Raw genomic sequence first — 239218 nt, forward strand, 5'->3', positions numbered from 1 at the left:
TTGGGGCTCGACGTGCCTGGTGCCTGAGAACCACTTCCTGTGTCCCCTCGACCTTTACCTACCGCGCCTCATCTCCTCTGTCTGACAAGGTTGGTTTCCTCCCGCGCTGCGCAGCGGGGTCCCGGCTCTGGCCACCGTTCCTGATCCTGATCCAATTCAAACCCCACCGTCCCTTCCCGGCCGGCATGGGGGGCCCCCCGGCTCTCAGGTTCGGAGGGTTTCACCCGGGAGCCGGCCTCACGGCTCCCCCGTCCTCCGGCCCGGCCGCGTTTCCTGCACACTGTGGGATGCGGCCCTGTCCGCGGTGCGGTGCGGTGCGGTGCGGGGGCACGGCAAGGGGAGGAGGGCGCGGGCCCAACGCTGCCCGGCCCTGCGCCTCCCACGGAACTCCGCGCTCTCCTCCACGTGGACTCCAGGTCATTTCTGGAGGCGCGGGGCTCCGTGGGGCTCTTCGGCCCGGCGCCTGTCCCCCGAGGACGCCCAGCCGCCCCTGGCTTGGCGCCCGGAGCCAGGGCCGCCACAGAGCCCGGCCCGGCGCCCTGGCGAGGTTGCGCGTGCGCCCCGGGCAGAAAGCTAAGGACGACGGGAAATTCGCGAAGACCTGGAGACCGGCTCCCCTGCGCCCAGCACGGCTTGCGGCAGCCTCCCAGCCCCCTGGCCTTCGTGCGTCGGAGACGTCTGTACCCCTTCCCTGCCAGCACCCCACTTCTCTGTCCAGACGGCCCGATGCCCGCTGTCCGTCCCTGACCTCGCTAGACATGGGGACCTACTCTGCCTCGGGCGGGCCGCCGCCCTGCGGCGTCAGGCCGCGCGCCGCTCTTCCCTCTGCGGCCACAGCCCGGCCACGCGGAGAGGAGCGGCTCTAGGCACAGCTCCCTCCCCTCACAACCAAGCAAAAATGGCAAACACGAAACGCTCGTCTTTTTAAAAAGTACTCTATTATTATCAAATAGAACCACAGTATCCAAAAGGTGATTATAAAGTTCTGTCGCCCCCTAAGCGGCCCTGCTCGCCTGCCCGTGGCCGGTAGCCAAATCACTCCCCCCGCGCCGATTGGTTTCATCCACTTTATTGTCGAGGAAATTAACAGCCAGGCCCCCCTCACCCCCTCCCGGGCCCTTGGGGACCCAGGCGCCGCCAGGCCGCGTCCTGGGGAGCAGGGGAGGGGAGGCGGCCGGGGCCGGGGCCGGGGCCGGGGCCGGGGCCGGGGCCGGGGCGCGGCGGCGGGCCGGCGGCGCTCACTCGCCCGTGTGGGTCCGCAGGTGGTACTTGAGCGACTGCTTGTAGCGGAAGCACTTGGCGCAGTGCGTGCACGGGTAGGGCCGCTCGCCGGTGTGCGCGCGCTGGTGCTCCAGCAGGTGGTGCTTCTGCGTGAAGCGCTTGCCGCACTCGGCGCAGTGGTAGGGCCGCTCGCCGGTGTGGATGCGCCGGTGCTCCAGCAGGTGGTGCTTGCGGATGAAGCTCTTGCCGCACTCCGGGCAGGCGTGCGGCCGCTCCCGCGAGTGCACGCGGCAGTGGTTGGTGAGCTTGGACTTCTCGCTGAAGCTCTTCTCGCACTCGGGGCACTTGAAGGGCCGCTCGCCCGTGTGTGTCCGCTGGTGGCGCAGCAGGTGCGACGGGCGGCTGAAGCTCTTGCCGCACAGGCTGCAGATGAAGGAGACCTCGTGCTTGCCCGCGTGCACGCGCTGGTGGATCACCAGGCTGATGTGCAGCCGGAAGCTCTTCTTGCACTCGGGGCACGTGTAGGGCCGCTCGCCCGTGTGCGTGATCTGGTGCTTGGTCAGGCTGGACTTGTGGCTAAAGCTGCTGTCGCACTCGGGGCACTTGTAGGGCTTGGGGCCGCCGCCGCTGCCCGAGCTGGGCGATTTGGGGCGCGGCTTGAGCGCGTGCTTGGGGGTGAAGGCGGGCCCGCGCTCGGGCGAGGCGTAGCCGCCGCGCGCGCGGTGGATGCGCTGGTGCAGCGTGAGCTGCTGCTTGTGGCGGAAGCTGACCTCGCACTCGGAGCACTCGTACGGCCCCTCCTTGATGTGGTTGCGCTGGTGGATGATGAGGTTGATCTTCAGCCGGAAGCTCTTGCCGCACTCCATGCAGGTGAAGGGCCGCTCGCCGCGCCGGTTCCGCTGCTGCTGGCTCGAGGACCCGCGGCTCTCGCCCAGGTGGTGCCGCTCGCCGTGCGCGTGCGCGTGCGCGTGCCCATGCCCGTGCACAGGCGGCGCCAGCCTCTTCACCGCCGGGTTGCCCAGCTGCAGGGGCGGGGGGCTGTCCTCGCCGTCGGGGGACATCTCCTCGGGCAGCGGGGTCTGATACATACCGGCCTCGAACCTCCCAGACAGCTGCCCGAGGGACTGCAAGTGCTGCGGCAGCTCGTCCTCGTCCTCCTCGTCCTCCTCCTCCTCCTGCTCCTCCGTCTTTATCACGATCCCCTCTGCCCCGGGGTGGAGAGAGACAAGGAGGTTAGCGCGGTCCAGAGCCCCACCTGGCCCTCGCCATGGAGGCCGCACCTACAGCAGATCGCTGACCAATGCCTTCTGGGAACACCTTGGGGCTAGACGTGGAACCCTGGCTGGCCGTGGGGCTGGGCCAGGCCTTAACTGGGCCAATTAGATTCCTCTCGTGGACAGCTGCCGAAAAGAACAAAGAGCCCCAGGACCCCCAGGGGGTGGGAGCCAGCCTGAACTGGATATAGTCGCGAACCCATCAAGCGTGTGAACCAGTGAGAACCCACTTCCATAAGAGCACTTGAGGACTGGGCCTGGTCTCATCGGTTCTCCATGGCTCCCTTCTAGAGATTTCTACACCTGACTATGCCAGGCTGTTTGTCCTTCCTGAACACCTCGGATCCGTCCTCAGTGCCTTTTCCCACGCCAACATTTCCATGTCTCCCCTGGTGACCGTTCAGGCTCCTCACCAGGCCCAGGTTGCACATGCAAGATCCCAGACTTCCTGCTCCCCTCTCAGAGATGCCTGGCTCCTTGAACCTGGGGTTATGCGGGTTCTCTCCATCTTTCTTCACACTCTGGGGCACACCGCCCTGCACACCCACTGCTGGCTCTTTAGGGCCTGACAAAGCCAAGTTGTACCGTGGCCCAGGAGAGTGGAGTTCAGCAGACACAGCGGCCTTATCCTGCCTTGCACTTCTTTGGTGCTCCCGAGACTTTTACCTGGGGAGCTCTATCACCTGTTCTCTTTTCATGAGACAGTAACTAATAAAATGAAACTGAGCCAGAATTATCCTTATTCCAGATACCAAGTGATGTTTCAAAAAAAAGGCTGGGAAGGTGGCTCAGTGGTAGAGTGCTTGCCTTGCATGCATGAGGCCCTGGGTTCCATCCCTCAGCACCACTTAAGCAGAAAAAGCTCGAAGTGGTGTTGTGGCTCAAGTGGTAGAGCACTAGCCCTGAGCTGAAGAGCTGAGGGACAGCGCCCAGGCCCAGAGTTCAGGCCCCACGACTGACAAAAAAGATGAGTTTAAGCACTGTCTCATCTACCCCCTCACTGACACGAAACTGAGGCAGGAACTGTCTCTAAGCTGGCAAAGGCCAGACTTTAGAGACACCTTGGCCGTAGCATGCTCCACTGCTTCTCTAAAGCCTAGGAACTGCAGCATTAAAAATGGGACCTAGGAGCCAGGCACTGGTGGCTCATGCCTGTAATCCTAACTACTCAGAAGGCAGAGATCTAAGGCTCTTGATTTGAAGCCAGTGGGGTCAGGAAAATCTCTGAGAGTCTTATCTCCAATTAACCACCCAAAAACCAGTAGTGGAGCTGTGGTTTAAAGTGGTAGAGCATAGCCTTGAGTAAAAAAGTTCAGGAACAGCAGACAGACCCTGAGTAGTTCAAGCCCCACGACTAACAACCTTTCCTCCCCCTCTCCCCCCCCAAAAAAGGGTCAAGGGGCTGGGCACCATTGGCTCACAACTGTAACCTTAGTTACTCAGGAGGCTGAGGATTGGAGTTTGAAGCCAGCCTGGGCAGGAATGACTGTGAGACTCTTATTTCCACTAACACTGGAAGAGGAGCTATGGCTTAAGTGGTAGAGCACTAACCTTGAGCAAAAGAAGCTCAGGGACAGCCCCCACGCTCTGAGTTCAAGCCCCAGGACTGGCACAAAAAAGGGAGCTAGGTGTGTGAGGCAAGGCCTCCTCAGCAGCGTGGGTTCTTTTTTTTTTTTATTATTATTTTTTATTTTTTATTTTTGGGTCTGGTCTTGGGGCCTGAACTCTGGGCCTAGGCGCTGTCCCTCAGCTCTTCAGCTCAAGGCTAGTGCTCTACCACTTGAGCCACAGCACCACTTCCGGCTTTTTTTTCTTTTTGCTTATGTGGTGCTGAGGAATCGAACCCAGGGCCTCAGGCATGCAAGGCAAGCGCTCTACCACTGAGCCACCTTCCCAGCCCCAGCAGCGTGGGTTCTGAGTCACACTTCCTCAGCAGCGTGGGTTCGCAGACCCCTTGGGGCATGGTACCCAGAAGTTCAGAAAGGAGCCGAGAGGATGCCACCAGGGAACTGGTCCCTGGTGATCTATCCTGCAAACAAAGCTGTGCGTGAAAGGCATGAGCCTTGGGAAGGCTACACGCTCCTCACGCATCACATTGCTTTTTTCTTAATGAAATAATAAAAGCAAAACATATGGCTCTAACACTCAAGACTCAGAATTCCACAAACTGTTTGTTTAGAAGTTTTCTAAGGTTCTACTAGAATTAATAGAAATGCTCAGATGGCAATCTGGAATTTATATTGTAACGCCCCAATTTAGCATACACACAGAATGGCTTATGCCTTCTCATTATTCTTTTATGAAAGACAATGTAGTATGTGAAAAAGATTTCTGAAGTACCATGCGGTTATTTAAAACTCAAGAATTATACCAAATTATACAAAGATGTCTATGGTATTTTATTAAGTACAAAAAGTCAAATTAGCCAGGCGCCAGTGGCTCATGCCTATCATCCTAGCTACTCGAGAGGCTGAGATTTGAGGATCATGGTTCAAAGCCAGTCCTGGAAGGAAAGTCCATGAGATTCTTATCTCCAGTGAACCACCAGAAAACTGAAAGTGGCGCTGTGGTTCAAATGGTAGAGTGCTAACCTTGAGCTAAAGAGCTAAGGGACAGTGCCCAGGCCCAGAGGTCAAGACCCATGACAAAAAAAAAAAAAAAGTCAAATTATAAGCTGGGTATGGTGGTACAAACCTGTAATCCTAGCATTTGGTTGGCTAAGGTGGATGACCCTGTTCAAGGCTAGCCTAAGCAACTGTGTTTCTCAAAACATATACATACAAAAACAACAAACACACAAAAACAACCAATACACAAGACACACAAAAACAACAAACACAAAACACACAAAACAACAAACACACAAAAATAACAAACACATAAAACAACAACACACAAAACCTCAAAAAACAAATCCTCCACAATTTGCCTTATCTATAGATAAAATAAAGAAAAGAACACAGTAGTTTGAAAAACACAGATTACCAATATGGACACATTTCTAAGTGTGGATAGATACAGTATCTGATGGCTAATGACTCACATAGGACCATCAATTTAAGTTCCCCCATTCCTATCTTGTATATTTACTTTTTTTCCCTTCAGAATATAGAATAATCTGAGTGCCTGTGGCTAAAACCTGCAGCCAGCCCATGCAAAGAGTCTTCAAGATTCTATCTCCAATTAGCCAGAAAAATGCTGGACAAGAGTTGTGCTTCCGGTGGTAGCGATCTAGCCATGAACAAGCCAGCCAACTGTGAGCACAAGACCCCAAGTTCAAGCCTTCACACTGCCACACTGCCCGCCCCCCCACTCATTTCACTTGTGGGTATAACTGTAAAACTGGAATGGAACTTTTAAGTTCAACAGTGCATTTAAAAAGCCCACCATAGCTGGGCGCTGGTGGCTCACGCCTGTAATCCTAGCTACTCAGGAGGCTGAGATCTGAGGATAATGGTTCAAAGACAGCCCGGGCAGGAAAAGTCTATGAGACTCTTATCTCCAATAAACCACTAGAAAACCAGAAGTGCCGCTGTGGCTCAAGAGGTAGAGCGCTCGCCTTGAGCTGAAGAGCACAGGGACAGCACCCAAGCCCAGAGTTCAAGCCCCACATCGACCAAAAAAAAAAAAGCCCACCATGACTAAAGAGAGACTTCTCAGAAAATATAAAAATGGCAAAGAAACACATGAGGAAAGATTCATCATCCTTGGCCGTAAAGGAAATGCAAATAAAAACAACCCTGAGATACCACCTTACCCCAGTCAGAATGGCCCACATCCTAAATAAAGTCAGCCAACGACAAATGCTGGCAGAGATGTGGAGAAGAGGAACCCTGTTGCACTGCTGATGGGAATGTAAACTAATACAACCACTCTGGAAAGCAGTCTGGAGGGTCCTGAGAAAGCTAAATATAGACCTTCCCTATGACACAGCCATACCACTTATAGGTATCTACCCTGAATAACAGGAACCAGGATACAAGGACACGTGCACCTCTATGTTCATTGCTGTACTGTTCACAATAGCCAAGGTATGGAAACAACCCAGATGCCCCACTACAGATGAATGGATCCAAAAATGGTGGTACCTATATACAATGGAATATTATGCCGCCATTAGAAAGGACAAAATAAGGTCATTCTCGGGGAAATCGATGGAACTAGAACAAATCATGTTGAGGAGGTAAACCAAGATCAGAGAGACAAATGGCACATGGTCTCCCTGATATGTGGATATTAAAGTCAAAATGCAAGGAGATATGATAAGTAAACAGGACTCAAGAAACAAAGGACCTCCACTCAATTTGTTTTATCACTTCTAAATGACTCCATGTTCTTGAACACATATTGGTATATATATGTGCACATCTGAAGGAAGCTAGGAGGAGGGCACAGAATCAGGAGGAAATGGGAATGTATACAAAAGAGGGACCTATCAGCTGCACTGGACATTGATAAAAGTGAACTAAGCAACTCAAGGAATGGAAGGGAGGGAATATAAGAGAAAGAAGGAACAGCTTATACTAAGCCAAAGGAAAGAAATATACATATCACCCGATTTGGAAAACATAGCTGTAGTGTCAAAGTTTGTACAGTCTATAATGACAGTGTACCTCCTGAAGGTTAAAATGTGTTTGTGACTTTAAGTATCACTATCCTACAATACTATGAAATTTGTGAAATTTATGTAATCACTTAATATCAATTAAAAAAGTAACTCTCGTGGGTGGAGACAGGAGAATGAGGGAACAGAAGACATGTACTCATTACCTGATTCTTTCTTTTTTTGTCGGTTGTGGGGCTTGAACTCTGGGCTTAGGTGCTGTCCCTGAGCTCTTCAGTTCAAGGCTGGTGCTCTACCACTTGAGCCACAGCACCACTTCCGGTTTTCTGGTGTTCTTTTAAGAAATGAGAATCTCAGGGACTTTCCTGCCCAGGCTGGCTTTGAACTGCAATCCTCAGATCTCTGCCTCCTGAGCAGCTAGGATTACGGGTGTGAGCCACTGGCACCCTGCTCGGATTCTTGTAATTATAATCCCTCTGTACATTACCTTTAAAATAACAGTAAAATAATTTTTTTTAAAAAGCCCACCATGAGTGGGTAGGGACTAGAAGGGGGAACTGAGGGAAAGTGAAAGAAGGAGTGACATTATCCCAAAAAGAAATGTATTCATTACCTGACTTAGGAAATGGTAACCCCTCTGTATAACACCTTAATAATAACAACAAAATTCTATATTTTTTTAAAAAGCCCATTATGCATGCCAGGTGCTTGTAGCTCACACCTGTAATCTTAACTACTCCAGAAGGCTGAGATCTGAGAATTGTGGTTCAAAGTCAGCCCTGACAGGAAAGTCTGTAAGACTGTTATCTCCAATTAACTACCAAAAAAACCGGAAGTGGCACTGTGGCTTAAGTGGCAGAGCCTAGTACTAGCCTTGAGCAAAAAAAGCTCAGGGATAGCAGCAAAGCCCTGAAGTACAAGTCTTAGGAAGTCTCAGGAATTACACACACACACACACACACACACACACACACACACACACACACACGCATGCACACACGCACGCACGCGCGCACTCGCACGAAGTCATGCTGCACCAGAAAAGCTGTCAGGAAGGATGTCCTGGGATGAAGCAAAGAGCCACTGCACACTGTCTGAGCACTTGTAAGGACTACCAGGGAAGACAATCACACCAAGCAAGTAATTAACAACAAGGATGACTACAGTCCACCAGTAAAAGACAGTACAGAATCTTTTTAAAACAGTGCTCTTGTTACACACAAGTAATCCTATGAGTCAGGAGAGATCTGAGGATCTCAGTTTGAAACCAGCCTGGCCAGGAAAGTACATGAGATTTTTCTTTTTTCTTTTGGTTGGCTGTGGGTCTTGAACTCTGGGCCTGGGCGCTGTCCCTCAGCTCTTCAGCTCAAGGCGAGAGCTCTACCACTTGAGCAACAGTGCCACTTCTGGTTTTCTGGTGGTGATTTGGAGAAAAGAGTCTCACAGACTTTCCTGCCCAGGCTGGCTTTGAACCATGGTCCTCAGATCTCAGCCTCCTGAGTAGCTAGAATTACAGGTATGAGCCACCAGCACCTGGCCATGAGATTTTTTTTTGTCAGTTGTGGGGGCTGAACTTTGGGCCTGGGCGCTGTCCCTCAGCTCTTTAGCTCAAGGCAAGCGCCCTACCACTTGAGCTACAGTGCCACTTCTGGCATTTTTCCGCTTATGTGGTGCTGAGGAATTGAACCCAGGGCCTCATACATGCAAGGCAAGCGCTCTACCACTGAGCCAACTTCCTAGCCTCCCTGAGCTTTTTATCTCCAAATAACCACTGGAAGTAGCACTATGGCTCAAAGTGGCCGAGCACTAGACTTGAGCAGAAAAGATCAGGGACAGTGCCCAGGCCCTGAGTTCAGGCCCCAAAACTAAAACAAACAAGCAAACAAAACAACCATATTCTTCAGGGTTGGCATACTCCAGTAGTAGGGAATTCCAATGTGACAAGCAAGAAGGACATGTTTAGAGAAGGGAACCCATGATTTGCCACTGGGGTGTGGTCCTGAACAGCATCTGTGGTCCTGCCTGTCTGTGGGGTACAGAGGCGGGACAGACAGGCAGAGCCAGTCCGCTGGGAGCCGCGTCTGCACCCCCCTGTGGTGGTGATGGATTCTACTGAAGGTGAGGCAGAAGACCGGCAGGGGCCCGGCCGGCGTCTTTCACTCCTGTGCACCCATGGGGCCCAGCGGCCTCCCAGAAGGAAGGACCTCTCCCGGCTTTGTCTTGAGGCGGGGCCCCCTGGGAGGCCCCCACCCAGAACTCACCCGTGCAGTTTCTCTGCTCCACCAGCATCTGCTTGAGCTCACTGAACTCACTGGAACCTTCTGTGGACTCTTCCAGGGCGTTCTCCTGTTCCTGCATGTCCAGGTCGGGCTGCTCTCCGCAGGGGTCGCCCAGCTCCGAGTCCTGAAAGCCATGTTCCTCCACCTGTCCCATCAGGGGCTCTGGGGTCTCCAAACTCTCTGAGCCTTCATCGTTGGTCTGCACTTCTATCTTAATCACAATGCCATCATGTGCTGAGGAGAGATACAGGACACAGTCACACCACGCGCCCAAGGTCCCACCAAGAATTCACATCTCAACACTTCCTTTTTTTAGAGACCCTAAGAAATTTAATAGTTGATGGTGAGTGGACAGAATTTTCTGGATACTTTGTAGCCTGGATCCCAATGTATGGTATAATCAAGTTAAAAAGATGCTAAGTTTATTCTCCACAAGCCCCACGAGTGCTTTTTCTTCTTTTCTTGCTTTGGTGCTGGTCCTGAGACTTGAACTCAGGACCTGGGCTTTGTTTCTGAGCTTTCTTTGCTCAAGGCTAGCGCGATACTACTTGAATCATAACCCCTCTGCCAGCTTCTTTGATGCTTAACTAGAAATAAGAGTTTACAAACTTTCTTGTCCAGCTGGCTTTGAACCGTGATCCTCAGATCTCAGCTTCCTGAGTAGCTAGGATTACAGGTGTGAGCCACCAGGATCTGGCCAATAATTTTCTTTTCCTTCTCCTTTTCTTTTCCTCACTTCCCACTTCACTGTTGGGACTGCTCAGGGTGGACCTGAGTCCTCCTCCATGCTGACAATGCACATACATTTATATGATTTTATTTTTTGGCCATTACTGGCAATTAAAATAATGCTGCACATATGTTCCTCCTCTCATTCCTCCTTCAATTGGGCTGGAGACATGGCTCAAGTGGTAGACTATCGACCAAAAAGCTGAGTTCACATCCTTTAAGTGATGAATATTTACCAGAGCGAGGATAGTATTATGATTCACTCAGTCATTCCCGAATACATAAACATTGCAATAAACATGTTTTTATATTCCTAACTTCAAAACAGTGTTTCATTTCTAAGAGATTTTCAGTAGTGGGACTGAGTCAGAAGGCTAAGTATTTAAATTTTGGTGGCTGTTCCCAGCCTGCTTCCCAGTAAGGCGGTGACAAGTCATCTCTGCACAGGCCTGCAGAGAAAAGCTTCTCAAGCCCTGCCAGTGGCAGACATTCTGCTCTCCGTCAAATGTGGAGTGGCAACTGATTCTTTGACCTCATAGCAAGGCTGGGTGGATACGATTTCCTAGTCCTTCATTTTCTGTAACTGCACAGCCTATGTCGTGACTCACTTCCAATTAGGCTGTCTTATCAATTCTTTTTCCTGGGACGAGGACTCAAACTCGGTATCTGATGCTTTTACTTGTTGGCTGGCGCTCTACCATCTGCTCCATGTCTCCTGTCTTATCAATTTGTAAAAATTTGATTTTTTTTTTTTGTCAGTTGTGGGGCTTGAACTCTGGGCCTGGGTGCTGTCCCTCAGCTCTTCAGCTCAAGGTGAGTACTCTACCACTTGAGCCACAGCACCACTTCTGTTTTTTCTGGTGGTTTATTGGAGATAAGTGTCTCATGGACTTTCCTGCCTGGGCTGGCTTTGAACTATGATCCTCAGATCTCAGCCTACTGAGTAGCTAGGATTACAGGCATGAGCCACTGGCACCTGGCAAAAATTTGATTTTTTTTTTTGTCAGTCATGGGGCTTGAACTCTGGGCCTGGGCACTGTCCCTCAGCAATTCAGCTCAAGGCTAGTGTTCTACCACTTGAGCCACAGCACCACTTCCTGCTTTTTCTGCTTATGTGATGCTGAGGAACCAAACCCAGGGCCTCATGCATGCAAGGTAAGCACTTTACCACTGAGCCACCTTCCCAGCCCCCCAAATTTGATTCTTTTTTTTTTTTTGTCGGTCGTGGGGCTTGAACTCTGGGCCTGAGCGCTGTCCCTCAGCTCTTCAGCTCAAGGCGAGTGCTCTACCACTTGAGCTACAGCGCCACTTCCGGTTTTCTGGTGGAGATAGGAGTCTCACGGTCTCTCCTGCCCGGGCTGGCTTTGAACCGCGATCCTCAGATCTCAGCCTCCTGAGTAGCTAGGATTACAGGCGTGAGCCACCAGCGCCCGGCCCAAATTTGATTCTTATATTAAAGTAAGCTTATCAAGTTCAAGGCCTATAGGTTCAAGCCCCAGCACTGTTTTCATATTGTCTTTTTGTGAGTCATAGATTTTCCATCTAAGCTTAAGGTCTTCTTTAGCCTGAGTTAGTTCAGCTAGTCTTTGAGAGTCTATCCAAAGGTCTTTACTCTCTTATTATTCAGACTTTCATAGGCCTTCAAAACGCCTGAAATTTATTTTTATTTTGTATATGGTATGATGTGGGAGTTCAACTCATTTTCTTACCCATATGTCAGGATAAACTCCTTTATAAGTTGAAAACCATTTTTTTTTAGTTAAGGAAATAATAAGTGTGAAATGTATAAGCAAATTATTCATTCATTCATTGAATGCTTATTAACAGGTATTTATTTACTAAGCACCAGCTCTGTGCCACTCAGTGTTTTCAGAGCTTAGGGATTTATCAGTGGACAAACGTGTGAACGACAAACACAGTAATAGCTCGTGCTGTATGTCAGAGGGTGCTCAGTACTGGGGCGGGAAGAAGGGGGACCAGGAAATGAAGGAAGGAAGCAGACACAGCCTGCCGTGTAAAGCCTGTCCCCCCTGCCTTGTCTACTATTTCTCAGTCTAATGTGGATCACGTCACTGAGAAGCCACACCAGCTCACTAAGCTGAAAGTCAAGTCCTAGGCGCAGAAGCAGGTTCTTTCTGATGCCTGGCAATTCTTTCATTCCACCCTGAGCAGCTCATGTCCCACAGCCTTCAGGTCGACCTATACCACTAGCCCCCAGAATTAGGGAGTCGCCACCCACTCCCCAAAGTTACTTGTATTTGATTCACTGGTTACAAAAAGGTGGGACACCAGTGGCGCACACTTGTAATGCTAGCTACTGAGGATCTAAGTTCTAGGTCAGCCCAGGCAGCCAAGTCTGTGAGATCTACAGTTAACCAGCCAAAAGCCAGAAGTGGAGCTGTGGCTAAGTGGTAGAGCGCTAGCCTTGAGCTGAAGAGCTGAGGGACAGGGCCCAGGCCCAGAGTTCAGATCCCACAACCGACCAAAAAAATAACAATAGTAAAGAGCAATGACCTTGGCCGCTCCCCTTGTTTCTTGCCTTGCTCTGTGATCTTTCCCGCTCTGCCTGCACGATGCCAACGGCCATAGTGAGAAGCAGCAGAGCCCTCACAGGAGCCACGCAGGCGCGCGCGCCATACCTTTGGGTCTCCAAAGCTGTGACCTAGGAAACTTATTTTCGGTATAAAGTACCACACTTCAGATATTTTGCTGTAACAACATATAACAGACTAATACCCATCCCGTCCCTTTCCTCCTCTGGTCTTGCCACATCTCTCTCTGGAAATCTTCACAAACATGACTTCTCTGACGTCATAAACTCCTGAAAACATTAACTTACCGACCCACCCCCTCCCTAAAATAACTTTCAAAACTATGCACCCCTTTGCATCTTTTTCAGTAAATATACAAAATGGACCAGTTACTGCAAAAGATATATTTTTGGAACATTATAAATATTGATAATGTCATCAATGGAATCTAAAGCTATTTAAAACCCAACATTACTCACTTAAAAAACACACGAACAAGTCCTTCTTTGATAGCTGGAATTTCTCTATCATTCCTGTTCACCTTGAACTTCTGTTTCCATTCCCACTTTGCCCACGGAATTTATCCTAATAGAACATATTTTTATGCTTAGACGCTCTTGACTAATCACCTCATCTGCCACAAAAATGTGCATGTAAGTTGAGAGTTCAACTTCGCTTTCATTTCTAATAACCACGAGGCTGTACATGTTAATTTTTTTCTGGCTGAAGTTATCCTTAGTGATTATGACTACAGAATGATCATTACCCAAGGTGAAAAACAAAGTTTTGGAAAAATTTGTTAATGTTCTCTCTTGTAAGGATGAATAGGACTTTTTTTCCCCAATTAGTTCAATTATCTGAGGATGAACACATACCCGTGTACAGTAAGAGTTCCAAATCGATTCTATTCTATTCTTCATTTGTATAAAGGCAAGCCTTTGGGAAGCTCATACAGATGGCAGGCGCAGGAAGGAGCTCTGCTACAGAACTGTCACTCGGTTCTTTGAACCTACTCTGAATTATGTGCCACAAAACTTATATAGTTAACGTATTATCAGGAATTGTTCTTAAGAGCCTATTCACTAACAATTAGGTTATCTTTCAGTGTTGTTGAAAGCAAAATGCTGCAAACAACTTAATAGATGTTACCATTCAGGCCCCAGAGTGATACTCTAACATCTGGATTATCTGTGTGGTGGCTCGGAGGCCTTACACCTCACAAAGGTTCCAGGGAGGGACTGGTGGGGAGAAATAGAAGATGAGGACTGCATCTCAGGGACCACACATGTTGCATGCTCTTAGCTGATGAGAACAGAAGAGCCTGGAAATGGAAGCCACAAAGCGATTAACCTCCTGTCCTTCTTAGAGTCTCCTGAGCCCCAGGCCCGAGGGGCTTAACTTCAAGTCCAGTGCTGGCCACCACCTGCCCTATTCAAGGCCACTCAGTTGCCCTGCTCCTCCAAATGTCTCACCAAGCTCTCACCAGAAGACTCCTCTTTAGGGCCCGCGCTCCCCTAGAAACACGTAGCACTTACTTTTCCATACCCCTCCACATGGGACAGGACACCAAAAGGCCCCCACCCCAAACACTGTTTTCTCTCCCTTCCCCACCCTTCTCTTCTCCTCTCTGTCCACTTCTTTTTTATTTTGCAGTGCTGGGGACTGAATCTAAGGCCCGAGGAATGCTAGGCAAGCATTCTACCACAGAGCTACATTCCCAACCCACCAAACAACTTTTGAAAGGGTCTCAGCACTGGGTGCTAGTGGCTCAAACCTGTAATCCTAGCTAGTCAGGAGGCTGAGATCTAGAATTGTGGTTTGAAGCCAGCCTAGACAGGAAAGTCTGTGCAATTCTTATCTCTAATAAAGCACACACATGGGGCTGGGAAGGTAGCTCGGTGGTAGAGCGCTTGCCTTGCATATATGAGGCCCTGGGTTCGATTCCTCAGCACCACATAAGCAGAAAGAACCAGAAGTGGTGCTGTGGTTCAAGTGGTAGAACTTTAGCCTTGAACTGAAAAGCTGAGGGACAGCGCCCAGACCCAGAGTTCAGGCCCCATGACTGATTGGGAGAAAAAAAAGAACAATAAAGCACACACAAAAAAACAGAAGTGAAGCTGTGGCTCAAGTGGTACAGTGCCAACCTTTAGTGAAAAAGCTCAGGGACAGCACCCAGACTGAGTTCAATCTCCAGGATCGAAACACACACACATAGACACAGACACACACAGACATACAGACACACAGATACACACAGTCACGCACACACACGGTATTAACAGCCACATTGCATTTATAAACATTTACAATAAAAAATTAGTCATAGACATGTATTGTGGAATATTATTTGAATAAGTATTCTTACATTTAAAGCCAGCAAGGGGAGGGAGATAATTTTTATATTTGTTGTTATTTACTTTTAAGACAGGGTTTTGCTATATATCCTAGGCTGCCATTAAACTCAGAATTCTCCTGCTTTAGTTTACCAAGTGCTGGGATGACAGGCGTATACTACTATTTCCTGAAAGAGCCTTAAATAAATGCAATGTGGAAAACTTAAAGGGGCAAAAACTCTAACTTCATGCATCTCATCCTAAGCATAAATAATGAAGTCATGCTAGCTCTGTGCTAGAAAAAAGCCCCGGCATATTAAGATTTATACTGAGCCAAGCTCAGGTCTGGGAACAAGCTATTCCCAGACCCCTGACACCTCAGAGGTTCTTTCTGGAATGTGTGGTTATTCACACTAACTATTTAATGTCCCCAGACCACAACCATAATTTTTAGCTGAAAATTATCTTGAAAAGATTTTTGCAGTTTATTTTGGCCATAAGAAATTCACTTAACTTGTGCCTGATTTTAAATCTCTGTAATCAAACTTGCTCATATGAATTATTGTGAAACGGGAAGAATCATGCAAATTAATTTCAAATGTATTAAATGATCTGTGGGCTGAATTTAATAGTTAATGGAGCTGACATAAAGCTCTATTTGGAGACTGTAGTTAAAACAAAAATTGTTTATATTTAGCAGTTTTCTTTTTGTTCTCGGGTAAAAACGGTATCTCAGGTTTCAAGTATTTTCATAGTTTTTAAGGAGCTCAAAGGCTCAAGGCCTCTGATTACAGTGTTTACTGAGTAAAATGGCCTGATTATTTTGCCCTTGGTATAAAACCTAGATCCATAAAGAAAATGACTGATAGATCTGAATACACACAAACCTAAAAACTGATCAATTTAGACACATAAAAGCTGAAAAAGTTCCATACTCTATACACATGGATAGATTTTATACAACTCCCAAATGGGGAGTTACATAGCTATGACAGATATGAGCGAGTATCTTCGATGCTTAAAAATCTTTTACAGATCCATAATAAAAAGAAACAATTCAATAGTGAAAAAATAAATAAATAAAAAGAAACAATTCAAAAGAAGAAGAAATAAAAGCTAATTCACAGAACCAGACATGCTAGTAATCAATAAAAGTATCACAACATATTCGCTCTTCTGGTCAAAGAAAGGCATCCAGGCCAGGTGCCAGTGGTTCGTGCCGAAAATCCTGGCTACTTGGAAGGCAGAGAGGGGAGGGCATCCAAGTCTGAGGCCAGTCCAAGCACAAAATTTACAAAGTCACATCTCAACCAGTGACTGGGCAGGGGGTTTATTATCCCAACTTCATAGGTGGCTGAGATCTGGAGGACTGTGGTTCTAAGACAGCCCAGCCAAAAAAAACCCAAAAACCAAAATTCGCAAGATCTCATCTCAGAAGAAAAGGCTGAGTGTGGGCTGCTTGCTTGTCATCCAGGGAAGCATAAACAGGAGGAGCGTGGCCCAGACCAGGTTGGGCAAAAAGTGAGGCTCTTTTTTAATTTTTAATTTTTTTTTTGTTGTTGGTCATGGGGCTTGAACTGTGGGCCTTGGCACAGTCCCTCAGCTCTTCAGCTCAAGGTAAGTGCTCTACCACTTGAGCCACAGCCCCACTTCCGGTTTTCTGGTGGTTTATTGGAGGTAAGAGTCTCATGGACTTTCCTGCCTGGGCTGGCTTTGAACCATGATCCTCAGATCTCTGCCTACTGAGTAGCTAGGATTACAGGCAGGAGCCACTGATGCTCGGCTTGAGACTCTTATCTCAAAAAATGATCAAAGAGTATGCTAGACACAAGGCTCAAGCAGTAAATAGCAAAGACAAAGCCCTGAATACTGCCAAAAGGGAGGAGGGTCATTAAACTATTGTTTATAGCCATTACTTTAGTAAATAACATAAAATTAAAAGTATCTACTATTGGCACAGGTGTGGGAGCAAGAATTCTACTTACAAGGAGGCTGGGAAGGTGGCTCAGTGCCTTGCATGCATTAGGCTCTGGGTTTGATTCCTCAGCACCACATAAGCAGAAAAAGCCAGAAGTGGTGCTGTAGCTCAAGTGGTAGGGCACTAGCCTTGAGCTGAAGAGCTGAGGGACAGTGCCCAGGCCCAGAGTTCAGGCCCCATGACTGACCAAAAAAAAAAAAGAAAAAAGAATTCTACTTACAAGGACTATAAAGTAGCACAAATGTTTCAAAGGCATTTGCCAACATCTATTTAATGTTTAAGTGACCCAGAAAATCTATTTCTAAAAAAGTTTCAAACAAGCATACAGAGTCTATTTATAAGGATCTTTACAGATTCACAGAACCTTGTGAACACTGAAAAGGTGCATCAGTAGGGGAGTAATTAAGATAAAATCAATAGAATACTGCAATCTACTACAAACAACAACATAAATTTATAAATTCGGACATGTAAAGACGTCAAATATAGTACTGAAAAAAGTAGCTTTTTACAGCTATATAACTTGAGTTTTACATTAAGAGTATCATTTATAGCTAGGTGCTGGTGGCTCATGCCTGTAATCGTAGCTACTAAGGAGGCTGAGATCTGAGGATCTCAGTTCAAAGCCAGCTCAGGCAGGAAAGTCTGTGAGACTCTTATCTGCAATTATCCATCAGAAAGCCACAGGTGGTGCTATGGCTCAGGAGGTAGAACATTCACCTTGAGCTGAAGAGCTCAGGGACAGCGCCCAGGCCCAGAATTCAAGTCCCGTGACTGACAAAAAGAAAAAAAGAATATTATTTATGTATTACTTAGCTCCTTAAGGGTGTGTGTGGGCTGGGAAGGTGGCTCAGTGGTAGAGTGCTTGCCTCGAATGCATGGGGCCCTGGGTTTGATTCTTCAGCACCACATAAACAGAAAATGCCAGAAGTGGCGCTGTGGCTCAAGTGTTAGAGGGCTAGCCTTGAGCTGAAGAGCTGAAGGACAGCACGCAGGCCCAGAGTTCAAACCCCACGACAAAAAAAAAAAGTGTGTGTGCCCATACACATTTATGCTCTTCCAAGTGTGTGCATAAAATATTGGAAAGAATAAACTGCTGAGAAAGAATTGTGGGAGCCAGGCATTGGTGGCTCACACCTGTAATCCTAGCTACTCAGGAGGCTGAGATCTGAGGATCACGGTTCAAAGCCAGCCTGAGCAGGAAAGTCCATGAAACTCTTATCTCCAATAAACCACCAGAAAACAGGAAGTGGCACTGTAGCTCAAGGGGTAGTGCACTAGCCTTGAGCTGGAGAGCTGAGGGACAGCGCCCAGGCCCAGAGTTCAAGCCCCACGACCGACCAAAAAAAAAAAAAAAAGAATTGTGGGAGACTTTCAACTTTTTTTCTTTTCAAAATTAAAAACCACTATTGTCACACTACCCATGTATTTCAGCCAAAGCAAAGGTATGATGAATGGCTGGAGACACTGCTTTCCTATCTCCTCTCGCTACACTTTCTGGGAGGTCTTTAAAACTAAGTATATGATTTAAAAAAAAAAAACTTTAAAAAAGTTATACAAGGGGCTGGGAAGGTGGCTCAGTGGTAGAGCGCTTGCCTTGCATGCCTGAGGCCCTGGGTTCGATTCCTCAGCACCACATAAGCAAAAAGAAAAAAGCCGGAAGTGGCGCTGTGGCTCAAGTGGTAGAGCGCTAGCCTGGAGCTGAAGAGCTGAGGGACAGCGCCCAGGCCTAGAGTTCAGACCCCATGACCGGACAAAAAAAAAAAAAAAAAAAGTTATACAAGGGGCTGGGAATGTGGCTTAGTGGTAGAGTGCTTGCCTAGCATGCATGAAGCCCTGGGTTTGATTCCTCAGTACCACATACACAGAAAAAGCCAGAAATGGTGTGGCTCAAATGGTAGAGTGCTAGTCTTGAGCAAAAGCAGCTCAGGGACAGTGCTCAGGCCCCAAGTTCAAGCACCAGAACTGGCAAAAAAAAAAAAAAAAGTTATACAAATACATAGGCTAGAAAACTGAATAATGTTTCAAGCCTGTTTGTGTGGGGGCTGGGGCTGAACTTGGGCCTGTACTCACTGGGCTATCATGCTCAAGGAGAGATGGTGCTCTACCACTTGACTCATACTGCCAGTCTAGCATTCTGCTGGTTAACTGATAAGAGTTTTGCAGACTTTCCTGCTGAGCAGGCTTCCGATGGAACAGAGATCCTCTACCTTCTTCAGATCTCAGCCTCCAAACAGCTAAGATTACAGGTGTGAACCACCTGTGTTACACTCAAACTTGTTTTTACAAGTTCCTCTCCAGCTAGGCTCCTAGAGGCAAAGACTTTCAGCTCTTCCAGTGACTCTGCTGTCACCTGCCCTCCTGACTCCTGGAGTTTTAATCACTGTTTAAGCTCTATCTATGGACTTCCTGGAGTTGGAGGTCAGGACCATCTCTCCCAAATCTCTTGTTTGCCAGTCTAGTTTTGTGATTTTAATGGGATTGACAGTGCTGCTAACATCAGTAGATGGTGTAAATGCTGTTTATAATGGAGCCGTACTTTTCTGTGTCTGTACGCTTTTTTGCTTTTTTTTAAAAATGGGATTAAATGAGTATATAAATTTCACAAATTTCATAGTCTTGTGAGATAGTGATACTTAGTTAAAGTCACAAACACATTCTAGCCTTCATGGGGCAAGTTGTCTTTATTGTGGTCAATAAAGTTTGTGAATTCTATGAGCTTTGACAATATAGTTATTTCTTCCACATCAGGTGATATGTACATTTCTCTCCTTTTGCTTCGTGTCAGCTGTTACCTCTTTCCCTCTCATTCCCTTCCTCCCTCCTCCCATCGCTGCCAGAGTTGCTTAGTTCGTTTTGATCAATGTCCAGTGCAGCTGCTTTCTTTAGACCTAATCTTTTTTTTTTTTTTTGTCAGTTATGGGCTTAAACTCAGACCCTGGGCGCTGTCCCTGAGTTCTTTTGCTCAGGGCTAGTGCTCTACCACTTTGAGCCACATAGCTCCACTTCGTTTTTGGTGGTTAATTGGAGACAAGGGTCTCACAGGGACTTTTTTGCCTAAGCTGGCTTTGAACTGTGGTTCTCAGATATCAGCCTTTTGAGTGGGTAGGATTACAGGTGTGAGCCACCAGTGTCCAGCTAAACTTACTCATTTTTAATTTGGCTTAGCTTACTACTATGGTGAGCTCAGCTTCACACTCATCCCTTGCTCTGCTGTTTAACTCCCTTCTCAAAGCATTCATATGTATTTATCAATTTCATCTAAAAAAAAAAAAACTTCTAGAACCTTCTAATGTGCTACCCTTACCCCCAGAGTTCTTTCTCTCATCTTTTTCTTGGTTTACTTACTTATCTGCGCAAATCACGTCCTTAGCTTGGGAGGTGTGCATGGAGACTGAACATCTCAAACTGCCTCAGCTTCACTCTCCTATTTAATTTAAATAGTTTGGCTAATTATCCAATTTTAGGTTGGAAATATTTTCCCTCGAGTTTTAGAGGCCCCGGGCTCTGTCGTCTAGCTCCGGATGTTGTTGGGAGTTTGATTCTTGGTGTGAACCTGTTTTTCTTGTCTGGACGCTCCCAAGATTTCTTTTGTCCTCAGGTGCTCTGAAATTTCCTGCAGAAGTATCTAACCAGTAGGTCAGTTTTCATCCATTGTTCTGTCTGGGCAGCTGGTGGGTTCTTTCAATCTAGAAAATTATGTCTTTAGTTGCTGGGAGCTTTTCTTAAATTATTATTTTTTGGTGCCAGTACTGGACTTGACTCAGGGCCTAGGCACTGTCCCTGAGCTTTTGTGCTCAAGGCTAGGGCTCTACCAATTGAGGCACAGCTTGATTTCTAATTATAAGATGGTTAATTGGAGGTAAGAGCCTCACAGATTTTCCTACCAGTACTGGCTTTGAAATGTGATCCTTAGATCTCAGCCTCCTGAGTAGGATTAGAGGTGTGAACTACTATCACCCAGTTCTCTTTCCGTATTTCCTTTTTTTGTCCTTTAGCTTTATTTTCTAAGATACATGCTCAGCTTTATAGCCTGCACACTATAGTGACTCTAATATGTTTTTTAAAATGACTTTATTGGGGAAGTGGCGCTGTGGCTCAAACAGTAGAGTACTCGCCTTGAGCTGAAGAGCGCAGGGACAGCACCCTGGCCCAGAGTTCAAGCCCCACGACCCACAAAAGAAAAAATAAATAAATAAAATGACTTTATTGGGGCTGAGAATGTGGCTCAGTGGTAGAGTGCATGCATGAAGACCTAGGTCTTCAATTCCTCAGTACCACACACACACAAAAAGCTGGGAGTGGTGCTGTGGCTCAAATGGTAGAGTGAGAGCTAGTCTTGAGCAAAAGAAGGTCAGGGACAGTGCCCAGGCCCTAAGTTCAAGCTTCAGGACTGGCAAAAAACAAACAAAATTGACTTTATTGGGGCTGGGAAAGTGGCTCAGTGGTAGAGTGCTTGCCTTGCATGCATGAGGCCCTGGATTCGATTCCTCAGCACCACATAAGAAGAAAGAACAGGAAGTGGCGCTATGGCTCAAGTGGTAGAGCGCTAGCCTTGAGCTGAAGAGCTGAGGGACAGCACCCAAAACCCTGAGTTCAGGCCCCATGACCGACAAAAAACTACCAAACAAACAAAAAAGACTTTATCATCCATCCATCCATTTATATTGCTAACACCAGGGCTTGAACTCAGAGCCTTGCACTGTTGCTCAGCTTTCTCTCACAATGGTGCTTTACCACTTGAGTTATGGCTCTAGTTCCATGATTTTTAACTTCTAATAATTCCACATTTGCTGGGTGCCAGTGGCTCAAACCTATAATCCTAGTTACTCAGGAGGCTGAGATCTGAGGATCTGTTTGAAGCTATCCCAGGCAGTCTTTACTGAGATTATCCATGAGATTATCTTCAATAAACTACTCAGAAAAAGCTGGGAGTGGCACTGTGGCTTAAGTGGTAGAGTGCTAACCTTGAGCATGATAGAGCTCAAGGACGCACCTAGACCTTGAGTTCAAGCCCCAGGACTGGCAAAAAAAAAAAAAAATCATTTGGTGGCTCATGCCTATAATCCTAGCTCTTCAGGAGGCCGAGATCTAAGGATCATGGTTCCAAGCCGGTCCAGTAGGAAAGTCTGTGAGACTCTAATCTCCAAATAAGCTCCAAAAAACAGCCCACAGTAAAACTCAAGTGGTAGAGCACTGGCCTTGAGCACAAAAGGTTAGGGACAGCTCCCAGACCCTGAGTTCAAGCCCCAAGACTGACACAAATAAGCACTATAATTTTGTGTCACAAATGGATTAATTTATCTAAGGATTTATGTATAAGTATACATATATTTTTCTCCTTTCCACATGGTCTCTGTTCCTCTAAACATGTTGTTTTTCTTCCTTACTGGTTTTTATCTGTTTCTCTATTTAACTGCCTCTCTGTGGGCCTTCCCCATATATCTTGGGGATCCCTGGTCATCTATTAGAATGAAAAGTGGACACTCAGGAGTTGAAGTACATGCAAATGTAGGTGGCACTTGCCACTCAGATCTCTGTGTAGGATGTTTTGTCTAGGATGTTTATTTTTAATGGAAACTTCTTGGACTGGGAAAAAACAAACTATTCTAATATTTGCCCCAACGGTTTTACTCTGGATACCAGCATCATTTGAGCAGGCAGATCAGAGAAGCAGGTGGGAACGTTGCACATCTAAACTCATGCCCCATCCAGAGATCCTCTTTCTCACCTTCTACAAGAGTAAGTTTACTGGGCACCAGTGGCTCACACCTATAATCCTACCTACTCAGGAGGCTGAGCTCTGAGGATCGAGGTTCAAAGTCAGCCCAAGCAGGAAAGTCCTGAGACTCTTATCTCCAATGAACCACCAGAAAACCGGAAGTGGCACTGTGGCTGAAGTGGTAGAGCACTAGCCTTAGCTGAAAAGCTCAGGGACAGCGCCCAGACCCAGAGTTCAAGCCCCATGAATTACCAAAAAATAATATAATAATAATAATAATAATAATAATAAGCTTTAGTTATCTGCCAGGACTGGGGAGAGGCAGATGCCAGATGGAAGGATAGAGTAGGAGGCTATTTCATTTTCTTCCCTCCCTCCCTCCCTCCCTCCCTCCCTTCCTTCCTCCCTTCCTTCCTTCCTTCCTTCTTTCCTTCTTTCCTCTTTTCCTTCCCTATTTCTTCTCCCTTTCCCTCTCCTCCCTCTCCCTCTCCCTCTCTCTGTGCTGGTACCAGAATTTGAACTCAGGACCTCACAATCACTTAGCTTGCTTGGTAAGCTGACAAGCCACCAAGTCTGCCTACCTCAGTCTGCCTCTTTGAAGGTTGTTCTGGAAATGGAGTCTTCTGGACTGCCTAGGCTGACTTTGAACCATCCTTCAGAACTCCCTCCTGAGTAACTAGATTATAGGCAGAGCCACCAGCACACTGCAGATTGTCACTTAAAAGAGGCTTGACCAATCTCTGATTTCAGCCTCACCTTCACCCTCATTTCCAGAGAGTCTGGGGGAGGGTGCTGTGTGGTGGGGTGCACACTGTGTTTCTTCTTAACTTGCCCTAGCACCAACCTTAGACTGTGCTTTCTAAATCAGTAATCACTCAGCTAGCCACCTGCTTTTAGACTTCCAAAAAACTTTGTTGCTGTTGTCTCCTCATCTCTCATCTTTTAAGAGTCCCTTTACTCTCAGTTTGGGACTTTGGAAGGGGAGGAAGTCAATACATTCAACCTCAATCTTTTAACATGCTTCCCGCCCCCCCCCCCCCGCCCCCGTGCCAGTACTAGGGCTTGGACTCAGGGCCTGGGCCTGGATACTGTACCTAAGCTTTTGTGCTCAAGGCTAGCATTCTACCACTTGAATTACTGCTCCATTTCCAGCTTTTCTGAGGTTAAGTAGAGGTAATGGCAGGGGCTAGCTTTGAACCAAGATCCTTAGATCTCAGTCTCCTGAGTAGTTAGGATTACAAGCATGAGCCACCAGTGCTCAGGCATGTATTGTTCTTGAAAAAATACTTAAATGGAATAAGAAAATCTGCTCTCATCAGAAAATTTTACTAATCAGAGAAATATTTTAGTATGCTTCCATTTTTGTCTATATTGCTTACATCACTAACTTCATATTATATTTATACTTCTCACTACTATTTCATTAACCTCCCCTTCCAACTAAATCATCCCTACCCACATTTTAAACAGAATTCAGCACTGGAGTTTGAACTCAGAGATGTTGCTTCCTGTTCTCCCACTTGAGCCACACCCTAGCTCAGTTTGCTTTTCTGATTTTTTTTTGGGGGGGGGCAGTCCTGGGGCTTGAATTCAGGGTCTGGGCTCTGAACCCTGAGCTTCTTTTGCTCAAGGCTAGCACTCTACCACTTGAGCCACAGCACGACTTCCACCCATGGCTTCATGCATGCTAGGCAAGCACCCTACCACTAAGCCACCTTCCCAACCCTTCTATTTTTTCAAAATCCTGCCCTAGTGGTTTTCAATCCTATCCTTTTTTTTTTTTGGGCGGGTCGTGGGGCTTGAACTTTGGGCCTGGATGCTGTCCCTGAGCTCTTTAGCTAAAGGCTAGCACTCTACCACTTGAGCCATAGTGCCATTTCCAGTTTTCTGGTGGTTAATTGGATAAGAGTCTCAGGGACTTTCCTGCCCGGGCTGGCTTTGAACCACGACTCTCAGATCTCAGACTCCTAAGTAGCTAGGATTACAGGTATGAGCCACCAGTACCTGGCTTTCTGGAAACTATTCTGTGTGCTGGTCCTGGCGTTTGAACTCAGGGCCTGGGCTCTTATTCCTAAGCTTTTGTGCTCAAGGCTAGCATTCTACCACTTAGCCACAGCTCCACTTCTGGCTTTTTTGGTAGTTAACTGGAGATAAGAATCTCACAGAAGCTGGGCGCTAGTGGCTCACACCTGTAATCCTAGCTACTCAGGATGCTGAGATCTGAGGATCGTGGTTCAAAGCCATCCCGGGCAGGAAAGACTGTGAGACTCCTATCTCCAATAAACCACCAGAAAACCGGAAATGGCGCTGTGGCTCAAGTGGTAGAGCACTCACCTTGAGCTGAAGAGCTGAGGGACAGCACTCAGGCCCAGAGTTCAAGCCCCACGACTGACAAAAAAAAAAAAAAAAAAAAGAATCTCAGATTCTCCTGCCAGGGCTGGCTCTGAACTCAGATCTCAGCCTCATGAGCAGTTAGGATTATAGGCATGAACCACTAACCCCCAGCTTGTGAAACATTTTTAAAAAATGGTGTGCAAATACTCATGATATTCAAAATTCATACTCGGGGCTGCAATGCTTGGTAAGAAATGTATGCATTATCCTGCCCATGTAATTGTAGCCCCCCTGTACAGTATGTTCTCAAATAAAATAAAATACAATTAAAAAAAAAATTCATACTCGGAATCATGAAACTTGAGGAGCTGGATGGGGACAAGATAGGTGGGGGGTGGGGGAGACCGATGGAAGGGGTGACCTGATCGAGATGCACTGTACACATAAATGGACATATTCAGTTATTTACAAGGAACAAAAGAGAGGAAAAAGGGAAGGGGGAGAACACTGGGGCTCCTTCCTGACCAATATATTACAGATCCCAAATCTGCCCTAAGAGACAGAGCTCTGCAGTGGGGGCTCCTGTTCTTGTTTCTTCTTCCTCTATAGACCAAGTTAAGCCTGTGTACCTCACCACTGCGCAGATGTCCACATACACCAAAGCCAAGTGCTTCTTGCTCAAACTTGGAACGCAGCTGCAGCCTGTACTCAGCTGCTTCCTCAACTCTTCTCGGTGTCTTGCTGGAACCTCAAAGCACAGTGTTCAAAATCAAATTCTGATTGCTTTACCAAATCTAAGCCTCATGTCCTCATCCCACAGAGGCTGGAGTCACCTCACCACCTCTTTCCCCACTTGGTTCACATCTATGAGTCTCTAAGTCGTGGTTGCATGCTAAAATGTATCTAACTCAGCCACTGGTCACCTGGGTCTTGCCAAGGTCTTCTACCTATTATTCAGGTTTCCAGTGAACCTTCCACCCCTCAGAGGAGCCTTTTCTGGCCCCCAGCCTAGCAGGGTTTTCCATACTGCAGCCTGAATGCTCCTCATCACTGCTCTGTTCTAAGGCATGACTGTGATTCTACACAGTAAGGGTTTGGTTGGTCTCTATGAAAGTGTAAATCTAAGGGCCAGGACCTCTACATCCTGACAAAAATACAAGTGGAGCTATAGTATTAAAATCCTCCATAAATATGCTAGCTCAGGCCATATTTTGGATTATTTTCCCACACGCTAGGGGCTGTGAAAGGATGTTATTAGGTCAAATGTGTGTTTAAAATATTTAAGTCATATGTTACAGATAGAAATCATCATATTGCTTTCTAAAAAGACTGAAATGGGGCCGGGTGCTAGTGGCTCACACCTGGAATCCTAGCTACTCAAGAGATTGAGATCTGAGGATTGCGGTTCTAAGTCATCCCAGGCAGAAAAGTCCATGAGACTCATCTCCAATTAACCACTAAAATAGCCAGAAGTGGCACAGTAGTTCAAATGGTAGAGTGCTAGCTTTGAGCACAAAAGGTTGGGGACAGGCCTGGGAAGGTGGCTCAGTAGTAGAGTACTTGCCTTTCATGTATAAGGCCCTGGGTTCAATTCCTCAGCACCACATAAGCAGAAAATGCCAGAAGTGGTGCTGTGGCTCAAATAATAGAGCGCTAGCCTTGAGCTGAAGAGCTGAGGACAGCGCCTAGTCCCAGAGTTCAGGTCCCACGACTGGCAAAAAAAAAAAAAAAGATTGGGAACAAAACCTAGACCCTGAGTTCAAGCACTTGGACTGGCAATAGGAAAAAAAAAAAAAAGGTATGCCACTTGGGTGGCAACATGGGGTTGCTAATTTGTTGGGGCATGTGTGGTCCACCTTCCTGGGCCTCTCTGACCACTGCCCTGGCCAAGAGCTGTAGCCCCTATTGTGAGTATTTGAAAGCAGCACTACTATCTGAATCCTCTTTGGATCTCTTTGCTCTTAGGAATCTAAGCCATTCAATGTGAGTTTACTGCATGTATTTACTTTGCCAGTTCATAAAATTATCATTTTGCTATATGTTGAATTCTGAACATTTTCAATTTTTGGGACGGCCCCCCTTGGCATCACACCTTGGGACTAGCCCAGGGTTGGCTTTGCTCCACCCTGCTAAGGAGCAGACGCATAGATGGGGAGAGGACTGATGATGCTTGCAGGCTTTAGCCCGTGAACACAGCATGTATAAAACCACTCTGGAGCAGTGGTGCCATGCCCTGCCCTCTGGGTCAATGTAGGCTCCAAGGGGCTGGAGACAGCCAGTGAACCAAGTGGCACAGGTCAGCCAGTAAGGAATACACCTTCCAGAAGAAACTCAGGTCATGGATATGCCCACAGTATAGTGGTCTGGAGTCATTTGTTGGGTCTATTCTCTGGAGGGCCCATCTGTGATAAAGATGAGAAAACTAAGAAGATAAGGGTGGGGGGAATCAATGCTCCCCATTCCACCCTTCTAAGAAAAAGATACCCGAGTAGCACCTGCACCTCAAAATCAGCTGAGCATCAGCTATGTTTCATGATTTTGACCACAAATCACCTCTCCCAGATCCTCACTTGTCTCAATCTGTCTTTCCTTTTGTTTTGTTTAATTTTTAAAAATATTTTTACTATGGGGGTGGGAAGGTGGCTCAGTGGTAGAGTGCTTGCCTCACATGCATGAGACCCTGGGTTCGATTCCTCAGCACCACATAAACAGAAAAAGCGGGAAGTGGCGCTGTGGCTCAAGTAGTAGAGCACTAACCTTGAGCTAAAGGCCAATACCCAGGCCCAGAGTTCAGGTTACACAACTATCTATCTATCTATCTATCTATCTATCTATCTACCTACCTACCTATCTATCTATATCTATATATCTACGTCTATATCTATTTTTTAAACAGTTGTGGGGCTTGAATTCAGGGCCTGGGTAAGACATGCCAATCCCTATGTCAGGCCTAGTATCAGATCTTTGTATTATTCTGAGGCTGTTTTTTTTTTTTTTGTAGGCCATGGGGCTTGAACTCTGGACCTGGGCGCTGTCCCTCAGCTCTTCAGCTCAAGGCTAGTGCTCTACTACTTGAGCCACAGCGCCACTTCCCGCTTTTTCTGTGTATGTGGTGCTGAGGAATGGAACCCAGGCGCTCATGCATGAGAGGTAAGCACTCTACCACTGAGCCACCTTCCCAGCCCAATCTGAGACTGTTTTGAAACTGAAATTCTAAAAAGACCAACCGTGCTAGGAATTAGAAAACACAGGCAGCCTGACACCACAGTTTACCTGAGACACACGGTTGGTCTGTTGGTCCTGTCTGACTGCTTTGTCCAGACACTGTCCTGCTGGAGGGCTATAAGGTAGGATGTCTCCAGTCCCTTATCCTTCTACTCACAGTCTAGGAGTCAGGGCCTGGCCTTTCTCTGGGAAGCTCTAGGGGGTCTGAGCACTAGTACTCTAACCCATGAATACTTTCTTTGTATTTACTTCCTACAAGGAGTGAGGTAACACTGTATCATGTAAAAAAAAAAAATCCCTGAAACAATGAACCTTATAGCATTTCTATTTACCAACAACCTATGGCACTGGTGGCCAGCCGCTGGCAGCTGGGGTGGACCATGGGGGATCTAACAGGTCCCTGCACCTGCAGGCCTCCTTCTTGCACAGCCTGCTCCCAGTCCCCTTCAGGTCTACCCTGGACTGTGATCCCCGTGCTGGGTCTCCTGAGAACTGAGGGGTCCAGGCTGAAGAGCGCTAGGCTACCCATTCACTACTCACCAGCACTGGGGTCTGTGGGCGTCTCGCCCTCCTCAGAGTCCTCCTGCTCCTGCATGGTTGGCCTCTCCCCGCGCTCCATCTGTGACATGAGGTCTGGTTTGGAAATTGCATAGTCTGGGGAAAGGAAGGAAAAAACATACTATTAAAATGAGGTGCTTCTATTGTTGGTAAGCACCATCTGTGACCAGCATTGGCCGCCCTGCTGGGTGGCAATTGCCAATGTTGAGATATAAAAGGCCAAGTAGCCAGCCAGACTCCTTCCTTAGTGTCCACTGAGTGTGGGTGGGCACTACTCACGAGTGCCGATGCTGGCCTAGAGCTTTTATCTCAAAGGCACACAAGATACAGAATTTTATAAAGAATTAGTTCTGATAAAACCTCAAATTCACAAAACAAAATACTGATAGATTTCCTTACATTAAAAAAAAAAAAGTGGGGCTAGGTGTCGGTGGCTCATGCCTGTAATCCTAGCTACTCAGGACGCTGAGATCTGAGGATCACGGTTCAAAGCCAACCTGGGCAGAAAAGTCCATGAGACTCTTATCTCCAGTAAACCATCAGAAAACCAGAGGTGGCACTGTGGCTTAATGGTAGAGAGCTGGCCTTGAGCTGAAGAGCTGAAGGACAACACCCAGGGCCCAGAGTTCAAGCCCCACGACTGGAAAAAAAAAAAAAAATTCTGCTGGGCACCCATGGATCACACCTGCAATCCTAGCTACTCAGGAGGCTGAGATCTGAGGATCCTGGTTCAGAGCCAGCTTGGGCAGGCAAGACTGTGAAACTTATCTCCAATAAATCACCAGAAAACCAGAAGTAGTGCTGTGGCTCAAGTGGTAGAGTGCTAGCCTTGAGCTCAAGAGCTGAGGGACAGTGATTACGCCCAGAGTTCAAGCCCTATGACTGACACACAAACACAAAAAAAAGTCAACAGGGTTGGGGGTGAAGGTCTGTGGCTCAGCATGTGGCTCAGCATGCGTGAGGTTCTGCTGAGTTCAATCCCCCAAGACTCCCAACAAATTTAAATTTCTTTGGGAATAAAGCTAAAAAGTAAAGAAACTTAACAAAATGTTAACATGTAGCCATATTTATCATATGTAAATTACTAATATTCATTAATATTTGTTAATATTCAGTAATAATCTATATTTACTAATAATTAAAAAGCAAAGATATGGATAACCCATAGAAGAAATACAAATGGCCAACGAATATATACAAAAAAGTATAAGTTCACTAAGCATCAAAGAAATACTTATTGTCCTACTGATGCATTGTGTGTGCGTGTGCGTGTCGTGTGCATGTGTGTGTGACTGGTACTATGGCTTAAACTCAGGGCCTGGGTGCTGTGTCTTAGCGTTTGTTTTTTTTTTTTGCACAAGGCTCACATTCTACCACTTAAGCCACAGCACCACTTCCGGTTTTCTGGAAATAAGTCGCACAGACTTTACTGCTCAGGCTGGCTTCAAAATGCAATCCTCAAATCTCAGCCTAAGTAGCTAGTTTTACACAAGTACCCAGCTAATCTATCGCTCTTCATCTATGGAAAAGAAAAGCAGCTGGGCATTGGTGGCTTACGCCTATAGCCTAGCGACTCAGGAGGCTGAGATCTGAGGATAGCAGTTCAAAGCCATACTCTTATCTTCAGTTAACCACCAGAAAAACTGGAAGTGGCTCTATGGCTCAAAGTGGTAGAGTACTAGCCTTGAGCAAAAAAGCTCAGGAATAGCACACAGGCCCTGAGTTTAAGGCCCACGACAGACAAAAAATATGTATGTTTATATTTAAAACAGAAAAACACCAGATAGTCAGGTATGGAGAGATGGCATTTTCATAGGCCACTGCACAGATAAATATAAAATGGCTCAGCCTTCTAAGGGTCCCTTGGCAATAGCCTTAACATTGGCAATGTGAGCTGAGAGTGGCTCACACCTATAATCCTAGCTACTCAGGAGGCTGCGACTTGAGGATCACGGTTCAAAGCCAGGCCAGGTAGGAAAGCTCCTGAGACACTCATCTCCAATTAGCCACTAAAAAGCCAGAAGTGGAGCTATAGCTCAAATGGTAGAGTAGTAGCCTCGAACAAATAAGCTCAGGGACAGAGCCTAGCTCTGAGTTCAAGCACCAAGACTGAGACACACACAAAAACATTACAAATGTGCAGTCTTACTACATAAGCTCCTTTTCCAAATCTCTCAAGTAATAGCACAAATACACAAGGACTGATTATCACAACACTTTGCAACAGTGAGAAAACTAGAATCAACTATTGTTTACCAACAGCAGCAAGGTGAAGAGTCAAATACTACAGTCTAAGGAGGCCAAATGTGACGGGCCAGGCTGTCCGCAGCCTGCCATTAGGTGGATTAAGTGGGTGGTATTAACCTTCCCTACTCCCAGAGTGCACCCAAAAGGTTCATGGTGGTATTCTCTCATGAGTGGGAGGGTGGGAGTCTAAACTGCTGAATTTTCACAATTATTCATGTATTTAAAAAAGAAATAAAGTTATCTTATTGAAAGATATGTGCAAATAAATTAGCAATTCTAAGGAGAACCCAAATTTCTACCCATGTTTATTTAAGGTTTAAACAAACTGAGGCTGAGCAGGATACATTGTTATACATGTGTGGAAATGTCACAATGAAACTTCTCTTGTATAACTAATATATGCTAATTATTATGTGTATAGATGGTAAAAGAGCTGGGGGCTGGTGGCTCAAGCCTATAATCCTATAATCCTAGCTACTCAGGAGGCTGAGATCTGAGGATCACGGTTCAAAGCCAGCCCAGGCAGGAAAGTCCATGAGACTCTTATCTCCAATAAACCGCTCAGAAAACCAGAAGTGGTGTTGTGGCTCAAGTGATAGAGCAAGCTGAAAAGCTTAGGGACAGTGCTTAGGCCCAGAGTTCAAGCCCCACAACGGACCAAAAAAAAAAAAAAAGGTAAAAGAGTTCTCTGTATGAGAGAAAAGGATACATAGAGAAGTGCATTTTCCAGAGTCTTGTCCCTAAATATTCTCAATGAAAACCACAAGAATCTTCAGGCTTTGGGGTAGGACAGACCTGTATGCTAAGATCTAGGGTAAGCCTTCATAGGCTCTGATCACAGCTTCTTCATTTGCACAGTGACTTGTGAAATGTAAGGTTTGATAAATGACAGTATTTAGTCACCAGGGTCCTTCACAGCAGAGCTGTGAGAACTGACTGGTCAGAGTCTTAGAAAACACCTTATACACCATGAACACTTGCTATATCTGTTCCCTTCCATTCTCTTTCCTTCTTAAATAATAACTGGCTGAACAAATGTTTTTTTTTTTTTTTTTTGGTTGGTTGGTTGTGGGGCCTGACCTCTGGGCCTGGGCGCTGTGCCTCAGCTCTTCAGCTCAAGGCTAGCGCTCTACCACTTGAGCCACAGCGCCACTTCCGACTTTTTCTGCATATGTGGTGCTGAGGAATCCAATCCAGGACCTGATGAATGCAAGGCAAGCGCTCTACCACTGAGCCACCTTCCCAGCCCCGAACATTTTTTTTTTTTAGATCCGGTCGTGGGGCCTGAACTCTGGGCCTGGGTGCTATCCCTCAGCTCTTCAGCTCAAGCCTAGCACTCTACCACTTGAACCACAACAAATGCATTTTTTAAAAAGGGGTCCATGAGTAAAATACTGTGGTGATGACAGTTCTCTGATGACAAGGTCTATGTTCTCCACTGCTCCAGGGGCTTCTCCATAGAGCCAGGTCTGTGCATACAAGGTGCTCTGACCTGTCCCTTAATGATGTAAATGTGCATACAAGGTGCTCTGACCTGTCCCTTAATGATGTAAATGGGTAAACCAAAGCATTTGTTTTCATTTGTGTGCTCTCTCTACAATTCCAGAGCTGCAATCTGACTGGAAACTTTGGTCCCAAACTGTTTTGTCTTCCTCTGTTGGCCCTCCTGGGGTTCAGCTTCCCTAACTGTCTGATGTATGAGTGGCTTCTTTCCAGTGTCAGGCAGCACTCCTCCTTACCCATGGAAACCAGAGACTCATAGTTGCCCCGCATCACGTTCTTGTAGAGCTCCTTCTGCCACTCAGACAGGTTTCCCCATTCCTGCTCAGAGAAATGGACGGCGACGTCATCAAACGTGACCGGGACCTGAAAGCACACAAAAGAAATCAACTTGGATCAACAGGATGGCGGTCACAGGCTGTCAAGTCCCAAGACTTGTGGGATTTGACACCCCAGCTCTGGCCTAACACCTCTTCCTCAGGACTGGAGATGGCTTCACCAGGATCCTTCTAGAAATCAGGCCACTATCCTGGCTACAATAGGAAACTCATCTTGCCCAGTCCCTCTGCATTCACAGGACAAGCCTTGCTGCACTAAATCATGATCTGTGGATCAGCAGCAACACCAACATCAGGAACTTGCTGGCAATGCAGACTTTCAGGCCCTGCTCTGGACCTACAACTCAGCCTGCCCAGTGAGGTCCCCAAGGGCTTCATGTACAATAATAATGTTCACGAAGTGCTAGCCCAGGAGACGGTCCCTTTACTCCCTAGTGTTAGGCTGTGAAATAGGGCAGCAGTGGAGAGGAATAGGAAGAAAACTGGTCTACACACACTCCTTCAGAATCTTCTGGAAAATAAGATTAAGAACTGCTGTCTAGCTTTTTGTGTGTATGTGATAGTATTGAGAATTAAAACTCGGCACTCTCAAGGTAAGCCAAGAGCAAGAGACAAACGGTACATGGTCTCCCTGATAAGTGGATGTTAAATCCAAAATTAACAGGACTTAAGAAACAAAGAACTTCCACTCATGTGGTCGAACCACTACTAAATATCCCCATGCTGCTGATCACAAGTATGGTGTATATGTGTACACCGTTATATGTTATAGACCGTGATAGACAATTTGCTCCAGGAAAGTTAGAATGAACTTGTGACTTTAAATGAGCATCATTATTCCACAATACTGTGAAATTTGGGAAATTATGTAATCACTTAATCACAATTAAAAAAGAACCTTGGGGAAAGTAGGCAGGGAAGGGATAGAGCAAGCTGAAAAGCTTAGGGACAGTGCTTAGGGGGAAAACAATGGAGGGGGTAACAATGCTCAATAGGAAGTGTACTCATTACCTTACTCATGTAACTGTAACCCTCTGTATAGTATCTTTTTTTTTTTTTTTTTTGCCGGTTGTGGGGCCTGAACTCTGGCCTGGGTGCTGTCTCTCAGCTCTCCAGCTCAAGGCTAGCGCTCTACCACTTGAGCAACAGCGCCACTTGCGGCTTTTTCTGCATATGTGGTGCTGAGGAATTGAACCCAGGGCCTCATGCATGCAAGGCAAGCACTCTACCACTGAGCCACCTTCCCAGCCCTGTATAGTATCTTTACAATAAAAAATTAAAAAAAAAACAGCATTCTCACTTGGCTCTTTTACTCAAGATGATGCTCTACCACTTGAGCCACACTTCCACTTCCACCTTTGCTGGTTAACTGGAGTAAGAGTCCCGTAGACTTTTTTGTCCAGGACATAGACATATCTGAATGCTGATTCTCAGATCTCAGCCTCCTAAGTAGCTACGATTTATAGGCGTGACCCCTGAGTGCCTGGGTTTTTAAGGACACCTCTTAAGAATGTCTGCACACGCTCCCAGAACACTTTAAATCATCTCTAGATGACTTATATCGAACTCAATGCAAATGAAATATAAGTAGTTGCTACACTGTATGGTTTAGAGAATAATGACAAGAAAAAAGTCTGTACATGTTTAGTGCAGATGCAATTTCCTTTTCTCAAATATTCTTGATTCACAGCTGCTAGAATCAAGGATGCAGGCCCTGAGGATATGGGGGCTGACCGTAAAGGCTCTGCACAGTGCTCTGGCTGGCCTTCGCTGGCCTCCATCCTCAGACACAGTGAACCTGTGTACTGACCCTTCTTCTAACGTGGACAGCCTGATCCCTGGGCCATTTCTGTACCAGCCTGTGCTTTTATCAACAGGAGAAACAATTTGCTTTGGGTCTAGCCTGTGGTTGGTGAAACAATGATGGCGGCCAGGGATCCTGACATTTTTCTCTTTCTGAACCATCACTTTCCCTCTCTTCCAATTTAGTTCAATTCCTAAACCATGTTCTGATTTCCTTGGTGGGGCGGGGGGAAGGGGGCCCTAGCTGGGATAAGTGTACCTTGGGGACTTCTCCATTGCTGCCAGGGGGCAGACGTAGAATCCAGAAATTTCGGTTTTTCAGCAGGTTCTCCATGTTCTCCAGGCGCCGCTGCAGCAGCCCGTACTCCTGCAGCAGGGTCCCCAGCACGACCCACTTGCTCTCCAGATGGTTTGCAAACTCCACGGCGGTCTTCTCGCAGTCAGCTATCTTTTTTTCATTTGTCCCTGTCCTGCCTTCCAGGGTCAGTAGCCTCATGGCCTGGGCCTCCAGTTTCCTTTCCACTGCTTGGACAGCAGCCCACACAGCCAAGCGAGTGATCTCTGCCGTGGGCAGTGGCTGTTCTTTTTGGGCTGCAGGAGAGGACTGGAAGGGAGTGTCCTTTTGGGAGACGGGGCTTTGGAGTAGTGGGTCCATGTCGGCCTCAGGAGCTGTGGGGGAAAGTGTCAGGGGGTCTTTCTCAGGAACTTCAGGGGAGTGAAGCAGGGCTTCCTGATGGTGGGTGGAGTGAGTCAGAAGGGGGAGTTCCTGTTCAGCCACTGAGGGAAGATACTGGGTGTCTTCCTGGGAAGCCAGGGGACCCTGGTGGCGCGTGTCTTGCTCAGAGGCGGCAGGATACAGGAGTGAAGGTCCCTTCTGGAGGGTATGCGGGATCTGGCCAGAAGTCTCTTGTTTGGGAGCACTGGAAGTCTGGAGCAGGGAGCCTTTCCGGGGTGCTGTGGGAGCCAAAGAAGGAATTTCTTTAGGGGGAAGAATTCGGGATGGGAACAGAGTTTCACGGGGAAGTCCAGCAGAGGCCTGACACAGGGCTGCTTCTTGTGGAACCGTGGAGAATGACAGAGGTGATGAGCGCTGGTCCTCCATGTCCAGTTGCTGGACCTGTGTTCAAAGAAAGACAGGAAAAGACAGGATTGAGGGTCACGGGCTCCAGCTGGCGAATAAATCCCAATAGTAAGCACTCATGTTAAAAACTTCTCCAGCGCCAGTGGCTCACACTTCTAATCCTAGCTACTCAGGAGGCTGAGATCTGAGGACTGCAGTTCAAAGCCGGTCTGGGCAGGAAAGTCCGTGAGACTCTTATCTCCAATTAACCACCAGAAAACCAGAAGTGGTGCTGTGGCTCAAATGGTAGAAGTGCTAGCCTTGAGTTCAAGAGCTGAGGGACAGTGCCCAGGCTGAGTTCAAGCCCCACGACCAACAAGGACAAAAACAAAAACAAAAAAACCCTCCAGTTTTTACAGCAATAAGATAGGATACATGAACATGAATCTCTTCCTAAGAGCACAGCACTGATTCAGACGATCATTATTATGAACAAATGAAAACATAGCAACGCCACCTTCTATTTTCCGTATGCCATCCTGTTTGTCACAGCTATCATCTTATGAGTGGTGGTTGGGGAAGGGCACTGGATGTGGATTTGATCACTTGGCTGTCAGCTACCTTGACACTATGGCTGACAGTGTTGACCTGGCCTGACTGACTTTGTTTTGAGGGTCCTCATCCATAAACACCTGTAGAGGGTTCTGGGCATGTGGGCTTCAGCTCAAGTAAAGACAGATAATAGAGACAGTGAAGCAGGCGGTTTCAGCCTTCAATAGGAGCCTCGGCTTCAGAGCAGATGGTTCACTGTGATGGGGGTACTCTGCCTCGTCGGTTTTCTCCCTGTGCTTCCTGATGTGGGGAATGAGGAAGAAGCAAAGCCTAGAAGGATGGGAAGCAGCACAAAAGCCATCCAGTTTGGAGACCTGGGCCAAGAAGTGGTAGAGACAAGAGCCAGAATAAAGATCAGAATAAAGATACTTTCTTAGCCAGATGATGGTGACTCACGCCTATAACCCTACCTACTCAGGAGGCTGAGATGTGAGAATTGCAGTTTGAAGCTAACCTGAGCAGGAGAGTCCATGAGACTCTTATCTCCAGTTAACCACCAGAAAACTAAAAGTAGAGCTGTGGCTCAAAGTAGTAGAGCACTAGCCTTGAATGAAAGAGCTCAGGGACAGATCTCAGGCCCTGAGTTCAAGCCCCATGACCGACCAAAAAAAAAAAAGTTTTCTTTAGGGACTCCTTACTCTCTATTTCCTCACTCTGCCACATCCAAATGGAGAAAACTCAGGAAATATCAGGAAGATGAAGCAGCACCTTCTGTGAGTGACCAGTTGTCTGATTCCAGCCAGCCAATTAATATCTTTATCAGAACTGAAAGGAATTCACCTACCACAACCTCTGTCCCTCTCTTCACATTCTTCCCTCAATGAATCTGCTTTACTCTGCTTGGTATCCCAGTGATCTTTAAAATAATGAAAACGTCCATGGCCTTCACTTGAAAGCATATCCCTAATGTCCAATCTACCATATAATATGCGCACAGTGAATCTGAGGAATGACTCCACACTGAATTGGCGAGTTACAAACAAAAACTGAGTTAGGTACTAAAGTTCCTTTAGTCACCTACCAAAGACATATCTAAATCCACTCCATATCCTCTATGTTTCTTTCATTTGCTCATTTATTCATGTATAAGTGGCTTATCTGACAGCATCATACTTGTAATTCAAGGGTGAAGATTCAAGACCTTGTTTAGCCAAAGAACTCTGAAAAAGTATGACCTAATAGCTCCATGATACGAGAGCTAATTACTCAGGAATTGTTAACAATTATTCAGGACTTATTATGTGCCATGAACATAATTTAAAATGATAGCACTTAAAATTATCTCATTTAAACCCTATGAAATAGGTACTACTAGAATTGCAACCTATAGCTAGCTCATGAAGTCACTGAGAACAGGAAAGGCTAGATAACGTATGTTAGGTCACACAGCGGCCTGGTCTGGTTCTAGAACCTATATGTTGCCTCTGTTTTTAACTGTCCAGAGAGGCAGCTAGTAGGTCTGTGCTCAGAATTAGAGGTTTGAAAGTTAAACAGACCCGTGGGAGGTTTCCTCTGGGTGGTCAAGATGTTGGAAAGGCCCTGCTTCTACACCCGTTAGCATTGGACCTCTTGGAAAAGCATTCTGGGCAATTCTGTAAAAACAAAAGCCAAAAAAAATAAATAAATAAAGCAGTGTCTCACACCTATAATCCTACCTACTTTGGGGGCTGAGATCTGAGACCTGAGACCTGAGGCTGAGATCTGCTGTTCAAAGCTAGCCTGGGCCAAACAAGTCTGTGACTCTTATTTCCAATTAACCAGCACAAAAACTGGAAATGGAGCTCTGGATCAAGTGGTAGAGCCCTAGCCTTGAGCAAAAAAGTTCAGGGATAGAGCTCAGGCCCTGAGTTAAAAGCACAAGGACCAGGATACTAACACATACAACAAGAAAATCCCTTAAAGGCATATATGCTAAATTCTACAAACAATGAAGGGCTTCAAAGGCCTCTTGAACCCGAAGGCTCAACAACAGCTCTCTTTCCACTTTCACTGCTCCCACTGAAGGTAGGAGTAGACAGTGCCCTTAGGTGGAGGAAGCGGCATAACGAGAGGGATTAGGATTTCTGCCTACAACTAGTGAGGAAAGGAAAAAAAAAAAAAAAAAATCCCTGAAGGCCGCATTAGCCTCCCAGAGTAATACTGGGGTTTAACTGAAACAATGGAGAAGGCTCCAGTGCGATAAATAAATCCAGCAGGCAAGACAGCTTCAGTCCAAAGGAAAGTACTATGTCTTTGCTCTCTATTACTAGACGGTTACTCTCCATTGAGGGCTTTGGAGGACTGGAAAGGGAGGTAGAGGCACGAGAGCAGGTCCGCCCCCCCTCTTCCCCCCCCCCCCCGTTATCATTTCATCAATCCCAGTAAACCTCAAACCTGCTAGGCGGCGGGCTGGAATTCTTGGGAACCACATTTCCTAAGGTTGAACCTTCCCTCCCCCATGTACCCTGAGTGGATGCGGGTCTCCAAGATTCATGTCCTATTCGTGACAACATGCGTAACCGCGCGTATCCGACTTCTCACAAAGCGGGACCATTTTCCTGCAACCCCGGGGATGGGTCACCCAGAATTCTGCACATTAAAAGGCTCCATTGATAGCTATGGAACAATCCTCATTTTACTTCCCAAGAGCTTTATTATGGCTATTATTTTAAGAACTGGAGGCTTTCAGAAAGCTTTCCGTCCTCTTTCTGAACGAAAGAGGAAACTGAGGCTCCCGGGGCAGTGAACCTCACCAGCACAGCCAGAGCACTTCAAAAGAGCAGATTTGGGGGGTGGGGGTGGGGGCAAGGGCGCTCCAAGGCTCCAGGGGGAGTCAGCCCCGGGCCTCTCGGGGGCTCGCTCCCCACACACCATCCCTCCCGACGCCCCAAGTTTGGCTCCTGGCCCTACAGATACAGAAGCTGGCGGCCTGCCGCCCAGACCCGGTCCCAGCTCCCCACCACGGCCCGGGGAACGCTCGGCGGGGCGCTGCCTGACTTCTCCCCTCCTCCCCCGACGGGGCCGCGGCGGCGCCAGCCCAAGCCACCCACCCGAGGGGGGCCCGGGGGAAAGGCCACCGCCAGGGCCGCCCCGTCCCCCCGTCCAGGCCCCGCCGCCCGCCAGGCAGGCCCGCCCAGGGCCTCGGGCACCGTGGGGCGGATGACTCGCTACGTGACCTTGGGGCAGGCAGGGCAGGTCGCCGGCGGGTGTCCGTGCCTCAGTATCCCCGCTCTGCGAAATGGGAGAGCCGCGTCAGCGCCGCGCCCGGGGCCGCGAGAGGCTCCGCAGGGCCGAGCTCTGCGGAAGACGCGCCGGCGGCCACCCCGACGGGACGCAGCGCCGGCCCCGCAGCGCAGCGAGCGAGCGCGCCGCCGGCGCCCCCACCGCGGACCGCGTGTGTCCCGGGCCCCCGCGGCCGCGCAGCCTCGCACGGACGGCGGCCGATCCGCGGCCCCCGCCCCCACCAGGGGCGCGCGCCCTCCCCTCCGGCCGCCCCCTCCCCCGCCAACGTCGCAGCGCCGCGTCCCTTACCGAGACCCCAGGCCGGGCCGCCGGGCCGGGGACACGCAGGCCGTCCCCGGGGCCCCGAGGCCGCGCGTCTGTGCGCGCGCGGGCCGCCCTCACCGGCGCGGGGGCCGCTTCGGCCATGGCCCTGCGCTGTCCGGCCCGGCGCCCCGCGAGTCGCCGCCGCCGCCGCCGCCGCCTTCGCCGCGCGCGGCCCCACGCAGGCCCCGCCGCTGGCTCCTCTCGGCGGGCGGCGCGGCCCGGCCCTGCCCTCCCCGCCCGGGGCTGCGCGGCCGTCGGGCCCCGGCCTGCGCGGGGCGAGCGGGCGCGGGGCCGCCGAGTCCGGGCGGCGGCGGTGGCGGCGGCGTCGGAGCGGGGCGCGCGGCGGAGCGGGCGGCCCGGCGGGCTGCGTCCCCCGGCCGCGAGCTGGGCCCCGGCCCTCAGCAGCGGCCCCCGGCCCACGCGCCGCCCCTCTGCGGCCGCCGCGGCGACCCCGGCTCCGGCTGCGAGCTGCGCGGCCGTCCCGGCGCCTCTTCAGCAGGGGAGCTGCACCGCCGCTGCCATGTTGATACAAACTGCATCCTGGGAGGCATGTCCCTCTCAGGCCGTTTAAAGAGAAACACTCCGAGGCTCGTCGGAGGCTGCCGGAACCCAGACAGCTCCATCTACAGCCGGTAGGAGCGAACAGTGAGAGCCAGCGCCGCCAGGCAGCGACGGACACGCCCTGAGGCCGCGCCGGCCCGTCGTGGCGCCGCGGCCTCCCCGCCCCTCGGCCCCCCGGCCGCCCCGGGCCGCCCCCCGCCCCGGGCCGCTCACCTGGGCTCCCCGCCGGCCCGGCACCCCCCGGGCGGCCCCGCAGGTGGGCGGCCGAGCGGGCTGGGGGCGCGCGGCCCCGGCGACGTGCTGGCGCGGCGGCGGCTCCGCTCCGACAGCCCTGCTCCGCCAGGCCCGGCGCCCTCGCCCCCGGGGCCGGGGTCGGCGCTCTCCACGCCCGCGCTCACAAAGGGGCCGGGGAACGCCGGGCCGCCCGGGAGAGCCGGAGTTCATGTGACCGAGCGGGCGGGCGGCGGGCGGGCGGGCGGGCGGGCGGGCGCCGGCAGCCCGTTCCCGGGGCGGCAGGGCGGGCGGGGGACCCTTTTTGTGAAATGCCTTCGGTGTGGTTCCCGATCCGAAAGGGACCGGATTGCTAGCGTCGCCGAGCGCCGGGACCGGGAGAGGCCAGACGGGTCCTTTCAGAAGGACCCCGAGGCCCGCTGGGGGAATGACTTGTTTATGCTAAGTTGCGGGTTCGAGGCCACCCCCGCCCCCGAGCCATCCGCGCTGCCCCAGAGGGAAGGGGCGACCCCCTGTCCTGGACAGGCTCGCTTAGACACCTGTTTACGGACTGCGAAGAAGGTGGCAGGGGCGGAGGATGAAATGATGAGCAATGAAAATTAAACAATACAAAAGGAAGAAAAGAAAGAACCAGGACAGAGCCGGCGCAGGCATCGCAGGCATCCTGGTTCCTGGGGCCCGACGGGACGCGGCCCTCAGGGAGGGAACCCCGGGTCGACAGCCCGTAGGCCCCCTCGTCCTATCCTCCCCCCTTTCCACCTCTCTATGCATTTCTCACCACGTCCGCAAACAACGCATACCAATGATGTTTCAAGACTTGCCTGTGAATGACAGTATTCGGCCCACATCCTGTTGCAACATACTGTTTGTCGTGGATTCGAATGTTTTTGAGATGGAGACCAGAGTATCTGGTACATTCCTTGTTAACTGCTATGTAGTATTTCATCGAACACTATGTCCTACAGGACGCTTTCCATTTTCGGAGGGGGATGAAAACACACGTGCTGCCGGCGACGTGTGCACTCGTGGTGGACTGTGCAGTTGGAGGTCTCCAGGAGAACACCAGACAGGGTATTTGGGGTGACCCTCCACTTTCCCAGGCCTTCTGCTTTAGACATGGTGCCCACTTACTCTCCCCCCAACAATGCACAGCTTCCGGTTTTCAAGTCTTCACCAACACTGCGAAGAGACCAGAACATTTGCCATCCAGATGAGTGGGGAATAGTAACCGATTATTCACATTTATATTGGTGTTTCCGTGATTAGGGAACTGAAGCATCTTTTCATATTTACAGAACGTTAGATTTCTTCCCTTGTGAATTTCCTCTTTGCCAGTGTTTTTGTTGTAGTCTTTTTCTTATTATCATATATTATCATATATATAATATTATTACATATGTGTATATATTATTCTCAGAGAGGAGCCAGATAGCTCAGGCCTATAATCTCAGCTAAACGGAAAGCATAGTAAAAGGATTGGGATGAGAATGCCTGTCCCAGGCAAAAACTATTGACTCTAACAGACAAAGCAAAGGGGTGGGATGTGGCTCACCTGGTAGATCTACTGCCTGCTAAGCATGAGGCCCTGAGTTCAATGACCAGGACTTTAAAAATGTCTCTCTCTATCTAGATATATACACACTCACATATATTCTACATATTAGCCCTGTCACCAAAATTGTGATGTAATTACCAATATGATCGCATTTATCTATAAGTATATCTTTACTTTTAATTGCATATTCACATTAGTTGTATATTCTTTTTTTTTTTTTTTTTTTATTGTGAGAATACCGTACAGAGGAGTTACAAATCCATGGGCAAGATAATGAGTACATTTCTTATCAAGCATTGTTGCCTCCTCTTTGTTTCTCCTTCCCATCCCTTCCTATACTCCCCCCCTCCCAGTTGTATATTCTTATGGGGGTACAGTGTAGTACTTCAACATTTAATCACATGCATGCAGTATGTAATGGTTCAGTCATGGCCACTGGCATGCCAGTTACCTGAGACCTAAGAAGCTCTCTTTGGGGATATTCAGAATCCTTCTAGCATACTTTTATTATTATTTTAAAAAGAACTGGTGATTGAAGGCAGTGCCCAGCCACAGCAGGTGCTCTACCAATTGCCGTCCCCACCCCTATTCCAAAATATTCAGTTAACTGTTGTCCACCATAGTTACCTCACTATGCTATTGAACATTACAAGTTATTCTTCCTAACATGTTTTGAACTTAAACCTGCTACCTCATTGGTTATTTTCTGTATGTTCTAGTGTTCAGTGATATTTAGAATATTCCCTTTATTTTTGCCAGTTTTATGGGCTGAATTTCTTTCTTTCTTTCTTTCTTTCTTTCTTTCTTTTTTTTTTTTTTTTGTCCGTCATGGGGCTTGAACTCTGGGCCTGAGTGTTGTCCCTCAGTTTACTGGAGATAAGTTTCACGGACTTTCCTGCCCAGGCTGGCTTTAAACCGCAATCCTCAGATCTCAGTCTCCTGAGTAGCTAGGATTACAAGCGTGAGCCATCGGTGCTCGGCTGGGCTGAACTTTTTTTTTTTTTTGGGGGGGAGGTCCGGTAGAGGGCCTGAACTCTGGGCCTGGGCGCTGTCCCTCAGCTCTTCAGCACTCTACCACTTGAGCCACAGCGCCACTTCTGGCTTTTTCTGCTTATGTGGTGCTGAGGAATCGAACCCAGGGCCTCATGCATGCAAGGCAAGCACTCTACCACTGAGCCACCTTCCCAGCCCTGAATTTTTTAAAGTAATTCTTCTTTTATATTAATATTCTACCTTTTGTGTGTGTGTGTGTGTGTGTGTGTGTGTGTGCGCGCGCACGCGCGCGCGCACACGCCAGTCTTAGGGCTTAAACTCAGGGCCTGGGCACTGTTCCTTAGGTTTTCTGGTCAAGGCTAGTGGTCTACTTGAGCCACAGCTCCACTTATGGCTTGTTTTTGGTGGTCAGTCGGAGATACAAGTCTCAAGGACTTTCTGCCCTGGCTGGCTCTGAACCATGATGCTCAGATCTCAGTTTCCTGAGTAGTTAGGATTATAGGAATGAGCCACCAGCATCCAGCAGTATTCTGCTTTTTAAGGTACTTGTTTTTTCTCCATTCACTTGTTAGGTATACTTCATTTTATATAGTTGCCACAGGTTTCATAATATATATCTTTATTTTTTCTTGAGACAGCATCTCACTGTGTAGCCCAGGTTGGCCTCAAACTCTGGATCCTTCCTGCCTCCCAAGTGCTGGGATTACAGGTGTGTGACACTATACCTAGTTATATCTTTAATTTTTAACAGGCCACTTCACATCGACTATACCAATTCATGTCTGGTGCAATAGACTCAATAGGTTATTTTAACATCTTATTGTTACAATATATTTATGGTTATACATTAGTCTCTTAGTATCCATAGGAAATTGATTCCAGGACTCTCGAGGGATACTCAAGATTCTCTGTCTTAGCCTGATGTGGTGGCTCACACTTGTCATCCTAGCTACTCAGGAGGCTGAGATGTGAGGATTGCGGTTTAAAGCCAGCCTGGGCAGGAAAGTCCGTGAAACTCTTTATCTCCAGTAAACCACTAGAAAACTGGAAGTGGCACTATGGCTCAAGTGGTAGAGTGCCACGCTTGTGCTGAAGAGCTGAGGGCAGTGCCCAGGCCCAGAGTTCAAGCTCTCCGACTAACACACACAGACATAGACACAGACACATACAGACATAGACACACACACAAAGATTCTCTGTCTCTCTGTCTCTCTCTCATGTGCCAGTACTGGGGCTTGACCTCAGGCCTGGGAGATATCCCTTAGCTTTTCATTCAAAGCTGGCACTCTGTCACTTGAGCCACAGTTCCACTCCCAGCTTTTTGATGGCTAGTTGGTGATAGGGTCTTATGGACTTTCCTGCCATGGCTGGCTTTGAAGCATGATCCTCAGATCTCAGCCTCCTGAGTAGCTAGGATTATAGACATGAGCCACTGGTGCCCAGCCAAATCTCTTCTGTAAAATAGCATTTTGAATATAAAAGCATTTGAATATAATCTCTTCCCATAGATTTTACAATCCCTCCATATATTTTAAATCATTAATTACTTATAATTTACTTACAATTACTTATAATTAATTACTTATAATTACTTATAATAAAGCTGTGTATATTATATAAGTACTATATGGTTTGGTGTAAGAATAATGAAGAATAAAGTGTCTATAAGTTCAATGTATTCATAGTCATTTCCCCATATATTCAAACTGAGGTTGGTAGAATGTGCACCTGCAGAATTCTAGGAGATAGAGGCCAACTTTTGTTCCCTCCTTATTCCTGGCTTCAGTTATCCATGGTGAACTGTGAACCAAAAATAGTAAATGGAAAACTTCTGAAGTGAACAATTCACAAGTTAAATTTTGTACCTGAGTAGGAGATATTTCACTGTGTCTTACTTAGGTCATGAAGCATCTTCTTGTCCTATGTATCCATATCATATATGTTACCTGTCCATTAGTAATCATTAATAATTAACAATAATTATTAACTAATTATCACTGACTGAGGTTTTCTTTGGGTGGGGGTTAGTCATGGGACTTGAACTCAGGGCCTGGGCACTGTCCCTGAGCTTTTTCATCTTTTTCTTTTTTTTTGGGTCCAGTCGTGGGGCCTGAACTCTGGGCCGGGGCGCTGTCCCTCAGCTCTTCAGCTCAAAGCTAACACTCTACCACTTGAGCCACAGTGCCACTTCCAGATTTTTTTTCTGCTTATGTGGTGCTGAGGAATTGAACCCAGGGCCTCATGCATGCAAGGCAAGCGCTCTACCACTGAGCCACCTTCCCAGCCCCTCCCTCAAGGGGCTCCCTCCCTTTCACTCAAGGCTAGCACTCTGCTACTTTGAACCACAACTTCAGTTCCAATTTTCTGGTCATTAATTAGAGATGAGTCTCATGGAGGGTTGGGAAGGTGGCTCAGTGGTAGAGTGCTTGCCTAGCATGCACAAGGCCCTGGGTTCGATTCTTCAGCACTACATAAACAGAAAAAGATGGAAATGGTGCTGTGGCTCAAGTGGTAGAGTGAGTGCTAGCCTTGATCAAAAGATGCTCAGGGACAGTGCCCAGGCCCTGAGTTCAAGCCCCAGGACTGGCAAAAAATAAAAAAATAAAAAAAAGTACTATATTGTCATAATTGTTCTGTTTTGTTATCAGTCTCTTATTGAGCATAACTTACAGTTAAACTACATCATAGTTATGTATGTATAGAAAAAAACAATGTATACAGCTACCTCTGTATTCATGGTAACCCCAGATGCAACCAACTGTGGATCCAAATGATTTTTTTTTTTTGGTTGGTTGTGGTCTTGAACTCTGGGCTTGGGCGCTGTCCCTCAGCTCTTCAGCTCAAGGTGAGTATTCTAACACTTGAGCCACAGCACCACTTCCAGTTTTCTCAGTGATTTGTTGGAGGTAAGAGTCTCACAGACTTTTCTGCCCGGGCTGGCTTTGAACCGTGATCTTCAGATCTCAGCCTCCTGAGTAGCTAGGATTACAGGCGTGAGCCACCAGCACCCGGCTCCAAATGATTTTTTTTTTTTTTAATGTCAGTACTGGGACTTGAACTCCTGACCTGGGTGCTGCCCCTTAGCTTTTTCACTCAAGGATAGTGCCTTACCACTGGAGCCACAGCTCTGCTTCTGGTTTTTTTTTTTTGTTGTTTTTTTTTTTTGGTGGTTAACAAGAGCTTTGAGCTTAAATAGCTTCAAGTAGAGACCCTCAGCACTCAGCTTCCTCTTGGGCTAGGATTACAGGGGAAGCCACAGATGCTTGGCTTCCATAAGACTCTTATCTTCAATTAACTGACAAAAGGCAAGAAGTTGAAGAGTAGCTCAAGTGGTAGAGCACCAGCTTTGAATGCAAAAGCCAAATGAGAGCAGGACTCCCTGAGTTCAAGCCCCAGTATGGGCACATGTGCATGCATGCACGCCACACACACACACACACACACACACACACACACACACACACACACACACACACACACACACACACACACACACACACACACACACACACACACAAACACAGAGTTTGAAGAGCAAGAGTTACAGCTTAGTGGTAAAGGCCTGACCTACCTAGCATGCGTAAAGTCTGGGGTTTGATTTTTAGCCCTGTATCTGGAGGAGAGGGGTGAAGGAAAATAATCTGACTAAAATAGGTTATTTGGAATTTGGAGGGCTTTACTTTATAGCCAGTTTTTGCAAATGTTTGAAAAGAACATAAAATCTGTTTGGATAAAGCTAGTTAAATATGCCTTTCTAATTTTCTAGTTTTTGTTTATTACTGACAGAAGTATGTGGAAATAGCTCTTTTTCCAATATTTTGCGGATAATTCTGTCAGCTTTTGCCGTGTGTGTGTGTGTGTGTGTGTGTGTGTGTATGTATGTATGTATATGTGTGTGTGTGTGTGTGTGTGTGTGTATGTGCTGATCCTGGGGCTTGAACTCGGGGCCTGAGTGCTGTCCCTGAGCATTTTTGCTCAAGGCTAGTACTCTGTCACTTGAGCCACAGCTCCACTTCCAGCCTTTGGTGGTTAGTTGGAGATAAGAGTCTCGTGGACTTTCCTTCCCAAGTTAGCTTTGATTGGCCACTCTCAGGTCTCAGCCTCCTGGGTAGCTAGGATTACAAGTGCCCTGTGCCCGGCTGCTTTATATATTTATATATATTTCTCAGGTCATGTTGTTAAGTGCATAAAATCTTATTTTTCTCTCTAATATTTGACCTATTTTTTTTTTCCGGTTGGTCGTGGGACTTGAACTCTGGGCCTCAGCTCTTCAGCTCAAGGCAAGTGCTGTACCAGTTGAGCCACAGCGCCACTTCTGGTTTTCTGGTGGTTTATTGGAGATGAGTTTCACAGACTTTCCTGCCCGGACTGGCTTTGAACCTAGATCCTCAGATCTTAGCCTCTTAAGTAGCTAGGATTACAGGCGTGAGCCACCAGCGCCTGGCTATTTGATCTTTTTTTTTATTTTTAATATATTTTTATTGTGAAAATACTGTACAAAGGGGTTACAATTAGGTGGGTAAGATAATGAGCACATTTCTTATCAAGCATTGTAGCTTCCTGCTTTTTTTCCCCTTCCAGTCCCTTTGTATCCTCCTCTCCCCCTCCCCCGTCCTCCCCCACCAAAGTTGTAAAGTTCGTTTTTCGACATAACGACTTGTACATCTCATTGTTGCAATGGGTCCGCCTGTATCCCTGTTTTTACAATTTGTTTTTTTCCCTTCCCCTCCACAAAAACCAACATCATATATAGTGAAAACAGGGGTTGTACCATGGGGGAGGGACATACAAGGCAACAAAGACATAATCTTATAAATGTGTTAGAAACAATCACATGAAAGATCTCTCTCTCTCTCTCTCTCTCTCTCTCTCTCTCTCTCTCTCTCTCTCTCTCTCTCTCTCTCTCTCTCTCTCTCTCTCTTTCAGTTGTGGGGCTTGAGCTCTAGGCCTGAGAGCTGTCCCGAACAATTCAGCTCAAGGCTCATGCTCTACCACTTGAGCCATCGCATCACTTCTAGTTTTCTGGTGCTTTTTTTTTTTTTTTTAATTGTGATTAAGTGATTACATAATTTCCCAAATTTCACAGTATTGTGGAATAATGATGGTCATTTATATAAGTCACAAGCTCATTCTAACTTTCCTGGAGCAAATTGTCTATCACGGTCTATAACATATAACGGTGTACACATGTACACCATACTTGTGATCAGCAGCATGGGGACTATTTGATCTTTTTTTTTTTTTTTTTTTGGTCGGTCGTGGGGCTTGAACTCTGGGCCTGGGCGCTGTCCCTCAGCTCTTCAGCTCAAGGCGAGCGCTCTACCACTTGAGCTACAGCGCCACTTCCGGTTTTCTGGTGGTTTATTGGAGATAGGAGTCTCGCGGTCTTTCCTGCCCCGGTTGGCTTTGAACCGCGATCCTCAGATCTCAGCCTCCTGAGTAGCTAGGATTACAGGCGTGAGCCACCAGCGCCCGGCTTATTTGATCTTTTTTAATGCTACTAATGCCTCTCACATTAAAACATTTTCTGGTTCAGGCTGAACGTATGGTTCAAGTGTTACAGCATCTGTGTAGCCTAACGCTAAGGTTCTGAGTTTAAACCCAAGAACCACTAAACCTGTCCAATAGAATTAGTGTTCCAGCTTCCTTTGGGTGTTTGCCAGTGATTAACTTTGAACTATTTTGTGCCTTTAATTTTTAGTATATCTCTTGCAAACTGTGTGACAAGCTGTCATCTGGGATTCAAGACTGAGGACAAAAGACATCAGGTACCCTACATTTTAATTTTATGTGGCAGAAGGAGACAGACACAGCAGGACCCATCTCAGGACTGGCCAAGCACTGACTCTGCTTGATGACCCATGCAGTGTACACTTGGTCTCCTTTGGTGGAGCCTTGGAGTCAGAAGGAGGTCCTTTGCCTCTCTCCTACTGCAGAGGAGGTGTGTGTCTCTGAAGGGCGGAGCACAGTGGACACAGTTTGGATGTAGTGTCTCTAAAGGCAGCAGCTCACAGTGTGTGGGGGCTTCTCTCACGGGCCTTCTGCAAAGCGGCACAGGGGGAGGGGTGGGGCCTCGGAGGATGCTGCCTGGCTGCTCATCAGTGGGCATCCCACACGCCTACCCCAGCAAGTGGGGCAGAAATTCCCAGCCTCTTCTCTGGGAGTGATTCCCAGGGTAAGAAGGGGGACCAGGATGACCCCTAGAAACACTGTACAGGTACTGCTGGCTCACACCGGTAATCCTAGCTACCCAAGGAGGCTGAGAGCTAATTGTGCTTGGAAGCCAACCCAAGCAGAAAAAGCACACGAGACTCAGTTTACCAGAGAAAAGGAAGCACCAGTCCTGAAGAAAAAGTTCAGGGACAGCTCTGATGCCAGCCCCACACCTAGCACAAAAACAGAAATAAAAATAAAAACACTGGCCGGGCGCTGGTGGCTCATGCCTGTCACCTTAGGCTTCTCAGGGAGCTGAGATCTGAGGATTGCAGTTCAAAGCCAACCTGGGAAGGAAAGGCTGTGAGACTCTTCTCTCCTGTTAACTACTCAATAAAAGCAGGAGGTAGAGCTGTGGCTCAAGTGGCTCAAACTGTAGCCTTGAGCAAAAAAGCTAAGGGACTGTACTTAGACTATGAGTTCAAGCTCCAGGATTGGCACGCACACGCACATGTGCACACACACACACACACGCTCACACACAAACACTGTACAAAATAGGTATCCATAGGCATGGGTGGGAGCAAAGCTTATACCTCTACTTTCTTTGTGAGCTCTCAAAGTCTGAAAGGAGGCTTCGCCAAAGCCTCAGCCAGGAACTAGCAAGGAAGGCGGGAAGAGGAAGAGGGACAGGAGGGGGCGGGAAGAACAGGCACCTGCCTGCTCCCACCCAGACATCTAAACTGAGGAGGAACTGGAGCGGGCTCACATCGCCCAGGTTGCTTCACACTGATGTTCAAATACTGTTTGGACTGAGATGGGAATGAGACTTTGCTGATAATGAATGTGACAAAACATGTTGGAATTTCAACAAGATATCATATGGTGCCAAGTAGCCAGTGAGAAGGGAAGAGATGACAGGATTGTAATAGTCAGTCCCTGGAGAATGGATGTGCTTTAGTTTTATAATCTGAAAATTTGTTTTTCAACCAGAGAGTCTGTTTGGTTTATAGTTTTAGTGAATATAGATACATTTGGGCTTGTTATCTGTAATTTTATTTTGTGGTTTCTCTGCCTTCCTTCACTCCCATTCTCTTCTAATAGGTGAAACACATTTCTTGACGTTCTTTTCCTCTGCCAGGATTCTTTTATTAGTGTGAATGAACATTTTAACTATGTATGGTTGGCTAGATGCTTGTAGTTATTCAGGAGGCTGAGATCTGAGGATCACATTTTGAAGCCAGCCCAAGCAGAAAAGAAAATTCATTGAGACGCTTATCTCCAATTAACCAGCAAAAAAGCCAGAAGTGGAACTGTGGTTCAAAGTGGTAGAGTCCTAGCCTTGAGCAGAGAAGCTCAGGACAGTGCCCAGACCCTGAGTTCAAGCCACACAACCAACAAAGAAAACCAACCAACCAACCCCCAACCCCTGCAAAAAAACCCCAAACATTTATATTCCCTTATCTCCCTAATTGCTTTGTAGATGAGAACATCTGATTCAACATGCTGAAGTTAGCTTTAGTCTCTGCTGTTTTATCTCTCCACCCATCGATTTCTTTCTCTATCCCCTATTCTGGTGTTTTCTTCACCTATATTTTATTTAGCTAGTCAGCCCTCCATAATTGCATGTTTGCATAGAAAATATCTTATCTGAGCCGGGCGCTGGTGGCTCACGCCTGTAATCCTAGCTACTCAGGAGGCTGAGAGCTGAGGATCGTGGTTCAAAGCCAGCCCAGGCAGGAGAGACCGTGAGACTCCTATCTCCAATAAACCACCAGAAAATCGGAAGTGGCACTGTAGCTCAAGTGGTAGAGCGCTTGCCTTGAGCTGAAGAGTTGAGGGACAGCGCCCAGGCCCAGAGTTCAAGTCCCACGACCGACCAAAAAAAAAATATCCTATCTGTATTGAACATGTACATACAGACTTTTTTGGAGCTCATTTCAATAATTTTTTTTTTTTTTTGGGTCTGGTCGTGGGGTCTGAACTCTGGGCCTGGGCACTGTCCCTCAGCTCTTCAGCTCAAGGCTAGCACTCTACCACTTGAGCCACAGCGCCACCTCGGCTTTTTTCTTTTTGCTTATGTGGTGCTGAGGAATCGAACCCAGGGCCTCAGGCATGCAAGGCAAGCACTCTACCACTGAGCCATCTTCCCAGCCCCTCAATAAATATTATTTTATGTGATCAGAACAGACATTTTTATTCTTGTCACTATTCCCCAAATAATACAGTATAACAAGTCCTGTACCAGGGGTTCATGCCTGTAATCCTAGCTACTTGTGAGGATGAGATTAGGAGGACTGAGGTTTGAGGCCATCCCAGACTGAAAAGTTTATGAGTTCCCTTCACCCACTGTGATGGGCACGGTGATGTGTCTATCATCTCTGACATTGGCAGTATCAGAGTTCTAGGCCAGCTCAGGCAGAAAAGTTTGGGAGACCCCCCCTCTCCATAGAAGGAAGTAGTACATGAAGCACATGCCTGTGATCTCAGGGGGATTGTACTCAGGTATGTTCTCAGGTGGGAATTGAGACCCTATCCTGAAAATAGTAAACCAACCAACAAACAGGATTGGAGGTTTGGCTCCAGAGTTAGAGCAACAGCTTTCTAAATCTGAAATCCTGAGTTCAAGTTCTAGTACAATATAACAATTATTTACATAGTAGTTATATTTAGATATTACATGTAATCTAGAGATTTAAAGTATACAGGAAATGTGCACAGGTCATAGGGAAATACTATGCCATCATCAGCCTCTAAAGATTTTGGCATTTGCTGGTGGTGCTGTGGCTCAAGTGGTAAAGTGCTAGCCTTGAGCTGAAGAGCTGAGGGACAGTGCCCAGGCCCAGAGTTCACGCCCCATGACCAGACCCCCCCCCCAAAAAAAAAAAACAAAAAACAAACCAAAAACAAAACCAATCTGAGCAGAAAAGTCTGTGGGACTCCATCTCTCATTCTCAGCAAGATGCTAGGCAACTGTACTTTATATTTCTAGAAATTCCATTTGTTTTTCTCAAATGATACTTTCCTTTTTAGATTAACTTGATTTTTCTTAAGGTTTAATGATTCCTGTTGACTAAACTTTTTCCCATTCTGATTCTTCCACTTTTTGCCCTCTTAGTTTGATACAATGAAGACATATACAGAGAATGTGAGATTCTCTGTGGGAGTATCTGTGTGAGTTTGAGTTCTTGGACTCTTAATCCTGCCATTTGTGTTCTCTGTAATGGGGGGTTGTTACCTTGTGGTTTTGTGGCGTGTGATTGTGAATTGTTATTAGCAGGGCTTGCAGCCTGGATTGTGGATGGTCGCTCTTCTTTTTAAACTTGCTTCAGCCAGAAACCTCAAGTGCTATCACTGGACTTCTTTCAATTCTTAGGTCAATTTAGCAGCCTGTCGGATAGTGTAAATTTGAACTCTGAACTTGCATGAAGTCTTAACTGTGGTTTTGGATTCTCAAGGAAGATACTTCCCTGCTCAGGGCTATCATCCAGTGCCCAGCCTGGGATACACAGCTTTTGTCATCTGGAGCAGCTATGTTGTTGTACCATTTGCTTCTCACTTCAAAAACCTGGCCTCAGTCGAAGTGCTGGTGGCTTATGCCTGTAATCCTAGCTACTCAGACCTGAGAGGATTGAAGTTTAAAGCCAGACTGGAAAAAAAGGTCTGTGAGACTTATCTTCAGTTAACCAGCAAAAAGGTGAAGTGGAGCTATGGCTCAAGTGGTAGAGCACCAGCTTCAAGTGAAAAAGCTAAGGGACAGCACGTAGGCCCTGAGTTCAAACCCAGTACCAGCTCACAAAACAAAAATAACTTGTGCTGGGTGTCAGTGGCTCATACCTATAATCCTAGCTACTCAGGAGGCTGAGATCGAAGGATCACAGTTCAAAGCCAGGCTGGGCATGAAAGTCTTTGAGACTCTCAAATTAATGAGCAAAATAACTCGAAAGTAGTTCTATGGCTCGAAGTGTCAGAGGGCTAGCCTTGAGTAATAAAAGCTCAGGAATAGCACCCAGGCCAAGTTATAGGCCATGTAGTTGTAGGACTGCAGGTCACCAGCGCTCCAGCAGTGAACACTCTTGGACAATGCTGCAGTGTGCAGTCTTGGACTGGCTAGTGGGGCACGGGGCTGCCTAACGTGATCCTCCAGTGGGCAGTTTGCCTCAGCATCTTTGTCAGGCCAGCACGCGGCCAGCACTGCTGTCCTCCCTCTTTTCCAGTCTTCCTTCCTCACTTCTGCTTTCACAGGTATTGGACCTGCCTCTGGCCTTAGTAACAGCCTACAAAGTCCTGCCTTCTCTTATTTGGTCTTCTCTAGCAATTATTCCTGCAACCAGTTTCTTGAAGTGGTGTGTGTGTGTGTGTGTGTGTGTGTGTGTGTGTGCGCGCACACACACGTGTGCACTCTTTGCACTTTTGCTTGGCTGTTGTGTTTTTTTGCTCATGCCTGGCACTCCACCACTTCAGCCATACTTTCAGTATGGCATTTTGCTGTTTAATTGGAAATGGCATCTAAACTTTTCTTCCTGGGTTGGCTGTAAACTGTGACCCTCCAGACAGATCTGAGGCTCCCGAGTAGCTAGTATTGTGGGCATGAGCCTCCTGGGCCAGGCTGCTTCTTACACTTGGCTGTACTTTTATTTTGTAGATTCAGCATTTGCTTCGCAGGGCACCCAACTTCATATCACGTTCTTGTGCTGGGGTGTTTTTTTTTTTTTTTTTGGGTCCGGTCATGGGGCCTGAACTCTAGGCCTGGGCACTGTCCCTCAGCTCTTCAGCTCAAGGCTAGCACTCTACCACTTGAGCCATAGCGCCACTTCTGGCTTTTTTCTTTTTGCTTATGTGGTGCTGAGGAATTGAACCCAGGGCCTCATGCATACAAGGCAAGTGCTCTACCACTGAGACACCTTCCCAGCCCTGGTGCTGGGGTGTTTGCTTCTGAACTACGCATTTGCTGACCAGGCCTTCTGTAGAATGCCAGTTTTTACATCCTAGATCCCTAGCCAGCTCCTCCTCTTATCCCATTTCAGGTACAGGCAGCAGTGACTCCTGCTTACAACTTGGGGGTGCAGTTTTGTCTTTGTTTTGGGAAGGTAGGCTTATCTTAGTTTTGAGTATAAAGGTATGTTTTTTAATCTAATCCAGAATTTCCTGATGTTTCTATCAGCAGTGTGTTTGGATCATAAAATTCACAACATTTGCAGTTATTATTTTTTGACTCCAAATCTTTTTTTTTTTTTTTTTTTTTTTTGGGTCCGGTTGTGGGGCTTGAACTCTGGGCCTGGGCACTGTCCCTCAGCTCTTCAGCTCAAGGCTAGCACTCTACCACTTGCGCCACAGCACCACTTCCGGCTTTTTTCTTATGTGGTGCTGAGGAATCGAACCCAGGGCCTTGAGCATGCAAGGCAAGTGCTCTACCACTGAGCCACCTTCCCAGCCCCTAATCTTTTTTTTTTTTTTTTTTGTCGGTTGTGGGCCTTGAACTCTGGGCCTGGGCGCTGTCCCTCAGCTCTTCAGCTCAAGGCGAGCACTCTACCACTTGAGCCACATTACCCCTTCCAGCTTTCTGGTGGTTAATTGGAGATGAGTCTCACGGACTTTCCTGCATGGGCTGGCTTTGAACCACCATTTCTCAAATCTCAAGACTCCTGAGTAGGATTACAGGTATGAGCCTGGCAACCCCAAATCATTTACATGTGTATATTTATTTACTGTTGAAAGATTTCAATAATCATGTATTAAATTATACTCTAGGTTATAAGAAATTTGATGATACCAAAATCCAGGACTTATTTTTTTAGCTGGCTGTCAAGGACTCCAGGCCTCCTCATGATATATAAACCTAGTGCCTTGCTGTTAGACAGCTTTCAGAGACATGCAAAGGAAGGAAGGGTGGGCTAGGATGACAGATGGAGGTCTGAGCAGGGGTCTGTGCAGAACCAGGGAGGTGCCGCTTCTCCCTGCAGAGATAAAGGAAGGCTGGGTTGTACTTCGAGCCAACACCTGAGGGGCATGCAGAACGTGCCAGGTGTCGTGGGCCTGAGGAGAGCAGACACAGCTGCAGCGGGAAAGGTATGTGTGAAGACACGGACAGCGTGGCCCGTGGCGCTTCAGTTACTCTCGCCAACGAGAGGCAAGTGAGGTGCAGAAAGGACGGAAGGTGCTCTCCTCCAGGGGGCACTCTGCTCAAGTTTAGATCTTAACCAACAGAAGAGGTGGAGTCCTTGTAGGTTTTTAAACCGGGAGCAACAATGACGAGGTTTCCCAGTTAGAAAAGGAGGCAAGAAAGCCAAAGTCAGGGGAAAAAAACGTGACAAGAATAGCCGAGGTCCCCCTGACCCCTTAGGAGGAAAGCTCCACCAGCAAGGAGGGCGGGCGGCGGCGGGTGGAGATGGGTGCTCCTGGCGCCCCCAGGAAGGCACTCTCTAACACCTTGACTAGAGCTCCAGAAGACTGAACTAACTGCAGACTCTTTGCCTCAGTTTAAGTCTAAGCGTGTGATTAGTTGATGGCAGCAGCACAGGACAAGCCCAGGAAAGACAGCCATGCTTGGGCCCCAGAAGTGTGTGGGGCTGGTGGCAGCAGCTGACCTCAACCCCCAGCCTCACCCCACTTCCCCCATGTTCTGTCTCCTACTCAGTGAGGCCAGGGGTTCTGGCTGGACATTCAGATTCCGGCACACAGTGTGCGGATGCAGTGGGGGAGGGCCACTGTGAGCCAAGTCACTGGCTTCTAAGTCTCGGAGCATCCTATGGGGAATATGGCTAGAAGTGCAGGTGGGGTCACGTTGGCAAGATGGATTGTGACACTGTCCTGATTCTCCGTCGTGGCCTGGTTAAGTGCTGCTGTCCATTTTTTGCACCCCACATCATTGACTTCCATAGAAAAAATGAAGGTGTGCATTTTTATTTTTAAAAAAGCCACAAAAACTATGACCAAAACCAAGCTAAATCAAACGCTATGACCAAGCACACTGCCAGTGCCTTACACCTGTAATCCCAGCTACTCAGGAGGCTGAGATCTGAGGGTGGTGGTTTGAAACCAGCCTTGGCATGAAAGTCCACAAAACTCTTATTCCCAATTAACTACCAAAAAGCTGGAACTAGAAGCTTGGCTCAAGTGGTAAAGGACCAGCTATGAGCAAAAAGAGGCCAAGCTCCAGTACCAGCACTCCCTCCAAACACTCCCCCCACCCCCAAATCTACGACCTAAATGAAGTAGAACAAAAGAGATAAAATGTTGGCAGTAGTTAACTCTGTTGGGTAGGAGTATGGGCCTGGCCTAAGCCCCCAGGACTTGAGTAAGGTAAGTAGAGGCATGGCCTCCTGCTCAGCCAGGAGATGTGGCTTGACAACCTGAAATTTCTCTCAGACTTTCCTAGCTTCATACCTATCATCTCAAATTAAACTAAATTACACAAACCGTGTTTATATTTTGATGCGAAGGGATTTGATGATTTGTCTTCCAAATGTCAATTTTCTTCCTTGGACTAATTTTCCTGGACACTTTTGCTCAAGGACGGGGGTCACCTCTCTGGGACCAAGGTGACGGAGGGCAGGTGGGACTGAAGACCGACTCCCAGGGGGTCTGGGGGATGTGCTGGCAGCACCAGTGATCATGGCGCAGGTCCAAGAACACAATCCGCCAAACTGCCTTGGTGCTGGTTAGGTTTTATTTTAACAGGATGTTTTCTGCTCATTTGTTTTTGAAAATATCAGTTATATCAATATTAGAAGTGTAAACAGGTACAAAATATACAGTACATAGAAACAATTGTCTTAACTAGTCTATTCCTAACAAAAGTACGCAGGAGGAGCTGAGTGAATGGGCATCGTGGTCTTGCCCTCTGCAGGTGGACTAGTTACCCGTTTGGGCAAGAGGACCAGTGCCTGCTCCAACAAATGGGAATGGATGTGTGTGTGGTGGGGCGGGGACGGGACCTGAAACTGGGCTGATGGTAATTCCACCTTGGAGGTAACTGGGGGCGGCTGTGAACCAGCCTCCTAGACTGCCTTCTGAGTGCCTGGGGGGCGGGGGCAGTGCATGCCCCTAAATACTTACAACCAGGAGGACTCAAGTGGGCACCCAGGGAGCTGCTGAGCCAGAGTCCATGAGGCCTAAGGACTGGTAACAGGACAAAGCCTGAAGTCGTCTCTTACCTAACAGATTCCAAGGAGCACAGCTCGCTCCAGCCGCTGGCACACGCTGTGAAGCCAAGCGGGGCTCTGAGCCCTTTATTTCCTCATCTCCAAAAAAGAAATACCCGTCTTGCTGCTCTTCTGAAAGCCACGGGAATGCTCAAATGAGATGTGACATGGAAGCATTGTGAAAATGAAAACACCACATAAAGGTCAGCAAACGGAAGCACTGGGGGGTACAGGAAGCGGCCTGAGGAGGATGACTGCTGCCTCATCTCTGGCTCTGGGGGACCAGATGGACAGGGGTTCAACACCCAGCCTTGAATTCCTCACCTTTCAGACCTAGCGCTGCAGCTCCACCTGACTCTCCTTGGCCGAGCCCAGGAGCCACACATTGGAGAATGGCTGTGTTGCCCTGGACAGATACCACAGACGGCCTGCACTAGGGAAAGTCAGGCCAGTATTTTGGGGGGACTTTCCAGAAGTTAGGCTGGAAGATGCACTGGCTGCTCCTAGGGGTCGTTCCTGCTGAGTGGAGCCTGGGGTTCTCATCCAGCCCCCTTACTGTCCAAAGCCCCAGCCCCATACTGGTGGCCTGAGCAGAGCTGGATGGTGTGGTCCAAGGACCGGGGCGGGGCGGGGGGGGGGGGGGGGGGGGGGGGCGCCAGTGGGGGTATCCAGAGCTCTAGCCCTGTCCCCACTGACCAAGCTTCCAGTGCTCGGGGCACAGAGAACACACACTTCTGAAAACCAAAAGTACACTACGAAATTCCAAAAGGCCTGCTACCGGGTTCCAGCTTTTTCTTCAAGAATTAAAAAGAAAAGAACAAAAACCAGTTTGCAATTAGGTTGCTTCAAATGCTACTACGGTGTTCAGTTCCCCAACCAGTTTCCTACGGTGACGGTGTTCAGCGGTGGGAGCTCCCTTGTCGGGCAGTTTCTCATTTCCAGTGATCAGTTCAGCATCGTGGAAATTTGGTTCTCTGCGAGTTCCCCTTTGAGCTCTACGCGTTGGCGCTGTCCTGTGTTCTGCATACGGGGCTTTGTACATCTGCAGCCCGCGGGGGCCCCGGGTGGGCCGGGGCGTCTCACAGGTCCCCGGCGTCGGCGGGCCCCAGGACACCCAGGCCGCAAGTCCAGTCGGCCACTAGGTCCGTGGAGGCCAGGGGTCCTTTGGCGGCGGGGCTCTTGAAGGGGTCGGGCGGGGCCGCGGGCAGCGGGGGCAGCGGTGGGAGCGGCTGGCCGTGGGCGGGCGCCTTGGCGATGGCCGGGTGGTTGCGCTGGTGCTTGCGGAGGTGGTCCTTGCGGATGAAGCTCTTGCCACACACGGTGCAGGTGAAGGGTCGCACGCCCGTGTGCGTCCGGTAGTGGTCGATGAGCTTGGAGCGCTCGGTGAAGCGCTTCTCGCACTCGGTGCAGGGGAAGGGCCGCTCACCCGTGTGCAGCATGCGGTGGCGGATGAGGTGCGCGGGGCGCGTGAAGCAGCGGCCACACTCCCCGCACCGCAGGGCGTTGCTGTCCCGCCCGCCGCTGCCCGTGGTGCTGGAGGCCGTGCCTGCCCCATCGGGCAGTCCGCAGCTGCGCTGGTGCGCACTCAGGCTCACCTGCAGCTGGAAGCTCTTCCCGCAGGTGGCACAGGTGAAGGGCCGGCCCCCCGGGGGGGCGGCCGGGTGCTTCTTCTGCCCCGGCTTGTGGCCAAAGCCTTTTGTCCGGCCTGGGTATTTACAGGGCTCGTTGAAGGGTCTTGGAATCTGGCTGGGGTCCAAGATGGCCTCTCCGTTGTCGGAGGAGAAAGGGAGTCCCTCTGGCCCAGTCCTGGGGTTCAGGCCCACCGGAGGCTTACACCGGAAATTCCAGCCCCACCGGACTCCCCCGAAGAGCCAGTCCCCGGCGGGCGCCTCCTCCTGGGCCACGGCAGGGCTGAGCTCGCCCATGTCCCTCTCGGGCCGGGAAGGCTCCCGCAACCCCAGCACAGGGTCCTGGCCAGGGAAAGCGCTGCCCTGGCTCTCCCAGGCTCCTTCCTGGATGGGACTAGGGAAAAACCTTGCAGCTTGGCCTGGTGCAAACAGAGCTCCGTGAGCCTCCAGGTCTGTGGGGTGTACCGGGGTGGCTATCACCTCCTCCTCCTGCACTTCCGTTTTGATCACAATTTTTACATCTGCTGAGAGAGACAGAAGGACAGATTATTCTAGCAGTCATGTCTGGAGTGAAGGACCTGGCGCCTGCATGCAGACACACAGCAGCTCTCGGCCGAGGACCACCACCTGGGTCGCAGACAGTCTCAGCAGGGCAGCCCTCCCAGCAGGAAGGCTGCCTGAAGCCTGGAGCAAGCTGGCTTCCTGGAGCCTTTACCAGGAGCAAAGCAACCCTAGACCTGACTCTTGGGTTCTGTTAAAGGTAATCTTGAAGGAAGGCTGACCACGGAGGCCAGGGCCAAAGCACAGGCATGGATGCAGACGGATCTGGACCTGAGCCACAGCTCTGCTGTGCACCAGCTGTGGCCATCAGGCCCCGGTCCCCTGGGACCGCCCTGCACCACGGCCGCGTGGGGATGAACTGGGCAGCACTTCAACACCCCATGCGGCCTACGGGGGCCAGCAATCAATACATGTAGCCACCTACCTTGCGAGGAAAGAACCCGTGAATGAGCAGACATTGGTGGTTTTTATATAACCCAAACTGATTTTGGTCTAAATATACTTTTATTTCACACCCCAAAGTTTTAGGTCAGGGGTCATGATTTTTAACACATTTTAGGGAGGAGAGTGCTAACATATGACAGAAATCACGATTTAAGATATCAAGTAACTGGCTTTCCGTACAAGAGGAAATGAATATATAAATTTGGGAGCTGTCCTTCAGACACCTGTCTTTGGTAGTGCTAATACCTAAGAAGTAGTGTCAGTTTGGATTTTTTTTTCAAACACGCCAGAGGAGCTTTGGGGGTACCCACGTCAGGGGAGGAGGTCCATCTGTCCTTTAAGGAATCGGCTCATCACAATCTACTGGCTAAACCATGTGAAAAGGGAGGGTCTGAAAGTAACTGGGTCTCTTCCAAATGACTTGAAAACCAGACTCTGAAGCTATCTTGATCTCTCCCTCTTTTCTTTCTCTCACTTTCTCTCTTTTTCTTTCTGCTGATCCTGAGGCTTAGGGCCTGGGCACTGTCCATGAGCTCTTTTTTCTCCCCCCCTCATGGCTACCACTATACCACTTGAGCCACTGCTCCACTTCGGACTTGGTGGTTAAGTAGAGATGAGAATCTCACAGACTTTCCTGCCCAGGCTGGCTGCAAACTGTGACCCTCAGAGGTCTCAGACTCCTGAAGATTACAGGAGTACAGGAGTGAGCCACTGGTGCCCAGTTCCTTTGCCTTTTTCTTTGAAGCACTTGGGCATCATTAAGAAAGGTTGCAGGAGGCACAGAAATGGAGGGACAAAGGGCGAACATATGCAGCAATGGTACTTACTGGACACTATTTTGAAAATGAACTATACAATCTATGGGTAGGGATGGGATGGAGAAACTGGGAGAGATCAATGGAAGGGGTGAGACTGTCCAAAATGCACTCTACCTGACTTATGTAACTGTAGTCTCTCACCTTTATAATAGCAATTTAAAAAAATCCACTAGGTGGCTCATACCTTTAATTCTAGCTATTCTGGAGGCCAGCCTGGACAGAAAAGATCACAAGTTCCCTCCTGCTCTGAAAGCTGGGTGTGATGCCACCTGCATGTTACCCAAGCTACAATGGAAAGTGTAAAACAGGTAGATCTCAGCCCTGGCACCTGCCTCGGCAAGAAGACCGTATCTCAAAAAACAGCCAGCACAAAAAAGGACTAGAGACGTGGCTCAGTGGGAGTCTATCAAGTGCTAATCCGGGTCCACAAAACAAACACCCCCCCCCCCCCCCCCACACATACACATACAAAAAGTCATAGATACCCAAACCCTTCCTGGCTGAGGTGTCAGGAAGTTCACCAATAAACATGAAGCTCCTAAGGCCAGATACCAGCAGCCCTCCCCTGCTATCGGATACCTTCTGTGGAGGCTGCAGTGCTGAGCTTCAGTGTCCCGTCTGAGCATGCTGAAGAAGGGTGGTGGGGAGGGAGGTCTGCCTGCCAGGAAGTGGGCGGGATAGTGGTTGCAAAGTTGGAATGGACACCTAGAAGGAAGGAAGACCAGAACCGGTGGGTTAGGGGGGAGAAAGGAAGAGTAAAAGAAAATTACAGGATGTTGTCCTCTCTGAAGCCAATGTCATCAATCTCTTCTTTCAAGCATGGAGAAAATCAGGCATCACTGACTTAGTTACACAAACCTGAGAGGCAGCTAGTTATATCTGGGTCTGAGACTGGGGAGAAGCGAAGGGGTGTGGTTGGAGAGGGGGCTACTGATCTGTTGTGTAAGGGAACCCACAAGAAACATGCAAAGATCACAAGATTTTTGGTAAGCCCTTACATACATTACAATGGGACTTCTGGCTATCCAGGCCAGTGTTCTGAGAGCTCATAGCTCCAGACATGCTCCTAGAGGTCTTCTTGTCCTTGTCCTTAGTCTCTACAACTCATTCCAGTGTCTGCTTCCCCATCCTGGCCCCACCACTCACCAGAGGTAGCATCCGTGGAGATGTCTCCTGCCCCCGAGTCCAGCTGGCTGAGGCCCCAGGGCTCCTCCCCGATATCTGGCTGCCCGGCTGCCCAGGCCTCCACGCCCAGTGCCTGCTGCTCCTGCAGCTGAAGCTCCCCCTCCTGCTTGATCTGCATCAGGAGGTCAGGGGCAGGAACTGAGGGCCCCGAGCCTAGGAGAGGGAGAACATGTAAGCCCTCCAGCCCTGAGCCAGATACTCCCGACAAAGGAAATGGACACAGTGGCCTTGTAAAAGTCCAGGAGCAACAGAGCCAGGTGGGGAGGGGAGACAAGAGTAAGAAAGCCATGGCCACATGGCACTGGGTAGTTGGTAGGCTGGTAAGGGTGAGGCGGGAAGGGGAAGGAGCCTATAAACACATCCTGAGGACTTCAGCTGGTCCATGGGGGGTTTGAGCTGCCTCATGAGACCTTGCTTTCACCTTAAATCCAGAAATGCCAGATAAAATGGAAGCCCCAACTTCCACCCACATCATACCACCTTACCTACAAGTATTTAAGTTCAAAAGAAAGATTTCAGATACAAGAATAGGGAGAAAACATATTCAGTGAAGAGGCAGAAAGGACGGCAAATGACCCAGAGAGTTGGATGCAGGTTTAGGACTGGCTCTCATGCCCATGTATAAAGCAAGAACCCCAGGTCTCTGTTCTATGTGAGATGGGAACTACCAGGAAATGACCCACTTGCCCAGACTTGTGCACATCAGAAATATGAATTCCTGTCCACATTGAAGTTACACCACGCATACTGTACAGACTCCCTAATGTGAGAAAGTCACTGAGAAACTGGCTGAATGCTATGGCACCCCAAGAGGCCCCGGCCCAGAAGCACAGCCTCCCCCCCAGGAGCACCCCATAGCGTAGGCCACTAGGGATCCCCTATAGGCTAAAATGAAACTAAGTCCATAGGGAAATGAGAATTTACAAGCCAGAACAGGAGCCAAACAGAAGATTTATGTGAAATGTAAAAATAACAAAGATGAAGAGAAAAATCTTAACAAATACCAAAGGGAAAAGAGTAACATTCAGACTAAAAGCAGATTTTCTTCAGCAATGAAGACATCAGAGGATAATGGAGTGTCTTCAAAATTCAACGCCAATGGTTAGGGCATGTCTCAAGTGGTTTAGTGCTCTCCTGTATCAGTGGGATGCACTGAATTCAAACCCAGTACCACCAAAACAAAACAAAAAGTCCTGTGCAAGAACATCTGCTAACTCGTTTTATGAGATACCATCCATCTTTATCTGTCAACTATTATTGTTTAGATTGAACAAACTCAAGTATATGAAAAATTACATAAAATCATCTCATGTTGAGCCAGGCACTGGTGGCTCACGCTTGTAATCCTCGCTACTAAGGAGGCTGAGATCTGAGGATCACGGCACAAAGCCAGCCCGGGCAGGAAAGTCTGTGAGACTTTTTTTTTTTTTTGGGTCCGGTCATGGGGCTTGAACTCTGGGCCTGGGCACTGTCCCTCAGCTCTTCAGCTCAAGGCTAGCACTCTACCACCACTTGAGCTACAGCGCCACTTCCGGCTTTTTTCTTTTTGCTTATGTGGTGCTGAGGAATCGAACCCAGGGCCTCAGGCTTGCAAGGCAAGCGCTCTACCACTGAGCCACCTTCCCAGCCCCAGTCTGTGAGACTTTTATCTCCAATAAACCACTAGAATACCGGAAGTGGTGCTGTGGCTCAAGCAGTAGCATGCTCGCCTTGAGCTGAAGAGCTGAGGAATAGCGCCCAGGACCAGAGTTCAACCCCCACGACTGACAAACAAGCAAACAAAAATCTCATTTATGAGCAGATAGTCAAAGGATGTAAAGACTGGGCTGGGAAAGTGGCTCAGTGGTAGAGCACTTGCCTTGCATGCCTGAGGCCCTGGGTTTGATTCCTCAGCACCACATAAACAAAAAAGAAAAAAGCCAGAAGTGGTGTTGTGGCTCAAGTGGTAGAGTGCTAGCCTTGAGCTGAAGAGCTCAGGGACCGTGTCCAGGCCCAGAGTTCAGGCCCCATAACCGGATTCCCCCCCCCCCCCCACAAAAAAAAAAAGGATGTAAAGACACATAAATCAAACTTTGCATTTTTTCTTTTTTTGGTCAGTTGTGGGACTTGAACTCAGGACCTGGGTGCTGTCGCCGAGCCTCTCCATGGTTAAGGCTAGGGCTCTATTACTTGAGCCACAATGCCACTTTGGGTTTTGAGTGGTTAAAAGAGTCTCAATGGTGACTTTTCTGCCTGGGCTGGGTTCCAACTATAATCCTCAGATCTCAGTTTCTTGAGTAGCTAGGATTACAAGTGTGCCCAGCTCCAGCAATATATTTTCATAAAAGAAAAAGGGGCCGGGCACCAGTGGCTCATGCTTATCATCTTAGCTGCTTGGGAAGCTGAGACCTGGAGGTCTGTGGCTCAAAGCCAGTCTGTGCAGAAAAGCCCATGAGACTCCAGCTCCAATCAACCAGCAAAATGCTACACTGAAGGTATGGTTTCAGTAGTAGAGTACCAGCTGTCAGCAAGAAACAAAGCCAAGAGAGACCCTGAGTTCTAGCTCTGTAACTGGCATGAAAAATTAAAAAATTTAAAGGAAAAATGGATTATCAACAAGCAGTTTATCTTGAAAACTTGAGGGTAAGACAAACCCAGAAAATGTAGTAATATAATGTAGGTCACAAGGTTAACAGATTAAAGGGAAAGACAATGTAAAATCCTAAAAGATATAAAAGCAGCAATCAGTTCTTCTATTTCTAGCATTTGGCTGGCTGGCTGGCTAGGTATGTAGAACAGAGAAGCTCCTAGTAGGGACACCTAAAATTGCTGGGTAAAGTATAAAAATTAAAAAAAAAATTAAGTTGAGTGCTGGTGGCTCATGCCTATAATCTTAAGCTATTCAGGAGGCTGTGATCTAAGGATTGCAGATTGAAGCCAGCCAGGGGCAAAAAACGCCCATGAGACTCTTATCTCCAATTAACCACCAGAAAATGGCAATGGAGCTCTGGCTCCAAGTGGTAGAGTGCCTTGAGTGAAAAGGCTCAAGAACAGAGCCTAGGCCCTGAGATCAAGCATCATGACTGACTTAATAAAATTAAAGTACGGATAATCTACAAATAAAGTAAGGAAAATGCAGAGGTCAGAGCTATTAGAAAGCCCCAAGTTTGATCTCCTGCTACCTGGATATGAACAGAGGTGCACCTGGGGAGAAGCACGTGGGAACTGAGGTCAGACAGATGGGAGGAGACAGGAGCAGTGTGCTGGAGACACTCCCCCACTAATAAACCTGCAGGGCAGTGTTTCCAATGTCCTACACTCACAGCCAACTAAACTAAAACCTGTCCACCGCAGACTGCCTTGGCTCTAGGCTGAGAGGACAAGAACCTTGAAGGTAGCCAATACTTACCATCCAGTAGGCAAGGGTACCTGGTGCCAGGCCCCACAGCCCCAGTGTGGCTTTAAAGGCTCCAGGCAAGAATGAATGCAGGGTGAATGGCCCCAAATCGGCACTGGCACCAGGTGGCCAGCAGAGGCACACGCATTCTCAGAGGATTGCACTCCAAGTACAGTTTTTGGCTGGGATTGTAGCTCAGTAGCAGAGTCACATGATTAGCATGCACAAGACCCTGGGTTCCCAGTACTGCAAAAAGAACTCCAAAACACACTTTTCAAAAACAATGACAAGTCACTGTGTCAGTGAGATAGATAACCAGCCACATCCTACAAAATTAGTAGAAATCATGGGGCTGGGAAGGTGGCTCAGTGGTAGAGCACTTTCCTTGCATGCCTGAGGCCCTGGGTTCGATTCCTCAGCATGACATAAGCAAAAAGAAAAAAAAAAGCTGCAAGTGGTACTGTGGCTCAAGTGGTAGAGTGCTAGCCTTGAGCTGAAGAGCTGAGGGACAGAGCCCAGGCCCAGAGTTCAGGCCCCATGACCAGACCCCCCCCCCCGCCCCACCAAAAAAAAAATCAGTAGAAATCACAAATTGCAAAGTAGAACCCAACAAATTCTGGATATTGGAATAACATCCCCGAATAAAAGATCAAGGAAAAAGGGGCAAAGGTGATATTCAAATGAGAACACTGCTGATCTCCACAACTTGGGGGCAACATCAGTGACTGACTCAGGAGAAAGAAAAAGAAATTCATAACTAGACACATGGCAGTAAAATTGCAGGCAATATTGTCACCGAAGACTGTATCAAACCACCTCATCTCTACCAAGATACTAGGAGAAATGAAAAAGGAGTCAGTTTAGATCCACTAGAGATTAAAAAGATGAAGAGGGCCAGGGGCCAGTGGCTCACATCTGTAATCCTAGCGACTGAGGAGGCTGAGATCTGAGGGTCACGGTTCAAAGCCAGCCCGGGCAGGAAAGTCTGTGAGACTCTTATCTCCAATAAACCACTAGAAAACTGGAAGTAGTGCTGTGGCTCAAATGGTAGAGCACTCGCCTGGAGCTGAAGAGCCGAGGGATAGCGCCCAAGCCCAGAGTTCAAGCCTCACGACCAACCAAAAAAAAAAAAAAAAAAAAAAAAAGAAAAAGAAAAAAGATGGAGAGGACATTATAGCTAGGTACTCATGGCTCACGCCTGTTATCCTACCTATGCCACAGGACTGAGATCGGAAGATCGAGGTTTAAAGCCAGCCTGGGTTAGAAAGTCTTATCTCCAGTTAATTACCAAAAAGCCAGAAGTAGAGCTGTGGCTCAAATGGTAGCATGCTTGCCTTGAGCAAAATGTCTCAGGGACAGCGCCCAGGCCCTGAGTTCAAGCCCCAAGACACTATAAATGTTATTCTAAATAATCTAAAATTTCTGAGGGAATGAACAAATTCCTAGAAAAACTACAACTTTACAAAACTGACCAAAGAAAAGCCACATAGTCTTAAAACTAAAATAAATGAAAGCAGCAATCAATAAAAAGCTAGGAGGTGGGGGGGGAGGCTTGGAAGGGATGTGAAGGGTAAACAAAGGAGGAGGCTACAATGCTTGGTAAGAAATGTACTCATTATCTTGCCCATGTAATTGTAACCCCTCTGTACAGTATGTTCACAAAAAAAAAAAACACAAAAAAAACTCTTACAACAAATAATATTAGAATAGGAAGGAAAAAAAACACACTACTAACAACAACAAAAAAAAGCTAGGAGGCTTCTTGGTGTTTTCCACAACATTCCAACATTATATAAACTCTTGGAGTGAATAAAAAGACAGGGAATACTTTATAACTTATGTCTTTAATGCTCACATCAGAGGAAAACAGTCTGAGAAAGGAAAATTGTAAGTCTTGTCCTACTCATGAACAGATTCAAGTCTGCATAATCATCATAATAATCAGCTCAATAAATCTGGCAATGTACACAAACACTGATCACAAGTGGGTTAGGTCTATTCCAGGATCATAAGGCCAGCTCAACTTTAGAGACTAACATATTAGCAAATTAAAGGGAGAAAAAGTTTGACATTTTAATAGATATCAACAAAACAAAGCACAACACAACACAAGAGAAATAGCTGTCAATAAAATTCTGTGGTCACTCCTGTTTAAACAGCTAGCCAGTCAGATGTGAGGTCCTTAAGACTCTCCAATTAATCAGCAAAAAAGCTGGACTGGAGCCATAGTGCAAGTGGTAGAGTGCCAGCTGTGAGTGAAAAAAGCTAAGCAAGAACATGGGGCCCAGAGTTCAAGCATATGGAGTGAATGCATATGTGTGCACATGCATGCATACATGTGTGTACACATATACCCAAACACACACGGAACATAGGATAGTACAGGACCTTTTTGGGAGAAAACTATAAAGCTCACTGAAACATAAGAGACAGACTAAGTGGAGGGACTGAGGGACTGAGGGCCGAGGACCGTGGTAGATAACATGATATAGGGTGGTGATGTTGTCCTAAAGCACATGGTAGATTGAATGCAGCTCCAACCCAAAAGCCCCACCGGAGCATTCATGGCACTGGATGAGACAATTGGAAAGCTGCTGAAATAGCAAAGGAAAAGAATAAAATGAAGGCTATGAAGAAGAATGCTCACTACAAAATCTATTCCTGCTGGGCACTGGTGGCTCACACTTGTAATCCTAGCTACTCAGGAGGCTGAGATTTGAGGATAGTAGTTCAAAGCCAGCCCAGGCAGGGAAGTCTGTGAGACTTATCTCCAATTAACCACCAGAAAACTGGAAGTGGTGCTGTGGCTTAAGTGGTAGAGTGCTTGCCCTGAGCTGAAGAGCGCAGGGACAATGCCCAGGCCCAGAGTTCAAGTCCCATGACTGACAAAAAAAAAAAAAAAAAAAATCTATTCCTGATATTAATGACTTGAAGAAATCTGAAAACTGTTAGTAGGAGATGACCTTGTGGTAGAGAAACATTTCTCAATTGTTGAAGACTCAAAATCTGAGCATACTGCAATGCAAAGCATCCCATAGGCTGGGTGGCATGCCAGGGCTAGGTGCTTGCACAGCGTGCACATGGCTTCGGGCTTGGTCCTCAGCCCCATGGAGAAAAACAACACTGGAACACTTATTTCAGAGACATGGAAATTTCCCGGTAAAAAAGTCAAGCACCCAACTTTCCTATAACCCACACATAATTTTTTTTTTCCCAGAAGAGCACTATCCTTGCTTGCAAGCAAATGAACAAAACATACACAAGAAATAAGACAAAAACCCACCAGTGATATGTATATGTGTATGTATATGTATAGTATATATGTATAGTGCCAAGAGTCACAAAAGAGGTATGACATCATTATAGAAAGTCCAAAAATAGGCAAAAGTAAACAATGGAATTTGGAATTATATACAGAATAAAATGTTTAAAAAGGTAAGGAACATGATTTGCTTGGTTTCTGAATGTTCTACTTATCTGGAGAAGAGAGGGCTATGACATGGACTCGGGAAGGTTTTGGCTGTGATCCAATTCTTACATTGGTTGTGGGAATTCAGATGTTGACTCTCACTCTAGGTGCTACATAAAAATCATTCTGTATTATGTTGACTATTACCTGTAATTTAGACACTTGGAAAAATGGCTGAGTGCTTGGTTTCTCTTCCTATAATCCTAGCTACTCAGGTGACTGAGATCTGAGGATTGAGGTTTGATGCCAGTCCATGTACAAAAGTCTGTGAGATTCTTCATTAATCAGCAAAAAGTTAGAAGTGGAGCTATGGCTCAAGTTGGAAGAGCACCAGCCTTGAGTAAAAAAGCTAAGAGACAGTACCGAGACCCTAAGTTCAAGCCCCAGTATGGGGACAAAAATAAATAAATAGGAACCCCAGTATATGACATATCAAAATACACACTGAGCCATAAACACAATGAAAAGTGTCTTTAAGAGTATCTTCAAAAGCCTATAAAGAAGTGGAACAAGAAGACCTGTTGGGGATTCTATTTCTTAGAGAGACTGTCAGAGGGGAGGTTAAATAGAAACAATGAACTTTCTCCCTCTTATAACGGATTAGCCCCTGCAAAACCCTGTAAAAAGCTAGAGATGTGGCTCAGTGGTAGAGTTTGTTTAGTATGTACAAGGCCCTGGGTTCACCCCTAGCACTGCAAATAAATAACTAAAATCAGTGAGGTGGGGCGGTGTATGTTTGTAATCCCAGTACTTGAGATGTGGAGACAGGAGAATCTTGAGTAGAAGGCCACTATGCAACTTAGGGAGATCTGTCTCAAAAGAAAAAGAAAAAGAAAAAAAAATAGAAGGGTTTAGGGTATATTTAGTGATAGAACCCTTGCCTGTCAGAGAGGAGGATCATATACACACAAAAAGAGCTGATAAATCATACTCAGTGTGGACACTAGTGCTGTGTTGTCTTCAGAACTGTCATTGTGATTATTTATTGATGTCTTTCCCAAATTGCTAAACCCAAAACCTGAACTTACAAAAATTACAAAAGATGCATGAGGCCCTGAGTTTCATCCTTGGAAAGTGCCAAACAAAACAAAACAACACACGTTAAAAAAACCCCTCCTGCTGGGCGCTGGTGGCTCATGTCTGTAATCCTAGCTACTCGGGAGGCTGAGATCTGAGGATTTCGGTTCAAAGCCAGCCCAGGCAGGAAAGTCCATGAGACTCTCTCATCTCCAATAAACCACTAGAAAAACAGAAGTGGCGCTGTGGCTCAAGTGGTAGAGTGTTCTCCTTGAGCTGACGAGCTCAGGGACGGGCGCCCAAGCCCAGATTTCAAGCCCCACAACAGACAAAAAACAAACAAAAAAACAAACAAAAAACCACCAAAAAACAAAAAAACAAACCCCAAACAACAAAACAAAAGACAGAGAAAATTCGGAGTTATTTGTGGAAGATATAACTGTCAAATAAAAACAAACCAAGCCGAGTGCCAGTGGCTCACACCTTCAATCCTAGCTACTCAGGAGGCTGAGATCTGAGGATCATGGTTCAAAACCAGCCCGGCAGGAAAGTCTGTGAGACTCTTATCTCCAATAAACCACTAGAAAACCGGAAGTGGTGCTGTGGCTCAAGCAGTAGAGCGCTTGCCTTGAGCTGAATAGCGCAGGGACAGTGCCCAGGCCCAGAGTTCAAGCCCATGACTGACCAAAAACAAACAAACAAACAAAGAACATCTAAATAAACAACTCACTAGACCTAATGAGAGCAGTATTTTTCTTTAACTAAACTTAACAGCATACCTGTGCCCCTGTAACAATGATCTAAACCATGTAATTAAGTCTGAGTCCCACTTATGAGATAAATAACAACTACTAGGAAAAATTATAAAGTCTTAATGAAATGAGTCTCCTTTCTCGTATACAAAAGCTCAATGTTGGGGCTGGGAAGGTGGCTCAGTGGTAGAACGCTTGCCTTGCATGCCTGAGGCCCTGGGTTCCATTCCTCGGCACCACATAAGCAAAAAGAAAAAAGCCGGAAGTGGTGCTGTGGCTCAAGTGGTAGAGCGCTAGCCTTGAGCTGAAGAGCTGAAGGACAGAGCCCAGACCCAGAGTTCAGGCCCCACGTCCGGACCCCCCGCCCTCAAAAAAAGAAAAGAAAACAAAAGCTCAATGTTATACTGATGGCAATTTTCTAGAAATTAAATTTCACAGTAAAAGCATTTCCAGTCAAGCTTCCTACAGTATTTTCTTGAGAAGTTAACATAAAGATTCATATGGGAAAGCAAAGATCCAATCATAGCCAGAGAAATTTTGAAGATTGGGCAGGGCAGGCGTAGTCTACTAGATGTACAGACCATGGTAAGGTTGGCAGACAGAGACCAACAGGAAGAAACAGGAGTCCCAAAACAGCTTCGTGCATGTGTGGAAACTTGATGCATTCCAAATCAGTGGAGAAAGGAGAAAATACTCCCTGGAAAACTAGATGTCTTTGTAGGGAAAAAGTTTAAATTCTCCCTTGTAATATGCATGTTATTTCTAATAAAGACTTAAATTTGAAAAGTAAAAGTGGGCTGGGAAGGTGGCACAGTGGTAGTGCTTGCCTCGCATGCATGAGGCACTGGGTTGAATTCCTTAGCACCACATAAATAGAAAAAGCCGGAAGCGGTCCTGTGGCTCAAGTGGGAGTGTTAACCTTGAGCGGAAGAGCTCAGGGACAGCACCCAGGCCCAGATTTCAAGACCCACAACCGACCAAAAAAAAAAAAAGAAAAGCAAAAGTTTAAAAGGATTTTGTGTGTATCAGTCCTAGGGCTGGAACTCAGGGCCTGGGCTCTGTCCCTGAGCATCTTTTTACTCAAGGATAGTGCTCTACCACTTGGAACCACAGCTCCATTTCCAGTTTTCTGGTGGTTATTTGGAGATAAGTCTCATGGACTTTCCTGCCTGGGCTGGCTTTGAACCACTATCCTCAAATCTCAGCCTCCTGAGTAGCTAGGATTACAGGCATGAGCCACCAGTGCCCCAACATCTCCTAGGTATTTTTATAAAAATCTTTTAAGCTGGGTACCAGTGGCTCACGCCTGTAATCCTAACTACTCAGGAGGCTGAGATCTGAGAGGATTGCAGTTCAGAGTCATCCCATACAGAACGAATGTACATGACACTCTGATCTGCACATGACCTCCAGAAAACTGGAAGTCATGCTATGGATCAAGTGGTAGCGTGCTCAACTGGAGTTGAAGAACTGAGGGACAGCGCCCAGGCCCAGAATTCAAGCCCCACCACCGACAGAAAAAAACAAACAAATGAAAAACCAAAAAAAAAAAAAAAAAAAACAAAAACCTAGATGAGCTAGGTGCTGGTAGCTCATACCTGTAATCCTAGCTACTCAGGAGACTGAGATCTATTGCAGTTCAAACCCAGCCTGGGCAAGAAAGTCCATGAAACTCTTACCTCCAATTAACCACCAGAAATCTGGAAGTGGAGCTGTGGTTCAAAGTGGAAGAGCACTATCCTTGAGCAGAAAAGCTTAGGAACAGAGCCCAGGCCCTGAGTTCAAGCCCCATGACTGAAAAAAGTATCTAGGAGATTATCTTTTTGACTTTGAGTGGGGTAGGCAAGATATCTATGGCAGAAAATATACCAATCATAAAGAAGAAGGCTGATGTGTTTGATTGTATCAACAATAAAAAAATCACTATAAAAAGACTACACAGTTTTTTCTTTTTTTTGGGGGGGGGGGGGTCCGGTTGTGGGGCCTGAACTCTGGGCCTGGGCGCTGTCCCTCAGCTCTTCAGCTCAAGGCTAGCGCTCTACCACTTGAGCCACAGCGCCACTTCCGGCTTTTTTCTTTTTGCTTATGTGATGCTGAGGAATCGAACCCAGGGCCTCAGGCATGCAAGGCAAGCGTTCTACCACTGAGCCACCTTCCCAGCCCGACTACACAGTTAAAAGACCTGCCAGACTAGTTATTTGTAATACAAATAACAAAGGATTAGTATCTAGAACCTGTACACAGATTAGAATTAACAATAAAGTGAAAACAACTCAGCAGGAAAGCAGAAAAGGACAATTTACAAGAGGAGAAATCACAAACTTTAAAAAAGGGGGTTCAACTTTATGAATACAAACTAAACCAATATGCCATTTCACCTGCATCCAAATGTTAAAAAGATAAATTCTGAAGAGTGGACAAAGATGTTAGAAAGCAGGTACCTCTTGGAAGTCAGTCAGCTGAGTAGTCAAGGGTAGGAAGTAGAAAATGCGCCAGGATTGGAGACTCCAATCTAAATCCTCAGTTGGCAACATCCTGGGACCAATGGTTAAGATAACGACTCTACATCTTTCTGGAACCAACTCCTCCTATCAAGAAGGAGGACCAGCCGGGCGCTGGTGGCTCACGCCTGTAATCCTAGCTACTCAGGAGGCTGAGATCTGAGGATCGCGGTTCAAAGCCAGCCCGGGCAGGAGAGACCGTGAGACTCCTATCTCCAATAAACCACCAGAAAACCGGAAGTGGCGCTGTAGCTCAAGTGGTAGAGCGCTCGCCTTGAGCTGAAGAGCTGAGGGACAGCGCCCAGGCCCAGAGTTCAAGCCCCACGACCGACAAAAAAAAAAAAAAAAAAAAAAAAAGAAGGAGGACCTGCAAAAAAGATCTAATGCACAGGCACCTGACTCCTTTGCTCACCCCATCAACCTCTAAGCAGTGGCCTCTGGTGGCCTCAAAGCAGTAGCAAAACTATAAAATGGGAGTGCCAAAAGGGGAGAGCCTGGATTTCATACTGCCTAGTAACCGCACCTTTCTGGATAAGACCCAAATCCCTGAGAGCTTTCAGGCAGTCTAGTTCTTACCCAAGGTCCATCAAACCCTTTGAAGTGGAATTCCACTTTTTGTGTGTGCCAGTACTGGGGCTTGAACTCAAGGCTGTGTGCTCACTCTAGCCTGGCTTTTTCAGTGTAGCCAAGCCTCTACTTCCAGCTTTTTGCTGTTTAATTGGAGGAGAAGAGTCTCATGGATTAGCACCTTGATCCTCAGATCTCAGCCTCCTGAATAGCTAGGATTACGGGCGTGAGCCACCAGTGCTGGGCTAAAGTGAAGCTTGATCTACATATCAACATGAATAAATCTGAAATACAGAATACTGAAATATTAATTTGAAAACAATAACCAAATTATGATTGTTTATCGCCACCCATGTCCATAGCAGATATAAAATGTAGATGGAAGGAAGACTGAGTCATCTTCAGGACAAACCATTGTCCTAGTGAAGAATGTTTCTGGGAGACCTATGGGATGTAAGGAGTATCAGACTGTATTTTACAGGCACACCACACACACTTTTTTTTGTTGTTGTTGGTTGTGGGGCTTGAACTCTAGGCCTGGGCGCTGTCCCTCAGCTCTTCAGCTTAAGGCAAGCGCTCTACCAAGTGAGCCACAGCGCCACTTCTGGTTTTCTGGTGTTTATTGGAGATAAGCCTCCTGAGTAGCTAGGATTATAGGTGTGAGCCACCCGCACCTGGCCACACACACATTTTAAATGAGGAAATTCAGCACATTAAAAAAAAAAACAAACAAAACCAACTGTATTCAATCCCTGCTTTATGTGGGTAATATTCTAGGTGCCTAGAATAATAACATGAACAAAACAGAAAATTTTATCCTGTTGGAATTTACATTCTAATGGGAAAGGGGACCAGGCCTACAATGGGCCTATAAATGTGAAATAGCTATAATAGGTGATGCTTTGTGATCTGGAACAAATCACACCCAGAATCCTGGGTAGGAGGTGAAGCGCAAGGGTACTGGAGCAAAGAGAAAGTGTCAGAGAAGTCAAGTCAGGATGTGAGCTGTAAAGCACTCACTCTATGGTGTCCAGAGCAGAGGGCGAGGACTGAGCATGAGCAGAGCTGAGATATCCCAATCCAATTCAACCTCAACAGACACAGCTTGAAGTCTGAGGAAATCTGTGTGGAGGCCACAATGACAGAGAGATGATGGGAGATGGAGCCCACGCCACTGTAGAAACTGTTCAAAGGCCACAGCAAACAGCTAAAGAGGGAAGGAAAGAGGGGGAGAAGAGACCTCCCAGAAAAGGAAGTGTCTGTATACCCAAAGACAGGACTCTGGGAAGCAGCACTATGGCTTGGGTGTGTCCAGTTTTCTAGTGTTAGAAACAATGTTTGGTAATGGTATTAGGGATGGGGTCTTTCAGAATAATCAGGATTAGGTGAGATCATGAGGGTTGGTGCTCACGATGACACCAGTGGAATTCAGGAGACCTGAGCCAGGACCTTGTCTCTCAGGAGACGTCCTCTAGTGCCTCAGGACTGTGGAGTCCTGCTAATAAGGAAGTTCTCACTAGATGTGTCTCCTTGACTGCCCAGCCTCCAGAAAAGAAAGAAATTTCTTTACAAATTATCTTGTCTATAGTATTCAGTTTTAGAAAAAAAAAAAAAGGAGTAAGCCCTGGTGGCCAATTTCCCAAACATGCTTTCAGTAACCTCATGAACACGAGGAGGTAGGCTGGTGGAAGAAGTTTTTAGGAGAGTGAGCAAAGACCGGTGGGAGATGACCCACACTTGCTCCCTACTGAGGTCATCTGTAAAGGGCAGAGAAATGAGGCAGTCACCGAGAGATGCCAAAGTCTCACGGGGCCAACACGGAACTGTTTGTTGCCCTTAAGGAGGTGGCATGGGGCAATGCGTAAGGCCTTAGGCCTTGGACCACAGCGTAGACAAATGAGTAGATACCAGGGTGAATACAAAGAAGCCAGAGCAGGTTCAGGCAGATGGGCAGCTAATGTGGAATAACCACAGAAGAGGGACTGAAATGAGGATGAGTGAAGAGAAAACTGGAAGGATGGGTGACAGGTCAGAGTGTCATGCTAAGAATGGAGATGGGAAGGGTTACAGTGACTTCATCCATACAAGGGCCAAGAACCACCCATGTGGACACTGCCTCAGCAATGAATAAGGGCAGGAGGAGGAGCAAGAAGCGGTGAGAGGGGCTGGGAAGGTGGCTCAGTGGTAGAGTGCTTGCCTCACATGCATGAGGCCCTGGGTTCGATTCCTTAACACCACATAAACAGAAAAAAAATGGAAGTGGCGCTGTGGCTCAAGTGGTAGAGTGCTAGCCTTGAGCTGAAGAGTGCAGGGAGAGTGCCCAGGCCCAGAGTTCAAGCCCCACGATCGACAAGAAAAAAACCCCAAAAAACAAAAAGCAAAACAAGAAGGGTGAGAGGTACTCAGAGGTCCAAGCAATCCTGAGCTCCCAGGGCGGGATTTCTAGAGAGGAGGGAGGGAGGCTGGCAGAGGTACTGTCTAGAGTATCATCATAGCAAGCAAACAGTACTTGAGGGAGCACCAGCCATATTAGGCCTAGAGGTCTTGCTGGGCACTGTGGATCCCGTAAAGATCTGTGCAAGAGTTACAGGGGGTGAGAAAAAAGGAGATGAGGGCTGACAGGGGTATGGATCAAGACATATAGAGCTGAGGGCCAAGTGGGGATCCTGGAGGCTTGGGACTGAGGACAGCGAGCAAGGCTGTAAGGGATTCTTGCCAACAAGGTCAAGTGGACAGCCAGTATTGGAAAGGGTCTTATCAGTAAGTGCTTATCTTTGGGCCCCCACTTACCCTCACTGACGATGGCATAGGAGCCAGGGAAGGTTCCAGATATGCAACAAACACAATGCAAACAGTCACCCTGCCCTCCTACCCAGGTTCAGAAGTGGAGGCTGCCTCTCCTGGGCCTCCTCCAGGCAAACCTTTCTACCCTGCAGTCGTCACACTGTCCTCGACATCTAGAGGACTCTCAAAGTTCACCTGTTGAACTACACTGCTAAGACTGTCAGTAACAAGCTGGCAGTATGGTCAGCCCTATAACCTGCTTCTGCCCTTGATAAAATCCATATCTAATTGAGCTGAAGCGACAAACATGGAGACTGCATTTGAACATATATGAATTAACCACAGGAGGACTTCTGAGCAAGTGTCAGAGAAAGAGAAACCAAGGTAGGTGGTCAGGCAATGAGACAGTCAAGAGGGGAAGCAGAGGCTAAACAGAGGCAGAATCTTTCTGGCTAAATTATTCAGCAGATTTCTTTAGGAATCTGGCTTTTCTCATATATTCCTTCCCTAACTTGCAAAGGTGCTAATTAGCTCCAAGGAAACCTGACATGCGGCTAGCCTGTGTCCACATTCACCTTAAGTGAGTGCAGGGCTCCAATCATATACAGCTTCCCAATGGGTTTATATTCAGCAACTACAACTGCACGTAAGGACAACTGTGAGGATTCTTTGCAAAACTGAATGAATCTGTCTCCAACATGCTACTATCTTCCCTGTCACTGTTCTCTTCTCTCATCTCCTAATTCTGCATCCCTGGTTCAAATCTGGTATGGCTGCCTGGATGGAAAGTACTAGCTGGGAGAGAATGGGGTGAGTAGGTTAGAAGTTATAACTCAACTCCGAAAGACTTAGATGTCAAACATCAAGGTCAAGGCTAACTTTCTCCAGGAAACCTGGAAATAAGAAACACTGCTCTTGGCCCTCTGCTGCTACCTCCATCCCAATACCTGGTATTCCCTAGCCATCTCCCAACCCTTCACCTGGACTTGGGTCCACAGGAACTTCTGGAACCTTGGGACCAGCACGACGCCAGCTGCAGGGCTCCTTGCCTTGTTCAATCTGGGAGAGGACCTCAGGCTTGGAGATGGCATAGTCTAAGGAAAGACATGAAGTTAACCTGTGCTGTGTTCATGTCAGACAGGGACAGGTAGCTGGAAAACTAAGAACAGTCTAGAAATGAAACGCCTAGGGCTTGAGTCCAGGACTTGGATGCTGTCCCTAGGATTTTTTGCTCATGGCTAGCATTCTACTACTTGAGCCAGAGCTCCACTTCCACTTTTTGCTGGTTAATGAGAGATAAAGAGTCTCATGGACTATCTTGCCTAGGCTGGCTTCAAGCTGCAATCCTTGAATTTCAGCCTTCTCAGCTAGGATTAAAGTTGTGAGCCACTTGTGCCCAGCTAGAAATGAACTATCTTAACTGGGATAGAACAGTGGTTCTCAAGAGTAGGCAATTTTGGAGGCTGGAAAGGTGGCTCAGTGGAGTACTTGCCTTGCATGCATGAGGCCCTGGGTTCAATTTCTCAGCACCACATAAACAGAAAAAACCAGAAGTGGCGCTGTGGCTTAAGTGGTAGAATGCTCGCCTTGAGCTGAAGAGCTCAGGGACAGCGCCCAGGCCCAGAGTTCAAGCCCAGGACTGGCAAAAAAAAAAAAAAAAAAAAAAAAAAGAGTAGGCAACTTTTGCTGCTGTCTGGAGATGATCTTGTGTAGAGTTCAAGGGGTGAGAAGGCATTGGTGGGCAGAGACTAGGGTTGCTGTTGAACATCTGGCTATATACAACAGCTCCTAAGCAACAATTATCTAGTCCTAAGTATAAGTGATGCTGGCTACACAGCTTCTGGATAAAGTTGGGATACACATCTATCTGCAAACTAGAATATAACATCCCATCTGCAACCATTCCCATCCCCACCAAACATATCTGATTGCCCTTTGCTCTGGGGTCACACAGAAGCCATCATGAGAGGAAAAAAGGCCAAGAAGAAACAGAATCCAGGCCCTTCCTGGGCAGTTCCCTTGGGGGCTGGGGCAAGACAGGCTTTGGGACACGGAAGCAATGTGTTCTGCAAGAGGCAATGTTCTCCACAAACCCTGTGGTTTGTTATGACTGGAAAGAAGTCCTTTTCCAGTGTGGGGTGGTAACTTCACCCAAGGGTCTCAGCAAGAAGAGATGTCCATCTCTGGACCTGTAAGGAAAGGGGCCTGCCTCCTTCATTCTGCCACTCCAGCAGACAGAAGGGAGTATGTGACCTGCCATCCTGTACCACCATTAGGAGGAGGGATTCTCTTTGCTCAGCGTTATCTGGGGATTTATATTTCACTGAGAAGAAAAGAAGCAGCATGGAGAGAAGTCTAGAGTCTTGTAAAATCCCACTTAATGGAGGCATACACATCAGGTCTTACCCAGGGACACCAGCGTCTCGTAGTTGCCCCGCATCACGTGCTTGTAGAGCTCTTTCTGCCAGTCCTCCAGCTTGCCCCATTCCTGTTCAGAGAAATACAAGGCCACATCATCAAAGGTCAGGGGCACCTGGAACCACAAGGGTCACCTCGCCTACCCACACGCTCACAGGCATGGGCCCTTGGGCTCCCCACTCCAGGGCATCCAGAGGCTACCTTGGGGGCCTCTCCTTTGCTGCCCGGGGGCAGCCGCAGGATCCAGAAGTTCCTGTTCCGCAGCAGGTTCTCCACGTTCTCTAGACGCCGCTGCAGCAGCCCGTACTCCTGCAGCAGGGTCCCCAGCACGGCCCACTTGCCCTCCAGCTGGTTCCCAAACTCTACAGCGGTCTTCTCGCAGTCGGCCAGCTTCTTCTCTGCCATCCCAGTTCGACCTTCTAGGGAAAGCAATCGAGCAGCCTGTGATTCAATCTTCCTCTCCATGGCCTGAATTGTAGCTGCCATTGTCCACGGGGAAATCTTTCAGAAATAAGAGAAATCAGCATTATTCATTGCATCTGCTTGCTCTGTGGGCCTATCTCCTCTAGGCCTCAGGGCGCGAGGCGATGAGTGGGAAGCACGTTATCTGGGAGAAGTGGAGATACCCTGTATCATGCACCAGTTCTCAACTTGGACACCTCTGTATCTCAAGTGTGGCCTGTGTCTGGCAGGCTCCTCGCCTCCAGGATCTCCAGCACACTGCTGACTCCTATCTTGGGGCATACCCATCCTGTCTGGTCATTTCCTGCATGCCCCTATCCCATGAGCACCCCGCACTACTGCATCTTTTCACAGCACAGGGCTTGACATATGGCAGGCACTCAGTGAGATTTTGCAAAATAAACAGTGACTTAGCATTGCTGGGGCGGTTCAGTGGAGAAATGGTAAACTGCAGATTTACTAGTGCCCAGTCTGCACGCTTGTCATGAGCACACAGGAACCATCTACGATGATGACCCAGCAAAAACCCAGCTGCTTCACCGAGAGGCACAAACAAGACTGTTGCTCAACTGCTTTTTTATAAAAGCATCTCCTATTCCTTGATAAATAGAAAAGCCTAAAGGCCAAGTCTTATTCCAGGACAAATCTGACTTGGTCCTTACTTAACTAACCCTCCCTGACAAGCTAAATTTGCTGAAAATCTCAAGTCGATTAAAGAGCTGAATTTTTTTTTTTTTGACACTGCTCAAACCCCTTGAAATTCTGACTTTTTCTCCCTCAGTTTCCGCTGTCTCACACATCAAGAAGATGGGGACCAGTAACATAACCTAAAGCCTGACCAGAACAGACATGTACACAAGGTCTGCTTTCATACATGAAGCAATAACCAAAAAACATGGTGCTCCTGTCACTGGAAACTAACAGAAGCTTGATCAACCACCAGCTGGGGATGAAGACCTAGTATAATTCTGGTGGGAGGCTGGACTACTGGCTGCACCTTCTGGGCAGACAGGAACTCCTACTATAGCATGCCTGAAGATAGATTGTCCTTATAACATTGTAGAAATGCATTCTTGAACAGAAGCCTGGCAACTACTTGCAAAGTAGTGACTTCGAGGAACCAGCATGCGGATTCATTAGAGTCACTGTGAAGCAGAACATGGAGTCACTTCAGAAAATGAGGACAAAAGAAGAGCAGAAAAATCTGCCTAGATTGTACACAAGAGGTTCTGGGTCTGCCTGACCAAGGCAGGACTCCTGCTGGGTGTCAAAGGATGGGCACAGAGCTGCTGGAGGGGAAAGACTGGTGAGGAAGAGAGCCTTACTCTCTAAAGAGGCCTGGACAGGCAAACAGGGCTCTGGGCTTGGGGACTGGGATCAACCCTGACTGGGGTCATGCCAGCTCCAATCTATCCCAGCCTCCCCTTAGCATTTTGCCCCCTTCTCCTTACCCTCTGAAATCCTACCTCTGCTTCAAATGGATGGCTGCAATCTTTCATGTTCATGGGGACTGTGAACCTGAAGCCTTCACTTGTCTAGGGACAGGTAGGGGCTGGGTTGTATTGCAGCCCTGCACCTTAAGGCAGAGTGGCCAGGAAGCTGAAGCTCTGGGGTTCTGCTGGTATAAAGGGTGCCAGATCCTCCTACAGTTCACCCAACTGACCAAGGCCAGGCCTTCCAATCCCTTCCACCTCTGCAGCCTCATAGCAAAGCCCTCTCTTCCAGGCCCATGGACTTCTGTGTGTTCTTGCACTATCTGGTCTTCATATGCCTTTGCCCTAAGCCCTCGCTGCTTCCTGGAAAGATCCACGAGATCTAGCTCCGCCTGGAGAGCCTAGCTTAAATCCCAGCAGCACAGAATGCGGGGCTGAGCGGGGCAGGCAGGGTCTGCGGCACAGCCCCCGGCCCCTGTCCCCACCGTGTGCTTCCTCTGGATGTGGCGGGCCGCTTTCTTCCGGTGCTGCCGATGATTGTTACCGGTATACCCGGCAGCTTCCCATCGGGTCCTCGAACTGGGAACGACCGTGTCCTCCCACCACTGCCCAGCTGTGTGATCGTGGACAAGTTAACTTCTCCGGGTCTCTGGCTTTCCTTTAGTACGGCAGGCAGTCTCGGCACCGACCCCCGTGGGTTTTCGGGGAGGACAAAATAACGCCTACACGGGGCCGAGTACGGTGCCCGGCGCGACGAACGCGCGCCTCCCCGCCGCGCGGCCGCGGGCGAGCCGGGCACGTAGTGGGGCGCTCGGGGTCTGCGGAATCGACGCCGCGCGCCGCCCAGGTGCCACCAGGCCGCTGGGGGGAGCTGGGGGGGGAGGCACGGGCCGATCGCCCGGCAGAGAAAGGAGCGCGGGCGGGGGGCGCGGACGCCGCGGGGCCGGCGGCCGCGGCAGGGCCGGGAAGCCCCGCGGGCTGCGGGACTCGGCGCGGGGCGAGCTCCGGCGCCGCGCCGGGACGGCCGTTCCGCCCCCCCCCCCCCCCGCCCGGCTCGGCTCCGCCCGGCCCGGGCTGCGGGGTCTGGTCGGCGGGCGCCGTAGGCCCCGGCGGACCCCGCGCCCCGCTCGCCAGCGCTCCAGGCTCGGCGGCCCGGCCCGGCCCGGTTCCCGGAACTCCTCCCTAGGGCCTGCGGTGCCGTGCGCCGGGCCCGGGCCGCCCGGGGCCCCAGGCCGCGCGTCCGAGCGCGCGAGCCGCCCTTACCGGAGCCGCGGCCGCCTCGGCCATGGCCCTGCGCTGTCCGGCCCGGCGCGGAGGAAGTCGCCGCCGCGGCGCAGGCCCCGCCGCCGGGTCCTCTCCGCGGGCGTCGCAGCCCGAGCCTGCGTTCCCCGGCCGCGCTGCTCGGTGGCCGGCCTGCCGCCGCCGCTCCGCCCGCAGACGCACCGCTGCCGTCAGCGCCCGGCCGGTCCACACTGCATCCTGGGAGCCGGCGCCGCGGCCCGGCCGACGAAGGCCTGTGAGGCTTCCTGGAGGCAGCGCGGCCGCACAGCCCCACCTGCAGCCAGAGAGGCGAACGGCAGCGCGACGCCCGCCCGTCCGCCCGCGGCCCCGCCGCGTCTCGCCCCGCCCCGCCCCCGCCGGCGGCCCCGCCCCCGCCCCAGCGGGCCCGCCCCGATGACGCCCCGCCCCCACGTCGCCCCGCCCCCGCCGGCCCGCGGGAACTGACCTCCCGGGACCAGCAGGCTCCCTCGCCCACCGTTCCGGGGCCGCGCCGCGCTCGTCCGCGGCCGCGCGCTGAGTCACTGCCCAGGCCCCGCCGCGCGTCCGCGGGACTCGGCTACCGCGAATCTCCGGTCCCCCGCTCCGTGGCGCCGCCCGGCCCGGCCCGGCCGGCGGGCGAGCTGGGGACCTGGGGAGCGGGGCCACCCAGCGCGGCCCGGCACGGTCTCCCCGAGGCTTTGGGGGCCGGGCACGCTGTGCTTGCTTTGGAATGGAGCAGGTTCTTCCAACAAGAGGAAGAAAAGATAGGCAAAGCCCGCCGGGCAGTCGGGCAAAACGTCCCCACGACGGGTCTGTTACTGAGGGTGAGTATTTCCGTGGACCGAGTCCTGAGCCCCGGGCCATCGCTCTTATTTTGGTAAGGAAGTTGGTGGGCAGCGTGCAGGCCTGCCCAGCGCTTCCCCCGTGTGTGCAAGTGATAGCATGTGGGTAAACATAAACCAAATGGTATCTTCAATCATGTTACGGAGGCATGTGGGTTGTACATTCTCTGTATACCGTATGTAATACCTTTTGGAAGCGAACACATGAAATGGAGGCTGAGTCGCTTCCTCAGGTGAGGCCACAGTCCGTTTTTTTTTTTTTTTTTAATGCACTTTGTAACTTTTTGTAATTCATGTTTTTATTTGGCTATCACGAGAATATTCTCAGGTAGGGAGAGAAAGTCGTAAAAAAAATAAAAATAAAAACCATTAAAACGCCAACCAGGTTGGAAAGAACCCGGTGTGGGCCCTCCTGTGGTGCCCAGGGGGCATTGTCCTTCAGAATTCCCTCTGGAGCGAGTCCCTGGGCGCTTACTCTTGACCTGATGTACGGTGCAGAGGATCATACCAGATGCATTTTTCTCAATGTATAAAAATAGAATTCTTTCTGGCTCTTGTCTTTGAGGAAGCTATTACTCCTATTCTTTGGGGGAGGCCTGCTCCCTATATTTGACTTTCCCCTTTAATATATTTTTGTTGTTGCTGAATTTAAGAATTTTACAGAAAATGCAAACAAAAGTCAACACTACCACAAAAAAACTATGTACAGAATATGTCACTCTTTGATGGTTGATCTTTTTCTATACTTTTATTGCATGAGACTTTTATTTTTCTATTAAAAAACTCTTGTTTGGTGGAACTACTAAGGCTTGAACTCAGGGCCTGGGCACTGTCCCTTTGCTGCTTCTGCTCAAGATTGGCAATTTTTTTTTTTTTTTTTTTTTTTTTTTTTTTTGTCGTGGAGCTTGAACTCTGGGCCTGGGCGCTGTCCCTAAGCTCTTCAGCTCAGGGCGAGCTCTCTACCACTTGAGCCATAGCACCACTTCTGGTTTTCTGAGTAGTTTATTGGAGATTAGAGTCTCACGGAGTTTCTTGCCTGAGCTGGCTTTGAACCACGATCCTCAAATCTCAGCCTCTTCAGTAGCTAGGATTATAGGCATGAGCCACTGGTGCCCTGCTTAACATTGGCATTCTACTATTTGAGCCACAACTCCACTTCTGGCTTCTTGCAGGTTACTTAGAAATAAGAGTCTTATGGACTTTTATTCTCAGGCCAGTTTTGAACCATGATCCTCATATTTCAGTTACCCTGTATTATTAAGAATCCCCCTCCCCAGGTAAAATTAAACGGGGAACAGCAAAGAAAATTAAATGGGAAGAGGATCAAACTGAATGGCAGCTTCTGCACAGTGGTCCAACCCTTTGGTGGAATGCCACAGTGGGGGGGGGGGGCGGGGAAAGGGCTGATTTCACATCATCTAGTGACCCCACCCTATGGGATAAAACCCAAGACCCTACAGCTTCCCGACAGTCCATTCTTACCCAACTGCCAACCACTCACCCTCAGGTATAATTCTGCTTTCCTAATAAATCACTCTTCAGCATCCTCTTACTCTTCCTATTCTTTTACTGCACCATCCTAATCTTTTGTAAGAACTGAGGAACATCTGGAACATTCCAGCCATGGATAATAGTTCTTGGTTAAGTCAATTGGTTTCTTGTCTACTGTAAGGTGGACAGTTTGGAGTAGGTCTGGAAATGTCTCTGAATCCTGCCTCCTCAGAGGAGATTTTGAACTTCGTAGGCAGTTAGGGAGGGACAGCACCTGGTTGGAGGTGACACCCCTCTTCTTCCTGGGGACTCTCGGGAAAGTGGAAATGCTCATGGAACCCACACCATCCCCTCTGCTTCCAGAAAGTCTTGGTGGAGCCTGTACTCCCCTCTCTAGGAAAGTGAGAAAACACCTCTGAGAGAGCAAAGACCTTCATGAGTCTGGAGCAGACCCCAGAGGGGACAGATGCCCCCTCTGCTTGAGGTATGGTGAGCGATGACCCAGCCTGATGCCACAGCAGCCAAGACTCACCAAAAGGACTAAACAGAGGGACCTCACAGGCCTACAGTAGGCCATTGGATTCCAGGCCCCACTTCTCAATTGCACAGAGGACGTCTGTGCTCTTCTCCTCATCTGGGAAGTAGTTGAGTCCGACCTCCCAATCAGGAGTTCAGGTTGGCAGTTTATTACAACCTGCAGTAGCTTTCCCTCCATTTCCCCTGACATATTACTCTTACTTTCAAGTAAACTTTGCCTCTACTCCTATTCTGCCTACCTTTTGATTCTTTGATCATCAGAGAAGAAGAACCAGATGCTAGATAGTCACTTCCTTTCACCACTGACTTGCTTTGATATTGGACTCAATTGAAAATCTGCCTCCCTTCTCACTGTGACCTAATTCCTGATGATTATTTGCTACTATTCTCACGACACCCTGTGCTGGCCAGTCCCTTCATGGAGTGGCTGCTTGAGGATTATCTTGGAGAAGGGGGCCTAGTCTTGCTTAAGGAGGCAGGATGTTGGCTTGATGGGACCTTAGTGCTTTGATGATGGGATTTTCCTCGCCTCTAGAGGGCCTAAACGGGAGGGGCAGGGTGCTGCTAGGAGTCCCCCAGAAGAATCTTTCCCAAGGTAGGGCTTCTGTTTGGGTTGGTTCTTATTATCCAATGGGAGATGACCCTTTTGAACAAAGTTGACACCCCCCAACCCCAGAGGGCCAGCGGGCAGATGACATTGTCAGGTTAACTCTCAATTTTCAATAAAAAATTACCATCAACTTTAGGAGGAATTGCTATAGATTACTTTATTTCCAAAGAAGCTGTGGGAATGAGAAACCTTCAGATTACATGTTCCCATTGTCTACTCTGGCCTCTTTTGGGGATAGGTTTTCCACTTGGCCAAGGATCATAACTTGTTTATCTTTGTATTCCCCAAAGTTAGCCAACCCTGTGCTGCACAACTGATAAGAAAATATACACTGCATACATTTAAATGTATATGTATTGATTGATAGCATACATGAAGCTTGAACTGTATCTTGCAGAATTTTAATAGGTGGAGAGCATTTCGGACCATAGGGTGGTGGTAGAAGTATGAGCTGAGTAAGAGGTCAGAAAAATTCGGGGTGGAAAGGTATAGACCAGGAATCTGATTTGACTAGGATCTGGAATAACAGTGCATCTCTGTTAGTCAGCTTTCTGTCACATCACAAAATAGAGAATTAAATCATAGAGAGAAAAAGATTTATTCTGGCTCCTGAATTTAGATGTTCTTGTCCACGATTGGTGGGTTCATTGCTTTCCAGCCTCTGTTGGGGTGGCTGGATGGCCAGTTGCAGGCAGGCAATGAATGGAAGAAGAGAAACCACTTATCTCATGGCTAGGGTGTAAAAGAGAGTGAGGAGAGGCCTGGGGTCTCCAATCCCCTTTGAGGGCACACTCCTGATGACTCAAAGCTTCAGATTGATTCCCACCTCTTTATTTTTGGCCAGTCCTGGGGCTTGAACTCAGGACCTGGGCACTGTACCTGAGCATCTTTTCGCTCAAGGCTAGCCTTCTACCACTTGAGCCACAGCGCCACTTACGGCTTTTTCTGTGTATGCAGTACTGAGGAATTGAACCCAGGACTTCAGGCATGCTAAGCAAGCACTCTACTACTGAGCAACTCCCACCTCCTGATGGCTCCACTCTGGGGAACAAGCCTTGAACATAAGATCCTAGGGGACTTTCAGCTTCCAAGCTACAGCAGGAGGTTGAACTGGATAATAACCTGAGTGCAAAGGCACTTAAACTGTGTTCAGACTAAAGTATCTAGAGATGGTAACTGTGGTTGGGCAGAAAAGAACCCAAAATGAGGGCTGATAAGAGACTTACCTGAGGTGGTTGATAAATTGTGCGAGAGGTAGAGGAGGTGAGAGATGAGTCAGGAGGCTGTGGCAGCCGTCCAGACAAGAAATGAGAAAAGATCTGAGTAAACACAGCAGCAGTGATAATGGACAGGAGAGAGCAGCAAGGGTGTACCTGCCCAAACCACTGACATTTACATACAGAAGACATCCGGGGCAGCACAGGGTGTTGTGTCTGAATGGAAGAAGAGAGCGCCTGTAACAGAAATGACATGATGGGAGATGAGCATTTGTTGGCATGCTGGGCAGGAGCATTCTACATAGTCATCACCTGGCCTGGATTTCAGACCTGCTCCATTAGTGTTTCTGGTGAAGCTCCACTGAATCAAAATTTCTAGTACAGGGGCTGGGAAGATGGCTCAGTGGTAGAGTGCTTGCCTTGCATGCATGAAGCCCTGAGTTCAATTCCTCAGCACCATATAAGCAGAAAAAGCCGGAAGTGATGCTGTGGCTCAAGTGGTAGAGCACTAGCCTTGAGCTGAAGAGTTGAGGGATAGTGCCCAGGCCCAGAGTTCAGGCCCCACAACCAACAAAAACCACCACAACCAACAAAAACCACCACCACCAACAACAACCAGAAAAAATTTCTAGTACAGTGGAAAACCTGTTTTAAAAAAGGTCTGTCAGGCTGGGAGCTGGTGGTTCATGTCTGTAAACCTTGCTACCCAGGAGGCTGAGATCTGAGGATTGCAGTTCAAAGCCAGCCCAGGCAGGAAAGTCCCTGAGACTTATCTCCAATAAACTACCAGAAAACTGGAAGTGGTGCTGTGGCTAAAGGAGTAGAGCACTCGCCTTGAGCTGAAGAGCTGAGGGACAGCGCCCAGGCCCAGAATTCAAGCCCCATGACTGAAAAGAAACCAACAATAAAAAACAAGTTTGTTAAGTGCCCATGGCTCACACCTGTCATCCCAGATACTTAGGAGGCTGAGGAAGGAAAGTAACTACCAAAAAGTCAGAAGTGGAGCTGGGGCTCAAGTGTTAGAGTGTTAACACACACACACAAGATTCTGTTGAACAAGTATTTTGTATGTGTTGCAGTAAGGGTGAGTGTGGAAAACCATGACTGACCAAGTTTCCTCCTATTTCAGGAATCTACCGCCAAGTATTCCAGCCTCTGTTTACAAAAGGAACAATGGCATGGATGAATGGATGAATTTCTAAGACCTTCCATGACCTTTCCTTCCATCAGTAACAGTGGCTCAATCTGTCCCCACCCGTGTCATGATAAGCAGGAGACTTCCTACGTCTATGCCTTCCCTCATCCAGCCTCCATGTCTCCCAGCCAGCTCCAGGCCCAATTCTTCAAGCCTGCAGAAAACTGCCTCAGTGCACACTCCGATAACTTTAACTTGGGACTATTCATTTGGCACGGAAAGACAAATGATATGTGAGCTAATGGACAGTGTCCTACCTCACCTTATTAATTATAAATTTCTCTACAGCAGAGATTTTACCTTATGTCTCTTGTCTCTCTTTTAGTGCCTATAACCAGGTTAGGTTCAGAAAACAGAAAGGAAGGATTTAGTACAAGTCTTGACTGATGGATGTATGTGGTATGATAAATTGTGATCCTAAGTATTCATTACTTTCCTTTGGTCTAACGTTACTACCCCTCCCCCCCCCCGACCCCCACCCCTCAACCCTTCTAGCATTGCTAGAAAAGTCCAAGGGTGAAGTCACTCAGCATCTGCGAACTGCCCAGAAGAAACGTGAGAAGACTGGTGACCTTGAACATCAGTTCAGGGGACGAGAAATGCAGGAAGCACACGATTCTGATTCCGACTACACAGACGGGGTGTGTGCCTATGAGCTCCTGGGGCACTTCCTATTGTTAGGCAGGTGCAGCATGGCTGGATCTTTATTTTTCCCGCTGCTCCCTTGTGCTTAAGCTTTTCCTTTAAGACCAGTGACACAGCCTAGGTTTTCAAAAAGCTCATGGTAGTTATTGCAGCTCACCAAATATTTCCAGTAGGCTTGCCCTAAGGACCACAGCTGAACTTCTTGGGCACTTCTGGTTCGGTCAGACCACGTGTCAAGTTCAGGCCAATGAGTTGTGCGTGGAAGTATACAACTTAATTACAGGGTAGAGGCCCACACAGGATGACCCCAATATTTGAGAAGGTGACTGCTGCTCTGTTTGGCCTGCATACTGACAAGAAGAGATCTTGAACAGAATCCCCAGCCAGCCCATGATGAACATACGGTATTAGCATGAGACAAACTTCTTCATAATCACTCCCAGGATTTGGGGGTTTCTGGTTATCGCAGCTTACATGTAGTCTATTCTGACTCATAGAAGAACTTGGTGGAAGTTGTCTAGCCATTGGAACCAGTGCCCTCCTGAGCTGTTCAGGCTTGATTTCACTTACATGCCTTTCTCACTACCTCTCCACTACAGGGAGAAGAAGACACTGCCTGAAGGTCTCTTAGAGAATGTGCCCCTGTGGCTATTAGAAAAGAAAAATGTGGGTGAACCTGTAGCTGGCTCTGGGACTCTCTCTCATAGAGCAAGTGCAACTGTTTGAGCAGAATCCGCTGGGGCAAGGTGAGGGTGATGCTCTCCCAGTCTCGGCTGTGAGGAGCTCCTGCCTCTCCAGCTTTTCTGCTGAGAGCTGGGGGACTTGATTGCCCTCAGGGTGGGCTGACTATGGACAAGAGCCTCAGGAACATTCTATACCAGCTCACTCAAGGAGAGAAAAGTGAACATGGGTTCTACAGTGGCCCTCAGCAAGCCAGATGTTGGGCTGAATTGTCTAACAATCCATGTAAACCGTATAGTCTCTTTTATAAAACTTTCATGCTGGTTGAAAGGGCTTTTTTTCCCCCTCCAGTCCTGGGGCTTGAACTCAGGACTTGGGCACTGTCCCTGAGCTTCTTTTGCTCAAGGCTAGCACTCACTCTACCACTTGAGCCACAGTGCCAGTTCCAGCTTTTTGTCTGTGTATGTGGTACTGAGGAATCAAACCCAGGGCTCATGCATGCTAGGCAAGCACTCCACCACTAAGCCACATTTCCAGCCATAGTTGAAGTTTTAAAAGACAATTTTGATGTATTGATCACTAGAAAAAAAAACAAAAAACTGGTGGCTTACTGGTTTAGCTGGCTGCTCTCTGTGCCTCTTTCTAGAAGGGTCAGGTCTCTGAGAAGCATAACTCTGGGGTGCCTCAGACAAGTTGGAAGGAAGATTCTGATGTGCATAGTTAGGGGTGAGGTGGGCACATGATACGTGTGTGGAAGACATTTCAGGGCTCTGATATCCCTGATGGCCTTTGTGTTTTCTAGAATCTTCTTTAGTCTCAGTTACTCTGATAAGGTGATGTTGAAATCTGCCCAACCAAAGAGAGTTGCTGAGTGTCCACAGCTTGGGGAGTGGCCCATGCTGGTGCCCCTGTCCTCCTTGAGGTCAGTGTTATGAACTGTAGGAATGAAGGACTGAACACCAGGGCAGACCGGGCTCCCACAGCAAAGTAGAAGGCCACAGGATTGAACTTACCCAGGAAGGAGTACATCTTCCACCAGCTGAGGATGAAGAGTGCCATAAAAGAATACTTTCGGGGGCTGGGAAGGTGGCTCAGTGGTAGAGCACTTGCCTTGCATGCCTGAGGCCCTGGGTTCGATTCCTCAGCACCACATAAGCAAAAAGAAAAAAGCCGGAAGAGGTGCTGTGGCTCAAGTGGTAGAGTGCTAGCCTTGAGCTGAAGAGCTGAGGAACAGCACCCAGTCCCAGAGTTCAGGCCCCACGATTAAAAAAAAAAAAAAAAAAAGAATACTTTCAGCCAGGCGCCGGTGGCTCACACCTGTCATCCTAGCTACTCAGGAGGCTGAGATCTGAGGATTGCTGTTTAAAGCCAGCCCGGGGAAGGAAAGCCCCCTGAGACTCTTATCTCCAATAAACGACCAGAAAACGAAGTGGCGCTGTGGCTCAAGTGGTAGAGTACTCATCTTGAGCTGAAGAGCTGAGGGACAGCACCCAGGCATAGAGTTCAAGCCCCACAACTGACCAAAAAAAAAAAACAAAAAACAAAAAAACTTTCTTTAAGCAAACTCTCAAAATAGAAAAAAAAATCCAGAATGTATGAAATGAACGTCAGTTCATGTTTAAAAATTTAATAACTGTCCCAGCACTCTATACATGTTTGAAAGAAAGTAGAACAATGAAACCTGTTGCTATTGTTAATAAATGTGGGAAGGGAGGAGGAAGGTGTGAATCTGATCGGGGTGTATCATAAGCAAATATAGTTATGTCAAAATGAAATCTTCTTGGCAATACATAGATGCTAGTTAAAGAGGGAGAAGATGTAAGTTAAAAGAAAGGGGATAGGAAAGACCAAAAAGGTTTAATGTGATCAACATACATTGTATTTGTGTATGGAAATACCACAACAAAGCCCCATATGCTAATAAAATGATTTAAACAGAAAAAAGCTTAATAATGAAAGTTATTGAAATTCTAATTCAATTCTAAGTTCTCAATAGCTTTTGAAAATAGTGTACTAGTTACAAAAAAATTACACTTCCCACCATGTAACTCAGGAGCACAGGTTACCCTAGTGGTGACATTAGTAATTATAATAGAAACAAGCTTATTATTCAGATTCTGACTCAGATTTACAAGGTATTTTGAAGCTTTATAAGGCTGATCCTTGAACCATCAATATTTGATGATCTCATAATGAATACAATATTTCCTTATAGCTTTCAGAGTGGAGGAAAGATGTCACATCAAAGGCTACTTAGACAAAATTAGGGATGTTTTATAGGAACACTGAGTCATCTCTAGCTTGGCTAGGGACAAAATCTACTCAGTAGATACTTATTGAGTTCTTAGCCTGGTATTAAACATGAAGGGTACATAGTCAAGATGACCATATTTTCTACATAAAAACACAGGGCTTGGGGGCATTGCAAAGATTTTTATGTCTCTTGCTGGTGCTTAGAGACAGTCTGAGAGATGTAATATGAATTCCAAATAAAGAAAAAATATTGGAATAATTTATACATCCATCTAGACAAAGGACATCTGAAATTATGAATGACCTAGAAAAATAGATATGCATGCTCATTTGTTCAATACAAACTACCGAGGGTTGAATACAATAATGAAAGCTGCAGTTCTTACCTCAAGGAGCTCACCATCTATGGCTATGCAAATTGATAACAAGAGGGTTAATGTGAAATCAAAGTTGATTTGAGTGGGGAGGGAAAACTAAGTCTTGTCTGGGAATCAGGGAAGGTTTCTCAAACTGGAGGGAGTTAGTTGGACAGTCAAGGCGGCCAAGGAATATTTCAGACAGGAGAGAAAATGTCCAACACATCAGGGCAATGAGGATATATGTAGATGAGGACAAGAAAATTCAGTGTGATTAGAGCGGTGAGTGACTGTAGGATAGAGTGAATGGGGAGATATCAGATGGTCAGATCTCCAGTAATTCTGTTTGTCAAGTTTGAAACTTAGATGCTGTTTTCTAAGCCAAAAGTTGTTAAGCCATGTTAATTACAAACATTTCTTCAGATGAAAATCTGGGGAATACAATATAGAAATCAGACCAGTGAGAGCTTGGTCTGTAGGGGGACTTGACTTCTTTCCCTTGTAACTAGAAAGCTAAGAAGAATCTCCATAGTACATTAAAAAATTAATTTACTTTATTGTTATTATAGAGGTGATGTACAGAGGAATTACAATTACATGAATCAGGTAATGAGTACATTTCCTTTCTTACAGTGTCTTCTGTTCCCTCACTCTTTCCCAGTCCCTCCCCCCAATCTCCACCCACAAGCTGTATAGTTTACTTTCCTTAATGTCCAGTGAGCTCCACGGTTGCACTTTTTCACCCTTTTCTTCTGAGTTCTGTGACCTCCCCTTCCCCACAAAGATATACATATGAATATATAAGGTACAGAAGGTAAAGAAGACAGAATCATCAAAAACTAAAAACTAAAAGCAAAATCTTTTGTTTTCATGTCTTGGAGTTCCTTTCAGTATGTATATTGTTGTTGTATATATGTACATATACTATTACTATTTTTTGCCAGTCCTGTGGCTTGAATTCAGGGCCTGGGCACTGTCCCTGAACCTCTCTGTGCAAAGCTAGCACTCTACCACTTGAGCCACAGCGCCACTTCCAGCTTTTTCTGTTTATGTGGTGCTGAGGAATGGAACCCAGGGCCTCATGCATGCTAGGCAAGCACTCTACCACTGAGCCACACTCCCAGCCCATGTATATTATTTTATGTCAATATGAAGAGGCACTTAGCCATTGTGTCTTCGTGTTTCTCTCCTAAGAGTATTTTCTTTTCGTCTCACTGTGTGTGAGTATCTAGAATCCTTAGTACATTTTTTAAACCTTAATTTAAGAATTGGGATGGAGCTGGACACCAATGACCCACCCCTATAATCTTAGCAACTCAGGAGTTGAGATTTGAGGATCATGGTTCATATCCAGCATGGGCAGGAAAGTTGGTGAGACTTTAATCTCAACCAAAAAGCCATAAGTGGAATTGTGGCTCAAGTAGTAGAGTGTCAGCCTTGAGCACAAAAGCTAAGGGACCACACTCAAGCACTGAGTTTAAGTCCTAGTATTGGAAAATAAATTGAGAATGATTCTAATTAATTAATAAAAAGTGAAATAGACATTTGGAAAAATTACTCTTGATATTGTATAAACAGTTGCTTTAATGGGGCTGGGAAGTTGGCTCAGTGGTAGAGCACTTGCTTTGCATGCCTGAGGCCCTGGGTTCGATTCCTCAGCACCACATAAGCAAAAAGAAAAAAGCCGGAAGTGGTGGCGCTGTGGCTCAGGTGGTAGAGTGCTAGCCTTGAGCTGAAGAGCTGAGGGACAGGGCCCAGGCCCAGAGTTCAGACCCCACGACCGGACCCCCCCAAAAAAACAAAGAAAAACAACAACAACAAACAGTTGCTTTAAGAGAAGGTAGTGGATGCCAAGATGAAAGCACAGGTCCAAGTGAGATACGGTGACAGAACAACAAATTTGAATAAACTTGACACCAGCATGCTGGACCATCTACATGAACAGTGACATCTAATTTGGATTCTTATCTTTCCCAGATTGATTTACAATATTCTATTCCTGCCCTCATTTTCTACCACTCTAGAAGAAGACAACATCTGGTAGAGTCTCAAAGTATCATCCATCCTAAAAGACAAATTTGAGTGAAATACAGATGATACATTCAAATCAACAGGAAAGCCAAAGCATCAAGTTACCAGACATCGACTTTAACTCTGTGTTGTAAGTTAAAATGCAATTAATAAGTGACAGAATGGATGATTTCAAGAGAATTGAATGAAAGAAAAAATAAAAAGTTAATTCTCTAATGTAAATAATCCTACAGATAGGTTTAACAGCAGAGCAGACATGGCCACAGTAAGTACTAATAAATTGGAAGAAGAGTTAGAAGAAAATATGCAATTATAGAAGCAGGCAAAAATAATGGAAACTATAGAATACCTCAAGAGAAAATGGGACATGGTGAAATGGCCCAATGTACAAGTAATGGTAATCACAAAAAGAGCGGAGAAAGAGAAAGAAGCAGAAATGATACTTTAAGAATCATGATGGACCAGGCAACTGCCTCATACTACCCTCACCAGCTGAGATCTGAGAATTGTGATTTGAAGCTAGCCCAGGTAGTCAAATATGAAAAACTCTTATTTCCAACTAACAATAAAAAAGTGAGAACTGTAGGGAGGCTCAAGTGGTAGCACATCGGCCAGGAGTTTGTCTCTTCTACTTTCTGGTAGCTGCCAGCATTCCTTGGCTGTGGATGCTGTCACTCTAATCTTAACCTCTGTGATCATACTGCCTTCTCTGTTAAATCTCATTTCTTGTTTGGTATAAGGATAGTTTTGATAACATTTAGGACCCATCTAGATAATTCAGAATAATTTTCTTAGATCAGGAAAAAGCAAACAATGTCCAGTGTTACTACTTGTCTTCAACCATGTTCTCAAGTCCTGGCTAGTACAGAAAGGAAACAAAGAGAATAAAAAGCACAAGTGATAGCAACAAAGGAAATAAGACTATCATATTCACAGGATATTATAATAATATACTGCTATATAGAGACTATCGGATATTAGAACCGACAAGTAAATTTAGCAAATCATTAAATACAATATGAAACCACAGAAATCAATTATATTTTTATATTGTAAAAGTGACAAAAGGTGTGTGTGTGTGTGTGTGTGTGTGTGTGTGTGTGCACGCATGCACACGTGCTCACGTGCATGTATGCTGGTACTGGGCTCTCACGTGTGTACTCTGTCAACTTTTTCTGCTTAAGGCTGGTGTTCTACCACTTGGTCACAACTCCACTTCTGTCTTTTTGGTGGTTAACAGGAGATAAGAGATGTAACTTCCTGCCTGGGCTTGCTTCAAACTTCAATCCTCTAAGCTCAGCCTCATGAGTAGCTAGGGTTACAGGTGTGATCATGAGTGCCTAGATAGAAGTTTTACAAAACAAAAATCAATCCTATTTTTAAGATATAAATTGTATTATTATTATTCAAGTGTTATACAGCGGGGTTAACATTTTATAAGCTGGGTAATGTGTACATTTCTCTTTCAGACCATGTTGCCCCTTCCTTCTCCCTGTTTCCCTTCCCTGTCCTTGCCCACAAATTGCATAGTTCATTTTTTACATAGTGTATACTGAATAGCATGATTATATTTGTTCACCCTCTCTCCCTCTCCTTCTGTACTCCCTTTGCCCTCTTACCAAAAAAAAAAAAACCCTGAAAGCAAAAAAACCCAAACAAACAAACAACCCACCACCACCAACAATAATAACACTGGGGGGAAAAAAACCATGGGAAACAATTCTGTTTACAACATGGAAAATCAAACATGGAGAGATAAAAATGAAGCTATTTACAATCGCTATATGGAAAACTAGAACATTATTAAAAAGACCTAAAGAATGAAAAAAATTAAGTCAGTGGTTTACAGGACCAAATATAGTAACAATATCAAATTTCCCTTCAACTTTACCTGTAGATTCTCAAACAAAATCATACAGTATTTTTATAGAAATCAGCATAATGATTTAAAATTTGTATGAATATTTAAAAATCAAGAATAGAAACACTCATGAAGGACAACCAGGCTGGAGGAATTTACAACATATACAGTAATTAAGGCAGTAATAATTGATGTGATATAAGTGTTTAGAGAAATATGTAGGTCAATGGAACAGAATGAAATATCCAGAGTAGAGCCAAACCGATATGAACACTTGGCTTATAACAAACTGGGAACTACAGAGAAAGAAAGAGAGAAAGAAAGAAAAAGGAAGAAAGAAAGGAAAGAGAAGAAGGAAGGAAGGAAGGAAGAGAAAGGGAAGGAAGGAATGAAGGAAAAGAGGTTGGGAGGGAAAAGAGGTTGGGAGGGAAAAGAGGTTGGGAGAGGGGGGAGGGAAGGAAGGAAAAAAAGAAAGGAAAGAAAATGAGAGAAAGAAGAAAAAGGAAGGAAGGAAAGAAAAGGAAGGAAAGAAAGAAGGAAGGAAAGAAAAAGAATAGAAGGTTCTTTGCAGTCAGTGTGCTGGCTGGAACAGACACTTCACATGTGATACCTAAATGGCTAATAAATTGGAGTACATAACCACTTTGATCATGTGTTACTACCTCCTCAAACAGAAATGTGATCTACACATGCATTTCTCAAAGACACATGTGAATATTCATATCTACTTATTTTTTTTGGGGGGGGGTCCGGTTGTGGGGCCTGAACTCTGTGCCTGGGCACTGTCCCTCAGCTCTTCAGCTCAAGGCTAGCGCTCTACCACTTGAGCCACAGCGCCACTTCTGGCTTTTTTCTTTTTTGCTTATGTGGTGCTGAGGAATTGAACCCAGGGCCTCAGGCATGCAAAGCAAGCGCTCTGCCACTGAGCCACCTTCCCAGCGCCTCATAGCTACTTATTTTTAACAGCCCAAATCTGGCAAAACCTGGAACATTCCTTCAGAGCAGGTTAGATAAGTAAATCATGATTTGTAAAGTAGAATACTACTGAGCAATGAAAATGAACTAACTATTATCACAAACAAATAGTATGGCTGAATACCATACATAATGATGGGAGAAAGAGATATGATAAGTTTCAAAGATAGGCCAATATAGTTTTGGAGGTAACAAGAGTGGTACTTTTGGAGCAAAGAGATTTGAGTAGGAGAAAGTACAAAATGGTTTCGGGGCTACTAGCAATGCTTCTTTTTTTGTTTTTAAGTTAACTTAAAAAACAATTACTTGGGGCTGGGAAGGTGGCTCAGTGGTAGAGTGCTTGCCTTGCATGCACCCTGGGTTCAATTCCTCAGCACCATATAATCTGAAAAAGCCTGACGTGACTCAAGAGCTGAGAGGCCCCGTGACTGACAAAAAAAATTATTTTGTTTTTTATTTTGAGATATTTCAAATCTAGAGAAAAGTTACAAAAAGTGTTAGGCAAGGAGATTGATGCCTGTAATTCTGGCATTCAGCAGGATGAGCAGGAGGATTGCAAGTTAGAGGGCAGCTTGGCTATATAGCTATCTCCATCCCCTCCCGCCAGTAAAAACATCCAAGAAACCAACCAAACAATCAAACATAAGGAAAATTCGGATAGTCTCGAGGGTTTACCAGTTGTTACCATTCTGCTTCATTTGTCACACACACACACACACACACACACACACACACCTCACACACACATAGGTGCATGTTTTCTAAATCATTAGAAAGTTAGTTGAAGACATTTTGACACTATTAAATTTTGAGCATGTGTTTTCTAAGAACAATGGCTTTCTTCTATATAGCCACAAGAGAATCAGGAAGTTAATAAGTGACATAATCATCCATTCTACAATATTTGTAGTATTTCTCAATTATCCTGTTTCCACAAATAGAACCCTAGTTGCAGAAAATAATAATATATTGGTTTTTTGGGGTTTTTTTTGGGGGGGTCCAGTTGTGGGGCCTGAACTCTGGGCCTGGGCACTGTCCCTCAGCTCTTCAGCTCAAGGCTAGCACTCTACCACTTGAGCCACAGCACCTCTTCCGGCTTTTTTCTTTTTGCTTATGTGGTGCTGAGGAATCGAACCCAGGACCTCAGGCATGCAAGGCAAGCGCTCTACCACTGAGCCACCTTCCCAGCCCTAATATATTGTTTTTTGAAGAGACCTGTCTGTATAAAGCTCAATATCTCACTGTAGTACATCTGTTTCTTTAGATGACGTTACCACTAAGAGTTTTTTTCTGTTGAGGTCCTCTTATCAGTGAAACATGCTATTAGTTGTACCATTTATATTTGATTTTTAAGGTTTATCTCCTTATATTTAAGGCTTTAGTGTTTGGACATGTAAAATACCAAAATGATTTAAAAGTTGAGGCAATATGAAGATGTAAGTGCACACATTCTGTCAGTCCCTTCCATCTTATTTCGATTTGCTCCTGTATATTATTCTATCTCTTGATTTGGATATGGGGTTATATAAGCGATTTTTTTTTTTTGCTAGTGCTGAGGCTTGAACTCAGGGCTTGGGCACTGTCTCTGAGCTTCTTTTGCTCAAGCTTCTTTTGCCACTTACAGCCTTTTCTGTTTATGTGGTACTGACGAATTGAACCCAGAGCTTCATGCATGCTAGGCAAACACTCTATCACTAAACTACATTCCCAGCCATGACTTCTTTTGGTGCCATTCCTGTGGCTTGAACTCATGGCCTAGGCACTGTCTTGAGCTCCTTCCGATCAATGCTAGTACTCTACCACTTGAACCACGGCTCCACTTCTAGCCTTTTTTTATTGTGAAAATATTGTACAGAGGGGTTACAATTACATGAGCAAGGTAATCAGTACTTTTCTTTTTTGTCGGTCGTGGGGCTTGAACTCTGGACTTGGGTGCTATCCCTGCACTCTTCAAGGCGAGCACTCTACCACTTGAGCCACAACACCACTTCTGGACTTTCCTGCCCAGGCTGGCTTTGAACCGTGATCCTCAAATCTCAGCCTCCTGAGTAGCTAGTATTACAGGTGTGAGCCACCGGCCCCCAGCTATGAGCATATTTCTTATCAAGCATTGTTGCCTCCTCCTTTGTTTCCCCTTCCCATCCCTTCCCATCTCCTCTTTTTGATGGGTAATTGGAGATAAGTATTTCACGGTCTTTCCTTCCCCAGATAGCTTCAACCACCATCCTCAGATCTTATCCTACTGAGTAGCTAAGATTATAGGCATGAACCATTGATACTCAGCTACATGAATAATTTTAAAAATTATTTATAAAGCTCAATATTTATGATAGTGCACTTTTATATGTTTCCTATTTGAATGAAAAAGTTAGAAAAAAATCTACTCAGTGAGATGTGACAGTGTTTAATCAGGAATGTAAAATCATTATAAGTATTGAATGAAGGCATTTATTTTAGCAATATGACCTTATGCAGTTATGGACAAACTAGGAGAATTAATAGTCCAGAAGAGGGAGTTGGAGGACCAAAGAAGTGTCATTGACAAAAATTTCTAATACACCACAGGTTGGGCCAGTCAGATTGCTACAGGCTGAATTCCATTTTGGTTTTTGTGGAAATCTTACATAGGCATGGTTAATTAAATCATCAGCCATGGTCAACTCAATGTTCGGCTTCTCTCTCTTTGCTTGGAAGCAGGGAGTGGGCTGGAAGTGCTCACACTCCAAGCATGAATGTGGTTCTTGTAGAAACCAGCCTTCTACCTGAAATAAGTTAAAGATGTACATTGTAAACCATACATTCATACAAGTATGAGTGTAGCAACAGGGTTGTAGCTACCGTGACAACAAAGCACACTTACAATTTATTTAGAATCAAAAGAAGAAATCATAAAGGAACATTTGAACCAAATGGTGATGAAAGTATGGAAAATTTTAAGGCAGACAAAGTAGCACTGAGGAAAATTTTACTGTCTTCAGTAGAAAAGTGGAGAAGTTTAAAGTCAGATATCTAACCTTCATGTTAAGAAGCCACAAAAATGGTAAGTTAGCTCAAGATAATAAAAGGAATTAAATATATTAATAAAGTGAGAAATAAATGAACAGTAGAGAAAATTAGTTAACCCAAAAGTTGATTGTTGTAAAGATCCATAAAGTTGAGAAACTAGGTGAAAGATTGCTGAAGAAGAAAAAAATAAAAGAAATAAAGTTCAGAGTAGTGGGAAAAATTACCACAAATTCCAGAGACATTCTGAAGCAAATTTAGGAGACATTGCAATTACTCAGTGTCCACAGATTCAACAGCTTATACCAAAGTATACATGTTACTTGAAAGGCACGATTTTCTAAAACTGATAAAAGAAGAAATCCATAGAGTCATACGTTTTAAGTGTTGAATTTAAAAATTTAAAAATTCACATGACACCAACTCCAGGTTCAGCTAATGTCACTGATGAATATTGACAAATATTTGAAGAAAAAAACAAAAACATTATATGTTTTTTTTTCTTTAGAGAACAGAGGCCAGGCGCCTGTGGCTCACGCCTGTAATCCTAGCTACTCAAGAGGCTGAGATCTGAGGATTGAGGTTCAAAGCCAGCCCAGGCAAGAAAGTCCTGGAGATTCTTACCTCCAATAAACCACTAGAAAACTGGAAGTGGCACTGTGGCTTAAGTGGTAGAGAATTTGTCTTGAACTGACGAGCTGAGGGACAGCGCCCAAGTCCAGAGTTTAAGCTCCATGACCACCAAGAATAAAAAATAAAAAGAATAGAACAGCTGGGAGGAGGGCACACAGGAACAGTGGAAAGCGGGTGAAAAAAATTCAGCAGAGGGCCCATCAGCTGCCATAGGAGAAGGGACTGGAAGATAGTAAGGGAACAGAAGACACTGTTCAAAAGAAAACACACTCATTACCCGACTCATAGCATTGTAATCCCTCTGTACATTAATTTAAAAGAAAAAGCACAAGATGGCAGAGCAGTAGCAAGTGTACATGTCAGGATGACAGCCAGGGTATGGCCATGCAGATTTAGAATGTATAGTAGACATGTATAACCAGGTGGGGGTATAGCTCAGGGGTAGAGCATTTGACTGCAGATCAAGAGGTCCCTGGTTCAAATCCAGGTGCCCCCTGCCTTTTCTCTGTAATAAAATATTCCCTGTCCATCTTTTTTCACCACCTCAATTTAGCTTTCCAGGTGGCAGAAGGAGAGGCAGGTAAGGTGTGAACAGAAAGCCTTCCTGACACCTGTTACTCCGGACAAACACACCTTCTTCAAAGCTGAATTGTGCTCATTGGGCCCCAGGAAACATTTCTCATTGTCTTATTTCTATTGGAGATGGGGCTCTGTCTCTTGTTAAGGAAAACAATGAATGTTGTACAATGTTGTCTGGAGAAAACAATTGATATGGTATGTGTGAATATGTGTGTGTGTGTGTGTGTGTGTGTGTGTTTGTATATACCCAGGGAAATTTAAAGAAGTCTTACACAGTTGTGTATATACAATTCTGATTTTTGTTGGGCATCTCCACAAGCTAGAGAGCTGGGATATAGCAGCTCCTGTCTGAGGATACTCTGGGGGCAGAGTTCCTCTTCCCAGGAACACCAGTCTTGTTTTCTGAGACTTTAACCAAATCAGGAGGCCCACTCATGTACATTTCTTTCCTTTTGCTTGGAAGAAATAGTTTTATTGTCAAAGTTCATAGGTTCATAAGCTTTGTAGATTAAGATAATGATGATTATCATTGTCAAGGTTAAAATGTATTTGTGACTTTAGCTAAGTATAATTATGCCAAACTATTGTGAAATTTATGTAGTCACTTAATCTCAATAAAGAAATATTTGGTGTGATCCTAGCTACTCGGGAGGCAAGATCTGAGGATTGTGGTTCAAAGCCAGCCTGGGCAGGAAATGCCGTGAGACTCTTCAATTAATTACCAGAAAACCGGAAGTGGCGCTGTGGCTCAAGTGGTAGAGCGCTAGCATTGAGCTGAAGAGCTGAAGGACAGCACCCAGGCCCAGAGTTCAAGCCCCACGACTGACAAAAAAGAAAAGAAAAGAAATATTTGGAGAAAAATGAGAGAGAGAACAGAAAACATTTCTAAACTGTATCGATGCCACCACATTATTTGTCAACCTCCAGGGCTTGGGTCCCTCTCTGCTCTGGCACTTGGAGAGGGCGGGGACTCTGCAGGGAGAAGAAATCTTCCCTGACAGCTGCTCTCCCGGTCTCCTTTCTCCCAGTAGGTGATGGAGGCCCACATGGAGAACTCACTGGTCTACTCTCCCATGGTGGCCCTCCAGTGGGACTGGCTCTGCCTCCAGTCCCCCGTGTCCATCACAGCCAGGCTCTTTCCTTCCCGATGGACCCATCTACCCTGTTCTCCTTGTGCAACAAAAACCTTTCCAACAGTGGCTGCTCCTTGGGCCTTTTTTACCTAAGCTTCATACCTCCTATGTTCCCTCACCAAGTCCAGCTGGCTGATGGCTTTGTGTCACAAAACCCATTTGAGAAGAGGAGAGTCACAGGAGAAGACATGGCAGGACAAGCTCATGTCTGCCCTGTCACCGTAAAGTCAGTGTCTAGTGGAGTCAGCTTCCTGGTCCAAGGGGAACAGCAGATAGATTTATTGGGGTGGGAGGGAGAGAATATGTGTGGCTATAAAGATAGGAGATGTTTATACTGGTGGGTGTAGGGATGTAGCTCAGGGGCAGATCATTTGACTGGAGATCAAGAGGTCCCTAGCACAAACCCAGGTGTCCTCTCTATTCTAGTGTCTTTATTATCTAATCTTGGTGTTTGTACTTCACCTTGATTTCCCTGCCAGGGTCCCAGGAAACAGAATTTTTGCAAGGAAGGAAGAAGGATCCAGGTCTGGTAGATCTCTCAGGGATTGCTTCAAACTATCTTCTTATGGGTAGAGAGCCACCAATACCCAGTTAATGAGATATTTGACACTTAGAGATTTTAGTTCATTTTGTGTTGTCTTAATAGAGTACTTGGACTGAGTTATTTAGTTTTTGGGCAACCTGTTTTATTAGGGTATAATAATTATACAAAATAAAGTGTTTCACTTTAAAATTTCCATACATGTATATATATATATATATATATATATATATATATATATATATATATATATATATATATATAAATGTGCCTTGATCATACTCACATCCCTTATCCTTTACCATACCCCCTAACTCTTTTCTCTTCTGAAATACAGATTAGATTTTTTTACAACAACAAACAGAGGCTTTTTCCTCACAGTTCTGGGGTCAGGGGAGTCCAAATTTGAGGGTCTGCCCTGGTGAGGAACTTCAAACTTCAAATCATAGTATGTACGCATGGCATCTCCACTCTCTTGAGGTCTCCATCAAAACTTAGGCTGTACCTCACAGCTTCACACACCATCCTCTCATGGCTGTCTGGAGGGGTCCTGCCCTATCACACATTTTCAAACCTGCTAGACCTTTCTTTGAAACCTGGGGGGAATCCTCCATTACTCCCTAGCCCCCCAGGATTCTGCATGCCTGCCTGCAAAACCAGCACCATGTGGATGATGCCAAGGCTGTCAGCAGCTTGAGCATTAGCCAGACCTCCTGGCCTTTAAGTGCCTGCATGGCTAAGCATGGTGAATCAGACCCTGGAGAAACAACTATCGGTGGCCCAGTGCAAGCAGGGTGCACCAGGGCACTTTCCCCTCAAGTGTTTTACAAGTCCACTGTGTTTTTGAATTACTCTCTCAGTGTATTTGAAATACTAGGGAAAGTATTTAAACAATTAGACTATTTTATCCCATTGATCCTGTGATGGATGGGGTTTGGCCAATTCCTGAGACACCTTCATTCCTATTGTACTGATGAAAATCATGGCTTCTATGAGGCGGGGTGGGGGAGAGAATGGAGGGGAGAGAGGAGAAGAGATGTGGAGGGAAAGGGTGAAGGAAAGGGAGAGGACTAGAGGAGGAGGGGAGGGAGAGAAGAAGAGGCTAGATAGGGGAAACTATCCCATATGTGAATTAAGCAGATAAAGGAACTCTTAAATTTAAAAAAAGATGAAAGACCTGTTAAACATCAAATAAAAAAATTAAAATTTAAAAGATACAGTGAGACAGTTTTCCCGAACGTAAAATAAAGCAAATAGACAAAAGGAAGTATAGTGAAAGAGGCAAACATAATGTAATCAGAGGTTGAAACAAAGATATGTAAGAGCACACTAAAGAGAAAGTGATGGGATATTATTTAAGAAAATTACTCATAATGAAAGATACAGATTTCCATAAGAAGAGATTCTCTATGGGCTGCGAGTGTGGCTTCACAGTGTGCGCCTTTATCAGCTTACTTATTGACACATTGGAGGATTCGGAATATAGAGAATAGGAGAGGAGACCAAAGAGACAGGTAAAGTGTTTGATGCAGAGGGTCAGATAAAGGGGATTAAATTGACACAGACAAATGGGATTAGTTAGGTGGTTACTAGGGTCATGGGGGTATAGCTTGGGGGTATAGCTCAGGGGTAGAGCATTTGACTGCAGATCAAGAGGTCCCTGGTTCAAATCCAGGTACCCCCTTTTTTCTTTAATTCACAGGAACTATTGTTCATATTCGAATCTATTTTTCTTTCATTCATAAAAATTAAAATTTTCAGAGCAGAAAGCTACAGGTGAGCCTGGTACAGCTGCAACATCTAACTCCTCTGTCTTCCTGCAGTCTGATGTCCATCAGCTTCTTCATTCCTGACTCTGGTCCTCGTGTATATGTTTTGTTCTCCAAGAGAAAGCAGGAGCTGTGATTTAAATTTCTCCAAAGCTTTTCCAGAACAAACCAGACATCTCTAGATAACAGCAGGCATTTAAAAAGCAGCCAGTAATGGCCAACCTTATGTCATCTCCCTCCCCTCCTCACCACAGCAGTCAGGTGCACTGAAGCACCTGGTTATCCGTGTTGGGTAGACTTTCCTTCTGTGAACTACTTCCTTCTATGCCAGAGCCCAACTCATACTTGCCTCAGCCTCCAAGTTCAAAGCCTGGCTCAGTTGTCCTACCAGGAAGAAGATGGATTCTATAGGGCTGTTACTGCAGAGGCCAAAGCTGAGAACTGTGTGACACTGTGAGTGACAGCCATTCTGTCATCACTGGAGGAGATGGGCAGGCTAGCAGCCTAGGGAGGAGTGGGCCACTGTGACTAAACCAGAATGGCCATGGGAAGTGGATCCACTCAAAGACAAGCCTGAAGGAATAGAGATGTGAGAGAAGGTGGTAATGCAGCCAAGTCTGGCCACTGCTATAAACTTGTTCAGAAGCTATAATTTAAATTTACCAGAGGTAAGTGTTACTACACAGATAAAAGAGATTAATTAGGGGAGTATTAGTGCCACTGGGGGTATAGCTCAGGGGTAGAGCATTTGACTGCAGATCAAGAGGTCCCTGGTTCAAATCCAGGTGCCCCCTTATTTATACTTATTTTGGACCATATGTTAACCACATTGATTTTCAGGAGGCCCTTAATGAAGTTCGGAGGTTAGCAATGGTTGGGACTTCTAGAAACAACCCTAGAGACTCCTTCTCAGAGCTGTATGAGGTGGAGTCATATTGATGTGCCTTTCATTTGTACTGTCACTATAACCAGTGAAGGGCCCTCAGGTCACCTAGAGTCCCCTGTCCCTTCAGTAAAGTGCACACAGTAGGTCTCAAAGTTGCCCTTATGAGATACCTTCCTGCTTTGCTGTTCCTCCCTTCTTGTTTTCTGCTCTTTCATAACCCACTTTTACCGTTGCTCCTTGTTGAAGACAAGCTGGCACTTGGCATGTTCCAGAGCTGGTCACCCAATGTGAGCTGCCTAGGAGGACGGGGCCGAGGCTCTGCTGAGAAGACAGGCTCAACACAGAGGTGAGGACTTGAAGGAGGCTGAAGGTGTCAGAAGAGGTATAGTTGAGTTACAGCATCGACTCACTGAAGGCCATGTGTTGAAGAGGTGTCAATACAGTACCATACTCTGAATCAGGGAGATGATTTTTTTCTGTGCATATGTTTGGCAGCAAAAGGAAGATGTTGATAGTGTCTGTGGGTGTTTGATTTTGATTCCAAGTGATGGAACTTCCAGGATGCCTCCTGCTAGAAAAAAAATAAAAATCTACTATTTTAAAATTTCTTTTCTTTTTATTTATAAGTAATCTACTACTGAGAGCTGGAAAACTGTGACTCTGAAAACCTGGAAGGTAGAAAATATTCTTGAATTGCAGAGTCAGTTAAGGGTATTTTAGGGAAAAATGTTGAAAGCACAAGCTATTTCTTACAGCCTGTCTTTAATAAGATAGTATAAAAAATACTTTGAGTTACAATGAGTGTCTGCACTTTCTCCATATGGGGGTATGGAAGTAAGGAGTTTTATCTTTTCAGATCATAGATCTCTGGATCCAGAGAAGCCACATCAGAACTTAATTCATGAGGTCTTGGACTCTGATTGGATGAGTCTTTAGGGGCTGAGGAAGCTATTGGTCTAAGTTCTTCTTTTATTCCTTTTTTGTTGTTGGTCATAGGGCTTGAATTTGGGTCCTTGGCCCTGTCCCTGAGCTTTTTTCCTCAAGGTGAGCATTCTAACACTTTGAGCCACAGTGCCACTTCTGGTTTTCTAGTGGCTAATTGGAGATAAGCGTCTCATGGACTTTCCTGTCCAGGCTGGTTTTGAACTACAATCCTTAGATCACAGTCTCTGGGTAGCTAGGATTACAGGTATGAGCCACCAGCTTCTGGCACTTACTCTTTTTTAATTTTTGTAAGCCTTCCCTGCCCTTGATTAGAGCTTGGTCCTGTGACTTACTCTACTCAGTAAGATGATAGCCTGTGACACAGTAGGGGCTTGAAATCTGCTTGACTAGTTGGTCTCATGCTCTTGCATTTGTAGTTATCATGAAAAGGTCTCCAGCAGCTGCTACTCCTCCATCAGATACTGAATGAAGCAAGAGGAAAATTCCATTTACTTAGGACCAAGAAGTGCCTGTAGCATGGAAAATGATACATCAGGGGATGGAATGTTGAATTCATGGCCATAAAAGGGGTGTCTTATTGGGCATTGGTGCCTCACACCTGTAATCCTGGTTACTTAGGAGGCTGAGATCTGAGGATTGCAGTTCAAAGCCAACTCAGGCAGGAAGGTTTATGAGACTCTTATCTCCAATTAACCACTAGAAAATTGGAAGTGGCGCTGTGGCTCAAAGTAGTAGAGCATTAACCTTAAATAAAAGAGCTCAGAGACAGTGCCCAGGCCCTAAATCCAAGTCACACAGCTGACAAAAAAAGATGTGTCTAGTCAGTTGTTGGTTGGCCTGCTAGCTTCTCAAAGCTGAGAAAGAATTAAACTTATAATGCCATTATATAATTAATTGTTGTGGTAATAGGTGAAGTATTTTACAAAGAAAATTCAGTCAGGTAAGCAGTAGTAGCTTAGGAAAAGAGCATCTGACTGCAGATCCATGTATTACTGCTCATATTGTGTTCTACTGCCAAATTTCAAATTTCTTTATCTAGTATCCTACTTACTAATCACCATCATCACTACCCTTCCTTAGATTTGGGCCTTTTTTTTGTCTGATGACATACTCATCTGACATCAGTCAGGGTCCTGTTGTAAATGATCTGTGCTGATTTCAGGAACACTTAATGAATTGTTCTGTAATGTTTACATAATGGAAACTTCTCCATTAGAGCACAATCAAACAGCAGTATCCCAGGCTGACAGTGCATCACAATTTCTGTCTGATCTTATAAAAAATATATACATCACCCCTAGAAATTCTGGTTTAGCACCACTTAAGATGAGTTTTGGAACTTTGGTTGTTGGAAGGTACATCTCCTGCTAGTATCCACCCTAAAATCCAAGAATTCTTAGTTACTTTGCAACTGTATTATTGCTTTCAATTGTATTATTTTGGAATTTATAATACCTTGTAATTGTAAACAATATTCAGTGTTAAACACCAATGGTATATATAGACTCTTTCAGTATATGACTGAGAATAGTGTTAGGCTAGGGTTTATCACAGAAATGGCCAGGAGTCATTAGCATATACAGGTATGGGAACTGGGAAAAGGTGAACAAACATGATGAGCTCTTAGCATTGTAGGAAGATGACCAGACTTGAGGCACATGACTGCTAGGGTGGCATCAGGCTACAAGTAAGGATGCAACTTTCTGCATTAAAGCTTAAATGTTGTTTACCAGGCAACATTAATTGTTTGTGATAGATAATCACAGGTTTGTGATTTGAATTTCAATGCTGCCTATGTATCTATTTTGCTCACTGACTTTATCTCTTCTAAGTAATTTTAATTTAAAGTCTGTTTTTTTTTGGGGGGGGGTCCGGTCATGGGGCGCTGTCCCTCAGCTCTTCAGCTCAAGGCTAGTGCTCTACCATTTGAGCCACAGCACCACTTCCGGCTTTTTTCTTTTTGCTTATGTGATGCTGAGGAATCAAACCCAGGGCCTCAGGCATGCAAGGCAAGCACTCTACCACTGAGCCACGTTCCCAGCCCCTTAAAGTCTGTTTTATCAGCTATTCCTACATCCTTTTATAGTCCATTTGCTTGGATATCTTGTTTCTATTCTTTTACCTTAATCCTACATTTGTCTTTGACAGTCTGATGGGTTTCTTGTGGGAAACAAGTAGTTGGGTCTTGCTCATTAATTCAGTTTGTGATTGAGAATTGAGACCATTAACATTTAGAGTTAATATTGAAAGGCATATTGTATTTCCTGTGATTTTTGGTACTTATTTCAAATTCTTCCTTTGTTAAGCCACTCATCTTCTGATATTTACTCTTTCCTGTACTTTCTTCTTTATGTTTGTCTTTCTTTTCTGTGTGTAGGATTCCTTGAAGTATACTCTGTAGTGCTGATTTATTGGTCATGAATTCTTTCAGCTTTCATATACTGTGGTAAGTTTTAATTTTTGCCTTAAGAATGAAGAACAGGGGCTGGGAAGTTGGCTCAGTGGTTGAGTGCTTGCCTTGCATGCCTGAGGCCCTGGGTTCGATTCCTCAGCACCACATAAGCAAAAAGAAAAAAGCCAGAAGTGGCGCTGTGGCTCAAGTGGTAGAGCGCTAGCCTTAAGCTGAAGAGCTGAGGGACAGCGCCCAGGCCCACAGTTCAGGCCCCACGACCGAACCCCCCCCCCAAAAAAAGAAAAAGAATGAAGAACAGTTTTGTTCAAAATCACTAATCTGAGTTGAAAACTATTATGTTCTATGGCTTTGATTATATTCTCTACTCCCTGCTCATATGAAGAGTGTACTTTGAGAAATCTGTTGTTGTTCTAATGGCCTTACATTTGTATGTCTTTTGTTGCTTCCCCTTTGCAGCTTTCAATAGTCTTTGTTGGATATATTGTGTGCTTAAACTATAATATATCCAAGATTGTTTCTCTTCTGAATCTTATTGTTTGGCATTCTGTAAGCCCTTTCACTGTGATGATACTCTCTTTCTCAAGTTTAGAAAGTTTTCTATGACTTTATTGAATAGATTATATTAGCCTTTAGTTTGTGTTCCTTCTTCTTCATCTGTACTCCTAATTCATAGGTTTGGTCTTTTAATGGTGATCCAAAGGACTTGCATATTCCATTCACTTAGTTTCTTAGTTGCTTTTCAATTGTCTTTGACTGATTGAACTAGTTTCTCTGTTATATCTGTTGGCAAAAATTTTAATTTGACTAATTTTCAACATTTCTATCTTTATTAAATTCCTCTTTCATAACCTATATTGTTTTATTTCATTCAGATGTTTGTTTGAATTCACTTTGCATCCATTAGTCATTAATTTTTCTCTGAATATAAGAACAAAATTGTGCCAACTAGCAGAGCAAATTCAAAATTGCCTTTTTTTCTTTTTTCTTTTTTCTTTTTTTTTGGGTCCGGTCGTGGGGCCTGAACTCTTGGCCTGGGCGCTGTCTCTCAGCTCTTCAGCTCAAGGCTAGCATTTTACCACTTGAGCCACAGTGCCACTTCCGGCATTTTTTTTCTTTTTGCTTATGTGGTGCTGAGGAATCGAACCCAGGGCCTCATGCATGCAAGACAAGTGCTCTACCACTGAGCCACCTTCCCAGTCCCAAGAATTGCCTGTTTTCTATTTTCAGAAAATACTTGTAAGTATTTTATAATAAAGCCGGGCGCTGGTGGCTCACACCTGTAATCCTAGCTACTCAGGAGGCTGAGTTCTGAGGATCACGGTTCAAAGCCAGCCCGGGCAGGAAAGTTCGTGAGACTCCTATCTCCAATAAACCACCAGAAAACCGGAAGTGGCGCTGTAGCTCAAGTGGTAGAGCACTAGCCTTGAGCTGAAGAGCTGAGGGACAGCGCCCAGGCCCAGAGTTCAAGCCCCACGGCCGACAAAAAAAAAAGAAAAAGAATTTTATAATATTTGCTTAAGAATTTGCCAAAGAAAAAATTACCAGCAAGGTATTTTGAGTCTCCTTTTGTTCTTGTAATGTTATTACTATTAATGGAAGTTTTCTATTTTTATTAATTGTTGATTTTTAAATTGTTTGATCTTAGGGCCTCTCACTGCTAGGCAGCACCTATAACCCTTGACCCATGCTTTTACACTTGGAGGGTTTCTAATTTTGCGTATAATACATATTGAAAGTGTTTTTAGCTAACTAAAATAATTAAATAAATGGTTGTCCTAAGAGGAAATCACTATCATTACCCTGATCATCTTTTGAAATCACGAAGAGTTTTGACTTCAGTCACCTTGACATCCTTTTGCTAGCTTTTTGCCTCCATACATTGTATCCTTTTGATTACTGTCCTTTCTTATAGCCTTGAGTCTATGTGGTCTGCTGGCTAATAGTGGATTTCAGGATAAGAGTGCGCTAGGAAAAGATCTCTCATTCCATATCAGAGCATCCATAGGCCTGAGGTCTGGTTGCTCAAGAGGTATGTCTTCATGCTTAGTCCTCATTGTTCCAGCAAGGAGGATCTGATGGATTTCCCAGACTCCAGCTGATTGTTGTTCTAGACTGTACTCCATTCTCTAGTATGGTATCAGAACCTCTCTGCTTTGGATTACTCTTTTCAAATCCATCTGAAGTATCTGATAAGGAGATTACTCTCTGAATCTCAGACTTTTAGGTGAACCCAAAAAATGTTCAATAAGTAGACCTCAATGATGTAATGCCTGTGCTTGACCAAAAACTACAGAAGAAAGAATAGGAAGCAGTCAGGGTAAAGAGTGCTTCAGGACTTGGCCTAGTGGGAGAACAGATGATGGCAACATTGGCAAGTGACCATTCAGGATGATGACAGATAGTGTGTGACAGTGCAGGTTTAGAATGTTTATTAGACACATACAAGAAGGTGGGGGTATAGCTCAGGGGTAGAGCATTTGACTGCAGATCAAGAGGTCCCTGGTTCAAATCCAGGTGCCCCCTTGTAGCAATTTTGGTAGCCTAGAACCTCCCTGTCAGGGCTATAGGACATGGAAATACTGTCCATTTACTGGGGGTAACCCTTCATGTAAAGAGGCCTCCAAGTCAATGAAGTCAGGACTGAAGTCTGGCATCCAGAAGTTTTGTGATCTCTATTCTTACTCACTTGCCTGATGTCAAAGGTGTTAGGGAAAGACAGAAATTTCCAAGTCCAATAGAAGTCTGTGTGAAGGAAGTCAGTCCATTTTTATTACGTAAAGCAGTAGAAATGAGAAGAAATCACAGTCCTTGAGGGCAGTAACAAGTGTTACAGTGTTAATCATGTATGAAGGTGTAATTCAGTAGTCTTACATCTATATTCACAAACAGGGCTTGGATAGAGATTGCCACCTGAGACCCTTAGTACTATATGGACCACGTTTTTTATTTTTTAGTTTTTGGCTATGGACTCAAGGCCTGGTCACTATTCCTGAGCTTTTGTGCTCAAGCTTTGAGTGCTCTACCACTTTGGGCCACAGCTTCACTTCTGGTTTTCTGGTAGTTAATTGGAGATTAAAGTCTTACGGATTTCCCTGCTTGGATTGGCTTTAAACAGCAACCCTCAGACCTCAGTCTTCTGAATAGCTAAGATTATAGGTAATTTCCCTAAGGACTATGGATTTATCTAATTGACATACATCTCTTCTCCCAGTGTAGTTCTCATTCTATGGTATCTTCATGGTACTTGCTAGTATTTGTTCAGGGCCTAGGAAACTTACTATCTTTCCAAATCACCACCCTTAGATCTAATGCCCTGATGCAAAGGCTGGAGAGACGTCTTCAGATGCAGACACTGAGGGTTTCTCAAAGGAAGAGAGGCTGGCAGTAGGACAGCACTCACAGGGTATGTGCAAGCCCTGGGTCCAATCCCAGCACTGGGGAGAAAAGCCTGATTCAGATAGTTCCCAAAATTGCTGAATTGTGTTCTTTCTGTTCTGATACCTAAGACATTTTTCCTAAATATCACCAACTTTCGCTAGACCCATTTGTAGCAAAAAATATCATGCCCACACAATGAGTCAGCCAGAATAAAAATGTTGTAGGACACACTATGTGACTTCCATTTTTGGACTCAAAAACTGCAGGACAGTGATTTTAACCAGACTATTTGACAGGGCATAAAAGTGAAGTTGAAAATGCAGAACTCCTTTCCTCAGTGTACCTGTGACATCATGTGACTTTTGGTTCCCAATGAACTGCTCCATTGAACGTCTTTGTTGGGTTAATGGGTTTTCTTCATCCAACATTGTCTACAGATGAACAGCAATTTAATCAAATTTCCCCCTCTGTTTAAGGAGGAAAAACAGAGATTGATATGGACTGAATCTAGCTTAATTATATTAGTCTTTTATTTTAAAGCAAAGTACAAATAAAGAATAAGAGAATGTATTTTGAAAAAGCCTGTTCTCAGTTGACTTCAGTCTTCTAATTACATTTTTGTGAAACTCAAAAAAAAAGTGAGGCAGGGTCTTTTCAGAGTGAGGTTTTATAAAGTATAACAAGGAAATCAGATGTGGAAATCCTAAAGGCATTTGTATAATATATATCAGTGGTTATCTGAGTGGTACTACTCTCACAGACTAAAGAATGGTGGGGAGTGTGCAGACATGTGAGGAGGACAGTTGGGGAGGGCCCTGGGGAGTCCAGAAGGACCTTCTCAGGTGAGATTGTGGAGGAGCCAGTGCTGGTCTGCCAACTCTCTAGAGAAAAGCAGAAACATCCAATAAATGGAAGGAATGCTGGGAAGGTGAAAAGCACTTATGAGATACTAAAGATGGGGAAGGGGGTATAGCTCAGGGGTAGAGCATTTGACTGCAGATCAAGAGGTCCCTGGTTCAAATCCAGGTGCCCCCTTTTGTGACTTTTTAAAAAACTCATAGGGACTATCATTCATATTCTGTTCTATGTTTTTTCCATTCATTATAATAGTTAGTTCCCCTTGAGTTGGAAGATACAGTTCAATCCTGTACAACTGTCACATTAGTTTCCATGTTCTTCCTGCATTCTGATACTTTTCAGATTTTTTTCATTTCTGGCTCCCCTCCCTATGCATATATCTAATAACTCCAGCTCTATTGTCTGTGGTGCACAATACTTCTTGGCTTTTCCAGACTATACCCGACATACACACACAGCAGACCTCCAGTGAACAGACAGTATCTGTTAACTCTAAGTCATCTCCCTGTGCCTTCATACCATAAGTATTGGGTGCACTGGAGTGGTAATCAGACCTTGGGAGCCAAATCACATCTTCAAGGTTATCTGGGTTGGGTGGACATTTCCTTCTATGGCTGCTTTCTTCTGTGCCAGAGCCTACCACACACTTGATTTCGATTCAAAGGTCAAAGCCTGGCTCAGCTGTTGTACCAGGAAGAAGATGGATTCTGTAGGGTTGTTACTGCAGATGCCAAAGATGAGAGCTGTGTGACACTGTGAGTGACAGCCATTCTGTCATCTGGAGGAGATGTGCAGGCTGGGAGCCTAGGGAGGAGAGAGTGAGCCACTTCTGACTAAACCAAAATGGCCATGGGAAGTGGGGAGGAGATGTGTCTGATTCTCATTTATAGGCAGGCTTTAGGAATACAGAACTGAGGTGTTTTTACAGCCAAGTTTGGTCTATAAAGTTGCACCTCAACTATAATTTAACTTTATATAACTGAGTGTTACCACATGGATGAAAGGAATTATCTAGGTAGTACTTAATACATAGGGGGTATAGCTCAGGGGTAGAGCATTTGACTGCAGATCAAGAGGTCCCTGGTTCAAATCCAGGTGCCCCCTTATTACTCTTAATTTTGGTACCTAAGGACACTCATCTTAGATATGTCCTCAATGAATTTCATAGGTTACCATTAGTTTAGGTTTCTAGAAACAACCCTAATACTTCCCACTCAGGACTTCATGAGAGGTCACAAAGCATCTGCCTTTTATTTGTACTCTCACTATAACAAGTCAACAGCTCACAGGCCCCATTTACCTAGAATCCTCCACCCTGTCAGTACAATGCACATAGTTGGTCTCAAAGGTTTCCTCTTGAAGCACCTTCCTGATCTGCTTTTGTCCACAGGTAAGACTTGGTTCTTGGTAGGATCCACAGCCAGCCCCTGAGTGGTGAGCTGCATTTGTGAATCTCCAGATTCCTACCGAGGAGGCTGTATTTGGATGCAAGGGCTGAAACTGTCATGATGACAAGCACAACATAGAAGGCGAGACTTGAGGAGAGGGCTGCAGATGCCAGGAGAGGTGCTGTGGAGTTATGGATAATAAACAAGCAGTGTCGACCAGATGCCAGCAGAGAGCTGGGCTCTGAGTAGGAAGACGATTGGTTCCTTGCATACATCTGGCAGCAGTAGGAAGTCCCAGGTAGTTCTAATGAGTGTCTGATTTTTATTCTAAGACACAGAACTTCCAGAATGTCCTCTGCTGGAGGAAACTACTATTTTTTCCTCTTTAATTTTTTAAAAATAATTTTAAAATAATTTTTTATATAAATCAGTTACAGTTACATAAGTCAGGTAATGAGTACATTTCTTTTTGGACCAGTGTCACTCCTTCTCTTGCTTTCTCCAAATTTCCCTAATTTGCATAATTTTCCACATTGTGTCTAGTGAGGACTACTGCTGCATTTGTTCACCTTTTGTTCCTCCGTTTTTGTGCCCTTCTTGCCCTCCTGAAGACAGATAAATGAACAAGCAAGACAAAAAGAAAAAACAAAAGCAAGGAAAAACCTTCTTAAGGGAACTTTTTTTTTTTTTTTTTTTTTTTTTTGTAGTTCATGGGGCTTGAACTCTGGGCCTGGGCGCTGTCCCTTAGCTCTTCAGCTCAAGGCTAGCACTCTACCACTTGAGTCACAGCACCACTTCCAGTTTTCTGGTGGTTAATTGGAGATGAGAGTTTGGATCTTCAGATCTCAGCCTCCTGAGTAGCTAGGATTACAGGCATGAGCCACCAGCACCCGGTAAGGGAACTACTATTGAATGTAGAAAAATATGACTCTGACAACCTGGAAGGCAGAAATATTCTTGAACTTACAGAATTGGAAAAGGATATTTTAGGTATAAAATGTAGATTACATGAACAATTTGTTACAAGCTGCCTTTGACAAGAATGCTACAAGAATGTTTTGAGTTGCAGTAAAAGCTGACTTTTTTTTTTTTATGTAATTGGGATTCTGAGTCAATAGAAATAGTCCAGAAATCATGTGATTGGAAAAATGAAAGTGGTCTCTCCAAAACAAAGAGGGTGTCATTGATACTTTACTCTAGGCAAGAAAGAAAATGTGTCCTGTTAGCAGGGAAGTGGTAGAAAACAACCAGAAGAAACATTAGATGCTAATGGTTGCTAAAATAAGCAACCATTATTTGCTAAGCATATCCTCTCAGATGGAACAAAAAGAGTTCTTAGGAAGATGAAGGCTTGGTTCCCAGAATGCCTGCTTATCTAAATATATAAATTAGGAAGCATTGTTAAAAGAAATTTGAAGCCAAGTGCCAGTGGCTCATGCCTGTAACTCTAGCTACTCAGGAGGTTGAGATTTGACAATTGTGCCTTGAATCTACCCCCAGACAGACAAATCTGAAAGACTTGTAACTCCAAATAATCAGCAAAAAGTTGAATATGGAGGTAAATTTCAAGAAGTAAAGCACCAAAGGTGAGTATATGAAGGGAAATGAGAGCGTGAGGCCCGAAGACACAACATGTTTTGGCCATGCTTTAGAAAACAAAACTTGGAAAAAATTATATTAAGTGAAGTAAGCCAGGCCCAAAGAAACATAGGTCCCATGGTTTCCCTTATTTGTAATATCTAGTATATGTATGAGTCAAGCGGAAAAGGTCAGATAATGTGATGTCAGGAAAATGAACCCTTAGATGTGTATTTTAAGGTTTTTTTTTCATGCATGTGTTTCTAACGCATTTATAAGATTATCTCTTTGTTGCTTTGTATGTCCCTCCCCCACAGTATAACCTCTGCTTTCACTATATTTGATGTGAGTATAACTTGTGGAGGAGATGGGGAAAAACCAGTTGTTTAAGGATACAGGTGGACCTGTTGCAACAATGAGAAGTACAAGTTGTCATGTCCAAAATGAGCTTTACAACGTCGGTGGGGAGGGGAAGGGGGGGGAAGGAGAAGGATTGGGATTGGGGGGGAGGGGGGAGGCTGGGAAGGGATGTGAAGGGTAAACACAGGAGGAGGCTGCAATGCTTGGTTAGAAATGTACGCATTATCCTGCCCATGTAATTGTAACTCCTCTGTACAGTATGTTCACAAATAAAATAAAATAAAATTAAAAAAAAAAAGAAAACAAAATAGAATACATGGGGAACCTACAAGCTTTCTAAGAGAGTGGGTAATGACCAAAGCATTCACAACCTGGAGTAAAAAGGATTTATAATGTAGTTATATATCAGATGCTATATCCTCTACTATTCTAGCATCCATCCTCTAGCAGGTAGGACTTAACTGTGGAGACAATCACATATTTTTCAGGGATCTTTTCAGAAATTCTGAAGGATAATGATGAAAAAGGAACACTTCTTAGAGGTAGAGCTCAGTATTAGACAGGTCAGAGGTTTGAGAGCCATATCTGGGTAGCAGCACGGGGTTTAATGAAGGAACATTCTGTACATGTGGAATGTTTTTTTTTCCCTCTGTGTCACTGAGGGTTGGGTGATTTGTTATGTCTTGTGATTGTGAAAAGGCTGGAAAATAGAGAAATTGGTGTCTAGAAGTGGACTCAGTTGGAGCCAAGCTAATCAAGGCTCAAGGCCACTTTCCTTTGTGTCTATGAGCCAGTTTCCATGACTACATGAACTTCCCATTGTGTCCTATTTAAATATAAATGTTCATCGCAGTAGGTCTGTGCACTTCTTCAGTATGGGGGGGGGTGGTACAGAAGAGACAGAGTCTTGTCTTTTTAGGGTCAGGGAACCTCACCAAGACTTAATGTGTTTCACAAAGGCTTGGATTCTTATTGGATGAGGCATTAGGGAGTCTTTGCACAAACAAGTATTTTTGTATGTGGCCTCTGACCAGGAAGGTAGAGTATGGTAGATACTTCCAGTTCTTTACCTATTTCTTATCACATCTTCCCTGCCCTTGACTAGCTCAGTTGAGCTCACTCTATTGCATTTCTAGCACTGACATTAAAGCTTCCCGACAGATGTTACTCCTCCATCAGGAACCCCACGATGAACATACATGGAATAGGAGAGCCTATCTCACAGAGGCCGACCAGCAGCCTGAAGCAGGGCCACTTAAGTCCGGCTTAAATCATCTCATAGGCCCCCACGCTACCTAGCTGTGATCATGCTAATACATGCTGTGTGAGAGCTTGAAGACTCCTATTTTGCATGAGACTGAAGTTTGGAAGCATTGTTGCTAACACAGCCATGATTCCTACATCTGCATCTGCCCCTAGCATTGGTTAGGTACTGAGTGGAGAGGAGAATAACTCATTGTCTTGAGGAATATAGATGTGGAAAATGCAATGAAGAGGTGACAATGGGGGATGGAGGGCTGAATTCATGGCCACATGGTTTAAACCAGCAGAAAGCATCCAGCCAATTGTTGTTGGGCCTGTCAATTTCCCTACGCTAATCAATAAAAGCTATAGTGCACTATAGAATTGATAGGTGTGACAGGATCCTAAAGCTCACTGACCCTAGACCTTCTTTGAACTACTGTTGGAAAGAGAGAGGAGCTGGACTCAAGCCTAAGGCATGACATCAGATGCTGAAGTTAGTGGCCATTCGCTGTGTTAAACCTTTAAAAAGCAGGAAGTTACTACAGCCTGACTGGGTGAAGTGCTCCTTTGTTAGTTGGTGCCTGAGATTCTGGAAATTTCATCCAGATTCTACAATCATTACTATTTAAAAAAAAATCTGAGTGTTTGCAACAGAACAATTAAAGTATTTCTGAAAAAGCCATCTTTACATGCTTTTAGTCATTTGAAACTGTGGTCAATACATTACTACTCAAAAGTCACTTCGGGCTGAACATCTGAAGGAGTTAGGGATCCATCTAAGAAAAAGTTACACAGCAACTTGTAATCAAAAGGCATAAAGAGTGGCAGGAGAAAGTGACTTCACAAAATGCACGGAAACACTTGGAAAACCTTAGGCCGCAACCACCGATGTTTTGGTGTTTAATGAGAGACAACGGCCCAAGTTCCAAGCTGCAAAGACACCACGTGTGGAGCTCGGGGAGATCACAGGGCACGCTCGGGATGCGCGGTGGCCTGCCATCACATCCGCCTCGTAGACCCGAGGGGCAAAAGCCGCTCGGTTTTCCGTGGGCTGAGAAGATGGCGTTCCAGATCTCGGTAGGCAAACCATCGGCCACCTTCAGCCCTTGTGGGTGGCGGAACTCCTGTGTTCTCCTTCCGGGTCCTCCACCCCAGCCTGGCTCATGAGGTTGGCGATGGTCTCCAGATCATCGATGCGACTGCTCATGTCATTGATCTTCTCAGTGATCTGCTCCGACATGATCTGGAACTTATCATGCATCTGCTGCAGGAGCATCTGCAGCGCCGTGATGAAGTCCGGCACGTTCTTGGGGCTGGTGGTGTCCATCTCCCCGGAGTCCAGCTTGGCGGCGAAGGTCTGGAACCGTCGGCCTCACTTCCGTTGTCTGCGCAGACGCGGCCCCGTCCCGCCCCTCCCCGGACTGTTCCCCGCCCCCCTACGACTTCTCGCGATAGGACGGCCTGCTCGCTGCCTGGAGATAAGAGTCCCAGGAGGGGCTCGGGGGAGGCGCGCGTTTGTAGCTCTGGGGAAGAGTGCTTGGCCACCAGTCCCGCTGTCCCCGGTTCAATTCCAGGTCCTCTGCCCGGGCGCCATTTTATCCAAACCTTGACTTCCCTTTTCTCTCTTGTTGTGTTGACTCCTCACTCTCCCCGCCCGGTGTCATAGTGACTAGGGACCGGCCAGGGTCCTGCTGGAGATGACATGATCTTCCCTTGCAGTTCCGCATGTTTCCGACCCGGGGGGCCGTGCTCGCTCAGGTCACCCAGGCTGGCATTACATCAGAATGGCGGGCTGATCTCCGGTCCGCAGGGTCGGTGGCCGGTGGCCGGCAGGCACGTCTGCAGCACCCGCCTTCCCGGCGCGCCTCTCCCTTGCACAAGTATTGTTTTGGAACTGGCCACGGCATCTGTGAGTGCCGCCCCGTGTGGGCCCCGAGGGGGCTCAGGCCTGGGCGGGAAAGGGCAGGTGAGCCGGGGACGGGCTCCGAGGGGCTCAGGCCTGGCCGGGAAAGGGCAGGTGAGCCGGGGACGGGCTCCGAGGGGCTCAGGCCTGGGCGGGAAAGGGCAGGTGAGCCGGGGACGGGCTCCGAGGGGCTCAGGCCTGGGCGGGAAAGGGCAGGTGAGCCGGGGACGGGCTCCGAGGGGCTCAGGCCTGGGCGGGAAAGGGCAGGTGAGCCGGGGACGGGCTCCGAGGGGCTCAGGCCTGGGCGGGAAAGGGCAGGTGAGCCGGGGACGGGCTCCGAGGGGCTCAGGCCTGGGCGGGAAAGGGCAGGTGAGCCGGGGACGGACCCTGAGGGGGCTCAGGCCTGGGCGGGAAAGGGCAGGTGAGCCGGGGACGGGCTCCGAGGGGCTCAGGCCTGGCCGGGAAAGGGCAGGTGAGCCGGGGACGGGCTCCGAGGGGCTCAGGCCTGGCCGGGAAAGGGCAGGTGAGCCGAGACCGGGCGGAGCTCGGAAAGGCGCTGGCACCCGGCTGCGGGCTGTAAGCAGGGCTGCGAGGCCTTACGAATGAACTGAGCTCTCAGCGGAGACGCACACGTGGGTTTGGGGTAGGTTTGTCGCTCTGGATTATACGGGGAGCTGGAGAGAAACATCGGTGGGGGATGCCAAGGGCTCGCTGGGAAGGACAGAAGTGGGAAGAAGGCAGATCCTCCATGAGCTTGCAACCTGAGCCTTCGAGCTGAGATCCGGGTCTGCCTTTCTCCAGCACTCACCTCTGGTGGGCACTGGGGTGTCATAGCCCGGGTACACCGTCTCCACCCATGTCAGCGCAGGGATGTGCCAGGGACCCGCCTGCCCACCCTCAGTGTTTTTAGATTCTGCCTGGGGAGTCTAGGTTACTGCCATGAGTGGACAAGGTCATTAGTTCCCCGTGTACACCTGCCCACTTCTAGCTTCTGACAGCCCGGCACCAACCACCTGTCAAGGGATTTCCACCGCAAAGAAATTCATGAGGTTTGTAGACACTGAGGCCATTGAGCACAAATGTAGATTCTGGTTATGGTTGGATCGATAGCAATATTTTGTTTTGGTATGATTTTAACCATTGTCATACATTCATCTTCACATCCATAACATGGAAAAGCACAGATTAAACCATCAGTCCTTACCTGACTCTGACTCCCAGTTATGTACAGGGCTTATTAGAGACTCAGTTATCCCCAGGTCCCTCCCCAGAGAGTTGAGGTCATGTTCTCAAGTGGGAGGGTAGAGCTTTAACTCTTCTCAGTCCTGCTCTCCCACTCACTTTCTCAATGATCTGATGTGTTGTTCAGTCAACTCTTTGAATCTAGGTGAGACTGAAGGCTGTTCTGGATGCTGAGCTCCATGATGCCCATTGATTGATGCCCATGCCTTACCAGGACCTAGGAGGTGGCAGTCAGGGGTGCAGAGTGGTTCCCGCCCAGGCTCGCAGGAAGCATATGATGGCAGAATAATAGCAGGTGCACATCTCAGAATGACAGCCATGGGTGTGGCCATGCAGGTTTAATGTACTTATTAGACATCCATAAACAGATGGGGGTATAGCTCAGGGGTAGAGCATTTGACTGCAGATCAAGAGGTCCCTGGTTCAAATCCAGGTGCCCCCTTCTTTTCCCGCTCCCTCAAGGAATATGATGTTCCCTTTCTACGTGTGTGTGCGTGTTTTGATATTGGGGTTTGAACTCAGCATCTCATGCTCTTGCTTAGCTTTTGCCACTCACTGCTGGTGCTCTACCAACTGAGTCACACCTCCACTTCCAGCTTTTATTTGCTGGTTATGTTTCAGGGGCTGACTTTAAACCTCAGTCCTCAGATCTCAGCCTCCTGACTGGCTAGGATTATAGACATGAGCCATCCACACCCAGCTCCTTTCCAAATTTTTCACCACTTTAATTCAGCCTTCAAGGTAGATGGAGGAGAGATGTGCCAGGTACTCAGAGAAAGCTATTCTCCTGGGGCTCACAGGTCTCTGACAGATAAAGATGCTGTATGATGTCTCTGCTTCTGTGTGCCAAAATTTAACCTGATTGATAGAGTGCTTCTGAAGTGATTCTAGGAGCTAAAATCTCAGGGAATCAGTAATTTATTAGGCCACTGGATGTGGTCTGAAGACAGTGATTACCTCATTACTAGTGAAAAGTGAGATAGCCTAGTTCATGTCATGAAGTAGAAAACCATTTAAATTAGTGCCTAATACCTGGAATCAAAACCTATTTACCTGTTGTTCTTACACTTGAGCTGCTGGGACCAGCTGATGACCCTGGGGAATGAGGACTACATCTTGTTCAGATGCCTTCCTGCTGTCAGCCCCAAAGCAAAGCAAAGGCTAGGCCATGAGAACAGACAGTGGGCGATGTTAAGAGACATTTAGTCTTATTTAAGGGCATGGAGTTGGCCAAGCTTAAGGCAACATCTATTACACTGGTTAATTTGATGGGTCAGTTAGTGGATGTGATACATAGACATTTGGTCACACACATCTGTGTTGGCTGTATGGTCATTTTTCAGATATGACTACATGTTGATCAGAGCAAAGCCCTAACATGTGTGGGCCTCCTGATTTGGTTAAAGTCTCAGAAAACAAGACTGGTGTTCCTGGGAAGAGGAACTCTGCCCCCAGAGTATCCTCAGACAGGAGCTGCTACATCCCAGCTCTCTAGCTTGTGGAGATGCCCAACAAAAATCAGAATTGTATATACACAACTATGTAAAACTTCTTTAAATTTCCCTGGGTATACACAAACACACACACACACACACACACACACACACACACACACACACACACATTCACACATACCATATCAATTGTTTTCTCCAGACAACATTGCACAACATTCACTGTTTTCCTTAACAAGAGACAGAGCCCCATCTCCAATAGAAATAAGACAATGAGAAATGTTTCCTGGGGCCCAATGAGCACAATTCAGCTTTGAAGAAGGTGTGTTTGTCCGGAGTAACAGGTGTCAGGAAGGCTTTCTGTTCACACCTTACCTGCCTCTCCTTCTGCCACCTGGAAAGCTAAATTGAGGTGGTGAAGAAAGATGGACAGGGAATATTTTATTACAGGGAAAAAGCAGGGGGCACCTGGATTTGAACCAGGGACCTCTTGATCTGCAGTCAAATGCTCTACCCCTGAGCTATACCCCCACCTGGTTATACATGTCTACTATACATTCTAAATCTGCATGGCCATACCCTGGCTGTCATCCTGACATGTACACTTGCTACTTCTTTGCCATCTTGTGCTTTTTTTTTTTAAATTAATGTACAGAGGGATTACAATGATATGAGTCAGGTAATGAGTGTGTTTCCTTTTGAGCAGTGTCTTCTGTTCCCTTAATATCTCCCACTTCCTTCCTCCTAGCTCCACCCACAAGTTGTAGAGTTAACTTTCATCCATTCCAATGAGCTCCACTGCTGTACTTTTCACTGGTTTCCCTTTGAGTTCTGTTCCCTTCCCCACCGTCCCAAATCATACATATGAATGCACCATACATAAGGCAAAGTGGACAGTATAATCAAAAATGAAAAATGAAAAAAATGTGAAAATGGCATCCTGCCAAAAATTATGTACAAATGTAAGATAATCCCATCAAAATCCCAGTGATGTTCTTCACTGAGACTGATATACAATGTAGGTATATCACAATACCAGACCTCAAGCTTTACTACAGAGTTATAATAAAAAAAAACCAGCTTGATACTGGCAAAAAACAGACTTGAATGGAACAGATTAGAAGTTACAGAAATAAAACCACGTATGTATATTATTTTATATAAATATGAAGAGGCACTTAGTCATTGCATTGTGTTTCCTCTCCCAAGAGTATCCTCTTTTGATCTCACACTGTATGAGTATCTAGAATCCTGTATAATCTGTCAAATCCCAGTGCATTTTAGATCTAATTTCTGCATATCAGAGTGAGTATGTGAGTTTGTCTCTCTGAGCTTGGCTTATCTCACGTAACATGATTTTTTAAAATTTCACCCATTTTGCAAATGGCATTATTTTATTCTTTCTAACGGCTGTGTAAAATTCCATTGTGTATAGATACCAAATTTTTTGGATCCTCTCACCTATTGTGGAGCATCTGGGTTGATTCTATATCTTGACTATTATGAATGTACAGCAATGCACATGGATGTGCATGTATCCTTATCATATCCTGGCTCATGATGCTCAGAGTATATGCCCAGGAGAGGTATGGCTGGGTTGTAGGGAAGCTATGTATAGTTTTTTTTAGGAACCTCAAGACTGCTGTCCAGAGTGGTTGTACTAGTTTACATTCCCACCAACATTGCAGTAGGTTTGCTTTTTCCCCACATCCTCATCAACACTTGTTGTTCAAATTCACAATGTTGGCCATTCTAACTGGTGTGAGATTGTATCACAGGGATGCTTTGATTTGCATTTCCCCTTGATGGCCAGCGATGATGAGCATTTCCTCATGTGTTTCTTTGCCATTCTTACCTCTTCTTCTGAAAAGCCTCCCATTAGCTCCATTGCCCATTTAGTGATTGGTTTATTAGGTTTGAGAGGGGTTAGTTTCTTGAGCTCCTTGTATATATTGGATATTAGACCTTTTTCTAATATCTTTATTGTCTAACATCTAATACGTTTGTCTAATCTTTACGTTTGCTGGTAAAGATCTTTTCCCAGTTGGTTATCTGTCTTTCTAATTTAGTATTATGTCCTTAGCTGTGTAAATTTTTTAAATTTTGATGTAGTACCACTTGTCAATTTTCATCTGTTTTTCCAATGGGACTCTTTTCAAGAAATTTCTGCCTATAAGTTCTAATGTTTCTCTTACTCACACAGTAGTTTCAAAGTTTCAGGTCTGACATTGAGGTATTTGATCCACTTTTAATTGATATTAGTGAATGATGACAAACAGGGATCCACTTTTAGTTTTCTGTTTTTGTTATTATGGCTCTATAGTAGAGTTTGAGATCTGGTATTGTGATACAACTTGCATTGCTTTTTTTTTTTTTTTTTGGCCTAGAATTGCTTTGGCTATTCTAGGTTTTTTGTTTTTCCATATGAATTTTTGTATTGTTTTCTCTATCTTACTAAAGAATGTCATTGGGATTTTGATGAGGATTGCATTGAATTTTATATCATTTTTGGCAGTATGGTCATTTTCACAATATTTGATTCTATCTATCCATGAACATGAAAGGTCTTTCAATTTCTTGGTGTCCTCTTTAGTTTCTTTCTTCAGATTTTATAGTTTTCTCTGTAAAGATTTTTTACGTCTTTGGTTAGGTTTGGTTAATTCCTAGGTATTTTTTGAGGCTACTGTTAATGGAGTTATTTTCATAATTTCCCTTTCTACTTATTCTTTATTGGCATACAGAAAGGCTAGTGATTTTTATTGCCAGTCGTGGGGCTTTAACTAAGGGCTTGGGCGCTTGTCCCTGAGCTTCTTTTGCTCAAGGCTAGCACTCTACCACCTGAGCTACAGCAACACTTCTGGCTTTTTCTTGCATTTGACAATCTTCAGCATTGGGTGGTGTAGATAGTGTCATGTGTCCTGGTCAGTTGTTGGAGTTCTTTGATGCGTGGGGCAGTCTGTTCTTCTGGCTCACAGTGTGTTCCCGTTATGTGGCGCATAGCAGTCTAGTGTCTTGGCCTGATTCTGCGTCTGCAGAATAGGGATTCCTGCTAGTTATAGTGGGAGGCATGTTCTGGCCTGAGTCCTGGATTGGCATCTATTCCCAGAGGGCCTGGGAGCAGCAATTCTAGCATCAAGTTCTCATTTGACCTGGGGACATGGGTGGTGGCGGTGGTGGGGGTTATTTCCACTGTGCTTTAATGGGACATTGTCCACTTTTGAGTCCTGAATTGGGACAGTCAGCCTCAGAGCAGTGTGGGAGAGTGTTTCTGGTGGTTAATTGGAGATTAAGGGTCTCACAGACTTTACATCCCAGGCTGGCTTTGAACTGCAGTCTCAGATCTCAGCCTCCTGAGTGGCTAGAATTACAGGCATGAGCCCCCAGCTCCTGGATCTATTGCATATTTATAGTTACTCTCTTTTCAGAGAGCTTTCTCTGCTTAAACAGCTGGGTGGTTTCTGTCTCCTGCTTGTCTAAAAATGACATGAAGCCAAATATAGGGCAGAAGTTGTTGAGAAGTACAGTGTCTCAGCAACGGGGACTCATCTGAAATCTCACCAAGCACAGGTAAAGGCACAGAGGTGATATCAAGGAAAAAGTATCATTTTGCCAGAGGTGGAATGATTGAAGACACATCTGTTATGGAGAACATTAAAACAAGAAAGGAGGGGTGCAAAACAGGAGGCACCCAGATTTGAACCATGGACCTCTTGATCTGCAGTCAAATGCTCTACCCCTGAGCTATATACCCTGATCTGAAGAAACAGTATAATTATTTTCCTTTATATGAGTCAAGGACACCAGAGCAAGGCAGTCTTGCTGGTTTGGATGGTTGGCTTTATATTTCTGACCTCTGGATTCCAAGCTCCTTTACAGACTTCTTTCACTATCATATCTGTATGTACGTTTGTGGCTTTAGTGACTTGTGCAGCTGAGACCTTCAAATCATCCAGATAATTTTCCATCAATACCAATTATTGAGTAGATACAATGTAATAAGCTACAGTATTTACATCCACAATCCCTGAATTGAATTGGGTATGTAAGTATTACTAGGTCACAATACCGTCTCCTGCATGAAAGAAAGTTCAGAGCAAAAAGGGAAGTATAAATGAGTTCAGCTTTTAAAAATGCTCTTATTTATCTTCAACAGTTCCACATCGAACACATTTCTTCTATTAAAAATGTTACTTGGGAAAAATGATATGGTGGCATGCTCACTTTAGGATTTTATTTTTCAGAAATACTTAGGAAAGTGTACACAGACATGAGTCTGTGGAGGGTCATTGCATTATTTTGAATTTGTAGAAAACTTGCCACCATCTAAATACTGATTAAAGGTAGCCATCCAAATAGCGATTAAAACATGATGGCACATTCACAAGATGGAATACAATTCAGGCATAAAAGATGACACATGTCCAAACTGCTAACACAGACAGATGCTGCAATGCAAGTATTCAATAAGAAAAACATTTTGTCTTTAGATATTCTCTCTGATTCTTATTTAGGCTTACAAAACCTGAAATGGTCTAAGCATTACATTCCTTTTTTTTTTTTCTTTCTTTCTTTTTTTTTTTTTTTTTTTGCTACTTCTGGGGCTTGAATTCAGGGTCTGGGCACCGTCCCTTCATTTGCTCAAAGCTAGCACCCTACCACTTAAGCCACAGCAACACTTTTAGCTTTTTTTGATTATATAGTACTGAGGAATTGAACCCAAGGCTTCATAAATGCTAAGCAAACACTCTAACCACTAAGCCACATGCCAGCCATCATTAAATTCTTGACACTCTCAGGAAGGACATTATAGTAAGGGGAGGAAAATACGATTGTTATCCAGGTTCTGAAATGGTCCATGAAAGTCAGGGCATGTGAAACACCCTCGAAGACCTGAGTGAGGGTGAGGAGCACGGGGATCAGAGGGGGATGATCCCTAAAGAGGTGAAGTCTCCAGGGAAGACAGAGAACCTGGAGCTGCAGGGGCCCCAGGTGAGGGAGGTCTAAGAGATGGTGTCTAGGAAATCTATCAGGTGTGTATGCTGATAGGAAGTTCTAGGAAAGCTGGAGTCTCCAGAGGGCTGCCAGAATTGGGCAGAGGGCTGAGACAGGAAGGAGGCTGACACTACAGGTATCTTCTCAGGATGGTTAGCAGGCAGCTGAGTCTGGGAGAGGGAAGGGACCAATGTTCAATGCCAAGCCAAATTTCTGAGTAGTCACAAAACTGGAATACTGAAAGGTTTTAAGGAAGAAAAAGCACTAAATAAAAAGTGAGTCTATTGTTAAGAAAAACTTTCCATTTTTATGAAGGAGCCTATAAGGTACACCACAGAGCACATTCTGTGGTTTCAGACACTAGTGTTATGCACAGATAAGAGGGATTGGAGGACAAAGAATATTTACAATTCAGGAGTAAAATAAGGCACCACTTGCTTCACACAAAGCCAGAGCAAGCCTTGATTGACCAGCCTCCATTTTAAATGGTTGTTTCTCTTCCATTCAGTATAGAAATTAAGACATTGTTCCTCCAAAATAGTTTTATTACAAGAATCTGTTTGTAATTCATTTAAGGTATAAACTATAATTGTTTATATAAATCTGAGGCATCATATAATATGTTTTAGGTAGTTATAAAAAAGATAATTAATGTGAAATGTAATTAAAAAAATGAACTGTACTTAATCAGCTATACATGTGAGCCCACACAACTTCTGAGATGCTCTACCAAAAAGAGTAATTTGTTTTACAAAAATCACAGGAAGCCATTACAGTCTTCAGTTTTGAGATAGTTGATAAAGTATACTCATCATTTCTATAGGGATTTTCTTAAAGCTTGACTAAGATATAATGTTTACTTTAACTGGCACATAAGCTAAACACAACACAGAATTTACTTACTATGCTGATACTTCACTCTCTGCCAACTCTCTATGACTGATGAAGGCCCTCTCACTGGGCCATAGATGCTGATGGCTGTGAAACAAGATTAATTTAACCCAACTCCTGGGTGAATGCATGGATAAAGGAAAAATTAAGAAAACTAAAAAGTACTAAAAAAGCAATTGTCTCTGGAAGATTCTGTTCAATCCAGTGGTCAGTGTTGTGCACATAAGGATTTTGTACACATAAGAAAGTGTATTTCATGATGAGGATGCACACAGCATAAGGGAATGTCATAGACACAAGGTTCAGAACACAGATGACAGCCAGAGCTGGAATGAGGAAGCTTCAGACAGGGAAGACTTCCCCAGAACTTCCACCAAACTGGTTCTCACCTCAACTACAGTCTGGAGGACACTGGGGAGATTTTTACTGTACCTGAGCCCCACTAATATGTTCTGATTTAATTGGTCTGGGGTGGGGCATGGGAATGGTGCTTTTATAGGCTCTTAAAATGATTCTAATTTACATTTAGAACCAGCAAGTAAAGCCTCCCAATTTACAAGTTCCAGAAAAAAAAAGATTCCTCTGATATCTACTGAGGAGAAAGAAGCTGTTATAGAAACATCTACTTAATGAAAAATAGGGGGCACCTGGATTTGAACCAGGGACCTCTTGATCTGCAGTCAAATGCTCTACCCCTGAGCTATACCCACAATTACATGTAACCTTTCATTAGCACTTCTTCAACTATGGCACCACACCCACTACCAAAATATTTATTACCAGTATCACCTTTCCATGTTCAAGAAACTCACAAGCTTTTCCCACTGAAGGCTGTCCTCATACATTTCCCCTCTCCAAACTTAACTAGCCTTCCTTACTCCTCTCTTGAGTTCTGGTGAGGGACCACCTGTGACCTGAAAAGGGCACCTGATTCTGATATTCACCCTAAATCCATAGACAGTGATTAGGCTCTAAATCAAGTAGCTCATAGCCCAAAGAGAGCCCCATCTTCCAAGACCTCAAGAGGAAGAAAATTGTTTCATCGCATGACTCATCCACTCAACAAAAGTCTAGAATTTTGGGTGACAGGTCCTATAAACCATGTCAATCACATAGCAACAGATAAAATACTGTCCTCAGCCTTCAAAACCATTTAATCCAAATAAACCTATATGTAAAAACATTTCTACAAAAGTGTTAGGAAACAAAGCAGCAGCCTGTGCATCATGGATCAAGGAGCATGATACACAGTGGTCCATAAAAGAGTTCCTATGTGGCTGACAAGACTTTCCCCAGGAAAAGCCCATGACCTCACAGATTTCCCACAATGAGTGGCAAAGACTTTTCCTTGAGCTAAATCTGTGGTATAGTGTAACTAGCTATAGACAGATCAGCTGAATCCTTCCAGAAATGACTCAGAAAGGGCCTGAGCATGCAGAAGGACATAGTACAGGTCATTCCTGGGACCACATTGGAGCATTAGGGCCAATATGAGTCTCAAGGCCCATTATTATTATTATTGTTATTATTAATATTATCTACTTTAGGCATTTTTCTCTCTGGCATGTAAAAAATGTTCTGGAAAGGGGGTACCTGGATTTGAACCAGGGACCTCTTGATCTGCAGTCAAATGCTCTACCCCTGAGCTATACCACCCCCCCTATTTAAGTGTGTCTAATAAGCACACTAAGCCTTCATGACCACATACTAGTTGCCAATCTGTGATTATCACTGCCAGGTTCTCTGTCATCATATACTGTCTCCGCACTTATGACTGCCACCTGTACAATAACCAGAATATTCCTCCCTAGTTCCTGACATGGCAGAAGCATTAAATCATGGGGGCTTGCTGTCAGCATGTCTTTCAGACTCATCTAGATGAGTGACAGAGAGAATTGGCTCCACAGAAAACTTTTGGAAATGAGGACTGGAGCAGAGCTCAAAGAAAAACTGGAGGATTCCAACTCAGAACTTCTACAACAGGCTCTCTGTGTAGTGACCTGTGATGAAGGTTGTCTCTAATAAGCTCTGAGGACATTCAGATTCACAGACAGTTTAGAGCTAATGATTTAAACTTTTCCTCTCCATGGTATACTTCATATCATATTTATAGAGGAATTAACAATTGACTGAGCTCAAACAGTTCAAATAAACAGTTGAGCGAAATGACGACAATGTAGAACAAGAAAGAGAAAGTCAATGAAAATAAAGAAATCTTGAAAATATCCAATTGAAATATTGAAAATGCAGAGCTTAATAGCCCAAATAAATTCTTAATAATATAGTAAAACTAAACAAGTTTAAAATATAGTATAGAAATTGAAAATAAAGCATAAGAATCAGATCAATTAGTCAAAGACATGAAAAAAAACCCACTAAGAAAAAGTGTCTGGAAGACCAAACGTATGAATCATGGGCACAGATGAAGAGATGTAAACTAAAGACTTAAAAAATCTATTCAATGAATAATAGCAGAACCGTGTCATCACATCCGGAGGGGGTGGGGGATTATACTAAACAAACAGGAATGATCAGAGAAGGATTGTTAGAAATACACAACAAAGAAAGCTTATTGAAAGCTGCAAAGGAGAATCAACAAGATGCATATAAATGAAATCCCATTATAAGAGAAGCAGATTTCTTGACACTGATTCTAAATACAAGGTGTCATAGAAGGAAATAATCCTACACACAGAAAAGAAGATAAACAATCAGAGAAAAAATACATGAGAGAACACGGCTAGATGAATACACTAACAAAAAGAGAAATGAAGCATTATAAGACAACTAAAGGACAGGAAATCCAACGTATTTGTTTTGATTTGTTTTTTTTTGTATTTGTCCTGGAGCTTTAACTCAGGGCCTGGACTCTGTTCTAGAGCTTGATATTTTTTCTTTTAATTTTTTAAAATTAATTTATTTTTTATTGCAAAAATACTGTACAGAGGGGTTACAATTACATGAGCAAGATAATGAGTACATTTCTTTTTTTTTTTTTTTTTGTTGGTCGTGGGGCTTGAACTCTGGGCCTGGGCGTTGTCCCTCAGCTCTTCAGCTCAAGGCGAGCATTCTACCACTTGAGCTACAGCGCCACTTCCGGTTTTCTGGTGGTTTATTGGAGATAGGAGTCTCACGGTCTTTCTTGCCCGGGCTGGCTTTGAACCGCGATCCTAAGATCTCAGTCTCCTGAGTAGCTAGGATTACAGGCGTGAGCCACCAGCGCCCGGCTAATGAGTACATTTCTTATCAAGCATTGTAGCCTCCTCCTTTGTTTCCCCTTTCCATCCCTTCCCAGCCTCCCCCCGCCCCCTGAGCTTGTTTTTTTTAATGCTAACATTCTACCACTTACTTCACAGTTCCACTTCCGGATTCCTCCTCTTCCTCCTTCTCCTGTTCCTCCTCTTCCTCCTCCTACTCCACCTCTCCTCCTCCTCCTCCTCCTTTTCTTCCTCCTCCTCCTTCTCCTCCTTCTCCTCCTTTTGTAATTTTTATTGGAGATAAGAGTCTAACAGATTTTCCTGCCCAGGCCTGCTTTGAACTGCAGTCTCAGATATCAGGTTCCTCAGTAGCTAGTTTTACAGATGTGAGCCATTGACACCTGGCTCCAACATACTTTAATATGAATACTGTCTAATAAATAGAAAAATGGCAAGTTGTATTAAAATGTAAGACCCAATCATTATTGCCTACAAGAAACACATCTCACTGGGAAAATCAAATATAGGCTTAAAGTAAGTAGGAGTAGTTATATATATGATAAAACATACTTTAAACTACAACTAGTAGGAAGAGACAATGACAGCAACTTCATATTAATAAAGAGCATAAAGAAGAAGAAATAACAGTCATTGATAGAATCCAAAAGTTTATGCACCCAAATGTCTTTAAGCAAATACTTCTTATGAGCATATACAGACCCTAACACTATAATACTGGAAGAGTTCCATACCCCCAAATCACTTACACAGATTAAAAATAACAGCATAATTAAATGATACTGTAGAACAAATTGATTTAATAGACATTTATAGAATACTTCACCAACAATGTACAATTCACATTCTTTTTGGAATCTCATGGATCTTTCTCCAAAGTAGATTGTATTTTCTAAAATATGATCTTAGAATCTATTTTAAAATTGAAATAATGCTTATACTCTATCAGACAACAATGGAATGAGACTAGTAATGAACAGCCAAAGAAATTACAGAATATATTATAACACATAGATGTTGAACAAAAAGTTGTTGACCAATAGGCCATAGAACAAATAAAAATTCTTAAAATCCTGTTAAAGCACAGCTTACCAGAACTTTTGGGGTGCAGTAAAGTCATGACCAAAAGGAAAGTTTATAGATATTACACTTTTGTTTAAAAAAAAAAACAGGCTGGTGTAGGCAGCTCACACTTGTAATCCCAGCTACACAAGAGGTTGAGACCTGAGGATTACAGTTTAATGCCAGCCTGGCCATGACACTCCTATCTCCAGTTAGCTAGAGAAAAGCTGGAAGTGGAGCTGTGCTCAGATGTGCTCAGAAGAAAAACACTATTCTTTTGGGGTTTTTTTTTTGGGGGGGGGTCCAGTCATGGGGACTGATCTCTGGGCCTGGGCGCTGTCCTACAGTTCTTCAGCTCAAGGCTAGCGCTCTACCATTTGAGCCACAGTGCCAACTGCCGACTTTTAATTTCTCTGCTTATGTGGTGCTGAGGAATCGAACCCAGGGCCTCATGCATGCAAAGAAAAGCTCTACCACTGAGCCACCTTCCCAGCCCCAAATAACATATTCTTGAGCACAAATTCTTAGGGACAGCATCCAGTCCCTGAGTTCAAGCCACAGGACTAGCACCAAAATATAAAAGCAAAACAACAGCCAAAAAACCCCAAAAAGGTCTCAAGCAGATGCACCTCAAGCTTCTAGAAAAACAAGAACAGGACAAATAAAAAATGTAAAATGGAAATAAATAATAAAAGTTAGTGCAGAAATTTAAAAATCTAAATGTAGAAACAATATACAAAAAAAATCAATGAGGGCTAGGAAGGTGGCTCAGTGGTAGAGTGCTTGCCTTGCATGCCTGAGGCCCTGGGTTTGATTCCTCAGCACCACATAAGCAAAAAGAAAAAAAAGCCGGAAGTGGCACTGTGGCTCAAGTGGTAGAGCACTAGCCTTGAGCTGAAGAGCTGAGGGACAGCGCCCAGGCCCAGAGTTCAGGCCCCACACCCGGACCCCCCCCCCAAAAAAAATCAATGAAACAAAAAGTTGCTTCTTTGAGAAGATAAATAACATTGACAAATACCTGGCCAGTCTAACCAGACAGAAGATGGAAAAGTAACAACTTAGTAAAATTAAAAATGAGAAAGGGGGTATAACAAACACCACTGAAATCCAGAAGACCAATAGGAAATATTATAAAAATCCATATTCAATTAAATTGGAAACTTTAAAACAGGCAAATTTCTAGATTCATTTGGCCTACTAAAAGTCAATCAACTGTATATAATCACTTATACAGATTAATAGCAAGCAATGAGACCTACACAATAATAAAGAGTCTTCTGACGAGAAACAATATAACCTAGACTTGAATCAGGGACCTCTTTTTCTGTAGTAAAATGCTCTTTTCCCACGTGTGGTCTGAGAAGAAGCCCAGTCAGTCTCTTTTACCTATGTATTAACACTAACCAATATAAAGTAGAATGACAGCTCAGGAACAACTATACAGAAGTTGACACACTTAACTGGAAGAACGCTTTCCCTCTGCTTTACATGCATTGGAGGCTGTCCTTGAGTGGGTCTAGCAGCCACAGAGAAAGAGAGAAGCTGCCTAAATCCCCCTGACATTTCCCATTGCAGTCTGGTTAGACCATAAATAGCCAAATCTCTCCTTCCTAGGCTACCAGCCACATATCTCCTTTAGAGTAGACAGAATAGATGCCATTTAGAAGTTGTCAGAGACCTCCCATTGTTGGCATTTGCAGCAAAAGCACTACAGACTCTCTCTTCTCCATCATGGAACAAGTGAACCAGACAATTGAGTTGGAATTATTAGACATATGCACAGGGAGAGGATCCATAAATGAAGAATCGGAAGGACACCAGACTGAAGGAGGAAAGTGGAAATAAAATATGAAGGTTGAACAAAGCTACCTGCTTAAAGGATGATAACTGTAATGAATGAAGAAAGGGTAAAATGTGAGCTAAAATTCCTATTGGAAAAAGAGGATGTGGAAGGGGGCATCTCATCTGGATTTGCACGAGAGACCTATTGATCTGCAGTCAAATGCTCTACCCCTGAGCTATACCCCCTTTCCCATTGCAGATGTCTCATAAGCACTTTTCATCTTTCCAGTTACATCCAGCATTCCTTCCATATATTGGAAGTTTCTGATTTTCTCTAGAGTTGGAAGATCATCACTGATTCCTCCACAACCTCACCTTTAGTATTAGCCTATCTGATTTCTTTGTTATACATTAAAAACCTCAATCTGAAGAGAACCAGCCTCACATATTTGAGAAACCTGCAGTACCTATATCTGAAGACAGGTCTGCAGTCTGTAGATCTCTGCAATTCAGAAATGCAGCTCACACTCAGTGGCTAGCTCTGAAGTGCCACTGTTCCTTCACTGAAAGTGTGAGGTGAAAGGCAGCAGTAAGATGGAGTGCAGGAAGGTGGGAAATGGCTCACCATGAGGCATCTTCTGAGATTATAAGGGAGAATGTGAGTTTGAACCAGAGCCCTGTTGATCAGAAGTCCAATGTTCTGCCTTTGAGTTATATACCCACTTATTATATACAACCTCCCATTAATACTCCTTCAATAGTGGTCTTTTTTCTACATATAGCCTTTTATTGAGGGACATTTTCCAGAAACTGGAAACTGCCTTCCTCTATATTCCTGTGCAGCTTTAAGTAGCGTCCCTTAGCCCCCTGTTTCTACTGAGCAATAGGGAAGCTACTAGTCTTTAACCTGGAAATGATGCCTGGTGTTTGTTCTTAGCCCACACAGAATGATGACAAGAGCTACTGGTGCTGAGCCTTCCATGAAGCTCACATACAGCCCATAGCAACAGCTCATATTCCAAGGCACCAAGGGAATGCTCATTATTTCTTTTCTTCATTTATTCACTCAGCTAATACTCAAGACCTTGTTAGTTGCCAGGTCCTATCATGCATGCTGAGAATAAGAAACAGGTAAGACTTTGCCCTTGTTCTTCAAAGTATCGTCGATTGGAGACAAACCCAATCTTCCAGAAACAAAGTCACAGGCAGGGCCTGAGTAGAATTAATTATACAAGAAGAGTGCTCTGTGTCATCTAAAAGATTAGCCAGGGGGCACCTGGATTTTACCAGGGACCTCTTGATCTGCAGTCAAATGCTCTACCCCTGAGCTATACCCCCTGATCTACGGAAAGGGTATAATTATTCTTTATATGAGTCAAGGACACCAGAGCAGGGCAGTCTTGCTGGTTTGGATGGTTGGCTTTATATTTCCGAGCTCGGGATTCCAAGCTCCTTTACAGACTTCTTTCTCTTCTGTAGGGAGCCGAGGCAAGACTCCGCCCACTCCCTTGCAGCTTTGAGGTAACCACCCCAGACGGTGCTTGGCGGGACGCCTGGGCTGTGCGCGTGCATGAGCCAGGTAGAGTCCCCAGCCAATCCCATGACACCTGGTGACGGTGAAAGGCAGGCGACCAACAATAGAAAGACCCGCGTTCCGATTCTCCTATATAAGCGGCTGTGTTTCGGGTGCACGCTCTCTCGCGCCCAAGCTCTCCTACAACTAAAAGGCTCTCCAATAAAGTGTGATCTGAGAAGACTCCTGGTGTGGTGGTCGTTTTTCCTCGCTGGTAGAGTAGACGGTCGCTACAACTGGTGCCGAAACCCCGGGAACGAACCTGGGACGGGACCCGCTCGAGAGGCTGAACTGGAGCCAGAACTCAACACGCGGAGAGGGGACGTCGGTAAGTATCCCCCGGTATGCTGTTCACTGTAGATTTAGATATTTATTGGTTGCTTGCATTGCTTCTTCCCTTGTGGCTTGTCTTTTTGATGGTGCGCACTTGCCTGGAGGAGGGAGGGTTTGATTTAATCCAGGAAGGATGCAAAGTACTAACACGGCATCAGGATAGTCTATCAGAGGCAGCATCCAGTAAAGGGGATGAAAATAGGCATAAAAGAAAAAGGGAAAAAAGACAAAAGGATCCTAAAGAATTAAAGCAGGAGGGACTGCAGCCCTCACAAAAGGAGAAGGGTTTCAGAGAGGAGGGGGTCTCAAGGAGACCCCCGTGCCCTTCTTTAAAAGCAAACCGGTTCTCAGCCCTACATGTGGAAGGGCGGGACCAAGAATATAGTAATCTTGTGAGTGACTCAGAGGAAGAAATGTTAGAGGAGGAGGGAGAGCAGCTCGATCCAGCTGATAGTGAAGACTTAGAAGAGGCTGCGGCGGAGCACGAGGCAGACAGATATGGAGGGTGGCGCCCCCTAGGGGTGGGAGTACCGCAGCAGCCAGGAAGAGGAAACGGAGCTGGCCCTCACCCGTCGGCCCCCCGCCGTGCCCGCCGGCAGGGAAGAGTCACTTTATAAAAGAAAAAACCTGGTCGCGATTAGCAGCCGCTTTCCCAGTCTTTGAGAATCCTATTACTGCTGAAAGAAATTTTGAGCCGGTTTCCTACTCCCAGTTAAAAGATTTAGTTGAGGCAGTCAGGACTTATGGAGTGACGGCCAATTATACCACTGCCTTGCTTCAAAGGCTAACTATTAATGCTATGTTTCTGTGGGAGCAAAAACTGTTCAATATTTTCCTGAATTAGTGGCTAAACAGGCAATTTTGATTCTGAAAAAATAAATAAATAAATAAATAAATAAAAATAATAAAAATAAAAAAAAATTAAAAAAGAGGCAATTTTGGGTATAAAGTATTGTTTGATGCACTTTGCAAAAATTCCAGATAAATTAATTATTCCATACACCCGTGAACAAGTTGAAATTTTAGCAGCCACAATGGATATGTGGGCAATTCTTGTTTGCTCATTTCCAAATGTAATTGATAATCATTATCCTAAGCATCCTCTGCTTGCCATAGTTAACAAAAATTTAGTGTATTTTCCTGTTGTCACTTCAAAGGAGCCCTTGGCTGATGCTCTAACCATTTTTACGGATGGATCAAAATCTGGACAAGGTGCCTTTTTTGTTCAAGGACACAAACAGCCGGTAGTCTTTAATTTTCGGCCGAATGCCCCACAGGCTGTTGAATGTTTAATTGTGCTTGAAGTTTTTAAAAGATTTGATCAACCTTTTAACTTATTTTCTGATTCATTATATGTTGTAAATGCCGTTGCTTCTCTTGAAGTTGCTGCTTCAGTTAAGCAGGCCAGTACAATTTCTAATGTTTTGTTACAGATTCAATCCCTTATCTTAAACAGAAAACATCCTTTTTATATTGGACATATTCGCGCCCACTCTATGTTGCCAGGCCCAATGGCAAAGTGTAATGATTTGGTGGACCAGGCAACTCGGGCTGTGGCTCTGGTCGCTGCTGATCCTGTAGAATTGGCAAAAGACTTTCATAGATTGTATCATGTACCTGCTAATACCCTTAGAAAAAGATATAATTTGTCCAGGCATGTGGCAAGAGATATTGTTAAAGCCTGTAAATCTTGTGTTACCTTTCTTCATCCTCCCCATGTGGGGGTAAACCCCAGGGGGTTGAGACCAAACGCCCTATGGCAAATGGATGTTACTCATCTGATGGAATTTGGTAAGTTGAAATATTTACATGTGTCTGTGGACACCTTTTCCGGTGTCATTCATGCCACACCTCTGGCAGGAGAAAAGGTGTCTCACGTCAGAATACACTGCTTAGAAGCTTGGGCAGCTTGGGGAAAGCCCCTTAGACTTAAGACGTATAATGGCCCTGCTTATACTTCCCATGGTTTTCGCGCCTTTTGCGCACAAATGCAGGTTGCCCACACCACCGGATTGCCCTACAATCCTCTAGGACAAGGTATAGTGGAAAGAGCCAATCGAAGCATAAAAGAAATGCTTCAAAAGCAAAAAGGGGGAATTGCTGAGTCCGCGTCCCCCAGGGAAAGACTTTCTCTTGCGCTCTTTACCCTTAATTTTTTAATTCTAAATGACAACGATCAGTCTGCCGCAGATCGGCATATGACAAGAGACCCCATGGATACTAAAGACATGGTTATGTGGAAGGATGTTATTAATAATAAATGGTATGGACCGGATCCGGTAATAACGAGATCCAGGGGAGCTGTTTGTGTTTTTCCACAGAGTCAAGAAGTACCTCACTGGGTGCCAACGAGACTGACCAGGCCGGTGGAGACTGCAGCAGAACCCCCTCTTGAAGATGCCATCCACTTGTCTCCTGATGCAGCTGATCTTCCTGCTGTTAGCAACAGTGCTAATAGCAACCCCTGTGATAGCTAAACCAATGGCTGTGGGCTGTCACCAGGGCCTGGCCAGTTCCTATGCCCCTGCATACAGACTCCCTTTTTCTCCCCACCTTATTTTCCGCAGATTGTAGGATGGAAGACTGGATTGCCTCTGCGGTGTCCTTTTTCAAAGAGTGGATGGAAGTCGGAATGTTTTTAGCCTGCTGCCTGGGAGGATGCGTGGTCTGCCTATGGTTGGTCTGTTGCCTTCGAGCCCAAACCAGAAGGGACAAGGTTGTTATCTTGCAAGCATTAGCCGCTTTGGAGAGTGGATCCTCACCCTAGATTTGGCTGTCGGCCCTAAGAGGCAGTTAAGCCTTACCATTCTGCATAGCCTTAGCACCCCGAGGGATCAGGGGATCCCATTGCACCGGGACAGGTATGCAATTTGCAATTTGGGACAGGGTGCAAGGCAAGTGCACTGCACTTGAGGAGATGGTTCTCATCTCCTCAAGAAGAGCATGCTGGGTTGCAAGTGGGTTGATGCCCAAGATCCCACCTCTGCAAAAAAGGCATCGGACGGGCCTGGTCATCACTGGGGAAGGCGCCCCTCAGGCGAAGACCAGTGCAAGGTCCTCTCATTAATGTTTTAGACAGAGGCCCAACCTCTACTCTTACCTGTTGCCATAAAACAAAGAAGGGGGAACTGTAGGGAGCCGAGGCAAGACTCCGCCCACTCCCTTGCAGCTTTGAGGTAACCACCCCAGACGGTGCTTGGCGGGACGCCTGGGCTGTGCGCGTGCACGAGCCAGGTAGAGTCACCAGCCAATCCCATGACACCTGGTGACGGTGAAAGGCAGGTGACCAACAATAGAAAGACCCGCGTTCCGATTCTCCTATATAAGCGGCTGTGTTTCGGGTGCACGCTCTCTCGCGCCCAAGCTCTCCTACAACTAAAAGGCTCTCCAATAAAGCGTGATCTGAGAAGACTCCTGGTGTGGTGGTCGTTTTCCCTCGCTGGTCGAGTAGACGGTCGCTACACTCTTCTTTTACTATCATATCTGTATGTACGTTTGTGGCTTTGGTTTTGTGCAGCTGAGCCATACAAATCATCCAGATAATTTTCCATCAATACCAATTATTGAGTGGCTACAATGTAATAAGATTCAGTATTTACATCCACAATCCCTGCATTGAATTAGGTATGTATTACTAGGTCACAATACTGCCTCCTGCATGAAAGAAAGTTCAGAGCAAAAAGGGAAGTATAAATGAGTTCAGATCTTATTTATCTTCAACAGTTCCACATCGAACACATTTCTTCTATTAAAAATGTTACTTGGGAAAAATGATATGGTAGCATGCTCACTTTAGGATCTTATTTTTCAGAAATACTTAGGAAAGTGTACACAGATATGTGTCTGCGTAGGTTCATTGCATTATTTTGAATTTGTATAAAAGTTGCCACCATCTAAATACTGATTAATGGTAGCCATCCAAATAGTGATTAAAACATGATGGCACATTCCCAAGGTGGAATACGATTCAGGCATAAAAGATGACACATGTCCAAACTGATAACACAGACATATGCTGAAATGCAAATATTCAATAAAAATACCTTTTGTCTTTAGATATTCTCTCCGATACTTATTTAGGCTTACAAAACCTGAAACGGTCTAAGCATTACATTCCTTTTTTTTTTTTTTTTTTTTTGCTAGTTCCGGCTTGAATTCAGGGTCTGTGTACCATCCCTTCTTTTGCTCAAGGCTAGTACTCTACCACTTAAGCCACAGCACCATTTTCGGCTTTTTTTTGATTATATAGTACTGAGGAATTGAACCCAGGGCTTCATGCATGCTAGGCAAACACTCGAACACTAAGCCACATGCCAGCCATCATTAAATTCTTGACACTCTCAGGAAGGACATTATAGAAAGGGGAGGAAAATACGATTGTTATCCAGGTTCTGAAATGGTCCATGAAAGTCAGGGCATGTGAAACACCCTCGAAGACCTGAGTGAGGGTGAGGAGCACGGGGATCAGAGGGGGATGATCCCTAAAGAGGTGAAGTCTCCAGGGAAGACAGAGAACCTGGAGCTGCAGGGGCCCCAGGTGAGGGAGGTCTAAGAGATGGTGTCTAGGAAATCTATCAGGTGTGTATGCTGATGGGAAGTTCTAGCAAAGCTGGAGTCTCCAGAGGGCTGCCAGAATTGGGCAGAGGGCTGAGACTGGAAGGAGGGGGCAGAAAGGAGGCTGACACTACAGATATCTTCTCAGGATGGTTAGCAGGCAGCTGAGGCTGGGAAGGGGAAGGGACCAATGTTCAATGCCAAGCCAAATTTCTGAGTAGTCACAAAACTGGAATACTGAAAGGTATTAAGGAACAAGAAGCACTAAATAAAAAGTGAGTCTATTGTTAAGAAAAACTTTCCATTTTTATGAAGGAGCCTATAAGGCACACTACAGAGCACATTCTGTGGTTTCAGACACTAGTGTTTTGCACAGACAAGAGGGATTGGAGGACAAAGGATATTTACAATTCAGGAATAAGTAAGGCACCACTTGCTTCACACAAAGCCAGAGCAAGCCTTAATTGACCAGCCTCCATTTTAAATGGTTGTTTCTCTCCCATTCACTGTAGAAATTAAGACTTTGTTCCTCCAAAATAGTTTTATTACAAGAATCTGTTTGTAATTCATGTAAGGTATAAACTATCATTGTTTATATAAATCTGAGGCATCATGAAATGTGTTTAAGGTAGTTATAAAAAGAAGTCATAAAAGATGATTAATGTGAAATATAAAAAATCATGAACTGTACTCAATCAGCTATATATGTGAGCCCACACAACTTCTGAGATGCTCTACCAAAAAGAGTAATTTGTTTTACAAAAATCTTAGAAAGCCATTACAGTCTTCAGTTTTGAAATAGTTGATAAAGTACACTGATCCTTTCTATAGGGATTTTCTTTAAAGCTTGACTAAGACATAATGTTTACTTTCACTGGCACATAAGCTAGACACAAGACAGAATTTACTTACTATGCTGATACTTCACTCTCTGCCAACTCTCTAAGACTGATGAAGGTCCTCTCACTGGGCCATAGATGCTGATGGCTGTGAAACAAGATTAATTTAACGCAACTCCAGGGTGAATGCATGGATAAAGGAAGTACTGAAAAAAACAATTATCCCTGGAAGATTCCATTCAATCCAGTGGTCAGTGTTGTGCACATAAGGATTTTGCACATAAGAAAGTGTTTTTCATGATGAGGATGCACACAGCATAAGGGAATGTCATAGACACAAGGTTCAGAACACAGATGACAGCCAGAGCTGGAATGAGGAAGCTTCAGACAGGGAAGACTTCCCAGAACTTCCACCAAACTGGTTCTCACCTCAGCTACAGTCTCAAAGACACTGGGGAGATTTTTACTGTACCTGAGCTGCACTAATATGTCCTTATTTAATTGGTCTGGGGTGGGGCGTGGGAATGGTGCTTTTATATGCTCTTAAAATAATTCTAATTTACATTTAAAACGAGCATAGTGAAGCATCCCAATTTACTAGTTCCAGAAAAAAAAAGATTATTCTGATATCTACTGAGGAGAAAATAGGGGGCACCTGGATTTGAACCAGGGACCTCTTGATCTGCAGTCAAATGCTCTACCCCTGAGCTATACCCCCAATTACATATAATCTTTCATTAGCACTTCTTCAACTATGGCACCACACCCACTACCAAAATATTTATTACCAGTATCACCTTTCCTGTTCAAGAAACTTACAAGCTTTTCCCTATGCAATCTGTCTTCATACATTTCCCCTCTCCAAACTTAACTAGCCTGCCTTACTCCTCTCTTGAGTTCTGGTGAGGGACCACCTGTGACCTGAAAAGGGCACCTGATTCTGATATTCACCCTAAATCCATAGAGAATGATTAGGCTCTAAATCAAGTAGCTCATAGCCCAAGGAGAGCCCCATGTTCCAAGGACTCAAGAGGAAGAAAATTGTTTCATGGCATGACTCATCGACTCAACAAAAGTCTAGACTTTTGGGTGACAGGTCCTATAATCCATGTCAAGCACATAGCAACAGATAAAATACTGTCCTCAGCCTTCAAAACGATTTAATCCAAATAAACCTATATGTAAAAACATTTCTACGGAAGTGTTAGGAAGCTAAGCAGCAGCCTGTGGGTCATGGATCAAAGAGCATGGTAAACAGTGGTCCATACAAGAGTTCCTATATAGCTGACAAGACTTTTCCCAGTAAAAGCCCATGACCTCACAGATTTCCCACAATGAGTGGCAAAGACTTTTCCTTGAGCTAAGTCTATGGTGTAGTGTAACTAGCCATAGACAGATCAGCTGAATCCTTTCAGAAATGACTCAGAAAGGACCTGCGTAGAGCATAGGATTCAGAAGGACATACTACAGGTCATTCCTTCCTGGGACAACATTGGAGCATTAGGGCCAATATGAGTGTCAAGGCCCATTATGATGATGATGGTGATGATGATGATGATGATGATGATGATGATGATTCTCTACTTTAGGCATTTTTGTCTCTGGCATCTAAAAAAGATTCTAGAAAGGGGGCACCTGGATTTGAACCAGGGACCTCTTGATCTGCAGTCAAATGCTCTACCCCTGAGCTATACCCCCACCTACTTACGTATGTCTAATAAGCACACTAAGCCTTCATGACCACATACTAGTTGCCAACCTGTGATTATCACTGCCAGGTTCTCTGTCATCATATACTGTCTCTGCACTTATGACTGCTGCCTCTACAATAACCAGAATATTCCTCCCTAGTTCCTGGCATGGCAGAAGCATTAAATCATGGGGGCTTGCTGTCAGCATGTCTTTCAGACTCATCTAGATGAGTAACAGAGAGAATTGGCTCCACAGAAAACTTTTGGAAATGAGGACTGGAGCAGAGCTCAAAGAAAAACTGGAGGATTCCAACTCAGAACTTCTACAACACGGTCTCTGGGAAGTGACCTGTGATGAAGGTGGTCTCTAATAAGCTCTGAGGACATTCAGATTCACAGAGAGTTTGGAGCTAATAATTTAAACTTTTCCTCTCTCTGGTATACTTCAATTGACTGAGCTCAAACAGTTCAAATAACGAGTTGAACGAAATGAAGAAGACAATGTAGAAGAAGAAAGAAAAAGTCAATGAAAATAAATCTTGAAAATATCCAATTGAAGTATAGAAAATGCAGAGCTTAATAGCCCACATAAATTTGATAACATAGTAAAATAGAACAAGTTGAAAGTATAGTATAGAAATTGAAAATAAAGCATAAGAATCAGACAATTAGTCAAAGACATTAAAAAAAAAACCTGCTAAGAAAAAGTGTCTGGAAGACCAAACTTATGAATCATGGGCACAGATGATGAGACGTAAACTAAAGACCTAAAAAATCTATTCAATGAATAATAGCAGAACTGTGTCATCACATCAAGGGCGGTGGGGAATACTAAACAAACAGGAATGATCAGAAAAGAAGGATTGCTAGAAATACACAACAAAAAAGCTTATTGAACTGCAAAGGAGAATCAACAAGACACATATAAAAGAAATCCCATTATAAGAGAAGCAGATTTCTCGACACTAATTCTAAAAAAAGGGGGGGGCCATAGAAGGAAATAGTCCTACACACAGAAAAAATACATGAGAGAACACTGCTAGATGAATACACAAACAAAAGAGAAAAAGAAATGAAGCATTATAAGACAACAAAAGGACAGGAAATCCAACATATTTGTTTTGTTTTTTGTATTTGTCCTGGAGCTTTAACTCAGGGCTTGGACTCTGTTCTTGAGCTTGCTTTTCTAAGGCGAATATTCTAGCACTTACTTCACAGTTCCACTTCTGGATTCATCCTCTTTGTCCTCCTTTTGTAAATTTTATTGGAGATAAGAATTTAACATATTTTCCTGCCTACGCCTGCTTTGAACTGCAGTCCTCAGATATCAGATTCCTCAGTAGCTAGTTTTAAAGATGCGAGCTATTGACACCTGGCTCCAACATACTTTAATATGAATACTGTCTAATAAATAGAAAAATGGCAAATTGTATTAAAATGTAAGACCCAACCATTATTGCCTACAAGAAACACATCTCACTGGGAAAACAAATATAGGCTTAAAGTAAGTAGGAGTAGTTACATATATGATAAAACATACTTTAAACTACAACTAGGATGAAGAGACAATGACAGCAACTTCATATTAATAAAGAGCATAAAGAAGAAGAAATAACAGTCAATGATAGAATCCAAAAGTTTGTTCACCCAAATGTCTTTAAGCAAATACTTCTTATGAGCATATACAGACCCTAGCACTATAATACTGGAAGAGTTCCATACTCCCAAATCACTTACACAGATTAAAAATAACAGCATAATTAAATGATACTGTAGAACAAATTGATTTAATAGACATTTATAGAATACATCACCAACCATTGTACAATACACATTCTTTTTGAAATCGAATGGATCTTTCACCAGATTAGATTGTATTTTCTAAAATATGATCTTAGAATATATTTTAAAATTGAAATAATGCCTATACTCTATCAGACAGCAATAGAATGAGACTAGAAATGAACAGTCAAAGAAATTACAGAAGATATTACAACACATAGATATTGAACAAAAAGTTGTTGACCAATAGGCCATAGAATAAATAAAAATTCCTAAAATCCTGTTAAAGCACAGCTTACCAGAACTTTTGGGGTGCAGTAAAGTCATGACCAAAAGGAAAGTTTATAGATATTACCCTTTTGTTAAAAAAAAAAAAAAAAAAACACAAGCTGCTGTAGCAGCTCACACTTGTAATCCCAGCTACATAAAAGGTTGAGACCTGAGGATTACAGTTTAAAGCCAGCCTGGCAGGAAAGTTCATGACACGCCTATCTCCAGTTAACTAGAGAAAAGCAGGATGTGGAGCTGTGCTCAGATGTGCTCAGTAGAAAAACACTATTCTTGAGCACAAATACTTAGGGACAGCATCCAGTCCCTGAGTTCAAGCCCCAGGACTGACACCAAAAAATAAAAGCAAAACAACAGCCAAAAAAACCCCAAAACCCAGAAAGGTCTCAGGCAGATATTAAAGTGATGCATCTCAAGCTTCTAGAAAAACAAGAACAGGCCAAATAAAAAATGTAAAGTGGAAATGTATAATAAAAGTTAGGGCAGAAATTTAAAAAACTAAATGTAGAAACAATATACAAAAAAATCAATGAAACAAAAAGTTGCTTCTTTGAGAAGATAAATAACATTGATAAATACCTGGCCAGTCTGACTAGACAGAAGATGGAAAAATAACAACTTAGTAAAATTAAAAATGAGAAAGGGGGTATAAAAACACCACTGAATTCCAGAGGACCAATAGGAAATATTATAAAAATCCATATTCAATTAAATTGGAAACTTTAAAACAGGCAAATTTCTAGATTCATTTGGCCTACTAAAAGTCAATCAACTGTATATAATCACTTATACAGATTTATAGCAAGCAATGAGACCTAACAATAATAGTCTTCTGACAAGAAAAAGATAATCTAGACTTGAATCAGGGACCTCTTTTTCTGTATGCAAATGCTCTTTTCCCACGTGTGGTCTGAGAAGAAGCCCAGTCAGTCCCTTTTACCTATGTAGTAACATTCAGCAATGCAAAGTAGAATGACAGCTCAGGAACAACTTTATAGAAGTTGATACACTTAACTGGAAGAACACCTTCCCTCTTCTTTACATGTATTGGAAGCTGTCCTTGAGTGGGTCTAGCAGCCACAGAAAAAGAGAGAAGCTGCCTAAATCCCCCTGACATTTCCCATTGCAGTCTGGTTAGACCATAAATAGCCAAATCTCTCCTTCCTAGGCTACCAGCCACATATCTCCTTCAGAGTAGACAGAATAGATGTCATTTAGAAGTTGTCAGAGAGCACCCATCGTTGGCATTTGCAGCAAAAGCACTACAGAATCTCTTTTCTCCATGATGGAACAAGTGAACCAGACAATTGAGTTGGAATTATTAGACATAGGCACCAGAAATGAAGAATCGGAAGGACACCAGACTGAAGGAGGAAAGTGGAAATAAAATATGAAGGTTGAACAAAGCTACCTGCTTAAAGGATGATAACTGTAATGAATGAAGAAAGAGTAAAATGTGAGCTAAAATTCCTATGGGAAAAAGAGGATGTGGAAGGGGGCATCTGGATTTGAACCAGAGACCTCTTGATCTGCAGTCAAATGCTCTACCCCTGAGCTATACCCCCTTTCCCATTGCAGATGTCTCATAAGCACTTTTCATCTTTCCAGTTACATCCAGCATTCCTTCCATATATTGGAAGTTTCTGATTTTCTCTAGAGTTGGAAGACTGTCCCGACCCGCAGGACGTCAACAAGGGCAGTGAACCTAAGCGAGAAGGAATGAAGGGACAAGAGACACAAAGAATGGCAGCAAGACAAGGATTCTGATCAAGCTGCCAAATTTTATTTTTCACACAGGGGTATTTATATGCTTGGAATAAGGAGGCTTTTTCATTGGCTGTAGCAGCTGCAAGATGTTTGCTTAGGGCAATGTGAAAAGGTGGTCAATATCGGCTACCTGGTCTTTGTTTGGGGCAGGATGCAAAGACCAGATTCTGTAAATAGCCTCGAGAGATGTTCCAGCGAGATAGTCAAGCTCATGATGCAGATAGACTCAACTTTTGGCTCCCGACAGAAGACCATCACTGATTCCTCCACAACCTCACCTTTAGTATTGGCCTATCTGATTTCTTTGTTATACATTACAAAACCTCAAACTGAAGAGAACCAGCCTCACATATTTGAGAAACCTGCAGTACCTATATCTGAAGACAGTTCTGCTTTCTGTGGATCTGTGCAATTCAGAAATGCAGCTCACCACTCAGTGGCTAGCTCTGAAGTGCCACTGTTCCTTCACTGAAAGTGTGAGGTGAAAGGCACCAGTAAGATGGAGTGCAGGAAGGTGGGAAATGGCTCACCATGAGGCATCTTCTGAGATTATAAGGGAGAACTTGAGTTGAACCAGAGCCCTCTTGATCAGAAGTCCAATGTTCTGCTTTTGAGTAACATCCACACTTATTATATACAACCTCCCATTAATACTCCTTCAATAGTGGTCTTTTTTCTACTTATAGCCTTTTATTGAGGGACATTTTCTAGAAACTGGAAACTGCCTTCCTCTCTATTCCTGTGCAGCTTTAAGTAGAGTCCCTTAGCCCCCTGTTTCTCCAATAGGGAATAGGGAAGCTACCAGACTTTAACCTGGAAATGATGCCTGGTGTTTCTTCTTAGCCCACACAGAATGATGACAAGAGATACTGGTTCTGAGCCTTCCATGAAGCTCACATGCAGCCCAGAGCAACAGCTCATATTCCAAGGCACCAAGGGAGTGCTCATTATTTCTTTTCTTCATTTATTCACTCAACTAACACTCAAGACCTTGTTAGTTGCCAGGTCATTTCATGCATGCTGAGAATAAGTAACAGGTAAGACTTTGTCCTTGTTCTTCAAAGTATCGTCGATTGGAGATAAACCCAATCTTCCAGAAACAAAGTCAGAGGCAGGGCCTGAGTAGAATTAATTATACAAGAGGAGTGCTCTGTGTCATCTAAAAGATTAGCCAGGGGGCACCTGGATTTGAACCAGGGACCTCTTGATCTGCAGTCAAATGCTCTACCCCTGAGCTATACCCCCTGATCTATGAGTCAAGGATACCAAAGCAAGGCAGTCTTGCTGGTTTGGATGGTTGGCTTTATATTTCTAACTTCTGGATTCCAAGCTCCTTTACAGACTTCTTTCTCTTCTTTCACTATCATATCTGTATGTACAATTGGGGTTTTGGTGATTTGTGCAGCTGAGACCTGCAAATCATCCAGATAATTTTACATCAATACCAATTATTGAGTAGCTACAATGTAATAAGCTAGAGTATTTACATCCACAATCCATGCATTGAATTAGGTATGTTAGTATTACTAGGTCACAATACTGCCTCCTGCATGACAGAAAGTTCAGAGCAATAAGGGTAGTATACATGAGTTCAGCTCTTATTTATCTTCAACAGTTCCACATGGAACACATTTCTTCTATTAAAAATATTACTTGGGAAAAATGATATGGTAGCGAGCTCACTTTAGGATTTTATTTTTCAGAAATACTTAGGAAAGTGTACACAGACATGTGTCTGTGGAAGTTCATTGCATTATTTTGAATTTGTAGAAAAGTTGCCACCATCTAAATACTGATTAAAGGTAGCCATCCAAATAGTGATTAGAACATGATGGCACATTGCCAAGGTAGAATACGATTCAGGCATAAAAGATGAAAAATATCCAAACTGCTAACACAGACAGATGCTGCAATGCAAGTACTCAATATGAAATACCTTTTGTCTTTAGATATTCTCTCTGATTCTTTTTTAGGCTTACAAAACCTGAAACGGTCTAAGCATTATATTCCTTTTTTTTTTTTTTTTTTTTTTTTGCTCTTTCTGGGGCTTGAATTCAAGGCCTAGGCAATGTCTCTTCTTTTGCTCAAGGCTAGCACTCTACCACTTAAGCCACAGCACCATTTTCGGCTTTTTTTGATTATATAGTACTGAGGAATTGAACCCAGGGCTTCATGCATCCTAGGCAAACACTCTAACACTAAGCCACATGCCAGCCATCATTAAGTTCTTGAAACTCTCAGGAAGGACATTATAGTAAGGGGAGGAAAATAGGCTTGTTATCCAGGTTCTTAAATGGTCCATGAACGTCAGGGCATGTGAAACACCCTGGAAGACCTGAGGAGCATGGGGATCAGAAGGGGATGATCCCTAAAGAGGTGAAGTCTCAAGGGAAGACCGAGAACCTGGAGCTGTAGGGGCCCCAGGTGAAGGAGGTCTAAGAGATGGTGTCTATGAAATCTATCAGGTGTGTATGCTGATGGGAAGTTCTAGGAAAGCTGGAGTCTCCAGAGGGCTGCAAGAATTGGGCAGAGGGCTGAGACTGGAAGGAGGGGGCAGAAAGGAGGCTGACACTACAGATATCTTCTCAGGATGGTTAGCAGGCAGCTGAGGCTGGGAAGGGGAAGGGACCAATGTTCAATTCCAAGCCAAATTTCTGAGTAGTCACAAAACTTGAATATTGAAAGGTTTTAAGGAACAAGAAGCACTAAATAAAAAGTGAGTCTATTGTTAAGGAAAAGTTTCCATTTTTATGAAGGAGCCTATAAGAAACACTACAGAGCACATTCTGTGGTTTCAGACACTAGTGTTTTGCACACATAAGAGGGATTGGAGGATAAAGGATATTTACAATTCAGGAGTAAAGTAAGGTACCACTTGCTTCACACAAAGCCAGAGCAAGCCTTCATTGGCCAGTCATCATTTTAAATCATTGTTTCTCTTCCATTCACTGTAGAAATTAAGACTTTGTTCCTCCAAAATAGTTTTATTACAAGAATCTGTTTGTAATTCATGTAAGGTATAAACTATCATTGTTTATATAAATCTGAGGCATCATGAAATGTGTTTTAGGTAGATATAAAAAGAAGTCATAAAAGATAATTAAAGTGAAATATAATTTAAAAAATGAACTCTACTTAATCAGCTATATATGTGAGCCCATACAACTTCTGAGATGTTCTATGAAAAAGAGTAATCTAATTTACAAAACTCACAGGAAGCCATTACAGTCTTCAGTATTGAGATTGTTGATAAAGTATACTCATCGTTTGTATAGGGATTTTCTTTAAACCTTGACTAAGACATAATGTTTACTTTAACTGGCACATAACCTAGACACAAGACAGAATTTACTTACTATGCTGATACTTCACTCTCTGCCAACTCTCTAAGACTGATGAAGGCCCTCTCACTGGGCCATAGATGCTGATGGGTGTGAAACAAGATTAATTTAACCCAACTCCTGGGTGAATGCATGGATAAAGTAAAATTTAAGAAAACTAAAAAGTACTGAAAAAAACAATTATCCCTGGAAGATTCTGTTCAATCCAGTGGTCAGTGTTGTGCACATAAGGATTTTGTACACATAATAAAGTGTTTTTCATGATGAGGATGCACACAGCATAAGGGAATGTCATAGACACAAGGTTCAGAACACAGATGACAGCCAGAGCTGGAATGAGGAAGTTTCAGACAGGGAAGACTTCCCAGAACTTCCACCAAACTGGTTCTCACCTCAGCTACAGTCTCCAGGACACTGGGGAGATTTTTACTGTACCTGAATCCCCCTAATATGTCCTGATTTAATTGGTCTGGGTGTGGGGCGTGGGAATGGTGCTTTTATAGGCTCTTAAAATGATTCTAATTTACATTTAAAACGAGCATAGTGAAGCCTCCCAATTTACTAGTTCCAGAAAAAAAAAGATTATTCTGATATCTACTGAGGAGAAAATAGGGGGCACCTGGATTTGAACCAGGGACCTCTTGATCTGCAGTCAAATGCTCTACCCCTGAGCTATACCCCCAATTACATATAATCATTCATTAGCACTTCTTCCACTATGGCACCACACCCACTACCAAAATATTTATTACCAGTATCACCTTTCCTGTTCAAGAAACTTACAAGCTTTTCCCAATGCAATCTGTCTTCATACATTTCCCCTCTCCAAACTTAACTAGCCTGCCTTACTCCTCTCTTGAGTTCTGGTGAGGGACCACCTGTGACCTGAAAAGGGCACCTGATTCTGATATTCACCCTAAATCCATAGAGAATGATTAGGCTCTAAATCAAGTAGCTCATAGCCCAAGGAGAGCCCCATGTTCCAAGGACTCAAGAGGAAGAAAATTGTTTCATGGCATGACTCATCGACTCAACAAAAGTCTAGAATTTTGGGTGACAGGTCCTATAATCCATGTCAAGCACATAGCAACAGATAAAATACTGTCCTCAGCCTTCAAAACGATTTAATCCAAATAAACCTATATGTAAAAACATTTCTACGGAAGTGTTAGGAAGCTAAGCAGCAGCCTGTGGGTCATGGATCAAAGAGCATGGTAAACAGTGGTCCATACAAGAGTTCCTATATAGCTGACAAGACTTTTCCCAGTAAAAGCCCATGACCTCACAGATTTCCCACAATGAGTGGCAAAGACTTTTCCTTGAGCTAAGTCTATGGTGTAGTGTAACTAGCCATAGACAGATCAGCTGAATCCTTTCAGAAATGACTCAGAAAGGACCTGCGTAGAGCATAGGATTCAGAAGGACATACTACAGGTCATTCCTTCTGGGACAACATTGGAGCATTAGGGCCAATATGAGTGTCAAGGCCCATTATGATGATGATGATGATGATGATGATGATGATGATGATGATGATGATGATGATGATGATGATGATGATTCTCTACTTTAGGCATTTTTGTCTCTGGCATCTAAAAAAATTCTAGAAAGGGGGCACCTGGATTTGAACCAGGGACCTCTTGATCTGCAGTCAAATGCTCTACCCCTGAGCTATACCCCCACCTACTTACGTATGTCTAATAAGCACACTAAGCCTTCATGACCACATACTAGTTGCCAACCTGTGATTATCACTGCCAGGTTCTCTGTCATCATATACTGTCTCTGCACTTATGACTGCTGCCTCTACAATAACCAGAATATTCCTCCCTAGTTCCTGGCATGGCAGAAGCATTAATTCATGGGGGCTTGCTGTCAGCATGTCTTTCAGACTCATCTAGATGAGTGACAGAGAGAATTGGCTCCACAGAAAACTTTTGGAAATGAGGACTGGAGCAGAGCTCAAAGAAAAACTGGAGGATTCCAACTCAGAACTTCTACAACACGGTCTCTGGGAAATGACCTGTGATGAAGGTAGTCTCTAATAAGCTCTGAGGACATTCAGATTCACAGAGAGTTTGGAGCTAATGATTTAAACTTTTCCTCTCTCTGGTATACTTCATATCATATTTATAGAGGAATTAACAATTGACTGAGCTCAAACAGTTCAAATAACGAGTTGAACGAAATGAAGAAGACAATGTAGAAGAAGAAAGAAAAAGTCAATGAAAATAAATCTTGAAAATATCCAATTGAAGTATAGAAAATGCAGAGCTTAATAGCCCACATAAATTTGATGACATCGTAAAATAGAACAAGTTGAAAGTATAGTATAGAAATTGAAAATAAAGCATAAGAATCAGATCAATTAGTCAAAGACATTTTTTAAAAAAACCTGCTAAGAAAAAGTGTCTGGAAGACCAAACTTATGAATCATGGGCACAGATGATGAGACGTAAACTAAAGACCTAAAAAATCTATTCAATGAATAATAGCAGAACTGTGTCATCACATCAAGGGCGGTGGGGAATACTAAACAAACAGGAATGATCAGAGAAGAAGGATTGCTAGAAATACACAACAAAAAAAGCTTATTGAACTGCAAAGGAGAATCAACAAGACACATATAAATGAAATCCCATTATAAGAGAAGCAGATTTCTCGACACTAATTCTAAAAAAAGGGGGGGGGCATAGAAGGAAATAGTCCTACACACAGAAAAAATACATGAGAGAACACTGCTAGATGAATACACGAACAAAAGAGAAATAGAAATGAAGCATTATAAGACAACAAAAGGACAGGAAATCCAACATATTTGTTTTGTTTTCTGTATTTGTCCTGGAGCTTTAACTCAGGGCTTGGACTCTGTTCGTGAGCTTGATTTTCTAAGGCTAATATTCTAGCACTTACTTCACAGTTCCACTTCTGGATTCCTCCTCTTCCTCCTCCTTTTTCTCCTCCTCCTTTTGTAATTTTTATTGGAGATAAGAATCTAACATATTTTCCTGCCCAGGCCTGCTTTGAACTGTAGTCCTCAGATATCAGATTCCCCAGTAGCTAGTTTTAAAGATGTGAGCCATTGACACCTGGCTCCGACATACTTTAATATGAATACTGTCTAATAAATAGAAAAATGGCAACTTGTATTAAAATGTAAGACCCAACCATTATTGCCAACAAGAAACACATCTCACTGGGAAAAACATATATAGGCTTAAAGTAAGTAGGAGTAGTTACATATATGATAAAACATACTTTAAACTACAACTAGGATGAAGAGACAATGACAGCAACTTCATATTAATAAAGAGCATAAAGAAGAAGAAATAACAGTCAACGATAGAATCCAAAAGTTTGTGCACCCAAATGTCTTTAAGCAAATATATCTTATGAGCATATACAGACCCTAGCACTATAATACTGAAAGAGTTCCATACCCCCAAATCACTTACACAGATTAAAAATAACAGTATAATTAAATGATACTGTAGAACATATTGCTTTAATAAACATTTATAGAATACATCACCAACCATTGTACAATACACATTCTTTTTGAAATCGAATGGATCTTTCAACAGATTAGATGGTATTTTCTAAAATATGATCTTAGAATATATTTTAAAATTGAAATAATGCCTATACTCTATCAGACAGCAATAGAATGAGACTAGAAATGAACAGTCAAAGAAATTATAGAAGATATTACAACACATAGATATTGAACAAAAAGTTGTTGACCAATAGGCCATAGAATAAATAAAAATTCCTAAAATCCTGTTAAAGCACAGCTTACCAGAATTTCTGGGGTGCAGTAAAGTCATGACCAAAAGGAAAGTTTATAGATATTACCCTTTTGTTAAAAAAAAAACAAAACACAAGCTGCTGTAGCAGCTCACACTTGTAATCCCAGCTGCATAAAAGGTTCAGACCTGAGGATTACAGTTTAAAGCCAGCCTGGCAGGAAAGTTCATGACACGCCTATCTCCAGTTAACTAGAGAATAGCTGGATGTGGAGCTGTGCTCAGATGTGCTCAGTAGAAAAACACTATTCTTGAGCACAAATACTTAGGGACAGCATCCAGTCCCTGAGTTCAAGCCCCAGGACTGACACCAAAAAATAAAAGCAAAACAACAGCCAAAAAAACCCCAAAACCCAGAAAGGTCTCAGGCAGATATTATAGTGATGCATCTCAAGCTTCTAGAAAAACAAGAACAGGCCAAATAAAAAATGTAAAGTGGAAATATATAATAAAAGTTAGGGCAGAAATTTAAAAAACTACATGTAGAAACAATATACAAAAAAATCAATGAAACAAAAAGTTGCTTCTTTGAGAAGATAAATAACATTGATAAATACCTGGCCAGTCTGACTAGACAGAAGATGGAAAAGTAACAACTTAGTAAAATTAAAAATGAGAAAGGGGGTATAAAAACACCACTGAATTCCAGAGGACCAATAGGAAATATTATAAAAATCCATATTCAATTAAATTGGAAACTTTAAAACAGGCAAATTTCTAGATTCATTTGGCCTACTAAAAGTCAATCAAGTGTATATAATCACTTATACAGATTTATAGCAAGCAATGAGACCTAAACAATAATAGTCTTCTGACAAGAAAAAGATAATCTAGACTTGAATCAGGGACCTCTTTTTCTGTATGCAAATGCTCTTTTCCCACGTGTGGTCTGAGAAGAAGCCCAGTCAGTCCCTTTTACCTATGTAGTAACATTCAGCAATACAAAGTAGAATGACAGCTCAGGAACAACTTTATAGAAGTTGATACACTTAACTGGAAGAACACCTTCCCTCTTCTTTACATGTATTGGAGGCTGTCCTTGAGTGGGTCTAGCAGGCACAGAAAAAGAGAGAAACTGCCTAAATCCCCCTGACATTTCCCATTGCAGTCTGGTTAGACCATAAATAGCCAAATCTCTCCTTCCTAGGCTACCAGCCACACATCTCCTTTAGAGTAGACAGAATAGATGTCATTTAGAAGTTGTCAGAGACAACCTATAGTTGGCATTTGCAGCAAAAGCACTACAGAATCTCTTTTCTCCATGATGGAACAAGTGAACCAGACAATTGAGTTGGAATTATTAGACATAGGCACAGGGAGAGGATCCAGAAATGAAGAATCAGAAGGACACCAGACTGAAAGAAGAAAGTGGAAATAAAATATGAAGGTTGAACAAAGCTACCTGCTTAAAGGATGATAACTGTAATGAATGAAGAAAGAGTAAAATGTGAGCTAAAATTCCTATGGGAAAAAGAGGATGTGGAAGGGGGCATCAGGATTTGAACCAGAGACCTCTTGATCTGCAGTCAAATGCTCTACCCCTGAGCTATACCCCCTTTCCCATTGCAGATGTCTCATAAGCACTTTTCATCTTTCCAGTTACATCCAGCATTCCTTCCATATATTGGAAGTTTCTGATTTTCTCTAGAGTTGGAAGACTGTCCCGACCTGCAGGACGTCAACAAGGGCAGTGAACCTAAGCGAGAAGGAATGAAGGGACAAGAGACACAAAGAATGACAGCAAGACAAGGATTCTGATCAAGCTGCCAAATTTTATTTTTCACACAGGGGTATTTATATGCTTGGAATAAGGAGGCTTTTTCATTGGCTGTAGCAGCTGCAAGATGTTTACTTAGGGCAATGTGAAAAGGTGGTCAATAGCGGCTACCTGGTCTTTGTTTGGGGCAGGATGCAAAGACCAGATTCTGTAAATAGCCTCGAGAGATGTTCCAGCGAGATGGTCAAGCTCATGATGCAGATATACTCAACTTTTGGTTCCCGACAGAAGACCATCACTGATTCCTCCACAACCTCACCATTAGTATTGGCCTATCTGATTTCTTTGTTATACATTACAAAACCTCAATCTGAAGAGAACCAGCCTCACTTCTCTTGAGAAACCTGCAGTACCTATATCTGAAGACAGGTCTGCATTCTGTGGATCTGTGCAATTCAGAAATGCAGCTCACCACTCAGTGGCTAGCTCTGAAGTGCCACTGTTCCTTCACTGAAAGTGTGAGGTGAAAGGCACCAGTAAGATGGAGTGCAGGAAGGTGGGAAATGGCTCACCATGAGGCATCTTCTGAGATTATAAGGGAGAACTTGAGTTGAACCAGAGCCCTCTTGATCAGAAGTCCAATGTTCTGCTTTTGAGTTACATCCACACTTATTATATACAACCTCCCATTAATACTCCTTCAATAGTGGTCTTTTTTCTACTTATAGCCTTTTATTGAGGGACATTTTCTAGAAACTGGAAACTGCCTTCCTCTCTATTCCTGTGCAGCTTTAAGTAGAGTCCCTTAGCCCCCTGTTTCTACAATAGGGAATAGGGAAGCTACCAGACTTTAACCTGGAAATGATGCCTGGTGTTTCTTCTTAGCCCACAGAGAATGATGACAAGAGATACTGGTTCTGAGCCGTCCATGAAGTTCACATACAGCCCAGAGCAACAGCTCATATTCCAAGGCACCAAGGGAATGCTCATTATTTCTTTTCTTCATTTATTCACTCAACTAACACTCAAGACCTTGTTAGTTGCCAGGTCATTTCATGCATGCTGAGAATAAGAAACAGTTAAGACTTTGTCCTTGTTCTTCAAAGTATCGTTGATTGGAGATAAACCCAATCTTCAGAAACAAAGTCAGAGGCAGGGCCTGAGTAGAATTAATTATACAAGAGGAATGCTCTGTGTCATCTAAAAGATTAGCCAGGGGGCACCTGGATTTGAACCAGGGACCTCTTGATCTGCAGTCAAATGCTCTACCCCTGAGCTATACCCCCTGATCTAAGGAAAGGGTATAATTATTCTTTATATGAGTCAAGGACACCAAAGCAAGGCAGTCTTGCTGGTTTGGATGGTTGGCTTTATATTTCTAACTTCTGGATTCCAAGCTCCTTTACAGACTTCTTTCTCTTCTTTCACTATCATATCTGTATGTACAATTGGGGCTTTGGTGATTTGTGCAGCTGAGACCTTCAAATCATCCAGATAATTTTCCATCAATACCAATTATTGAGTAGCTACAATGTAATAAGCTAGAGTATTTACATCCACAATCCATGCATTGAATTAGGTATGTTAGTATTACTAGGTCACAATACTGCCTCCTGCATGAAAGAAAGTTCAGAGCAATAAGGGTAGTATACATGAGTTCAGCTCTTATTTATCTTCAACAGTTCCACATCGAACACATTTCTTCTATTAAAAATGTTACTTGGGAAAAATGATATGGTAGCGAGCTCACTTTAAGATTTTATTTTTCAGAAATACTTAGGAAATTGTACACAGACATGTGTCTGTGGAAGTTCATTGCATTATTTTGAATTTGTAGAAAAGTTGCCACCATCTAAATACTGATTAAAGGTAGCCATCCAAATAGTGATTAGAACATGATGGCACATTCACAAGGTGGAATACGATTCAGGCATAAAAGATGAAAAATATCCAAACTGCTAACACAGACAGATGCTGCAATGCAAGTACTCAATATGAAATACCTTTTGTCTTTAGATATTCTCTCTGATTCTTTTTTAGGCTTACAAAACCTGAAACGGTCTAAGCATTACATGCATTACATTCCTTTTTTTTTTTTTTTTTTTTTTTTGCTCTTTCTGGGGCTTGAATTCAAGGCCTAGGCAACGTCTCTTCTTTTGCTCAAGGCTAGCACTCTACCACTTAAGCCACAGCGCCATTTTCGGCTTTTTTTGATTATATAGTACTGAGGAATTGAACCCAGGGCTTCATGCATGCTAGGCAAACACTCTAACACTAAGCCACATGCCAACCATCATTAAATTCTTGACACTCTCAGGAAGGACATTATAGTAAGGGGAGGGAAATAGGCTTGTTATCCAGGTTCTGAAATGGTCCATGAAAGTCAGGGCATGTGAAACACCCTGGAAGACCTGAGTGAGGGTGAGGAGCACTGGGATCAGAGGGGGATGATCCCTAAAGAGGTGAAGTCTCCAGGGAAGACAGAGAACCTGGAGCTGCAAGGGCCCCAGGTGAGGGAGGTCTAAGAGATGGCGTCTAGGAAATCTATCAGGTGTGTATGCTGATAGGAAGTTCTAGGAAAGCTGGAGTCTCCAGAGGGCTGCCAGAATTGGGCAGAGGGCTGAGACTGGAAGGAGGGGGCAGAAAGGAGGCTGACACTACAGGTATCTTCTCAGGATGGTTAGCAGGCAGCTGAGACTGGGAAGGGGAAGGGACCAATGTTCAATGCCAAGCCAAATTTCTGAGTAGTCACAAAACTGGAATATTGAAAGGTTTTAAAGAAAAAAATCACTAAATAAAAAGTGCATCTATTGTTAAGGAAAACTTTCCATTTTTATGAAGGAGCCTATAAGACACACCACAGAGCACATTCTGTGGTTTCAGACACTAGTGTTTTGCACAGATAAGAGGGATTGGAAGATAAAGGATATTTACAATTCAGGAGTAAAGTAAGGTACCACTTGCTTCACACAAAGCCAGAGCAAGCCTTCATTGGCCAGCCTCCATTTTAAATGGTTGTTTCTCTTCCATTCAGTGTAGAAATTAAGACTTTGTTCCTCCAAAATAGTTTTATTACAAGAATCTGTTTGTAATTCATGTAAGGTATAAACTATCATTGTTTATATAAATCTGAGGCATCATGAAATGTGTTTTAGGTAGTTATAAAAAGAAGTCATAAAAGATAATTAATGTGAAATATAATAAAAAAAAAAGAACTCTACTTAATCAGCCATATATGTGAGCCTACACAACTTCTGAGATGTTCTACGAAAAAAGAGTAATCTATTTTACAAAACTCACAGGAAGCCATTACAGTCTTCAGTATTGAGATTGTTGATAAAGTACACCGATCCTTTCTGTAGGGATTTTCTTTAAGGCTTGACTAAGACATAATGTTTACTTTAACTGGCACATAAGCTAGACACAAGACAGAATTTACTTACTATGCTGATACTTCACTCTCTGCCAACTCTCTAAGACTGATGAAGGCCCTCTCACTGGGCCATAGATGCTGATGGCTGTGAAACAAGATTAATTTAATGCAACTCCAGGGTGAATGCATGGATAAAGGAAGTACTGAAAAAAACAATTATCCCTGGAAGATTCCATTCAATCCAGTGGTCAGTGTTGTGCACATAAGGATTTTGTACACATAAGAAAGTGTATTTCATGATGAGGATGCACACAGCATAAGGGAATGTCATAGACACAAGGTTCAGAACACAGATGACAGCCAGAGCTGGAATGAGGAAGCTTCAGACAGGGAAGACTTCCCAGAACTTCCACCAAACTGGTTCTCACTTCAGCTACAGTCGCAAGGACACTGGGGAGATTTTTACTGTACCTGAGCCCCACTAATATGTCCTGATTTCATTGGTCTGGGGTGGGGTGTGGGAATGGTGCTTTTATAGGCTCTTAAAATGATTCTAATTTACATTTAGAACCAGCAAGTAAAGCCTCCCAATTTACTAGTTCCAGAAAAAAAAGATTCCTCTGATATCTACTGAGGAGAAAGAAGCTGTTATAGAAACATCTACTTAATGAAAAATAGGGGGCACCTGAATTTGAACCAGGGACCTCTTGATCTGAGCTATACCCCCAATTACATGTAATCTTTCATTAGCACTTCTTCAACTATGGCATCACACCCACTACCAAAATATTTATTACCAGTATCACCTTTCCTGTTTAAGAAACTTACAAGCTTTTCCAATGGATTCTGTCCTCATCCATTTCCCCTCTCCAAACTTAACTGGCCTTCCTTACTCCTCTCTTGAGTTTTGGTGAGGGACCACCTGTGACCTGAAAAGGGCACCTGATTCTGATATTCACCCTAAATCCATAGAGAATGATTAGGCTCTAAATCAAGTAGCTCATAGCCCAAGGAGAGCCCCATGTTCCAAGGACTCAAGAGGAAGAAAATTGTTTCATCGCATGCCTCATCCACTCAACAAAAGTCTAGAATTTTGGGTGACAGGTCCTATAATCCATGTCAAGCTCATAGCAACAGATAAAATACTGTCCTCAGCCTTTAAAATGATTTAATACAAATAAACCTATATGTAAAAACATTTCTATAGAAGTGTTAGGAAGGTAAGCATGGGCCTGTGGGTCATCGATCAAAGAGCATGGTAAACAGGGGTTCATACAAGAGTTCCTATATAGCTGACAAGACTTTTCCCAGTAAAAGCCCATGATCTCACAGATTTCCCACAATGAGTGGCAAAGACTTTTCCTTGAGCTAAGTCTATGGTATAGTGTAACTAGCCATAGACAGATCTGCTGAATCCTTTTAGAAATGACTCAGAAAGGGCATGCACAGAATATAGGATACAGAAGGTCATAGTACAGGTCATTCCTGGGACAACATTGGAGCATTAGGGCCAATATGAGTGTCAAGGCCCATTATGATGATGATGATGATGATGATGATGATGATGATGATGATGATTCTCTACTTTAGGCATTTTTGTCTCTGGCATCTAAAAAAGATTCTAGAAAGGGGGCACCTGGATTTGAACCAGGGACCTCTTGATCTGCAGTCAAATGCTCTACCCCTGAGCTATACCCCCACCTACTTAAGTATGTCTAATAAGCACACTAAGCCTTCATGACCACATACTAGTTGCCAACCTGTGATTATCACTGCCAGGTTCTCTGTCATCATATACTGTCTCTGCACTTATGACTGCCGCCTCTACAATAACCAGAATATTCCTCCCTAGTTCCTGGCATGGCAGAAGCATTAATTCATGGGGGCTTGCTGTCAGCATGTCTTTCAGACTCATCTAGATGAGTGACAGAGAGAATTGGCTCCACAGAAAACTTTTGGAAATGAGGACTGGAGCAGAGCTCAAAGGAAAACTGGAGGATTCCAACTCAGAACTTCTACAACACGGTCTCTGGGAAGTGACCTGTGATGAAGGTGGTCTCTAATAAGCTCTGAGGACATTCAGATTCACAGAGAGTTTGGAGCTAATGATTTAAACTTTTCCTCTCCATGGTATACTTCATATCATATTTATACAGGAATTAACAATTGACTGAGCTCAAAAAGTTCAAACAAACATTTGTACAAAATGAAGAAGACAATGTAGAACAAGAAAGAGAAAGTCAATGAAAATAAAGAAATCTTGAAAATATCTAATTGAAATATTGAAAATGCAGAGCCCAAATAAATTCCTGTTAATATAGTAAAACAGAACAAGTTGAAACTATAGTATTGAAATTGAAAATAAAGCATGAGAATCAGATCAATTACTCAAAAACATTTAAAAACATACCGCTAAGAAAAAGTGTCTGGAAGACCAAACTTATGAATTATGAGCACAAATGAAGAGATGTAAACGAAATACATAAAAAAATCTATTGAATGAATAACAGCAGAACTGTGTCATCATATCAAGAGGGGTTATATTAAACAAACAGGAATGCTCAGAGAAGGATTGCTAGAAATACACAACAAAGAAAGCTTATTGAAAGCTGCAAAGGAGACTCAACAAGACACATATAAAGGAAATCCTATTATAAGAGAAATATATTTCTTGACCCTAATTCTAAACACAAGGGGGGCATGGCAGGAAATAATCCTATACACAGAAAAGAAGATAAAGAATCACAGAAAAAAATACATGAGAGAACACTGCTAGATGAATACACTAACAAAAGAGAAATAGAAATGAAGCATTATAAGACAACAAACGGACAGGAAATCTAACATATTTGCTTTGTTTTGTTTTTGTATTTGTCCTGGAGCTTTAACTCAGGGCCTGGACTCTGTTCTTTTCCACTTCTGGATTCCTCCTCCTCCTCCTCCTCCCCCTCCCCCTCCCCCTCCTCTCCCTCCCCCTCCCCCTCTTCCTCCTCCTCCTCCTCCTCCTCCTCCTCCTCCTCCTCCCCCTCCTGTTTCTCCTCTTCCTTTTGTGATTTTTATTGGAGATAAGAGTCTAACAGATTTTCCTGCACAGTCTGGCTTTGAACTGCAGTCCTCAGATATCAGATTCCTCAGTAGCTAGTTTTACAGGTGTGAGCCATTGACACCTGGCTCTGACATACTTTAATATGAATACTGTCTAATAAATAGAAAAATGGCAAGTTGTATTAAAATGTAAGACCCAACCATTATTGCCTACAAGAAACGTATCTCACTGGGAAAAACAAATATAGGTTTAAAGTAAGTAGGAGTAGTTATATATATGATAAAACATACTTTAAACTACAACTAATATGAAGAGACAATGACAGCAACTTCATATTAATAAAGAGCATAAAGAAGAAGAAATAACAGTCATTGATAGAATCCAAAAGTTTGTGCACCCAAATGTCTTTAAGCAAATACTTCTTATGAGCATATACAGACCCTAACACTATAATACTGGAAGAGTTCCATACCCCCAAATCACTTACACAGATTAAAAATAACAGCATAATTAAATGATACTGTAGAACAAATTGATTTAATAGTCATGTGCAGAATACTTCACTAACAATTGTACAATTCACAATTTTTTTTGGAATATCATGGATCTTATTCCAAAGTAGATTGTACTTTCTAAAATATGATCTTAGAACAGCCAAAGAAATTACAGAATATATTACAACACATAGGTATTGAACAAAAAGTTGTTGACCAATAGGCCATAGAACAAATAAAAATTACTAGAATCCTTTTAAAGCATAGCTTACCAGAACTTTTGGGGTGCAATAAAGTCATGACCAAAAGGAAATGTTATAGATATTACCCTTTGGTTAAAACAAAAACAGGCTTGTGTAGGCAGCTCACACTTGTAATCCCAGCTACACAAGAGGTTGAGACCTGAGGATTACAGTTAAAGCCAGCCTGGCAGGAGCATCCATGACACGCCTATATCCAGTTAACTAGAGAAAAGCTGGAAGTGGAGCTGTGCTCAGAAGAAAAACACTATTCTTAGCACAAATTCTTAGGGACAGCATCCAGTCTCTGAGTTCAAGCCCCAGGACTGGCACCAAAAAATAAAAGCAAAACAACAGCCCAAAAACCCCAGAAAGGTCTCAAGCAGATATTATAGTAATGCTCCTCAAACTTCTAGAAAAACAAGAACAGGCCAAATAAAAAATGTAAAGTGGAAATAAATAATAAAAGTTAGAGCAGAAATTTTAAAAAGTAAATGTAGAAACAACATACAAAAAAAGTCAATGAAACAAAATGTTGCTTCTTTGAGAAGATAAATAGCATTGACAAATACCTGGCCAGTCTGACCAGACATAAGATGGAAAAGTAACAACTTAGTAAAATTAAAAATGAGAAAGGGGGTATAAAAAACACCACTGAAATCCAGAGGACCAATAGGAAATATTATAAAAATCCATATTCAATTAAATTGGAAACTAAAACAGGCAAAATTCTAGATTCATTTGGCCTACTAAAAGTCAATCAATTGTATATAATCACTTATACAAATTTATAGCAAGCAATGAGAACTAAACAATAATAAAGAGTCTTCTGACAAGAAAAAAGATAATCTAGACTTGAATCAGGGACCTCTTTTTCTGTAGTCAAATGCTCTTTTCCCACGCATCCCTGTGGTCTGAGAAGAAGCCCAGTCAGTCCCTTTTACCTATGTAGTCCTCATTTATTCACTTAACTAATACTCAAGACCTTGTTAGTTGCCAGGTCGTATAATGCATGCTGAGAATAAGATACAGGTAAGACATTGTCCTTGTTCTTCAAAGTATCGTCGATTGGAGATAAACCCAATCTTCCAGAAACAAAGTCAGAGGCAGGGCCTGAGTAGAATTAATTATACAAGAGGAGTGCTCTGTGTCATCTAAAAGACTAGCAAGGGGGCACCTGGATTTGAACCAGGGACCTCTTGATCTGCAGTCAAATGCTCTACCCCTGAGCTATACCCCCATTTGCCTATGGGTGTCTAATATGCACTCTAAACCTGAATAGCAACACATTGGCTATCATTATCCTGAATTGGCACCTGCCAATGATGCCATCATATGCTTCTCATCCTACACCCAATCCTGAAGCACTCTGCACACCAGCAACTATGTTCACTTTCCTCCTTGGTTCCCAGAGAGGCAGAGGCATTTTCTTGTAGAGGCTGGTGGTAAGAACATCTTTTGGACTCAGCTACAAGTGTGTGACTCAGAGTTGGCTGCAGAACAGACACTTTGGAGGTGTTTGAAGGCATAATCCAAACCCAAGAGTTTCTGACACAATGCTACCACATGAAACATGATTTTGGAAAACAATCAGCTAGACACATGACAAATGATCCACTCAGCCTCACTGGGACTGTGAGGATCAGATAAGACTGACATTTTGAGCAACCAGAACTAAGGCCTCTGAAGTTGAAGGAAGTGTCTCTTGCTTGTCAACTTTCCTCCTAGAAGCCACCACTATGAGGCCATCAGATCACATAGATTTCCCAAGAGAACAAGAAAGCACCAAGACCTCTAGGGACACAGCATTTTGAGGCAAAGTCTAAAGACAGAATACCAGAAAGGCTGAAGATTGAAATTCTTTGTGTTTCCCAATGATTATCATGATGATGACAGTGTTTTCTTTTTAGAACAATTTTATTTAATTATTTTTATTAGTTAAGAAATATTTCCAGTATGTATTATATCCAAAGTTTAAAGCTGCCCAGGACTGGACATATAGCTTAACTGGTAAAATATATGCATGATAAGTGTAAGAATTGCAAACTTCCATTAATAGTAATAACACAAGAACTACAACAACAGGCTCAAAAGACTCACTGGTATCTTCTTTGGTAAATTCTTCCCAACACTTATCCAGATGCTTTCAAGTTGATGCAGTTATTTCAGAAAATAGCAGGGGCAGGGGGAAGCAATTCTTCTCAATTTATTCAGTGAGTTGGTACAACCTTAATATCAAATTCAGAAAGAAAGTAGGTGCTGAAGGCTCATACCAGCAATCCTAGCCACTCAGGTGGCTATGATCAGAGCATTGCTATTTAAAGTCAGCCTAGTCGGAAAATTCCACAAAACTCTTATCTCCAATTAACCTGCAAAAAGGCTGGCTTGGAAGCATTGCTTATGTGATAGCGCATAGGCATCAGCAAAAAACTTGATGAAATCATGAGGCCCTGAGTTAAAGCCCCAATATTAACACATATTTTTAAAAAAGTAATTAGATGGGAAAGGATGGTAAAAGAAAACAAAGAAGGGAGGCAAAATGCTTGATAAGAAATATACTCATGGGAAGTGGCGCTGTAGCTCAAGTGGTAGAGCACTCGCCTTGAGCTGAAGAGCTGAGGGACAGCACTTAGGCCCAGAGTTCAAGCCCCACCGCCAACAACAACAAAAAAAAACAACAAAAAAGAAATGTACTCATGGGGGAAGGGATAGTTGGGAGAAAACAATGTAGAGGGTAACAATGCTCAATATACTCATTACCTTACTCATGTAACTGTAACCCTCTGTATAGTATCTTTACAATAAAAAAATTAAAAAATAAAAAGAAATGTACTCATGGGCTGGGAAGATAGCTCAGTGGTATAGTGCTTGCCTTTCATGCATGAGGCCCTGGGTTCAATTCCTCAGCACCACATAAGCCGGAAGTGGTGCTATGGCTCAAGTGGTAGCATGCTAGCCTTGAGCTGAAGAGCTGAGGGACAGTGTCCAGGCCCAGAGTTCAGGCCCCACAAACGGACCCCCCCCAAAAAAAGAAAGAAATGTACTCATCACCTTGCTCATGTAATTGTAACCCCTCTGTACGGTATTTTCATAATAAAAAATACATTTAAAAAAGTAATTCACAGAGAAACAAATAATTGAGAAAAAAGAAAATTCAAACAAACAGCTGAGACAAATAAAAGGATGTAAGATATGAAATAGGAATTCAATAAAAATAGATATCTTAAAAATCAACTCAAGGCTGGGAAGGTGGCTCAGTGGTAGAGCGCTTGCCTTGCATGCCTGAGGCCCTGGGTTCGATTCCTCAGAACCACATAAGCAAAAAGAAAAAAACTGGAAGTTGCGCTGTGCCTCAAGTGGTAGAGCGCTAGTCTTGAGCTGAAGAGCTGAGGGACAGCGCCCAGGCCCAAGAGTTCAGGCCCCACGACCGGACCCAAAAACAAACAAACAAAAAAAAATCAACTCAAAATCTTGGGAATGAAGAGCTCAATAAATAACAGAAATCCTAGATAAAAGAACCAAACAATGAGGGAGGGGGTAACAAGTTTCACAAGAAATGTACTCACTACCTTACTTATGTAACTAACCCCTCTCTACATCACCTTGACAATAAAATTAAAAAGGAGAACAAAGAACCAAACAAATTGAAAATAGGGTACCAGAGATTGAAGATAAAGAAGAGGAATTAGACCACTTAGTCAAAGTTATTGGGAAGAAAATAACACTAAGAAATTAATAAAGTACACCAGTCAGGGGCACTATCAAAAGACAAAACTTATGAATCATGGGCATATAAGAAGAAGTAATAGAAACTAGAACCATAGAAAACCTATTCAGTAACATAATAGCAAAAAGCTTCCTGAGCTTTACAAGACTGACTTAAGGCTTTTACAGAAAGCCAAACAAGCATCATCAGAGAACAAATAACCATGGACATATTTTAATTAAAACACTCAATATAAAAAAACAAAGGAAAATATTGAACACTAACTGAGAAGCAACATAATACAAAGTAACGCTATAAAATAACAGTAGATTTATCTAAACAAACTCTAACTACAAGCAGGGCAAAGAGGGATCAAAAAAAGCCCTGCAAAACTATAGATGTCAACTCAGATTAGCATATCCAAAAATCTGTCTTCTCTAATTGAGGGAGAAATGAAAACTTTCCATATTAAACAAAAGATTGAGGAATTCCTAATCAGTTATTCATCTCTGCAAGAGATCATAAAGGAATCCAACACAGAGAAGAGGAAGCCAAACAAAAAAATAAAGAAAGAAGAATCAGAGTAGATGAGTGTGTTAACAAAGGAGGAATTATGAACAACACATCAAAAAAAGATTGGGAAATATAGTCCTTTCAATTTGAACACTTAGTGTTAATGATTGCCACTCTCCAGCTAAAAATATCTGAATGGAAAATTGGATTAAAGATAAGACTCATAATAGCAAAAAAGGTAAAAATTCAGAACAAACAAGGTCCAACCATTTGCTGCCTTACAAGAAACACATCTTAATGACAAAAGCTAATACAGGCTTAAGGTAAAAGAATGGGAAAAGATTTTCCAAGAAAAAAGACTCCAAAAACACATAGTAATAATTATATCTGATGAAACACACTTTAAGATTAAGCTAGTAAGAAGAGACAAAAAAGGCATTTCATATTAATTATAAAGGGAATAATTTCTCAAGAAGGGATACTAATCTCGAATATATATTTAGCAAATGTTGGCTACTCAAGTTCATAAGCAAATACTTCTGGACCTACATGAACTGATGGACCCTCATCAATAATAATGGAAAATTCCATACCACAAACTTACTGATAGAGAGGTTACTGAGACAAAAAAAATCAATTAAGAAATATCAGAACAAATGAAACCATAGACCAAATGGACTTACAAATATCTATAGACTATTTTCCCAACTGTTACACAATACAAACTCTTATCAGCCCATGACAATTCTCCAATATAAATCATATTCTAGGACACAACACAAGACTTAGGAAATATGTTAAGGTTGAAATAACACCCTGTACTTCATCAGAGAACAACAACAACCAAAAAAAAACCAAAAAACCAGAAAGCAATCAAGAAAACAAACCAACCCACCAGTGGACTCTTTCAAGGCAATGGTAGAAAACCAACAGAAAAAGCCCAGTTAAGCCAGTAGGTTTCAATCTCAGCTGTGTCACATGCTACCATCTTGCTGGGTAAAGTAAGTCACAGGACCAGTCCTATTCGAGGGCAGGGAATCAGGCTTCACTTCTTATTGGAAGATGTGTAATAAAGGAATAAGAACTGGAACCAACAGCTTTTTTTCTGCACCCGTGTTCTCATCCAAGGTCTTGGAGTCCAAGACCTTGTGAACTACATTAACTCCTGGTGAGGCTTCTCTGGATTTAGAGATCTATGAACCTAAATGACAAGATTCCTCTTACTTCCGTCCCACTCCCCATTCAGAAGAAGTGCACAGACATTGTACTTCAAAATTCTTGTAGCACCTTGTGAAAGATAGCCTGACAGAAAGCTCATGCTTTCTTTTTTTCTTTTCTTTTCTTTTTTTTTGGTCATGGGGCTTGAACTATGGGCCTGGGCTCTGTCCCTCAATTATTCATCTCAAGGCGAGTGCTCTACCACTTGAGCCACAGCACCACTTCCGATTTTCTGGTGGTTAATTGGAGATAAGTGCCTCAGACTTTCCTGCCTGGACTGGCTTTGAACTATTATCCTCAGATCTCAGCCTCCTGAGTAGCTAGGATTACGGTGTGAGCCACAAGTGTGAGGCTGCTTGCTACATTTTTACCTAAAACCCCTTAACTAAGTCTTGTAGGTTCATGAATATTTTCTGCCTTCCAGTTTTCCAGTCACATTTTCTCAATATTAGACTCCTTAAAAAGAAAAAAATTAAATAAAGAATTAACTCCTCCAACTCCTCCTTCTCCTCCTTTTTTCTCCTCCTCTTCCTCCTTCCTCTTTTTTTTTTTTTTTTTTGTATTTTACAGTAGGGAACATTCTGAAAGTTCTACCACTTGGAATCAAAATCAAATACTCATAGGAATGACTGAGATCTTCCTTTTACTGCCAAGTAATGCAAGGAAAAATTGTGTTCCTAATTCAGAGCATGATGCACTATTAACATCTCTTCAATACATAGCATTTAGTGAGTCAATACTGCAACTTGGTTCTATCTCTCCTGACATCTTCAGCTTCCTTTAGGTCTTCACCTCTGTGTTGAGCTTGTTTTCTCAGTAGAACTTCAGCCCCTGACTCCTAAACATTGCATCCCAGACAGGGACCTGGCGATTCCCAAACCCAGCTCACTACTGAACCATTTCTCCTTGGCAGGGAGCAATGGTAAAACTGTGGTATGCTCGAATTGAAAGTGAGAGGACAGCAAACAGAGGATCAAAAAGTTCTCTCATGAGGGCAACTTGAGTCCTTTCATGTGTACTTTACTAAGAGTATAACTATTCTAGGTTAAGGTGGCCTGGGGGCTCTTCACTGATTATAGTATAGTACAAATGAGAGGGACAATATGGATACCTGTCATGCCTTCCTTCAAGAGAAGGAGATTCATAGGTTGTTTATAGAAACCCAAGCTAATGGTAACCTATGAATTTTATTGAGGGCGTTCCAAAGATGAATGTGCTTAATATAGGCACCAAAATTAAGCATAAGGAAGGGGGCACCTGGATTTGAACCAGGGACCTCTTGATCTGCAGTCAAATGCTCTACCCCTGAGCTATACCCCCTGTGGTACTTGTACTTACCTAGTTGATCCCTTATATCTATTGAGCAACACTCAGTTCTGGAAAGTGAAATTATAGTTCAGTAGTAACTTTGTAGAAGTGGCCGGACCTGACTGAGAAACCATCATCATTCCTCATCTCTACATTTGTTAAGGCCTATTGCTGGGTTCATCTCCCATTGCCATTTTGATTTAGTCACAAACGGCCCATTCTCTCCTCCCTGGGTTCCCAGCCGGCACATCTCCCCTGGTGAAGACAGAATGGCTGTCATTCACAGTGTTATACAAGTCCCAGAATTGGCAATTGCAGCAACAACCCTACTGAATCCCTCTTCTTCTTGTTAGAACAGCTGAGCCAGGCTTTGATCTTTGAGGCTGTGTGTGTACTGGGCTCTGGCATAGAAGAAAGCAGTTCACAGAAGGAAATATCCACCCAACACAGATAACTGGGTGATATGATTTGTCTTCCTAGGTCTGACCACCAGGCCTGCTATGGTATAGAGAACAGAGTGAGATGACTTAGGTGTGTGTGTGTGTGTGTGTGTGTGTGTGTGTGTGTGTGTGTGTGTGTGTGTGTGTGTGTGTGTGTGTGTGTCTGTTCTTCTCTGGAAAAGTCTAGAAGAAATCTGAATTACAGTTTCTGCCTTCTCTTAGTGAAGCCAATAGAGGTGTAAGCATTAGACATATACATGAGAAGGGGAGTTGGAAATTAAAAAAAAATCTGAAGTACACCAGACTATAGGAAAACAGGAGAGATAGATAGCATCTGTTAAGGCTAACCTGTAGCTTCTGTGTTCTAAGGATATAATTTAAAAGAATGAAAGAATATAAGCAATAGTTCCCGTGAGTTAAAAACACTTAAAGAGGGAGGGGGCACCTGGATTTGAACCAGGGACCTCTTGATCTGCAGTCAAATGCTCTACCCCTGAGCTATACCCCCACCTGTCTTGAGTGTCTAATAAACACCTTTTACTTTCATAAGCACACTCAACATTCCTGTTAAATATTGGTAGTTTCTAGAGAATTGGTAAGAGCATCACTGATTTCTCCACAAACTCACCCAGAGAAGTTCTTCTAAAAAAGAGAAAATTAAGAAACAGAAAAAAGGGGGGAAAAAAACTCAAGTTCTTCTAAAGTCCCCTGTGTCCTCTAATGACACCACTGCTTCCATGTCCGCGAATCCTATCCCCCTCCTCATTCCTCATCTGTGGGAGCAGTAGAGCTGGAAGGAGCTCTGAGACAGAGCTCTACAAGTACCTTTAGGGTTTACATATCTCATTTCTTTGTTTTACACACAACAGTTTTAATAGACCCTGCCAAGCTTCTTTGAGACACATGTAGCATTTGTTTGTGAAGACATCCCTCAGGACCCTGTATCTCTGCACAGACCCTCAGAGTAAGGTAGGGGTAGATAGATCATTTCCTTGGCCCTGACTCAGATGATGGAGAAATTCTGAGAAGCAGGATGACTATAACATATTGCATATGATTTGGGATAGGGAGCATTGTTACTACACTGGAAAGCTCTACGTTAGCTTTCACATCAATCCCTGCCACATGAATGTTTTTAGTGTTACATTACTTCTGTCTTTATCATAGTGCCTTTTGCAATTATTTTAAAATGCCAAATAATGTTTTTATTTTTTAAATTAAATTAAATTTTTTTTCTTGGTCCTGAGGCTTGAACTGAGTGTCTGGGTGTTGTCCATGAGCTCTTTAATTTTTTATTTTTGCCAGTCCTGGGGTTTGAACTCAGGGCCTGGGCACTGTCCCTGAACTTCTTTTGCTCAAGACTAGCACTCTACCACTTGAGCCACCGCACCACTTAGGACATTTTCTGTTTATGTGGTGCTGAGGAATTGAACCCAAGGCTTTGTGCATGCTGGGCAAGCACTCTGCCACTAAGCCATGTTCCCAGACCCTCATAGTGTTTTTTTTTTTTTTTTTTGGTCAGTCATGGAGTCTGAACTCTGGGCCTGGGCGCTGACCCTCAGCTCTTCAGCTCAAGTCTAGCGCTCTACCACTTAAGCCACAGTGCCCACTTCCGGCTTTTTCTGTTTATGTGGTGCTAAGGAATTGAACCCAGGGCCTCATGCATGCAAGGCAAGCACTCTACCACTGAGCCACCTTCCCAGCCCCCCTCATAGTGTTTTTAAAGCTTATGATTTAAAGAAAAGAATTTTTTTTCATAATCTTTCTGTTGCCCAAAGGGAATCACTCTCCACAGTTTTGGTTATTTCTATGAGTTTAAATAAAATACATATAATATTCAGTATCCAAACAAATCATTTTTATCTCATTGAATTACTTCTGTGAATGAGGATTTTAATTCATATGCCTTTGTATATTATCAGTTTTTAAATCTATATCTTAATTTTTGGTTAAATTATCTTCCTTCTTTTCGTCATTATGGCTTGTTAAAAGTGCATGGCCAATCTAGGTATTGCTAAGTAAAAGTTCTACAGAACTCTTTCTTTTTTCAATTTTTTCTTTTCTTTTCTTCTTTTTTTTGTTCATCGTGGGGTCTGAACTCTGGGCCTGGGCACTGTTCCTCAGCTCTTCAGCTCAAGGCGAGCACTCTACCACTTGAGCCATAGTGCCACTTGTGGCATTTTCTGCTTATGTGGTGCTGAGGAATTGAACCTAGGGCCTCATGCATGCGAGGCAAGCGCTCTACCACTGAGCCACCTTCTCAGCCCCCAGAACTTTTTCTTTAAGTTATTGATAGCCTAATATTTCCGAAGTGTTCATTATCTTTTAAACATTCGAGATTTTCAGTAATGTTTATTTTTCTATAAAATAGCTTTCAAACAGTGTTTCATGTTCAAATAATTTACGTTTCTAATTGTTTCCAGTGGCCGTTTAGGTTCCTGGTCCCTTCCTTCTGTTTGCACTGAAAGTCTGTTGCACAGCCTGGAACCTCCTCCCGGTCCTGGACATTGTTTCTGTTCTTCTCTTTCTTGTATGGGAGACCCTCTTTTTGGATTCTGAGTCTTGAATATCTCTTAATTTACTTCCTCCTTTTGGCTGATGGCATCTTCCAATTGCTTTCTGTGAAAAGCAAGAAGAGGTAAACTTTCTAAGACCCACTGGACCTAGTAATATCTGCAAGTTTACACACACACTTGACTAGTAATCTGAAGTGAGCATAAGTTTTAGGTGTGAATCATGGTCCTTCTCACTGAGAACGATATTGACTCTTGTCTTCTCACATCTAGCATGCCGTTGAAAACTCAAGTGCTGTGGTGACTACCTGTCCTGTGTATATCACATTTTCTGTCACTCTTCTAAGGTTTTAAGATCTTGCATTGGTATTCTATGATTATATTATGAGTATTTGGTGAAGATCACTTTTTTTTGCCAGTCCTGGGACTTGAACTCAGGGTCTAAGCACTGTTTCTGAGCTTCTTTTGCTCAAGGCTAGCACCCTACCACTTGAGCTACAGCACCACTTCTGGCCTTTTTCTGTGTATGTGGTACTGAGGAATTGAACCCAGGGCTTCATGCATGCTAGGCAAGCACTCTACCACTGAGTCACATTCCCAGCCTTGACACTTTTAATTTATTGTGTTGAAGACTGTCCAGCCTTTTGTTCAGGGAGAGTACTGGGGTTTGTATTCAGGGCCTTGAGTTTGAGAGGCAGGTGCTATACCACTTGATTCACATTAATAACCCATGGAAGAATCTTTTCCAATGGAAATCTATGTCTTTCATTATGGGTACTTTTATTTAATAAAATCCTTCCATCATTTCCTCTTGAACTTTAAATGATTTGTTTTTTTTTCCACATCCTGATCTCAAAGTCTGACTTCACTATTTTTACATCCCTTATTACCTCTTTTGTCTTTTTCATTTGCTTTATAGAGCACTGCCTTCTTTTTATGTTTCAAGTCTTACATCTATTTTTTTCTCATTTTAAAGAGATGTTTCTGATTTTATAATGAATTTTTCTTGTTTCACACATGGAATACTTCCCTTTCTCTCTCCTAGTATATTAGTTTCCTTTACTTCTGTTGGAAGAGTCTCTTTGCATCAGACACTTTGTCACAGGATGACCTGTTTCCCTGGTCTCCTCTCTTCTTGCTTTCCCTAGACTCTATATTCAGAATCCTCCAATGTGTCAATAGATATAAACCTGAGGATAGGATTGAATCCATGGAAACGCAATGAAATGGGAATCAGATAGATCAATTGGCTTTGGGATATGACGTGGGTCAGAGAGTGCCAACCTGTAATGATCATGGAAAATAGACCCAGCAGGTGTTGGAGCCTTGAACTAAGGACAGCTTGTGTGCAGTCAACTTCTCTATCCCTGAATTATAACCTCATACCTGATTACCCCGCCTACCTGTGTTACTGCACCTAGTGGTGTAGTGTGTCCTGTGAATGATTTCTCCTCATTTCTGTTGCCCCACTGGGAACTGACTAATCTTGTTCTCACAGATCTGTATCTGTGAAGGGTGCTTTCTTTTTCAGTAATCTTTGAGTCCATTGCCAGAAATGGCTGTTGGTTCAAACTATATGTGTAGATGTAAAAATTGTATTACATAAAGTGAGTATGAGTACATATTTTGCTATAGTTCAACCTTCGGTGTTCTCCTGTTTAAAGGCTGGATCTCCAGGGTGGTATAACTGGGAGCTCATGGAGTCTTTAGAGGAGAGGCCGAGTGAGAGGTGCTCAAGTCTGTGGATGCTCCATCCAAGGGGAGGGAGGAGCCAGCCCTCCTCCTCTCCTGGCCATGAGGCCAGCAGCTTTGCTCTACCACATGCTCACACCATAATGTGCTGCTTCTGCACAGGCCCAAAGCCTCAGGTACAACAGACCACAGCCTGGAACCCCCCCCCCCAAACTGTGGGACAAGTTAATCCTTTTCTCCATATAAGTTGGTTATTTTGGGTATTTGTTGTACTAACAGAAAGCAAACTAACACACTTCTTTAGAGTCTTAGGATCAAAATCAAGTTGTTTACATAAGAAGACCACAGACAGCTGGGCGCCGGTGGCTCACGCCTGTAATCCTAGCTACTCAGGAGGCTGAGATCTGAGAATTGTGGTTCAAATCCAGCCCAGGCAGAAATATTCGTGAGACTCTTGTCTCCAATAAACCAGAAGTGGCACTGTGCCTCAAGCAGTAGAGGCTCTCATCTTGAGCTGAAGAGTGCAGGGACAGTGCCCAAGCCCAGAGTTCAAGCCCCACAACCGACCCCCCCCCCACACCAAAAAAAGACCACAGACTTCTTTCCTAGTTGGTAATGACATTATACTTCGTCACAGCTCCTCTGCTGTGGACACATAGGGACACCCATCCATACTCATGGGAGGCTGGGTTTGACAATAATTCAACATCCATAAAACATGGCCACAGATCATATGCAGTGATGCACAACTATCATCCCATCTCTTTGGAGGCAAGGGTAGAAGGATTGAGGACCAAGGCCAGCCTTACGTTTTTTTCAGGGTCCAAAGCAAGAGGAGAACAGGGAAGTGGCAGGGACTCACCAGCAGCTCCTGAGACTACTGCGTTGTACTGAATTAATGAGGTGTAGATTCCAGGTAAAGGTGGCTTATGTTACTTGAGCAATTGTAGTTGGTGATGGAGGCAAACCCTGCCCATAAAAAAAGAAACTCATGCCTTTCCAGGTCATGTATCCCTGAGAGGAAGGTTCTAGAAGCCTCAACTAATGAAGACTTCTTTACTTGACATAGGGCTAGGCTAAACTGCAAAGGCTAAATTAGCCACCAAAATTGCACATAAAGAAGGGGGCACCTGGATTTGAACCAGGGACCTCTTGATCTGCAGTCAAATGCTCTACCCCTGAGCTATACCCCCACACAGGAATAACCTCTCATTAGCACCTTTTCAACAGTGACACTACACCAAGGCTATCATCTTATTAAAACCTACTATTTCTTCAGTATGTTCCAGAAACTAGCAAGCTATCAACATTGCACTCAGCCTTCCCCTCCTCTCCAACGTTACCTCAGTCCTGTCTATCCCTTGGTGTGGTGACAGCACCAAACTCCTTTGACCTGAAAAATGCATCTGACTGTGGTGTTTCCCCTATGTCTACAGACAGTGGTGAGGACACTGTTGGTGTCTTCACCGAATTGTCTGCAGCACCTCACACTTCAAGGACTCGAGGGAAGGATGCATTGTTGCACTCTGTCCATTCACTCAGCAAGCATAACCTGTTATCCTTGCTGAGAATAGAGCCACCTTATTCATCCAAGAGTCTTACTCAAATAAGCGACCAATGCAGCAACAAACATATTTCCCTGAAAGTGTCAGGAGGTGAGCAGGGGTCCCTGGTATAGTGAGCAAGAATCACACTGCCTGTTGGGCAGGAGGAGTTTCCTGAAGAGAGGACCAGGAAGATTTGCCAGAAGAAGCCAGAATCCTCAGTGCCATAGACCTCCTGGGGGGCTGTGTCTCCACAGTGGATGAGCCTTGAGTTAATCCTGTGTCCCAACATGACCGAATGGCCTCCCAGCCAGAGACTACAGAATCCAGAGCACGTGGGAACAGTGCATTGTACAATAAGGGGTTTAGAGCCAATACAGGTGACCAGGGCCTTTATTTGGCTCCTTGTTACTGCTTTAGGAATTTTGCCCTCTGGAATCTAAAAGAGGCTGGTAAGGGGGCACCTGGATTTGAACCAGGGACCTCTTGATCTGCAGTCAAATGCTCTACCCCTGAGCTATACCCCCTCATGCTCTTATGTGTCTAATAAACACTCTAAGCCTGCATGGCCACACCCTGGCTGTAAGCGTTCTGAGATCAGCACCTGCTAGTGCTCTGCCCTCATCTGGGCCAAGCTCTGAACCACTCTGCACTGTGACTGTCACCTCCACTCTGACAAGCACCTTGTCTCGTAGGTCTTTGTGAGAACAGCATCATGGAGCTCTGAGCCAGAGTAGCTTCAGACTCATCTAGCCGAGTCAGGCTCAAGGAGTTGACTGTCCAAGAGACCCTCTGGAGGAGATGGTGAAGGTAGGGCTGGGCCAAAGCAGAAACTGATGGTTCCTAGATGAGAATTTCTCCACCTCAATAGTGCACTGATGGCTCATGCCCACAATCTTAGCTACTTAGGAGGCTCAGATCAGTGCAGTGTGGTGAAAAGCCAGCCAGAGCAGAAAAATCCAGGGGACTCTTATCTCTAATTAACCAGCACAAAGCCAGACTGGAGGTGTGGCCTAAGTGGTAGAGTGTCAGCTGTGAGTAAGGAAGCCAAGGGAGAATGGGAGGCCCTGAATTCAAGGCCCAGGGCCAGCACAAAAGAAAAGAATTCTTCATAAATAAAATATTAAAATACTAATATATATATATATATATTTTAAAGGAAAACAGTTCTTCGATTTATATTTCTGGGAAGGGCTGTAGGGATGCCGTGTGTCTATTACAAGCTCTGTGAACAATTCTGACTCAAAGGCATCTTGAAGCTACTCCTTTAATCTGTACCCTTCCTCAGTATACATGTGAGAAAAGAAGACAGTGGTTAACTCATGCCCAACACACCTAATTAATGGCCAAAGCACGCATGAGGTCTACGTTTATGACAAGGGCCTCGTTATACCGAATCCTGCGGGACAGGGTGAGCTGTATCCCTGCTCCCCTGCCCTTTTCCTCTCTTCATCTCCATTTGAACAATGGCTCAACATATCAACCAGAAGATGGAACCCAAAGAAGGTTCCCAATGGACAGATGGAGTCTCCTGCCGCCTCTGCTTTCCATGCTGACACATGTTGGTAATGGCTGTCCTGTGTCATGGTTCAGGACCTCAGAGCTCTCCAATTCCTACTGCGTCACTCTTCAGTGGGAACGGCTCGAGGGGCGTTTGTCCTACCTCTGAGTTCTCCCCTCGTATCTAACGGACATTCTAGCACCTGTTTGCTGCACTCAAGGATGTGGGATGTACTGTATGTCTCCTCAATTCTGGTGCCTTTGCAGGAACTGCCTGGTCTTTTCCACACAATCTCTGCCTGGATTTGAACAGACAGCCTGGGTCCTTAGCTCCTTTCCTCCTGACACCTGCACTCCTAGACCCAGACCAGAGCATCTGGATTTGTCCCCTTTTCAATCCCAACCAGGGCAGAAAAACAGTCCTCTGTCCTCTCCACTTTCTTTAGGGCCCTTTGCTTGTGGTTTACCCAAAATATTGTCCACCTCTATACTTTTCCACTGAAACACAAGACCTTTGTGGTTTGGGTTTCATGGGGCTCATAACACCTCAAAAGAACAGAGAGAGAGAGAGAGAGAGAGAGAGAGAGAGAGAGAGAGAGAGAGAGAGAGAGAGAGAGAGAGAGAGAGAGAGAGAGAGAGAGAGAGAGAGAGAGGAGAGAGCGTGCTGTGGCATACAACTGTGAAACACTGCAACAGGAGGTTCTCAAGTTCAAGGCCTGCTTTAGCTACATGACAAGACTCTGGCTCAAGAACACATTGGACACTCCAGCTCCTGAGGCATTTGGTAAAGCCAGGCTCCCTGGGGTGTCACATGGTGGAATCTGATGGACAGTGACATAGCTCTGCTAACCCTGGAATGAATCCAAGCTTTGCTGCATCTTTTTGTAAGTCACCATGTGCATGTAGAGTCACTTGCAGGGGGCCTGCGGGGCAGAGTTTGCAGGGACAAAGGGAGAGAGCAGGCTCTTACTTGGGCTTCCGAGGCCACGAGCAGGGTCATTTCTTCACAGGGTCCCACCATGGCCATTCTCAAAAGCATGGGCAGAGGGTTCAGTGGCTGGAGAACAAAATGAAGAAAAAGAAGAAAACAGCCCAAGAGAATTTTCCAGCCAAGAAAATTGATCCTGAAGCAAACAGGACTGGAGGGCTAGTGGGGCAGGGGTGGAGTGGGGGTGTCACATGGTACAACAGGACCATGGGGAGAAGATAGGTCAAACTGGCTTCCTTCCTTTTCTACCAAAGTTGCAGCATTCAGAGACCCTGCCATGTTCAGTGAGCAAAAGCCGATGTATGCAGGGAGCATCTGAACTGAAATCATATACCTGTAATCATTCATCAGAGATGTTACTCAGAAACTAGTGTTCCCTAAAAAGCCAATTTCATTTCTGAATTTTATATGAAGGTAGTTGAGACACTATTTATGGCCCGCCGCTTCCCCTATCCCCTATGTGCCACTAAGTCTGGTCACCTTCCTACCATGTCCTCGGCTCCATGCTAACCTTGCTCACCTTCTCACATGCCCTCACCTCTATACACTTGGCCATCATCTGTGATATTAGCAGTTGGTTGTGCCTGTCTCCCACAAACATTCTCAAATCCTTAAGGTGTACTAGAGCTGAATTTCAAGGGATGATCTGTATTGTCAATAGGAGGCAAAGCCACCTGGGAAAACTCTAATTCAGAAGTCTCTCTGTAATATAAACTTTATAGAACTCCTAATTAAGCACTTCTGAAAGTAGTACCCTGGCTCATGCCAGGTAAAAATTGAGTCACAGAGAAAAACCAATGAGGGGGTGGTGCTGTTTCAAGGGTGACTGGTCAGCAGGACAAATTTAGACCATTCTAGGGGTGGTCTCTCCTATTTGAACTGGGGACCTCTTGATGCATAGTCAAATGCTCTACCAGTGAGCTATAGTTCCATGTCTGCCGGGCTTTCCTTTTACCTTATTTCACTAATGTCACACCTAAGGATTCCATGCTGTACTGTATGTTTACTATTCTTAGCCCAGAGAAACGGGCAGACATAGAAACTCAGTAGAGAACCCTCTTCCAGCCATGAGCTCACTCCTCCATCCCAAGAGGCCCCTCTCTTGTCTGAGAAGCCCCTTGTCATCCTGCAGTCACAATCTGAATTCTTTCAACAAACACAAATCTCCCCCTTTTCCTTTATCCAGTATCTGATGGGCATTGGTGGGGAGAGGGCTCTAGGAATCATGGCTGTGTTAGCCATGTCTCCCAAAGTGTTTCTCAACAAATCCCCCCAAATTTCAGTTTCATGTAGCAATGAGCTCGTATTCTTGGGTTCATAGATCAGCTGTGAAGGTGCCAATCCACGGATCTAAGCTGGGCTTCATTGGTTTTCCTTGAAGCTGTGGGTTATCTGTGCTTGGTTTGTCTCTGTGCAAGGTTGGCTCAGGCCAGCTCCACGTGCCTTCACTGTGCTGGAGGAGTAACAGGTGGTGGGGACACTTCTGTGGCCATGACAGAAATGCAAAGGGACAAGTCCAACTAGACAAGCAGCCTTCAAGCCTTTCTGTGTCACATGCTGCCATCTCATTGGGTAAACAAGTCACATGCCTGAGCCCTCACTAGGGCAGGCAAGCAGGTCCCAGCTCACGTGTGAAGACTTGAAAGGAATAAATAAAGGATTGTAGCCAACAGTTTTGTCGCCTGTGGTCTTCCCTCCTGCTCAGAGTCACATCCAAAATACTCTCCTGAGAACCCAAAGCCCCCAAGATCTCATCCAATCAGAGTCCAAGACCCTGTGGACCAAATTAAAGACCTGGTAAGGTTCCTTTTGAGCCAGAGATTTATGACCTTACAAGACAGGTTTTCTGTCCTTTCCACACCCCCAAAAAAAGAGGAGATAGAGGAACTGACTGAATGCGGGAAACATTTATACTCCAAGATTGGACCAAATGAGATGAGCACGAGGTCACAGAAGCGGATCATAGAATAGAAAGTGTTGGTGATGCCCCTGGCCTTTCATTACACCTGAGCCCACTTCTAGATTCCAATGACCACATGACGTGACAACCGACCCTGAAACTCAGCCACACAGCACAAAAGCACCACCCCAGGATTCCAGAATGTTCATGGACTCAGCCTAGCTCAGCCATACGGGAATGGCTCCAAGTCCATGTTCCACTCAGCCCTGGGCTCCTCCTCTTAGGATCTTCCTCTCCCATCCTCCTTCTATGGGACTTCTGAAGATGTCATTGGACACTCTGCCTCTGGGTGGCTGAGCAGTTTCCTGACCTCCGCCTCCCTCTGCCCTTCACTTCCAGGTCATACTGATCCCACTTAGCCCAGCCTGAGCCTGACCCCCACATGCCTGACCCCCATGTGTACTGTGCCAGCTAGGAATCTGCGAATGCAGGAAGGCAGCTCATCACTCAACCCCATCAGAGACCCTACCAGTACCATTTCTCTTTCACCAGGGAAGGTGAAACAAAGGTGGGGTCTGCAAGAGTGAACCAAGAGATGAGTGTGCAGGAAACCATGAAGGCCTTTCCCAGGAACGCTTCTGAGGCCGACTGTGTGCTACTGCGATGGGGCTGCGGGGTGTGAGGGTGATGATAGTAGAGTTGGGAAGGTAAGGGGTAGAAATGAAAGCACATCAGTGTGGCCCAGGTTGTGCAGCCCTGGAGGAAAGCTGCAGGACTGTTCCTGGAAACTACAACTCATGGAGACCTAATTTCCTTCAGGGCTTACATTAGATGTGAAAAGTCTGCAAAAGAGAGGGTCTCTCTGTGTGGCCCAGGCTGGAGAGCAGGGCCTATTCGCATACTTTTGATCAACAAGAGTTTTGACCTGCTCCTTGTCTGACCTGGGCCAGGTCACTGCTCCTCAGGCAGCTTGGTGGTCCCTGGCTCCTGGTCCCAGGAGGTCACCATATTGATGCTGAACTTAGTGAGTACTACGTATGGATTAGCATACAGCAATGCAGTCTGGGGCTCAGGAATCTTCCTGCCTCGGCCTCCTGAATAGCTGGGTTCGGCAAGCCTACCCTAGATGCGTGTAAGTTCTTAGCTGCAAAAATTTCATGTAAATAGGGGGCACCTGGATTTGAACCAGGGACCTCTTGATCTGCAGTCAAATGCTCTACCCCTGAGCTATACCCCCAATGGCAATGGAGTTGCCTAGTTATTCCTTTTTATTGGTGTGGCAACATCAGCTTGGTAAAGTCAAATTACAGCTTAGGAACAGTTTTATAGAAGCCACCAGACTTGACAGGCAAGTCCTTTCCTGAGCTTTCCACCCTTCAGGGCTGTCCTTGAGTGTGACCATCAGCCAAAGAAAGGGAGAGAATCTGCCAGCACAACTCCGACCCACTTCCCATTGCAGTTCTGGTCTAGTCCATGAACGGCTCCAGGCTCCAGGCTGCACATCTCCTCTGCTGATGACAGAATGGCTGTCACTCAGTGTCCCACAGTTCTTATCTTGGGCATCTGCAGCAACAGCCCTACAGAATGCCTCTTCTTCCTGGTAGGACAGCAGAGCCAGGCTTTGCCCTTTGAGGCTGAGGCTGTGTGTGTGGTGGGCTGTGGCCTAGAAGAAAGCAGTTCACAGAAGGAAATGTCCACCCAACATGGATAACCAGGATCAATGATGGCATTTGTCTTCCTGGGTCTGGCCACCACTCCTGACCGCTATGGTGAGGGGAGGGAACTATCGTAGGGTCAGCTGTTCCTGTTTGTTCCTGGGAAATCTACTGTTGTCTTTAGCTGTCTCGTGCTGTGGGAAAAGTGCAGAATAACCCTGCATCACAGCCCATGTCCTTTCTCAGAGAATGAAATAGAGTTGGACATGTTAGGTACATGGGGGGAACCTGAAATGAAGAATCTGAAGGATACCAGACTTCAGGAAGAAAGTGGTGACAGACATGGCCACTGTGCAATGCTGACCGGTATCTTCCAGGAATCATAATTATAATGAATGACAGAAAAATAGAGTACAGTATAAGCAATAGGTTTCATAAGTTAAAAAAAAAAACAGAAGGGGGCACCTGGATTTGAACCAGGGACCTCTTGATCTGCAGTCAAATGCTCTACCCCTGAGCTATACCCCCTTTCCTATTTTAAGTGTCTAATAAGCAACTTTCATCTTCACAATCCAACCAATTATTGGAGATTTAATCTCTAGAGAGTTGGTAAGTCCATCACTAAGTTCCTCCACAGATTCATCCCAGAAAGGTTCTTTCTTTTTTTATTTTTTTTATTTTAAAAATACTGTACAGAAGGGTTACAGTTACATAAGTAAGGTGATGAGTACATTTCTATCGAGCGTTGTTACCTCCCCCTTTGTTTTCCCCTACCATCCCTTCCCTCCCCACCTCCACAACTTCTCCCTCCTCCCTCACTCCCAAGTTGTAAAGTTCGTTTTCAACATAGCGTCTTGTACATCTCATTGTTACAATGGGTCTCCCTGTATCCTTATTTCAGCATTTTGTTATTTCCCCTCCCCTCCCCAAATGTATATACAAGATGCAGGGCACCAAAATCAAATACAGTGAACACAGAGGAAGACATAGAAAAGAAACAAAAAAAAAAAAAATCACGTAGTACATTTTAAATACATTAAAAAATGATAGCAAGCAAGAAAAAACCACTTGTGTCCCCATCTTGGGGTTCATTTCACTTAGCATCATCTTAATGGTCATATGTACATAGCTTTTGACCTTTTCTGCTTGTCCTAGACATATACTAGTTATTGCAAATAAAGGAAACCACGGGACCTAGGTATCTTTGGGCCTGGCTTACTTCACTTAATAGAATTTTTCCAAGTCAGAAAGGTTCTTTCTAAGTCCTCCAGGATCCACCCACTGTGCCCTGCTCACATGTCTGCACCTCCCACCAGTTCCTCAGTCTGTGAGAACTGCAGAGCCAGGAAAAGCATTGACATATCCTACTGCATTTAGGATTTCCATATCTGATTTCCTTGTGTTAGACAGAACAAATCTGAACAGTTCTTGCTGACTTCTCCTGAGATACATGCAGTACCTGTAACAGAAGACATCTTCACCAGCCTGTGGATCTGTACCTCTGAGTGGTGATGAGTTTCCTGACTCACCAGGAAAAGACTGCATAGTTCAAAGACCTCGTAGCCTTTGGTCTGGGACAGGGAATATGACATCTACATGAGAAAGTTTTACCCTTAATTTCACTTCTTTCCTCACTACCATAATTTTTTTGGTGAATAGTCCTGGGGCTTGAACTTAGGACCTTGGTGATGTCCCTGAGCATTTTTGCTCAAGGCTAGAGCTTGAGCCACAGTTCGGCTTCTAGCTTTTTGGTGGTTAATTGGAAATAAGAGTATCAAGGACTTTCCTGCCCAGGCTGGCTTCAAACCACAATCCTCAGATTTCTGCCTCCTGAGTAGCCAGGATGACAGAAATGAGCCACCAGGTGCCCGACCATATTTTTTTTTCTTTTTTGCTTATTCATTTGTTTTTTAGTGATACTTGGGTTTGAACTCAGCACCTTGTGTTTTCTGGGAGACTCTCGTGACCCATGCCTCCAGCCCTTTTTGCAGTCTATTTTTGTTTTGTTGTTGTTGTTTAGATAGCTGCCCAGATGTGTACTTGGACCACATTTTAGGCTATTTTAGGCTTCTGGTCATGTTAGGATGACAGGCATGAATCACCACAGCCAGCTATGCGTTGAGAAGAGTTCTTTTGAGCTTTTCAGTTGGTATTGAACGCTGTTGTTTTCAATCACAGCCTGCCAAGTAGCTAGGATTATGGGCATGAGCCACTGGTATCTGGCCCTCTTACATGAATGCTTTTGCCTCTTAGAAATATTTTATCCTATTATATTATTATTAATTTTTTGCACATTTTTGTGCCAGTACTGGGAATTGAACTCAGGGCCTTGAACTCTCACTTGACATTTTTGTTCATGCTAGTGCTCTACCATGTGGGCCTTACCTGCAGTTCCAGCTTTTTGTTAGTTAATTGGAGATAATGGTTTTGTCTGCCCAGGTTGATTTCAAACTGAGATCCTCAGATTTCAGCCTCCTAAAGCTAGGATTATAGGCACAAGGCGCCAGAGTCCAGCTGCACAGCTTTTTAAATATCAAAAATTATTTAACCCTATAATTAAAAACAAACAATTCTTTGCTGTCCCTTCTGTCACCCAAAGACAGTTTGGGCTACTTCTTTAGTTTACCTCTGTGACTATAAATAAAATAAAGATAATATTCTATGTCTAATTTTATCATGTTTAGAAACCATTGACTTTTTTAGATGAAGATTTCCACTCTTCCTTCTATTTTCCATTTCCCAATACATTTCTGAAGTCTTAACATTTATTTATATTACATTCTATGTTTTTAATCACTATGACTTGTTCATAGTACATGGCGGGTCTGCCTAACACTAAGTACAACAAAGACTGCTTGTGGAACTTTTTGTTTATCCTGAAGTTAGTGAATGCTTCATGTTTTCAATTGCTTTGAACTAATTGTTGTTTTTAAATATCTAAGATTTCCACAACCCTTACTTTCTCTAAAAAATGCCCTTCAAAAGGTTGAAGTTTTCACACTATGCAAGTATTAGATGATTTACATTTCTACTTCTTGTTGTACACTGGCCACCCAGGTTCCTGATCCTTTTCTTCCAGCTTCCCTAAAAGCCTGTTGAACAGCCAGTGTTGTGCGATGTCCTTTATTCTCAGTAGGGTACTTTTTCCCTTGTTTTTCTCCTGTATAGGAGACCTTCACTCTTGAATTCCAAATCTTTAATGTCTCTTGGTTTACTTCTTCATATTATTATATTAACTTCTTTCTGTGAGAAGTGAGTGGAGATAATTTTCTTTGATGTCATATGTGTAATCATGCATGTGGTCTACACATACACTTGATGTGTAGTAGATAGGCACACATGCAAATCATAGTCCTTTTTTATTTTTTTTTGGGTCCGGTCGTGAGGCCTGAACTCTGGGTCTGGGTGCTGTCCCTCAGCTCTTCAGCTCAAGGCTAGCCCTCTACCACTTGAGCCACAGTGCCACTTCTGGTTTTTTTCTTTTTGCTTATGTGGTACTGAGGAATCGAACCAGGGCCTCATGCATACAAGGCAAGTGCTCTACCACTGAGCCACCTTCCCAGCCCCAAGTCCTTTGTCTTGTGAAAGACGTCTTCTCTTGTCTTGTAGTAGCTGGAGTTCTGTTGAGAACTCAAGTGTCATTAGGACTTCCTGGCCTGTGTCTCTCACTATTTTCTGACATTCTTCATGATTTAGAGATTTTCTTTTTGGTACTGGCATTCTATAATTACACTATGATTACTTGGTGAGAACAACTTTTTATTCATTGTGCTGAACATCTGGAGAACCTTTTCCAGTGGAAATCTGCTTGCCTTTATGGGAAATCTGCCTGCATAATATCCCTCCATCATTCATTCTTTCTTCAACTTTTTTTTTTTTTTTTTTTGGGTCCGGTCATGGGGCTTGAACTCTGGGCCTAGGCGCTGTCCCTCAGCTCTTCAGCTCAAGGCTAGTGCTATACCACTTGAGCCACAGCGCCACTTCCGGCTTTTTTCTTTTTGCTTATGTGGTGCTGAGGAATCGAACCCAGGGCCTCATGCATGCAAGGCAAGCACTCTACCACTGAGCCACCTTCCCAGCCTCATTCTTTCTTCAACTTTTACACATTCAGGTTGCATTGCCTCTACCTCTTTCATTTAATTTGGAGATAAGAATTTCATTTAATTTGGAGATCAGAATTCTTATTGGAGATAAGAATCTCACAGACTTTCCTGTCAGGCTGGCTTCCAAGTGCTATCTTCAGATCTCAGCCTCCTGAGTAGCTGGGGTGATAAGAGCCCTGGAGCCCAGCTTCCAGCTTTTTTCTATTGATGGGATTATTTACCCCCTGGTCTGTACCTCTCACATTCACACACCAGGACGGTCCAGAGAGTCTGTGGAGAGTGAAAGGTCAAGCTCTCTGGAGCTTTCACCCAATCCAGGCCAGAACCTCCTGCCTCTACCGGACCCCAGCAGAGTCCTCTCCCAGGATTCTGTTGGCTCTTCGGGGATCACTGTACCTTTCTGAGTAGGTCTGTGTTCAACCACAGCCTCCTGCAGCCAGCAGTTTACAATTACATATTATGTTCATGTTTATAGTAGCACAAGGGGAATCTGCCAGGGATGTGCAGTATTGGGTCCTGAGTTTTGCTTTTAGCTGTTGTTACCTTTCAGTCTTTGGAGAGGTCAAGTAGAAGTGAGCAAAATGGGGCATGGTGGCTCCAAAAGGTCTCCTGCTTCCCAAAGAACTCCAAGGGTCAAACAGACACTGAAATCTGACCCAGGCTGCAGATGGACCACTGGAAGCTCGCTGCGTGGCATCAATGTGGTTTTTATTGACCTGAAATAAGACGACCCAGTGGCAGGATGAAAGCTGTTTACCTTGTTCATCTTCCTCGAGAGACACACTGTGCTTACCCCATCGGGCAGTAGGGTCTCTGCTGCTCAGATGGAAAGCGTGGCTGCTATTGTCATCCAAAGACGAGGATGGAGTCTGTGTATGAGCACAAGGGGCAGAGATGTAGCTCCATAGGGTAGCGCTTGACCTCCTGATGGAGCGTGCTTCACGGGCTCATGTAGAAAAGAGCCATTTCCTAGCTGTAACAGTGCTACCCTGGAGCCCCCCGCTGCCCTGCCTTTCATCCCTTCCCTCTGCCCAGACCTGCTAGTACAACTCAGGGTGGAGCAACTGCGCTCACGTGGCTTGCTCCAGACCCAGCCCCATATCAGGATAAGCCTGGGGTGGGGATTCAAGAGGAGCCAAAGCCCACACTCCTCCTAGAGATGTGGCCATGTGCGCTACCTGACATCGCCCACAGAGAAGGCAATGCTGAAGGCTCCAAGGATGAGCAGACAGTGGGAAGGCCGAGCCAGCCCCAGAAGTCCACTGGTGGCCACCAGAATCTAGGGAGCTTTCTGGCCAAGCTCTTCACTGTCAATCTTCTCCTCTCCTTGCAGGAAGAAGACCCCCCAGTATCATGGAACCCAGAGGTGAGAAGGCATTTGTTCCACAGGGGGGTAGGCAGCACGCATGCGGGTCACTGACCTCATGACCTGTGAGCCCAAGCTCACGGTGTACTTGCCTGCATACTGGGCCACTGTAACTGTGTCTCAGTTCTCTTTGGTCAATCTGCAGGAACGATATCATTGCACTATGAACCCCCTCTTCCTCTCTCCACCCCCACGTGCTACCTCCCTTCCACCTTGGCAGCCCCCAGGCCCACAGCCTCTCCTCTCTTCCATGGTGAACATGTCAGCGTGGGAAGCTAAGCAGGGCTTCTGGCATGATCCAGCCCTAGCGGGCAGCACAGGTCCCCGGGCAGCCTTCACACCCCGGTTCTTCCCCCTGCTTCTTGATAGCAGCTCGCACAGCAACTGTAGAATTTTCTGGAAAGGCATCATCCAGAATAGGAAGGTGTGCGACACTTCAGCTCAGGAATCCCAGTGACCCCCTCAAGGCTAAAAATCTGGAGTTGGGGGTTCTTGAGGTCCCTCCATCTTGGAGGGAAGCTGGGGGGAGCATACACAGATCAGACTCCATCTGCTCTGAGTAGCTTTGCTGAGCTTTGGAGGACCTGGTCATTGTAATTATTAGGCTTCTGCTGTCCCTTGCTGCCTGTGTGAGGAATAAGGTGCTTGGCTGAGCTGTGTGTATTCTGTCTCATCAAACTCACGCATATGGTGGTAACTGCTATGGATAACTGCTACACAGCGGATATACAGCAGAAGCATGCGCTAAATTTGGTGGTCTGGGAGATTATCTGGTGTCTCTGGGATGTAGGGAAATGGAAAGAAAAAAAAGTTGTTATTGAAAAATAAAACTTCTCAGATCCTCAACTCAAATGGAACAAATCAGAATCTCTGTAGAGAGACCCAGGACATCTGCACATGAACACGTTCCAGGTTATTCTGCAGATTGACACATTCAATAACTTCTGATTTTAGTCTGCACTAGATGTTCTGTGCCAGAAAGAAAGGAAAAAGGAGGGGCTGGGAAGGTGGTTCAGTGGTAGAACGCTTGCCTTGCATGCATGAGGCCCTGGATTCGATTCCTCAGCACCACATAAGAAAAAAGAAAAAAGCCGGTAGTGGCGCTGTGGCTCAAGTGGTAGAGCGCTAGCCTTGAGCTGAAGAGCTGAGGGACAGCGCCCAGGCCCAGAGTTCAGACCCCACGACCGAACCCTCCCTCCCCCCCCAAAAAAAAAAAGGAAAAAGGAGAAAACTACACTGGAAGGCCTGGCAGAGTCCACACAAGATTTGGTAATGCCAACACGTCTAGAATCACATTTCTGGTTCTGGAACTTTCTACTGTGCCAGTTCAGGAGATTAGATCAGACTCCTTTCCCACCCATTCTTCCCTCTTCACCAGCTTCTATTGGGTGTGCACAGCTAAAGATAAAGCCTCTCAGGGACCATCTGGATTTAACCCAGGGACTTCTTCATCTATAGTCAAATGCTCTACCCCTGAGTTCTACCCCTTCCCTGCCAGAAAAGTCTGATAAATACCTTTTTTTTTTTTTTTTTTTTTTTTGTCAGTCGTGGGGCTTGAACTCTGGGCCTGGGCGTTGTCCCTTAGCTCTTCAGCTCAAGGCGAGCGCTCTACCACTTGAGCTACAGCGCCACTTCCGATAAATACCTTTTACCAGCATTGTAACACCCATGCCTATGCAATGACATTTCAAGTAATCCCTGGGAAATACTGATGATATCGAAGTTTTACTTCACAATAAATTTGCATCTTCTGGTCCTCTTCTCCCCCCACAGACATCCCCCTCTCACCTAGATCCTTCTCTGCACAATCTTTCCATCTCATCTTTTGTACCCTTTTGAGGGCAGCAGATTAAGAAATCTTTACTAAGAGTAGGGGTCTTCCCTCTCTCCCTCCCCCTTCAACCCTTCATCTCCCTAGGCTCCACCCACTGTACCTTGCCCAGTGTTCTCTCTCTCCTCTCCCACTCTCACCCCTGCTCCACAGCGTGGTTTGGGGAGTTTATTGCCCATCTCTTCTCCTGTGCGCGCCCTTATTCTCCCCTCAGCTGCTTCTTGGTTTGGGGCAGCATCCTAACTGAATCCAAGGAATCCCAGATATCAAGTTATTGATTTGGTTCTAGAGGCATGACCACCATTCTGCGACCATCCCAGCGGTCCACACGGACCTCAGATGAACAGATTCGCACACCTCTGTGTACTGTCAATGTATGCTAATTAAAAAATAATTCAGATGATAGATAATTAAAAATGAATATAAACAAAAAGTGAGCACAGCTGGAGAAACAAGAACCAGTGGTATCTTCTCTGTTGGCCAAGCTCCTGCCTGAGTCACACTGCCACAGGCCCTGGGAAGGGAGTGCATTTGCTCTGGTCAGAACATATTCAAATCACTGCTAAGATTCAAAGGCCAAAATATAGGTGGGGGAAGGATGGAAAGTAGGGGATGCCCAGATTTGAACCAGGGACCTCTTGATCTGCAGTCAAATGCTCTACCCCTGAGCTACATCCCCACAGCTCATAATAGCTTGAACAAGCACCTTTTGTCTTTATAGCCATACACTAGCCTACTTCTGAGTGATCTAGTTGTTATTCCTGTTGAACCAGGAAGCTGACATCACTAGAGACTGACTTTATGGTGACAGGACAGACATGAGCTTGTCCTGTCTCCTCTCCTGTGACTCTCCTCTTCTCAGAAGGGTTTTGTGACTCAAAGCCATCAGCCAGCTGGACTTGGTGAGGGAGCATGGAAGGTATGGAGCTCAGGTAAAAAAGGCCCAAGGAGCAGCCACTGTTGGAAAAGTTTTTGTTGCACAAGGAGAACAGGGTAGATGGGTCCATCGGGAAGGAAAGAGCCTGGCTGTGAGGAGCATGGTGGGCTGGAGGCAGAGCCAGTCCCACTGGAGGGCCGCCATGGGAGAGTAGACCAGTGAGTTCTCCATGTGGGCCTCCATCACCTACTGGGAGAAAGGAGACCGGGAGAGCAGCTGTCAGGGAAGATTCCTTCTCCCTGCAGAGTCCCCGCCCTCTCCAAGTGCCAGAGCAGAGAGGGACCCAAGCCCTGGAGGTTGACAAATATCAAAAGCAGGTACGTTTGGAGGACATGAACACCTGGTGTGGCAGGGGGAGTCTGCCATCTCTCTGGGGTCTGTGGCTTGGGAATCCAGGATCTTGAGAGTCAAGCAATTCATGTGCAAGCTCAGCTCTTGTCTGTGAACCTGGTCCGTGAAATCCTATTGTGCACCTCTGGCCTCCAGCTGCCTGTGTAAAAGGAAAGTCTCCAGAATAGAATTTCATGAGATTGTCCAGGAGACTCTCCCCAACTCTTCCATGAATTCTGCAGACTTTGGTGTCTTTGTTCCATGTCGTCCTTCCACTCTTCCCAGGTCCCACCCACTGTCCGCCGACGAGGGCGGATTTTCTGTGTGCATGGGTCATCTTCCAAAGTCCTCCCCATCCCCTGGTAAGAACAAGTCCTGCATTCCTCATGTCCCCAACAGCACAGAATATGCCGAAGTCTTTATCCAGTCATTTCTCATTTACAAAGTGTTTTAGAATTCCTTCCTTCCCTCCTTCTTCCTCTTTCCTTCTCTTCTTTTTTCCTTCCTTCCTTCCTTTCTCTCTTTCTCTCCTTTTCTATCTGTCTTTCTCTCCTTCTTTCTTTCTTTCTCTTTCTTCCTTCCTTCATTTCTTTCTTCCTTCCTTCCTTTCCTGGGGCTTGAGTTCAGGGCCTGACTGCTGTCCCTCTGCTGGCACTCTACTATTTGAGTCACAGCTCCACTTCCAGATTTTTGGTACTTAATTGGAGATAAGAGTCTTGTGGACTTTCTTGCCTGGGCTGGTCTCAAACAGTAATCTTTAGATCTCGGCCTCCTGAGTAGCTAGGATTACAGGTGTGCATCACCAGCACCCAGTTCATCTCAGTAGTTTAAGCTAACCACTGGGCTATTGATCTATAACAACTGGGCTGGTCAGTTTGGAGATTCTCTTTATCTACAAAATAGGTTCTAAGATCCTCTGGGATTTCAGAGCCAAATGTTGGAGAGTTCCATGTCTTAAACCCGGTATCTGGAGTATGTGCCTATGTGTTCCCAAGGCACTGCTGCAGTGCCTGGCACTGTTCTGCAATTTCCTCCACTTTGGAGGGCGCAGGTGCAGATGTGGTGAGCTGGGCTGGGCTCAGGGCAAGTGAGATGGCTCCTCACAGCACCACCTGGGCTTCCAGATCTGCTACTGAGAGTTGGTTTTATTGAAATCTGTAATTTGCTATAGTCGCTTGGAACTTCTGTAAATAAGAAAATATGTGTGAAGAAGTGTAAACTCCTTCCTCCTTATAACCTTGTTGGAGACTGTCCATGGGTCAAGGACAAGGGCTGACAATGGGGTGGGGTCAGTCCACGGTTCAACGGGCAGGCAGGCACTGGGCAGTGTTCTCCCAGAAGCAATTTTGTGTAATATTGAGGAACTACTTTGTGTATGGTTGTGGTTTCAGGAAGTTCTTACAGTAGTTTAGTTACAGCTTGTTCGTCATGATCTCCTGCCTAGGTTTCACTAGGATTTGGTAGGAGTAACTCTGATTTGGTTGTAACTATTTCCACAGCTTAAAGATGTCGGTCTTCCTGGCCATGCACGCTCATTCTGGGCCTGCTGGATAAACACAGCTCCTGGTAAACCTCAGGTCCTGCTTGCTTCACTTCTGCTAACATCCCATCCCATCCATCCGCCAAGGAAACACAAACTGCAAGTGTATCAGGTATCAGGTTATTGACTTTCAGCTCCAAACCACCCTTCCATAAATGTGCTGCCATTGTGGATGTCCAGTATGGAGTCACTTCCTCCTGGAGTGTGATGCTGACAGTGGTCAGAAGGGGGCGTGTTCAGGACAAAGGGGCTTCTCTTTCAAGTTCCTCCAGTGTGTCTGCCTTCCTGTGTCCTGCTGCTGGCTGAGTAGCATTGCACACGCACAGACTACATCTGTACACCCATCTGCTGGTGTTCTGCCTATGTGTGTCCCACTCCATGTGGCCACCATGACCCCCCCAGACAAGCTGGGGCTGCATGAGGGCTGAACATTGGGGTGGGACCCCTTCTAAATTTATTCTTGCCTGGGTCCCTCACCTGCTGAAGATACACCTGTCCTTTCATAACATAATTCTTGCTACCAAACTTCCTCTGCTTCAATTACTAGGTGGTCTCTCTCTCCTGGTTCAGTGAGACCCAAGCATCCAGTCAAGTACCGAACAGAGATTTGTCAAAGTGAATGGTAGCCTGACAAGAAAGCACAGTCAGGGGATTTAGGGATAATGGTAATTGGAGATATTCCTAATAAGGTGAGTGCTAAACCAAGAAATGAGAAAACATTCACTCACAGGGGGCACCCGGATTTGAACCGGGGACCTCTTGATCTGCAGTCAAATGCTCTACCCCTGAGCTATACCCCCTATACAGAAAGAAGTAATCTCTTAGCCTATTTAACCTGCTGCTACACTCAAGGCTGCAGGACATTGTATATATTCTGTTCATTTTTGGTCAGACCAAACTGTAACCAGCAGGTCAGTCTTAATATCTTCTGAGCCTAATTGATAAAAATGCAACAAAAATGATTAAATATACCAGCAAATGAGGGAAAACATTTTTTTCCCTAAGATAAATTTGAGCCAAACCCTGACCTTCTTTTCACATAAATACTAGCAATGTTAAAACATTCAGATGTGCCGCACCTATGTCTGGGCAGGGTACTAGCTATAGTTTCTTCACTTTGCTTTACTAATACACCTTCTTAGTCTCCATTCCTATGTGTCCTCTTTTCTGTGGCAACACCAAGAGCTTGAGCATCGGCAGAGGCCTCCTCCCTTTTAAAGACCTCCTCCCTGGAACATTATCCATCACCAATCTGGTAACCAGAGCACAAGTGAACTCGTGATCTCAACCACTGTTCCTCAGTAAGGACTCTTGCTGTACTCAGCCTTATCTTTTAGGGCTTATCTTTTTGTTTCTTTCTCCTAGCTTCTTTCAACTACATATCCTCCCTTTATACCTGTTTTTTCATCTTTGCTCACAAGGGTATGTTCTATGACAGGGGTCGGTAAAGGATATATGGGGGGCCAAATCCTGCCTTTGTAAATAAAGTTTTATTGGCTCAGAGCCACACTTGTTTATTTCCATCTCTGGCTGCCTTCCCACAAAAAGAGCAGAACTGAGTGGCTGCGACAGAGACCAGCAGGGCTGCAAAGCTGAAATGCTCATTGTTTAGCCCTTGACAGGAATGGCACTGACTCTGTTCTGAGTTTACAGCTTGCTTTGTCAGTCCCACTCGTTCCTCAGCTCTCTCTGGACTTACCCATAAACACGGTGCAGCTTTCAGTGACAACAAAAAACAGGTGGCAATAAGCACATCTGAAGGCTGAACTGCAACACACACTGTGAGTTGTTGGTTTTGTTTTTTTAAATTATTCTTATTAGCTCTGATCTCCACATTTCTTAAAAACTCTCTTTTCTTCCCTTTGCTTTCAGGATAGTGTCCTCCTCCGACCTTGATGATCACATCACCGGGCCAGCTCCACACACCCCAATGCTACCTGGGTATGTGGTGGTCAGCACCATTCCAGGCCCTCCTGTCCTCTCCCTCTGCTGGAACAGTCCCTGCTCCCACCCTGGTCCATTCCCCTGAGCCTCAGCTTCTGGCACCCTTGCCGTATCTTAAAATTAGGAACCACTAGTCTGGAGCTGAGTTCTTAAGCCAAGCGACCACCATTATTGGTCTAAATCCTGACCAGTCACTACCAGCTCAGGCTGTTGAATTCCAAACCCACCTTTCTCTCAAGATACAGTACCCACCTCTTCCTGCAGGGGCGCAAAGGCAGAGACTAGATTAGTAGCACGGGTTCTCCAAGGAGGCCCAAACTTTCCAAGGCCGGGATGACACCCCCTATCAGCTCTCCTCATGGGCCCTGGGCTGCTAACATAGTTCTTGCTCTCCCAGGTCCACATTCTCCATAGCTTGGGGAGTATACACTCTATGGCTCCAATATGAGGTCTTTACATTGACTGAATTGACAAAAGATAGGGAAAAGAGGAAAATAAGACAAATGTTGGTTTATAACAGGGTCTGGAGGAATGGACTTGGGTTCTAAACTGTGCATGAAGGCCTGGTGGGGGGAGAATATTCATCTTGAATCTCTATTGTCAGATACCCACGGGGAGGGCACACAGTAGGGACTCTAAAGGCCCTTTCAACTCTAACAGCAGTGGCAGTCCTGACCCAGAAGGGCCAAGAAAGCTATTCTAGGGAGGCAAACCTGTTGCTTGTTTGCATCAGAGGGGGAAAATTGTAGCAAGACAGGCTTGGCAGCTTAGAAGAGGCCCAGCCTGAATAAACATCTGTGGCAACATTTTATAGGAATATTGAGCATGACTATATAGATAAAAGGTCTTACTTAGATCTGTTCCAACATCAGGGGATATAGCTCAGGGGTAGAGCATTTGACTACAGATTAAGAGGTCCCTGGTTCAAATCCAAGTGCTCCTTGTTACTCTATGATTTTTGCTATGTTAGTTGTTAATAGTAGCTGAGCTGCTATTGAAGACTAAGTCCACAAATCTCAGGATACTGAGCCTCCTGAATTATGAGGGAAAACAGTGGGAGTTATATCCCTGAAAACCACAGCCCTAGAATGACAAGTTCCTCTGAATCTTTTTATTTCATTTACCAAGGATTTTTTTTGTTCAACACTTTTTAGTTTAGATTCACTTTTTCTATGCATTTTTATGATCCTCAAATCAGGAGTGTTCTAGTAGATAAATGTTTTACAACCAGCTGTCTGGGGGAAGAGGAGAGTCCATTTCATAGTGTAATCCCACCTTCGCCAATTTCAACCTACAAACATGAGGTTTCTGACCACAGAATTTAGGAAGATAGGATAACACGTGAACTCAACTAAACCAAAGCTGTCAGACAGCTCAGGTACCTTCCTATTTCTGACCCACCTTCCCTATACAAGCACGGCCTTTGGGGCCTGTTCTATCTTCAAGCTCTTCTCATGTCATCCTTCCATTAATAACTCATTAATTCAAAACACATTAGACTACTCTTAATACCAATCACAGTAATAGAGAGTCAAACAAGTTTAGTCTATGGTACAGAAAATAGCCACATTGCATGACCAAGCAGAAGAAAAAGGAGTGCTGGTTTTTAAATGAAAAGATTTTTGTTACCATGATACACTAGAGTAGATAATATAATAGTCTTCCTAACTCAAAATACCCAGGAATGTAGAAGAGGGAGGGGTAAGGGAAAGTGGTTGGGGGAATGCAGTTGGTGGGGATACATCAAATGTGTGTGTGTGTGTGTGTGTGTGTGTGTGTGTGTGTGTGTAAGTGTCAAAATGAACCCCCTGTACAAGAAATATGTGAAAATAAATAAATAAAAGCAGAAAATATCCAGAAATGCAAGGTGAAATATACAAATATCTATTACTAACTAGAGTTCTCACAACAGGGAAAGGTATCTCAGGCAGAGATAAGGGATAAATTAAAATCCTGAGGAAGTAAATTAGAGCCAAAGCTCAACATTCCTGGTGATGGTACTGACGTGACCAAGTACTTGAGTTTTTAAAGCTCTGGACCTGGAGTTCCCTCTATCAAATAAAAGCATATTGTTAAAAAGTCATAGTAAAAGAGTGAGGAAAAGGATGTGTCCATTAGCACAAGGAGACAAAGTATCTTTTTGTTCCTCAGGCCAGAGGCATCCCTCTGAGAATTCATAACTGTAGAACTACTCTCACACACACTAAGGCTTTGGGTTTGTTTTACTTACATTGTACAGAAACTTCCCAATCTGAAAGTTAACATAAAGAGTGGTCAAATGGCAACGATTCTGAAGAAGCAAAAGGACTTTGAAGGGCAGACACTTAGCCAGACCGTACAGAAGTCCCACTGAACTTGATAATTCTCACTGCTCAGAGGCTCAGATTCAAAGGATTGAAGTTCATAACCAACCAAGCAGAAAAGTCTTTAATAAAACAACCCTCCATCTCCAAAATAACCAGCAGAAACCAAGTAGAGTAATGGCTCAAATTACAGAATACCAGCTGAGTAAAACCAAATGACAGAGTTCAAGCCTCAGTACAGAAAAAAAAAAAAAAAGAAAGAAAGAAAAAGAAGAAGAAAAATCAGCCAGAGAAAAAGATACCTTTTACAAAGGAATAATGAAGTCTACAGCAGACTTTCATCCGCAACCATGAAAATCAGAGACAATGGAATGAAATAAGAACTTCAACTTAGAATTGGCTACTTAACTAAACTATCATTCAGAAAAGTAAGACACATGATTATAACGGAAAGCATTTACTTCTAACTGCTTCATTTACTTTGTACTTTTATTGAAAGAATCTTCAAAAGGTGTACTTTGGGAAGCAGAATGCTGAATCCAGAAGGAAGGAGAAAGAGATAAGAACAAAAAAGAGAGCACACATACGGACGGGTAAGAACAGCAGTAAGTCTAAACAGTGTAAATTGTATTTAAAAATGACTTGAGGAGAAAGGAATTAAAAACAAGATACAATGAAAAAAGAGCTATTACATATACACAAGATGGAAGGAGTATGGTATGATTAAACTAGTATATAGATTAGATAAGAATGGAAAGAAAATAGAAATAGTAATTAATACAACACTACATTAGACCAAATATGTCTGTAAAATTGTAAAGAGTTACCCTTAAAAGAAGAAGAAAGGGGGCTGGGAAGAGGGCTCAGTGGTAGAGTGCTTGCCTTGCATGCATGAAGCCCTGGGTTCGATTCCTCAGCACCACATAAGCAGAAAAAGCCGGAAATGGCACTGTGGCTCAAGTGGCAGAGTGCTAGCCTTGAGTTGAAGAGCTGAGGGACAGCGCCCAGGCCCAGAGTTCAGTCCCCACGACTGACGATGACAATGATGGAGGAGGAGGAGGAGGAGGAGGAGGAGGAGGAGGAGGAGGAGGAGGAAAGGAAGGCATCACTTTCAATCATTAGGAAGAAAAACAATGAATTAAGAAAATTACTCAATCTAATATAAAGAAACAATGGAGATAAATAGAAAAATCAGAGTGAACAAGCACAAATAAGATGGTAAAAATCATTAAAATATGTTAATAATAAAAATAAATATAAATGAACCATTTTCCAATAAAGACTGTCATAGCTGGGCGCTGGTGGCTCACGCCTATGATCCTAGCTACTCAGGAGGCTGAGATCTGAGGATTACGGTTCAAAGCCAGCCCAGGCAGGAAAGTTTGGGAGACTCTTATCTCCAATAAACCACCGGAAAACCGAAAGTGGTGCTGTGGCTCATGTGGTAGAGCGCTAGCCTTGAGCTGAAGAGCTGAGAGACAGCACCCAGGCCCAGAGGTCAAGCCTTGCAACCAACAACAATGATAACAAAAAGACTGTCATATTTGCCAGGTGCTGGTGCCTCACACTTGTAATCCTAGCAACTCAAGAGATTGAGATCTAAGGATCAGGGTTCAAACTGAGCCCAGGCAGGAAAGTCCTTGAAACTCTCATCTACAATTAACCACCAGAAAACCAGAAGTGGAGCTATGGTTCAATGTGGTAGAGCACTAGCCTTGAGCAAAAAGGACAGTGCCAAGGCATTGAGTTCAAACTCCATGACCAACAAAAAAAAAATAGCATAGCTGTATAAACATTAGACAAATTGGATTATAGAAAAAGAGTACTATTAGGGAAAGTGTTGTTTTACTACTAGTAAAAAGAACAATCCTCCAGGAAAATACTAGACTTCTAAATTTGTATGTACATAGCCTCCATATATAGAGAGCAGAACATGTCCCAAATACAGAGAGATATTGACAAATGCATATTTTTTTTTGGTAGCACTGGGATTTAAATTCAGGGCTTTGTGATTACTTGGCTTACTTGATTGCTTGGCTGGTGCTCTAACAGTTAAGCCACACCTCCCCAAATGCATTATCTTTATATGAAATTTATTAGATCAAATATATCTGTATTTGTCTATGTATGTTTAATGGATTAATATATCTCATTAACTAATAGCCCCAAAATATAAAAAGATAAAATATACTTAAGGCATAAATAGCATGATCAATAAGTTTGATTTAATAGCTACAATTGGACTACCACAAGCAATCTAAAGACCACGACAATCAATATATTAGAATATTCGTACTCCTTTGAAACAAACAAGTCTCAGAAATTCTGGATGTCAACGCCACATATTACTATCTCTGACTTTAGGGCAAAACTTAAAACCAAAATGATACTATCTTAAAAACAGTAATGCTGGGAAATTCTAAAGTACTTTTAAATAGCTTCATGGATGGAAAAATACATCCATATAGATTTTTCATCCATCATAGTGAAAACCAGAAAGTATTTTAAAAATTGCAGATATTTTCACACAGAAGTGTTAGCAGCACATTTGCCACTGGATGACTCTAGCTGTTTCATTATGGAAAAAAAATAGCTAGTTAGTGTACCAAAAGCCAATTTATAGGATGGTCAGACAGCCAAAAGCTGATATTTTAAAATGTATTCCATCTCTATTTGTTCCTTTTCTGGCTAGGTCCAGGATGCACAAGTTTTTGGACTCAGACTTGAGTCATTATATCACACCCTAGTAATACTGCATCAAGAGGCCATGAAAGTGCATTTCTTTACAAAAAGATGCTGGTTCTTGCACAAAGACTGCTTGCCAGCCTAGCACAGACAACAACAATTTTGCAAGAATTGCCTGCTCAAGCTTGTCTACTCAGCAATAGATGGGTCCAAAGAAGAACTAACATCATGATTAGTGTAGCCACGATTATGGTTCCAAAACAACTCTGCAACCTTTGCTCATTTTGTCCTTTACAAACTTTCATCTTATTTATTTATTTATTTATTTATTTATTGTCGGTCGTGGAGCTTGAACTCTGGACCTGGGCGCTGTCTCTCAGCTCTTCAGATCAAGGCAAGCACACTACCACTTGAGCCACAGCGTCACTTCCAGCTTTCTGGTGGTTTATTGGAGGTGAGAATTTCATGCACTTTCCTGTCCAGGCTGGCTTTGATCTGGGATCCTCAGATCTCAGCCTCCTGAGTAGCTAGGATGACAGGCGTGAGCCATCAGTGCCCAGCTACTTTCATCTTATTTTGCCTCCTTGGAGATGCCCAGGGTCCATGTGACATGCACATCATGGATAGAATTTCCTGTCATCCTCAGTAAAATCTTTGTTTTGGAGAGCTAGTCTCTCTGCCACTGGTGCTAAGGTTGGGAAAAAAAAAAAACCACCAACAACAAAGAAACCCCATATAGGCCAGTTCTCCATAACAATTTTGTGATGTAGGTTCAAAGGCTGGGGCACAACTAAAACTTTGGGTTGTGAAGGAGTAGCAAGATTTCTCCACAATTTGAAGGTAGGCCATCCACTAATGTGATGTTGCTATAACTGTTTTTAGTGAACTGGCAGCCCAGAGCCTACAAATGCTACACAAAGCCCAGCCAGTCAGGAAGCAGATGCAGATGCTTGAGTGTAAGCTTAAATAAAGTTGTGTGTTTCTTGGGTGGAGTTATTCCCTTTTTGAAAGTTTCTGAATTGAAGGAATTTTGAAGAGTAGCAGTCTGGAGGTCTCATTGGGGTCCTGACTTCAAGTGTGGGGCTTACCTCGAGATGACACAGAAGACAGGTTGAACTTGCCTTTTCCACGTAGTGAAACCCTTGTGATGCCTTCAACTCCTATTCAGTAGGTTCAAAGTGTCCTGGGGTATGATGAAGGGGGCTTTGCCGGGGCGTGTGCTGGGAAATGCTGGAGAATGGTCTCTGTTCCCTGGTTTCCTCAGAAGCAGCATCCCTGAGTTTTAGGAGGCGACCAGATGCAAACCCAGCCGAGTCTATGCAGACGAGCGAGCACTGCTAGAGACCAACACGCGAGAGTCTTGGAGGGAAATCTGGTTTCCTGGGGTATGGCAAATGAGGTCCACCTAAGCGGCGGTGTGAGGTCTGGAGATCCAAGATCAGAGCAGTATTTCTCCTTCGCGGGGGCCCTGCTTTAAGCTCCTGTCTCAAAAATCAGGTTTAGTCCCACAGACCCCCTTCACACAGCAGAGCTTCTTCCCCCCACCCCCAGACAGGAAAAGGCGGCTCAGTATGCACGACTGGGGGCGCCGCACCCGAGTTCTAGGGGTGGGGAATAAGGGAGGCAGGCAGTGGTGGGGTCCAGGCTTCACTCATTCATCCATTCATCATGTATTTATTTAGGGTCTACCACTTGCCAGAAGCTGCTAGCAGTGTTGCCATCCACAGAACAGTCTAGCAGTCACACAAAACACAATGCATGCAGGTCAGTGCTGCAGAGATCGAGGGGCACGCAGGGTCCCCCGCTCCGGCCCTGGCCCCAGCGCTCCGGCCGCTCCCACTGCCGGCCCCCGGGCATCCGAGCATCCCCAGCCGGCACCTGCATAGGATGCGCCAGCATAAGTCGGGTGCCAGTAAGAATGAATGCGTGATGGGCAGCCGGACGCGTGCACGCGGGTGGGCACGGCCGCAGCGGGACCCCGCGGGTTTCAGCACAGTTTGGGGGTCGAGGGTCGGGGCGCGTGCGGCGGCGACGCACCACCGACCAGGCCGCGGCCCGCCCACCTACAGCCCCGCCCTCTCGTCTCCATGCCCCGCCCTCTCACCGCAGAGGCCTCTGGGAGATGTAGTCCGCGCATGCGCCCCCCGGGTTGGGGGGGGAGCGGGTCGCAGCGGGCGGAAGAGGAGCCTCCCTCGCGCCTCCCTCCCACCCTGTCCTCCGGGGATGCGAGGCGCGGGGCGGGCCCGGCGCGCCCACCTCCACGGTTCCCCCCCTCGGTCTGGGCTCCGGGCCCCGCCTCCTCTCCCGTGAAGCGCTGACGCTGAGGGTCGCCGCGCAGCCTCCTCCGGGAGCGGCGCCGGAAGCCGGGTCAGCCCGGGGGTCGCGAGATTGAGTCCCGGGATGGCGCGCCAGGTAAGGCGGACGCGCCGACCGGCGGGCGGCCGGGCAGAGCCGGGAGCGCCGACTCCGGGCTCTCGGCTGAGCCCGTCGGGGCCAGCCCGGTGGCCTGGCTTCCTGCCCGGACGTCCAGGTGCCCTCCACCCTCCCCGCGTCCCCTCGCCCCTCCCCGCTGCCCTCTCCACCTGGGGACGCCCGCCCGCCCGCCCGGCCTCGGCGGGAATGGTGGGATTGGAGGCCTCGCGGGAACGGCTGAGTCCCGCACTTGTATTCTTGTAAGATCCGGGCAGCGGGGACACAAAACAAGTTTGATCTGGGTGCAGTGTGTTAATCCGAGAGCCGGAGCGGAGAGCCCCATCCGCGGCTGTGGCCTGGGCACCGCCCGGGCCGCGTTGCGGGGCCTGAGGTTGGGAGCGGGGGCCGGGGGAGGGGCAGCCAGCGGTGTGGTCGTGGCCGGCGGGAGCCTTGGCTGGACTCACACTGCTGGGCCGAGGCGCGGCTGGGTCCTGTGTGGCCAGGTAGGACAGGCACTGTGCCAGGACCCGCAGCATCAAAGGAGAAGCCAGGGAAAGGGACCGTTGCATTGGACCGAGTTCTTGCTGACAGGCAGACCCCAGACCCCTGGCTCTCAAGGGTTTCCTGTTCTGTGAGTTGTGGAGATTGGAACACTGACCTTTCAGACTTGATAGTCAGGGAAGGGTGAGTCCTCACATGCCGGTAGCTTTCAGAAGGTGAGCCGGAGTGACCTCAGGAGTGCAAGGTCATAGTCAGATTGGAGAGGGCTGGGGAATGCGAGCAGTCTTTCCTATCCAGCAACCCAGAAGTCCAGGGACATGTGAATGACAAGCCTGATTCAGGATCGGATCTGATAGTCCAAGGCACTGTGGGAATTGAGTCAAGGCTGGCCAAGGACTCTGTGAGATGGATACGATCGATGGGCATTGAAGCTGAGGTTTTGGAGGGGACAGTGACACAGTAAAGCTGTGCTTTAGGAAGCTCAGCATAGCAGCCGTTAGGAAGGAGGGAGCCCTGGATCAGCCTGGAAGCTTTTCTTCTGTTGGCAAAACGGCAGATGGTCCAGGTGGCAAACCAGTGGTGGCTCTCCTCCTGAAGATCAGTGTTTGCACACTTACTTGTTCCCTCCTCCCCTGTGCACATACCACACACTCTCGCTTCACTTTTTCTGTGTACTGGGAAGCCTCTTGTCAGACATACCTTGTTCTCATTGATACTTTTTTTCTATTGTCTTTTTAAATTTTAAAAAATAATTTTTACTGAAATTAAATGATTACATAAATTTCACAAATTTCACGATATTGTGAGACTTAAAGTCATAACCACATTTTAACCTTCACAAGGCTTCTCATTCGTATTTTATAAGAACTTTGTCACTGAAGAGAGTTCATCTTGAGGTCAAGATGGTGAGAGGCCTGGAAGGCATCATGTATAGAGGGCTAAAAGAGCCAGCTATATTTAGCCTGGAGATAAAGAGCTCCCTCCTCCACCCCCACCCCGGAAGTCAGGAGCAGGGTGTAGAAGAGCCAGAGGTGCCAGGCTGCACTCTGCAGCCAGACAATCTGGCTACAATAATACCAGTCTTAGCACTTTGTTCCTCCTGGCAATTTTTTTTTTTTTTGTAGGTCATGGGGCTTTAACCCTGGGCCTGGGCACTATCCCTGAACTCTTTTGCTCAGTGCTAGAGCTCTACTACTAGAGGCACAGTTCTATTTTGCCTTTTTTTTTAGGGTGCTTAATTGGAGATGAGTCTCACGGGCTTTCCTGCCCAGACTGGCTTTAAACCACGATCCTAGGATCTCACCTCCAGAGTAGCTAGGATTACAGGCATGAGCCACACCAGTGCCCTGCCTCCTCCCAGCATTTATGCTGGGCACCTCTTGTATATTAATTCATTTTGTCTTTACAACATCTCTTTGAGGTAGAGATGATCCCAGGGTTGGGATCAGATGCTTTTACTGGGGCCCAAATGGGTTAGATTGGCTGAAGTCCCATCACCAATAGATGTGTTCAGTGTACCTACCTCTAAGGTATGGTTCTCAGGAGAGTCAATGTCACAATCAGAATCAGTGCAGACATTTGACAGTGTTCTACATAATTTCCTGTGTTAGGAACTTAATTCCCAAGGCCATGTGTTAATGCTACTTGCGAGGTGGGAACTTGGGGAGGTGTTTGGCACTTGAGAGTTCTTACCTTCGTGAATGTTTTATTTCACTCCTACGTTATTGAAGGTGTGGCCTTGTTGGCTTTGTTTCTCCCTTGTATATGATACAGGCAGAAGGTCCTCAACAGATGTGGTCCCTCCACGAGGACTATAAGAAATACATTTTCTCCCTTTCCTTTCCTTCTTCTCCTTCTCCTTCTCCTTTCCTCCCCGTTCCCTTGCCTTGCCTTTCCCTTTTTTCGGTTAGTCATGGGCTTGAACTCAGGTCCTGGGCCCTGTTCCTGTTGCTCAAGGCTAGCACTTTACCACTTTGACTGACAGCTCCACTTCCAGTTTTCTAGTGGTTAATTGAAGATAGGAGTCTCATGGACTTTCCTGCTGGCTTTGAACTGTGTTCCTCAGATCACAGCCTCCTGAGTAACTAGGATTACAGGTGTGAACCATTGCCGCCTAGCTTCAATTGTTTCTTTTACTGTGAAAGTAGAGCTGACAGTCTAACTGGAAATTCTCAGTGGCTAATTCTTTGCCCCCTGCTTTGTTTGTGCTTTTACATCAGACTGTCTGAGACTGGGTAACTTTCAAGGGACACATTTATTTCACACAGTTTCGGAAGCTGCGAAGTCCAAGGCTGAGCTGCTTGAGTTAGGGTCAAGTTAGGGTGTCATCTCTTGAAGAGGAAGGGAGCTGAGCCTGTCCTTTATCTGGGGACCACTCCCAAGATAACAAGTTATCCTTCAGTAGTGGCATTAATCTCCTCATGACCTCGTGACTCCCTCTGTGCCGTTGCACTGGGGATTGAGTTGCCAGTCCATGAACGCACAGCTGTACTACCTAAACTGGAACCTGCCTGGGGGGGTCATGCGTCGGAGGTTTGCTGGACAAGCTTGACCGCTGGTGGCATGGAGTAAAGGTGGCGGGAAGCAGGAAGAGCTCTATGATCTACAGTTGGGCGCTATGTCACCTGATCAAGGCTAGGGACACCCACACCAGTTCTTGCTCTCTTGGTCCCCTTTGTTTACCTTGGCTTGTGGCACGTGTCTCTTTGGGTGGGATTTGGTACAGTGGAATTGCTATAGGTTTTCAGGTTCCTCTTGTCACTGAGAGGTACACCTGTGCAGGCGGGATCACTCAGGCCCTCTGGCATTGTCTGGTTACTCTTGGGTGTCTGATTACTCCTATGTTCCCTCAGACAAAGCAGTGAGCCAGCTGGACTATAATGGGAGCATCCAGCCTTTTGGCTCTGTGACCACCCCTCCCTAATCCCCACGTAATTGTGTACTTAGTGCTTTAGGTGGTAGTTTTTTCATCTGTTTTAAAGTAACTTTGTATTACCAAAGGACATGCATGTTAATCATGCAGCATCCATGCATGTAATGAAAGCATGCAAGTGAAACAGACATATTCAGCTCATAGGTGGCATCGTGCCCATTTGGACCCGGGAGACAGCGTCTGGAGTCTACAGCACACAGATGGGGTCTCCCGAGCCTTGATGACCTCAACCACTTCCACACTGCCAGTCCCCATGGTTCCCAGGCCTTGGCTAGAGTAGAAAATCTGAAGGGAGAGAAGCAAGAAGGCACAGCAGAGAAGCAGAGAGGATCAGAGGACAGAGCCATGATGGGGTGATACTAAGAAGGAGACTAGAGAGTGAAGGGCCAAACGTGGCAGGGGTAACGGATCCATGGCAGAGTCCCCAGGAGCAGGTGCACATCAGGGCTTCCCAGAGAACTTGGGCTGGGGAAGGCACCAGAACTCAGCATTAGAGTTGCTACCTGGAGCACTATCTGCCTGTACATGCTACAATTCAAGGAAATCTGTATGGCAGCTGTACTGTACTGTTCACACAATATCTACCCAGAACATTCTGGTCATTTGGGGACTGGCAGGAACCCTCTGCATATTCCCTTGTGTCAGCCTAGGAGCTGCTTGGTCACGAAGCCTTTTCTAAGGGCATGGGTCTGAGGCCTGTGTGGTTAGCTCGTGGGCACGGGTGCTGAGGTTAGCCACATTTTATCTGTTTAGAAGGCCAAGAAGACATGTAAGACTCTCAGCAAGGTTTTCCAGGGTTTCTGGGACATTCCTGAGAGGAAGAGGAATGCTGCTGGCTATTCACTAGGCTAAAAAGGGGGTTGCTGACACAGCCATGACGCGAAGGCTCTGACACCTGGAGCCTCAGACGGCCGGACAGTCACCCAACGCTAGAGGCTGTCCTAGCCAAGAGTACGGATGGAGACTAAAGACTTGGAAATCATCAGAGTGCCAGGGGTGTTTCCTCATGGGGCTGGCTGCCTGCCAGCCTATATGTGTTTCAGAGCTACCAGTAGCAGTGACAAGTGTGAGTGTGTGTGTGTGTGTGTGTGTGTGTGTGTGTGTGTGTGTGTGTGTGCGTGCGTGCGTGCGTGCGTGCATGGCAGTACTGGGACTCAATCTCAGGGCCTGGGTACTCAGTCCTTTAGCTTTTTCACTCAAGGTTGATGCTCTACCACTTGAACCACACCTCTACTTCTGCCTTTTTTGCTGGTAAATTAGAGGTAAGAGATCCACAGACTTTCCTGCCTAGGCTGGCTTCAACTCAGTTCGCAGATCTCAGCCTCCTGAATAGGTCGGATTACAAGCGTGAGCCACCAGCTCTTGGCATAGTAATGATTCTTTTTTAAATCACTGTCTGCCACAATGAAACAAGGTAATGTGTCATCTTTGCATTATTAGGAATGTCTTCATTTTTTCTTATAATTCTTTATCAAAATAGAATTTGTTTCTAATCTAGAAGGATTCTTCTCATAATTTGTATTCTATTTGCTTCGTTCACACAAAGTTAATTTGTGTCATAATTTTAAATTCATGCCTTTCAGATGTTGGTCATTTTCTAAGATTTCATGACTGCTTTAAAGTTCACTGAATGATAATTTTTAAAGAAATACTGCTTTTACAAAAACAAAAACAAAAACCATGGGAGGCAGGATGTGGGGATAGAAGATAAAAGCAAAAGAATGGAGTTGAACTGTTTTCCGAAGCTCCCTTGGTTTCTCAGCTGCTTCTGAGCAGGCCTAGGAATCGTTGAGCATACATGGCTGCTTGCAGTTCTGAGGTGTGAGTGGTAGAGGCCAGGGAGGAGCCAGGGAGGAAGCATGGTGGGGTGGGGACAACTGGCCTGCAGTTTAGAAGGGCTTTGTGGGAATTACCTCCTGCCAAGCTTAGTGCCCGCGTGCTGCAGGTTCCTGTAAATGGTCTGGTGATGATGCCTGGCTTGTCACAGTGGAAGTGACCGTAGCGGACTCGTGGGGAGGGGCAATAGAGTCGTGGGCCTTGGAATGGCTGGTAGGACCGGGAAACTGAAAGTGGACTCTGCCCAGCAAAGGCCTGGGGTCCACCTGGGCATCCCAACCCAGAGGGCCTGTGAAGCACTTGGCTGTAAGATGGGAGTCTGAAGATCAAAGACTAAGCTCGGACCATTGCATAGGCCAGGCCTGTGAGTTCTGGTTCACCTTCTGCCCCCACTGGCCAGTGAGCCTGGTGAAAGAGAGTCAGTCTTCTAGATTCACGGGACTTTGTGAATTTTGCATTCTGCCATCCCCTCTTCTTTTTGTGATGTTTAGAGGAACAACAGAAAAGTTTTACTTACTAAATTCCTCATTGTTACATCATCCCCGATTTAAATTACGGATTTTTTTCCTTTATATAGAAGGTTTTTCTTTATATAGATTAAACATCCTTAGTATAAAAATCTGAGATCTAAAGTGCCCCCAAGTCTAGAACATTTTTTGGGGGGGGGATCCGGTCGTGGGGCCTGAACTCTGGGCCTGGGTGCTGTCCCTCAGCTCTTCAGCTCAAGGTGAGCTCTCTGCCACTTGAGCCACAGCACCACATCCGGCTATTTCTGCTTATGTGTGCTGAGGAATTCAACCCAGGACCTCATACATGCAAGGCGAAGCGCTCTACCACTGGGCCACCTTCCCAGCCCAAATCTAGAACTTTTGAGCATCATGATGCTATGTATGGAAAATGCCACACCTGAATTTATGTGACGGGTCACAGTTAAAGGCAGTTGCACTAAAAGTGCTACGTGTAAATAATATGAAATATACATGAATTTTGGGCTTAGTCCCTAATAATTCATGTATATGCACACATTCCCAAATCAGAAATCCAAAATACTTTGGTCCCAAGGATTTTGGCTAAGAAATACTCAAGCATGGTAACTAATTGGTTTTCTTAGTAAACTTTTTTTTTTTAATGGCACAGTGCTAGGATTCCAGGTTCTTATACATTTATTGGGAAGTTTGCTTTGTAACTAAAATGAATCTGAAATGGTAAATTTAGGATTGGTTGGCATTCTTGTCCTAGGTTTGACTTTGGCTCAACCCCGTGGTTGTGTGAATGAGACTGGTCAGCAATAACATGGGACCAACAAACCGGGGGCTTAAAGAAACTGAAATTGTACTCTCACAGTTCTGGAGGCCAGAAGCCCAAAACAAGATGTCAGCAGGCTACATTGCTCTGAAGGACCAAGGGCAGGAACCTTCCTGCCTCTACCAGCTTCTGGGGGCTCCAGGCTTCCCCGGGCTTGGGGTGGCATCACTCCAAGCTCTCCATCTTCACATGGCCATCTGCTCTGTGTGTGTGTGTTGTGTGTGTGTGTGCGCGCACATGCGTGTGTGTGCGTGTGTGCGTGTGTGCATGTGTGCATGCGCTTATAAGGATACTAATCATCTGGATTTATTTACCACAGTACCTTCATAAGAATGTAGCCTTATCTACTCATATCTGCAGTGACCCTGTTTGCAAAAAGGTCACATTCACAGGTGCCAGGGGTTCAGGCTTCACCATGTCTTCCTGGTGATCCCAGGCTTGTCTCTCTAGCTGATTCCTGCTGCACCTTGTGCCAAGGTCACTGAGCTGAGGGGCAGCTGGGCTGGGCCTTGCTGGCATGGAATCAGCCCACCTCCACAGACCGTGCCCACAGGTGCCCATCAGCTTTAAGGACCTGGCCGTGCGATTCTCGGAGGAAGAGTGGCGGCTCCTACAGGAGGGAGAGAGGGAGTTCTACCGAGACGTGATGCGGGAGAACTACGAGACACTGGTCTCTGTGGGTAAGTGGCCCGGGCCTCCGGAGCCAAGGCTGGGAGAGGGCCTCCGGAGCCAAGGCTGGGACAGGGCCTCCGGAGCCAAGGCTGGGAGAGGGCCTCCGGAGCCAGGGCTGGGAGAGGGCCTCCGGAGCCAGGGCTGGGACAGGGCCTCCGGAGCCAAGGCTGGGAGAGAGCCAGGAAGACTGGAGGCCACCACAAGGGTTCGAGTCTTCGTGGGGCTCCAGGCCAGCAGGTTGTAGGCTTCTTTCTTGTGAAGGAATAGTTTCTGGCCAAGGCTGGCCCCAGCCTTGTGTTTTTCTTGCTGTTATTTGTATGATCCAGGCAGGGTTCTGGAGATGGGTTGGTGGTGTTCAGTTCCCTGAGTTGGGTGATCCAATGAGTGTGCATAGAACCCTGGGCCACCACATGACTGGGGGAGGGTGAATTCCAGAGTAACTGTCTCCTGTCTCTTCCCAGGGACAGCGGAGCTGCTTCCCCTCTCCGCTTTCCTGTCACCTACAGAGCCTGGAAGAGCCCCGGGGACAGAGAACTGCGCTGGACAGGGGCAAGGGCCTCCTGCAGGGGCTGGCCCCCATGGTAGGTCCTCTTGGCAGGCTTCGGGAGGCCCTCCCACTCGCTGTCCTCAGCTCCCAGGCTGCATCCCTTCCCTTCTGCCTCTCACCCCCACGTAATCCTGATTCTGACCTGTGGGCCTGTAGCATGTCAGTTTCTCAATGTAGTCTGCAGAAGAAGCTGAGATATCTCTAGAGAGATCCTCTCCTCCGGGGTCTCCCTCTGCCACCACCCAGCTCCTCCTCTCAGCCACCTTGCACAACCAGCCTGCCTGCTACTCCTCAGCTGGTCCATGGGACCGGCCCCAGCAAGCTGGGAGTTAGGGAAGTTCCAGGAAAGGTAGATGGCTGGGCGGTGGAGACAGTCCTCTGCCCTTGAAGGAAAGGAAACCAGAGTAGGAGCTAATGGTGACAGTGAGGGTGAACCCATTACTTGCCCCAGCCCAAACAGGCTGAGCCCTTGGACAGATCACCTAGCCAGGGCCCAAATCCTCTGGATAGTCCAGGATATTGGTCGTTCTTGGCTGTGCCTCCTGTGGCCCGGAGGGTTGCATGAAAGCCTCCATCTGACGGCGCGCACTGAAGTGTGTGGGCCGAGCAGATGCAGGGCGCAGGGCTCACGGTGGCCCCTCTACAGGAGGACAGCCCCAGCACAGCCTACATCTCACCGCCCTGGTGCAGCTGGTGAAGGAGATCCCAGAGTTCTTGTTCAGGGAAGTCAAGGGCACTGAAGATAGCCCTGAGAGCCGGGGAGCCAGCCTGGATGGAGAGCGAGCGAGCCCCAGGGGTAAGTCAGACACGTGGGTGTCCTGTGGGCACAGACAGCCTCTCCACCCCCCGTATGCACCATAGCTGCATACCTACCTGAGCTGGAAGCCCCGCCCCAGGAACTGAGACTGTTGCTAGTCCCGCCCTCTTAGCTCCTGGGGCAGGGAGAAAGGCACAGCAGGGCTTTCTCATGGTGGTATCTGCACAGAACATTCTGTGTTCCCTCCTGTCATCTCCTGCTCTGCAGGGAAGGCGAGCAGCATGAGTGTCACTGTTATACAGAGGAGGGAATGAGTGAGGCGAAAGCTTGGTCTGGGTGGCCAGTTGGACTCTGATGCCTCTTGCCGTCGCATACTCTTCCCACCTCATGAGCTGGGTGTCCTTCCCCAGCCCCACTCGGCCAAGATCCCATCTCCCCCTGCAGTCTACCCTTTGACCCCCTCAGTAGACGGTGAATGAAAGAGGAAGGGGTGAATGAAAGAGGAAGTGGCCGGAGGCTCAGCCAGACGCAGGTCTGACACACCCAGGATTCTGTAGGCTTGGGAGCTCAGTGGTGACGCCTATAGGCCACTGAGTCCAGTCCTGTAGGTGGCGCGTGTCACAGAAGGACCCCGTCTGTGTCTTCCTCTCCCAGCAGCAGCTGTGGCGGCAGAGGCCTGCCCTCCTCCAGGCGTGCTCACCTGCCTTCCAGAGAGGCCCCCGAGCCGCACGGGCCTGGCCACCACACCCGCAGGCAGCTCCTCTTCCAGTGGCCCTCCAGGAGAGCTGGGGCAGGGAAGCCCTCTCCCCATCAGTGAGTCGGACTAGTAGAACAGCGGCAGCTTGCATTGACCTGTGCACTCTTCGTTCTGGTTTCTAGTACTTGGTCTCTGGGATGAGACGATAAGCTCGGCCTCTGGTGTGCAGACCAAAGAGGCTAAATTTTGCTTGGTCCCCAGGGGACCTCCCAGCAGCCCTGACTGCTGAGGGCCTCATGCATCTGCTCAGGGAGTCCTGGGTGATTCTGACATGCAGGCCTGGAAGGGAACTGGCTGTGTGCCCGTGGCTTTAGCCTCAGACGTTCTCATCAAAGCAGCGTGGCTGCACAGCAGGCAAGGTAGCCAGTAGGATGTATTTGGGGTTTCATTTTATCTTGAAAAATTCTTGCAGAGTTTGGATTTGTCTAAATATATTTTTATTAAAAAACATTTTGAGCTAGGCATGGTGGCTCATACCTGTAATCCTAGCTACTAGAGAAGTGGAGAACGGAGAGGATCATGGTTCCTAGACCAACTCCAGGCAGAGAAGTTAGCAAGGCTCCCGCCTCAATAAGTAGGCTTCGCTACAGTGTCACATGCCTTTAATCCTAGCTGTGTAGGAGGATCATGGTCCGAAGCCAGCCTAGCTTCAGAGACCCTATCTGAAAAATAACCTATAGCTAACAGGGTTAGAGATGTGGCTTAAGTGGTAGAGCACCAGCCTAGCAAGTTCAAGGCCATAGTGTTCAATCTCTAGTACCATATGGACTAAAATCGGTATTCCCAATGATCTTACCCTCCTTAGCCCGTGGCTTCACATGTCATCTTGTCCATATGCTCAGGGTTCTGCAGATACTGTTTGAGAACTGTAAGATTGTGGCTGAGGCCAGACATTGCTTGCTGGGCCAGAGGCAGCCAAGGAACTATCTTGGAGTCTGCAGTTAAACTGGATGCACACAGAGCAAGGCCCCCAGCCCTCCCGAGAAGTCCTCTGAAGCCAGCCTCACATAGGCCCAAGTTCCCCAGACTTGGCTTCACCTGAAGATGTTGGGATACCAGAGAGGTCCATCATCATGGAGACCAGATCCTGGGTGACCAGAATCTGGAGCCCAGGCTAGAAAGTTGTCTTCTTCTTCTTTTTTTTTTTTGCTTCTGGTCCTGGTACTTAAACTCAGGGCCTGAGCTCTGCCCCATAGCTTTTTTGCTCAAGGCTGCCACTCTACCCCTTGAGCCACAGCTCCACTTCCAGCTTTTTACTAATTATTTGGCGTTAAAAGTCTCATGGACTTCTGCTCAGGCTGACTTTGAACCTTGATCCTTAGGTCTCAGCCTCCCAAATAGCTAGGATTTCAGGCATGAGACCTTCCTTGTTTTCTATAATAGGAACTGCTGACAAACCTCAGCCTCCTGGAAAGGAAGGCCTGGGTGAGGAGCCCAGCCCTCCCACCTGTAGCCCTAGCCATAGGAAGGGCCAGAGAAGACCGGAGAGAGGGACTGCTGGGCCAGGTGAGCTGTCCAAAGGGTGCCCTGGGGCTGTGTGGGGCAGCAGTGGGGGGCAGGGTGGGGGGAGGAGGGTAGCTCATGCAAGGACATGCCACTGTCCATCTGAACCCCCTCCCCCCATAGCCCAATAAGCAAGCCTTGGAAGACCCCAGGGACTACTGAACACTCGGGCTGTCCCTTAGGACTCCCCTGACGTCCGCGGCCTTACCTCACACAGGAATCTCTCCCAGAAACAGCCCCTTGCAAGGCCTCGTCAACTGCCTCAAAGAAATCCTCGTGCCTGCGCCCCAGCGCACTGAGGCAGCTCTGAGCTTGCAGCCTTCCCTCCCTCCCCGGAGTGCTTCTAAGCACACACAGGTGGAGATGCCCGGGTGCCCGCCCTGGCCAGGTGAGTCCCTGGGTACCTGGCTTCCTCAGGCTGAGGCCCTGAAGCCCATAGGAATGTGGCGCTCTCTGCGCCTGCCTCGCTGCGTCCCTTGGGAACCTCTGTGCTCTGGTGACTCTTACAAAGACTGCATTTAGATCAAGAGGGAACGCAAACTCCGATGCACCCGGGTTCCCCTGTGTTCTTTACTCTTCCCCATGTGGGACTCGGAGGAAAGCCGTGGCACTCAAGTGTCATTTCCTGTTGACACTGGGTGAAGTATGAGAGCGGCCCCTCGGGCTTAGACAGTCCACGGGGAGGGAACACCACCTGGAGTTGCTAAAGCCTGCTGAAGCTCTGCGCCATGTTTGGGATATGCCGAAACCCATTCAGGGTTAGGGTACTCTTCACTGAGTGAGCACCTGCCAGGCATATGGCGGTGCCAGACCCTCCTGCTGGAGGTCACTTGTGCTCAGGACCTGGGAGCTGTGCAGGGCATTGACACCAGCCCATCCCCCACCCCTCAGGTGATGTCCATGCACGCTGGAGGTGCACTTTGCGCCCTGCCCCTTTGCGCCAGCTTCTAGGAAGTGTGTAGAAGGCATATTGAAACCGGGCACTGAGCAGACAGTGGCCCACACAAGCTTAGGGCCTGGGAAGGTTCCCATGTCTGGATTTTGTACACTCCTCACTGCATGCGGGTGCTCCTCGTCCCTGGGCGCAGCGGGTAACATGCACCTCTTCCCATAGTGAAGACCGAGGCGGCCTCGGCGACGGACGACTGTCCCCTCAAGGGTCTGCTCAACTGTCTGAGGGAGATCCCAGAAGCCCGGCACCAGCGTCCCAGCCCCTCAGCACCAGGGGAGCCATGGCCACCCGAGGACACAGGGGCCTGGAAGAGGAATTCTGGAGGTAAAGGTCATTTGCTGGGCTGAGAGGATGCAAGATCATCTATTTGGTCTTCTGCTTTAAGCAGGGCCATGAGTGACCCCTGGTGACAGAAGTCTTAGCCCTGTCCTCTGGGTATGGCTCACAGGAACCAAGTGTTGGAGGTGATTGCTGTGTACATGACGGAAAGCCATGTGCCTCATCGTTGTCCAGAGTGTTTCTTAGAGTGGATGGTGAAAGTTCTAGAAGGAAGGAAAGGATATTAGAGAGGGAAAACACCAAGAAATAGAAAAAAATTGTAGCCCAGTTGACCTTTCAGCTCTAATTATGGCGTGGGGTTCCCCCCACATGTGTGTGGGCCGGATGGGGTCCCTAGGACCTGGGTTCCCCACGTATGTTCACACTGGGTTCACATTTCCATTCCTGTCAGCCCCCCGAGGCACTGAGCTCAGAACACAGCCTGAAGCAGTGCGCTTGAGCAGCCTGCTGGCCGAGGGCTGCTGGCGTGCTAATTAACACCTCTTAGAAAGCTCTGGAGCACCCCTAGAGGGGTTTGGGTGGAAGGAAGAGTGATTGGGGTTACAGAAATGACAGGCCCGAAGCTGATGTAGGCCCTCCGCATGGGAGAACGGCCTCCAGGCCTGCAAATCTGGCTTCCCAGTTCCCGAGGCTGACTTCCCATAGGTCACAGACGCCTCCACACCCCTCCGCCCCGCCCCGGCCCTGGCGGCACATTCCCTGTGGTGAAGGTGGAGGACAGCTGGACCCAGAGCCCCCTGGGGCCTGCATCATGCCAGCTCAGCAGGCAAGGCTACAGTTCCTCCACCGCTACAGACACCAGAAGGGGCCGAGTACCCCTGTGGGGCCCCGCAAGTCAAGGTGAGTCCTGGGTTGTTCATCCTCCTCTTTGGTGGGAACCAGGCCTGAGGTGCCAGCATATACAAAGAAGCTCCTGCCTGGCCTTTGAGCAAAGAGCCAGGCCCTGCCGTGGCTCCTGAGGTCATCCTCGGGCCTGGCCCTTGCCCGGACAGCCTCTGGCTTGAGGACCTTCGTTTGTATTGAGGTGCTAGCAGAGGAAGCTGTCCATGACTCTTCCAGCTCTTCCTTGGGAGCTGGGGACAGCTTTCTTGAATCCCGCTGAAGAAGCAGAGAACAGGTCAAAAGTCCCCCAGGGGGATTTCCTCCTGGCGGGTCCCTGCCAGCTTAGTGCAGGACTTGGCACCTCTGCAGATGGCAAGCTGTGACCGGCCGACTGGCCGGGGGTCGAGCTGGAGCCTGGTAGGCCAGCCGGGGTCCTGCAAGAGAGGGTAACAGGGTAGCTTTTCCTGTCCCAGCCAGCAGGGCCTCAAGCTCACCCCTGGAAGCGCTGGAGGCCTGCCTGAAGGGCATTCCCTCGGCTGGACCATCACCTCCCCAGCTGGTGGCTGCTTCTTGGTCCCGGAGCCCCCAGCCAGGAGATGCTGGGTCTCACAAGCCGGAGCTGCAGCCTCAAGGATCGCACAGTGAAGGTATAAGAACCCAGGGTCTTTGTGCGGGCAGTGGAGAGGTCGGGTCTCCTGGGGTGTATGCTGTTCTTCCTCCAGTCAGCTCCCTGAGTTTGATGAAGGAAGTTGAAGGGCACCCACCCTCTACCCCTCTCTGAGATCGCTTCTCTGGAGTCCTGAGACAAATTGTGTGTGGGAGTTGGGGTTTTCCATCAGTGGCGTGGAGAGCCCCAGTACTTTGGGGCTGAGTCTCCAGGCGCCATCCACTCCCGGGCCCAGCGACCCCTTCTCCAGTGGGCTCTCTGTGACACAGCTCTGCTGCTCCCTGCAGAGGCCACGACGGAGCCCCTGCCACCGCTGGGCCTGCGGGGCTGTGTGAGAGAGGGCCCCAGCCAGCCCCCCGGCCCCCAGGGCACTCCCACCAGCTTCTCCTCCACCAGCAGCATTGACAGCGACCTAGACTTCGGGAGCCCTGGGTACAGCCAGGGCCAGCAGTTTGGAAAAGGTAAGCTGGGCTGACCTGAGGTTGGAGTCCCTCCGGGGAAGGATGGGAGGCCTTGTCTCTGGCAGGCTGCCATGCCCGCTGTCAGAAGTGGAGGTGGGGATGCTGAGGCAGGAGCAGATGCAGATTTGTCTTGGGCTGGGTGACTTGGTTCAGATAGGAGGACAGCTGAGGTCTCTTAACATGTCCTTGTTGCACTGTCCTAGCCATAGAGAAGTGCCTGTAGTACAAAACTGACCTCTGACCTAGAGAGACCACCGTCAGCAATGCACTTGGTGACTTGTGCCCCCTTGGATCCTACCCGGGGGAGCTGTTCCTGGGGACTTGGGACCTTGGGGCCTTACAGGACTCTTCAGCCTCCCCTCTGATCTTTTTTCCCCACCTAAACAATCTGGTCCATCTGGTACCACGGGTGGGTGCCTGTACACCTGCCTTCATTTGTGCCCTGGCACATCCGTTGGCACTGGAAAGGCCAGGGCCACGGCCAGGACTCTGGCTGGGCCAGTGAGGCCCAGAGAGCCAGCCTCAAGGCTTCTTCCTGCCTGAGTCCTCCTGAAAGGGAGCCCCTCCCCCCAAACAAAATTGACTCATCTTTCAGTTTGGGGGGAGAGTTAGACGTATCAGAGTTTGAACTCAGAGCCTCATGCTTGCTATCCTTCATGCTCTACCCCTTGAGTCATGCCTCCAGGCCTACTTTTTGCAGGTTATTTTGCAACTCTTCTGTCCAGGCTGGCCTTGAACCGAAATCCTGCAGATCTCAGCCTCCTGAGCAGCTAGGATTGTAGGCATAAGGCTCTGGCTCCTGACTAATTTCTGGTTTTTAAGAAGCAATAGAATCACATGACTGCTCAGAAACTACAAAAGATTATGTGAAATCTCCTTGCTTCCCCTACCGGCAGCCCTGTCCTGTGCCAGCCGCTGCTCGACTTCATCTCCTTGCAGAGACGCCTGCCTGTGGTCAGGCTCTGTCTCCTCACAGATGGGGATGTACCACACACATCCCCGCCTCACTTTTTGTTTTAAACCTTTGTCCTTGATATCTTTCTACATTTGGTCTTCATAGTCCTTGGCCGCCACACAGAGGTTGAGTCCCTGCGCTGGCACAGAGTGCGGGGTCACTTCCTTTTCATGTGGCTTCTGTGGATGGGCTTGGTGTTCCCAGTGACCCAAACTGCAGGAGACTCCACACTGCCTCTAGAAGCTTCCAGGTGGGCCCCCAGAACCTAGCAGCTCCCTGTGGCAGTCTCTGGCTTCCAGCCTCTGACGGGCTCCCAGTTGTCAGCAGACGCCCCAGGAAGGAATGTGGCCAGTGCTGTCTGCTCCTCTGGGAAGGGCTCTGCCCTCCGGAAGTCCAGCTGAGCCAGTTCCTGTTGCTTGCACTGCACACCCCCACTGGAAATGCAATTTATGCAGTGAGTTTGGTTTTCTTCTCTCTGGCCTTCTGTGGACGAATGTCCTCCTGAGGGTGCGGAAGCCTGCAGTGGTGTGCTCCATGGAGGGCACGTCTGCTTGTTAGGCTGTCCTGTGTGCTAGACAAGCACACAGGTGGTGGCAGCCGGATGTCCTGAGGGACTGGATCCCCCACCCTTGGTGAGGCCCTCCTCACCCTGCCCCCAGCATCCATCCCCAGGCAGTTTTCTGTAGATGGCTGGCACATGCCCTGCTTCTTCCTGTCCAGCCCAAGGAGAGCCACTCCAGAGTCAGAGCTGACAGTTGTTTGGGGCCAGGTCTCCACTGCATCCCTCAGCTACCATGATGGGTCCAGTGCTCTGCCTCCTCTTGCTGCCCTGGACCTGGCAGAGTGCAAGGCTCCCGTGGTCCACACAGCCTGACCTGCAGCCTTCCATGACTACCATGCTTGATCTTCACAGGATACCTGCCAGGAAGTTCCCCGCTCCAGAGCCTAGAGAACTGTCTCAGAGAGATCCCCGTGCCCAGGCTGCAGCCTGCCTGGTCCTCTTCCTCTGCCATGGACAGGGGACTGAGGAGGACGGAGCCCAGGAACTGGACAGCAGACAAGGAAGGTAACTCAGTGGGGCCACAGATGCCCGTGATTTGGACTGGATGGCTCCCATTCGGCACCCTGGGCACTGCTGTGCTCCCAGCATCCCGTGGACCTATTTATACGTGAGCCAAGAAGGTGCTCCAGAAACTGCACTGGGAGGAGATTTTTATTGGGGCCAGAAAGCCAGATAGACTGTGCAGCACACATTGACTCACTGGCAAGTGGGTGCACCACCATCTGCTCTCCACCACCCAGCCCCGAGACGGGGCCCCGTGTCTTCATCCTGGCCATCTCAGACCTGGTGCGAGACCTCAGAAACTGAGCTCACAGCTCCCGGGTTGGGAATAGAGATCCTGGAGGATTTGGACCACAGAGCAGGCCATTCCCAGGCCTGACACTTGGCTGTGGTAGAAATTCTCTGTCCATTCCTCTGTGGCCCCACAGGGTTGACAGGCCTCTTGGCATCTCATTAAAACAGGACTAAGGGCTGAGGCCTGTGAGCCAGCCCGTCTCAGGCAGGGTGGGGGAGAAGTGCCCACCAGGAGCCTCCGTCTAGCCAGCCCGCAGGCCTTCACCTCCAGCTGCATGACTACCTGCCACCAGCGAAGGCCCAAAGATCCAGGGCCCCCCAGGCCAGGCCCGTGGAGGTGGCTGCAAGATGGTGAGCTGCCCCTGGTATTTACTGGCACTTTTTTTCCTCCTTTCCCTTCTCTGGGTACTTCCGTCCCTTCCCTGCCTCACATTGCTTGCAGAGAGGGTAGAAGCAGGGAACCACATAAGCCAGGGGAGGTTGAGAGTACAAAGTCAGACAGGAAGGGGCAGGAAGAACAGTGCTTTTTCTATCCATTGGCTCTCTCCAGAGGAACCCCGCCCACTGCAGTTGTAGACAGCCCTACCTGTATGCCTTCCCAGGTCCTTGCAGAGGGGGCAGGATGATGGCATAGCTTATCCCGGGTTTCTAGCCCTCCTACAGGCAACAACTGGCCCTCACCAACCTGCTGCTCCAGCATGGTGCTGGGCACAGGGTGGGTCTGTGGCAAGGGGTGGGGGGTGGAAGGTAGAGGAAGCTGCTGGGGGAGTAGGAGGAGCTGCTGGGGGGCGGGGGTGCATAGAGGGAGTTGCTGGGGGGGTGGAGGTCACTTCTGAGGTGGGGGGGTAAAGGGAGCTTCTGGGGTGTGGGGAGCTGCTGCCTTGCCTAGAAGATGGGGATTTGGCTAGAACTTGGCCACTAACTTGACCTCTCCTGAGGTCTTGAAAGTTCCTCAGCTTACTTTCCAAAGCATCCAGGGACTTGGCCAGACTCTGACTTTTCTTCTATGTGGAAAGTGAGCCGTTACAGCCTACCAGAACCTGGGCTGAGCCAAAAGGGGACCGGCCTCTGTGCCCAGTCTCTGAGACAGAGTCCTGGCTGCCATTGGGTGATGGCTCCCTCAGGGGATGGCAGCCTTCAGGGATGGACAAGGGCTTTTGTCATTGACACAGGGACAGCCACCATGCCCTCCCCCCTGCACTGCCTGGAGAGCTCTCTGAAGGGGATCTTGCCTATGAAGCCCTTGCGCTTTACCTGCTTGGCCGGCCCTGGCCCCAGCCCCAGCCCCTGCTCTAGCTTGAGTCTCAGCAGCTCTGATGGAGAAGACCTGAGGCTGGATCCCGAGCTCTGGCAGCCACCCCTCCAGGGTAAGCCTGCTGGGAAGGGCGGGGTGGGGGGTGGTGGCTCTGAGAAGAGTCAGCACGCTGAGACCAGCTCATTTTTGATGCAGAGAGAGACCACGTTCCCAGCTGCAAGCATCCTCTCTCTGTGTCCCCTGCCCCGGGAGGGTCTCCCAGAGGTGGCGGCGGCGGCGGCGGTGGCGGCAGCAGCAGCAGCTGTGTTGGGGGACACCCTGAGGGACCACAGCCCAAGGACTATGGCAGCCTCAGTACAGGTGAGCCTGCAGTCTTCCTGGGCAGGCAGCTGCACATCTCCAGAGGGCCGGGAATCCAGATAGTTCTCTGAACCCTACCGGTCACCGCCTGGCTCTCACCAGAAAGCATTCTCCAGTCATTGTGCTTTAGTTTCCTGTAAAGCAGCTGAGCCAGAGCTTGGGTCCCTGAGCCAGGGGCTCAGAACAGGGCTTGTTAGTGTTTCTATGGGGAAATCTTGGCAAACCACCTAATATATATACCATGCCCTATGCACTTATTAATATATGTGTGTATGCAGTATTGCTGTGTAACATTTTTTTAAGCTTGGCAGTCAATAAAAGTGGGAATTCTCAGTGCCAGAGCACTGGCCTTGCATGCCCAAGTCCTCAACACCACTGGCCAGGCTGCCCCAGGCTGCCTCGTTTCTCCATCAGGCTGAGATCCAGTGTTTTTTTTTTTTTTTTTTTTTTCCCAACAGGAAAAACAGAAGAGGGGACAATGGAGGTCAGGTCCCTGCCACCCAGGGGAGAAGAGGGTGCAGAGAGCCCTGGCCATCCTGGCCCTCTGTGCAGTGGTGGAGAAGTAGGTAGGGGCCAGGGAAGTGGTCAAGGGAGGACGGCGGCATTCCCAGGCCTGGACCCTAGGCTGGGCCATGCTTTCCCATGCCCTCTGGGGCCTAGTGGAACGTGGAATACACAGGGCACACATGGCCCAGCAGGCTGTCCACCAGAACAGTTAGGCTCCTTACATCTTGCATCTCATTTAATTACTGCTTAAAAATGGGAAGGTAGATATATTTTTGAAGCCACCTTAAGAATATCCTTGCGGGGGGGCTGGGAAGGTAGCTCAGCGGTAGAGTGCATGCCTTGCAAGCATGAGGCCCTGGGTTCGATTCCTCAGCACCACATAAACAGAAAAAAAAAAAAAGAATATCCTTGCGGGCTGGGAAGGTGGCTTAGTGGTAGAGTGCTTACCTAGCATGCATGAAGCCCTGGGTTTGGTTCCTCAGTACCACATAAATGGAAAAAGCTGGAAGTGGTGCTGTGGCTCAGGTGGTAGAGTGAGCCTAGCCTTGAGCAAAAGAAGCCCAGGGACAGTGCCCAGGCCCTGAGTTCAAGCCCCAGGACTGGCATCAATAAAAAATAAGAATGTCCTCATGTGGGGGGGGCTGTGCAGAGCAATATGTGTCCTTGTCCCAGGCTTACCATGCTCTTCCCACAGAGGCCACTGGGCATTCTAGTCCTGCCCCACGGCCAGAGGAATATCCTGTGCCCAGAGAGGAAGAAGAACCCAAGGGCCTGGAACCAGGACACGGAACACCCCACGTTGCAGGTGAGCTGGGGGCTGCCCTGCCCCGCTGTGCAGAGCCGAGCCCGGGTCCCCAGCCTGGGGAAGGACACACCCTTCAAGCTCATCGTCTGGTCATGGCAGGAAGTCAGTGCCACTGCACGATGCTGCTTGGGTACATGTTTCACTTCGGTGCTTGTCACAGAAATCACAGGAACTTTCCCCAAATCCCAAGTTGGGGGTTTGAAGGAACTTTAGAAAATCAATGGTAGCTCATGCCTGTAGTCCTAGCTACTCAGAAGAGACTGAGATCTGAGGATCAGAGTTTGAAGCCAGCCTGGGCAGGAAAGTTCTTGAGGCTATCTCCAATAAACTACCAAGAATCTAGAAATGGAGCAGTGGCTCAAGTGGTAGAGTGCTAGCCTTGATTAAAAGAAGCTCAAGGACTTCCCAGGCCCCAGGGGACACACACACACACACACACACACACACACACACACACACACACACACACACACACACACACACACACACACACACACACACACACACACACACACACACACACACACACACACACACACACACACACACACTCTCTCTCTCTCTCTCTCTCTCTCTCTCTCTCTCTCTCTCTCTCTCTCTCTCTCTTTTTCTCTGAGGGAATCAAACCTAGTACAGTTGAATAACCTGGCCCCCCTACTCTCTCTCTCTCTCTCTCTCTCTCTCTCTCTCTCTCTCTCTCTCTCTGAGGGAATCAAACCTAGTACAGTTGAATAACCTGGCCACACACACACACACTCTCTCTCTCTCTCTCTCTCTCTCTCTCTCTCTCTCTCTCTCTCTCTCTCTCTCTCTCTCTCTCTCTCTCTCTCTCTCTCTCTCTCTCTTCTCTCTCTGAGGGAATCAAACCTAGTACAGTTGAATAACCTGGCCAAGGCCATCCAGAGCACTTTGGTTTTATGTCACACATTGTTCTGTGGTACCACCATGGAGACAAGCAGAGGGCAAGGCTCTGGTGCTCGCAGTATCTGGCCTCAACGGTAGGGACTGTGTGTGTGTGTGTGTGTGTGTGTGTGTGTGTGTGTGTGTGTGTGTGTTTGAGTCCCATGTCTGTAGTGTGTGTGTGTGTGTGTGTGTGTGTGTGTGTGTGTGTGTGTGTGTGTGTGTGTGTGTGTGTTGAGTCCCATGTCTGTAGGAGCTCTGGCTCCCCTCAAGCGTCAGGCTTCTGTTAAGAGCTCTAACCTGAGGTGAGCCTTACCCCTGAGATGCTTTATTTTGTATTTTGGCTTTATTTTTTGTTTTCTTTTTGAGAGAAAGTCTTTCTGTATTAGCTTAGGCTGACCTTGAACTCCTGATGCTCTGCATCAACTTCAGATCCTCAACTAATTAGAGAAATTGTCCACACACCTGGGCCACTCGGGCCACTACCTTTCCTTCCCATCTGCATCCCCAGAGGTGTTGCTAAATTAGACAAGGGCAGAACTCCTCCATGGCTCAGGGAAATGGGAAAACAGATTTCTCTGCCCAGTCTGGGATCTGTGAGTTAAGACTAGCAGGGGCCAAGTCCTTCCTGGGTGGCTTGCCTAGCAGTAAGATCAATTCAGTTATCATTTTAAAGTAACTTACATGTAGCCGGGCGCCAGTGGCTCAGGCCTGTAATCCTAGCTTCTCAGGAGGTTGAGATCTGAGGATCATGGTTCAAAGTCGGCCCAGGCAGGAAAGTCAATGAACCTCGTACCTACAATAAACCACCAGAACACCGAAGTAGCATTGTGGCTCAAGTGGTAGAGCGCTCACTTTGTGCTGAAGAGCTAAGGAATAGCTCCAGGACCAGAGTTCAAGCCCCATGACAGACCAAAAAAGAAAAGGTGGGGGGGAGTTTACATGTCTAAATGTGGTCAGGCATGTAAGCCAATGCTCAGGAAGCTGAGACAAAAGGGTTGGGATTTTGAGGCCAACCTGACCTGAATGAGGGAGTTAGGAGAGGTAGAGCTCTATGATTTGATTGTAGCCAAGAAGTGGTGGCCCCAAGGAAACTCGTGGCTTGTCACCTAGCTACACAGCTGGGCCTTTTACCACTGGCTGTCTGCTCCGGGCAGATACTCTGGGGGTTATTCAGTCCCAGTGCTAGAACAAGGACTCACTGCTTCTTTTCCTGGGAGGTGGGAAGCCACCATCTTGGGAAGGATAGCTGGGTCTCCATGGAAATCCCCTCTGGCTGAGGAGCCCATTGGTGTGGTGAATGTGAAAAACAGCCGGTTTTGATGTCACAAGGGCAGGCAGCAGTATTCTCAAGTTTGTGTCACTTCCCATCCCCAGTTCTGTAGAAACAGACTTGGGGTGACAGGAGACTGACCACACTAGATGAGGGGTCTCCTTAGGTTGGGGGAGAGAAGGTCTTTGTAGCCTAAGCACTCTTAGCGGCCCTTGCTCTGGTTTCAGATCCATCCCAAGGTGAGCTGCTGTCCAAGGACCCCCTGGAACCTCCCAGCAAGTCCCCCCCACCCACAGCTGCCCCTCACCTGCCGCCGTGTCCCTGTGGGGGGGCCCTGCAGCAAGAGCTGCGCAGCCTCGGTGCTGCTCTCGAGGCGAAGCTGGACCGGCTGGCTGCGGCCCTCGTGGGCCTGACTCAGGAAGTGGCCACCATGAGGACCCAGGTGGACCGGCTGGGGAGGCGGCCCCGGGGGCCCGGGCCCAAGCCATGGGCCCTTCCTCGGGGACCTCGGTGGGCCAGTGGTCTGGGTCACAGACACCTGCCCTACTGGAGACAGAAGGGCCCCACCAGGCCTAAACCAAAGATCTTGCGGGCCCAGGTGGAAGGTGGCAGGGCAGCTGACCTCCAGGGCCTCTCCAGAGGGAAGGCCTACCTGGTGCCTCCACCGCCTCCAGCTGCTCCTCCCACAGAACCTTCCAGGCCCAGCATCAGCCCAGCCCAGCAGCCCCCCTCTTCAGTACCCAGCTGCCACGCTGCGCTGCCTGGGCAGCCCCTCCTTGGACACACTGGGCGCCACCAGAGCCCTCCCCCACCCTTAGTACCTGCTGCCTTGTCTCCTCGGGTGACCCCCCCTGCAACCAGTTCGGATACAGACCCGCTGACTTCAGGGGTATCACCGATCAGCACCCCAAACAAGCCCAAGGAGCCAAGCAGCCTTGTGGGGGGAGGCCTCCGGGAGGACCTGTGGGGTGGTGAACACCGGGACCCACGGTGGGGGGCCCATTAGCTACTCGCTGTCAGTCAGCTCCTCTTCCTGGCATGCCCACCCGGGCAGCCTCTGTCGGGTTCCATCTCCCGCCGGGCCCTCAGCCCTGCTCCTGGACCCCCAGACCCATGGTGGTGTCTGCGCTCAAGGCCCCGTGGGGATGTTTCTAGCCACACCTCAGGGTTTCTTGGCTCAGGGTTGGCCAGACGCTCCCCTGACCTCTCCAGAGCCATCCCGCGGTGGGCCAGTGGCATGCGCAGCATGGCCATGAGGCACCCCCCACCAGCCCCTCCTGATCGCCAGCACAGATCTCCTTTTGGAAGAACCAATCTGGTTTAAACCGGATTTACTCACGGATTCTAGAACATGAGCTACTAAAGAAAGGCCCTTGGCTCCCATCCAGTAGTGCTCAGCGGGACCCACGTGGGGGGCGTGGCTGACATGATTGTGTCACCAGTACCGCCAGAGCGCGCGCGCACACACACACACACACACACACACACACACACACACACGCATTGTACTTGTCTCCCGGGGCTGTGTATAAAGTGCTACCGACTTAACCAGCATGGGTGGCTTAAGCTAGAAGCTCCAAGTGAAGGTCCTGTGGGGGTTAGTCCTGCCTGCGGGCTCTGGGGAGGGGTCTGCCCCAGGCCTCTGTGCCCCTAGGTGGCTAGCTTCATATTCACATTTATCTCCAAAGCCCCCTTGGGACAGGGCACTGGTTTTATTGGATAGGGCCCACTGGTAAGCTCGTTCAAACCATGTGAAGACCCCTTCCCCCTCTGCAGGGCGAGGGCTTCGGCCTATCAGCACACAGGGCACCATTCACATGGCACTGCCCAGGCTGCTTCCACCCCGGTGAGATCCATGCCTGCCCCCAGCCCCACGTCCAGTGTCTGGTGTGCATTGCGGCGGGTCTGCCCTTTTAACGCACTTGTCCTTACCAGAGCCGGAGCTCAACCTCTTGGGTTGATTGAATTCCCTATTTAATCAGGAATTTTCTGAACTGTGCCTATACGTTTGGTACCTGAGGAAGGCCTGGTGTGCTGTGCACTGCGTGGTTTAGCCTTGCCACCAGGACCCTGGGGGGGGCCAGTGCTGGTGCCAGGACCGCATAAGCAGCCCCTGTGGCTGCTTTGCCCATGCCTCCCCCAAATCAAGAGTTGTGAGACCGCTGGGCCTCCATCAGTGTGGGTGGGAAGCCCCCCCGAGGGCTGGGGAGTGCAGCACGGCACACGCAAGTGTTTTCAGGACTAGGTTTCAGAGAAGGGTCCACTGGATAGTCATGATTTGTGGGATGTGTGTGTGCGCATGCACGCGCGCGCACGTAAGTCGGTACTGGGTCTTGAACAGACTTTGCACTCTCCTGCAATGGTTTTGCTCAAGGCTGGCACTCTACCACTTGAGCCACACCTCTACTTAGGAATATTTCCAATCGTGTAAGGAGGATGCTGACTGAAGCAAATGACCCGGCCTGAAGCTGGGTGGTGGCAAAGAACAGAAGGGCAAACTCTCCAACCCTGGAGAGCTGAGCAGGCCCAGCTCCTTTTCCAGCTGAGCCCAGAGGGCGGTGCTTGGCTCCTTCCATGTCAGTAGGAAGATTCAGGGTATAGGCAGCCATGGCCAGGAGGAGAGTTCTGTTCGCCAGGCCTGGATCCTCCACTTCTACCGTATGACAGAGCAGTTGGGCTCTAGGCTCAACAGATGGCAGGTGCAAGCCCTGTGCTTGCTCGTATAAGTGAACAAACCAGCCCAGGCTCACACAGCTTTCAGCCAGCGGGGCTAGGAAGTAGCCAGACCCCTCCTCTCAGGGCTGCCAGCTGGTGGTGTGGCACAGACATCACCCTACCTGTGCCTGCTTGAAATAAACAAGGCGACAGCCAAGCCCGGCCTGGGCAAGCCGCAGCGAGCGGGACCGGGCAGTACGCTCAAGAAGCTCAAGGTTGTGGAATCTGAATACCTAAGTGGTAAGTTCCGTGTGGCTCGCCTCATTCTGCGCAGGCCCACAGGTACCCCGGCTGTTAGCTGCAGAGGTTGTGGAGTCACGGACTTGGTGAGAAGTCTGCAGTGTAGGGGTTGGCGCCGTAGCTAGCTCCTGTACAGGGTTGTTTTGAAGAGGAGGTGAGGCTGCTTTGATTTGGGAGCATTTTTCATTTTTTCCTTTTAGATTTTTTTTTTTTAGCATTTCCTGAGTATTCATATTTTTTTCTTATTTAAAAAACATAAAGGTGATGTACAGAGGGGTTACAGTTACCTAAGTCAGGTAAAGAGCCATCCTTCCCTCTCCGTTTTTCCTTCCCATCCCCCCATGTCATAGTTCATTTCCCACTTAGTGTCTAGTAAGGACCACTGCTGCATTTGTTCACCCTCTGTCCCTCCATTTCTGTGCCCACACTTGTCCTCCCAGAGACAGATTAGCAAGACAAATAACAAAAACCCTCCATTTCCTGGAGTTCATTTCAATAAATATTATTTTATGATTAGAAGTATATAGGCATTGTACCTTTGTGGGGGAACTTCTTAAATTAACCAAAGGCCTAGAATTTGGGGAGCCTGGAAGGTCCTCAGTCTGCCTGCCACCATCCTGGAAACTGGCCACAGGCCTGGCCTGAGTGCCAGTCTTCCCTCCATCCCCACCTAGCTGCCCTGTGTCAGCCTGAGGCTGGTGCGAGGCTCACCCAAATCCTGCTTCCGACGTGAGTGGACTTCCCCGCCCCCATGGTCCCGCGGCCACTGCTGAGCCTTCCGACCGGTGGGGCAGGTGCTAAATTACATCGAGGAGCTTGGATCCCTAAAGGAGCCAGGCCTGGGCCAGACTTTGCCCCCCTCCCCCTCTCGGTACTGGGGTTTGAACCCCATACTTGCTGGGCAAGTGCTCTACCACTTGAGCCTCGCCTCCAGTCCTTAACACTTACTCTTAACCTTTTGGTGTCTTTGTATTTTAGACATTGCTCCCCTAAGTATCCCATCATTCATCTGACAAATTAACCCATCTTAAAGTGACAGGATTAGGCTGGGCACCGGTGTCTCACGCCTATAATCCTAGCTACTCTGGAAGCTGAGATCTGAGGATTGTGGTTCAAAGCCAGCCCAGGCAGAAAAGTCTGTGAGATTCTTACGTTCAATTAACTACTCAAAAAACTAGACGTGGAGCTACCCTTGAGCAAAAATAGAGTTCAGGGACTGCACTCAGGCTCTGAGTTTAAGCCCCATGACTGACAACATCACCAAAAAAGTGACTTGTTACTGATATATCTAGGTTTGAACAAACATACCATTTTATTTTGTGCTTTCTGTTGGTCTCACCTGCTCAAGGTTGTTAGGTTTGCTTTGTGGGTTGGGGTATTTCTCCCCTCCCCTCCTCTCTGCCTTAGGCATTGACAGAGTTTTGAAGTTTTTTTACTTACATATTTTCTTTTCTCCCTGCCCCCCTTAGCCTCAAAATTTAGAAGACTGAAAGGAAAAACATAGCAAAGTTCACAATCATATTTGGAAGATTTTTAGCACGTCTCAGAGTTGATGAAAACAAGACAGGAAAGAAATAGAAAATCTGAACAAGTCAGTTAACAAATGTGTCCTCCCGGAAGAAAGTGTAGAACAAGTCCCCTGTAGACTGCACGCTTTTCTCAACGTAGCTACAAACACTGACCTGACAAAGTCCTAGAGGAAGTTTAAGCAAACTTACCATGGTGTTTATTCCCCGCCTGCCTTTGCTTCGTGGTATGGAGCCCTGTACCGCTTACGCCACCCTACCAGCTCCTTTGTATGTTGGTTGTTTTCTAAGATAGTGTCTTACTCTATGCCCATGCCAGTTTGGACTGTGATTCTCGTATTTGTGCTTCCTCTTGTCACTGAGGATGGCAAGAGAGCCTCACTGTGCAGAGCCATTGTGCTTTGCCGGTAGCTGGGATAGCAGCCATTGGTTGAGATGAATCCTTGAGAACATTTTGGCCAGACTGGCCTCAAGCTATGATCCTCCAGATCTCTGCCTCCCCAATATACATTTTATCTCTAAAGGTAAAATTCAGTAACAGCACACACAACACCCAGAAATTTTTAATGTTCAAGAAATGAGAATTATTGCTAAAGTACTGTATACATGAATGAGGAAATCAAATGAGCATTAGAAATGTTTTGAACTGTAAGAAAGAGCCACACATTAAAACTTGCCAGGTAAGGCTACATCAGCACTTTGGCATGAGGGAGTGCGTGAAAAGAGAAAGGCTGGGAACTCACAGGAGTTACAGGTAGTAAGCAGTCTCAGGAATGAAAGCAGCTCCACTCATGCTGCAGGAAGTCGGAAGGCAACAAGTAACTTTGCCCCAAACTTGAAGATTTAAATATAAGACTTCCACAGGAATACAACTTCATACATTATTCACACTTATTAACACTTAAGGTATGAAATAAAGGATTTCCTCATTATTTCCACACACAGATATAATCTGCTTGGACCATATTTACCCTCCTCATGGCTGAACCCCTCCCAGTCACCAGCCGCCTTCACTCCATTCTTTTCCTTAAAATCTACATTGCGTGTATCAGAGAAAACATGTTTGTCTCCCCAAGTCTGGCTTATTTCACTTAGCCCAATGTTCTCCATGGTGTTCCATCCATTTTCCTGCAAATGACATGATTCCATTTTTATTTATGGCCTTGTAATATTCCATTGTGTGTATATATCACATCTTCTTTAGCCAGTGCCCACTGTCAGGCACCTAGGCTGATTGCATAGCTTGACTGTTGTGAATATAACCACAATAAACATGGGTGTGCAGGTGTCTCTACGGTATGCTGGCCTGTAACTCCGCCAGGTATACACCCAAAAATGTTATAGCAGGATGTTATAGGAGGTTTTGTTGGCGGTGGTTTTTGTGTTAGGTGGTGATACTAGGTTTGAATTCAGGGCCTCACATTTGTTAGGCGGGTGCTTTGCCTCTTGAACCAAGCCACCAGCCCTTTTTTACTTCAGTTATCTTTTGGATATGGCTTCAAGTTTTTGCCTTGGGCCAGCCTCAGACCACATCCTCCTACCTATACCTTAACAAGCAGCTGGGATTACTTGTGCACCACAGCACACCTATTTGTTGAGATAAAGTCTCACTAACTTTTTCCCTAGGCTGACCTCAAACTGTCATCCTCCCAACCTTTGCCTCTGCTGGGCTTATTATTTTAGAACTATTTTAGGAGCCTCCATACTGACTTCCATACTAGCTGCAGTACTTTATATTCTTACCCACTGCGTATAAAGGTTTCTTCCCGGACACCTCTGCCCTCACCAGCAGCTGTTGTTTTCTTGCCAGCCATTCTGATGGGTGAAATGGAAGCTCTGCTGTCATTTTGAGTTGCATTTCTGATAGCCCAGGATGCTGAACATGTCATGTCTGGATGTATTTATTGGCCATTTGTACTCACTGGTGCACCCGGGCTGGTTTACATTGTGTCAGCGTCTCATTCCCCTTCTCCCCAGGCTGGTGTTGGAGCTGTTCTCTCCTTTTTCACCTTCCAGTGAGCATGCCACCATCTTACCCCAGGATCAAGAATACATTTTGAAACTGACTCAAAAAATTACAGAAAACCTGAATAGTCCTATAGCATTGAAAAAAAATTACGTCGGTCATGAGACATTTTTCCACAAAAGGAACTCCACGCCCAGAGGCTTTGGGAAAGTTCCATCTCCCATATAAAGAGGAAACCATCCCAGAAACGTCTTACTCCAGAGAATAAACAGACACAGAATTCTCTCATTTTATGAGACTAGTGTGACCTTGGAAGCAAAACTTGAAAAGGGCTGCCCAAGAGAAGAAAATCACCGACCTGCCTCAGACAGCGTACAGGGAGGCACGCGCCGCTTCACATGTTTGCTTCATTTCAGACGAGTTCAAAATGCCATGCCAGTCCTATGCCAGGGCCCTAGGGTAGTGACTATAGTCTCCAGGTAGGCTTGTGGCACAGGGACCACAGAGTCCGTGTGTGGAAGGCCCCCTAGCGTCTGCTGTCCATGTCCCCGTCTGAAAATCATGTCACTGGCCTTTTCCCCCCTCCCTGCCCTGTCCCCCTCACCGCTGTAATGAAAGTTAGTTCTCTAAATCCCAGTCCCTTGAAAATTTTCAACTAAGAAACTAATCCATTCTACTGACTCTTCCAGAAATTTCCAATTGACTTTCAGGCCATTGTAAAAAGAAAAGGAAGCTATTCTAGGCATGAAATGTCCACTACTGTCCATCAGACCACAAAGAGACTTCTACAAGTCAGACCAGGTTGGGAGCAGCAGGAGCTGGCCTTTCTCGGTTTGTCTCCGGGGAAGAGCTGGTGGAAGCGAGGGGCCTGGGAGCCATCTGCAGGGAAGGGGAAGCAATTACAAACTGGAGCCCCAGCTCCAGGGGATTGAAAGGAAAATGGAGACATTCCATTTTATTTTCCATGTCCCTTATCATAGCTTCCCATCCCTATTACAGCTCTAAGGGGGACTTCAAGTCTGTGTGAAGCCATCTTGTGAATGCTACTGGATAGGAACGGACATAACCGTGGAGGATTTTCGGGTACTGTGGGTGGATAAAAGAACTTACCAACCAACACAAGCAAGTGGAAGCCCGTGTAGGGCTGGCGTGCTGCGCTATGAGGCGAGGAGGGGTTTGTGAGTACAGAACAAAGCGAGAGCGAAGCAGAAGCACATCCTCCAGCAGAAGGGTGGGAATACTTGGGGCTTGGAGGGGGGGGGTAGAGGGGAGGGCGGGAAGGGGGGGTGGGTCCCAGTTCCTCAAGGCTCTATCCGGGTCTGTAGAGATAGGAATCGCCAGTCCTGGAAAACTGGGTTATGTGTCAGAACTCTCCAAGACCGGGCTATGTGTCACGGCTCCTCCCACAAGTCAAGCAGTGGGGAAGGGGTGGTCTTGGCCTGTCCGATTGGGCTCCAAAGGCTGCAGGTCAGCAAGACCTGCTGTGTGTCACCAGTCATTCTGTCCATGTCAGCAGACTAGCCAAACCCTGCGTCCCAGCCATCAGGCTTCCTAAGGCCCTGTCCAGCCACCACATCACACACGTAGTTAGCCCTGCCAGGTGTTTCTTCCTGAAGCAAAGCTTGGTCTGGCTGCCACTTTGCTGGGGGACAGCGGGAAAGGGGGACAGGGGCAGAAGGAGAAGGCCTGCACATTTCACAACTCCCCCCCCCATTGGCTGCAGAACCAAGTCAGTGCCTCAGACTGGTATGCAAGCCTTCCAGCAGCTGGCCCCTCCTTTGTCAAACCACCTCATGTCTCACTGTGTCCTCATACACAGCTTGCACTTTGCCAGCCGGAACTGCTCCTAATACCTTATGCTTTCCAGAGCCCACGCACTCCTCCATGGCTTCCCCTGCCAGAAAGCCCCTCCTGCAACTACTCAGCACTGTGAAATCTCAACTCACTGAACCAGCTCCATGCTGCAGTGGAAGGGCTAACATGTGGTACCAAGAGTACCTACATTTTAAAAAGCATTGAAGTATTTAAAAAGCATTCCAGGCCAGGTCACTGGTGGCTCACATCTGAAATCCTAGCTACTCAGGAGGCTGAGATCTAATGATTGAGGTTCAAAGCCAGCCCAGGCAGAAAAGTCTGTGAGACTCTTATCTTCAATAAACCACCAGAAAAACAAGTGGCGCTGTGCCTCAAGTGGTAGAGCGCTTGCCTTGAGCTGGAAGGGCTCAGGGGACAGTGCCCAGGCCGAGTTCAAGCCCCACAACCAACAACAACAAAAATAGCATTCCAGAATTGAGGAGAAAGACTAAAAAGCATCAAAGCAACTGGGGACTGGTGGTTGACGCCTGTAATCCTAGCTATTTAGGAGGCTGCGATCTGAGGATCACTATTCGAAGCCAGCCTGGACAAGAATGTCTTGTGAGATTCTTACCTCCAATTAACCACCAAAAAAGCCAAAAGTGCGCTGTGGCTCAAGTGGTAGAGCGCTAACCTTGAGCTGAAGAGCTGAGGGACAGCGCCCAGGCCCAGAGTTCAGGCCCCACGACCGGACCAAAAAAAAAAAAAGCCAAAAGTGGTAGAGTGCCAGTTTTGAGCAAAAAAGCTAGGGGACCAAACGCAGGGCCTGAGTTCAAGCCCCGGTATTGGCACTGGAGCACAACACACACACACGGCACAGGCTCCCAACAATATTATAAGGCCTAATTTGTTATCCTTGTTTTACAGGTTCAAAACCCAACCAAGCAGTGCAGAGGCTTATCCCAAAGCACATGTGTAAGAAGTGGCGAACACCAAAGTCCCAGTCTGACTCCATCCAGGTCTGCTGTCTGCTGCCCCCTGCAGCTACTTTAAGCCTCCATGTTCCCTTGCTGCCGCCATCTTCCACACTCATAATTCCAGTTCCCGGCACTGTCCCACGCAGTCCAGGCACCGTCCTTTCTTAAGTCTTTTTGTTTGGCGTTGGGCTGGCAGTGAACATCTTTGTGCCCATGCCTTTTTTTCCCATCGAGGCTGATCTCCTTTGCCCTGGCCTGGTCTCCCACGAAGCCAGCTTTCTCTCCTGGGGTTGAGGCTTCTGGGAGCTGATGATGAGCTCACTGAAGCTCTCCAAGCTTGATTACATTTTACACAATTAAAATCTGACCTCCCTTGAGAGTTGGACTCCACATTCTGTCACTGCTTCCTGTGAGCAGGGATGGACCTACGTGGAGCTGTGGCAGTACTAAGCAACTTGGAGCAATGAGAACTGATCCTCCCTCTAGACTATGGAGTCCCATCCATCAACACCTCGAAGTGATGTCCCCCAACACCCATGCACATCCTCGGCGCAAACCTTTCCAGCCCATCTTAAGTCCTACCTCTATTCTCTCAGCACCATGAGCCTCAGTCGGGCCTTCCTACCTATGCTTGACTCTTCCTCATACAGCAGCCCCAGTAAGTGGGAGAGAATGTTCTGGAACAGTCATGAACAAGGCTTTTCCTCTGTTCTGGTTAGCAACATGGAAGGGGATGCCCATGAGTTGGTGTTTAAGACAGAAATAAAGATGGATGCTGACATTCAAGTACAATGCCAGCTGGTTAGGACCCATATGCCTTCCCAATCCTAGCCTGGTTATGAGGACTTGTTCTTCTCCCTAACACAGAGAGACAGACAGACAGACAGAGACAGACAACAAGAGGGAGGGAAGCAGGGAGAGAGAGTATGTGTTCAGGACTGGCATTTATCCCAAGTATGATAAACCCCTAACTTGGGGACAGACTCTAAGGAGCCCAGCGAGCTCACCCCTGGGCTCTCCCTCCCTGTAGAAGCCCTGTTGAGTGAGCAGGGCTGTGAACTGACTCATAGCCAGTGGGATATAACAAAAGCCATGTGGCATCACCGTGTCCCATCACATAAGGGTCTGTCTTAGCAGAGGCTCTCTTTCCAAACTCTGTGAAGTAAGCACCATGTTGGAAAAGAACCTTGTTCACCTCTAAGGTCTGATGGTGGCCTCCTCCAGGTGACCACTAACAATCCAGGACCCTTCAATCCGTCCTGCAGCTATGAGGACATGCAGTCTTCCAACTTGAGTTTAGGGCAGACTTAGCTCAGTCAAGCTTCTAAGTGAGAAAGTCAGCTGACTGCTGGATGGGCATCCTTGGGAGGCCCTGGACCAAGGCTGCTCTAATACATGACTCACAGAAACTTCTGGATAATAAGTATGTGCTGTTTTAAGTCACTAAACTTAACAACTGTTACCCAACAATAACTAATACAGCTGCATATGCCAGCTTTGAATTTGTTTACTATATGTCTTCATACTGATAGATGCATCATTATGGGAAATATGAAAAAGGACAGGCTCATGCCAAGTAGCTCATTCTACTTGGGAGGCTGGGATCAGGAGGACTGCTGTTCCAAGCCCGCCTGGACATAAAAGCCAATGGGGGATGAAAACAGAAGTTCTGTAGCTGCCTTGGGAGCTGTGGGGAGTCTGTAGATTGGCTTAGGGGTGGGGTATGTATTCTCTGCAATCACCTGCAAGCTATTGTTTTAATACACATGAATGTGAGAGGAGTTAATCATAAAACTATTCATATTAGGTTGTTTATCAATGAAGAAACAAAATGTGGTATACACACACACACACACACACACACACACACACACACACAATGGACTATTTTCAGCCATAAAAAAGAATGAAATAACATCATGGATGGAACTGTAGGACAATATGTTATGTGAAATAATTCAGACACTAACAGACAAGTATTGCATGCTTTTTCATATGTGGAAACCAATAAAAGCCAACCTGGGCATCCAATAGTAGTTAATAAAGCTGGGAAGGATGTGTGTGTGTGTGTGTGTGTGTGTGTGTGTGTGTGTGTGTGTGTGTTTAAATTAGTGCACATTGTATGCATGTGTGAAAATATCACCCATTAGTAGATATAACTACTACTTTTCAATAAAAATATAAAGTGCTTGGTGGCCCACAAAAGATTATGGACCATTGGTCTAGAAAGTTTCAAGGCCCTGCTTAGGTGACAGAGAGAGAAAGAGAGTACAGAATACATGGATGAGGACAGGCATTGGGTTAGGAAGATTAGGAAGTGAAGTCCACTCTCTGGAGAGAAAAAGTCACAAGGACAAAGCCCGTGTCGAATAGAGGATTTATCTCCCTAGGACCCAGCCCCTCTGAAGACTCTGGGGTCACAAGCACTGAGGCCTCCGAGGTCTCCTGAGATTATTCCAGTGAAATCTTGAAAGAAGGAATCCCCCCAGAGAAAGAGGCTGTGAGCCCTGGGAGTCGTGTGGGGCTGGAGAGGAGCCCTGGGCTGGCTTCTGTGCAGTCGCACACAGAATCCAATTTGCAAGGCCCTAACAACGTTACATAATGACATTACGTAAGCCCATTACATAAATCAAAGGCCCGACTCTGACCACGAAGGTTACCAGCCCCCAGGCCAATCCAATCCCATGCCACAAGGCTCCATCCTTTGTCCGGCAGTCAGTTACATCTGCTTCCTAAGCCTTCAGTCAACCTGATAGGAATCCCAGCTACTGTCTGTCCTTAGGAACCTTTCCCCTTCTCTGCCAGGTTTCCAGGGGCCACTCCCCAGATCACCGACAGGAAAGCATAGCACACAGTGAATTGCGGTCACCATCTTTGTTCAAATCTTTTTAATTCCCTTTCGACGTACAGATCTTCAAGGATTAATCAGTGAGCAGAGTGGTTTATTCTCTCAAACAGAGAGTCTGTTTTGCTGAGGCTCTTGAAGTTCCTCATCATTTCAGAGGAGTTTCCCAGTCCCTGGGGCAGAAAAACCCTTCAATACCAGAGGTCACATGTCCTCTGAGCCGATCATCCCAGCCCGTTTTCCCACTGGCCCTTCTAGACATGAGGAAGAGCTTGCCCAGCCGTAATTCAAGCTTCCACCACATCCTCATCTCCCTTCAAACCCCCAGAAATGACACCAACCCTACCTACCTCCCATCTTCTCTTACAACTCTTCACAGAGATCTAGAACATGAGCCCATGTGCTGGTGCGTGCTCTCTCTCTCTCTCTCTCTAAAACACAGCAAAATGTTCATGCTTGGCAGAAAAAGCTCAGGTCTCATACTGACATGTCAACGCTATTTTATGCTTTCTGAAGACATTGTACATTTGACAGTCACTCGAAGCAACATTTTAGTTGCAGCTTTTGCAGTTTGGAATGATAAGATGCCATTCCAAAGCCCACTTTTCTTTCTTTCTTTTTGTCAGTCATGGGGTTTGAACTCTGGGCCTGGGCACTGTCCCTCAGCTCTTCAGCTCAAGGCTAGCATTCTACCACATGAGACACAGTGCCACTTCTGGCTTTTACTGCTTATGTGGTGCTAAGGAATTGAACCCAGGGCCTCATGCATGCAAAGCAAGCACTCTACCACTGAGCCACCTTCCCAGTCTAAGCCCATTTTTCAACACCTCACAGTGAAGGTGCATGAGCTTGTGCAGGGGAAGCTTCTCCTGTTCCAGGTCCACTCCCACCAGCAACTGATCTGAGCTGGCACAGCCCCTGCTCCTCCCAGCACCCAGAGCCTTCATCTCACTTCTCCAACTCTGATGTGGTGTCTTCTCTTCCAAGGAGATGGGCTGAAGTCTTAACCCCATCTCTACCTGCCAATGCTACCTTACCTGGAAACTGTTTTTGCAAAAGATAATCAAGTGAAGTAGTTTGGGCTCTGATTCTGTAGGACTAATGTCCAGGCCTCGCAGTCCTAGGAAAAGACAGCCACTGGGCACTGGGTTCTCACACCTGTAATCCTGTCTACTCAAGAAGCTGAGATCTGAGGATCACAGTTTGAAGCCAAGCTGGGTAGAAAGCCTTCCCATGAGACTCTTATGTCCAACTAACCGGCAAACAGGTGGAACTGAAGCTAGGGCTCAGTTGTAGAGCACCAGCTTTGAGTGAAAAAGTCAAGGGTGAGTGCAAGGTTCCTCAGTTCAGCCCCAGTACTGGTGCATACATGCACACATGTGTAACACACTCACACACAACCAGCCATTTACAGAATGGCAGCACCTGTAGCAGTCATGTGAGGATAGAGGCATGACTTCTATTCCAGGGAATGAAAGGAAAAGGAGCTGCTAGCACGTGTGGACCTGACCCCACTAGAGCCTTCAAGGCTAATGATTCTGAGTTCTGTCCCCAGCATGATGACAGGAGATTCTGTTATTTTGAGCCATCCACAGTCTGAGGTACTCTGTTAAGAAGTAATGAATAGAACCCTTGTAGTGAATGGGCCATGAGACACTGCCCGCCTCCCTTCTTTGGGACAGGGACAGGGAAGGGGCAAGCCAGGACATGACAGGGCAGGATGATTCCAGGCCATTCTCAGAATGCTGAGGTTTGGCCCTGGGCCTGGGCTGGATGATGCCACCTGTCTGCACAGTCCCTTCCTGGACAGACTCTTTAGTTTCCTCATGGACAGGTGGCATGTTAGAAATATCTCTGTATTATACACTGGACATACATCATACACTGGACATACACTAGTTGTCCTATACCTGTTAACTATAGTAAGTCTTTCTTTGAAACAAGACTGGAAGAAAGTAAATACATTTTAGTTAATTACTAAAACATTTCTCTATAAAGAGCAAATTTGTGCCATAGTTCTCAGAGCAGTTTTGCATAGTTATATGGCTCTGAAGTAAAAAAAAAAAAAAAAAAAAAAAAAAAAAAAAAAAAGTTTTGTTTTTTTTTTTGTTGGTCATGGGGCCTGAACTCTGGGCCTGGACACTGTCCCTCAGCTCTTCAGCTCAAGGCTAATGCTCTACCACTTGAGCCACAGCACCACTTCCGGCTTTTTTCTGCTTATGTGGTGCTGAGGAATCGAACCCAGGGCCTCATGCATGCAAGGCAAGCACTCTACCACTGAGCTACCTTCCCAGCCCAATAGGTTCATTTTTTATTTTTATTTTTTTATTTTTTTGGGGGGGTCCGGTCGTGGGGCCTGAACTCTGGGCCTGGGCGCTGTCCTTCAGCTCTTCAGCTCAAGGCTAATGCTCTACCACTTGAGCCACAGCGCCACTTCCGGCTTTTTTCTTATGTGGTGCTGAGGAATCGAACCCAGGGCCTCAGGCATGCAAGGCAAGTTCTCTACCACTGAGCCACCTTCCCAGCCCCCAAAAATAGGTTCATAACTGGAGTGGCAGATTAATTTCAGTGAGACCATCACTGACTTCAAGTATAAAACTCCTCCTTGGAACAACAGCCTTTGAAAAGCCCAGATTTTCATTTGCATTTTTTGAGCATACATACTCTGTTTTAATTATCACCACCCTTGATACTCAATAACTTTTGACAATTTGCAAACAAGATCAAAGGACAAAGATGGGTCCCCTTAAAAGAACCTTCTTGAGAATATGAAATCCTGGAACTGGCTGGCACATGGTAGGTCTTACCAAATATGCTGCGTGATCTAAAAGCTGCTCTTACACAAGAATTTCCAGAATGTTTAAAGAAGGGAAAATATTGGTAGAACTGACATAAACATTGTCTTCATGTATCTGAGTTGAAAATTTCCAGGAAATCATTTTACAGCCAGACTCACAAGCTGAGTGCCTAAGGTGAGGTAGGCAGGCAGAGGAGTCAAGCTGGCTCTAGCAGCATGGGAAATGGTTAAGGTCTCTGATGCCTGGGTCTGAACTGGCCAGCTTTTGCCCAGCTCTAGTTACTAGTTGCCCTATCTTGCTAGCTTCCACAAGAGGAGCTCAAGTCGAGTGGTATGTGAAATGTCCACGTATTTGAAATATTACCAGGAGGGTTTCAGGGCCACACGGTGTCCTCTACTTACGCTCAGCCAGTAAACACGTGAAACCCACCTGCCTTCATGGGCTCCGGAGTCTCACAGTGAAAGAGGCCTCCATCCAACACTGCTCCTTACCTCAAACCAGGTCTCCTTTTCTTCTGCCGGCTTTGGACTTTGCTTTTGTGACTCATCTGTGAAGTATGAATTCACCCAACCACCACCCACTCCCAGGGCTGCTCTTCCTGATCAAGTGATTGCCTGGACGTACAAGCTACCAGATTTGGGTGTCCTGGACTCACAATTCCTCTATGGCCTTCAACTGCTTCTTCCATCTTGCCTCCGCTCCTCTGTTACCTTCTTTTCCATTCTCTGGCATTCTCCCATCCCCCAGCCTTCTTCGCATCCCTAATGTTGGTGCACCAAAGGGTTCTTAAGGATTCAGTCCCACCCCATAGCTTCTGAAATGCAATCAACCAGAGACCTCCCTGCCTCCAGCCAACCCTCTCCCATTCTCTGCACCTATACAGTCTGCTCCTTTTGCAACATACTAGCTTAGCAGGTGCAAGATTTCTGACTTCCTCTTCCTCCTCCCCCCCCCCCCCCCCGTTAGCCCAATGAGCACCTTTCCCATGGCTTAGCACACTCCTTCCCCTTTCCACAGCTTAGCATGCTTCTTTATTAGGCAACACGATGCCCCATTTAGTAAAGGCAGTAAATAATCAACCTCCAACCCCTTCTCTGGGGCAACAAGAGCCCCTTATCTACTATTGGGCATCAGCCATAAATCCTAGTCCGCCATGTGAAGCCCCTGGCCCACACGTCCACACCTGGGTCTCTGCCTCCTAGCCCCCTCCAGCCCCTCCTAAACCTCCTAGGTTATATAGGTCACCTCAGACAATAGCCGTAGCTTCTTCTTACTTCTCCCTTGTGAGGAGTCTTGCCGGCCCCCTTCCCAGCAATCAACCTTTCTTTGTTCTCTGTACCTGGATGTCTGCGTGGTTTTCTGGCAGTCCTTCTCTTAACACCCCCCATGGTCATCTAGTCAGAAACCAGGCTCACGCCACTCATTCCCCCACTGCTTCTCAAGTCCTACAGCATCTGCCAAGTGTCTCTTGATCCCATCACTTCCTCCTCTGATGTGACCACGGCTGAAGGTCACCCTGACTTGGCACACAGAT

At 46.0% G+C, this 239218-nt stretch overlaps 3 protein-coding genes, 1 long non-coding RNA gene, 29 other non-coding genes and 1 pseudogene across 47 annotated transcripts; 9 read left to right on the forward strand and 25 right to left on the reverse strand.

Annotated features, from left to right (window-relative positions):
* Positions 1-682: 682 nt before the first annotated feature.
* Positions 683-39948, reverse strand: LOC138809909 (zinc finger protein 777). 3 transcript variants are annotated; one of them, XM_069997014.1, is made up of 7 exons: positions 39819-39875; positions 37805-37900; positions 34896-35753; positions 32735-32861; positions 28731-28844; positions 9321-9572; positions 683-2425 (listed from the first exon to the last, which is right to left on the reverse strand). In XM_069997014.1, exons 3-7 carry the CDS (start codon positions 35736-35738, stop codon positions 1239-1241), a joined length of 2523 nt encoding a protein of 840 aa, XP_069853115.1. In that variant the 5' UTR covers positions 35739-35753; positions 37805-37900; positions 39819-39875; the 3' UTR covers positions 683-1238. The 3 variants fall into 3 exon arrangements, with proteins under 3 accessions (XP_069853115.1, XP_069853114.1, XP_069853116.1); XM_069997013.1 differs by lacking the exon at positions 37805-37900 and having other exon boundaries at positions 39819-39948; XM_069997015.1 differs by lacking the exons at positions 37805-37900; positions 39819-39875 and adding an exon at positions 39464-39487.
* A 17029-nt stretch (positions 39949-56977) lies between these two features.
* Positions 56978-200695, reverse strand: Znf746 (zinc finger protein 746). Of its 5 annotated transcripts, none has more exons than XM_069997020.1 (7): positions 200037-200695; positions 79192-79491; positions 78979-79060; positions 77553-77666; positions 62068-62259; positions 61501-61626; positions 56978-59622 (listed from the first exon to the last, which is right to left on the reverse strand). In XM_069997020.1, the coding sequence occupies exons 2-7, from the start codon at positions 79474-79476 to the stop codon at positions 58550-58552; spliced, it is 1872 nt and encodes a 623-aa protein (XP_069853121.1). In that variant the 5' UTR covers positions 79477-79491; positions 200037-200695; the 3' UTR covers positions 56978-58549. The 5 variants fall into 5 exon arrangements, with proteins under 5 accessions (XP_069853121.1, XP_069853119.1, XP_069853118.1 ...); XM_069997018.1 differs by lacking the exon at positions 200037-200695 and adding an exon at positions 82149-82452 and having other exon boundaries at positions 56978-59619; XM_069997017.1 differs by lacking the exon at positions 200037-200695 and adding an exon at positions 82149-82451.
* LOC138809907 (uncharacterized) lies at positions 82613-88336 on the forward strand. Its single transcript, XR_011366972.1, has 2 exons — positions 82613-82969; positions 87972-88336. It is a non-coding gene; the product is annotated as an uncharacterized lncRNA (long non-coding RNA).
* Trnac-gca (transfer RNA cysteine (anticodon GCA)) lies at positions 100900-100971 on the forward strand. Its single transcript has one exon. It is a non-coding gene; the product is annotated as a tRNA-Cys (tRNA).
* Positions 104341-104412, forward strand: Trnac-gca (transfer RNA cysteine (anticodon GCA)). The gene has a single exon. It is a non-coding gene; the product is annotated as a tRNA-Cys (tRNA).
* On the forward strand, positions 105220-105291 carry Trnac-gca (transfer RNA cysteine (anticodon GCA)). The gene has a single exon. It is a non-coding gene; the product is annotated as a tRNA-Cys (tRNA).
* Positions 111193-111264, forward strand: Trnac-gca (transfer RNA cysteine (anticodon GCA)). The gene has a single exon. It is a non-coding gene; the product is annotated as a tRNA-Cys (tRNA).
* Trnac-gca (transfer RNA cysteine (anticodon GCA)) lies at positions 113083-113154 on the forward strand. Its single transcript has one exon. It is a non-coding gene; the product is annotated as a tRNA-Cys (tRNA).
* Trnac-gca (transfer RNA cysteine (anticodon GCA)) lies at positions 114010-114081 on the forward strand. The gene has a single exon. It is a non-coding gene; the product is annotated as a tRNA-Cys (tRNA).
* On the reverse strand, positions 118235-118948 carry LOC138810182 (heat shock factor-binding protein 1 pseudogene; annotated as a pseudogene).
* Trnac-gca (transfer RNA cysteine (anticodon GCA)) lies at positions 121064-121135 on the forward strand. The gene has a single exon. It is a non-coding gene; the product is annotated as a tRNA-Cys (tRNA).
* On the reverse strand, positions 122607-122678 carry Trnac-gca (transfer RNA cysteine (anticodon GCA)). The gene has a single exon. It is a non-coding gene; the product is annotated as a tRNA-Cys (tRNA).
* Positions 128669-128740, reverse strand: Trnac-gca (transfer RNA cysteine (anticodon GCA)). The gene has a single exon. It is a non-coding gene; the product is annotated as a tRNA-Cys (tRNA).
* Trnac-gca (transfer RNA cysteine (anticodon GCA)) lies at positions 129615-129687 on the reverse strand. Its single transcript has one exon. It is a non-coding gene; the product is annotated as a tRNA-Cys (tRNA).
* On the reverse strand, positions 135357-135427 carry Trnac-gca (transfer RNA cysteine (anticodon GCA)). Its single transcript has one exon. It is a non-coding gene; the product is annotated as a tRNA-Cys (tRNA).
* Trnac-gca (transfer RNA cysteine (anticodon GCA)) lies at positions 142035-142106 on the reverse strand. The gene has a single exon. It is a non-coding gene; the product is annotated as a tRNA-Cys (tRNA).
* On the reverse strand, positions 143015-143086 carry Trnac-gca (transfer RNA cysteine (anticodon GCA)). The gene has a single exon. It is a non-coding gene; the product is annotated as a tRNA-Cys (tRNA).
* Positions 146643-146714, reverse strand: Trnac-gca (transfer RNA cysteine (anticodon GCA)). Its single transcript has one exon. It is a non-coding gene; the product is annotated as a tRNA-Cys (tRNA).
* Positions 148090-148161, reverse strand: Trnac-gca (transfer RNA cysteine (anticodon GCA)). The gene has a single exon. It is a non-coding gene; the product is annotated as a tRNA-Cys (tRNA).
* Positions 150868-150939, reverse strand: Trnac-gca (transfer RNA cysteine (anticodon GCA)). The gene has a single exon. It is a non-coding gene; the product is annotated as a tRNA-Cys (tRNA).
* Positions 151867-151938, reverse strand: Trnac-gca (transfer RNA cysteine (anticodon GCA)). Its single transcript has one exon. It is a non-coding gene; the product is annotated as a tRNA-Cys (tRNA).
* On the reverse strand, positions 155548-155619 carry Trnac-gca (transfer RNA cysteine (anticodon GCA)). Its single transcript has one exon. It is a non-coding gene; the product is annotated as a tRNA-Cys (tRNA).
* Positions 156995-157066, reverse strand: Trnac-gca (transfer RNA cysteine (anticodon GCA)). Its single transcript has one exon. It is a non-coding gene; the product is annotated as a tRNA-Cys (tRNA).
* On the reverse strand, positions 160781-160852 carry Trnac-gca (transfer RNA cysteine (anticodon GCA)). The gene has a single exon. It is a non-coding gene; the product is annotated as a tRNA-Cys (tRNA).
* On the reverse strand, positions 164101-164172 carry Trnac-gca (transfer RNA cysteine (anticodon GCA)). The gene has a single exon. It is a non-coding gene; the product is annotated as a tRNA-Cys (tRNA).
* On the reverse strand, positions 169618-169689 carry Trnac-gca (transfer RNA cysteine (anticodon GCA)). The gene has a single exon. It is a non-coding gene; the product is annotated as a tRNA-Cys (tRNA).
* Trnac-gca (transfer RNA cysteine (anticodon GCA)) lies at positions 170554-170625 on the reverse strand. The gene has a single exon. It is a non-coding gene; the product is annotated as a tRNA-Cys (tRNA).
* On the reverse strand, positions 175444-175515 carry Trnac-gca (transfer RNA cysteine (anticodon GCA)). The gene has a single exon. It is a non-coding gene; the product is annotated as a tRNA-Cys (tRNA).
* On the reverse strand, positions 176322-176393 carry Trnac-gca (transfer RNA cysteine (anticodon GCA)). Its single transcript has one exon. It is a non-coding gene; the product is annotated as a tRNA-Cys (tRNA).
* Positions 181420-181491, reverse strand: Trnac-gca (transfer RNA cysteine (anticodon GCA)). The gene has a single exon. It is a non-coding gene; the product is annotated as a tRNA-Cys (tRNA).
* Positions 182366-182437, reverse strand: Trnac-gca (transfer RNA cysteine (anticodon GCA)). The gene has a single exon. It is a non-coding gene; the product is annotated as a tRNA-Cys (tRNA).
* Positions 189817-189888, reverse strand: Trnac-gca (transfer RNA cysteine (anticodon GCA)). Its single transcript has one exon. It is a non-coding gene; the product is annotated as a tRNA-Cys (tRNA).
* On the reverse strand, positions 192745-192816 carry Trnac-gca (transfer RNA cysteine (anticodon GCA)). The gene has a single exon. It is a non-coding gene; the product is annotated as a tRNA-Cys (tRNA).
* A 439-nt stretch (positions 200696-201134) lies between the features above and the next one.
* Krba1 (KRAB-A domain containing 1) lies at positions 201135-232418 on the forward strand. 9 transcript variants are annotated; one of them, XM_069997003.1, is made up of 18 exons: positions 201135-201360; positions 208385-208614; positions 209068-209187; positions 209800-209949; positions 210565-210723; positions 212051-212173; positions 212388-212558; positions 213285-213446; positions 214107-214301; positions 214757-214930; positions 215238-215411; positions 217280-217432; positions 217892-218074; positions 218896-219090; positions 219174-219338; positions 219797-219904; positions 220540-220650; positions 223051-228855. In XM_069997003.1, the coding sequence occupies exons 2-18, from the start codon at positions 208452-208454 to the stop codon at positions 223827-223829; spliced, it is 3285 nt and encodes a 1094-aa protein (XP_069853104.1). In that variant the 5' UTR covers positions 201135-201360; positions 208385-208451; the 3' UTR covers positions 223830-228855. The 9 variants fall into 9 exon arrangements, with proteins under 9 accessions (XP_069853104.1, XP_069853106.1, XP_069853107.1 ...); XM_069997005.1 differs by having other exon boundaries at positions 208488-208614; XM_069997006.1 differs by having other exon boundaries at positions 208488-208614; positions 210568-210723.
* Positions 232419-239218: the final 6800 nt, after the last annotated feature.

The sequence above is a fragment of the Dipodomys merriami genome, unplaced genomic scaffold (genome assembly GCF_024711535.1).
Source record: "Dipodomys merriami isolate MVZ:Mamm:240054 unplaced genomic scaffold, mDipMer1.0.p SCAF_5, whole genome shotgun sequence".
NCBI lineage: Eukaryota > Metazoa > Chordata > Mammalia > Rodentia > Heteromyidae > Dipodomys > Dipodomys merriami.

Coding starts and splice junctions, on each gene's coding strand:
- LOC138809909 (XM_069997013.1), bottom strand. CDS start 39,935: ATGGCCGAAGCGGCCCCCGCGCCGGTGAGGGCGGCCCGCGCGCGCACA. Junction 35,754..39,818: donor CGGCCCGGCCTGGGGTCTCG/GTAAGGGACGCG, acceptor CTTTGAACACAG/GTCCAGCAACTGGACATGGA. Junction 32,862..34,895: donor GCAATGGAGAAGTCCCCAAG/GTACACTTATCC, acceptor GTGTGCTTTCAG/GTCCCGGTCACGTTTGATGA.
- Znf746 (XM_069997016.1), bottom strand. CDS start 80,957: ATGAACATGAAAGATTGCAGCCATCCATTTGAAGCAGAG. Junction 79,061..79,191: donor GCAAAGGAGAGGCCCCCAAG/GTAGCCTCTGGA, acceptor TTCTCTGAACAG/GAATGGGGCAAGCTGGAGGA. Junction 59,623..61,500: donor CACTGCAGCCTCCACAGAAG/GTATCCGATAGC, acceptor TGTCTCTCTCAG/CAGATGTAAAAATTGTGATC.
- Krba1 (XM_069997003.1), top strand. CDS start 208,452: ATGGAATCAGCCCACCTCCACAGACCGTGCCCACAGGTGCCCATCAGC. Junction 214,302..214,756: donor GTGGGGCCCCGCAAGTCAAG/GTGAGTCCTGGG, acceptor TTCCTGTCCCAG/CCAGCAGGGCCTCAAGCTCA. Junction 214,931..215,237: donor TCAAGGATCGCACAGTGAAG/GTATAAGAACCC, acceptor TGCTCCCTGCAG/AGGCCACGACGGAGCCCCTG.